Source organism: Oryzias latipes, chromosome 11, assembly GCF_002234675.1.
Source record: "Oryzias latipes chromosome 11, ASM223467v1".
Classification (NCBI taxonomy): Eukaryota; Metazoa; Chordata; class Actinopteri; order Beloniformes; family Adrianichthyidae; genus Oryzias; species Oryzias latipes.
This window is the reverse complement of record NC_019869.2, coordinates 23330088-23561423: the sequence shown is the minus strand read 5'-3', so window position 1 is coordinate 23561423 and position 231336 is coordinate 23330088. Positions and strand designations below refer to the sequence as shown.

General features: G+C 39.5%; 7 protein-coding genes and 2 long non-coding RNA genes across 13 annotated transcripts; 5 read left to right on the top strand and 4 right to left on the bottom strand.

Moving 5' to 3' along the window:
• Positions 1-17208: 17208 nt before the first annotated feature.
• fam8a1 (family with sequence similarity 8 member A1) lies at positions 17209-21038 on the bottom strand. Its single transcript, XM_004074239.4, has 5 exons — positions 20532-21038; positions 19212-19332; positions 18993-19116; positions 17847-17986; positions 17209-17726 (listed from the first exon to the last, which is right to left on the bottom strand). Exons 1-5 carry the CDS (start codon positions 20896-20898, stop codon positions 17582-17584), a joined length of 897 nt encoding a protein of 298 aa, XP_004074287.1. The 5' UTR covers positions 20899-21038; the 3' UTR covers positions 17209-17581.
• A 14238-nt stretch (positions 21039-35276) lies between these two features.
• Positions 35277-36414, bottom strand: LOC111948214 (fatty acid-binding protein, heart-like). The gene is made up of 4 exons (XM_023960179.1): positions 36236-36414; positions 35814-35989; positions 35612-35713; positions 35277-35519 (listed from the first exon to the last, which is right to left on the bottom strand). The coding sequence occupies exons 1-4, from the start codon at positions 36306-36308 to the stop codon at positions 35466-35468; spliced, it is 405 nt and encodes a 134-aa protein (XP_023815947.1). The 5' UTR covers positions 36309-36414; the 3' UTR covers positions 35277-35465.
• A 1579-nt stretch (positions 36415-37993) lies between these two features.
• On the bottom strand, positions 37994-41500 carry mrpl53 (mitochondrial ribosomal protein L53). Its single transcript, XM_004074237.4, has 3 exons — positions 41374-41500; positions 40285-40397; positions 37994-38187 (listed from the first exon to the last, which is right to left on the bottom strand). Exons 1-3 carry the CDS (start codon positions 41466-41468, stop codon positions 38069-38071), a joined length of 327 nt encoding a protein of 108 aa, XP_004074285.3. The 5' UTR covers positions 41469-41500; the 3' UTR covers positions 37994-38068.
• A 3649-nt stretch (positions 41501-45149) lies between these two features.
• On the top strand, positions 45150-96751 carry pag1 (phosphoprotein membrane anchor with glycosphingolipid microdomains 1). The gene is made up of 9 exons (XM_023960178.1): positions 45150-45377; positions 81175-81212; positions 82634-82865; positions 83256-83313; positions 86217-86313; positions 86920-87089; positions 87286-87717; positions 94009-94062; positions 94272-96751. Exons 3-9 carry the CDS (start codon positions 82678-82680, stop codon positions 94629-94631), a joined length of 1359 nt encoding a protein of 452 aa, XP_023815946.1. The 5' UTR covers positions 45150-45377; positions 81175-81212; positions 82634-82677; the 3' UTR covers positions 94632-96751.
• Positions 96752-98537: 1786 nt separating this feature from the next.
• On the top strand, positions 98538-149101 carry znf704 (zinc finger protein 704). Its single transcript, XM_004074379.4, has 9 exons — positions 98538-99244; positions 106425-106609; positions 132930-133033; positions 134768-135045; positions 137407-137507; positions 138253-138547; positions 138654-138788; positions 138915-139006; positions 140440-149101. Exons 1-9 carry the CDS (start codon positions 99008-99010, stop codon positions 140552-140554), a joined length of 1542 nt encoding a protein of 513 aa, XP_004074427.1. The 5' UTR covers positions 98538-99007; the 3' UTR covers positions 140555-149101.
• Positions 102383-103204, top strand: LOC110015978. Its single transcript, XR_002291236.1, has 2 exons — positions 102383-102642; positions 102724-103204. It is a non-coding gene; the product is annotated as an uncharacterized LOC110015978 (long non-coding RNA).
• Positions 149102-149754: 653 nt separating the features above from the next.
• tpd52 (tumor protein D52) lies at positions 149755-172156 on the bottom strand. Of its 4 annotated transcripts, XM_011481289.3 has the most exons (8): positions 159971-160074; positions 159561-159873; positions 155947-156062; positions 155646-155794; positions 155079-155180; positions 152852-152893; positions 152317-152365; positions 149755-151280 (listed from the first exon to the last, which is right to left on the bottom strand). In XM_011481289.3, exons 2-8 carry the CDS (start codon positions 159682-159684, stop codon positions 151155-151157), a joined length of 708 nt encoding a protein of 235 aa, XP_011479591.1. In that variant the 5' UTR covers positions 159685-159873; positions 159971-160074; the 3' UTR covers positions 149755-151154. The 4 variants fall into 4 exon arrangements, with proteins under 4 accessions (XP_011479591.1, XP_011479592.1, XP_004074283.1 ...); XM_011481290.3 differs by lacking the exons at positions 159561-159873; positions 159971-160074 and adding an exon at positions 171927-172070; XM_004074235.4 differs by lacking the exons at positions 152852-152893; positions 159561-159873; positions 159971-160074 and adding an exon at positions 171927-172156.
• Positions 172157-173460: 1304 nt separating this feature from the next.
• On the top strand, positions 173461-192372 carry zbtb10 (zinc finger and BTB domain containing 10). 2 transcript variants are annotated; one of them, XM_023960176.1, is made up of 5 exons: positions 173461-174402; positions 180719-181742; positions 186196-186261; positions 187988-188163; positions 189363-192372. In XM_023960176.1, the coding sequence occupies exons 1-5, from the start codon at positions 173725-173727 to the stop codon at positions 189642-189644; spliced, it is 2226 nt and encodes a 741-aa protein (XP_023815944.1). In that variant the 5' UTR covers positions 173461-173724; the 3' UTR covers positions 189645-192372. The 2 variants fall into 2 exon arrangements, with proteins under 2 accessions (XP_023815944.1, XP_023815945.1); XM_023960177.1 differs by lacking the exon at positions 186196-186261.
• Positions 192373-200003: 7631 nt separating this feature from the next.
• On the top strand, positions 200004-203327 carry LOC105355141. Its single transcript, XR_002874190.1, has 3 exons — positions 200004-200633; positions 201605-201661; positions 202418-203327. It is a non-coding gene; the product is annotated as an uncharacterized LOC105355141 (long non-coding RNA).
• Positions 203328-231336: the final 28009 nt, after the last annotated feature.

The window sequence follows — 231336 nt, the reverse complement described above, 5'->3', positions numbered from 1 at the left end:
GTTCGTTAGAAATTTCCCTCTGAGTTGTGAGCGGGACTGTTGGTGTCGAGTTATCCTACCCACATTTCCCATCATCCCTTTGTTTATATTCTCCCCTGCTATCTTACAGCCCCTCACACCCACAAGCTAACACAACCAGTGCAACAAAAATGGTGAGGAATAATCGGAACAATGCTGTGAACTGCTGTTTAAATCCTTCTTTTCTTTATAAAAGTCCTCCATAATGAGAATAAAGCTACAAGGACATGTTAAAGAGACTATTTTCAGTGGAGTGGGTCTTTAACAAGAGATCTTATACAACACGTGTCAAACTCAAGGCCCAGAGGCCAAATGTGGCCCACCATGTCATTTTATGTTGCCCTCGAGAGCATAAAGGTTTTTAATTTCTTAAAATAAAAAATAAAGATTGGTGTGTATTTATTCATATCAAGGGGGAATCAGACTTGAAATATCAGATTGGGTAACTATACATTAGGACTTAAACACTGTCCATGTTACGTAACCTGACAGAATCAAATTTAATAGGATTTATGTTAGAGTAACAAGCAAACATATGTTTTTATGTTTTTTATGCAATTGCAATTGTCACTTTAAAAAGTTATAATAAATAAATAATTAGTTATTTAACATTAAGGAGTAGTTACGTTTATTTTTCATTACATTTAGTTACATGTATAAGTGATATATCTGGCCCTTTGGGGACAGCCACTATGCTGATGTGGCCCTCGGTGAAAATGAGTTTGACACCCCGGTTATACAATATAAAAATCTAGAAACAAAGGGTTTCACAAAAGCCTTAAAAACTGTAAAAAATAAGCTACAAAAGCTGTTAAATAGAATTACATCAAGCTTAATAATATACAGCTCAATATTACATAGTATTTTTGCTAGTTCTAAGCAAATAGTTTGTATTTTTGAGTTTAAATAAACCTAATTGTTGTTCATTTTGTTTACGGTGACAAAAACGAATCTAATAAATGACTCTTTTTTTTTTTTTTTTTTTTTTTTTTTAAACTTGTCCTGTCCAACAGCTGGGCAAACAGATGAGAGCTGAGGGCCTCTTGTGTTGGACATATTTTACTTTAACAAGAGGGGTTATTAATCTTCAGACAAACCAAAGGTATGTCTGAATAAACCCCTTTTGTAATTGAGGCCAAACTTTATTAATTTCAAACATGTTTGAAGATCTTTGGTGTTGGACCGGACGGAAAAGGAAAGAGGGGAAGAAGAGAGAGGGACGTTAGAGAGAGGGGGGGTAGGGGGTGATAATAGGAGGGGAAGGGGGATAAGACCATGAAGCAGCATAAAGCAACAAGTTTACTGGTTGTTAATCACCATGGTAAGGCTCAAATGCAGTGCAAAAAGGGCGGAGCCTGTCCACACACACACGTGTCAAACACACCTGCTAGCTGCAAAAATGTCCATCTGTCGACATGTACACAAAACAGATAATGCTCACACGCATACTTATGCCTTAAAACCAACTAGTGTGAAACATTTCAGTCATTCAGTCACGCAAACCGCCAGTGCAAAGGTGAGCCAACAAATAAATGACTCATTTTAGAACAAACTGAAAATAGGATCTTAGTACAAGTCGCCAGTCTGTTGCAGGGCCCCCACACTCACGTGCGCACCTAGGGGCAATTTAGTGACACTAACCAGCCAATGATACCATCCTAAAATTTAAACCAAAAATTAAAGTACCTTCAGATGACATACAAAATACCAGCACTTGAAAATGTAAATAAAATGGCATGTGTCCGATAACTAAAAGCAACAATTTTCATAGAAAAATGCATCACTTAGTTAAGTGGCATGTTGACACCTTCCAGCAGCACACTGATCAAAACTCTGAAGTCAAAAAAACTCAAAGATATTTAATGTTGCAATAATAAAAATCTTTTAGATGTCATAACAAACATTTCCTACATCAAGCAATTTCAGTTTTTTGAGTCTTGAATCAAGTTTTTTATTGTCAAGAGTATGGAGCAAAGGGATTTTGACTCATTTTTGTTATAGTTTCCCTATTTCTTGATCTTGATAAGGTTAAAAATTCTCAACTGTGCTGGGTTTGAGAGGAACTTGACAAGGTGTAGAGCACAGATAGGTTCGTGTAAAACCGTCAAATATCAAATTGTTTCCAGTGTAATGCTTTTAAAATGTAGGTTCTATTTCTTATAAACTCTATTCAAATGTCACAGAGTTTCTACTTTCTCCATCTTGACCTCTGTGATTTCAAAGACCTCAGCTTCTTCCCCCCAGGGGAGAATGTAACCTGACTCTGCCCAGGAGCCACTGGGTGCATGAGGCACAGACTGAAGGACGGTCAGGGGTGTATCCCACTCGTTGCCAGTCACTCAATAAGTGGCCTTTTGTCCTGCACTCCATTGTGTCCTTGTCACATGTGCGGCAAACAATGAGACAGAGATGTAGGCTGCCCTGTGTGCCTCGGGGTCTCACATTACATCCGTGTTCTGGACGTAAATGGAAATGCGTGAGCTGTCAAAGGTGGCGAATGGGCTGTAATGTTTTAATGAGCTGCATCTCAGATGTTGTCATGCAGATGGAGCAGCATGCATGCTTGTTGTTTCTGTTGCATGCTGCTATGGGAGGAGTTTCTTTTTTGAATAAACACTCATCTGATTTTGCAGATACTTGAATTACTTGGGGAGACATCAAAAGTTACAGGCCTCCAACCCTGTTGCTATCAGCTCATGCTATCTGCAGTGTCAGCTTTCGTCCACAACTTGCCTTATATGTATTTGATCGCAACCACTAAGATCACATTAAGTATTTACTTGTGCTGCATGCGCAAGTTTTCCCTTTCTTGTTCCATTCTGCATGTTCCCACAGGTGCACGCCCACTCACACGTTCCAGGGATAAATGAAAGGCTCTCCACAGCATATAGAGAGCTAAAGGTAAAACATTCCAACAGCAAAACCCTTGATTCCAATAACTTTTACCACCGTGACACAACAAGACCACACATCTGAAACACGCCATGCTTAAATAATCAAGAACTCGCAGAGGAGGAGCAGATTTTTACAATGTTAGGTTACTCCCCAGAGATGTACCTGTGCTTTGAGCAGGAGGTGTAAACAGAACACACTCAGGGACAATAAAGTGCTGCTGGGTGTGTCCACTATTGGAAGAGTCCAAGAAAACGAAACAGCATATGCAGAAGTGCATTCCAACATGGTAAACGACTCATGGTGTAATGCAAATGCAATGCAGCTCTTGAACCACACAGCTAAGCAGGTATTCTGCTCCGCCTGAAGCAATATTCTGAAAATGCTACTTAAAAGAGATCTATGTCAGATGACTCTACAATAAAGGTTTTGTAGCATTTTCACTATGATTCCACTGTTAACTCTTGTGATGACTTAAGTTTAGCCCCATTTCTTTTTAACTAAGCATCCTGTTTGGTTTGACTGTTTATGATAATAAGACAGCTTCACAATTCTATTTGTTTAATCTCCTGATTATGGGAATTCGGCTGAGTATTTATTTATTTATGTTCATATACGTATATGTTTAATTTGATCTAATATTAATTACCGTACTTTTATTTATTCTTAACATTAATGAGAACTGGTAACTTTTCTTATGTAAGCTACTTTCTTTATTTATTTATTTTATCCCAGCCTGGAAAAAAGCTTTAATCTATTTTTGTCAAACTTTTTAAAGTCACAGTAAAAATGTGTTCAAGAGCAAAAAAAAAAGTATATTCTTAAATTTTATTTTAGCAATAAAACTTTAAATTTCTTTGAGGCTCTGTTTCATCCAGTACAAATAAAAAAGCAGTTAAAACCCATCATTTTCTCAGCTTCAGAGATTAACATCATTTGACTTTTATTTTTGCTGTTATTTTTACGTATTTTTTAACACCCCAGCATTAATCTCAAAAAAATGTTGTAAAGTTTAAATGTTCATGTTCCCTACTGTTTGACATTTCTGTTTTGAATAAAGATTTATCTACACAAAATAAATGTGACTTCATTGCTTTGGGTGTTTCTTTTAAAGGTGCGTGCGGTGCTGAATGTCGTGCAGCCTGTCTTATCAGATGTGCTTTCTCTACATGCAGGTGATTTTTTTATAGTTGCAATAAAGAAATGAAAAAAAGCAAGACAGAATTGAATGAAAAACGTCACACTCTCTGCAAAGCCAATGAAGGATTTCTTTCTGCAAAAAATAAATAAATGAAAGAAAAGTCTTATCCTGGATGTTTGTTGGCTGCCTTCACTTCAGACATTGAGGCTGCAGACTGTGATCAGGGGCAACAGAGCTGCTCATGGGTCCACCCACTGGTCAAATGCGGAAGTGTTTACTCTTCTGAGCCTCCTTAAAGATAAAACCAAAGCATCTTACATAAATTCTTGAAACAAACTGAAGCCTTCAAATAGCCTATTTTTAAAAAATTACATGAACTTTAATTTCCTTTTCCCAGATAGAATCCTGCCTTGAGTTACAGCTGACCACTTCTCATACACCTTTCCTGTTCCCCAACATGACATGAATAAGGCAGAGAGGGTTAGAATGCAAATTGAGGTCCCTAATCTGTGTATTAATAGTTACATAATAAATCTAACTGTCCTTGGCAGACAGATTTTTGGAAGGAATCAGAAGTGCATATAATGGTTAGAAAAGTTAAATAAAATGCTTGGAATTTTTTATGCCATTAGAATGAAAAGGTAAGAGTTTCAAACAGACAAGAAATGTTTTGTCCCAATTTGAGCCTCCAACGACAACCTGTAATGTCTTTAAAGACCTTCAAATCCAAAATAAAATTGGCATAAAAGAGGATAATTCATAGTATCTTTCCTGGATTGGTGGGATTATTTTAAAAATGCCTCACATATCGACATAAAAAAAGATTTCCAGAGCAGCGCCATTACTTATTGACCAATCTGAGAAGTTCTGCCACACACTCATCATGTACACAAACACACAATCAGAAAGTGGTGAGTGATATCCGCACAGAACTCTACAGTGAACAGTCAGCAACCTGTGGGTCAGAGGGAAGTCAGCTGGATAATAGATGAGCTTTAAAGAGGTTGCTCACTAATCTGTTGCACTCGTTTTACAGCCTGTCCATCTTGGATTGCTCATTCTCTTCTGCTCATGTTTATCAAAAGAGGGAATCAGAAAGAGAAAGCGACATTTTAAGAAACCATTTTATGCCACACAGAACAACTAGAAAGAGAGTCAATTATAAAGAAAACTAATACATGCAGATAGATTTTCTGTGAAAGTGCTAAAAATGATTTAAAGGACAAAAACAGAAAAACTTCTAGAGAATAATGCGTTTTTTTATTTAAACAAAGCTTCAGTTCTTCATGTACTCACACAGTTACATTGAGTTGTACAATCACATCAACATGATTTTTTGTTGCAATGACGCAGCTTTTTGCTCCAGCTGTCACACTGAATCCAAACTGAGTTATTAGACAATTTGACAAAGAAAACAAAATGCAAGAAAGAAACCAAAAACATCAGTACAGGGGACAGAAATGCACACAAACCTCCCTGATCAACCAAAAACTTGCACAAGTTTTAAAAAATAAAGAAAAATAGGCCTGAACAGACAAACAAATATAACCCCAGATTAACTTTGCTATCAAATACAGTTTTAAAATCATCACTTTTTTTGCATTCATCAAGCATCTCTTGATAAAATTTAAAAAACAAATGCAGCTTTATGTTTTTGCTGTAGAACAGAACAGCACAACAACAAGAACCTTAAAGCAGTCATTTAAGTCCCTAATGTTATGAACTAAATGTCTTTGGAGCTTTAGAAGAACATTTATCAATCTTGTCAAAAAATTCAACAATTTCATGTGATCAATAAAGTTTTTTTAAACTCATTGACGAGTAGAAATGGGTTAAATATTTTTTTATTCACAAAATGCAACCTCATTCACTAAATAACTAATTTTCTTTTAAGGTTTTTTATTTAAAAATGTCCTGTAAAAAAACTGCTTCAAGTTGTTTTTTGTAAGCATCCCTAATTGAATTAATTAAAGGTCCACCTTTGTTCTGTTTTTAATTTCTTTAACCTTGATGTAAAATGTATTTTTTTAAACACAAAAGAAGGTTTTGGATTTAAAATAAAAATAATAAAATCAATATATATTTAAATTTTGTATGGAGTGATTCAAAAAACGAGTAAAGGAAAATTGAATTCACAAAAATTGTATTGGTTCGTCAGCTGTAGTGACTTCCACCTTTAGCATCAAATACACAACGTAACACTTTAGAAGAGTCATATTGTATCCTGAGGTCTGTGTTTCAGTCATTTTGCATGTTGCAGAGGAAGTGTCCGAATGCAAAATACAAAAGCACAAAAAGCGAGCTCTGAATAAGTGTTTATCAGTGGGATAACATGACAGATCTGGTTCTGCCCCCAGGCCTTCTTTTGGAAACCCCTCATCAGGAATGAGCAGTCTCATTCTTTCTGTTGCAAACTGCAGCCTATCCAACTAACCATTAACATGGCCCAAAGATGCCTCTGCCCGTCTGTGCAAAACAGCAAGTCATGTTCTGATCCAGAAAAAGGAAATCCACTTTACGACGGAGGACAGCGGCTTCACACTCGGGGATGCAAATTCTAGAGCAGTTTGGTTCACTCTCTACTTCAAACTTCCTCTATGCCTGCTGAAATTACATTACAGCGTCTGCAAAAAGTTAGAATGAATGCTATACCAACAAAAAGCACAGGAGTACACTCGATGTTGTTGCCCCCTTGAAACCTAAGTTTGTCAGACAAAACCGAGTAGCACCGTGGTTTAACGCTGAAACTCGTTCTCTTAAACAAGAAACCCGTAAGTTGGAAAGAGAATGGCGCCGCTCCGGTTCAGAGCAGTCTCTGGATATCTGGAAACATAGCCTATTAAATTATAAAAAAGCTCTGCGTAGAGCTAGAAGCCAGTACTATTCAACCTTAATATCAGAGAATGGAAATAATCCAAGATTTCTTTTTAGCACTATAGCTAAATTAACTCGCAGTCAGAGCTCAGTAGAACCACATGTTCCTGTTTCTCTCAGCTCTGATGATTTTCTTACATTTTTCGACAGTAAAATCTCAAATATTAGACATAAGTTAAATCAAGTTATTCCTACTATCAGCCCAGAACAGGCTGAAGCGGTAGAAATGGAGGCATCTATAGAAACCTCTGTAACATTGGACTGCTTCACTGCTGTGGATCAATGGATCAAGCGGAAATAACATCAATTATTACGTCCTCCAAATTCTCAACGTGTCTGTTAGACCCAATTCCCAATAGACTTTTTAAAAAAACTTTTACCCTAATTAATGATCCCATATTAACAATGATAAATGCCTCTCTGGAAACGGGTTACGTGCCACAGTCTTTTAAATATGCAGTTGTTAAACCTCTTTTGAAAAAGCCCAGTTTGGATCCTAGCATCTTGGCCAACTATAGACCGATATCAAACCTGCCCTTTATTTCTAAAATCCTAGAAAGAGTTGTAGTTAAGCAGCTTTACTGCCACCTACAGGACAACAGCCACTTTGAAGACTTTCAGTCGGGGTTTAGACCTCACCACAGTACGGAAACTGCACTAGTTAGAGTCTCTAATGACTTGTTATTGGCCTCAGAAAAGGGACTACTTTCTATTCTGGTCCTTTTGGACCTCAGTGCAGCCTTTGACACTATCGACCACGGTATTTTACTCCATAGATTAGAGCAGGACATAGGGATCAGAGGATCTGCTCTCCAGTGGTTTAAATCCTATCTGTCCGATAGGTATCAGTTCGTTAATGTAAATGGCCATTCCTCTCAGTGCACTCGAGTCAACTATGGAGTCCCACAGGGCTCAGTCTTGGGACCGATCCTGTTTACGCTTTATATGCTACCCCTAGGAAACATAATCAGGAAACACAGCATTAATTTTCATTGTTATGCCGACGATACGCAGTTGTATTTATCCATGAAGCCTGACCAGAATGACCAGATAGAGAAACTGAACGCCTGCATCAGTGACATCAAGACCTGGATGACAATTAATTACCTCCTCTTGAACCCAGAAAAAACTGAGGTCATTATACTTGGTCCTAAAAACCTCAGAGATGCTCTGTCTGCTCAGATATTCTCCCTGGATGGTATAAGTATAGCCCCCAATTCCACAGTTAGAAACCTTGGGGTTTTACTTGACCAGGATTTATCATTTAAGGCTCACATATCTCAGGCATGTAGAACTGCCTTTTTTCACCTGCGGAATATTGCTAAGATCAGAAATATACTTTCTAAGAGTGATGCTGAAAAACTCATCCATGCATTTGTTACGTCGAGGCTGGATTACTGTAACTCCTTGTTAGCAGCGTGTCCTAAGAGTTCCTTAAGAAGTCTCCAGCTTGTTCAGAACGCAGCAGCTAGATTGTTAGCTGGAACTAGCAGAAGAGATCACATCACTCCTGTGTTAGTTTCGCTCCATTGGCTCCCAGTTGATTCCAGAATCAAGTTCAAGATCCTCCTGTTAACCTATAAGGCCTTACATGGAATGGCCCCGTCCTATATTAAGGACCTCATAGTCCCTTACCATCCAATGAGAACACTTCGCTCGCAAAATGCAGGACTGCTTGTGGTTCCTAGAATTAGTAAAAGTACGGTTGGAGGTAGAGCGTTTAGCCACCAAGCCCCTGTTTTATGGAATAAACTCCCAGCTCATGTAAGAGAGGCCGACTCAGTTTCTACATTCAAAGCTAGACTGAAAACATTCCTCTTTGGACAGGCTTATTATCAGACTAGTTAGTATTCAGAGATTATTTAACTTAATGTTAATTTGTTTAAATTAAATTTAATAATAACTATTTCTTTTAAAAGGCTGCTAGAAGTTGAAGCTGGGGTAACTATGGTGCACTGGGGTTCTGTCCTCTTTCCTTTTTTTACTTCTACCCTTCCTCTCCTCTATTCTTGATCATAATTTATCATTTAGTTCTCCATGCCTCTGTTTGGTGCAGTGCGATTCATGTATTGTCCCTCTTTTCCTCTCCCCTCCTAGGGAGTGGGAGTGCTTCCAGACTCCAGTTGGCTCATCCGTGCTCCAGTTCCTGACCGTTTACCTCACCTTTGCTCCTGCTCCTACACCTGGCTGTGGATCCTGCCTCTGGCTCATCTCTGGCTCGTCTCTCCTCTGTTCCTGACCGTTTACCTCGCCTTTGCTCGTGCTCCTACACCTGGCTGTGGATCCTGCCTCTGGCTCATCTCTGGCTCGTCTCTGCTCTGTACCTGACCGAGTACCTCGCCTCTGCTCCTGCTCCTACACCTGGCTGTGGTTCCTGTCTCCGGCTCGACTCGCGCCTTTGACTGTCCCCACAACCACGGCTGGATGAAGCTCGTCTGCTGGACTTTTATATATGTAGTTGTAGATTTAGATAAGTTAATTCTTCTCTAAGAGTTCTGGTAAATCGCCTGTCCGTCCCGGGGGAGGATCCCTCCTTCATGTGGGCACCCCTGAGGTTTCTTCGTTTTTTCCGGAATCCGTTTTTTTTGGGAGTTTTTCCTTACCGCGAAGGGGGGTCTAAGGGCAGGGATGCCAGTATAGCTTAGTCAGTTTGTTAGTTCATTTTAGTATTTTTCTATTGAACTCTTTGTATTCGTGATCCTTTTGATTTCATGTTTTACTTCGAAGCCCATCGAGACGACTGTTGTTGTGATTTTGGGCTATACAAATAAAATTGAATTGAATTGGATAACGACAAAAGACGGAGTCCATCCATCCATTTTCAGAAGCCACTCAATCTCTTGCAGGGTCACAGGTTTGCTGAAGGCAGGACACACCCTGAACAGGTCACCAGTGTGATGCACGGTCACACACTCACATGCAAACCCAGGAACAATTTAGAGAAACCAATTAACCTGTGAATTGGGTTTTTGGACTGTGGGAGGAAGCCATAGCGCCTGGAGAAAACCCACATCTGAAAGGGTTTGAACCAGGGCCTTTTCACTGTGAGACAAACAACACTTACATCACCACACAGCCCAAAGCTGAGAAGAAAATGAAAGTAAAACTCCGACATAGTTCTTCATAGCTCTTTAGTACAAGTAATATGGTAGTTTTACTTCTTCCCTTTATAAGTAACTAAACTTAAATACACAAAAGCCCAGCTGGATAAGACACTTTAATTCAAACCCTTCTTGACAACTTAAATCAGATTGTCCAGTCAAACAAGCACAAATATTTCTTCAGCTCATGAATTTGGTGTCTGTTTTTCAGGAAAAGTCTTGCAAAAACTTGCAGTTATCAGTTGTGCCCAGAGGTGTTAGCGGTGATTCAGGAATAACCAAACCTTTGTAGGCATTTTTTCATTTTTCTGTTTGTCATGTGACTCTTTTTTCTAAGGGTTTGCAGCACAGGTTCTGTTCATTTCCAAAGTTTTTACAAAAAAACCCCTGAAGTTACTCCACTAACGCCACTGTGCACACAAACCACTCAACGCATAAAGAAATACAACCTTCTGGTGATGAGGTTGAATTGAGTATTTTAAGGACACCTCTCTCTTAATTTGCATGAAATTTAATCATTAAAAACAATTGAAACATGTCTTTTATTTTCCATTTTCTCCTCTATCTATCACATCTCTGGCCTATGAAACAAAGGGATAAAAGGGATCTAACCTGAAATTCAGCTGAAAGGAACAGAGGATACTTGACTGCATCTGTGCTCGAGTCATGAACTGCAGCTGATAGTTTCCTTTTATAAATGTGTGTGTGTGTGTGTGTGTGCGCGCGATTGTTGCCTTCTCTGATGCATGGAACATGAGTCAGCTTCTGTGGAAAGCGTGCTGCTTTCCCACACAGAAAAGCCTCTGTCAGCTCTTTGCTGCCTGTCCACATCTGGTGGACAAAAACTGCCATTAGTTTCACTCTGACTGAGCCACGCTAAAAGGTTAACTAGCAAAAGGAAAGGATGACTAAGTTACAATTCCCAACATGAATATAATGGTTGAAAGATATGGTGGTTAGATGCAAAACAGAGTGATGTTTTAGCCAACAGGAAATTACAAATTTTACTTGCAGTTCTCATAAAATTAGCTTATAAAAACGATCTTGAAAAAGAAATAATGGTTAAAGAAACTCAGAGGTGAATTTTTAATACTACTGTCGCCCTACAGAAACTATGTCCTTGAAAAAATCACAGATTTGGGGATTTTGGCAAAAAATGTTATAATCACAATCAAAAGACCACTGGGAACGCTTTTACAATAGATCAAAATATGATCGGAGTGGATCTTTGAACTATTTCATGTAATTTAATGTCTAAACTACTGTTTGCATCCATTCAAGTCACATGGATTAAGTCAACCGAGTTGTTAACTCATTGACAGTATTGACAAGCTGAGAAACAAAGTTTCTTTATACCCTAATCACAAAATCCAGGTTTTTTGATTGCAGACTAGCTTCTGTCATTACTCCATGTTTAAGCACATCCTCTTATTTCCACATCAAACACGGCTAAAGAAAGAAAAGCAACTCAATCATATCAGGTAAGGAAACCTGGGTTTTGCAGTTCTCCTGCAGCCAGGTTTCTCCCAAAAAACAGGTTGCTATAAAGTGCATGAAAAATCCTATCCAAATGTTTCCTGTGTGGTCACATTTTTCATGCAAAGAGGTTAGCAGTGAGTAGTGACTCTCACTTGACACGTGCTTGTCTTTGCTTAAGTCTATTATTAGCTCTGGCTGGTGACCCCGTGTTCACTGTTGTCAGTCAGCAGTCCAGATTGTAGCTCATCAGACAGTTACTCAGCCATCTGCTACAAGCAGGAGGGATTTCCTGCATATTTAGAAGCCTCTGGGTTTTTGCACATTTTTTCCTACTTTTATCTTTATTATTCTCTTAAAAATATTTTTAATTTGTTCACTTCCAGATCTTTTTTTTTGTTTGGTTCTATCTCTGTGCAGACGTGCAGTTTTCTCCTCAGGTTCCGCAGAGGAATTATATCAGACAATCTAGCTGTTGTGTTTAATTAGAGTCTTTCTATGTAAGCTGAAGTTGTGCAACAGTGTGCTCACAAGAACACAATGTGCTGCGTGCAGGAATCCATGAAAGGGAGAGGCAGAGAGGGTGCGGCCCAAAGAGCTGATAGCTCTGCCTTCTTCTCAAACAGATACATTTCCAGGCAGCACAAAGAGCCTGATACTCTGTCATTACCTCTTCCTCCTCCTCCTCTTCCCCTTACCTCCTCCCTCAATCAGTGTGCAGTGTAGTACTACATGCTCCAGTTGACAGCTCATGCAGAGCCAGCACATTCCACATTATTACTACTTCAGATGTTTGTGGTCCTGAATCGTGCCGATTGGCGGAGCCTCTTCCACCACAAGATGACCGAGAGCCAATCAGGAGCTGGGTTTTGGTGTGGAGGCAGCTAGTCTCCTCTGCTGGCAAATACAGGAAATGCAGGCTTCATTTTGTGGAAGATTTGATTATAATGAATGAAATTGTAGTCTCTACTTGATCAAAAGGACGCATCACGATGCTTACATTTATCCAAAAAAAAGGTCTGCATCTTTTTGCATTCCAATAATCCAGATCTGTTCCTTCGTCAGTGACCCACCTTCACTTCACAGAGTTCAATTCAAAGAGAACAATTAAATAAAGACAAAGTTTGACACATTTCAATATCTTATTATTAAAATTGACAACACTTATTTAATAAAAACTACACACATACAGGAAAAGAGACAGTTCTGTGGTTGCTGTGCAGTCGGACAAGAAGTAGCTTCCCCTTGTGGTTATAATCTTTTGTCTTCTCACAATTTCCAAGTAAAACTTGATATAATTGGAAATTCCACATTATCACAGGCAACAATATGAAAAGTACACAATGTCCGTTTTTTTTGAGCAACCAAGAACCATTCGAGGATATCATCATGAACAGGTGGAGTATGTGGCATGTTTGCCTCAAAAGAAAGTTGAGAAATGTGGACTTACTCCTGAGGTGGATGATTATGCATTTTACTTTTTCAGAGTAAATAAAGAAACATATTTTAGCTTCGAATGAAACACAGCCCTACTGTCAAACCCAAACCACACATTTTTAAAAGGTTCAATCATAGTTGAATCTCACATTACTTGCAAGGTCTACCAAAAACTAAGCAACTGAAGTAGCATCAATATTTCATAGAGACATCCAACTCTGTCCTGCTGAAGACTTTTGGGTTGCAGTGTGCATGCTGCAGAAATGCTAACTGTGCAGGGCAACTCTTGTTTAATAACTGAAGATTTAAGTGAAGCCCGTTGAATTTTAATAGAGTTCGACTGAGTGCTCTATCGCCTGCGGTCCCTTGGCTCAAAGATCAGAGAGAATTTTCAAGCATGGTGTCCTTCAGCCTCTCACATTCACTCCTTCCTGTTCTTCCTCCTCCTGTTTCTCCACTCTGCTTTCTATTTTGCAGTCTCAATTTCAACTCCTGCTTTTTTTTTCTTCCTCTTGGGCTTTTGTCTCTCTCATAATTCCTCTCAGTGAATAACAGTTTTTGCTCCACTTTCTCTGTCTGGGAAATGTGTCTTAGAGACTGTTCCTCAGCATGGAGAACAGTTCATGAATCTAGCAAAGAAAAAACTTGCAAATAAAGAGCAAAGTGCTAAAAATAAGTTTTGAAATGACACTCTATGACTGAGAGATGTGGAATAGTTTCTTTTTTTACTCCAAAATCCTTTTTACATCCCTAAAAAATCATTTATAGGAATCATCAGCCGGTTAAAGTTCTGTCTCTATATTGGTTTGAATTTTCATGTTCTACACAAAGTATTGCTAATGACTCTTATTGCCTAAGAAGCAAACATTGAGAAAAGTCAGAAAAATACAGGCCAAGGTCACACTTAAAAAAAAGAAACAAAAAGTATTGTTAATAATAGGGTTTTTGGAGTTTTTTTCTATGCGTTGGAACAAAAAGTGTTTTTCAAAAGCTTGGAAAACTAACGAGAATCCGTTCAGGATGAAATATGTCTTCCTGCTGCAGGCATTTTAGAAAATCTGGTTGCAGCTACTCTAGCACAAAATTATTTAATTTTGATTTTTTTTTCATGTAGCACAGAGACACAGCTTTTCCTCAAAACCCATGGAGACTGCAGCGGCCTAAAAATAGCAAAGAAGAAGGGAGCCTGAGGCCTTTTCTATGACATGAACATTTGGGAGTCTTTATACAGCAGTGATGTCTGCTGTGATCAGGCAGACGGGTTCCAAAGTGAGTTGTGACATTTTTTGCATGAAATATCAAAATAACTTTTTATTTCTTCTCAGCTCGACGTGACATTTTTGCATGTTTGTCATTACGGTAATTCAGCAAATTAACAACAGAATGTGTAAAACCTGATGTTCGTCTGCCAACATTGCCATTGGAACTATAATAACTTACTGTTGTGTACTATTTGAATGAGTTTTTTCATGAACAAAAAAAACCGCTTTGGGCTTTTGAAAAACAAAACACAATGATAATTTTATATTAAAATATGCTTGAATCAAATAAAAAAAACATTGATTAAAAAATGTGACACAACACAATACAATACAACACAACACAGCGGCGCAGTGGTTAGTTTCCTCACAGCAAGAAGCCCCCCGGTTCAAGTCCCGGCTGGGGACAGAATACCAATGGGGGACCTTTTTGTGTGGAGTTTGCATGTTCTCCCCGTGCATGATGGGTTTTCTCCGGGGACGCCGGCTTCCTCCTACCGTCCAAAAACATGCTTCATAGGTTAATTGGTTACTCTAAATTGTGTGTGAGAGGTGTGAGTGTGAGTGTGAGAGTGCATGGATGTGTGGTCCTGCGACAGACTAGCGAACTGTCCAGGACGTCCCCTGCCTTTTACAAGTGGGCGGGGATAGGCTCCAGCAGCCCCGTGATCCCGACAGGGAACAAAACGGGTCTAGAAGATGAATGAATGAACAATACAATATTAATCTTTTTGGATGACCTAGATACTCTAATATCACAAGATTTCTTTCTAAACATAGCACGTCAGAAAAAAGTACATTATTTTAATCATTATGTGATTCCTGCTGCTCCTAAAAAACCCCAAAGCAAAGTAGGAATGCCTGCAGGGTTTACCACTAACTGACCTTTCAGTGCAGTGTTTATCAATTTTGCACATGAAGCACATCAGATCAATAATCTTTTTTTTTAATTCCTTTCATGAAGAATAGGACATAACATTAACATTTTCATCTTTAGGAATGTACGTAGTGTTTCTAGTTTTTCTAATGGCACAGTTAATTCTTTCAAGTGCAATGGAGCTGCCTGTGATTCAAAAGAGTAAAAGATCTCTTAACCTCAGAAATTTTGAAGTGTCTAATAGACTTTTTTGTCAAGTCATCTCTTGCTCAAAGTCATGTTTCTGCTGTAACACTAAAGAGTTGCTGGAGTTTTATTTTTTGGTTCCTGTTATGTGTTTTATAGTTGCTATAAAGTAAAAATATGTCACATAATCTGGTGAAAAATGAAGCAGAATGAGAAGCACTTTTGTTTGCCACATTTCATTGCTGTTGATTATATCACCAAGCTGATTTTATATCAATACTGAGACTAACAGCCAAGTGAGAGCTGAGGAAGTACACTCATATATGTTAAAGCAAAATCTTTACGGCAAATTGGCCCAAAATGTTTTATAAGCTTCCTTTTTCCATGATAACGATGGGTTTATTTGCATGAAGTTCACAGACTGTGTTTGCTAAAGCTACATAAAATGTTCAAAATCATCCACCAAGTGAACTTTATATGTAGGCCTCCTACACCTGTTAGTGCTGCCCCCTTGTGGTGAAGTGGTATTAGATTTTTAAGTGTGCATCAGTTAAAAACAATCAAAATACCTGACTCTCATTAAAATAACTTTATTACGAATCTATTCAATTCTCTAAAAATACTTTTTCAAAAACAAAATAAAAATATTTCAGTGATTAACCCTTTAGATTGCAGCCTAATTTAATATTGTTAGTGTTTTTTGCTCAAAATACTAATGTTTTATGTGACAGATTGGATTTTGGTCGCAATTAGTAATTTGTTCAAAAATTACCAAAAAACTGTCTTGATTGGATTAGTATTTGTATTTTTAAATAAAGCAATAAAACTAATCAAAAAAGAACATAGTGACTGGAGATTTAAACATTTTTATCTGAATGCATTTTAATGTCACCCATTCACTTTTATATTGTCTGTATTTCACTAATAGGGTAATATTTGTTTTTGTTTTTCTATTCTGGCCACATGCAGCTATATTAATTATATTTATTATTCTACAAATCTTTGTTGCTTAAGCTCTTTTTTGGTTTAATTCAAACTTAGATTCAATTCTTTCTCTAGTCAAGGGAAAAGTTTGAAGTTGTAAGAGTACCAAAAATAGGAAAGGTCCCAGCCTCTGTAACGATTAACAAGGGCTGACTTGAATGTAACTGAGAAGACCTTTACAATAGCTTTGTCAGTTAAAGAAAAGGGAAGGTATGTACGGAAGAGAAATACAAGAGTTCTGATTTTTATTAGGATTCTGACTTCACCGAATTTAAATTTTAATTTGAAAATTTTTACCTTTTTTCTTAGAATTCTACCTTTAATCTTAAACCTCCTCCCCAGAATTTTACTTCAATTCTTGCATCTTTTCCTGGAATTCTTCTTGAAATTCTGTTGTTTTTTAATTGAAACTTTAATCTTAAAATTCTTTTTTCATAAGAACTCTAATTTTAATTCTTAGAATTCCCTTTTCTTTTCCCCAAATTGAACTTTAATCTTAGAATTCTAATTTAATCTTTGCATTCTCTACTCTTTTCTCAGAATTTTAACTTTAATCTTAGAATTCCTTCTTCTTTTCTCAAAATGTCAATTTAATCTTAGAATTCCAACTTAAATCTCAGAATCTTAACTTTAATCTTTGAATTTCAACCTTTCTTTAAAAAAAAAGAGGTCAGAATTTATCATTGCCTTTTCTTTTTTTCCTCTCCAAGGCTCCAATCCATTTTTTAGGGTTGTTTTCATGGTCATATGTTAAAGTTACAAGTACCTCAAAAAGCTATCGTGTTAGAGTAAGGACAGTAAATGTAGTTCGGTACTTTTCACCTCTTGCTTTGAAGATACACTATTGTACTTAGAAAGTAAAACATCAGCAGCTAAAACTTCAGAAAATAAACATCACACAAACGTTTTGTCCCATTTGAACAAGAAACCAAACTTGATGAAATTTAATTAGTCAAAAACAAGTTTTTCTAGTGTCATTTATTTAAAAAAAAGGCTTTCCAAATGTTAAAAGTTCAGCAAATCCACAACATTTATCATGTTTATGAAATATAAACATTTATTTTATATCTAACACTTTGCATCATGTGTCAATTGTGTGGAGAGTTCAGTATCATTTACAGGTTTGCATTCTATACAAATAATCAAAACTCATAACACTTTGGAGGGTTTTTCTAACTAAGATCAGCCATGATGGCAGTTTCTCTGACTAAGATGCTTCTTAGTCTAAGCAGTGCAGTCCATCCATTAAAGAAATCAAAGCTCGATCAGCTCAGCAGTCCTTCGTCACTCAGTGCAAAAAGTCTCACTCTGCGAGTGAGTCTGTCGGGAGAACAAACTATCTGGGGCTTCTGCGCTGCACAACTATGGTTCCCGCTACGATGTCGTACACAGTCCTGTTGTGCTGGAAGAAGAGCAGCGTGATGAAGATGGGAAAGAGGAAAGCAATGGAGAAGTTCTTGTTCAGTGCACGCACCATCGAGCTGTGGGAACAGAAAACCCTAAATTAGCACAACATCGGAAGAAAATGCCCTCTAGTTACAAATACTTTCAACATTTGCGTTGAGATACAAAAACACCCCTAAATAAATAGGCTCACTCACGCAGAGAGGGAGACGTTGGACGCTGGGACGACAAGAACGCGGTTAGGTCGCACCAGCGTGGACGTATTGCATGTCACAACTCGCAGACCAAGTAGGAACTTTCCTGGAGTTGCACCGCCAGCTCCCCAAATGCAGAGTGTCTGAGTGAACAATGAAACCCGACATAACAAGTACAGGGTTACCAAACACTCCAATATGAGGGAAAAACGAACAGAATTAGCTGGTTAAGTCTGGTCTTAAAAAAAAAGCTCTGAACAGGAGAGGCGCAGCCTTAATTTCCCACCGCTCCGTTCCCTTTCGGGAAAACACAATCAGTCCCACAGCTCCCATCAACATGCATGATTTCACCTCAGGCAACCGTCAGTGCAACATTGCATCAGTGTCCTCTGTGGGAAGCAATGCTGGAATAACACTTTGTTCGTGATGGCAACCTTCCTGCAGATGCAGACTGTACTGCACTGTCTCCCAAAACAGTTGCTGGTTGGAATCTCAGTTTAGTGAATTATGGGTTTTTTTTTTATCCAAGTGTCACAGTTTGCCTCCATATGACCAAAGAAAAAATGGGGGCAAAGCTGCTACAAATATGAATTCATTAGTATAAAGAAATACATTTGCCACTCAGACAGTTTGGAGCTCCTGTTAGTTTGCAGTTTTCACCAATTAATGTCTTAATTACTGGAGTTTAAAGATGTTTCCTTCCACAAACCTGCCTGATTCACAACAACTACAAAATATTTACAAATGGAGTCATACATAACTTTGATTTATAGAGTTTTCAAAATATGTTACCCGTAAAATAAAATTCAGCTGAATAAAAAAAAAGGAAGCTTTTCTTTAAATTGTTCAATTTTACTAAATTAGCCAACATTGTTTGGCGTAATCTTCATCTTTATAGTAACCTTTAAAGATCTAAACAACTTTTTTCTGCTTTACTTTTTACTTCAGAGCCTGATTTTATCACAAAAGCTTGGCTTTTTCTCCAACTCAAGAAGATATCATGTGTACATTTAAAAACAAAAAAAAGGAAGGAATTGAATGTTTGCTGCAAACATAGTTGTGATCTACTTTTTAAACATAAATCTTGACTAAACCGAGTAAGAAATATCCCCAAAACTTATCATCAAGACTTGATCAAATGTGACTCACCTCATAAACACACACTAGAACCCTGTAGACCAGAGCGACCGCCATCATCTTCTGCAGGTCTTCTAAAGACGTGTTCTCGTCAATCTCCTCCACGATGAAGTGGGTGATAAACTTTGCAATGTCCCTTTAAAGATATTTGAAAGGTTTTTTTGTGGTTTTTATGGCTGTATTAGAGGGAATTTAGAGATCCCTTGAAGGCCTCTGGGTGGCTTTACTCACTTCATCCCGCTCAGATGCATGATCCATAACACAATGGTGGCCTTCACACAGAACAGGATGATGAAATCCACCGTCTCTGCCATGAATCTCTGGAGAGGAGAAGGAATCTTGTACTCCCGCCCTGTCAGGCAGACGTATAAACAAGTGTGAGTCAAGAATCCAATTTGAAAGGAAATGTATAATCACTGAATTACAAATGATCTGCTGATTGCAGAATCAAATTCTTTTTTTCTTTTTTTTTTACTTTTGGCTTTTCCCTTCATGGGTCGTCACAGCCAATCAGCTTCCTACATCTAACCCTGTCTTTTGGATCTTCTATTCCAACACCACCTACCTTCATGTCTTCGTTCACTGCATTCATAAATCTCCTCCTTGGTCTTTCTCTAGATCTCTTTCCTGGCAGCTCTTGACTCAGCATCCTTCTACCAATATATTCACGGTCTCTCCTCTAGACATGTCCAAATCATCTCAGTCACCTCTCTGACTTTATCTCCAAAACCTCTCACATGTGCTCTGATGCACTCATTCCTGATCCTATCCATCCTGGTCACTCCCAAAGAGAACCTCAGCATCTTCATCTCTGCTACCTCCAGCTCTACTTCCTGTCTTTTCCTCAGTGCATTTGTCTTTAGGGATAACGACACGGCTGGTCTCACCACAGTTTTGTACATTGTTCCTTTCATTTGAGCTGAAACTCTTCTATCACACCTGACATTTTGCTTCACCCACTCCAAACTGCCGGGACTCCCTAGTCCCTTCTTTTCCAAATCCTTCATTACTCTGGACCCTAGGTACTTCAACTCCTCCACCTTCTTTGTCTCCTCTCCCTGTAACCTCACTCTTACTCTTGGGTCCTTCTCGTTCATACACATGTACTCTGTCTTCTTCTGGCTAACCATCATTCCACTCCTTTCCAGGAAAAAAAAATCCTCCACCTCTCTAGCTTCTCCTCCACCTGTTCCATGCTCTTGCAACAAATCACAATGTCGTCTGCAAACATGATAGTCCATAGTGATTCCTGTCTAACCTCACATGTCAGCCTGTCCATCACCTTTGCAAACTGGAAGGGGCTCAGAGCTGATCCCTGATGTAATCACTGATTTACAAATGATCTGCTACAATTCACCAAAGATTAGAGAAGAGTAGGACAGCTGTCTCAGGATGACTAAGAACTTAAGCTTGTTAATTATACATGCACATGTACTTAAGCCTATTTCCGCGTAAACTAGAGACTTAGTTTAAATTGGCAGAATAAAGCCCTTTTTCCTCGTCTGGCTTGGTGCATTGAGGATGAACAGCAGCCCAGACACACAGCCTTACCTGCCTGGAGGGTGTCGCCGTTCTGCTGCTGGGCTGCCCGGGCATCCGCCGCCGAAGCGGCGCTCCGTTCAGTCCGATCAACGCCGACATAAGGAGGCGGCTGAGGCAGCGTGGGCGGACTGAGAGGAGAAGGGTAGCTGTACCAATTCCGGATGTCAAAAGCTTGGTGGTCACCAGCGGAAGTCGAGAGAGCTGCGTCCGGCGTCTGAGGGAGAAGGAAGGCTGGCAGGAAGCCCCAGCTCGCCGGGCTGCAGCCCGTGTAATACTGCCACATCCACTGCTGCAGCTTCTCGCAGTATTCCGTGGTGACCGTTTGTGGCTGCTTTGTGTCCGTTTCGGAAAAACCGGGACTACTGTCGTCCAGCATACTTACGAATAACAACCAGTCGACATTACAGACCCAAATAACTTCACAGAAATAGCGTTATAAGTTTGAACTGTAAGGTAGTTTCTCTTCGTTGACGGCTCACAAAGACGCCATCAACGCGGGGACATGATTAGGGGGGGATATGTCACCATGCGCTACTTTTAACGCTTATTTATTGGTTATGCTAACATAAAATAATTCAAAATACACATATATACGATTATAATATTAAATATTTTACTAACGTTTTGCGTTGATGACAAAAAATAATAACTTATAGTGTGAGGGAAATTTTGAACCCCTCCTGCCGTCTTTATTGGTATCGACCATTTAAAGGGACGTACTGAATTTTATCCAATTTCCCAGCAGGCACCTGCCATGATGATGATAATTACCTAAATGTTGTACAAAAATAAGAAAAACGATTTCTTGAAGCATCATTTCTTTCTTAGCGTTATTTATACATTTACCTATAAATGGACGTTAATTAGACACAACTTGGAAACAACTACTTATAGTATTTTCCATTTCTTCATGTAAAGTAAAATACTCCTTTTTTAAATGTTTTAAAAAATTGTCTAAATTATATATATATCCTCCTGAGACCCGGCCCATTCACTTATGTCCTCTATAATGGACATTTTGTTTACCTGTTTATTTCTAAGGAATTAAGAGATGCCTTTCCAAATCCTATTCTACTCTGTAGAGGACATCCTGGGCTTTCCATTGATGTGTTATGTGATGAGTTTGCATGCTGGGAACTTTAAGTTTTACCTCTACAAAGATGGCTTCCATGCCATTTACCTAATTTTATGGAAAGGTTAAAGGCAAGTCAAATATTATGTATCTATTCCTTTTTTTACCTTGATAATTATATATAATCTTGGTCATAAACATGTTAGGAACAATATTTTTAGATCTGAAAAAAGTTTCATGTTTTCAGTTTTAAAACAGCAGGCATTTAATGAATGTCTACTGTAGTGGACACCGGGACCATTTTAATGTATTTAATGGCTGCACATGATTTTAGGATGAAAAAGTGAAGCAGAGAGGATTCTATACCAGTTAGTTGAGAGAGATTCAGATTTGGAGCTTTCATATGATAAAAAGGATGAGATTCAGGAAGAAATAATTGTTATTTTTTTAAATAACTTGATTTTTTTGTGTTTTTTAAACGTCCATCATAACAGCTTTACACCTGTGCTACCAGGGCGCCCTGCCTATCAAGATGACACTAAAGTTTGTGAATACCGGAGTTCAATCTCGTACTTTTCATAGTACATTGATAACATTTTTGAGGATCTGTTTTTGATCTAGTTGTGTTCCAACTACCGGGGAATCACACTCCTCAGCCTCTCTAGGAAAGTCTATAGGCCACAGTACTGGAGAAGACAGTCGGTCCGATAGTCGAACCTCAGATCCAGGAACAACAGTTAGGTTTCCGTCCTGGTCGTGGAGCAGTATAACAGCTCTACACCCTCTCTAGGGTGCTGGAGGGAATGTGGGAGTTCGCTTATCCAGTCCATATGTGTTTTGTGGATTTGGAGAAGGTGTTCGACCACGTCCCCCATATCCTGTGGAGGGTGCTCTGGGATTACAGGGTCCGGGGAGCCTTACTGAGGGCTGTCCGGTCTCTGCATGACCGGAGCAAGAGCTTGGTTCGCATAGCCGGCAGTAAGTCAAACCTCTTCCCGGTTTAGTTGGAGTCCAGCAGGTCTTCCCCTTTATCACCGGTTCTGTTCATAGTTTTTATGGACAGAATTTCTAGGGCACAGGCAGGGGCCGGAGGGGGTCTGGTTTGGGGACCATAGGGTTTCATCTCTGCTCTTTGCAGATGATGTTGTCCTGTTGGCTTCATTAAGCCGGGACCTCCAGCGTGAATTAGGCGGTTTGTTGTAGAGTGTGAAGTGGCCGGGATGAGGGTCAGCACCGCTAAATCTGAGGCCATGGTTCTCAACCAAAGAAAGGTAGTTTGCCAATCTCTGGGTGGGTGGAGTATCCCTCCAGGTGGAGAAGTTTAAATATCTTGGAGTCTTGTCCATGAGTGAGGGAAGACAGGAGCGTGAGATTGACAGGCGGATCGGAGCAGCGTCCATAGTTCAGCGGTAGCTGTTCCGGTCTGTTGTGGTGAGAGAGCTGAGCCGAAAAACAAAGCTCTCAATTTACCGGTCGATCTTCCTCTGCAGCAGATGGTCCAACAAGTAACAAAAGAGTGATGCAGAATTTTATTGTTTTAAAACAAAATTTAATGTTTTTTGGGTGAATATCACTCTAAAGATTTAATCTTCTCCTTTTTTAAGATTTTCCAAATTGACTTCTATTTTCACAGAAATATCGTCCTGTTGTCCTCTACAGTTGACGTGTTGGGAAATTAAAATAAAAAACATTTAAAAAAAATTAAAATTGTAAGGTGTTTATTTAGGCCCAAATGGATAGGAAATCACAAAAAACAGAAATTGTAAGACACTTTTTTTCCTCGGTTCTCAGGAGGATATATATATATGTGTGTGTTTAGTTGTTTAATATGGAATGCTGTAAAGATTAAATAACATTTTAATATTCTGTATTCATTTAAATCCATTTTTGAGAGATTTTAGTTGTTTTGTTTAGTAAAATTGTGTTTGTGAAGTGGGATGTTATTATACTGAAAATGATGTCACTCAGAATTGAGCAGACCTCTGTGTTTATACCAAAAAGGCAAAACAGAAGATAGTTATCAGTGTCATTGCGTTGAGGATTTGTTTATTGCAGCAATCGATGGAGAAGAACTGAAAGGCATCAAGGAGATTTAAGATAAAGTAGTTAAACAGAATCAAGCATTTTTGCTTGTTATAGATTTTACTCAGTCTAAAGGTTTAGTAAAAATGTCAGCAAAATACTGAAAAGGTCAATAAGATGAACTTTCAACACAGATAGACTCGTTGTGATGAGAAATTATTTTACATAGACGATGCTATTAAAAGGAAAGTTTAAAAAAAACACAGAGAAAGGAAGTGGGAAGCCTCATATCTCATGACCTGTACTCGACAGTTTTGCGGTAAGCAAACTATCACATTACTTGTACAAGCCAATAAAAGAACTATGAGCACATGTTAAGATATCTCACTGCAAACAGGAGGCTGAGTTTCAGAACAGGCAACAGTGAGAAGCTGCAGACTGAGCAGTCGATGCTATAGATAAACACTAAAGGGTAGTTGATCATCAGTGAGAAGAGTACTTTAAAGTTACATGGAATACCAAAAAAAATCTTACAGTAGCAATCTGAAGCAGAATGCATGGTGGTAGCCTTCAAGATATAAGAGTATATATTTAAAGCAACTATTAGAAGATGTGGATGATAACATACATGCACAGACAGAACTGCACGAACAACAATTTTTTTTTAATTTTCCTTCTGTATTTGTATTCTCGTTGTTTTCCACAAGAGGGCAGCAAAGATCTCTCCTTTTCTACATTGTGGCACATCAAAAATAGTTCAAATGTGTCTGCATGTGTTTTTTGGCATCATAAACTTGCCTAAACGATTTCTGCTGCAGTCGTGTAAATTATTCTTCCTGTGCACACATTTCACCAAAAAGCTTTTACTTTAATAAACACAAGAAACAACTCTAATGTACTGTGCGTGCAAACCATGAGATGTTAGTCTAAGCCTTCCTCTATAGTTAAAGATGTTAAATATGTAAAATAGAGACCATAATACTAGACTACGCTAAATGTCACTGGGTTCAGTAAACTAATTTGCAGGTCATTCATTTGACTAAATTTTGCATTGAGCTCTTTCTTACATTCCCTAACACACATTTAGTGTGTGTTTTTTCTTTTCCTACCACTCACTTCTGCAGGTTCTGCCCAGTCTTGATTGTTTCAGTTCTTTTCATTATTTTACACATCTCCCTACACACATGTGCCCCCCTGCAGTGGTTATAGGGTAAGGGGGCACTGTACTTGCTGACTGGACTGCTGTCACGCCTGCCAGTTCCCCACAACTGTGCTGGCTCAAAAGAATGGAGGCAGTGACGCGAATCCGAATGAGCATTATCCCCGCCGACAGAGGCCATGCGATGACTTTGCCCAAAAGTAATCGGGTTCAAATAAAAGCCGAGTCCTGCAACTGCTGACCCCCATGAAAACCCGACAACCTGGCAGGATTACTGGTGTGGAGGTCCACGAGTTAGGGATTTTAATGAATGGGGGAATTCTGCTGAGCTTTATTGATCGAAAAATATCTCATAAGGATTTTTACATATTTTTCTTGTTATAATTGAAAACCCGTTAAAAATAACATGGATTGTTGTGCTTACATAAAATAAAACTATGAGGAAAGCATAAACTCCTGGCATAAAGCATTGTCCTCTTTATTATAAAATCATATCCATGAATTAACTCGTAAATTACATTTTATTTATTAGTTCAAAGAACATTTTTGATTTTTTTTTTGTCTCTATTTTCAATGCTTTTATGAATTTGCAGACGAGAAGGAGACTGAACGAAGGATGAAGATGGTATTCACCAAATGTGAAAAGCACACGGTTCACAAGGTTCCTGTAAAGCAGGTTGCTGTGTCTGAACAGGAAGCTTCCAGACAAACACTGTTGGAACAAGGTCATCAAATAACTCCAGCGCAGACGAACGTTTTCATATCAGAAGTTTCTCAGCTTTTATTATGTTTCAGACATATCTAAAGGTTGATTCATTCAGTAGTCTACACACAGAGCTGTTTTTGCACAGGTTTGGTCACTGAAAAGGAAGGAAATGTATTGCAGAACCGTGTAATGGGGGATAAAAAGAAAAGCTATAAAGAGGAAAAAAAGGGTTGAGGGTTTTGAGAACAACCAGGCTTTGCTTTAGAGAGAGAATAGAAGAGAGGATAAAAAAAGGTCAATTTTAAACAAGTTTTAATCAATCCAACAATTTATCCATTTCCATCTGAACCTTTTGAGGGCTCATGGGGTTGCTGGAGCCTATCCCAGCTATTTTTGGATGAAGAGTTCACCTGGGATGGGTCGCCAGTCCACTGCAGGGCCACACACACTCACATCCACACCCAAGGATAATTGAGTGTGACCAACCTAGCTACAATGCAGGTTTTTGGGAGGATGCTGGAATGTTTGGATGAAATCCATGCCTACATGGGGAGAACATACAATTAGTCAGAAACAAAAAAGCGATAGACTTTTGCAACTTTTACAGCAGAAAGTTTGTCTCAATTATAAGTTATGAACAAGTTGAGAGGCTATCACAAAATACGTCTGGTGGGTCCCCGATAAAAGAGAAATGAGCAAAACTGTTCATCCTGAGAACATGCAGAACGATTTCCCGCATGTCCTGCTTTCAGACAAGGCCACGGCCTGGTGATTCATGCTCAAAAACTCTGATTTGCTGGACTTTTTCTGTAATTTCATGTTTTTTTTTTTTGTTTTTTTTGCAGGCTTTGCTTATGCTTTCAAACAGGATTAAAGTCTTTCATCCATGGTTTCACGTACCGGTAAATCAAAAAGGTGACTTCTGTAACTTAGCCCCTTTTTTAAACTCAAAAATGTTTCATAAAGTTGCAGCAGTTTGTAAATCTGCACACAAGGTAAACATGTTTAAATCAAGAATTGAGATGTAGAGAAGCAAAGCTCTTGATGTCTTGACCAAAAGACGAGAAAATCCCTGCTTTGTATTATATAGAAGCAATTAAGAAAATTATATCTGCTTCCCTGGATCTCTGGCAGAAGCATCCAAGAGGAGAATGAGAACAAGCACTCTCCCACAAGCGTCTGCTTCAAGATATTTCCTGTATCTACTCCCTTTTCTGTAGCTTCATCCCTCACCTAATTCTCTTTCCTGCACCTTCAACATCCTGCACCTTTCCCCTGCTGTTGGCAGTGAGGAGGTTTATTCGGGTGACTGCAACAACGCCCTACACTGTGTGCAGCCATGTTTCATAACTGGACGTTAGGTCCTTTTGGTTCCAACATCAATGGGGTTCAAAAAAGCAAAGTTCTCACAGAAAGGTTGGCTGCTTGTTTAATGTGCAGCTGTGCATTGCAGGGAAGACAGCAAAGCTTTGTCGTGACGAGTTTCACACGGATACACCGCAAAAACTGAATCTTAAGAAAGTAAAAAGAGCCCTGATTGAAGGATAAATGTCTTCATTTTTGTCTTGCAAGAAAGCTAATCTAATTGAGAAAGGTTTTCTATTGCAAAATAATCCTAAATTGAGATGAAAAATGTCTTAGTGACAAGAATCTTTTTCTTAAAATGTGTTCTCACCCCACTGGCAGATATTTTGCTTATTTCAATCATTTATTTCAAATTTTAAGACTGTTTGACTTATTTGTAGGGGCCTTTTCTTTCAGATGAAAACAAACAAAACTCAGATTTTATGGTGAAAGCGACTAAATTTCAGAGTATGCTGCAGCTGCAGCGCCTTCATTGTACAGAATAGTGTTTCAACCCCTGAAAGCTGTTCTTATGGAACAGAATCTCACCAGAAGGGTTAATAAGGGTTTGCTGTTTGCGTCTACTGCGGTCCATTGGGGAGCTTGAGTAAAGGTCAGCCTGTGACTAATGCCTTCCTCTTTCCTCCCTCCTTCCAGAGGCTGTGGTTATCTCTGCAGTGCATTGTCGGGAAGTGCCTGTTGCCTCCAGCACGTCGCAAAGTGTCCGTCATGCTGGCTCTGCTCATGGCCTATTGTTTTTTTTTTTTTTTTAAAGACCAAGCTGTCAAGGCTTCATCCCAGCAGTGCATTGTGCATTGATGGGCGACAGGACAGTAAACGCACGGAACAAACTGTTTTCCACAAGTTACAGAGTCCTGTTAGCTTGTGGAAATATTTTGTTGTGCCTGAGGACAAAAGTTTGGGAACATGTTTTCGAAAAAACTGTCACATTAAAATCTTGTGGTTTAACAACACTTGTGTGCTTCAAATTTTAAAGCTCTAAAAGCCTCAAATGAACAAAAAAGAACAGTTTTGCTTAGACTTAGTTTTGTCTCTATTTAATTTCTGAGGATTTTCGCTATGTCAATTTGAAAAAAAGTCTCTTTTTTCCACTTTTTTTTTTATTTTAGTATTAGATTGCTGCAACATTTAAACGTTTCTTCATTTTTTTTCACCTTTACTGATATTTCAAATATTTCTTTGCTGTTTTTTGTAAAGACCTCATCCATGATTGCCTCTTTGGGCCCATTTCATTGTATAAAAAGAATGAAAACTGAAGGTTGGACAGACAAACAGTAAAATCTGACCTTTCAGAAATCAGCAATGTTCAGCCATCCACCTGCAAGGGGAAGGTCGCCGTGGGTGGGTTTGTCTGCGACGGCATACTTACGGCGAAAGGAACAACAACAAAGCGTTGTTTTTTCTTAACATTTTATCCGAGTAAATTCTCTGAATTCCCGCTGATTTCTGCTGCTACAGACAGGACAGCTGTCTGCCACAACAAGGCAAATCTGCCTTCCTGTCCAGGACTGTGGTGTCTGCAGCCATGCCTCAACACAGCTCCAGGACCTCTTATAGGGTCGTGCAACAGGATTTGGTTTCTCCTGAGGCTAAAATACTCAGGCTTGTGAATAAAAAAAGTCAGATGTGTTGAAACCGTAAACAGACTCATTTCAAAGCAAAGCCTGTCACTTTATTGACCTAAGACAAGGTTGAATTACTGCTTTTTGAGCTCTCAGCTGTTTTTATTGTTGTTTTAAACATAAAAAGCAACAGCAAAAGTTCAAAGTTACACTTTTCCCCCATAAACTATCGAATTAAGCAGCAGTTAAATCTCAATAAGGTCCTGAAACCAGATTATGTTCCGTAGACAAACAATGGAGGTCAATCGATTTATTGACTTTTTCTAAATTCCATACAGTCGGCGTCTTTTCTGGCTCTCAGCTTTTCCACTTGACTTAGTCACTTATTAAGATAATTACTAAACAGAAAATTGAACGCAAAAACAACTTTTAGGAGCTGTAATATTAATCTATTGCTCTCCAACTTTGAACAGGTTCTGGTGTTTAATGTGGTCCATATTTGCCCCTTTTTTATATGTATTGAATAATCAGAAGCTCAGTTTAGATAAGATCAGAATTAATTAATATTTTCTTTTAAAAACACACTAAAATATATTTTCTCTGACTTCACATGGTGCTGGATGTTCAAAGTTGGACACACAGGTTCACTCAAATGAGACTAAAAAAACAAAATTTGGGGTTTAGTTTCCAAGATTTGACTGCATTGTTTAGAGAAGCACCCAGATAACTTTTTGATCTACTGTAAAAGCGTTCCCAGTGTTTTTTTAGACTACGCTGTTTTATTAGAATTCCACCTCTGAGTGCATCGAAAATGGTGAGCAACATTGGAGCTAACCAGCCGTACAGTTTTAAGCCAGATGCCACGTCAGGCGAGGAAAACAAAGACATACATGGATCTACACTCGTGGAGCTTCTGGCCCACTGGCTGTAGATTTTATGCAACAACTAGAAGCTTTTTCAAACTGGATTTTATTTTGTCTGCACCTGAATCACAAGAATTTGATTATATAAATTCCCAGAAATGCAAATTTTAGCTGACATTTGATTATATGAGTCCTCCATTATTAGAAAAATCCTGCAAGAGAATGTCAGAAACACCAAGAATACCATTTCCATCAGAGAGGGTCTTTAAAGCTTGTGCTCTTCCCGCAGGAAGTCGTCCCGCAGGGGGGTCAGAAACCACTCTGGAGCCAGTTTCAGCTCTCACTGTACACTTCCAACAACTCCTCATGAGAACAAAGAGGGGCCGCATTACTTCCCCTCCACTTTAAGACACTTCTAATTGTGATGAGGAGACACACAAACACGTCTAGTTCAAAGATCACCTCAGTCACCTCTGCTCTCCCTCTCTTAATATCGCCTCAACCAGATTACAGATCACATGATCTGTCACACAGCAGTTGGGGAGGGGGGGTTAAACCACTGTGGAGACCATATCTGCACCTTTAAACCTTCTGACGGCCATTTCTTCATTGGTTTTCTGAGCAGAAAACCCACAAAAGAAAAAGACACGGCCATGCAGCAGAGCTAGAATGCACATAAAAGGCCTCTCTGGGTGGGGGACAACCATTGTGTAAGGTAGTCTCACTTTAAAGATCTCCAGCATCCTTCCTCCACATGGGCTTCTGAGTCTGTAGCAGGGGCCCCTCTGCTGCTAAACTCTGACAGGAACTCCTGCTGGGAAAACTGGGAAAACAGAGATTCTTTGTGAAACTCTCAAAAACAAAAAAGTTTTTTTTTCCTTTTGCAACCTACATAGCCCCTCTGAAGTTAGATTTTGAGCTCCAGGTGCACGCTCTGCTTTGCAAGAACAATACTGAAACTCCCACTTTGTTTTTACTAGTTAGTAAAGCTGCATCAGTCACTTGTAGTGCTACATATAAAACGACAAAAATGAAAAAGAAAACAACTCTCAAGAACTTAATATGTGGCACAAAAAAACGTAAATCAAAACACAATTCGTGAGAGTAGTAGTTCAGAAAAAAAAAAGTTTATTTTTCTCAATTTATTTTCCAAAATATTTTTCTGAGCTTACTAAAAAAATACAAATATATATGAAGAACCTTTTTTTTAATGCACCTCTGATAGCTCTATGTACACTCACAGGAAGCTCTTGTAAATTATGATCCAGTGGATTTAGTTTTAAATTCTAGATCAGAATAGAGTAGAGTAAAGCAGAGTAGAGCAGAGTAGAGTAGAGTAGAGTAGAATAAAACAAAATACTACTTTGGATTTTATTTGTTTGTTTAGGAGCATATTTTAGCATATACGATTAAAATTGCATTAAATGTGTTTAAAATTGCATTTCTAATTTTTTTTGTATTAAATTGTTGTGAATCAGGAGCAAATGAAAAAATGCTGTAGGAAAAAGAGATTTTTCGTTACGTAGAAAATTCGCTGGGCGGGCCTCAAACTCCCTGCAGATTTCTGCAGCCAGTTGTTGACGACTAGACCTGTGTACGTCTTCATTTTCATTGCCTGAGCTGGAATCTGTATGACTGGAATGGTCCAGTATTGCTCCCCCTTTTTGTTGCACCAATAATGTTAGGTTTGGGGTGTGAGTGGCTGTAAGCTATAGCATGAGAGCCCATAATAGGATAACTCTCAGGAACGGAGAGGGTTAGAGGGGTGCTCCGCGCCAGCGTTCCCACCCACAACCCAGAGGTGAATTTCTGATGAACTCCTGCAGAAATCGTGTCCTAGATGAATGACACCGTTTTTTTTTTTTTGTGGCTAGAAGGCTTTGAAAATAGATCAAAAGAGGATCAGAATGGGACTTTAACATCATAAACTTGCTGGAGTTCTAAGGAGAACGCACCAGTTACAGGAAAAATCCAATAATAGGAAGATGCAACGCAACAAATGAAAATTTTAAGATTGGTCAATGATGTTTGCTAAAAGAACCGTTACACAGTCCAGTAAAATTTCTGATGAAGCTGAATCAAATTAAAGGCGGGACTGCGCTCACAAGCAAGAAGATATACACGCTTTGGAGTTTTGTGCTATCCCAGGCCACAGCTTGCCCAACACCCAAGCTCTTGTTGATGAAATCAAAATTGGACTTTACTGTGTCTGACTTACAAGGATCAGTGAGGAAAAAATGTCGTTGCATAGCAACCAGCCTCTCCTGCTGCTCTGCCGGGCCTCATCAGACATAGTTCTGTTCCGCTGCTCAGTTGCTCCAGGGACGGTCTTGCATCAACCTGCATGCCATTCTGATCCTGCCAAAAGTAGGTGAGATGAAACTACTGTGTTTGCGGGGAATGTGGGGGCACTTTTCAGAAAAGATCCATGAAGGCAGGTTGAGGCTGACTTCAAGGCCAAAACCACCCTTCATCAGAAACACCCAGTGAGAGAAAAACACTGAAATGCTGTGGACCTACTGTGAATAGCTCATAATATCTCCTATCTAATGATTGCTCCCATATTGCCCATATTTCTTTCTTTTTTCCTATTCAAAATGAACCCAGGAAAACCATTACTGGTACACAATTTATAATCAGTGTTTTTTTTGTAAAATTTTGAGTTTGTTATCATCAACAACATTTGGAATCCTGATCTCCAATTACAAAATGATTACGAAACAATATTTAGCCAAATTCAAAATTGCTCTCCAAAAACTTGCCTCTGCTGAAAAACTCCTCAAACAAGAATAATGAAAAGAACAGCACCTCTTTTAATAAAAAAATTAAAGAGTAAATCTCATATCAGTTGTTAGGCATGGTGGTGGAGGGTTAATAATTTGGAAATGTTTAACAGCTATATTTTTCCTCTAATTTGACTGATTCAGTACAGGAACATGAGGCTGCTGTTTTAATGAAACACTTGAGCTATGTTCACACCGGGCACGTGATTCGCGTTCAAAATCGTGTGGCAGGAGTCGAGCCTCTGTCTCCCCCTCTGACCACTAGAGGGAACCAGAAAATTCTGGATCCTGAATATTAACCTTCATCTGCTCCCAGTCATGTCACTACACCTCCCATCAGCCATCGCTCATTGTTCCCGGACAGCTGCTCTGCATTCAGCAATCACCGCAACTGTATTTAATCGAGCTTTATTTTTTTGTTTCCCTTCGTGTGTTTAGACCTTTGCCTGTTTGACTACATTTTTACATGTTGCCCCGCCCTTGTCCAGTTTGTTCTCACCTAGATGTTAACTGACAGGCTTGTTTGCTCCTTTCAAGTAGTGTATGTGTTTGTTAATAAACACAGTTGCATTTGGATCCAAAGCCTCCTCCTCTTCGTCACAGCTTGGTCCTAAACCTGCATTTAGCTCATGGCGTTCACACTGAAGGAGCAGGGAGGGGCTTCTTTTTTTCTCTCTCTACTGTTTAGTAGCGCATATGTCCTAGCTTCGAAAGAGGCTTGTTCTGAAGTGTCGACGCGGCGCAAATCTAGTTCCAGGCTTTTTCTTTTACAGCTTCCAATACATGAAGGACTTGGTGTCATTTTATTTCAGCCGGGCACAAACCACAATTATTCATTTCTCCTCCGTGATCAATTTTCAAATCGTTAGCACTTCCATGAATTGAAAGGGTTGCCATTCATACGTCACTACATAATGCGAATCCGTTGTTGGTCAAAGTGGTTTAACTTTCAATACGCGTTCAATGGACATGCGTTTTGTACGTAGAACTTGAAAACGTGCATAGGTACACATGAACATGAGAGTTGTGAACGCGGAAGCCCGAAATACACATGTGCGCACGCTTGCAAAGACTTTTCATTGGAAGTGGCGGTTTGCGTTGCCGAGGGTGGCGTGAACGAAGCTTAACACACAATTGAAATGATTTCTAGTCAAATGTTCAAACTTCACAAGCTGATGAGACATCCCAGCTTATTTTTTGTCTCTAAAGGACAATCTTTTCAAGTTGCATTTGCTATTTTTTAATCTAACATCAAAGACACAACCAAAGCCCTATTAGGTTATCTGCCTAATTATGTGTATCCAGAGTGCTATCAACACTTTCCTCACATCTGAAAAACAGCTAAGTAGGCCGGGACTCAGTTCTTTGTTTTGTAAAAGACCTCAGTGATAATGAAATTTTAGCAGTGCTGATACAACACAGAATACTGTTTATTTTATACTATCAAACATGTACTTCAACATTCCTTAGCTATCACCAGTTTTTCAGTGATAAGGCGCAAAAACAGAAACAAAATAAGCTTCTTCTGACTGAGCATTGGTTGTCCAGTAAGAGTCAAAGGTCATACATATAGTGTAAGAGCTGCAGCTCATATAGTATATGATGCATCCTTAGCTCCATCGAGGCACTTGAACATGAATTGTGTTTGAAGGTTTAAGTTAAGACCAGGCCGAGAACAAGCAGAGGAAGGGTGTCAACGCTGCATCTGAAGTGGAGCTTTCCAGATGTTTTGCAAAGGATGTGAGTTCATTCTTCAAAAGTCTGAAAGCCTCTTGTGACACAAAACATCCCGAGTGTCATCCATATTTGTTTGTCTAGCGGTCATGAGAACATGTGCTGGAAGCGGAGCACTGAGCCGCTTTGTAGTCAGATTTATTTTACACAGTTTGCTCACAAACTGCTTTCTGATCACTAAAACTAATCTGTTCGTCAACGTTTCTCCCAGAAAACTGCAGGCAGTGTAGGTCCTCTCTCATCATTTAGAGTTTCTGCCTTTATGCTGCCTTTAGTGTTTATAATGTGTACAGATTAAAATCAAATTAGATGTTCAGCCACTTGCCAAAAACAATGCTTCAACTGCTTCAAGATGTTCCAAGAGCTGCCTTTCAAACTCCAGTGTGCTGTGCTTAATTGGCAATGCTGTGGACAATTCCTGCAAGATGTCGGAGATGAAAAGATGGAGGTGGGGATGCGTCGTTCCCTGCAGTTATGCAAACAAAGTGATGTGGACGCCTGTGGATTGTTAAACACGGCACCTGTAAGTCGATCCTCTGCAGATGGCCTTTTGGGGCGCTTAGCGTTGTGCTCACACAATCGGCATGAGTCTGGATCGTAAAGAGCACAATGTGGGAATGGGGTCAGGATTTGGTTTTTGCTTAGATGCAAAGAAGTCAGGAGTTGAACAATGAAATTGGAAGTTTGTTTAAAAAGTGCAATTTCATGCATGCATTTGGGCTTTTTTTTTTTTTTTTTTTACTATTTGCAGCTCTATTGTCCTGATGATGCAGAACAAATGTTTTTATAACACGTGGGCTATGTTTCCTCTAGGACCACTTTTTCCACACCGAATTCCTGCTCTACACGTTTAGAACCAAAATACTTTAGTTCTTAAAATCAAAGTCATTTATACTTGCAAAGAGGCCAATTTAAAGATTGCTGAAATCTGAAGGATTGAACTGCTGAACTGTCAATAGTAACCAAAGTTCATGTTCTCATGCATTTGACCTTTCCTTAAGTTCATATTGAAAACTTCCCCTTTTCCAGTTCCATTGTCCAGCCAGAGTGGAACTTAAATTCCACCTGGTTCAGCTGTTTTGGCCATTAGGTCTAATCAGTAACAAGTCTCCCTTTCCTGTCATGGGAAAGTGGTCAAGAATCTTGCACAAAAACTTGATCGGGGGCCAATGGGTGGGGGACAGATGCAACCATGAGCCAACTCTGCATGTAGTTCACAGCCGTCGTACATGTACTGTGGGAAATACTGCATCGTCCAAAAGAAAAATGGAAAACAAACCCATGACCATTTTGGGGAGGAAAAAAAAAAAAAAAAAAAAACCCTCCCTGTGAGGTCACATTCAGGCTCCTCACAGCTTTGCAGAAGAGTATTGCTTTTAAACCAAGGTGGGCTCTGGAGGCCAGTCACATGCTTTCCAAGTTTAAGACTTAGAAAAGTTTTACATTTAGAAATCCAAGAAAACGCTCCCCAGCTTCTCAAGAAGACACTTTTTCCAGAGAGAAAAATCATGCTTTTTATTCACAATAATTTCAAGTGCAGCTGAACAGGACATGTTTAACAGAGGCACAAAATCCTGACTTTGGTAACAAAGGAATACTTTCAGAGTAAAACATTCCTCAGTTTGGCATCTCGCTCATTGAACTGAGCCCGTCATCCTCCAGTCAGAGTGAGTGTCTTCATGCCTCCTTGACATACGTCCTCACCGCCACCACATCTCCCATAATGCATTTCTGTGGAGAATTGAAACATTTCGTATGTGTGAGAAATATTTTCAGGGATATTTTTTTTTAAACATGCAAATGGAAAAAAAAAAAATTCTCACCGCTATCAATTTTCCATCAGAGATCTCCCTCTCAATACTCGTCTCCTTCCCGTCCCAGCTCTGTTTCTGCACAAGCTTGCCGTTGTCCAGCGTGATCACGGTCTGCGGGGCAGAAGAAGCGGAGAAACGGTCAGTTCCAGCACACTCCCACCCCACGTCGCTCCCACCGCTCGCGGCGTCCGCCTCGCGCGCCACCACCCACCGTGGTCTTCCTGTCGTCCGCGGTGGTCTCCTCGAAGGGCTCGTTGAGCTTGAACTTGACCTCGGTGGTTTTGAAGGTGCTCTGGGACTTCATGGAGATGGTGCCCTGGTCCTCGATGCTCACCACGAGGTTGGGTTTGGTGCGGTTTCCCACCTGCCGAGTTGCAAATCCTACACCTGTGCCGGAACGAAGGGGGGGGGGGGGGGGGGGGTGGGGAAGAAAAAAAAAAAGTTAACTGTTACTAATGACAAAAAAAATAAAAAAAGTTAAATCAAATTTGAAAAAAAAAAAAAAAAAAAAAAACCTACAAAAACGCATTTCTCCTAAAATTAGCTTTTTAAAAAAAAAAAAAAAAAAAAATTCCACTTTCGTTCATTTATTAAAGCTTAGTCTCTGTATCTCAACCCGATGACTCCTCTTACCAATTGCCTTCATGTAGTCGTCAAAGTTCTCGCTGGAAATCATTTTCCAAGTTCCAACAAACTTTTCAGCCATTTTCCGTTGCTTCTCGATGGACCAAAAGGAAAGGGGAAAAATAAAGATGCCAACAAACTCCTTATTCTAAATTAGTTTTTTAGGTCAGTTTGTGTGCAGAACAGTAGTTGCTGGGTGTTTTTAAAGGACCAGTCCACTTTTTTCTGAGGGAGAAACTGCATGTGTGGCCAATCACGGACGTCTACGTCACATCCTAATCATTTAATTCCCGCCTCCAATTACTCTAGTTATCAGCAGGTTGTGTGATTGGTCAAACGCTTCTCAGGCAACAACTTCTTTTTTGTAAATTTGGTTTCACTTGATAAAACAATCATTTTTTACATGTTTGTGTTCATTTTTCATAGTTGAGTTTTGGGTGACTGCAGGATTTTGGAAAGAAAATATAAAGAAATTAACAAATCTTTGGAGTAAAACCACTAATTAAAAAAAAATAGAGAAAATAGGGAACAGCAATAGTAAAAAAAATGAATAAAAAGTTTGCATTAATGTAAAAATCACGTTTTACTTGTTTTGTCCTTTACAGCTCAACACAATTCCAACACACCTGTTACAGCAGGTGTGTTGCACCTCATCTGGGCAAATCTGATTGGTCCTAAAAGGCAGATTTGCCTCCAAATTCATAACCTAGCCTAGCACAGAATTGAAACAGGAATTGAGTATTTTTTAAACTTACAGTGATGTTAAGAAGTGACCTCTTAGGCCAGGTATTTGTTTTTTTGTGTGTTTCTTGTCACCTAAAGAATTCCTGTATCGAGGCTTCTTAGTAGAGGTGATTCGTGTTTCGAAAAACAATGTAAAATTCAAAATCAACTATATTTACAAAGCACTTTTCCTGTTACAGAACACCTACGACTTTAAATAAATAAATACAAGTAAAAAATAGTTACTAAAAGTCCCCCAACACACATAATATTGTAGAAAAAGTGCATTAAATCATACTAAAACCAGGGGAAAGGGAAAAACCTCCTCAAGGTAAGCTAGAGAGAGAAGTTTTCTGTTTGTTCTTAAAAACATTCACAGTGGAAGAAACCCTCACATCCTCAGGCCGGCCGTTCCACAGATGAGGCCCACGGTGCAGGAATGTGGTGGGTTTTTGTTCTGACCTTGGGGACCACCAGCACCTGAGGGCTCCGGGACGGTCATCAACTAAAAGCCTTTCTGAATAAAATGAAGGTCCTGTTCCAATGAAGACATTTATATACTAATAAAAAGCATTTTAAATTGATCCTAAGCCTGACTGGAAGCCAGTGCAAAAAGGTCATAGCAGACTTAAAGAAGCATTTCTGAAAGGCAGAAAGAAAAAACTAGTATCATGAAAGCACATACAAACAAGACTTCTAAAATCTGGATTCATTCTTAGGTAGGATTTTTTTGCTAAATGCTAAAAATCTAACTTGCTGATGAAAAAAGACTTCCAAGTGGCATTTTTGTGGGGGAAAGTTGTGTTGTTGCATGGAAACCTTTGCTCTGAATGACATGTCTCCCACTCAGACCTCAGGCATCCTGCAGGAACTGACTGCAAAACGCATTTGGATTGGATTGGATTCAAGATTTGAATAATAAATGCTGGCAAAGTGTCCTCTGAACTTTTTAACTTGGAACATTACAAAAGAGATCACTGTTCCAGTGATGAGATGGCTAAAAAAAAAACAAAAAAAAAAGAAGAAATCTAGCATGAAGCAACATATTTGTGCAACAACTTAGTTTTTTTATTGTACATGTATAAATACAAACAACTTCCTGCGTCAACAGGCGTGTGGTCATTTCTTTCCTCCACCTATTGTCTGTGTGTCCTTGGCTGTGCAGCGGGACTGGAACGCACTCAGCATTTCAGCGCTGGTCAACTTTGCTCCCTTCATCAGCAGTCTCTCTCCATCCACTAAAAGAAAAAAGAAGACATAATAAGATGAGTCACATTGAAACAATGTGTGAGGAGTTCAGGGGTGGAAAGTTAACTTTGAGCAAAAGTCAAGTAGCCCACTGCCAGACTCATCAGCTTCATTTTCCTTCTCAACTTTGACATACATGCATGCTTCTGCTAAACGTTGTGTGACCAATCATTTCAGTAGCATGTCAAGCACTAAACACATGGTGAAACTCTGTGAAGTGTCAGTGTATTCAGACTAAACAGGTTGTTTTCCAGCCTCTCCAGTCACATAAATGGTATTAATTGAAAGTGGGTGATATCCACTCTGGAAAAAAGAAAAGGATTTGTCAGATTCTTGTTGCTGTTCTGCTTAAAGAAGATGAACAGTCTGTCATAATCATCAAAGATGCACTTCAACTGTGTGAGACAGAATGTTAAAAAAAAGAATCACGTTTTCAAGAAATATTTTGTTTTATAATGGGACAGAAAATAAGGAATTGAACAAATTTGAAAACACTTTTTGTAACCCTGTAGCTGCTTTTTTCTTTGGGGGGGGCGGGTCCATTCTTCCATGCAGATCTTCTCAACAGCTGGGATGTTTTGGGGCTGTTGCTGGAAAACAAACATTTTGAATTCCCTTCACAGATTCTCTGTTGGATTGAGGTCCAGACACTGGCTAGATAGACTACCCCAGAACCTTGAAATGATTTCTATGTAGACTCTCCTTTGTTGCCACTTGGGATGCAACTCAGCGTTCTTCCACCTTCAAACAAGGTGAGTGGAGTATAGCTTTGTTTTGGTCTTATCACACCATTCCCGCAAGTCAGCGATCTTTGCTTCTTCAATTTTCCTATAACTGCCCCAACAGCTGATCTCTTCTCATCAACCTCTTTCCTTATTGTAGTCTTGTTTAGGTGAACATCCTTGTCCCTGGTGTCCTTCCACAGCTCTTTGGTCTCGGTGGAGCGGTCACAGTCCAACTGTTTAAGGGCGTGGACAGGTGTATTTTATACAGGTAACCAGTTCAAACAGGTGGCTTTAATACAGGTAACAAGTGGAGGATAGGAGTGATTTAATGGAGAAGCAACGGATCTGAGGGACAGAATTCTCAACTGTTTGTTCAAACACTTTTTTTTGCTCCTTTAAACAAATCACCTCTTGAAAAAAAAAACATTCAATGTGATTTCCTGGATGATTTTTCTACATTCTGCCTCATAGTTGTAGTGCATCTATGATGAACATTACAGGACTCTAATCTTTAAAGAAGGGACAACTTGCAGAATAAAATAGGGAAAGCAGGAAGTCCCTTGATAAAATTCAAAATTCAGAATTGTTTATTGGGCTTTAATTATTTTTTTCTTTGTAAAAACTCTGACTAACTTATGTTAGAAAGAGTCAAATCCGTGTTTTCTTTCTTTAACTTTGTACTTTATTTTATTACAACCTAAAATTGGAAATTCAGCTCCCACATTTAATTCAAAATTTCCTCCTTTTTCATAATTTTAGCTTCTATATCACAGATTTTCCCTCTTTTTCCCCCCAATTTGTAATTTTCTCATTCTAAAATATGACATTAATTTAAAAAGTTCTATCTTTATATTGACGTTTTGCCTTTTTTTCCTCTAAATGCCTCGAAAATAAGCAAAATACTGTTCCCTCACTTTGGATTTGTTTATAATATTCCCTTTTAAAACATATCAGGCTAAGTAGTCAACAAAGAAATAGTCAAACTGTTAGAAAATAATATAAATAAGTGAGGTTTCCTGTGATGAATAAAGCTTCTTACTTCTGCAAAATTCCATATTCACCTCTAAACCTACAGAAAACCGTCTGTAAAGTAAGGCTGGGTTGAGAAGTTCCAATATTGATTAAATTTGAGGATCCATTGTATTTTGTTCCTGCTTTAGGCAAAATGTCTGCTTTACTTTTTAGTTTTTATCTGTAAATCTTCATATTTTAGTAATAAATGACATAACCGTGTATGTGAAACAGTTTAAAACAAAATAGGTTTTTGGAAAAGACATGTCTACATAAAACATTAAAACCATTAACTTCAAATAAAGTTGAGTTGAGAATTTGTCTGCGAGCCTCACAGTCTTCCTCACACACCATAAGTGATGTCCACTACAGGTTCAGACTTGTCGTGTGTCACGATGGACGTCACCTCACAGTTCATGTTGGTTGCTCGCACCTTTTCTGAGCCCACCATGGCCAGAAACTCTCTGTGAAGTAAAAAAAAAAAACAGCAAGCAAAGAGCTTTTTATTCCACACATTTATGTAGTTATATTCATCAAAGCCAGTGTCAGATATTTAGGTGAGTGAAAGGCAAATATAAATATAATATATGATGTTGTTTGGGATGAAAACTGCATATAGTCTTTGCAATATTATTATTTAATGTGCAATTAAAAAAAAGCAACTCTCCTTTAAATACATCCTCAAATTCTCATTTATACAGAATATCTTAAACACATGAAGCATTTGACATGTTTAACAATCATGTGTAGTACTACTAATTATACAAATCCCTTGTTTTTCTTTCCTTTTTCAAATACATTTTATGCTATCTTTACTTATCAATGAACCCCTTATTTTATGATAAATGTTGATCCTTTCTTTGCTGCATTTAGAGTGCGGCATTCTGATTTTCTGATGGCTGTTTAGTCTGGTATTATTTGTACTGTGGTCTTTGATATCTTGGCTTGTAAATAAATACATTACTGTATTCTTCCTAGTATTCATTGTCTTCTAGTTTTTTGCACAACTTGGGGAGTCCGAGTGGGTGGAATTGGGGCTAATTTCTTAATAATAACTGTGATATTATCATTTCTGTTTAAGTCCCTTATCTTTTCATTGAGATAGTAGCAGAGATACTAACAAGTTTTTGTCTTTTCCGTAATACAACAGTAACTAACTAGTCATTTAAACAAAATATATTTTCCCAAACACATTTTAAGTCGATGGTTATTTTGAAATGTATTTCCAGAGCTGTACACAACATTTCGAATAGCATTTTGTATTTAATAAAACAAATATAACTTGTTTTCTGGGTATTTGATATTGGTGAGTGCTACTGCTAGCCTAGGCTATTCTGTTGTTGCTAACGACATTGTTGCTCCTTTCTCATAGATTGCATATTTTAAGACATTTTCAACAACACAACAACCCTCAAGCCGCACAACAAACTTTTGACCTACCGTGTGGACCGCACATTGGACTCAAAGGGACAAAATTGAACCGATATTTTCTTCACAGCCTTCAGAATCACAGCAGCTTTGCGGGGCGCCGCCATCTTTTCTGTGAACCATGACCTCTAACCTCTACAGGAGGCCGGAGCCTTATTTTTTTCACCACCAGAGGGCGCCACAGGAAAAGAAATGAACCCCCGAGTTGAATCCAGAAAACGAATGATGTGCCAATATTTCACAGTCAATAAATTATTCAGTTAAAAGCCGAGATCAGAATAGAATAGAATCTTTATTTATCCCTAAAGGAAATTTAATGTGGCAACCTGCTTGTTCCACAACACTATAGCACATCCCATAAAAATAAAGCAATAAAATAAAACCAAACAATAGATTTAAAATTTAAAATTCAACGGGCTCTTCTTTTTGTTCTTTATAAACATAGGTCATTTTACAGTACAGAACACTACACTTTAACCTCCACAAATTACTGCCCACTTTTTAAAATTAATAACTGATTTTCACCTTGAATTTTTCTCTTTAGAAAATAAATACAGGCATTCTGAGATTGTTATCAAAACTGAAAGCTAATTTTGTCCTGTACTGTGCCACTGGGGGTGTCATGATAATAGTAGCCATTGTTGAAGCAGTTTCATTGGAGCAGTTGGTTTGGAGTAAAATTCCTGCAACAAGAAAATAATAATAAGAAAAGACTGATCACTTTTTATGTCCCCATGTTTATAAGTCTGAGGTTTTGTGAAATGAATCTTTTTATCGGTAAAAAAGTATTACTGAGAGTTAGTTTTGTTAATCAAAAAACCTCAAATATACTGCTTAATACCTTTAAAGGTGTACTTGTATTTTAAAAAATCAATTTTGGGGGCGGAAAATGCATCCTTATGTCTGTCAAAAGCAGGTTAGAATTTTTTTTTTGCTTTTGCCTTCAATATATCATCCTGATAAGTGAAAAACAGGGGAACCTTTTTAAGTATGATAAGTTCTCCTCAGTATTTTGGAGTGCTGTAAAAAAAAAAAAACCTCAAATACATTCAAAGGTGCTGCATGTTTGTCCGTCTTGTCTACAATGACATTTCAAACTGCATTATAGGGGCTGAGAGGAGAACTGACGATGGCACTTTTTGTAATCATGGCTGTGCTATAGCGCAGAATCAAGTTAGAGGACGAGTGAAGGGGAGGGTCTCTGTCAAGAACAAAGTCAATAAAGGAGCAGTTGATCTCCAAATGGACAGTCAGACAGACATATATCATAATCAAATAGACTAAAAATAGGGACAGACAAGTGCTTTACTCAACAAAACTGTCTAACGTCATACGTGAAAAGAGATTTGATGTTATACTGTTTTTAGATAGGAAATGTGTTGGCACCTGACAAGGTTTACTCACTCAAAGTGTGTATTGTCAAATGCATGGAGGGAGTTTGGATTTGCTGCTGTTTGCTTCACACATTTTTTAGATTAGATCAGATCACCTGCAAAAATAAAAGCAGAGCATAAAAATAATTCAAGGCAGACATTCTTTCTGTAGGATTTTCCTAAATGAGACCCTGCTGTGTGGCGATCTCAGTTTCATCCAAGTCAATGATGAACCTTAATCTAGAATTTGTACTTCATTTGACTTCTGCTCACCACAGCTGGGTGTTTTTAAATTCAGTTCCAGGGCGTGTTGTGAGCTAATTTAGTGTTCTCACATCAACACACCCTGACTTACACAATTTCTCCTCACCCCAACACGCCTCAAGTCTCTTTCCTAAGCGTCTGACGGTGCGACCCGGCCTGTAACAGTTGGACGACAGTGGCTCTAAATTTAGACGTGGGGCTATTGAAAGGGAGAAGCATTTCCTTTACAAACAGTGTGCAACACACAAACACACACACACACACACCACACACACACAATTCTTGTAGGAAGTGTACTCAGCAATGAGGGGGAGCTCAGAAACAATAAATGCTCAAGGGGATGTTTGACCTGAAGGAAAAACAAGGTTGTCATCTTGCTGTTGAATTTCAGTCTGAGTTTGTGTTTGAGCCAGTTATACGTTAAAGGGTGGATTTTACGGGAAGGCTGAAAATGTTTTACTTTCAAAACTATTAGTCGGAATGAGTTAATTTAATGCAATTGGCTGCAGAAAGGTTTCAACCTGAGTGTTTTATTTTATTGTAAAATGAGCAAATTGAAGCACATTTACAGCTCCTCACACCTTTGACAAATTCAGCTGTAGGGGGCTGTCAGCTATTCAGTGTTAATTATGGAGAGTTACTTGAGAAAATGGAGTAGAAAATGTGGTGTGACTGAAAACCCACAGGGTTTCATGTAGAAAAAGCAGCAAATTCACTTTGGAGAAGATGTGTTCCTTCTGGAGACCGTTGCTCTGATTGCCAGGCAATTGGACTGCAGTGGTGCTGCTTTTATTATGTTTCCCAATCAATGTTGAGCCCGGGGAATTCACATGCCTCACCGGAGGAATTACTGTCAGAAAATAACAGTATCGCTTGGAAAATTGAGAGAAATGAATCTCAAACAAAAAATCAGCTCACAAGTTATTGTTGTTGTTTTTTTCCCTTCTAATTTAGCAATTATCAAAGCAAAAACACTCAAAAGCAAATTTCACTGAGCTTTCCAGACAGAAAAAACAAAAATTATTTTCTGTAGTGCTGCTCGGGGTGATTTGATTTTGTTCCTGCTCATACAAATTGGAATTGAAGGATGGTTGTTATTTTTTATATGTAAGAAGTTTGCGTGCTGCTTTGCCAAAGAAAAACACTCAAAACTCAGTTTAGTTGAAAGAGAACTAACAGTGTGATGTTGCGGATGAAGACCAAACTGATTCAAAAGGTGGTAAAAAACAAAACAAAAAAAACAACAACCTCAGAACAGAAAAAGCTACATTGGATTTTTTGTTTTGTTTTGTTCTAATATTAAAAAGACGAAAAATATTTGCCAATTACGGTGCAGGAATATCAAACACAAACACGATCCTAATTGAATGCTTCATTTCCACAACAACAACGACTGTGTCTGCTCAAAACAAGCAAAAGCTTAAATAAAAGTTTTCTTAAAAACTACCAGTATTCAGCATTTTAATATTTTTAATATCATTAACCCAGTGGTCATAAGGTGACAAAACTGGACACAAACAGCAAAATGCAAAAGATTAGACTCCTGGTCTGCGTGTTATCTCATATATTTGGCGTTTTCTTTTTAAATGTGGTGGTTGTCTGTATCACCATGCTAAATCACCCTTTTGTAGTCATATTGCTGCACCTAAAGTCCCCATAAATGAGCTAAAATTAAGCAGCTTTCATATTTAACATAAAAAGTGATGTTTTAACTAAAAATATATATCTTTTAAATTTTTGAGATAAACACACAAACTTTGGGTCTAAAACGCTCTGATGCAAAATAAATGGGGATAATTTGTATATTTATCTTTATTTGTAATAATGTAAAAGAAAGAGATCTTGGCTTGCTTATTATTGAACAAATATTACTGTATTTACTGAACATTATTTATGTCACTGTTGAATAAAAAAACATACAATTCTTTTAAATAGCTGTACTACAGAAAACTTTCTATATGTTGCATGTGAAATAATTATCTAAAGAAAGATTAAAAATACTTATTTTTAATTGTGTATAGTTTTCTCACATTTGCATTTTTTTATTATTAAAGAACAAATAATTCAACGGAAGTTATTATTTGACGACTTTACTACATTTCCCATGATGCGCTGCGTGTCATTAGTCCGGGCACGCCTCCTCGCACCGGCGTCCGCCCGCCCGGGCTGCAGTCAGTGTTGGCGGCGCAGCCACGGAGCGGAGCTGCGGGAGCTGAAGTCCTCCGCGGCTGTCGTGTTCTGGCCGAACCGCATCACAGCCGACGCTCTTTCAGTGTAGCGGAGGGAGGGAAAAAAACGTCCAACGCTCCTGAAGCAGACGGAACCCACCAGAAACTAGCAGGCGAATGCTGGTTTGTTTGGGACCACCGCAGATCTCTGGTAAGCGTACCTCTCATAATGTCGCTGCGTGTGTGTATAGAAGTGCGGGTTTTGGGGCAGGGGCAATGCGGGGGAAACTTCACGGGCGGAGTAGGCGCGCGCGTGACTCCCTGCCGCAGCCTTTGTAGTGGCTGTGTATTGTCACAGACTTGTTGCCCTGTTTGAACTAGGACTTGCTGATTCTTGGGGAGATTGATGACTGCTGCTTTTTAGTTTGCATTTCTGCATGAACCGCTTCTTAAAAATATTACTGAAGGAGAACGTGCGTTTAAGTTCAAGTCCTGTCACCTGGTGTTTTTATATTTGCACACGATATCAGTCAGTTCTGTACATTTATTATTGCTTACATTCATTTTTAATATCATCATTTCTATACAAGTATGTGGGAAAATTGCAGATTTTATTTTCAATCTCAAATACTGTCTCTAGGAAGCTCATATTCAAATCTACTTCCTTTTTTTCTAAGTTTTTTCAGCTTTGGACTTCTACAAAAATATGGCAAGGAAATGATGACAATAAATGTCCTCAAATGAAAATCAAACTCTCCTTACTAAATAATTAGTTTTGTTGGTGAACTAGGAACAGCAAGAGAAAAATAAAATAAAGGAAACCATAAGTCCAATATATGCACTAGTATATTATCTAAATCTGTTTTGGGTTAATGGTTAACTAGTTACACTCAGCCGTAGATACTAGTTAAGCGGCAAGTGGTCACATGTCCATGTCTATTGTAGATCTCATTAGTTAAATGTGCTCAACGATTTTGCATTAACTGGTTAAATGTGAAATTCAGACAGGCGGATATTTCTGTGGTGAGCGAATGACTATATTATAATGGCTGATAATGTGGTAGAAAACGCAGAGCTGAAAATCCCTGCCTAAACACTTTGACTCAGTCTAATTCCATTTAAAAAAAGGTTATTTGTATTCTAAATAATCCATTTTTGTTTGGTTATGAATAAGCATTTTCTCTCAACTATTTTTTCCAAGTAGGTAACATTTATAATGAATATGATTAAGTTCAAAATATATAATCAAAATATACGGTAATCAAGTTCAAAACTGACCGTAAAACAGTTTTTGGATGACTGACTTTTGAATTCTCAGGGTTAGGATCAGTTTCATTGATTCCATTTTTAAAGCCATCGCAACTAATAGATAAATTAGTTGTGCCGGTTTTTGTGATTACCAGTTACTCGGTGACACACAGAAAAAGCTAATAGTTAACTAGTTACAGACACATGTCCACCAGTATAGTGTTATTGGGTTAGGAGGATGAGCAGATCGTCTCATTGGTCAATGAGAGATTGGTTGATCTAAGTGTGGGCGAAAGGTTTAGTTAAGTTGAATGCTTGCACAATAAATCAAAAATGTATCAACACTGCGATATTAGCTTGTGCGATACAGTATTGCAAAAGATGGCATAAACTGTGATAAATGGTTACCATAAATGTTTGCATGCATGTATAGACAGAGAAACTTGTCTGTATTCATTTTGGTCAGTTCTACCAGAAAGGCTTTTTTTGTATCGCAAGTCATATTGTCATCCAAGTATTGATCAGTTTTTGTACTGTTACATTAAAAACAACCATTTCCCATGTTACACTGATGAGGTTTGGGAGGTTTTAGACCCCCCTGGACCCCCCCCCCCCCATATAAAACTCACCCCTTTTGTTGAGCCTGACCTATTTGGTCTTTCACACTTTAACACCGGAGCATGAGCTGCGATGTTTACGAGGGATGTAGCGACTCCCTATCCCCAAAATTCGGTTCAAATCTCTAGTTTTTGGTCGGTTGTTTTGGTTCGATATGGGATTTGTGTATTAAAAAGAAACAACAAGAAATGTGGACATTTGGGAAAATACTTTTTTGTATGCTAATAATTAAGGAAGAAAAACCTTTCAGCTGCCTTACAATCAGCTTTGTGTAATGTGATAAAACAATGAACTTCTCAATCCTTAAATGTAACACAATCGTTTGACATTTCGACAAAAACATACTGGTCATTTGAAAGCGAACACATCTGCTTTGCTGATGAGTTTGAATGACAGATTCATTACTCAATGATGGCAATAGTTTACCTGCCGCATGATCTTTGGGATCATATTACAAGTGTTCCTAAAAAAAAATTGTGTTTGTGAAACACAGGGTGTGCATTTGTGAAACATTATTGTGAATTTGTGAAACATTTATTGTGATTTTGTGAAACAGCGTGCACATTTGCAAGAAACGCTTACTGTGCTTGTGTGTTTTTGAAACACGTGTGCATTTCCAAATTTGTATTGCATGTTTGTGAATCGGAGTGTGTGCATTTCTAAATTACGAGACTGTTCTGGCCTCATAGTAGTCGGTCTGTAGCGATTCACTTTCCTCACGATTGGGTTTAGTGGTGTAACATATGGTTCGGTTCTTAAACCAGAATTGTGCCATCCTTAGTGTTTACATTTCTTCGCCTATACGCAAATAATGTAGTTCCGGCAGATTCTGAGACTGACTAGTAGTTATTTATTTTATTTATTCATTCTTTTAACAGGAATTAGCCCTAAGGCAATTTTTCATGTGTAGTCCCCGGACAGGCGGTAAAATTGTCAACCTCAAAACCCCAAAGCATCAATTAAATACATTAATAGAAGTTATACATGTACAATAATCAATCATTTAAAATACATGAAATCATGCACCCAGTGAAAAACATAAAAACAAATATGAAAGACACAAAGGAGACAGATCGGACAAGGAGGGGCAGGTTATTAATATAGTTCAATGTATACATGTTGCATATGGAACACTTTACAGTTGTTAGATGCCTAGGCAATCAATGCGAATCAGTAACTTCATGTTGATGGCGTAAACAGTCGGAGAGCATGTGTAATGTAGGTGTCCCCGGCGACATCTCCAGTGTTAAACCCTCAGGTTTGTTATCAGTGTAGACCAGGGGTCCCCATATCCAGCCCTCGAGGACCGGTGTCCTCCATGTTTTCCAACCAACCTGCCATTGAAAGTCCTTATCGGCTAAACACACCTGATCAAGGTGATCAGCAGCAAATAAGGCTGGGTTTCTGGAAAAACAGCAGGATGCCGGCCCTCGAGGCATGGATTTTGGGGACCCCGGGTGTAGACAGAGGATCACATTCGCTGCTTGTGCACCCAGAGAGGGAAGTTTCTACTCTCATAAAAAATGTGCTTTTCACCTGCCAAAAAAAACAAAAAAAAAAAGAAAAAAGCTCACTCAACACATACACACATGGTCAGACACATTCAGATGTCACTAAGAGAGAGAGCCCCCTTCTCCCTTTGTGCGCGGACGCGTTCACTCGTTGGCAGACACCCCACAGCAGTCTGGCTGTCACACAAGTTGACATTCACTTCAGCAAACACAATTTGCACTCTGTTCCAGCTTCCTTTTGCATTCGCTGCTGCACTTCCTCGTGCTGAACATTAACTCTGCCTCTTCTCTGAACATTAACGCTGCCTCCTCCCGCAGGCATCAGTTTTTAATGAAAAACAGAGTCAGTGAATTACGGTCTCTGTCACCAGAAGCTGGTAGCAGTTTAGGTATTACCTCCAACACGCACACATTAGCTAATCCGTGGTCGAAAATTAGACAGCAGAAAGAATAAATCTCCTTTCAGACTGCATCCATCCTGGAAGGCAAATGATGTGAGAGCACTGGTTTTTCAAATTACAGTACATCTTCTAAAGAAAGGGCTTGAGTTTTTTGTTGATACACGTGAAAGGGTGAGAGTGCGATGCACGGACGAACCGCAGCGACTTTGTTCGCAACTCAGTCTGTGGGGGAAAAAGGCAAATGCTTTGCGATGGTTTTACCCACGCAGTGTTCTGCTAACGCCAGAATTTGAATGGAGCAGAGGCCGACATGTGCATCTGTTGTACAGGAAGAAAGGAGGGATGAGGGAAAAACATGTAGCATGTTGTTAAACCTATGTATAAAAAATGTATATCTTTTTGGGAGATATTAGCATGAATTTTTTTATAGGTTTAAAGAACAGATGAGCTGTTCTCTGGGTTCAAAAAATGCAACTTTCTTAGTTTTGTTCAATGTCTGGAGACATTTTTTGCTTTCTTTGTTTTTTTTTTTTTTTGTCAAATACGACTTTGTTGGCAGTAATTTGTGTGACAAAGGCCATTTGTTTTGCATTCCGAAGGGGTGAGAATGAACAGCTGCCTGCAGAGCTTCACTCATTAAAACTGCACAGAATGCATCCAGAGAGCCCACTTACGCTGCAGCGTTGGACCAGAAGGTCTTTGTAAGGATATAGGAGCCTTGCCAGCATCATCACAGGTTATCTAGGTGTCATAGCACACATTGCACACATGTAAAAAGCACAAAAAACCCAGGATGGCGTGTTTGTCTGTGCATGGACTCTCCTGAGATCTACACACAAGGGATGGGCGATATATCGATGCCAGTATCAGTATCCGACGATTTTTGCATGATTTGAGTTTATTGTTATTGATCCAATATTTAAAAATCTACCGATATTCTTGTGACTGTTTTTAGAAACACTTTGTTTTTTAAATTTATACTTGATTCTAAAAGATTGGGAAAGTTATGGTTACAGTCGTAGTCAGTAATTGACTGTTTTCAGGTAAATTTTATTTTTATTAGGGATACATGATGTTCTTAATAGATCCCTGGCAATGGTGAGCTTATGGCTTACAGTTATGTCCAATATTCAATAAGTGGTCTGAATGCTTTCAGATATATTTATATGAAAGTCTTAAAGTGATACTTGTTTCTATGAGGTGCTTTGCAGTATGTTAAAAATGTCAAGTACTGTGTGATTGTCCAGTAAAAAAAAAGTAAACTAAGCTAAAATCTACAGACTCCTAACATCACATCCATCCATCCATCCATCCATCCATCCATCCATCCATCCATCCATCCATCCATCCATCCATCCATCCATCCATCCATCCATCCATCTTCTAAACCCATTTAACCCCTTTCGGGGATATGAGGTTGCTGGAGCCTATCCCAACTACAATAGGTAAAGGGTAGGGGTACCTCACAACAGCCTCAATTGCTAAAGCCAAAGCACAGCCCCCTTAAGAAACCTTTTCCCCCACTTTTTCACCACTTTCTTGTTCATGTTTTTACAGCTGCTTTTCAGTCCTGGATCCAAACCACATATTTGACCGTGCAGCACACCAGCAGTAATTTAAAGTCAAACCAGCTAAAGCAGTATGTGTTTCCTTTAAATCTTCAGTAACAGGAGCTTCAGGAGGCATACACACCCACAGAAAATGGGACAAACACTGCTAAAACTGTAAATAACTGGATCAGACTGGCCTGTATTGCCTCCTTCCTGCAAATAACTTAATAACTTAAATAACTTTATTCCCAAAACGCAAGCAATAGCAACAATGAAAAAATTATGTTTACCCTGTGAATCTCTCTGGACCTTAAATATCTGTTTAATTCAATTCAATTCAATTCAATTCAATTTTATTTAAATAGCCCAAATTCACAACAACAGTCGTCTCGATGGGCTTCGTATAAGTAATTGAAAAAGTTAAACATAAAATCAAAAGGATCATGAATACATAGAATTCAATAAGAAAATACTAAATTGAACTAACAAAACAGACTAAACTAAACTGGACATCCCTGCCCTTAGACCCCTCTTCACGGTAAGGAAAAACTCCTATAAAAAAACACAGATTCCGAAAAAAATGAAGAAACCTCAGGGGTGCCCACATGAAGGAGGGATCCTCCCCCAGGACGGACAGGCGATTGCCAGAACTCATAGAGAAGAATTAACTTATCTAACTCTACAACTACATATTTAAAGTCCAGCAGACGAGCTTCATCCAGATGGAGTTGGGGGGACAGTCAGGGGCGCGAGTCGAGCCGGAGACAGGATCCACAGCCAGGTGTAGAAGCAGGAGCAGAGACGAGGTACGGCCAGGTACAGAGCAAATAAATGTTTTCTAAAAACATTTATTTGCTCTGTACTTAAAAAAATGATATCAGAATCTTCTATATGTTTCCTGCAGCATAAAACCAATAGAATTCTTTTAAACTTTGTATTATGCAAATTGTTAGTCGAAAGTGTTCGTAGACGGTTTCTTTACTCTAGGAGGCCACAAATGGTAAATGGCATTTACTTACATAGCGCTTTTCTACCTACTACGCCCAAAGCACTTTACAGTCACAGATCCATTCACTCAGTCACACACACATTCACACACTAGTGGGGGCTCCGCTGCCGAACACTGGCGCCAACCTACCACTAGAGGCAAGGTGGGGTTTGGTTTCTTGCTCAAGGACAGTTCGACTCATGGGCGTGCAAGGCTGGAATCGACCCTGCAATCTTAAGACCTGTTCACACCGGGACGAACTTCGCCCGCGATTATGCCGACGTTTAACGCCTCGTGACTAAACAAAGGGCACCAATGTGAGTGTGCACACCGAGGAGAAAAAACGCCACGCGTCAAAGCGTCACTTTTTAAAAAACGCCTCGGGTTCGTTTTTTTTGGTTTGACGCGTCGCGTCGAAATCTATTCGACCAATGAGAATGCCGCTTTTGCACATGTGTCTGGAGCTTCTGAAGTTACAGTAAAACACAACTTGGGGGCGCTCAAACACAAAACTTCCTTGCTGAGCACACATACCAGCGAAGAAGATAGACGCCGAGTTGCATCTACACAGCCGCGAAGAAATAATGACGGACATTCTAAAATATCCCCGAACCAAGCACCAGTTGGAGCAACTGGTGCTTGAAATATTCATGTTTTCTTTGTATGATTCTGACAAGCGCGTAAATACTTGCTCTCTTCTTCTGAGGGAAAAGCGACTTTAAGAAGCGTAAAGTTGCGCAGCGCCACCTTGTGTACAGGAGTATTTCTGTTTTACATTAAGCGCCATCTAATGTCAGGGAATGAAATTGCATGTTCGCTCGGCTCATCGTCAGCGAAAATCGCCTGGGTGTGAACACAAAAAACGTGGCGAAAAACGCTGGCGAATAACGCCTGGCGAATATTCGTCCCGGTGTGTAAGGGCCTTTACGATCATGGGTCGACCGTCCTACTGCTGCACCACGGCCGCCCAACAATGTTCTTCACACAGTCCTCATTTAAATCTGCAGAACACGTCTTTGTGTTTTCTGCTTGTGAAGATTAGAAAGCTCAGCGTGAGAGACAAACGGATTCAATCAGACAGCAGTGAAGCGGCAGAGCCGGAGAAAACCTATTAGCGGCGGTTACGACAGACGAGGAGAATAAAATGTTAAAAGCCAGTTTTTATGAGAGAAGATTAGACTGGTGCGTTCTGCTCAAGTCAGGTCATTACTGACACTCCTCTGGGCAACACGATTGACTCGTGTAAAATAGATTTCTCATTTGTGTCTCGCAGTGGAAAGGCCACTTGATCTGCTTTTGTGCGAAATCTTGTTTGCTGGCGTCATCAGAGCACCTCCAGTGTCTCTTCTTTGGAGGAGAGGAAACTTCAAAAGAACCTCAGCAGGTTCTGAGTTCCGAGATGTCTTACAGAACTCTTAACTGATTGATGAGTATTTCTTTTGCTTTCATTTCCATATCCAATGATTTGGTCACTCAGCAGCTATTTAAAGCAGAACTACGAGAGTTGCTGAGCTAAACTATTCCAGACACTCGATGATGGGTCACATTAAAGAACCATATACTTTTCCTCTTCCTCAAAATAGGAAAAGCAGAATCTTTTAAACAAATGTTTGTTAGAATTTCATTTGGAGCAGCTATTGAAAGTAGAGTGTACACATAGGCTTTGTCGAAAAGGAAACCCGTTAAAAAAATTTCCTTGTTGCTGTGTGATGTAGTCGGCGTGTCACGCGCTGAAGTCAAACTCGTTCCTCCAGATGTTGGAATTCTGTCTGATCATGCCTGGAGATGAGCACGACAGTCATATCTTGCGTTAAAAAATGTACACAAACAGGTGTGTTGATCAAAATACCCAAATGTAAATAATTGCATGTTCTGGTTTGGGTCTTTGTAGATTGAAGCAGCCCACCTGACTACAGTTTTTCACTTGTCCACACAAAATAATAGCCTGGACGCTGCTTCACGTGAATACAAGAGTAAAGATATACCTTTAACATCCAATGCCCGTAAAGCATACATGCAGATCCTTATAGATATACCAACAAACATTTAATTTATACTGAATGATTATTAAAAGTAACAAAACTAATAGTTCAGACAGAATAATTCTGTGTTTATTTTTTTAGATTTATATAATTGGGCAAAATAAGATTTATGTGGGAGAAGCTAGTGTTCAGGAATTACGGTGAGTAGAAAAAAAACAACGTACAGGATGATAAACAGTCTGGTTTGTTATTGTGGTTCAAAAATGTCTGGGGCACAGCGATGTGACAACTGCCTGCATGTGGTGTGTGTGGGGGGGTGAGTTAAGGCTGCAAATGTGGGTTGGTGACTCCAGTGCAAATATGCAGACACTGCAGGAGAGTGGGTGCTAGAATGTGAACCCTTGGGGAGTATCCACTGCAAGGACACTGCACCAACATTTTTTGAACAAATCAATGCATACTAAGCAGAGGTGCAGTTTTCCCTTGTTTATCGCTGGGGATACGTTCCATAAATATCCCGCAAAAGGTAAAATCGGCGAAGTCACTACACACTTTATACACTTCTCTCAGACATGAACATTTTCACACTTTTCTTTAAACTCTTAAAGTTCAAGCCTTCAGAGAAAAATAAGTCCATTTTTATAGAATGAAAACAAAAATCTGATATTGATGAAGCAATTAACTTAGTCCAACTAACCAGCTAACTGTGTGCATTCTGTACAGTGGACCAGTGTTGCCAGATAGTCACAATTTTCCAGCCCAAAAGTAACCTAAAACACAAAGTAACCACCCAAAAACGTTAAGCTAACTAAAAACCACCAAACCGACCCCAAACTATGTCCAGGCACACAAAGCAATATTTTCCCGGAATTTTAAAATCAAAACCACCCAATCTGGCAACAAAGCAGACACGCCAGGGAGGAGATTGATTGACAAGGTCCACAGCCAATCAGGACACAAAACACAGAGCTCCAAAAATATGCTAAAGGGGAACTTGGATATAGCGAGGGAACACTGTGCTTCCATAAAAGTCTGGGTGTTGAAAATCCATCCATAAAGTTGCATAAACGGTGAATTCACGTTTATGATTATATTTAGAAAATACCGACTTTAGTAATCAGTTTTCTTTCTTTGCGTTTTTGTATTTATTTATCAGGCCTTAAGTTAGACGAGGCTGTTGCCATGTGATTTTTTTGTTTTTTAACTTCCAATTTGACAGTTTTGGGTTAGGAGAACATTTTTATGGTTCCTAAATGAAATCTAGAGTACAAATAAAGTTTAAACCAGCTGCGGATATTTTATATTTCAAAAGTTAAGAGAAACTGGAAGCTAAAATAAAAGAATCTGACGCACAGTTACAGCCTTGTTGAGACTGGTCTGTGAAAATTTTGTCTGACATTAAACTGATCAGTGACCTGAAAGAGGCTTAATCTTAATTAGGGAGGTTTACTGTTTGACATAACTATTAGTTTTGCAAAATAGATATTATAAAAGTGACCAAATTTCAACAGTTTGCAGAGCTGATGCCAACTTTGCCTTTCATGTGCATATGTGGCCATAACTGCTCTATATCTATCTATCTTTAGAGAAGAAAGTGAAACTGGAAGCATGATGGAAACATTTTAGGGTTCCTTATTCATTGGGTTATTTGCTAGATATAGGCTTGTTGGGTTTAAATAACCAGGCGGCACATGTCATGTGCTTGGAGGGAAATAGCTTTTCACGGACTGGTGATATTTGCACCTGAATGGAGGGTCAGTGGGATCTGGTGGCAAAGCAAACACAAAGAAGTGCTTGTTGGTTGCTTGGCAAAGTAAATCTTTAACATTTGTGCGTGTTCCCTGTTTTTAAGTGCAGAACCACAGCTGAAGGACACCTAAAGGGGAGAAGAATGCGATAAGCTCTGCTGTCAGATAACCAATGGGACACCAAAAGCCTAGAGGTTTTTTATCATAACATCCATCTGTTTTTTTGTTTTTTCCCTCCTATTCCATTTTGATTGTCTTTCCCATTTTGTTTCCTCCATGTACTCCTCATCTTCATTTTGTTTCTCTCTTAACTTGTCGGTTCTCCCTTCCTCTTTCAGGGTTTGTATATCAGTCCCCCCCCACGCCTTCATTTGTTTGCTTTCTCTTTGTTGCCATAAGTGTTTTTAAAAACCACTGGACAAATGTAGAGATGGTGAGTGGTGCTCACAATTCAAGCGTTCCTCCCTTTTCCCTTTTCCTAAGCAGGCTTATAATAGGAAATGCCCCTGCCTTCTCATTGAGTACCAGTTAATTTAAGCCACAGACAAACAGTCCATTTAACCTTTACCTCGCTAAAAAACTCACTTAATTCAAGTCTGCGACATCCAAACAGCCCCCCCAATATTGACATTTAGCTGAAAAGCACCAAAATGTGGCAAATGTATTACCACCAGTAATGTTTAACACTAATGTTTGTCGTCTGGTGTGTTCAACCGATTGGCCAGGCAGCTGACTGGTGCCATATGTAGGGCTGGGTTTGAAAATGCACTCATCAATACAAAATCAATCTTAACTTCAAAAATACATATCTATCTTTAAAATTCTTGAGCACATTTTTCTTTAAATACATCTCAGACCAAGCCATATTTTTTCGGTCAAAAGAGCCACAAGAACTGCAGCTACCGCTCTTATTGGAAACCTCTGTTGCCGGATTTTGAAAAAAACCTGAAAAATTACTAGTAATGATTGATTCTCATCATTTTAAGAAATTGTCATTGTACTAACATTGTTACTCTAAAGTTAGTTTGTCATGACAAGTTGTCAATATGAAATGTATCTGGCAATGGTAGGAATGGTAGGGATGAAAATCCTGTGCTCATCAATCTTCCAAAGCAGACATGCTGAGAATAAAATCCTTAAAAATCTGTAAAGTAAATCTTTAACCTTTTTTTTTTTAGTTTTTGCTTTTTTATTGCAAACACAACTTCCAACAAAAGTGAACATATGCTACTCAAAATAAAGCTTCTTCTTTTTGAAACACTGTTAACTCATCAGAGATGTTTCTGTTGTAGGAGAATATGTTTTCCAAGAGTTTGTTAGCTTTCTTGTTAATGCAACAGGACATTCACAGTTTCTACAGAACATGTTTTCCATTCTTTCACCAGCGTCTCCATCTGCCTACCCACCACTACACTTTTTCTGCAGTTATTTACAGGCCACACCAAAGCAAGTTTCTGTTCCCTTGCCCGTTAGCACTCTCACAATAACTTGTTGCTAAATTTGTTAAAGTCCTTGGAAGCTGCAGAAATTTCCGCATTTTCTTAGTTCTGCAACTGGTAAAACATGCGATTGATTTTCTTCCAGGAACCTATCAAATATCCACCAAACAAGTAGTCCTGAAGGCTTGACTGTTTGTCCTTTTTCTATAACGGGTCCTTGTTAAAAAGTTCTCTACCACTAAAGTGATTAATGATTAAAATTAAGCGAATGAACAATAATTGACCAGCATTTCTCTTTATACACTAAAGAAAAAGCACATTATTTTGATTCATTGTTCCTCTTTTTTTTCTTGCCAAATTGCTAGAAGTCTTTAAATTATACCCATAAATCTAATTGCTTTAGTGTCAAATCCAAATTCTGATTGCATCTCCTCTGTTTTTATAATAGTTTCAGTTAGATGAGCACCTTGTAAACAGATTTAACCCAATAAAGTTGATTGAAAATCTTGTTCACCAAAGAGGAGAACATTTCCTGTAGAACATTATGATAGGAAAACAACTCTGTTTCTGATGCACTTAAATGTAAGCAAGAAGGGAAACTGTTTACCCTGGAGCTCGCTTTTGGTCTCAGTGAAAATGCTTTGAGCTGGCAACGTATTTGTTAATGGATTCGGGGGCATTATTTCACCAGAGATCAGTATGTGTTTAAGGGGATGATGGGAAAGAGCAAAACAAACATTTCTTGAGTGTGAGTGCAGCAACACAAAGATTGCTAAAAGCTTCAAAAGAGGGCAATTAGGGACATTTGAACTTGTTATATTATCTAATGTATTCCCTGAATAGATTGTCTCTTGATCTTTGAGTCAATCAGTGAGTTCGCTCTCTAAATTTTCCGCTCTTCTTTTCCTCGATGCACACTGAGGCCGAACTCTTTGAATAAAGTGGGTTTGGGGCTCTTCAAGATGACTCTATGTAGAGTTAAAAAGTAAAAAAGAAGAGAGAAAAAGTGTGAAGTTTACAAAACAACAGTGTGACAAAGATGGAGAACAAATAAATGAGCATACTGAGCCCTCCAGGTGCCAGTGGTTAAAAAGAAAGAAAAAACTGATAAACCGTGTGCACGGTTTAGTAATCCGCACAGTTTATCCAATTTTTTTTCTTTTTAACTACTGGGACCTGGAGGGCTCTTTATGAGTAAATGAAACTGGGAAAAGATGTTTGAGCCAAGTGGAGAGACGAAGAATTGGTTGTTGAAGCAAACTGAGAGGACTTTCAGTTCTCAGACACTTAGTCCCTGATGTTCGTCTGTGATTGCCCTATCAAACAGAAAAAAGGAATTTTGACATTTGTCTGGTTAACATAACAACTATTGTCCTGTGGAATCACGCTGAAATTGATTTTGCTTACGGGAGTTGTGTCCACTCGGCAGCAGTTGGACTCGAAAATCCTTGTTTTTAAAAACACCCAATGCCTTTAACAATTCCTAAATCTGGGTTTGATTAGTTGACAATTTCTCACCTATTTGTAATTGCAAACTTTACCAGTTAAAAAATAGTATAATAAAGAATAAAACAATTTAAAAAAATTCACACTTTTAAGAGAAATGTATTTAACAAATTGCGCGAATATCTGCACACTTCACTGCCGTAACACATTGATGCTTATTTAACTTGATGAAATATAGGAGGAATCTAGTACATTAGCGCAGCATATGAACAATAATTCTGATAAAGATAGCATAAAGAACATGCCAACAAGTCAACTAAAGTCTTTATATCACTTAAAATCACTAAATCCATCAAAGACTTCATCCTCTGTGTCGGCTTGGAACAATTCTGTCGACGCCGGCCCTTCTTCTTCTGCATTGATGTCAGTAGCAAATACTGATACACAGGCCTACAGTGCCCTCTAGCGGTTTTTAGTGGGAACACAACAAACACATGAACCTATTTATTTTTAAAAAATCACATACAAGTCACACCCCCGACCAAACTATGCAAAAAAAATTCAATTTTATACTCAGGAAAATATGGGTAACATCCTTTTGTTTTTGAACCAAACTTCTTTTGTCCAATGTGTCAAATGTTTGTTTCCACTTAGCCCCAGAAAAACAACAGTAAAATGGTGAAGAGTACATGCTTGTTCGGTCAAATATCCACATTTGGGAAAACTGCTAATGAATCTTAAGAACAAGGGAGTTCCTGTCTGCACTGCCTTTGTTTTCACAGAGGAGCAGGATTTTTGACAGGAGGAAGAAATAAGAGGAAGATGAGAGGGAGTTACCTTTCAGCCACTGATAAAGGAAGTTTTCTGAGGGAAGAGCCAAAGGCAAGAAAGAAAAGGAGAAAATGTGAGCGGGAAAAAGACCCGACGCTCGGCAGGGGGCGGCCAGCAGCAGGGCGGAAGCTCAAAATGAAATTCAAGCGAAACTATGACCCTTAACCACAAACGTAACCATGGAAGGAAGAAAATGGAGAGCAGCTGAAATGATAGAAGAGGAAAATGTAAAGACAAACATCAGAGCGGAGTTGGTGGAAAAAAGTGTCCTCCAACTTTTTTGTTTTGCTTGGAAAATTGCTTTGAATTGCATTGAATTTGTAAAGAGAACTTGAAGTTCTGGCAGAAGGAACTCCAAGACACGAGTGCGCAAGACTCAGTGAAGGAAAGCAAGATTGAATGTACTTCTTGCTGAGTGCTTTAGCTTTTGAAGCACGTGAACAAATAAAAAAAATTGAGCAGCCCAAGCAACTTATAGTTGTGATTCAGACCAAACTTTAAAACCAGCGGATTCAGAACCAAATTGACGTAAGCATTAGTTTTGTCAGCTTTCTTTGGCATCAAATAACTTTGACGTTCTCACATATATGATCAAATATTTTTAACAGTCTTTCTTATATGTCTTAGAGTTTTGTTTACAGTTTTTAAAACCAGCCTTAGTCACATGCACCTTGTTTTGAACGGGGGGGCTGCAGGTTTTTGTGTTGTCCGAGCCCGTGGAGGGTCGTAGAGAGCAGTGGCTGCCTCCTAGGGGGAGCACAGGCGTGTCTTGCAGTTCCCTTAAGACTCGTACGACCACCTTAAGGGACATCATGAAAAAGGGGACGTACGACTGTCATGCTTATTCAAAAGGCTAATGGAAGTTAGACGCAGTTACTGCATGATGTACAAGAGGTGCTATTGTACGGTGCCCTTATGGCACGCTGTAGTCGTTGGTACAGTGCAAGCACTGGCGCCTTACTGATCGTGTGCAAATGCTGCACACACGGGGTGTGCACGATCCCCACAAAAATTACGCTCACGTTGTCTAATTTCCTCATTTCTAAGAGTTGGGGTGTGAAATGAAAACCCCTAACCCTACTTCACCCTGACGTATCCTTGCATGTTATTCAAGTGTTTTCTACAACCTGTCCCCTGCAGCATGCCTGTGGGAAAAACATTTTCGCTGTACGGGTTCACCGAGTGCTTCCTGCGGACATGGGCGAATATCTGTGAAACTGATGCATAAAGTCTGTGAAAATACCTTTTGAGGATCAGTATTATTGTATTGTATTATCCCTTTTATCATCCATGGGAACAGCAGAATATAATTTCAAGCTTTTACTCATATCTTTTGTTGTTAAAACTTCTAATGGCATGATGGTTTTCTTCTGCTTCAATGCAATTAGAAAAACCAATATGTATATTGTAATTCTTGTTGGTTCCACAATTTGCTTTCAGGACTAAACCCATATTTTATGTAAAGATTTTCGTATGAATAATTTCTTTAAAAATATGACGTGGATGCTGCAACCAGTCTTATTTCAGCATAAATACCATGTAACGTGTCTCATTATTAGAGTGCAAGCCTATTGGTTTTCTGTCATTTAACTAATCCACTAATCTGGTTGCATCATCTACTCTAAAAGGTACTGAAAGAGTATCACATCTCTCCTTAATGATTATTAATGTGAGTCGAAAAGCAATCTGAGCCAACCACATTTCTCCATTTAGTGCAAGTCAATGTACTTTGCCTATGCATTCGAAAAAAAATCTTTTAATGATCAAGCTATTCAGAAGCACCCTTTATTTTTATTGGTCTCAAAAAATGCATTACTTGAAGCAAACTGCAGTGGAAAGACACTGCAGTTTGCTTCTCAGTTTTTCTTTCCCTATTCTAAACACTACCAAATGATCCAATATATATGATACATGTGCGTTACAAAGACACAGATGGGGATCAACACAAAAGCACACATGCGCTCATTAACCGGAAAATGAAAATCCTCACTAACAATTTAGTGAGGATTTAATGAGAGGATTAGCATTTTGGTTATTTTTTAGATTGTTCTCAGCTGCAAAATATAGAGAAGAAACCAAAGCTTTTAAAAAATGGATTCAAAGGTTTAATCTTAGTGTATCTTTTGATCTTTAATGACCATATATGTAGTTTTTAAGCTATATTCAAAGCAGGTGGTAGTTTGATGGAGAAGTGGCTGAAGGAGGCTCGCTTTAGTGTGACTCCGGATGGATTTTTGTGCTTGTAGGATCTCAGTAAAACTTTCGCTTTAATTCACAGACAGCTGACAACCACTCAGTAACTAATCACCCAGACTTCATGGTCATGACCTCTCATTAAGCTCGCCGAACACCACAGTAACATCGTTAAAGACTCTGCTCCGCCTGGTACCCGTTAAACTGTCAATGCTGTTAGGGGTAGCTTTAAAGTCTCCCAACATTCCTATACACGTGTTTATGTCTGCACAGAGATTTATGAGCAATTTAAGCTTTGAAAGCCTTTACTCTCAGTCAAGGAACAGACAGTTGGAGACCTAAAGACATCCTGTTGTGCTCATCTAACCTCACAGTGGTCTAAAAACCTCACTTCCCGTACGTTATGATCCTGCTGATTTGCTTCACTTGAAGCGTTTTTAGCATTTGCTCCGTCGTCTTGCATCTGCAAAGGGTTTCAAGTGCAGCATTAAGGGCGCTCATCTAATTTAGCGAGGTTCGCTGGACTGTGCTTCGCCAACCTGACGCGGTCATCCAAACGTGCAAGGATTCACAGGGAGGCACATCACACAACCGCCGAATGTTTACCGCCGTTTGATTTAGTTTCAAAACTAATTCTGCCGCTTCCTTTGTGGCTAACTGTGCTGGGGTGTGGTGTCACACTGTGCATCCTTTATATTCTTCAACAGTAACTTAAAAGCAAAGTAACTTATTGTGATCCATTTTTTTTCCACTTTGTCTTGCAGTCTGACTGTGACTCAGAGTTTAAATTGTCAAAGTGTCTTTTATTTATGTAATTGCCATTTTTAGCCAAAATCAAAAAAACCTGTGTCATTTATAGGACTTGATTTCTGTAGAGCAGCAGTAGTTCAATAGAAATTCCCCTCTGGGTTGTGGGCGAAACCCCTTTCCCTCCCCGTCGCTGAGAGCTCTGTGTACAACCTCACCCGCTAGCTTACAGCCCCAACCTAACAGACCAGTGCCACAAAATAGGCGAGCGATATTGGACTTATCCAGCCGTGCAGTTCTGAAGCAGATGGCAGCTCGGATGAGGAAAATGAAGACGGACATGGATGTAGTGGATCACTTTTATCTGGTGTTGTCGGTCAGCTGTTGACAAACCAACACTCAAGTGGACGCTTTAGAATTGAGTGGAGCAGGCAGCTTGTGGCCTAGGCAGTGCATTTTCTACATCACACCTACAGACTTTAACATTTTATTTTTTTGTTGTCCTTCATCTGAAAAATGCTGCAACATAGAAACACAAAAAAATGAATTTTTTGTATTGGATTGGGTCTTACAGGATATGTGTCCCGTTGATAATCAGACTCACCCTTTCATTGGTGTCAAAGCAGAGGAGAGTTTCACTCTTTACTTGTGCTTAACCTCGGGTTTTGTTCCTGATTTATGCAACGCCCCCCCCAAAGCTGGGTGTGTGTCTGTGTTTAGCATCTTTTGTCGTGTGCAAAAAGAGTTTTGATGTGTTTGTTGATTGTCAGGGCCCTGTTGCCCCAGGTTACAGGGTTGCTAGGGAATGGGTAGACCAACTGGCATCACTAAAGTGCCAACCAGAACTGTGCAGTTCTCCGTCTCTTGCTTCGTAGCTCAGTGATCCACCCTGCCTTCATGTTGTATCCGGGCAAAACAATTTTTTTCTATTTTGCCTAACAGGCTTTAATTTGAAAATTCAAATGGATTTAGCATGCTTCAAGACTTTCCTGGAGAAAACCTGGCCTGTGCAAGTTGCAGCTAATATGTGAACCTTAACTAACTTGCCATGAAGTGTATTTAAGGATGAGGAAGCAATGTTTGCTTGTTATCACTCCATACACAGAAAGCTTCCTGTCCTTGGTGGGTGCACACAGCGGAACACTGAGGTACCGTTTTATACTCCTCTTCCACAAAGCCATACAAAAAAAAAAAAATTTTTGATTATGTTGGCTGAGAATTTTTCATCATAGAGTTTCTATTTATTCCTAGTGATTGAGTTGTCAAAGTGTCAAACACTTGAGTTGGAATCTGGATTACATAAATCTCCTTTAACGGGTAGTTTTATTTATTATTACTCTTTAGTCCTTAAGTAATCTAGATGATCCACTGTTGGGAGATGTGTCATGGTCGTCGACCTTGTGTGTGAGATTGTGTGTGTGTGTGTGCGCGAGAGAGGAAAGGAGGGGAGGTTTGAGGCGCCAGCAAAGAGGATGTGTCTGGGATCTGTGTCATTTTGCAGAGTAAAGGATTATGGGAGAGTTGCAGCGAATGAGCAGGAGTTTTCTCACACACAGCTTTGCTGTTGGCTTTTCAGAAACCGCCGTTGTTGGATTCATGGCAGCTGTCAGAGCTTTAGTCACAGTCTACCTGTAGAGAAATGGCTGCACCAAAGCAGAGGAGTGTTGCTCCAAGCCCACAGGCGATGCTGTTACGTTATGTTCTGGATCCTCGTTCGCTCTTCAGATATATTTAAAGTCGCTTTATTGGGGGATTCTTTGAGCACTTTGGCAGAAATAAACAATGTAAGAGTTTGCCACACCCAACAAGCCATTAGGGAGAACCACAGCATAAAAATTCATGTTTGCTGGTGTATTGAATTAGTCTCCTCTCATCTCATCTTTCTTCACACTTCAAGAGTTTTTATCTCCTCGACAGCATCCATAACAGTCTCTAAGGTCTGTTGATCGTCCTTTTCATAGGCTGTCATACACGCCGTCTTGCAGCAAGACAGTCTGCCAGGAGATAACAAGGCCCGGGGAGGATCAACATCGGAAGGGATGTTAACAAACCTGTCTTGATCCCTGCTTGTGTGACACACGCCTCCTCTCAGATGTGTTTTTTCTTCTCTTCACTCTTATCTGGTGAAGTCAGTCAGCAGGAGACAAGCCTATACTCAAGCACCTTGGCAAAGACCCACTCCCATGAAAATTGCGTTTTTGGTGTTTTTAATACGTTCTTGCGGCTTTTTTCTCATGACAGAGTATTTATGTAAAGAAAATTAAGCTCAAAATTGCACTTCTCAGTATTTCTTTATTCAAATTATTGTGAATCAGGAGCAGCCAACCATTTGGGCTAAAAATGGCATAATCATCATTAAAGACTACTGGGAAGCCTTGTACAATAGATCAAAAGATGTTCAAAGTGGGCCTTTAAGTTTAGAGAATGTTCAAATCTGTTAGTTTTTTTTTTTTTTTTACCAGTTGTTACCTAAAGTTATAAATCCAATCTGTCCTAACAAATCATTTACAAAGACTGCCTGTCCTGGTTCTTTGTTTCCTGTTAAGTCAGTCCCCTTGTTATTTTAATGTTTAACAGTGTTTACTTAAAAAAAATCTATTTATGAATTTTTCTTTTCTTGTAGTTATATTTATTTTAAATTGAATGTATTTGATAACATACTATTACCTTTTGGGCATGTATTTTCTTTTCTGGTTGGCGTTACAAACAAAAACAGAGTTATCATTTAATGAGTCCAACCTTCTCTTAAGGGAATTTTCTTTCTGCTCACCACTGAGTTTAAAGACCGTCTGTCTTCAAGGCCAGTTCTGTTTTTGTTCTTGAAGTCATAACATGCTATAAAAAGACTGTACAGCTAAAGCGAATGTGGTTTCTCCGACTGCTGAGCAAAGACTTTCCAGCTTCAAACAATGGGAATCCATCCTCTCAAAGGCAGTTTCAAAGGGATTGGGGTCCCCTTCTGAAGCTGTCTTGGCTCCAACCAGCTGTTTCATTAGCAGCCTGTCGTCAGTAGAACAAAAGTGGTACCCACATGTTCGGGGGGGGGGGCTGCATCTCTACGTAAAAGTCAAAAAACAGGAAATGAGCCACTGTTGACTTTCTCCTGTCTAGACGGGTTCCTGCTAATTAAAGCCTCCTTATGGATTTCTGAACTTTTGAAGAACCAGCTTCTGGTATCGTTGCGCGTTTTACCATAATTTAAAGAAAGCCGTTTGACCTGATTGCGCCCCCCCCCCTCCAGCTCCAGACGGGAGAGTTGGCCCTACAGTAATCCTTCAACGACCCAGAAAGTCATTTGTGGAGCGGGTGGTTATGTGGGCCATAGATTTAACACAACAATGGTGTCACATGTCTGAGAAAGTGTGAAGGCCGTCAGAGTTTGGCAGTTCAAGTGTACTTAAAAAACCCACTCCGATGAAAATGGCATTTTTGGTGCTCTTAACACATTGTTGGGGCATTTTTCTGATGATGGAGGACATGTATAACGAACCTAACCTAACCCTAACCCCAAAATAAATCGTCTTAACCAAGAAATTCGAATTAATCGATTAAATTTATTAATCGCGTGGCCATAAAAGATGTTGAGCTTAAAATTGCATGTCTGATTCAAATAGTGATGAATCAGGAGCACACCATTAAAAATGCTGTTGGGAAAAACTCATATTTGTGACATAGAAACTACGCTGCACTGCTAGTGTTAGGTTGGGGGTGTGAGGGGCTGTAAGTTAGTGGGAGAGAGTGTAAAACAGATATCTCAGTTATGGGTGACAGGAAGGGCAGGATGGGGTTGCTTTGGTCCCGCCCCCAAATTGGTTGGGAATTTCTGATGACCTACTGCAGCTCTGCATACCTATGTTCTAGAAAACAACCGGGTTTTTTTTTTTAAATTTTGGTTTAAAACGGCATAATCAGGAAAATACCACAAGGAACGCTTTAAAATGGTTTAAAAGATGATCGGAGTGAGAATTTTATCAGTTGTGTGCACTTAAAGTGGGACAAAAAGAAAGAGGAAGCAGGAAGGTTTTTTTCTACCCTAACTGCAGAATTTTACTCCCCTTTAACCAGATTTTGCAACAAATGAAGAGGAAAGGTTGAACGTTTATGTTCTTCTTAAGAGGAAAGGTTGAAGGTTTACGTTCTTCCCAGCATTTTCCCGGCTTTGCATTCCTGCAGCCTCTCGTGGGCTTTCTTAGAGAACAGTTTGGGATCGGACGGGTTGAATGGACAGTTCCAATAAACTACTCTTTTGTTTTTTTTCCAGATGTGGCCCCTCGTCTCATGGCCTTCTGAAAAATGCGTGTGGCCTGTTTACATTCCACTGGCTTCTTAGAGGAAACTTGCTCTATGTCCTTGCTTCCTTTTAGCCTTAATGGTTTGGTTTTGTGTGGATATTTTTAGGGATTTCTGCGGAGTCACAGATTCCAAAATGGTTTACAAGCAGTTCTGGGATGTAGAGTGTCATGTTGCGTGTTGCTCTACATGCCTTTTCTTAGTGAATTTCAGATTAAGTGTAGTAATGTGTTCCAAGCTCAGTCCTCTGAGGTTTCTAGAGAGCCTTACACAACAGATTTATTGTTGAAGTGAGGGAATTGCAGATGTTATTTTAGTGCTAAGGCAGCTTAGAAAAAAAATCTCCAATCTTTCTCCTGGCACTGTTTAGACTCTTAATTCCTCTTCCAGATGACTATTTTTTTCCTTTTTTGCTCCTTGTTTAGTTGAATGTTTAGTGGTTCATTTTAAGTTTTAGTTGCCTCAAAGTTTAGCTACAAATTCTGCTGGAAAAAAGGAGAAAAAATGAAGAAGATAATTATTATTTACTATCCCATTAAAGACTCTGTGTCCCTTTCATACAGAGGCTTCTCTGAAAAATAACCTCCCATTTATGAACATATGAACGCCTGTGTACTCATAATTTTTGAAATGACACGTATTAAAAGCAAGTCGTCAGAGCTATTATATGCTGCTGTGTGTTGTCATGTGCGTTAAATCTAGGCTGACATCCATAAAAAAGAATCTTCACGAGTTGCACTCATGGGGTCACATGCTGTAAATGTCCTAGGCTCTGTAAAGGCGTCTTATGAAAGCCCCATGTGTCGGCCTCACTTTGATTCAAAAGAAAAGGTTTTTATGGAGCGGGTCTTGAGTACAAGCCGTTCTGGAAGTAAGTGCAACAACGAATTTTGTGCCCCGTAGAGGAGAAATGTTAGAATTTTTGCCTGAAACTGCCCTCAGCCTGGCACTGTCCCCCAAGACTTATTAGCCCTGGGTCACCCTACCAGGAGAAAATGCCCCTGACAACTTTATAAAGTGGCAATTTAGGGAGGGGAGCACATGAAAACTACATAAAGTTGTTAATCAAACAAAAAATATTAAAAATGGAAAGATTCGAATTGAACATAACTTGCATCAGCCTTTTTTTTATAGGGTCTAGTTAAAAAAAAAACACTAGTGATGAGACTTATCTTGGAAAATGCTTTTTATATAGGATACATTTCCTTTTGAACAAATTTTTTGCATTTTTTCAGGTAAAAAAAAAAAGTTTAATTCAGGAAGTAGTCATTTTGTAATTAAAGTTTCCACATTGGTTGTGTCCGAATTCCTTCAACTCACTACATATGCTCTATAGTTCCTTTTTTCATTTTTTTTAGTGCTGTCTAAATCTATAATTCCAAAATCAAGTGCCCTACAAATTTCCTAGAAGTCTCATCGAAAAACTAGTGTGCATCGATGCTCGCTTGATCGGCAAATATAGACCACAATGCATTGCGTCTGAACAATTTTTGCCAAAAAAATGTATTTAAATGTATTTTCTTAATAAACCATCAACGTTTTTAACTTCAGAAGACATTGGACTCATAAATGATCGTCGCAAAACGCTCATATCAATTCTATTTTAACTTTGTTAAATCGATTAGGTCATATTTGCCGTTTAAAAAAAAAAAAAAAAAAAAAGCAGTCGGCATGGTTTCTGAATTGCTTTTAAAACCCAGGGCACTAGGTAGTCCCGCACTAAATAGTTTTTTAGTAGTTGGAGAGAAGGGAGGGGAATCCAACAAAACCATTGTTTGTGTAAAAAAAAACTGTGTGAAAACAGCTTTAAGTGAGCAAATATAGAATGTGTTAGAAAAGACAAATTTGACAAATAAAACCTGATATGAAATTGATTTGTGTTAAGTAAGAAATAAATGGAATTTTGAACTTGTCAATGAAAAACAGCCTCAGCGCTGTAGTCAGAAAAAGCATAAATGGAGGTATTTTTTCCAGTTCATCTAAAAATGAGTAAGCATTCATGCTTAAGACCCATGATTTACCTGTAGACTTTACCTTCTTATCTTCCACTCCCACGTGATTCCAGGATATCCCTCTCAAAATGCTTTTAGCCACCACATTGTCCTTAAAATAGTCAACTTGACGTTGCCTGAATTGCTTTTTCACATTGCTGCCTGTATTATTTCACGCTCTCCCTTCGCCTGCACCCATCTGTCTATCTGCCGCTGTGTCATTGGTTAATCTCTGTCGGAATGACATGTGTGAGTGGGATTCCCGTGCACGCTTATAAGCTTAAATAATGGCGCATACGCGCCTTCGTGGTGACTGACAGCAGAATCTCTGCCACCAGCGAGCATCCTGTTTACTGCTCTGCTGCACATTCAGCGGCTTCATTTGGTTTTCAGCACTCCTTTGGGACACGCTGCCTCTATTAACTGATTTGAGAGAGGCTGTGGCAGCAAATGCCTTTTGGAGAAGAAATAAATGAAAAAATCAACCATGTTATGCATATATTATACAGGATTTGGCCCCTTTAGCTTTCTTAACTGTTGAAAATAGCAAGGACGTTTGGCTGCGTGAAGCAGGCTTTGGCTTTGTGTTTGCACAAAGATGTCTGCAGTGCATGATTACGCGTCTGCTGTTCTACTGGCATTCAAAATTAGCATGAAAGGAAAAAATGGAGTCAATTGTTGGATTCAATTTTTAGAATTAAATGAAATAAGTGATGCTTTCTTCCAATAACAAATCTATTAATAAACATATTTACTGAGAACGAAACACAAGAAGTGTTAAAAGATGCCACAAAAGTGTCTATTGACCTGTGGGTTTGAATCCACAGAAAAAAATGTTTCACACCGTCTGAAGACCAAAATTCAAATGTCAAAACCACTATATCCTGTTTCACTGAAGTCATGACATCTGATAAGACTCCACCCTTTTTGATAACCAGTATAAAAAACTATTGATCTTCTGACAAGCTTCCATATTTTGAAAAATATTTCTAATGTATTCTTGTTTACCCATTTAAAACATAAACCCCTAAAAAGGCCCCATAAAGAAAGATCTAGAGGGATTTCCCAATCTTTATTTTTTTTCCCTTTTTGTTTTGTTTATAGACGATTCTTGTGACAAGTTATATTGAGTGGTATTTGTTCGTCTTATTGGTTAGGTTTAGAAGCAAGAAAAGGAATTTAGTAAAGTGGCAATCAAACAATTTTTTAAACATTGGTTGTTTTTTTCTTTTTTTTTCTTTCTAAAACCAGTTTTGTTTGTTAATGAAAGAAACAATTTAATTTTTTAATTTTAATTTTTTACCATTCTAGTGAAGTTTTTATGTTGAAAACGAACTAAAACGTCATTATTTTGTCTGAAATGTACAAGACATTTTCTGAATGCATTGCACCCAGCCCGAATGTTTAAATCTAATGATGATATGTTTAAGTCATCAAGAGGGCAAAGAAGGGCTCTTATGTGCTAAATATGTTGTCGTTGTTTGAAAAAATAAAGAAAAATGCAATCTAGCTTTTTTTTAGCCACAGGTTTGATGATGATTAGAACCACAATCTCTAAACCTTAATATGTCGACCACCAAACTGGAAAAACCTTTGCTTTCAATTTTAAAACATCTCCCACTAATTTGGTCATTTAATTCTCTGAGCTGAATTTTCTAATTTTTCTACCTAAACTTCCCCTCTCCTTGATGAAATCAAAGAGTCTTACACTGGTGAAGTAGGAAACCCGTCAGAATTGCCGAAGAAGTGGAGATAGAGCTCCACCTGTCTGATGCAACCTACCAGAGCTGCTCAAGCGTCGGTGGTGGGGCTGCACCACACGTTTGAAGACTCCTGCCACCCCCTCTTTGCTCATCTAGAGGTTGCTATATATGTTCAGCTTCAAAATCACCCCCAACTGTCCACCCCAACCCCCAACTGCTGTCGCTGATTGGAGATGTGCCCTTTGAGTCAGGCTCCCATATTTTACCATATCTTTATGGGGGAGCAACTCTTGTTACCAGAGGGACAGAGCTCTGAACAGTGTAGCAACATAAAGAAAGAAAAAATAAAATAAAAGCCTGAGGTGGATTTTAACCATTAAAAAAATCAAGAAATATCATGGACTGTGGAATTTTGGGGGATAGGCACTTAAAGACTTTTTCCGATGAAAAGGGACAACTCGGGGAACTACTGCCGCTCTGCAAAAACTGTCCTAGACCAGGGGTGCTCATTAAGTCGATCGCGATCGACCGGTCGATCTTCAAGAACATGAGGGTAGATTGCAGGTCAGCAAAGATAAATAACAAAAAAAAAATGTACTTCTAAAAAATCCGCCAGCCAATCAAAATCCTCACTGAGAAGTACGGGACATGATTGACATGCAGAACAGCCAATCGGACATCCTCTGATGTTTAAATTCACTGAGCGCAAATTCTGTCTGTCATCAGAAAGTCGCTTTCTGTCCCACGGTACGTCAAGTCCCCGGCAGAAAACCACTCCGGACAACCGGAGTGTTTACTGAAGCCGCCCCGCGTGTGTCCTCCTGCTATCGCCTCTGCAGCTCTCGCCCGATAAATACGAGCTCATTAGGGAAGCAGTGTTTTCCCATGGCACGCGCTTCGCCATCAGCGCCTTTGAAATGACATACAATAGTCGCTGCTTTCTGTCTTTATAAAACGCCTCATCTGTTATTTTAATACAAAGTATCTTTGTGTAATCTTACTGTGTAGTTTTTAATCATCAGTACATAAACAACAATGTAGAAGTAAACATGTAACTCATAAACAAACATTTACTAATAGTAATTGTCAGTAAATAGAAAAATACTACTTGCCAATAGTAATTTTATATATATATATATATATATATATATATATATATATATATATATATATATATATATATATATATGTGTGTGTGTATATATTTATATACACACACACACACTAACACAGGTAGATCTTCAAGACATTGTCGACTCAAAGGTAGCTCACGGGCCAAAAAAGTGTAAGCGTCCCAGTCCTAGACAATTTTTTTTCTAAATTGAGGCTAAAAACCAGCAGGGGGCGCAGTCTCGCGTTTAACCGTTACCACCCCCCCCGCCAAACACAAAAAACCCCGGCCGCCGCGTCGCAAATGATTACAATTACAATGCAGTATTCTTTATTAACAAATAACATTAACAACTAACTACTGCCTATCTAAATAATGAACTTAATATATAGGTGTTGTAGAATGACTGTGTGTGTGTGTGTCAGCGCGCTGCGTGTGTTGAGGAAGGAGCGCACACAAGTGTGTTGGGGGTGCGTGTTGATTCTTCTGCAGGGGACCGCTCTGGAGCTGCACGCGAGCTTTCACCTGTGCTCTCTGGTACAGTCATCTTGTCAGAATATTATATATTGCCCAGTAATAAACGAATCTGGAGACACTTTGTCACCTTTCCGGTAGCCATGAAGCCTGACACCCATGAAGAACGCAGGGCAGGAGGCTCCGCCTTTGTTTATAGAGACACGTAACTTTGCGCAGCACAAAATAGTTCCCAAACAAAACATGTAGTGATATTTATCGAAATCTAACAGTGCGTGTTCGTGTTTGGTGTTACAGAGTGAAGGAAAACAGTTATAGTACACCCCCCCACCCCCCAACACAAAATCATCCGGTAGGCGGCCGTGTCGCGCACTTAAGAACGCACGCAGCTTGTAATGGATATGAATACAATGGAAATTAGTGCTAGGTAACGCAGTAAATTTGTCGTATTTCATAGCGAGACAGAAACTTCTGTTGTAGAATAAGGATGTGTGTGTGTTTCTGAAACCGCGCGCCGTGCAGGGAGTGAAGGAGAACAGTAATAAAAGGTCTCCACCGGAAACCCTTGAAGTCTGAACACGGGACTAGCAGAAAAACTAAATTAGCAGCGAAGATGAATGTGTTTAACGTTTTAATTATAGTTCCATGCAGAACTTAAAAAAAAAAAAGTGATGCGGTTATCGTCACACCCCTACTGGGAACGTTTTCAAAATAGATCAAAAGGTGATAGGAGTGGATCTTAAAAGATTGAGAAGACAAACCTTTCTAAATGCACCTGAACACACCAAAGAGCACATCTGCTGTCAGTACATCTACATTAAGACTGAAGTTTCATGGATTTGAGCTAATCAGAAGCTTCCTGTAACTTTCCCCGTCTTGGTCATTGACTAAACCCCGGACATCTAGTTGCAATGATGGATTACTATTCCATATGAGCTGCTTTTATACACTCACGGAGAGCCACCTCCATCAATTTCCCCTTATTTTACCGATCCCCCATTGTTCAGAAGGCGAGTATAACCAGAAAGATATAAAAGAAATGCTATGTTTTCAATGCTATGTATGCCAGTTTTCTGATCACTGGGGATGGTAGATTTTAGGTGCAGTGGAAGAAAAATGTGTGCTGTTTTGTTTTGTTGGGGAAAGGGTTTGCATTTTCCATGGTGCATTTTTCGGAAGCGGCTCATTTGTCTGCAGGCATCTGTTGCATCTCATTATTCCCATGTATTTTCTCATCCGCCCACTTTTTTTTAAACACACAGCATAACAATACCTTTCCCGTTCACCCCGTTAATCTCATTTTCATGGTAGCTATTAAGCTCATACAGACCGGTGTGGCTGAATAACGATGTGTCCATATCTGGTCTTGATTCTCACTCATGCTAATCTGCATTAGAAGGTGAGAAAAAGGGTGGAATTTTATGCATGCGATGTCTTCGGCGCTGAGTAAATTAGTTTCCTTCTCAGGGTTTCATGAATCTGCTTATGGGAGGAAAAGAAAGGCGACCCCCTCAGGATCTGTGTTTTCAGCTCAAAAATGTCAGAAGTTGACTTGTTCTGCTTCTTCATCTGTTTGACTTCCCTGATAAGGTCACAGAAAAAATCTGAGTGACACGTCCCATTATCATTCAAACTATTTGTCCTATTTTTTTACACTCCTTACGTCTATTTACACATTGAGATGTTACGCCTGACTGCTTTGTTTCTGCTCCCGACAGCAGCCAAAGGTGTTTGTGTATTAGCATTTTATGAGCAGCTGAGTGGCAGCAAACCGCCAAGCTAATTAATTCCAAGCAGGGGGAAAACAATTGTTCTGTCCCAGGGCAGAGACAAACTTGAAATGCTCACCTAATCAAAACGCAGCAATGTTTGCTGTGGCTGCAGAGCTGCAGAAATGGACAGTTCTAGCTGCTTTGGGGAACATTTAGAACGGGTTGAAAAACCAGCAGTTTTAGGTTTGTGGTAGCTGCACGCAGTTGGGTGACACAAAGCCAAGGTTGTTCAGACTGTACACTTCTGCTTTTTAAATAGAAGGAGAGTGTGACACAGAAGTTCAAACATGTACACGTGGGAAGCTGTTTTTCTTGAGAACCTGATGTTCTCAGTCCCTTTTTTAGTGGTATGAAAAAATGATGACATGTTTAAGTCATCTAGAGGGCAAAGAAGCGCTCTTACATGCCAAATATGTTGTCGTTTTTGTTGAAAAAATAAAGAAAAATGCAATTTTGCGCATCTCCTATTAGCTTTTAGCTGAGGTTGATACTCATGCCGAATCATGGAAAAATCCCAGACATGATCCAGCTGTTCATCTATTGAATTCTCAATAGCGCCCTCTAGATGTGTGACCTGCCTCATCCACTTGTTGCATCAGGTCCTAATGGGTTGAACACAGTCGTGTTTGTTTTGGAGGAACATCTGCAGGCCTCTGAGGACCTCAGAGTTGGCCTTGTTCTCAAAGGCGGGCGGAGGAAGGCAGGAAATGAGGCTTTCCCGCGGGGCGGCATTAACTTGATTCCCATTTAACGGACGCACACAAGTGTTTAGGCAACCTCTGCACATGCACACTAAGCCTCTGTGGACTTGGGTGACCCTGAGAATTGAGGACCCAATACAGAGTTTTTACATTTATGGTGAAGACATCTGACATGTGCTGGAAAGTCCTGAGGCCCTGCAGCTGCTTGGGATTCACAGAGCTTTGTGTTTTTTTTGTTTTTTTTTAACAGATTTGTACATTGAAGTTCCCTTTTTAGGTTTAGTCTTTAGCAGAATCCTTCTTTAAGATAATATGAATGCCCGGTTTGATGGGTATCCTCTCCACAGTGATGAACAATTCTCTATGAGGGGGAAAACGTCTCATATATCGCTTACATGTCCCAAGTGGGCGATCGATATAAACGCCGATATTAAGCTACTTGTAGCAGCAAGGAGCGTAATCCTGTGAGAGAATACACACGTATCTGCAATATGAGATCTGCCTTGTTGAATTATGCAGTTTCAATATACCCATTTAGGGGAGGATGGATCAATTTGTCTCGCTAGAACCATTAACCCGTGGGCTGGCCAGTGTTACCGTGGCAACCCTCAGATGTCCCTCGATGAGAAGCACCTGTTTCTGCTGTGCACAGATGCACGCCTGTTTGTTTGGCCCGCCAGTACAATGAGGTTCTGTCTGGATGTGCCGCCTTCACTCGCCCTGGAATTCAACACGTGTGGAAGCATTTGCATGTTTGCCGTGCAGACACACACACACATGCATGCGCCTGGTCTCACTCAGGACAGGTTCCCTGAGGAAGCACAGCACACGAGGTGGATTTATTTGATCATCCCTCCCCTGGGATGGATGTTTATTTCAACATGACTGCTCTGTAATTTGTGGCAGAAAGAACACACTTCTACTTTCCCCCTTCATCTCCGTCTTCAACAAATGTGTTCTTTGTCCTCTTGATTTGTTTGTGCGTGTCTTAGCTTCTGTGTGTCTTCATCACCTCCTCTCTCGTCCTCATTATCTGCCATCTCTTCCTATCTTGGCTTTGGTTCCTCTATCTTTCACCTCCCCTCCCCCAGCTCCCATCCCTACCATCCAAATGGCCCTCTGGTCCGTGTCATGTGTTATTTCATACCAATTGTCCATCGGCAGTAGAAAAAAAAACAGTAATTCACAAATACAAGTTGATAGAAGGCTCAGAAAGTGACTCTTTTGGCTTCATGGTGAAAGGCTCCTGTTTCCTGGATTTGTGTTTTTGTTGTTCCTGTGAGATTTGAAAGCAGAAGGTTCAGATATGAAAGATGAAGGCTGACGTGAGGAAAGGAATCAAGGGATGACGCATTTAGTTGTTTAAGCTGGAACCCATTTTTCCTTTCTGTAGATTGCATAGATTATGTTTTTTTTGAACAAATCCTAAAGAGAAAACCAAATAAATTTTAAAAAAAAGAAATGTTTCATAAATGTCGGGGGCTGAGATGGAATTTAACCTCTCCTTTTTTCAGGCAATTCACCTTTAACCAGCAAGTATTGCAAGTCTGTAAATGTGAGTGATTTTGACTTTATGAACAGTGGATTGGTGTGATACCACTTATGATACACAACTTTGAAAGACTTTGTTTTTTTAATGGTGTCTCATCAGGCCACCTGAAGAGGTTCCCAGACCCTTGTTAAGCACCAATGCTATACACCAGCAGTCTCCAACCCCCGTTACCGGTCCGTGGGTCATCTGGTACCGGGCTGCACAGAAAGAAAAATAACATACATTATTTCCGTTTTATTTATTTCGGAGTCTGAAAGATGTTTTATTTTGAAAAATGTCCAGATTCTCTGTTACATCCGTCTATGTCTCTCTTGACGCAGAACAAGGCGCTCTTCTCGGTCACGTGATAGGTTATCGCTAAAATAAAACTCAGGAGCTAGCAAAATGAATAAAAAACAAACGTCTTTGGAAAGTTTCTTTGCCAAGGGGAAAAGGCCCAGGCAGGAGGCAGAAGAGGAGCCTTCAATTTCCAAAGGAAAGCTACATTTAATAGAGAGCACTTCTTTTTTGTACCATGAGTGTGGGAAGGGGAGAGGATGATGACACCTGTGCGATGTACAATGTAGTGCGTGCCAAAATAAAAGCTCAGGTCTTATCTTGGCACGTCTATGTTCCTCTTTTATTGTACCGTTGCTACAATAATCATCCTCCCACAACTTAAAGACCGGTCCGTGAAAACTTTGTGTGACGTCCTTGGCGTTAAAAAGGTTGGAGACCACTGCTATACACTATATACTGAAAAAGTTACATAATGCGGCACAGTCTTCATTTCATTGTACTTTTTATGTACTTTTTATGTTTTACAGCTTGCATTGAAATATTAACCTTTTTTTTTCCAGTGGATTTATCCAGCAGGATATAAATAATAATGATATCGTATAAAAGGGCTTTAAGTTGTGATCATTGTCTAGACTGGAATGGTGTAGCTCACCAGCTTTTGACAATATTTGAAAAATTCCGTTCCTCACATTCATAGACGGAGCCACGGCTGCAGGTACTGGTGTTGATAATATCTGGCTTAGTACTAAAAACCTTTTGGATTTTTTCTGTTTGGAAAATCATACAACATTAGTTTTAACATTATTACCAATTTAAGAATAACCCTTTGTCAGAAAGAGTTTGCGATATAAGGAAAAAGAAGCAAATGTATTTAGAACAAAGTATGAAACAAACCGGTTTTCTCTGATGAATCAAGAATTTCGGATGATTTAAAAAAAAGTCTTCCTAAAGTGCTCACCTCTGTGCTGCCAGGAACAGAAAAGAGGAACGTCTACTCTTCGCTGGGCTTCTCACGTCTGAACACTTCTGTCTGTGGTGGTTCATCTCTGTTAGAGCAGAGAATCACATTTCAGAAAGAGAGGATTTTCTATTGTGTTTTTTTATTTCCTTCAGTTCTGATTCAAAACCCCTCCCTGTCAGAAGAAGTTTGAAAGTCGAGTTTTTCAACCATCTGTTGAAAGAAAGCCTCTTTGTGAGGTTTTAGATTGCTGTAGCTTCATCGTGGTTTTCAAGATGCGTCTCCCTCTCTCTGGCAGGAAGAATATCAAATCATTTTAACATTCTACAGCTTGATTTGTGTATTACAACAACAAAAAACTAAAAATTCCTAAAAATATATATTTTTTTGTTTGCTAAAAACCAACAATAACAGGAGACTTTTCTTTTGGCTTATACCCCATACTAAGCCTGCTGTTAATGTAATCAAATAAGTGTAATTTAATACACATGAAATGTAATCAAAAATATTAATTTTAGCACAGTTTTTACAACAGTAAATTGTTTTTTTTTCAATAGGCATTGTCTGGCTTTTTAAAAACAAGTCTGTTTTGTAGTTACTGTATATTTGAGGCACCTATTCAAATGTCTCTGCACATATTGACATTATGATCATGGAAAAAAAGAGCATTTGCATCTTTTATGTTTGTTCACTGATCTTTAGTCACCTATTTAGCTGCTTAGTAGTTGTCCTTGGTAGGTCTTTTAGGAGCATTTATGTGTCGTCTGTAAACGTTCTTGTTTTTTAGGCCATAGCATGCTTGCTCTAAAGCTGTTGTTTGTTGTTTTTGTATGTGTGTGTGTGTGTAGCACGACAAAAGGGAGCATCATTCTCCTCTGAGATTTCTGCACCTTCTGTACCGTAGGACATTTGAACCACAAAATTTTAGTCGTCTCACAAGTAGGAACTAATGCAGGGTTGGGCAAAAAGTTTTCTCACAAATTCAGATTTTTTCAAATTTGTTGTTGGATGTGTTCTGATGGAGAAAAGGATTTGGGATTTGGGGTTCTTTGTGTGTTTGCTTGGTGAAAGAACAATTTTGCCTTTTGCCTTTTATTTTCCAAACATTTATGTCAAGTAATTTTTCCAGTTGGGTATTCTCCTTGGCGTTGGACTGCAAACAGCCTTGCCTCGATGTGAATGACTGGTTTTCAAGGCGTCCGTCTGTTTTTTTTTTTCATCAAACTCAACACAGTTTAGACAAAGGCGGCGTCCTTGGCTTGGAATCTTGTACATAAAAGCATTGGCATGTGAACAGCTTTTCTCAGGGAATAAGATGCTTCTAGTTGCTGCGTTAAATATCTAAAACGTTTTTTTTTTTATTATAAAAGGGATTAAAATGATCTTTTAAATTCCGCACGGACATGTAAGAATAACTACTGGTGTTAATAAAAAATTGTGGATGCTTTTAAAAGATGTAACACTTTTTAGATATTAACTTTTTGCAGGAGTTGTTTTTTTGGGGGGTGGGTAGGCATGAAAATTCAATTCCAAGTTAGATCAAAACCTAACATTTTATTATAAAAGGAAATCCTGCTTGTTGTCTTATGGTAGTAGTACATTCATTGTCCTAACATTTGGATAAAGCACATTTAAACAAGCAAAACAATGTTTGTTTTTTTCATTTATGATTCGAACATAAAAGTCACTTTAGGAGAATATACATACAAACTCTAGGTTCAATGTCTTTCATAACCAAAACTTTATTGACAACCATGGAAACAGCCGACCAAAATAATTTGTTGTAGCTAATAACTCTTGAGTTCAGGAACTTACCACACAGGAAGGAATTTCAATTTTTGGCCAAAACATGGAGTTCTCATGTAACATCTATAAAAAAACACCTTTCTTTAATGTTGAGCAATTCACATTAGTCAAAAGTGTAACTAGCAGCCTCCGTCTCACTCTAATCACTCCTTTTGTTAGAATATCTCTTTGTTGATATGTCAAACACTGACAGACATCCTCATTACCTGCTCAGAGGGGATGTATACAGCACAACAGGTGCTGACAGGAATCCACCTCACCCGTCAAAACTTCAGGATTAGTCACAGTTGCTGTTTCTTTTTTTTCTTTTTTCTTTATGGCATGCAGTATTAACAAAAAGGTTTTAGCAGATGTGCACCTCTGAGCATTCTGCTGATTCTTGGTTCCTATCTACTGACCCTGAAATTTAATATATTTTTGCATTTTGCAACTCCTAATAGGATGTCTAAATATAAAATAAAACAAACTGAAAGAGGCTCAGATAGTTACATAGTTTTGTTTCAATGTTTATTTTTACATTCTGCATAAATGTACTTTGTCCATCCTTGGATTTCCGATTAACCTAAAAACATTTAAGGCAGCCCTATTTATATTCAGGGCTTAGTGTGATTATAGAATGTGGAGCCGTAGGAAAAAAGAAAGACAATTGAGTTAACGTTCCTAAAACTTGAAGTTTGTATTCTATTATGAATTTCTCATAATGTTGGAAAAACAGCTATTGAAGACGACAAAAATCTGATCACGTTGTTATAAAATAAAATAGAAAATGTGGAGAAAAGAAACCAGAGATTGGCAAATGAATCTTTCTGTTGTTGAGGTTTTGTCCCAAAGGTTCAAAGAGATTCAAAGCTTCATTTCTTCAAAGAATGGGGACATCTTGTGGTCATCTGAAGTTGTAGCAATTCCCCGGGAGAGTGACAAAAAAAAGAATTAAAAAAACACATTTTCAAGCCCAAATCAGCATAAATACCTTAGAAAGGAAAATGTGGACTTTGATATGTTTTATATTATATATATTTATACAATTTACTAGCCTGTCAACATAATAGGGTAAAATGCAAACTAAGAACAATGATATAAAGTTGGGCCTCTGTCCCTCTCTAAAAACTAAAAGAACAAATATTAATGATGGAAAGCAAAAATATATATATATATATATATACACACACATTAGATGATTCTGCTGCATCTTTTTGTTTTAATGAAAACAAAAAATCTTTCTTTTGCTTAGAAACAGCAAACAAAGCTAAAATAGATCCTCCCAGATGAATTACTATTACCGTAAGAAAAAAAAAAAAGGTAGTAGTAGAGTTGACCATGACAAACAGCATTTGCAATCCTGGAATCATAAAGACGCTGTGAGGGGTCGAGCGGCCAATGAGGACAACAGAAGTTTATCAAAAATGAAAAGTTTTAATTTTCTCAAAAATGTAAAAAGATGAACAAACTGGGCCCTTAAAAGAGGTCAACAGAAACATAATTAACTCAGGAAATAACTTTAACTTAACCAACTGAACAGACCAAGTAACAGAAACAAACTGACCTAACCAAAGACACAACAGGGGATCATATATAGTGGCTGATCAGACCACTTGAGAAACATGGGGGGGGGGGACTAACATGACTACACAAACATTTAACAAAGACTATAAAGACAAGACTAAACACAAAACTTGGTCTCTTAGTGGAAGAGAAAATCATCAAAAGTGGAACAAAATGAATAATGACCCACAGAAGCAAAGCAAATAAACATTAAATAAGTCCATTGGTTTCTCCCCTGGAGGTTCCTGTAGATGGCGCCTGCCCAATTGCCTGACTGGAGTATTTAAATGCTGTGAAGGCTTGAGCTCCTCCTTTGCCAGTCCTCACAGCACAGCTCCAGGAGCAGAACCTCAGCCACACCCGTAGAGACCAGTAGCACCCTCCGCACTGGCAACTCAAAAAACCGGTGACATTAAACAAACCAAAATAAGTAAACTAAACAAATGTACATGTGCTAGAAATTATTGAAAATAGATAATAAATGTATATTTTAACTCAAAGAAATGTGTGCCTTTATTTAAGAATAAAGAATCTGAAATAATAAAATTAAAAATAAAGTGTGCAATGCTGGGGGGAGGTTACCGCCATTTTGTTTGTGGGTGTGGCACTGTATGCTGCCATCACAGACGCCAAAAAATATTTTTTACTTTTTAGACTTAGCGCCATAAATAGCACTGATGGGTAGAAAGAAAAGTTGCCATGGTGACGCAGCACAGTGGCAGTTGGTAATTATTCTGGATTACATTTGAGCTGGCGCACAGTGTCGTAGAGTGACACCTGGACTGGAGCCTTCAGGGAGTCAGGGAACGCTGTCACATTAAAAACCTCCCATTTCCCTCCCGGAAAACTCCTCTCTGCAGTGTGAATTGCAGCTCAGAACCCGGAGACGTGTCTGTCTCAGGCAGCCTGTGGGATCTGATACAGTCATGAACCTATAGGCCCCTCTGCTGCACAGACGAACCAATCAATCTGTCCGGGTTCCTTTGAATAAAAGGGTCACACAAAGCTTTTCTTTCTGAGGGAAAAAGTGTAGAGAGGATGCAACACAGCCACTTTTGCGTCAACAGTTGCTATTAAAATCACTATTAATCTTATACTTACTTATACTTTTATCTGCTCTCTTCCAGCCAAGGCCAAGACCGGACACATCATCCAAGGTGTCAAGGTACAGTAAGTCTGTTTCCCTCTCAGCACCCACTTGTACTGATAGCTGCATGAGCTGCACACATGGTTTTTCAACAGAGACGTTTTCATTAGTCCTTTAGAGAAAAAGTTTTTTTTATGTAGACTTTGAAGCTAAATAAGACTCACTGCATGAATTCGTTAAGGCTGGAACACGATCTTTTCCACAGTTCCTGCACACGTTAACATGGGACAGCTCCCACACTACATACAGTATTTATACCACATACGTTTGTGTAGTCACCAGAGATTAGACAAACTCTGTGCAAACGTCCCACCAGACTGGAGTCTGGCACATGCTCACAGCACCAGAAAACAGACAAGATGGAGCCGCTTTATTTGTCCTCTGTGATGTCCTTTCTGTTAATAGTATGAAGGAAAAACAGGAACAGAAACTGTTCTGTCTGCTTGCAGTTTTGTCCTCTCTGCAGCACTGGTAACTGCGCACACATGCAGATGCAGAGCACGCTCGCGTTTCTCACCCCCTTCCATCTGAACTCTCATCATGTCGTTTGTTTTTGGGACAGTTCATGAGGCTTCGTACCGCCTCACACATCTCCTGCCTCTGCCTCCCTCACAGCCCCACACCTGCGTCTCTGCACAGCCTCCATAAATCTCCGGTGATAAAATCCAGAGTTGTATCAGTTCGCTGAAACTCAACTTTCGCTGTCAGACAGAGACGTGACGCGGGTTCTGATGCTGTACCCGGAGCTCAGTTTCCAGCTGTGGAGGCTGGAGAGTGAGGGACACTGCAGCAAAGCCTCTGCACTGCAGTCTCTCTCTGCTCTCTTCTGCCACCTGCTGGCCAGACTGGGTCAATGCTTTGCTCTTAATAAGTTCGATTTATTTGTGAAAACAAAAGCTTTTAAAAAGCTTTTATAACGGACAATTTAAAGTCCAAAACCAAATTTAGTGAAACCTTCACAGATAAATATATCTCAAATTTGCCATATTTAAAATCTTAAAGATACACAAAGTCAGAACTACGTGAAAATATCTAAAAAAGCTTATGTGTAGAAAGATGTATACAATTTTACAAACATTTTTTCCATTGAGTGTTATATTTATGTATTTCTTGTTATATTTTTGTTTTGAACCATAAATTTCAAACCCATAAAACCCTTTTTTTAAACAGGTTGAATTTGGATTGAAAATCATACTAAAAGAATTATTATAAAAAATGCTCCAATACTATTTTCTTATTTTCTTTCTGTGCTCTCTTTGTTCTCAGTGACTTAAAACTTCCTAAATATGATCAGTTTTCTATTTATTTGTCTTCTTTTATAAATTCCTTTTTCTGCGATAATCAGACCACATGGTTTTCTGCAGAAACATGAGCTTGTCAGTCAGTTTTCCGAATGTTTTAATTGACCCTGCTTTGTTTTCTTTCTGTGTCCCCCCCAGCTGGTACCTGTCCGATGCCTTCTCCCCCCACAGTGTGATGTGCCATGGCTCCGGCGCTGAGCGGCGTGTGGTGGGGCCCGGAGGCGGGTGTCGTGGGCTCGCGGGCGGCAGCTGACGCCGGCGCGGCTGTAGTGCCGGCGAACGAACATCTGCTCCTGGTTGTCGCCCTCAGCGTCCTCACCGCGGTGCTGCTGGGCTCTCTGCTGCTGCTTCTCTGTGCGAGCTGCCAGGGGTGAGAGCGCCGTCCTGTCAGACGAGCCTGATGCCTGCCAGTCACAGAAAAATCCTTAGTGTTGGAGGCGGTTGTAGTAACCGTTCCACCATTAATGCAGCAGAGATGAGGCTGACAATTATAATTAAGCTAGCACGTACTTTCAAGAAGTTGATTTGTTGAATGAATTAAAAAACAAAAGAACTATTTTGTTCAGCATAAACATTGTACATAAACGTAGGAGCATGTACTGGTTTATAAACAATTTTACATGAAAGATGTAAATGAAACTTTAAAAGGGTTTTGTACTTTTGCATGCCTTGTTGTGAGGTTTTCCCATAATCCACCTGTTTTTTTTGTGGTATTTCTTGCATTGTTTCTACTTATCTCTGTCATTTTTCCTCCTTTCAGGCAGAAAACAGCAGCAAATACCCACGTATTAGGGGACCACGAGAACCTCATGAATGGAGTAAGTAAGAAATCTAAAAAAAAAATACCTGTTGTGTTTAAACTTTAAACTGGCATTCAAATATTTTTGGAGGTACATTGTCAATAGTTAAGCAGAGGAAGTTACACAATTAGAAGTCAGGTACAAATCTTAACTTTTCTATCTCAATGAAGAAGTTAAGTTATCCACATTTGTCATTGAATGATTCAAGGAAAGCGAGCTATTAGCTCATATCCTGCAAGCCACACGTCAAGTCATGCAAGTAGGTGTCAAATAACCTAAACTGGAAATTAACAACAGCCCCCAAAAGGCCCCACAACAAACAATAAAAAACCAAACCCCCAGCATACAATAGAAACTAGTGCTGGGCACCTCATGAAAAATTTAATTGCATGATTTTCTTAGATTAATTCCCAACTAATGGCATTGCTGGCAGCAAAATAGCCTTCACGACTTGGTGAATTATAATTCTGTCAATATTTCACAAAAACATAAAAGATGTTGCTTCCCTCAGATTGTAGGTTTGTGATGGGATTTTGAGAATAAATGACTCTTTGAGATAATTGTCTTTAAACATCTTACTGAAAAGTTGATCATAAGTTAGTTTTGTCTCATATCAAGTTTTATAAGATATTTAAACTTGAAACTAGGCAAAAATATTTGATGAGATGTTGTGTTTTTGCCGTGTTCAGGCTAATTTAATACCCCACTTTGTTACCCAAATGAGTTTAATGTTTCCGTCCCCTTCAATAAAAAGGATCTTTTTTTTTAGCTTGAGGTGAATTTCACTAACCTGACATCAATATTCCCGTTGATATAAAAACTAGTATTTATATGAAATCATTGAAATTCCTTTGAATATTAGAATTACTAATAAAATATTAAAATAATTCCTAAAAATATATTTACAGTACTTAGACCTAACCCGTATGTCACTAATATGGAACGTATCATTTAATCGAGGGCTCCACCTAATGTAGCATCATTTTGAGTGGAAAAAACACTGAAGAATATTTTTTATAGAGTTTGAAATGAATTCAGGCATGAAGGGGTTTTATAACTTTTTAAAAGTCCCAAATTGTTCATGTTAACCCTTAAGCCATCTTAGATGACCCCACCCTTCCACTGACGTGTTCTCCCTACCATGACAAAGGTGGATAAAGGTGGAAAGATTTCATGTAATCCATGGACACCAGTGAAGATCACAAATCATTGAAGAATGAAGGTTCAGAGCACCGTCTAGTGGGTCTAGATGACCCAACTCCCAATGATAAAGTGCCTAGGATAGCACAAGGGTTAATGAGGTTAAATGAATGCAACGAGCTGAGTTATCTCTACCGCTACACCTGTTTGTCCGGACATGCCTGTTTGTTTTTTGGGTTTTTTTGTAGTTAAAGTGCTGAAAGCATATTTACGATGACATATTCTTAAAAGTCCTTAAATTCACTAACTGAAAAAAAAGTATATTTTGTTTAAAATATCCTTTTTTTTTCAAAAGAAAAAAGTTTCAAAAGAACTACCGGTACTTGTAAGTTGTAATGTGATGCAAACCTTTGATCTCTAAAGTGATTTCTAGTTGCAACAGTCTCTGTTTCCAATAAACATTAAGCTACATTCAACCCTGAATAGTTCAATTATGACCTCTATAACAAATGAGTGTAGCTTTGATTCCTGTGGAAATATCCAGCTGTTGATGAAAACGCTGATGATGCCTTCTGTTTTTTAAAAAGCAGCAGCTGTTCACTGCCTCTGTCTGCCAGTGGACTTTTTATACATTTAACTGGAATAATGAGAGTATTTATTCATTTTGCATTTGATGATGGATTTTTAATAACACACTATTACTGCCAATCTCTCCTTTAGCAAAGTGTGCAACATTGAGTCTTTTGTGTCACTCCCTCGGGGGCATCGTGAGTCTGTCTTGCACTTGAACCCCAAAGACAACCTGTTTCACATTTGATTGATGTCCTCTCTACCCTTGTGCATCATAGTAATTTTCCAGCTTGTCACATTGTTATAAGAGAGTCCCATTTGGATGACGGACCATATCGCAGCCTGACGGGGTAAATGGGGGCTCTGTCTTCGCGCATGAGAAGATGAGCTCTTCCTGTTTCACCTGCAATCTGTCTGGCTGTCTTTTCTCTGCCTATCAGAGGTTTTTTGTTTTTTGTTTTACATTTTTTTAATAAACCGAACCAAGTTAGTTTGTAGCTCAGCCTACAAACCGAATCTTACAAAATGTGACCTCAGATTGAGATCATGTGCAACTACCTCATTCTGAATGAATCAGCTTCTAGTTAGCTGAAAAGAGTGAAGTGTAAGAGAAAAATACAGATCTCCCCACATTTTTGTTCATCAATTATTTTCCAAGAATATGAGACGTTAAGACTCACAAAACGCAGAGGTCATAAAATAGTTAAACATTACATCATTGAAACTAACATTAATGGCAGCGTTTCACCACTAGGTGGGGATGTGGAGCCTCATATTCACAGACTCAAATGAAAAACAACAAATCGTTTTTTTCTTTAACCTTCTAAGTGCGGGAAATTTGGGGGGGGGGGGGGGGTTGTGAGGTTGTGACAATGTCTCCTGCAATACAGGACTGGGATGTGATTTCATTATTTTACCAGTGAAAGATTAGATAAATGTCCCCAACAGAGGCCTCTTTTCGACTTTTATTTGTTAAAGATGTCTGATGGGGGGTACGAGCAAGATAAAGTGTTGGAAAGCATAGAAGTCTCACCTTAAATGAATTGCAATATTGTGCAGAATGCATTGGGCTGCAGTGGCATTTGGGTTTCAGTGAGGTGTGAAAGTGACCTGATGTAAACAGAGGACAGGTGTAGATTGATTTCAGTCCAAAGCTGAAGTGAGCTCTCTGTGAGACCTGCAGTGACAAACACCCCTCCTTTGTTGTTCAGCTGTCGGAGAGAGAGACGGCCAGCCAATCAGCAGACAGCCCTCAGACTGACGGGGCAGTCAGCACCTCGCACAACGGTCCTCTCACCAGCGGTACAAGTAAGTCCACCCAATCCACTCTGTTTACTTCCTGTTTAAACCTGAAACGGAGAACAACTTGTTTTTCATCTCCTTTTGTTTCCATGAAAGGGAAATGCAAAATTAACTTTTTGAGCTTTTAGGTGTATTATAATGTTATTTCCTCAAAACAACCCAATTTCTGAGTATTCCATTAAAAACCTGCACTCTGAGCAGCAGCCTCTCCCAATTCTCCCAAATCTCACATCCAAACTCTTGCAAGAATAGTCTGCGCTGCCGCACCGCCCCCAGGCTGACGCACACACTCACTTTCTCCGCAGAGTTAGCAATGATAGACTAAACGCCTTGATTTTATATGCACATCCATCCTTCAAAATTCCAGGTGTTGCTTGTTTCCGTGGTCGAAACGCAGACACGCTGCCAGGCCGGCTCTAGGTTGACGTCATGAAATGACAACTTTTTTCTCATATTTTCACAAGTTTATTCTTTGTAAATTTTTTACTTTTTTCTCATAATTGTACAATTTATTCTTGCCTATCCATTTATTGTTTTTTTTTCTTTCACAGTGTCCCTAATACTCCATTGTAGTTTTGTCATCCATTACTTTTTTTCCCCCCAACTTCCCAGTTCTCACAGAGACACAGGACACAAGTCCCCAGTTGTCTGAAGAGATGCTCTCCAGCCAATCAGAGCTCAGGTCCTCCAAGTGTCATCAGGATCGAGAGCTTCCCAGCATCCCTCCCAGTAATGCCCTGATAGGGGAGCAACCCCCAGCATCAGGGGACAGCCCCTACGAGGTGGGTATATAAAGCCGCCTTACAGCAGCAGACGTTGTTTCCACTCAGTCTTTGAGCCTTTAAGAGTAAATAAAATTAACTAATTGATCATTTTATTAATTGAACCTAATAAACTTGATACTTTTACACAAGAATCTGCCATATTGCTTGAGTTTACAGCTGACAGCAGCACTGACAATGTTTTTTTTATATACAGGTGGTAAAGGAGATGGTAGTGGGCTTACGCGACGTCACCACCGAGGACTCACTATATGAGACTGTCAAAGAACTGAAAGACCCGCATGTGCAGCCATGCCCTCCTAATGGTACCGTCATTCAGCCGAGCCCCAAAGAACCCCCCACTCATCCCGCTCCTATTCTCAACGGCCATGTCAGCCCCGGCACGCCTGAGCGAGGGCCGCTGTGTGACGGGGTGGAGTACGCCTCCGTGGACCTGAAAAAGAAGAGCCGCCAGAGCGCTGACATGGAGGCCAAGAGGCGCTCCGATCATGCCGGCACTCCATCCCATACAGCTCTGGAAGCTCCGGAGGAGTTGCCGCCACCAGTACCAGAGAAGGTTCTGGACGAAAATGACAACCAGCCAGCGGTTACAAATGGGCTGGGAGGTGCCGGGCTGCAAAATGGGGAGGTGAGGAACATGAGCTTTTATTTTTCCCTTTTTTTTTTTTTTTTTTTTTGTGTCACAAAATGAAATGGTTAACTAAACCTCATGCTCTCTGAAGAAATCCACCCAGCTGGCAGGAGGAGGAGACCAGGGGGCGAACAAAGAAAAAAAACACGTGTCTCACGACCACAGTTATTATCTGCCAAGCTCCCATCGCAGCCTCTTTAGTCAACAATGGCAGAGCAGAGGGAGCAGAGGAGGAAAAAGAGCGCTGGAGTGAGAAAAGCAGGAAACACTGATAGATGAAATACCGATAGTGATGCTGAGGTGCTGAGAGTTTGACACGGGGAAAAAATGCTGGGAGGACTGGGAGCCATTAGGGGTAAATGTCAAGATTCAGGGACAGAGAGATTGATAGAGGACGAAAAGGAGGAGAGGGAGCCAGCAGCATACAAATAAAGTCCTCTGCTGAAAAATGGAAAGTGGTGAATCAGATCTAAAAACTAGACGTCCAGAACAAAGCTTGGTAGATGTGTTTTCTTATCAGCATTCATCAGCTCTGCTTTTCATCTGCAGTTAAACGGGATTTTTCTACTTTAAAATCTACAATAAGACACCATTTAAAGCTTGTATTCTTCCTTACTATTTTCAGAACAACTTTTTTTTTACTCATAATTTAATGTATTTTTCCCTTTTTGACATCCCTGGCAGTGAGGAATACTTGTGGTTTCTGCCTAATCCCCTGAAGAGTGCAGAGATTTCTCTAAATAACTTACTTACTGACAGACTTTGCAGACTGGAACCAGACACTGATCCAATCATGCACACGCCTGAGTATGTGTCTGTAGTAGCCCACAAATGTCCACAGTTTCCCTTCGTCACCTCATCGCTCAGGCACAGTTACGATAACATGTGAGATTACCGGTACCTGCGTTCTGCTAGATAGATATCCCAGAGCTGACTAAAGGTTAACTGTAAATGCTGGGAACTGTGCTATACGATCAGGAGTTGACACTGATGTTTTTTTTTAACTAAACATGTATTTGTGAGCTTGATGTAAAGCAGGTGACCACTGTTACCAGGCCTGCACAATAAATCGGAAATGTATCATTATCGCAATATCAAGCTGTACAATACGCATATCGCAAAAGACGGCGAAAATTGCAATAAATGGTTACCTTAAATGTGCTAAAACAATCTTATGGCAGATTGAAGTATTTCACTCATCAAATAAATCCATTTATGCATTTGACCAATCAGATGGACGCCTTCTAGTTGTAGGCCAATCCGATTGAGTTCTTTTATGTTAGATGTTGACCTCCAATGTAGAGGAGGGTAAACTCTTATTTAAATTAAACTGTTGCAGTGAAAGAGAAATGATGTTTTTGGTTGTTTTGCCATTTGTTCATGTATCGCAAGTTATATCGTCATCGCTATATTGATCCCTAATATCGCAAATCGCAAGCTTTCCTCATATCGGTGCATCCCTCCCTAACTATTACTGTTGTGCTTGTTGATGGATTATATAGACCTAGCAAAGTCCTCTGACTCTCTGATTTATACAAACAAACACTCAGATTATCGACTCATTCCCTGCTGTGAATGCATGTGTAGATTTTAGGCAGTTTTTTAAACTCTGTCAGATTTAAATTGATTGAAAAAACAGAGGACTGAAAAAAACCCAAATTTAATTTTTAAACCACCTGGAAATATCATGCAGTTTTTTTTTTTTGATTTTGTTTTCTTCTCAAAATGCACAGGGCTTTACGTCACTTGGTCTCTTTTTTGTCTGCTCTTGTACTGCGAATGGCTGAGTGGCCCAACTGTATTCACACTGTCCCCAAACCACACCAGTGAACCGCAAGTGAACTGAGACCCTTTTTTCACACCAGAGTTTAGTCCAGTTTACACTCCAGCCAAATGACGAAGAAGAAGAGAATGTCCCTTTGTTAACGCGCCTTTAAAAAACTCACTCCGATCATCGTCTGATCCATTGTAAGTGGTCTTTTCATTCTGATTATGTGGCTTTTAGGTCATTTTCTAGTCCAGTGTTTTTCAACCGGTGTGGTGTGCCATGGGAAATTGCCCTCATTAACTGATCTAAAAACATTTCCCATCTCCAGGATATCAGCTCTTTGTTCATCCAAACAGGCCCTGATAAAACACTGAGTAGTTAGGAATATAAAAGATCATAAAATACTTTTTTCTTTGTGTTTATTTGATTCTATTAAAGACATTTTGATAAGAATGACGGTACAGCGATTTAGCCGCGGCTTCAGCTGTTTTCGGAAAAGTCCCGCCCCTTTGACTGTCTCCACCAATCATTCTTGGAGGCTTAATCACACGTCATCAGTCTGACCAATCAGAAGTGGTTCAAGTCTTCACTTCCTTGTTCTAATTCTGCTCCTAAAGTCTCTCAGTTCTACCAAAAATACCAGCTAAAGCTCGTCTTTAGCGGTGTAGCTTTCCACAGAATCCGGTGTCAGACCGTGGAACAAGTGAACAAAACAATGAAACTCAGAGACGTTAGTCTGTCTGTGTTCGGCTGTTTGCACTACGTCTCCCATGATGCATTGGGTTAAAGTGACAGCATCTCAGCGCACAATGAGCCTTTCTTTGTTAAACGTCTTGAAACCACACAAACAGTTTTTAAATCTTCTAACTTAACTTTTATTACATCTTTTAGAAAAAACTGTTGCAGCTTCCAGCTTTTTCTGTCACAATTATCACAAAAATGCATGTGAGATTGCAGAGGGGCTGTAGATCAATACAGACTATGAGTTTCTCCTTTTTATTTTTTTTTATTTTTTATATTTTTACAATTTTGGATGCTGGTGTGCCCCGGGATTTTATTCAAGGTTAAAGTGTGCCATGGCTCAAAAAAGGTTAAAAAAAACACTGATCTAGGACATAGTTTCTGCATAGTTCTAAATAGTTTTGATGGCAGCTTTGTCACGCAAAAATTTATGTGAGCAAAATCAAAGATAGGAAAAAAGTGAGATGACACACAACAAATGTAAAAACATTTGTTTGCTAACGTAAAAATATTTTCTGAAAGCAAAAAAAAAATATTTGAAAGCAAAAAAAAAATTGAAAGCCAAAAACACATTTTTTGAAAGCAGATTTTTAATATTTTCATTTGCAACTTAGAAAAGTGGCCAGGCCCCCGTTCCCCTTTTCTGAGAGCTGTTTACCAGCTCTCCTGCTCGCTTACAGTCCCTGAGACCACCAACCTAACATTACCGGTGCAAGAAAAATATGGCATGCAGTATTGGAGCTATCCGGACGTACAGTTTTGGGCCAGTCACCAGCTCAGACGAGGAAAACAAAGACAAATGTGGATCTAGTCATCTACAAGTGGATGCATCAGAATGGGGCGGAGCAGGGAGCTTGTAGGCGGCCCAATGTATTTTCTACATCACAACTACAAGCTTTTTTTAAATGAATTTTTTTCATCTGCCTCTTATTCAGAGTGATTTGAATAAATAAATACTCAGAAATGCAATTTTAAACTTAATTTTCTTTACATATGTCCTCCATCATCAGAAAAATGCTTTAAGAACATTTTAAAAAACACCTAAGACACAATTTTCATTGGAGTGGGTCTTTAGGGTGGCCTCAGAGCTTATGGGAAGTAAAAAAAAAAAAAAAAGAATTTAGGGATGTGAGCACCATGGACTCTATGTAGGGAAAAAACGACCCTGACAAAAAAGTGTAGAAACATGTCATTTTTGTAGTTCTGAGTTATAGGGGAATTATCCATAAATGGTAGGTACACATCTAGAGGGACGAGCTGTTTTCTTCCCTTTTTTTATTTTTCTTGCCAAAACTAATTTTAGACAATACTTCCCCCACATAAGCAGCTACCGAAACTGCGTGACATTTCAAGGCAATTTGCTTAGTTATGTAGCAAAACCAAACCGTGGTGCAAAACTTTTTGGGGTTATCCGCCTGTACAAACCGAGAACATTAGATCATTAGATTATCCTAATGTGAAAACACCTCCAAAAGAGCCCCTCCTTAAAAACCTGTTTAAAAAAAAAGGCTGCTTTCCCACACAAAGGGGAGCTTTGTCATGCACTTGCAGATCCAGATTTTAAGCTGCTTCTTCTACAGTTTTCCAGTTTTGACAGAAAAAAAAAAACAGCTATCAAATCATGAAAAGCAGCAACAACTGTTTAGCTTGGCTTGCCTGCGTGTCGCCTTTGGGCTTTCCATGGGAAGTCCAGGAAATGGATTTGGCCCAGCCAGTGGGCTTCTGAGTTATACATCAGGGTTACAGTGCAAGTACAAAATAAATAAGAAAAAGTCCATATTGAGTATTTCAGCATTGATGTGGATCTCTAAGGACATTTTTTCATAGAGCATGCCATTGTAATGCAGCTTTCTGCAGATTGTGAAAAATTATTTATGTGCATATATCAACATATGCCCTACCAAGTCGGGTTTAATCGGCTTACAGCAGGTGCTGTCTGTCACATCTCCTACATACATACCTCATACGTCTAATCTTCTCACACGTAAAATCGCATCACGTGTAATGTCTGAATGTGCCAGTAACAAAACTAACACTTTCAATAGTTTTACAAGAAATTTTCAATATCAAACACCTTTTTAAGACCCTTTTTTCTTTTTTTTGAATATATAAGTGCCAAGTCACCTGCCACTTGTTTTATACAAATCCTCCTTAGGGACGCATCTTTGGTCATTGGTTGGTTGATTCAAGTAGAAGACACCTGCTGCATTGTTGAGTGTACATCAGATCTATAGATGTAATCATGTCTCCAAACGCAGTCTATGCATAAAGAAGTCGTATTGATTTACGTGCTCCGAGAGAATAATGTGTACAGAGATACTGAGACCAGCAGCCGCGGTCAACACTTTGATAGATTATCTCTGTGCACGGGTCTTCACCCGGATCCTGGGAGCATCGCTTTCACCCGAAAAGTAAACATGGGCCAATTTCACTTCTTTACAAAAAAAAGTAGTATGACTTACAAAATTGTATAACTTAAAAAATAAAACGTATACATTTAGATATTTGTTTTCCCCCACATGATCCTAAAGATAAATAAAAATTGTCTTTTTGGTGTTTTTAACATACTATTGTGAAATTTCTCTGATGATGGAGGACATATGTAAAGAAATTAAGCTTAAAATTCCATTTCTCAGTATTTCTTTATTCAAATTGTTGGAAATCAGGAGCAGACAAACAAATGCAATTTAAAAAAAAGCTTGTAGTTGTGATGTAGAAAATACACAAGCTCCCTGCTCCGCTCCATTCTGATGCATCCACTTGTAGACGACTAGATCTATGTACCTCTTTGTTTTCCCCATCTGAGCTGGAATCTGGCTCAAAATTGTACAGCTGGATGGCTCCAATACTGCTCGCCATTTTTGTTGCACCGCTAACGTTAGGTTGGGGACGTAAGGAGCTGTAAGCTAGCACGAGAGCGTGTAAACGGAAAGCTCTCAGCACTGAAAAGAGGAAGGAAGGGTGGGGTAGCTTGTGCCAGTGGCCCTGCCCACAACTCAAAGGCGAATTTCTAATAAACTACTGCTTCTCAGCAGAAACTATGTCCTAGAAAACGACACAGGTTTTCTGATTTCCATAAAAACGACATAAGCATAAGTTAAAGACCACTGGAAACGCTTTGAAATGAGATCAAAAGATGATCGGAGTTGGACTTTGACAACATAGTGAGTTCTGACAGAGATATTGAGGTTCTTGTTAGTCTGCTTAAGTCTTGAGTCCTGCCTGCACATGTGCTTTGCTGATTAATGGCTACCTCATCGATCATGAGGCAAAGTGGTCTGAGGCTGTGCAGACATCACCCCACACCCCGTTGCTCACTATCGACTCTAACTCCGCAATTTTGCCAAATTAGAAAAATAATAAACAAAACAAACTTGCAGCCTCAAACAGAAACTGCAAATGGAGAGCATGCCTTTTTCTCCTGCTGCCAGGAACGGCTTCCTTTCACTATTGATCACTTCCCAAGCATTCCCTTCACATTCAGAGGTTTTTTTTTTCTTCCTCTGGAGCATGTGTTGTGGATTTGTCAATAGTTTCAGTGCATGTTTTATTAATGGATGTCAGTTAGACCTTCCTTATTTGCTTCACCTCAAAGATGTAAAGATCTGTTATCGCTACAGCTTTATGCACTCTGATATGCAGAAAAATAGCCACCTAAATCTTAAAAAATGTAAATCTGTCTGCCATTTCAACAGCCTTTTTCTTAGAACATTTCTGTTTTTGTTTTTTTTAACTGAAGACATTTTTTTGATTTGAATCTTTTTGTGATCTCTCCACAGTTACACTCCCCCCTGTCTCCAGGCTGCAACAACCACATTCTGTCAGACAATGAGGTAATTGTGTGCTTAACTCTCCTATTTCCCCCACCTCTGTTTCCAGTCATGAGACAACAGCATTGTTTCTGTCTGCAGACTTTAAAAAGGCTAAACTGGAAAAAACAGTTGCAGTGTGTTGTGCAACAATGAAAACATCTATATTTTAAAATCTGGTGGTTTTTATTGTTGTTTTCATAATTTTGTTGTGTATTCTCTGCGCCTTGCAGTCAACTCTGTTCTCTACGGTCTACAAAACGAACTGTGACAGTACTGTTAGTGAGGAAGACAAGGAGCACGACTACAGCAGCATTGCGGAGATCAAGGGCATGGTCACGGCCTCCTCCTCCAGTGACCTCTACGCCACTGTCCAGGACTTCGACACGCCGCCTGACGAAACCCAGCCGCAGCATGACCCTGCTCTGGAGAGCACGGATCCCGGCTACGAAACCATCCGCATGCCAAAGTCTGCTAGCTCGGATGACGACCACAAGGCCAGCGCGGAGGCAGAAAGAGATGCCGCCAGGCAAGAACCTGACTACGAGAGTGTGGCAGAGCTGGGACTCTTTCCGGAGATGTCCCGCCTTTGAGTCTGCTGTGAAACGAGCCGTTGCCTCAGGACACAAAAACACACAAAATCTGCTTTTTGCAGCTTCGAATATCGAGGAGTGAAGTCCTCGCTGCAGCTTGGGTACAGTTAATCACATCCTAACCTCTTTCATTTATCGCTCTGGGTAAAAACCTGCGGTACTAGTTGGCCTTAACGTCATTATGGACTGAAAAGAAATCAAATCACAACACTTTAAACTTGACTAAACAAAAGAGACCAAGATTTCAGTGCCATAGATTCAAGCACTTATTTTGTATGTGAAGGTTAAATAATCTATTCTCTCTGCAGCTTAGCCTCCTCATTGCCATCCATTATGTTTTATAAAGATTTCACAAGGTTCCCTTTTACTTTTCTTCAAGTTCCTGGAACTTCCCTAGCATTTTCCTGGGATTTCAAAAACGAAACAACCAAAAAAAAAAGATCAAACCTGATCCACAGCTGAACACAGGCAGAAATTTCTTCCCTACTGTCACATCCATGTCTGACCGTGAAAGGATAAACGCCTGCAGAGATAAAAGCAAACAAAATATGCACAGAATTTTTAACAAGGTTTCAAAAAAAGATTTGAATCATTTTTAGTACTTTAGAAATTCATTTTGACCCTTGTGATTCATATTTATTGAAAATTGTTTTAGTGCTATGTAATTGTATAAACAAAATATGTATGTGAGAGAAGTTAGGATAAGTTTTATAGGAGTTTCAAATGTTTGAAAATAGGATGCAAACTGAAAGGGAGTTGTGAGGTTACTGACTGTTGGGTACGTGTAACTATTTAAGAAGACAAAAGGAAAAGCTGAGATTTTTTTATGGTTTGCACACAAGCTGCAGTACTTTAGTAAAGTTACTTATTTGGTTACTGTTCTAGTCTCATTCTTGGTACAAAAACTCTTCACTGGCTTTAAAGCACAAATTTATGGTACTGGATGCTTAATGAAATCCACAATCCAGTTACATTCCTGCTCAATTTGAACATATTAAAACTATACCCATCTTTTTGTAGCTTGTACTGATGAAGTGCCAGTTTGGGCTTGTATATAGTGAAAAGCACTATTTTAACCAATTGTTTCTCGCTGGATATTTGATGTTAACCTTATATTGTTCTGTGTCCAAAATGGTGTCATTTAAATATAAATGTATGAAGTGCACTGATGTATGTCAAATCCGTCTGTAGGAAATCTTTTTTACATTTTTTTTTTCATCCATTGTGACTCTTCTAGCTACCAAATCCAGTATTGGACATGGTACAACTCTTATGGTACAACAATTCTAAAAGAAAAAAAAAGTGTGGTACTAAAAGTTATACTGATGCTTAAATAATGTTTATCTGTGTTTAGTATGAAGTTAACAGCCTGTGAACCTTGCTGTAAATGCTTTGCTGCCATAATGACATATTTCCAGCCACCTTAAAATGCTGCATTTTTTATTTTATTTTTTTCTGTATCTTAGTTTTTCATTTGACGTGCTGGATCTTGGATGCTGGCTAAGCCCAGCCTGACCACCACTGGATTCAAAAATGCTTTAAAAACAAACAAGCATTTCCCTATGTTGGTGGAAAATTTAAAAACCAATCCACTCCTGAATGAAGAGAAGAATCCCTTAAAAATGCATCTTATTGTTCTCATAAACTGACACAGCTATTTGGACATCAGATATATGCTTGATCAGAAAAATATCATAAAGGACCTCCAAGGAAATGGGAAAGGAGATGCTTTAGTGCCAAATCTAATCACCACACACCGACCTTTGTTAAGAGACACTTACCTAAAACCACTTAAGCTCTCTAGCTGTGTGTGTTGATCATTTAAACCCATGCACTCCTCTTAAGGAGGGGGTGGGGGGAGGCTCTGATTGAAGGGTTCAGAAGCCCCCCTGAGCTGCTTCTCCCTTAGCTCTACTTCTCCCCTAATGAGACTGTTTGTCCCACCAACGACCAGACAATACCATGCTGACACCGGCCTTTGATCAAAGGGCAAAGCCTGTTTTGGCGGTTATGAGCACATCTGTCACTCCACTGTGTCCAGTTTCCATCCTGTGCATGTAAATATTTTATGACGTGATTCGTTTGACTCAAATCTAAATAAAAGAAAGTGTCTCATGTTGCCTTTGTGTTTGCTTTCTATTGTACAGTGCTCTTAGTTTTCACAAAAATGAAAACTATTTGAGCAACTTTGACATAATTTTTCCTTCTTGCTTTTGTTATCAAGTTTTTTTTTAATCAAAAAAGTGATGCAGAAAAAGTTTTATTCAACAATTGGTAATTTGTGGGGAAAACCACACATTAATTACCCACTCTTGTCATTTATTGATCTTTAGTATTTTAAAAGTGTTCCCAGGGGTGTTTTAAATAAGATTATAACATTTTAAGCCAAAATCAAAAAACCTGTGTTACTCTCCAGGACCGCTCCCAGTCCCCTTCTCCTTTTCATTTCTGAGAGCTCTTTGTTTACACCTTCTCCTGCTAAGTTAGGGCTCTCCTCTTAACTTAACATTACTGGTGCAACAAAAGGGCGAGCAATATTGGAGTATTTTTTTCGTCTGCTTCCTGATTCGCAACGATTTAAAGAAATGAAATTGCAGAACTGTAATTTTGAGCTAAGTTTTTGTTAAATAAAAATCCTCCATTATCAGATACAAGAACATGTGAAAAACAGGATTTTTATTGGATTGGGTCTTTAAAGTTTCTTGTCTAAAAAATGGCATACCTTACAATTAAGTCGTGAGTACATGTGGAATAATCAAAAATAATAGATTTTTTTTAAATAACTAAATAACAATCAAGAGGTTGATCCAACATTTAAATGGTCAAAGAGTCATTGAATATTTGGCTTGTAATGCAGAACAAGACAAGCCTGTATTTAGATAGTGCTTAGAAAAACAAGTTATCGTCATATGAGCTCATCCATCCAAATACCTATGTTTGCCTTTGATATGTCTTATAAGTTTTATGCTGCATGTTTTTCCTGACACTACTCTCTGCATTTACCAGGCTCGGCCTCTGACCAGCACAAGCAGGACACTTGTTCATACCCTGTTGAGGCATTTATCTTTCATTTCGTTTTATGTCTGTTTGTTTTTTGTCATCTGTATTTCTGTATTTAATTGTGGACTTTTCTGGGCCATCGCGTTTGGAGGGCAGTCAGACATTGCCCCGAGTCGCCCATTAATAAATCAGGCCTTGGAATAAAATGATGTCTCTTTTACTATACTGAGGAAAGTACACATCAAGTGATATTTTTTAATGAAAGACATATTTTTATCCAGATTACGGATGATGGAGCTAAACAACTAAACCCATTTAGCAGGATTGTTTTATTTTTATAGTTTTATTATATTACCCTAAGGCTAAAAAACAAACAAAAACAGAACAAGTCCTAGTAGAAGATAATTGGTTATAACTAAAAGTTAGTTGTGAATTTATAAAAGCACCTAATAGTTTTATTGTAACAAGAAAAAGATAGTTTAGAAAGCCTGTGGCTTTTCAAAATGTGTATTGTGGAATAACACGTGGGCTTCCTTAGCCAACATTCCCGGTTTTCCCTATTTTTCCCGCCTCCGCACCCCCGCCCGTCTTGTTTTGGTTCCATCCTTGCGTCATTGTTTTGAATGGAGCATCCTCGGGAGTTGCTTTACCCTCTGTCGGAGGAGAGGGGTGGGGGCGGTGGGGGTCTGTGGAGGCGTGTACTGCGTCGACCAATCAGAGGCCGCCTCGGCCGCCGGACCGCACATGTTTACAGGCAGCATTCCGCCGGTAGAGGCTCCGCTCCCCCGCCGCCGCCAGCGGACTGGATGCTAGCAGTCGATGGAGCCGGAGTCGGCTAACGGGCTTGTTTTTGCATCATTTTCGATGCCAAACACGAAGAAATAACGCGTTCATCCAAAGTAAGTGAAAAAAATTCAACGTATTTGCTCTAATGCTTTTCTTTTAAGTCCGACAACTCCACTAAAATGGCGTCTTTTGGTTAAATCGCGGTGAAATGTCATTTCGGTTCCTGGTGACACAGAGGCTCCGCGTTTTCCCGCCGACCGCTCAGCCAGCAGGGGGCAGTGGGGAAAACAAACAGGTCGAACGGAGGAAAACTGGTCGCCGGCTGGAAGTGGAGTCTGTCCGCGTCGAATGAGTCGCAGGCGGGAACTGAGTCAAAGTCGTCCACGGTGGCCGGTTCGGTGCTGCTGGGCCGTCTTTCGGAGTTTTCTCCCCCCCGAGTATGTGGCCGTTTATCGGTGGAGCGTGTAGTGAATCTGCTGCGGGTTTGTGTGTTCTCCTCGACGTCGTTGACCGGGTGTGAATCTGCGTTTGGCGACACCGTTTCACCGGATTTTGGCGGCTGCGGGTGCAGTGACAGTCGAGTCGCGGGCATGCACACGAGGCGCTTGGTGAAGCGGTCGATCCTCGGCAGCCGCGTTTACGCCCCGAGTCCGACCGGGGACGGTGCCCCGGTGACAGGAGTGGTCCAAGCTGTCAAGCAGGAGAACAGGGACGTGGAGGTCCGGCGCAACGTCTACACGGTCCTCATGCAGGACGGGAGCCTGAAGGAGTTCACCGAGGAGGAGATAGCGGTGGCGGCGAAAGGACCGCTCAAGTCCAGCCTGAAGGTGTGTGTGTGCGCGCGCGCAGCGGCCATGGCCACTGTTTTTTTTTTTTTTTAATTGTGTGTGTGTGCTGTTGTTTTTTTGCACTGTTTTGCAGCGTTTAACCGCTTCCTGCTCGGAGCGGATTCAGCGTTGCTGCAGCCTCCGTGTTGACGGCAGATCGAACCGGCTCGCACTGAACGTGCATCCGTGAAAACACGTTTTTATTTTTGTCGATCATGCAGCTGCGGATTTGGTGAAATAATAAAGAAGCTGTCGTGATATTTGTCGTCATCTGATATGTAGGACAAAGGGCTTGATGGGGCCTGCGCACTGTTTATGTGGCCTCATGGGTGGGCAATGCAAACAAACAAATAAGCAGTGACTGCAGCGTTTTTTCTTTTTCATTTGCATTTAGGTTGATCATATTTTCAATTAGTTAGTTTTGCACCCACATCTTTTAAATGCACATGTGTATCCCATTAATACATTGCACCAATAAGAAAGGCAGTCATCTTTGACAATACCCAAATTCCTTATTCTGTTCAAAGCTTATTAGGTATATTGTGTACTTTGACTCCAGCTTAAATGGCTGGTTATAATCTATGTAAAAACAGGAAAATAAGCCTCTTTTTGATCTAATTTACTCTAAATCTTGCAGCTTTCATTGGTTTATTTGACTTGAGTTTTATTTAACCCTCTTGTGTGTCAGTTTTTATGGCAATGATCAATGGAACTCCGCTAAATCTCGAAAAACTAGTGGTCCACTTCTGTTTTCACGCATTCCAGGCAAACTATGTTTCCTCCAGCAGCGAAGCTCGGGTGTCTTTTCTGAAAGCTTTTAAAACGAGTAAAATAGATTTCAAACCTCCACAAAAACCTTTTTGTAAAGAAAACCCCCGATAGTCACATGATGGAAAGCTGGCGCAGCTGAGGCTGGAAGTGTGGTCCTCACACAATGGTCAAGTCTCTTTCGGCACGTCTCAATTCCCCACTGGAGTCAAAAACAAGCCATAAAAACGAGGAGGAGGAGGAGTCCGCTGCGTGTGTTGGTGCATCTGTGCAGCTTTTGTGTGTGTAGTGAAGGAAGTATGGGATTTTTTCCTCTGGTGTGTGCTTGTGAGCTCCAACAGCTTTCCGTTTTTAATTGATTGTGGGATGAGAAAAGATGAGGCCCCATTTGTACTGCGCAGCAGCTGTACGACCAACAATGTGGACACCCCCAGGTTGGCAACGGGTGGCTTTCCCCAAAGTATCTCAAAGCTCGGCACCGTGCCCAGCCACAGCCTGTGTCTGTGTGTGTGTTGGGGAGCGACTTGTTGGTCTGTACAAGTTTGTTTTTTGAGACCAGCATTGATTTTCTCGATGTTTTGTGATTGTGTTATTTAGTTTTGAGGGAGTTTGCTGTTGTGGAGTGCAGTGCTGGAGTGAATGAAGCAACGCAGCTGAGAGACTCTTTGTTCTGAAGCTGAGATCCCACGGCGAGCTATAGCTTTGGGGGTCTGCATGAAGCACACCGAATGCCGGATGCTTCATCCCTATAGTGGAAAATGGAGATGTACTGATCTTTTGAGGAAGGGGCTGTTTTTTGTTGACTCGTAGATCATTCACAGTTTTCTTTACTCTCTGACACAAGAGCAGGAATGAATGGAGAACTTGAATAAACTTCAATACTGCACTCACTCTTAGACCATAATCCTAATGATGGTGTTGATGTTTAGTTGCGACTTTAATATTTAATAACCCACTCTGATGAAAATGCGGGTGTTTTAACATGTTCTTTTGGCACTTTTCTGTGTGAAGATTATTAAGCTTTACTCAGGAGCTGACAGAAAAATGTTGTTCGAAAAAGAGAATATTTGTGATGTAGAATAAAATATGCTGGGTGGGCCGCTCTGTTCCCCAACACCCCACCCTGGCCCGCTTACACTCAGGTGTGTCAGGAGTGGAGAGATCATGGAGAACCAATACTTATGTGACACAGATTTTGGCTAAAAACGGCATAATTCTAATTCATAAAACACTGGAAATGCTTTTACAATAGATCAAAAGATGATTGGAGGTTTTTAACATAAGTCATGTAAATTTTACTAGTTTTCATTCCATAATTGTCCGTATTTTTTGATGTTGCACGTTGTTGGAAAATTTGTTTTATCCAAATAATAAAAACTAACTAGTTAAGTTAGTACATTATTTCCTGTTTTGATCTTTTGGAATTTGAAATTCCTCGTTTCCCTTTTTTGGAAAGGTCTCTAGCGACAGCAACTTCAACCTGGGGTTTCCCAAGTGGCTGCATTCTTAGGAGCAAGGCCTAGGGGATTAGGGGACTTGCTCCTTTTGGGTCCCAAAAGTCTGGATCCTCATTCTTTTCGGACTTTGGCACCAACGGCTGTCTTCTTCAGTCTCAAATCTTGCAGGAAAATGTGGCTGACGGATCTCCACCCAGACGATCCAGAACGGATTCATCTCAGTGCAGGCAGAGATCAGGATGAGATCCTGCAACCGGTTGTAATCCGGTATCTCCACAGTGTGAGAATAAACTATGGATTGAGATGATAATGCTAATAAATGTGAAGGCACCACATGGTGAAGTAATGGCAACAATAGCTTATAGGATTTCTGATTTTCTCTTTGAAATATTTTAGACAAACTATGAATACAAGATTTTAGTACAAAGAAGTGCACACGTTTAATTTAAGGGCCTACACCATGCTGTTCTTAAGACTTTTATAGTAAACAATATCCATGTACATGATAATATATTACCTTTGGCTAACACAAGAACGTTTTTTTAAATCAAATATGAGTTATTTTCGCAGCTCATTTTCCTACCCGGAAGTAAGACGGCTCGACCTCTTCTCTCCGTGTGGGTGGCGCCCATTTCCTCACCTCGAGTCGGCCCTGGCAGCGAGTCTGCATCTCGCCCACAAAAGCAAAACAACATCCAAACTTTTGCAAAGATGGATGTGCATATAAAATAAATGCGTTTTAGCCAAACACCGCTAGCTCCGCGGAGAAAGTGGGTGTTTGTGTTATAACCTGGGGGTTGGTGCTGGGAAACGCCGTGGAAGCGGCTGTTCTTACTGGTCTAGGTCAGCTCCTGAGAACCCGCTCGTTTGGTGGTTTTGGGGGGGGCTGGTGCTCAGACTGTAGCTTTTTAGAGGAATGCTCCGAAAAGTGTGAAGGTATCAAAATACCGCTTTGGGGTTTCTTTTCTTAAAAACTCAAAAAAATGTATTTTGCATGATATATGCCCTTAAATACAAATGCAAAGTCTTTTTTCCCTCCCCTGGTAAAACTGCTATGCAATTGCCTGGCTTGAGTATAGAAGGCACTGCTTCCGGGAGTGCATCTTTATACCCATGATGCTCCAGGAGCAGGACCAGTCAGACCTGTAGCCCCCTCTCCCCCCTCCAACAGCGGTAACTTAAAACCTAGTGCATCACACAGACAATGAACTTAAATAAACCGTGTAAAAGTATTTACCTTTGTTTTCCTTTCAGGCAGGAGTAAAGGCTTTATGCAAATGTTGGATCAAATGCCAGATAACGAGAGACGACATGTTGTGTGCATTTTATGAAGGGAAATGCAACACCCGTCTAAATTCAAACCTAATCAGAAAACTCCAACAGAACGTGACACAGAAAAAAAGGATTTTTAAAATAGATGTGACGGCGTATGCTGCCATCACACTCCCACTGAGTGCCGTTTGTGAGAGTCAAACTCCAGAGAGGGAGAGGATTAGATGAACGGACCTGCCAGCAGCGCTGACCTCAACCCCAGCTGGGCTGTGCTGTTCACACCACTGACCAACAGCAACCAGGATGTGACAAATGCTGGTTGAAATGCTGGGATGACACCTACAGCTGTGTGCAACGAGGCAGGTGACCGGCATGAGGGAAGATGCCAGGCTAGTGTGCCTATGTAAGCTTCTTTCACAGGCTACTGAGGTTCCCACTAGTCAAATAAATTATATTTTTTAAATCTGTCGATATGTCTTGTATCTTCAATCATTCAATCTCACAAACTAGAGTCCATTGCACATTTTATGTTTCATTTGCAAATTTGACAAAACAAAGAGCTGGATTACAATTTTGGAAAAACCAAACTGACAAAACTGAGCAGGTTGTGTTTTTGCTGGAAGACTGCAATTGTTTACATGGCCACTAGAGGCAGACTAAAAATAATAGTTCACCATTGACGATAAAGAGCACATGTGTCAAACTCAAGGCCCGCAGGCCAAATGTGACCCAGGAATAAAATAATAAATAAAGAATAAAATAAAAATTGGTGTGTATTTATTCATATCTAGGGGGAATCGGACTTGAAATATCAGATTGGGTAACTATACATTAGGACTTAATCACTGTCCATATAACCTAACATGACAGAATCAAATGTAAAAGGATTTATGCTAGAATAACAAGCAAACATATGTTTTCTATGCAACTGTAATTGTCACTTTAAAAAGTTATAATAAACAAATGAGTTATGTAACATTAAGGAGTGGTTACATTAATTTTTCTTTACATTTAGTTACATGTATAAGTTTTATCTGGCCCTTTGAGGACAACCACTATGCTGATGTGGCCCTCGGTGAAAATGGGTTTGACACCCCTGATTTAAAGTTTTTATATCACAATAAGGTTTGTTTTTTTTCCATATCAGGCGATAACGATATATATCAATCACTATATAATCCAGATAACTATATTTGTCAAGTTTGAACACTCTGCTCATAAGACAAATGTGTAATGATCAGGATATTCATTTCCTATCATACTTTAAACATGACAAATGCACTGAAGGAACATGATTAAAGCAAAAACGGTCAAGTTTCAAAAGAAAACATAAATAAAACCGTTTCAAAACAAAAAATTAATTTTACAAATGAATTCGAATGCTTTTAAGTTTTACATTTTTGTCAACATCCTGTGAATAAGCTATAAGAACTAAAAGCAAATTCTCCGAACTTCTTTTAGTTGTTTAGACTGTTGCAGGTCTTACTTTTAGGCTGGAGAATTGGTCTCAGATTGAGCATGCTCAGTGGCTCTGCTCCAGGTGATAAAAAAGATTCCAGTTTCAGAAGGAAAATACTTTCTTCACAATTTGCAGTGCTCGCTACTCGTTTTTTTTGTCGGATTTGAAGTCACTGAAATACCGTAATAGTGAGAGGATTGGGCACATCTGACAGGTCACAGTTTTTGGTGCAACACCGGCTCTAATGTCTAAAGACGCTGCTATATACAGACTACAGAGAATCATTAGATCTGCTGAGAGGATTATTGGTTCCAGCCTTCCCCCCATTCAGGACCTGTACCGATCCAGAGCCAGGAAGCGGGCTGGCAGGATCGTAAAAGACCCCTCTCATCCTGGACACTACCTTTTCAGCCTCCTCCCATCAGGACGGCGCTTTAGGACAATGCGGACCAAAACCACTCGCCACAAAGACAGCTTCTTCCCCCGAGCTGTCACTCTAATGAACTCCTGACTCCAGACTACTCAGGGACACTGTACAACCACAAACTGTCAAACTGGAATTACTGATGCTGCATTTTTTTGACCTTTTTTATTTGAATCCATTCCTTTATTTAGTTATGTTTATTTATTCATACAGCTTCCTTACATCTACCTTCCTTTTATTATTTATCTTTTTATTATTTATCCTTTTTACCTTGCTAGTTTGCACGAGAGCACAAGTAACCGAAGTCAAATTCCCTGTATATGCGCTGTACTTGGCAAATAAAGTGATTCGGATTCTGATATCACAGTGGATTCAATTCTGTTATTAAATTTATGAAATACGTTTTTTCTTATTGTCCTATGAATTAATTTCATTGTATTTATTTCAAACAACAAGAAAATGACATTTATCTTTATTGCCTTTGACTTCTAATGGTACATCTGCTCCGTACTTGACTCTCATGTCCAAAAATGAGTCAGAATATTGCGTAAGCGTGAAAGAGAAATTTGGTGATGCAGAGGGAAGGAGCAGTCGCTGGATGTGTTCTGGTTCCAGGCACGTGCTCTAGCTTTGACAGAACTCTTGACGTCTTTACTGACTTGGCATCCTCCTCTTAATATTTCATATAAACCTCTCAGCATCTGAGACGTATTGTGTTGTACTTGTAGATAAATATACAAATCACACACTCACATGCCCACATATTTTCTTTTTATGCCTGTTTATTTGTTTGGAGTGTTTTGAGCAGCCTGATACTCATAGATATCCACAGAAGTGCCAGATTAGGATTGTCTCCTGTTCATATGGCTGCTATTTGTTGCTGTTGTGTAAGAGAATGGATGATCTTTTTCTGACTGGTGGGCGTCCTCAGAGGTTTGTGGTTGGACAAATGTTTTTCCTTAGTGTGATATCTCATCAGCTTAGGTTTTAATGGAATGTGCATTCTTGTTTCTTCGATATAAAGGCTAATCAAAACTAATGTTTTTAGTGTTTTAAACATCTAAAAAAAGTTATATTTAAGTACATTTGACGTGCTTTTCATGAACTAGCTAGCTTGTTTTGGCTTTTATATTATTATATTTTTTAAATACGGTTGATTTATAGTGTTTAAAATATATTTTTGTTTTCATTTGAGCTTTTCTACTAAATTTAGGAGAGCAATGATAAATTATTTACAGCCTAAAGCATAACTGGATGTGTGTTGTTTAAAGTACTTTAATTGATTGCAGGCTTTTTTAATTGGACCCTATGGATGATTGCAAAGCTGGAGAATTTATATAAATGGCTGTTTTTTGTTGTTTCTTTTTCTGTTACTTTGCTTTTAATTGGCAAAAAGCCACAGAAACAAAAACTAATTATAATGGAAATAATTGTTTTGTGACGCATAGTACAAGCACATGTTTAATAGTATGTCATTTAAAACGTTATGGAGTCTAACAGTTTTAAACCGATATTTAATTGTATTTGTGCATCTATGTGGTATAATAATTTAATAACTACTTGTTTTGTTAGTAGTTAGATTTTTATTTTTATTATTATTTTTTACTGTTTATATACTTGCAGTTTAACAAAAGTTTTGGAAACTTTTAGCAGGATTTTTAAACTAAAGTTTCTTTAAAAATCCTCCCAAAAAGAATTTTTTTTCTTTTATCTTTTTCTTCTTCGAGAGAATCCAAAATGTCTTATTGAAGTCAACAATTGTCCAATCATTTCCCCATTGTTCTTTCCACACTTCCACAGCTGAGCTCCAGTAATGGAGCAGTAGAAGGCCAGAAGGAGAGCGGCTGCCTGAACCCAGAGGCAGCAGAGGAGCAGCGGCCGGTGGACGGCAAGCGTGTTAGCCGGGACCCCGAGACCCGATCTGTGTCTTTGCTGGAGCAGAAACGCAAAGTCGTCTCCTCCAGTATTGATGTCCCACATACCAGGTAGGGCCTGGGTGTGTGTGTAAAATCATGCCTATTTCCAGACTGAATGCTTTTCAAAATGAATTTCAGCTTGAGCTTTAAGTTTACAAGTAGTAGTGATGCAGCACATGCTTCCCACAAACGCTTGGTCATGTTTAGCTGAAGTGCACATCGTATTTCATCGCTAACACACATCAGAGTTTAGGAAAACAGAAGCACTTGTGTGGCGTTATCCATCAAAAGTGTTTTGCAGTTGTAAAATAATGTTTACACCTTTTTTTCATTTTTGTTGTCTAAACACAAAATGTTTGTGCGTCTGTTTGGGAAAAAGGTGGGTGGCAAGTGAAAGATGTTTTGTTCACATACAAATTATTCTCATGAATTCTTCTAAAGACAGAAAAGGTTCTTTGTAAGTATGTTAAACATTTTCACAGCTGTCATTTTTTTAATACATTGATAAATCAGAAATTGAAAAAGCAAAAATTGATTCCGGACTTGCTAATTAATTTTATTATGGACCCATTTATGGACATTATTTGACATATAACTCCACATATCTGGCGTATACATTGGGTTATACCAGTCCTACATACACAATAGTGAATCTATTGGCAGTCAATAAATAGTAAAGAAAACTTGTGTTAAATTAGTGAACTACAGTATCTGAAAAGTCATTATTGATGTGTCCTTTTAAAGTAGTTGTTTCTAGCTGGTCCTGAAAACCAATTATTCTAGACGAAAAAGAGAAAAAAAGTAAGATTGTCCCTAACGAAGTCTCCGAGAGCCAGCCCATAATGAGATTTGTTTTTGCTTTTTTTAATTATGTCAGAAGAGCTGAGATGTGTGACTTTTGAATCAACATAAAAATAAGAGCTGGGCAATTGATTAAAGCTTTTAAACAATACAGTCTTGAATCTTAGTCTCGTCAACAGGGGCCATCACAAGTGCATGAAGTAACCAAAGTAATTCAAATCTGTGCTAAAATCTATACAGACCACCTCAGCTCTGTAAGGCTGCTGCAAGAGTGTCTGCATTCAAATGCACATGTAGCAAAGCATAATTAGTGCATAACAAACACACCCAGTGGTCACCAGCAACGGTTTCCCCTCCAGATTTCACTTTGTGAAAAAGATCAATTTAGATTAGACTCAACAGAAGCAAAAAATGTTAATGTTGCTAAAGATCTTTTCTAATTCTTGTGCTTTGTTTATAAAAACAAACAAACTCAAACCTATTAAAAAGCTACATCTCAGACTCTACTCGCCTCGGTTGATGACATAAATGGTTAACGTTGATACAGTTTATCTGACATTAAAGCGAAAAAAATTCTAAACCAAAATGGCAGGTCTGCTTAGGTGTGGAATGTATTTTGATTTGATTTGATTTATTGATTTATTTCAAGCATTGTAGTCAAAGCAATAAAGAATCTACACACATTTAACAAACTCATCACAGGAATGTTGGAATGCATAGATTAAAAAGACAGAAAATAAAACAAAAAAATCACATTTGCTTAATTAAATACAGTGATCATTAACTAAAGTCAAGAAGAGCTTGATTTATTGCTTAAAAAGGAGTGAGAAGCAGTAAACTTACACAATTCCACCACTACTGAGTTAATTCATTTGATAGTTTTACAGTTTTTGTGATCCAGTTCTGATCCGCTGGATTCTCTTCAAGTAACAAAATCCAGTGCCTATTAATGATTGATTATCTTCAGAAAACATTCCTTCATGATTTCAGTAAACAATAACCATTATGTAATAATAATTGATTATCATTAGAACACATTATCACATTAAACCAGTAATTATTGCTACACATTGCAGATCAAGTAAACAAAATAAATAACTTATTGATTGCAATTTAAACATTTCAGTTATCATTATTGCACATTACAATGTAACCATCATTGATTGTAATTAAAATAGCTTTGATTATTTCACCACAATCAAGTTCACTCATGGATTTGGAATTATTCAAACACCTGTTGATCCTTAAATCCTCTCATCTTCATAATGTGAAATCTTTATAATTTCATGTAAAGATTTTTCCAATAATGTCATATCATGTGTCTCCTCCTGTTTTTACTAAAAACAAAACAACAGAATAAGCTGTTCCTTCAACCAACAACCATTAAAATCTTTACAACTCTTTGGCAAATGACTTAGCTATATTATAGCTAAATTAAAATAATAAGCAAAAAATAATCACGTTTGCCCTTAAACTGGTCTTCACTTTTAGCTTCTAGTTTCTACTTTTAAAAGTAAAGTAAAAAGTTAAAGAAAATAAGTAAAAGTAAATGTTTGTATAGGATAATTATTACTCTACAGCTAGCCAATTACACACTAATAGCCGTCCCCTGAGGTCCAAACTAGGAGAAAACATTAATACTTTATAGTGTACAGAGCCATTATTGAGCATTCTTTCCTTTGACCTGCTGCTAAAGAAGTCCAATCAATGGCAAAGTGTGCGGCTTCATCACTACAACGCAGCTATTTTAAAAAAATGGGATGGTCATTTGCTGATTGAGTCGATTTTGTCTGGTCTCCCATTATGAAACCTTGTTTTTAATCCTATCAATACTGTGGATTTGAGAAATGTTGGACACCGTAATTTCATGCTAGCATTTTTTATGTGCTATAATGTTAATTTTGATGCACTCATAAAGTGGAGAGTTATTGATCGCCTCTGCAACCTTTCACACTGTTAGCTTTTTTCTCCACCCTATTGGAGACAAAGAGTATACAAAGAGTTTGCAAACCTTATATATATAATATTGAGGAACACAATACATAAGATTATCTTTAGAATGTTAAATTATAGAATTCCAACTCAGAAAAAAAGATCTGGTCCAAAAATCCATCCATTAAAAAAAATCCCTTCTACATTAAATGTTGCTCGTTTTAAGGCCCGTACACACCGGGACGAATATTCGCCAGGCGTTATTCGCCAGCGTTTTTCGCCACGTTTTTTGTGTTCACACCCAGGCGATTTTCGCTGACGATGAGCCGAGCAAACATGCAATTTCATTCCCTGACATTAGATGGCGCTTAATGTAAACAGAAATACTCCTGTACACAAGGTGGCGCTGCGCAACTTTACGCTTCTTAAAGTCGCTTTTCACTCAGAAGAAGAGAGCAAGTATTTACGCGCTTGTCAGCATCATACAAAGAAAACATGAATATTTCAAGCATCAGTAGCTCCAACTGGTGCTTGGTTCGGGGATATTTTAGAATGTCCGTCATTATTTCTTCGCGGCTGTGTAGATGCAACTCGGCGTCTATCTTCTTCGCTGGTATGTGTGCTCAGCAAGGCAGTTTTGTGTTTGAGCGCCCCCAAGTTGTGTTTTACTGTAACTTCAGAAGCTCCAGACACGTGTGCAAAAGCGCCATTCTCATTGGTCGAATAGATTTCGACGCGACGCGTCGAAAAAAAAAAAACGAACCCGAGGCGTTTTTTTTTTTTTTGACGCTTTGGCGCGTGGCGTTTTTTCTCCTCGGTGTGCACACTCTCATTGGTGCCCTTTGTTTAGTCACGAGGCGTTAAACGTCGGCGAAAATCGCTGGCGAAATTCGTCCCGGTTTGAACAGGCCTTTAAACTGCATGTTTAAAACCTATTAAGGCTATAAAACCTCATCAAACATAAAATGTCAAATTAAAAAACAAAGTTCATCAATTTTTCATCAAAGGGGTGGACAAGAATATATTTGCAATATAGAAAAGAAACAATGAATTTGTTTTCTAAGTGAAAATTGTAGCAACATTTGGCAGAATTGTTGCAAAATTCTCATTTACAGGAAGAAGAAATACAAGAACCAATCGTCTTCTGGATTTGATCATTTTCAAAGTTACTCCTTGGAGCCGTTCTTTTTAGCCTTTCTTTTGGGAGACGATGGTCCCTCGCTCTGTCAAGGTTCACCTTTCGTTGTTTTGCAGATTTTTCTTTTTGCAATTTGTCTGCTTTTATTCAAACACTTTTATGGTGGATTGTGTTCTGGATCCCGATTGGCTGTAGATCATTGTATGTCAATCTCCTATGTCAGCATGTCGGCTGTACAGAATGCATTCAGTTTGCTAACTCTACATAAATATTTGAAATATTTGATACTAGACCTATTTTTCTATGAAGGTTTGAACTTTGAGTTTAAACCAAAGAAGAAAATGTGAAAATGTTCAAATAAGAAAAGCGGATAGTGTGTAGTGAGGAGTTTTACGGCCCTAAAACATCTATAATTATTGTTCAAAAAATAACGATATCTGCTTTGCGCCTCTTTTTTTCAAACGCAATCCCTGCAATAAATAAGGGAACAATGTATTCACATGCTTTTTATTTGTATATAAGCTGTCTAACTGTATAGATTTGGTTTATTATTACATAGACTTTTATAATTGTCAAAATTAAGATTTGATTTAGAGCTAGACTTCAGATTCAGAAGATCAATTTTTTGGCCAGTTCAAGAGCTCCTGTACAGTCACGAGTATAAAAATGTCACTGTCCCTGTATTATTAGAGCAGATATGACCCCCGTACCCTCAAGGGTCTACATATTTCTCTGGTGACTTTTTCGCTATACAGCACCAGTATCATCTCAAGATTAAGATCCATGGCTCTCATCCTCTTCACACCTGCTTCCGGTTTTTTCTTTTCTCTACGCTTTGCTCCTTTGCTGGGGGAGAAACCGTGTCGCCCGGGACCACAACGTACGCATGTCTCTTTGTGTAATGGTGACAAACCGCAAGGTAAGGGGAATGGTGAAAGGTATGGAAGAAAATCAGGAAATAAAGGAAAAAAAGTTGGAGAAAACATTCTTAGATATTTTAGGGGAGAGCTGAGTGATGTGGATAAAGGAGGGCAGTATGCAGTTGTAGTTTTTTTATATCACAATAGAGGGTTTTTTAAAATACCAGATGATAAAGATATATATCACTATATAATCCAGACCAGTTGAGATCAAAATAGTCCAAATTAAATTTTAGCCAGAAGCAGGGAGTGCTCCTTCCCCCACTTTTTTCCCTCTATGCTACAAGAGCTGGTGGGGCTCATTATGGTTGAAAAGATGGTTTGGCCTATAACAAAAAAGCATTCTGGGAACTAAATGGCATTGAGGAAAGAAGTATTACCTTTACTTAAGAGGGCACTTTACTTCATATTCCAAGACTCCAAAGTAAAAGATGTGAGTTCAAATCCTCCTATTCAGATGACCAACAATGAGACTTCCTTTTTTTGGCAGAACTTCAGTGACTCACATGTAGCAGCTGAATCCCTTGTGACCTCTGCTGAATTTTTTTTTCTTTTCTTTAACCCTTTTTTCTGCCTTTGTTTTAAATCTGAAAGACTCTGATAGAGACGCTTCTTCAATGCTAAACAGACAAATGTTTATAAAAAAGAAGTCTTGATTTAAAGTTAACCGTGATGCAAAACCAAACACTTTTTCACTTTTATGTGTTGATCGGTAAGTTTGCGGCCAGTTCAGAGTGTTTAGGCCCTGCGTGGAGCTGCAGCAAACTTTGATGTGGAACAAGGCCAATTACAACAAAGAGGCCCAGAGGGACTGTCAAATTATCATTTGACTTTGATGATGTTGTTTGTCTCATGAGCTGCTCTTTTCTCCTTCAGCTCAGTGCCTAGTTTGTCTTTGTGGCCAGTTCCTACTTTTTTCAGGCCACCGTTGTGACCCCATCTTCTGCTTTTGTCGACGTTTGTGGGAAAAGAAGGCATTTGAGTGTTGAAACCATGGTAAAAGGAAAAGATGTTTGAGGTTTTGTAAGATAGGAGGTTTACCAGAGCAAAGAACAAGGAACTGGAGGGAAAGAGTGTGAGAGGAGCGCAGTGTTTGCCAAAGAAAACAGTTTTTCTGGTTTGGATGCCAGCGGAGTTGAAAAAACCACCAGATTACCATCTGAAAAGACAGCTTCCAGGATCTCTCCCTCTAGTTTTTTATCCCACTCTCTTAATCCCAGCTTGCTATTATCTGATTGAATGTTTTTTTTCCCCTTCACATTAACGTCCCTAACTGGACCGAGTGTGCTGAGTCAGGAATTCCGATAATCTGATTGTCTTAATTACACACAACTAAAAAAAAGAAGGTTGGCATTTGTGTGATGTTAAATAAACACTGTCCAGCCTGTGCTATTGAGTGTTACTGTTTTTTAACCATAATGTTCCCCAAATTCCAAAAGTTAGGAGATTTATTAGCCAGCCATGTTTTCCAAAGAACAGCGGTGTTATTGCTTTCTTAGAAAATGCCAGCAATATTGCAAATTGGTAGTTTGAGAAGTAAGGCAAAGGCTGTTGGAATGCTACATAGATTAAAAAAGGTTTTTATTTTCATTTATAAAGATATGAGAATTGAAAAGAAATCAGGTTCTTCTTCTGGAGAAGGAGCTGATTAAACCAATGAAGATACTTTCAAGATGGATTAGGTTTAGCCCATGGAAACTGTTTTTTTTCTGTAAGAGCTTTGATGCAAACAGGTGACAAAAGCCACTCCGTAGTCCTGACCCCTTGGTTATTTGGGGTTGAAAGGTCTCAGGGCCCTCTTAAAGCACACCAGTTGGGCCTTACCAGAGTCCATCTAACACCAACGTACAGCTTTTTTGGTAGCTGTGACTGCTTTGGTCCTACCCCCTTGGCTCTGGCCCACTTTTACAGGTGTGTCACGGCACTGGACCTTGGACAAGACAACGGGATAGGGATGCTATAACAAAAGTAGTGCCAATATTAAGGTTGTGTATAGACAAGAGTCCCACAATACGATACGTATCCCGATATTGTCCTGGAACACTTTTTTTTTTTTTTTTTAAAGAACGACTAAAAACACTCGACCTGAATATGAGTATTTCTTTCATTGTAAATAAATTGTAAAATTCTGTCTATTTAATCTATCACAATATTAAGCACCGCAACTGTATCTCACATGTAAGTTGCTTTTACCTAAGCAAATTCATAGTGCTTCTATTTTGGTAACTTAAAATATAGAAAGGGAACAGTCAACATTGTTTGATTTCCACAACAAAATAAATTTCAGCGTAAGAAAAAAAATACAATAAATGTGGCTTAACCAAGAAGGTTTTAAAAGTATGATTGAGGAAATAAAGTGCTGTTTATTTTCAATAAATGTAGCTTTTTCTGTACTTTTAAACGGTTCAGGAGCCCGAATGGTGCTTCATAAATAAAGGGAAAAAAACAAAACACAAATTCTTTCTAGAAACAATAAAGTGTGATGGTGAGACAGCATGACAGGAATGAAGGAGAGCGCTTTAATGCGGCTAAGATGCTTTATTTACATGACAGTTTGGACTGCAGCTGAAGTCCCGCTTTCTCACATGCAGAAGTCAACTGGTATTTCAACAGTCTTTTCCACAACGTTGGCCACTTTATCAGTGCTGTACACATCACTCTGATCCATCAGGTGGCTAAACTAGAATCTATTGCTGTGAGGTTCTGCAGAACTTTGTCCCGCTTTGCCGTCAGCATTTTGGCCAATGCTAAGTGCATTAGCCGCTGTGAAGCTGCAGTGCTTCACTCGTTCTTATCTGAGCCCGCCCACTAAAACGCACCGCATTCCGCGTTTTTATAGGATACTGGCAGCAATACGGCACAGAGCTTCGGTTCGTTACCCATCCTAAGTAAAAACTAAGTAGTGCATGTCTCATTACATTAAAACAATTTTTTTGTTTTGGTACGGTGTGGAGCTGCTCAAAGAGGCTCCGTGTGTTCCACTGCCAACTAGCGATCTGAGGTTTAAGTGGACAACAAGAGTCAGACGCTGAAGGATGCTCACAAATAATGAAATAAATATCATCCTGACAGCATTTTGAATCGATAAAAGTATCGCCACATGAACTATCGCGATATATTGCCGATACTATTTTTTCCTACACCCCTAGCTAATAGGAGTAAACACTATTCTGTACTGTATTGGTGTTTGAACACTGAAACCCGAAACCTGAAACGCGCACATACCTGTGATGAAATAGACTTCTCATTGAAAGTCACACCTGGACAAGGAGTTCAGGGGTGGAGCCAGAGACAATCCACCTCCGGTCGGCCTGGCCCAGCTAGTGTGCCCTCAAATCAGTGCCAGGGCACCAGGTGTGTTCCCACTTTAAACACAGATCAGCATCTTCAGAAGTAGCATCCATCTATCCTGCCATGGACTTGACGTGCCGCGGGGCAGAAAGACCTTCTGATGACAGACAGAATCAGTGAATTTAAACACGCATGTGCTGTGACGTATGTATCAGAGGAAGTCCGATTGACCGTTCTGCATGTCAATCAAGTCCCGCACTTCTCGGTGAGGATTTTGATTCCCTGACGGATTTTTTAGAAGTACTTTTTTTGGTTATTTCTCTTTACTGGCCTGCGATCGACTCTCATGTCCTTAAAGATCGACCGGTCGATCGCGATCGAGGTAAAGAGCACCCCTTGTGTAGGCCTTTGCAGAGAATAAAAATACACACAAACACAAAAACACACACAGAAGGCCTGGGGCCGTAACACACAACTTGCCCTAACCCCAAAGTGTTCAAAATTGCAGAAGAACTATTAAAGCTTAGAAGGGGAAAAACTGTAATTGTTGAGGTTACAGGTTTTTCTTTTCAAGGGATATGGGGGTCCCTCCTGTTCCGGGCAGCGACTTTCTTTTCGGGGCGTTGATGTTTGCCACCAGGTCCTCTCGCCCATTCCCCTCCCCGTTGGCGAAAAACTCAGAGCAGGGCGCCTGACGCCCGACCTGCGTATATCCTACATCACAAAGGAGTTCTTTTTCAGACAGCATTTTTTTGTCTCCTCCTGATTCACGATTTGAAGCAAGAAATACTCAAACACAATTTTGAGCTCAATTTTCTTTAAATATGACATGAGGAAAAATGAGAACATGCTATAAACACCAAAAACTGAATTTACATCGGAATGGGTCTTTAAATTCAGTCGTTGATGCATCAGTTGTCTTGATGGTTGACTTTTATGCAGTCACAGTGATTTGTAAACTAAAGGTTAGTCGATCCGCATTTTTCTCTGAGAGCTTTACAAACTTTGATAGCAGCTGATCACTTAATTGGCAAACAACAGCCTCTCCTTATTCTGTTCTCCATAACAATTGACAGCTCACCTGCTCTATTTGTAGACTCTTAAGTCATGCAGTCAAACTGTTTTGTAGGTTGCACTTAAAAATGCAGTCAACTACTTATAATCTGATGGTTGTTATCAACATTAAATCCGGTTCTGCTTTGATTTAAATACCATTGTCAGCTACCGGGCCATTGTGATGTTTATTACAATGAACACATTTGGTGCTCAAGAAGTCTCCAGCCAATGACTGGCAGTAGAAGTGACTCATTATGTCCAGCGTTCATCCTAAAGCCATCAAAAACAAAAATCTATTGGCAGTTATTGGTGTCATAAATAAACAAAGTGCTGCTCCTCTGGAGTTTGAACGCTCATAATGGGTGTCAGGGGAGTATGACTAAATGTGTCAATGTGACAACCCTGATGTTAAAACCGACTGATGAACCAAAACTCGGCCTCACAAAAAATCCTATTTGTTTATTCATTTTGCCCTACATTTCTGTTAAAAACACATTAATATTTCAATATACCTCCACTATATAAACCTTCACTAAAGGAACATTTCTTTTGTCTTAAGATTTCTGGTAAGTCTGAAAAATACATATTTTTTAAAATTCTTCATTTTTTATCACAGAGGTTGTTCCAAAACCCCATATATCCAAACGCAACAAAAAAACAAAAACAAAAAGGTTTTGCTTCTGATGGCAGACAGTAATGACACTGATATCACGTGGTCGAGCAGGTGGGACAGTGATTGACGGGTCAGCAGTTTCCCCGCTCACCCAGTCAATTGTCGTTGTGTCCTTGGGCAAGGCACTTCACCCTCCCTGCCTCCAGTGTGGTGGTGTGTGAATAGGTGTGAATGTCCCGGTGAGGGTAGAGGGGCCGAACTGGCAGCCACGCCTCTGTCAGTAATTTACCAAGTATGAAAGAGGAGTGAATGAATCATGGGCACGCATCGTCAGCACTTGAGCGTCCGGAAAAGAGCAGCGACATCCAACCAATCATGATTGTTAAACACATGTTTATTACAGCCACTATTTAATATGCACAACATCAACAAGGGGGCCCAGGTCTGGGTCTCCCTGTGCGTGTCCCCAGCCCGTATAAAAACACGGGGCTGTGTCAGGAAGGGTCTCTGGTATAAAAATGTCTGCCAAACCACCTGTGTGAATCAGTGAAAGCTGATTGGCTGAAAGGTGAACACCATCAACAGTGCAAAAGAATAGGAAAAAATCACTAAATGGAAAAGAAATGATGCCTCTTAAAACACAACCTTGAGACCTGCTACATGAGAAGAATGACATAACAAATAAAATGAAAAATACAAAGTTTTGACATTCAACGTAAATAAAAAAAAAAGGTATTTTAGCTGGGGACAGTAAAATACATTTAGTAAAACAGACTGCATGTTTTTGTAAACAGCAGGAAAAAGGCCAGTTATTAATATCATGACCAAACCTGCAGTATACCCAACGACATAAAAGCATATTCTTTGCATGTCCACAGCCACCTCCTCTGACCTATAAAAGACGTTGAGCAGATTTTCCCCGTAAACTGCTCACTTTAGTGCGAGCCTAAATTGACTAACGAACACCCATGATGTTTCTGAACGTGCACATGCATTATGGAGACACCTTCTGGCCCAGCAGATGTCTGATAGCTTTTGACGCCGTGTAATGTGTTTAGTGTGGCTGCACGTAATTTCACCTTCATAGAGAGAATTTTTGGTGAAGCTTTTTGCTAGAAGTCAGAGTGTAGATATGCTTGATCTGCTGGTTTTTTCTTTTTTCTACTAAGAGCTATTGCAATAAAAACAAAAGATTTTATTAAGTCAGATGGCAGCAGCAAAGTTTGATGGAAAAATGTGCTTCCTTCACCGGAATCCTCCTCTGCACTCGATGGTGATCCACAGCAGTGGAGGATCCTTTTACTTTGTAATCCAATAAAAGCTCTCTGTGGTCTTTGTGCCCCCAATAAGATTCAAAAACTGACAGACCAGAACAGTAAATAGGAAAACCGGCGACATTAGTTGCAGTCCACAGACTCCAGTAGAATAGAGGTGGAGCTCATCTTGTTAAATCAAAGTTTTTTGACTTATATGATCACAGTGGCTGCTCAACCGTGAAGTTCGAGTCCCCCCCCCTGCAACTTTGTTTTTTCTCTCGGACATTAGGTTGATGAAAGGTGTGCCCTCTGTTGAGGAGGGACTTTAAATGGAAGACCCCAACCTCTTCATAATCAGACTAACGTTGCTCCATCAATATATCATCATAATTGGCCCTTACCATAACGTCAGACAGGATAAAGCTTCAGTTACTATATCTCTCCTATTTTTTTTGGGGGGGGGTCTCCTGTGCAGTTCTTTGTCTTTTTCCTTTAAAGCACTTTTTTATTTTTTTTAGTCTGCCTCCTTTGTTCTTTACAGACATTTCTCATTAGCCTTCAGCATCAAGGTGAAGATTCATTCGTCTACTCGGAGCTACTTGTAGGTAAACACTTGTGAGGGTCTTTGTGTGTGGCAGAAACTGGGGAGGGGTCGCTTTTGGGGTGGCAGGGGAATTTAGTGGACAGCTGGAATGGATGCCCCTGTAACCCCATATGGGAAGAGGTAGTTCAGACCCTCTCCTGTTTTCCCCGCGGCCACCCCCATCGGAGAGCTCTCAGTGTCAGCTACACTGGCTGAACTGCAGATTTACTGCCGTGTTTCTTCCCCAGCCTTTCCACGCCCCTCCCTGTAAACGAGCAGGAGCAGCAGCTTCAGTCAAATGAGCCTGCGCCGACAGAGGAGGTTGTTATTGTTTTTGATTCGGGCTCCACATGCTGAACCTGACTCCCATGTGGCCTGGACCGTGTGTGTGTACGGTTATTTCAGGAATTGGGTGGGGCTACACTCTTGTGCCAGACACTTGGGCTGCAGAGCTGCAGAACTTTGTGTGTGTGTGTTTTTCCCTTCTCATGTGTGTAGTCTTGGCAGCATTACCTCACCATGAGCTGAAAAGGGATGTGTTTACCAGCGGCTGCTCTCTCTCGCCGGCTTTTTTGTGTCTCTCTCAAAGCCGCTGGTCTTAAAGTCTCTGTTGTTGCTGTTCGATGACTCAACCTGGTGAATGCATTACACCGAGCAGACCGGCCATTGTCTGGAGTTTAGGTGTGCAAATAGGCTATATAGTCACACTCCTTCATATAGCATGTATAATTCATGACTTCCTTCTGACACTTGTGCAAACACAAGGGCTTCCCTTCAGTTTTTCTTTGTTTGAGAGTTTCCTCTGTTGTGCTCAGAATTTAAAGTCCCACTCCGATCATCTTTTGATCTATTTTAAACTTGTTCCCAGTGGTCATTTCATTATGATGATGCTGTTTTCAGCCCAAATCAAAACACCTTTATCATTTTCTTGGACGTATTTTCTGCAGAGGAGCAGTTGTTCATTGGAAATTCACGTCTGAGTTTTGGGCGGAACTGTTTGCACGTAGTAAGTCTTCTCCCATTTCCCATCATCCATCTCTTTACATGCTCTCCCGCTACCTTGAAGCCCCTCATAACCCCAACCTAACATTACAGGTGCGACAAAAACGGGTACCAATATTGGAGCTATCCAGTTTAGAGCCAGATGCCAGCTCAGAATCCATTTGTCTTCAAGTCAGAATGGAGCAGAGCATGGCGCTTGTGGCGCCGATTGTAGCTTCTACGTCATGAGAAAAGTGCCACAAGAACATGTTAAAAACATATTTGGACTGGGTGGGTGATACCAAACTTAGTGTGGGTCTGGGGAAAAAGTTAGATATATGACTTGTACTGAAAAGTGTATTTCTTAAAAAAATCCAACCTTATTCCACTTCTTTTGATGTCCTTTATGTACTGATTTGCAGTTCTTTCAGAAGGAATAGACAGCGGAGGAGAAGAAAATGTCTTTCATTGTCCTTTTTGCCAGGAGAAACCCACTAGGTTTTCAGTGTCGTTTTTTTTTCAGTGTTGTTTTCTTTCTTCCTCGTACCCCCTCTGTCTGCTTTATCTTGCTTACTCCATCTCTGCTTTCCTGTTCATTTCACCCTCTTTCCCCCGTGATCTGCGTCTCTCCCACCCTCACACACCCTCGTCTCCCTTTCTTCCTTTGTCCTCTTTCTCCTCTGCCGGTGTTGTACGTGTCACTGTGCGTTTCCCCTGTGTGAATGAGAGAGATGTTCGTCCACCTCTGAGCTGGGTACTTGCGCTGTAGCTTAAACAGTGTGACTAACTTACACTTGCATGCAAAATGGGTTGTGACAAGCACAGTGAGCCAGACACAAGTTGTTTTGTCGGCGCGCCTTCTGACAAAGAACTGTATCAAATGTTGGAGCCAAAGTCGTCTTGAAATTTAATATCCGCCCGCACACACCACAGAACATGCGTCTGTCAGTCATCCAGGTGGCTTTTATTAAGAAGCAGAAGTCAATAGCAGAAAAAGTAGCTTTAATTACCTCACATGCATGATGGAGTCATGCCTATAAATCAAAGACATGTTCATTTTTAATGAATCTGATTACTGGAGGATAACTGCAAAGACGTCCTTCTTGTGGTCCAGGAAATGTGGTGTTTTTAATGTGTGTTTTTACGTCCTTATGGTCTCCAGATCGTCTGAGGAATGCAGCGGTGATCCAAAGGTTAAGTGACTATTGGCACCGTCGTTATTTGCTGTTATTCATCAATACTGCAGCTTTGCGTGCGGCTTTTAAGTGTTTACATGAAACTTTGAGCAACAAAACGACATGCTTAAACACAAAGAAACAGTAGGGGTGCGGCCGTGGTCCAGCGGTAGGGCGGTCGATCCATGATCGTAAGCTTGCAGGTTCGATTCCCGCCTTGCACGCCCATGAGTCGACGTGTCCTTGGGCAAGACACTGAACCCCACCCTGCCACAAATGACAGAATCTATTAAGTAAAACTATTATTTTTAACATGTCCTTTTAAAATTGCCCTTAGTGCAAACTGCAACTAATAAGTTGTAAAAATGTTTGTTTTTGTGTGCTACCTAGAGCATCTCAGGGAAACACTTGTTTCACTCCACAGAGTGTCTCTGTGTCAGCTGTTGGAGCAAATGTGTTGTATTCCGGTTGGATTTGTTGTATTTAGCTACTTCTGGTAGCTGCAGCCTTTAAACAGAATTTGCAGCGTGCGGGTTAATGCTCCAAGTCAGAAGTCGAGCCAGTTCCATAAAACTGAAGGAACTATTCCTGCGTTGGGAACAAACCCCTCTTTACTTGCTGCCATTGTAACATCTGTTCATAGCGGGAAACGGACAGGCCTGACCTTACTCCTCACTGCCGAAGCCCAAGAAGCAGAGTGCTGGGAAAATAAAATCCAAATTTTCCCAAAAATAAATCTTCCTCAACAACAGATTTGATTTTAGCGATACAATCAATTTATCATCCATCCCTACATGTGAAGATTACAAATGAACTTTATCTTACACATTTCCTCTCTTTTTATGTGTGTTTTACATAACAGATGATTAATTGAATCTGTTATTCTTTACCCAATGATTCTTAATAATAATAATAATAATAGGGGGGGGGGGGGGGGGGGGGCAGCTGGCTGTGGAGAGCGGGGATCGATCCGCCAACCCCTCAGTTGTTGGACGACCTGCTCTTCCGCCTGAGCTAAACTGCCCCCAAAAAATCTCCTGCTTTTAGATTTTTTTTCTTTTATATTTGTCAAGGCACAGCTAAAAATCCACATCTTTAGGTTTTCATACCACTCAAATGGGGGAGCAGGCAGCAAAAAACAATGTTTTTCAGTCTGGACCAATCTTTGTAAAAGTCTTCTGAATAATACTGCACAGAGATTGGCTGAACCTTTACCCCTCTATTGGCTCTGTGAGTGTGTTTTGGATGTGGGAGGGCAGCAGAGCATCCTCCACTGCTGCCCTTTGAGAACAGTGAGGGCAAAATAGTCTCCAAAGCTAAGTCCTAATAAGTCTTAAATATTATCACAGAAAATATAATAAATATTACTATTTGTTTTGAACATTTACAAGTTTTGGGCTTAGATGTCTAATTAAAGCAAGACAACTCTGGGAAAATACTTTTGACCTTTCATGTCAAATCAGGTGTCAAATTTTGTCCTCTAGCCTTTGGAGTGATAAGGAAGGACACAAATACTATGATGGCTAAGAACCAAACTTGGAGATCAGATTTATTGCCTGCCTCGGGCTGAACAGCACAGACGAGCAAGAATGCCTCTCTTTTATCAGCCGCCCCCTCACCAGGTGAAGACAGACATGTGTGCTGGTAAATGGGAGGGTTTCATCTATTTGGTGTGCTGCCCATGCTTTGCAACAATCGTTTCTCCAAAACCTATTAACTTAAAGTCTAAAACTTTTCCTTCTACTACTCTATCATACTTGGAAATCTTTTTTATCTGACAACAGGAGGTTCATATTTTATATATACAATTATGATTCATGATATATAACCTGTAGTTTTTGATACTTTTTTATCTGTTTACAGTGCCTTGATTTACCCAGCAGCTCTCTAGGTTGAACAATCTTTTGCATATCGATATGTAGAAATGTTAACTTAAAATCAAATACATTTTTACAATTGTGTTTTAATTAAGTAAAAAGTTCAAAACTAAGGAGTTGAAGTTTGATGCATGGCATATCGCCTTACTTGTTCCCAAATAAAACATGTATCCTACCTTTCCTTTAACGAATATGCATTAAACGGAATATTTTAGCTAAATTTTTGTAAAAGTTGACAAACATTTAATAGCATTAACTTAATGAGGCTAAAATACAAACTCAAGTCAATTTTAATTTTTTTTTTCAATAACACACCAATTTTATGAGCCATAATTATTTTTCTAGTTAGGTATCTTTGTATTTTTGTGTATTTCAGTTTTTTTTTTTTTGTAATGTTCACTCAAGAAAACCTGTGGACTTGAAGTTAAAAACTTCTAATGAAAAGATACCAAAGCCAATTGTTTGTTTTTACAGGTTCACTCAAGAGAATGATCTATAGTAATGAAAAAAAAGGAATTACAGTAGTTTTTTCGGTTTTTTGAAGATGCCCTCTACTCCCACTGTGATATTCTTGTGACAATCCGTTTGCAACACGGCAGCTTGGTCCAATAAAGAGACCATTTCAAATGAGGCACCATGGAAATGGCTCAGATTTGAATGTTTTAACATTGATTCAACCAAAGTCCTGTACTTTTTAATCACCTTTTATTTGACTGAATGATAATAGATATTTATTTTATTTATTGTGAATTCACACTTTCTTTTGGGATCGGTAACATATCCATCCTTTCAACAAAAGAAAAGTCCAATACCCTAAAAAAAGATGACATGATTGAGTGAGCGGGGCTAAACATGACGACATGAGCAACAGCAAAACAATAGCAACCTTTTAACTGTTTACTAAAAAAAAAGGCATAAATGCAGTACCCTGTTACATCAATAAAACATGTTCAATTGAGAAGTTTATTAATATCTACTTTTAAAAAAACAAAAACAAATCAAAGACGAGCTTTGGAAAAAGCAGAGCAAAAAGAGCAAATGTTCATCTTTGTTGCTACAAGGGTTGACTCTATGTGCATTTATACATTTTCATATTTAGTGTAAACTGTAAACTAGTCACCGAAATTAGATCATTTTTATTTGTCTTTCCTTAAATAGTAAGGAGAGGAGAAAATGTACTCAAATATACACACATGATTGAGAAGTTCTTAAAAGATTGTATGAAGAAAACATTTCATTTGATTTGCATTCATGTCTTGCAGAATGTGACTGATGGTTATTGCCTAAATCATTAGAGTCAAAAGTGAACATCTTTCCAAAATGTTCACTAGTTGTTTTTTTGGAAACCTGTTAACTTAGTGAATCAAACTGAGTTTCCTTAAAGCCTTTTTGAACCACACTTCTATCTGCATTTTTAGCCTAACTCTGTAATTTTAAGAAATCATTGTTTTTCCTCAGTGCCTCTTTTTGCCTTGGTTTATAAATATGACATGATTTACAGTTTTATGGATGAGCTTTCCTTTGTGTTGGTGTGTAAATTCTGTTTCCCAGTGGCGAGCATTGCTTATGAAATTCAACGTAAATAGGTTAGCAAGGCAGAGATGGATGGAACTATTTCTCAGATCTTTAATACTGAAGATCTATGTGACATACAAAAACCCTAGTGAAAAAAGATTGTTTATATTTGAACATATCTGGTTAGTCATTACATTACATGCTTTATAAATTGCAACAGTTGTGACTGTATGTTGGTATATCTTGGAGAAAATAACCTCGGTTTTTCTGGCTCCAAACTAATGTGCACCACACCCTGGTTTCCGCTGAGCTGAGGTTGATTGTCTGCTTGTTGCTTTTGTGTCCAACTGCGTCTTCAGAGACTTTAATGGGCTAGCTAGATGGTGAAGACATCACTGTTATTGCAAACAAACCATCAACCTGATCAAATGCTAAAAAAAAAACCTCCAAAAAAGCAGCGTCATATAAACCCCCTGCAATTTAAGCAGGAAAAAAACAAAACAAACTGACATTCTGCACAAACCTGAAGGAGTGTGATTTTCAAACGGAAAAATGGTTGAAATGTTAATGTGACAGATGAAAAAGATCTTTAAATATGATACTTGGAAGAAAAGTGGGAACAGCTTTGTGGGGAATTTTTATATTTTTTTGGACAACACCATACCCAAATGTTTAACTGCTGTGGTTGCGTGATATTTTAAGGTGCTTTGGTCTGGTATAGAAGGCGCAAATCAATCCACAACAAAATGTGAAATTTAATTTTTCTTACTTCTATTCAAAAGGGTTTGATAGACTTTACTAGTACAGTCTTTTAGAAAATCTTGGCTTTTTTTGGGGTTTTGTTTTATCCTAGAAAAATCCACCAAAAATGTGTTTTCTGAGCTGTTTATTCATGTTCTTTTCAGAATTATTGCTTGCAATAAAAAAGTTTCAGTTTAGTCTCCTAAAAGGCTATTTAAATTTCGATAAAGCTAAATTTTTCAGTTGGGAAATTGACCTCTTCTAAATGAAGAGGCAACGAGAAAGCTATTTCCGTTGGGGCTTTCCAGTGGCTCAGGCGGTTGAGCAGGTCATCCAATGATCAATCGCTCGGCGGTTCGATCCCCGCTCCCCCCAGCCAACCATCGTTGCGTCCCTGGGCAAGACACCTCACCCTCCCTGCCTCCAGTGTGGCTCCACTGGTGTGGAGTATGAACGAGGAGTGAATGAATAATGGACACACTGTCAGCGCTTTGGGCGTCTGGAAAAGCACAGATAAATCCAATCCATTATTATTTATACAGTATTTTAATATTTTAAGGCTAATATCACTTTTTTAACCCTTGTGCTATCCTTGGCACTTTACCATTGGGAGCTGGGTCATCTAGACCCACTAGACAGTGCTCTGAACCTTTTTTCTTCAATGATTTGTGATCTTCACTGGTGTCCATGGATAACATGAAATCTTTCCACCTTTATCCACCTTTGTCATGGTAGGGAGAACACGTCAATGGAAGGGTGGGGTCATCTAAGTTAGCACAAGGGTTAAAAATGAACCTTTATTGAATAAACAACTGATACGCAGATCACCAGCCAGGTGGTTAACCTCGACTGAAAAAAAGGCAAGTAAGGACCGACTTGGCTACCGTTGCCAAGACAACAATGAAAGCAGAGTGGCCCGGCATATGAGCAGAGCCAGCCTCACAGCGGCACAAACACTCCCTCCTCAGATGTAATGTGATCTCTTGTTCATGACATGGCCAGAGATCTCAGGAATCCCCCTCAACACATGGAGGGAGGGAAAGTAGGTCTGGGGAGTCGGTGCTTAAGGGGCACAGTCACCACCGCCATACCAGCCTCTGGCTTCCCTCACCACGAATGGGGTGGAGGACATAGGATCAGTAGCCACCACCATCTCCAAGGAGATGGCAGAGCAGATGTAAATAAGAAGTAAAAACCTGATAAACTCCCAGAACCTGAGAAACTGTGTGATTAAAAGAAGCTTGTTGGGAAGGAAATGGCCTTCATAGTCCAGTGGCTGTAATAAATGAGTGGACCTCCCTGCTTAGCACAGCAACACAAACCAACCCTAACACATACATGCATGCGCACCATCATTTAAGTACACACACTTTTCTTCGCTCACTTACTTGCTCAAACTATGATCCGTAGCAACAACAGTGAAAGAGGCTTAAAGTGTGGGAGGGAAAGTTGGAGAGGCCTAGAGAGAGGCACAAAAAAAAGAAAAGCCAGTCCAGCAGGGGTGAAGGGAGGAAGAGGAGGGAGAGGACAGAGTGCAGACTGAAGAGTGTAGGAGTGAGGACTGTGCTTGGCAGCCCTGATCCGTGTTTCAGTGGAATTTCTGTAGCCCACTACACCTTTCAGTTGCCTTTATTGGAAGTGATTGATGATGTTTTGGGTCACAGGAACAGCAGCAGGGTTTATGGATGGGTGTTTAGACTCGCCCTGGCCTATTTAGCTTGAGCAAAGTTTGCGATCATTTCAAGGGTTTATCTTAAATTACCTATATATAAATGACTGTTTTGATAACCATATAGTCGGAATGTTTTTTTTATGATAGACACTCATCATATCATCCACTTTGAACAAGGCTCAATCTTCAGACAAATATGAGGGAATTGGAGAACAACTTAAAAAATAAACTCAAAGACAACAAAACTTAACTGAACTAAAGAAAGAAAATACAGTACTAGTAAAACACCATAATCATTGGTTAAAATTTGGACTGTATTTAACAAATACTTTGGTTTTTGCGTAACTTCAATAGTTATTTTGGCTGAAACCTATATAGCGTCTTCCAAGCATTTTTATTTTTTTGTCCACCTTAAACTTTATTTTTGTATTTTTGTCTTTACTTAAAATCCAACAAATCTCACAAAGTGATGAGACAAACAAAAACTAAAGACACATTGTGCAAGCTGTCAATTCCAAAGGATCACAGTAACACGAAACAATGTTTTGCTTGTAACGGGACACGTCTCGTCCCCCACAATGGTGGCAACTTGACTTTAGAAACGCACACGTGACCCCCACCACGTTTCACATTTGTTTTCATGCAGGCTCTTCCTTCACATGTCTGGCTGGGGAAACGCAACTCGTTTAAGCATCTGCTACGTACACGTACCCATGCGCGCACACACACACACATACACACACACATACACACACAGAAAGCACTTAATTGGCTTGTTGGCTAAAAGCCAAAGAAACCAACAAACCCAGCAAAACCCCTGAAGAGGGAGCTGTTGTTTTACACGAATCTTTACTTAATCCTATCCTATTCCAGCTTCTGAAGTTGGTGGTTGGTTTTTAACACATGTTCATGGTTTTCCCCTCACCCAATCCTTGAAGGACCAAGCTGCATTTGAATTTTGTCTTGAAATTCAAATTCAAATTCAAATTCAACTTTATTTATATAGCGCTTTTCATGCTTCATAGCATCTCAAAGTGCTTACCAAAGGAAAAAAAAAAAAAAAAAAAATGTCCTTGAAAACATATATGTATATATACATATATGTTTAACTCCCTGTAATCGTCCCTTTTGTAATCGTTAAAACTAAAAGTAAAAGGTTCACAAGTGGCCTCCCATTTTTGTTTGATAAGACCTTGCCATTAGGTATGTGTGGGAGTGTGTCGTTGACATTTGTCTGATCTTCAAACTGACTTTGCTCCATCTGTCAGTGTGGTACTGACAGCCATTAGATGATTAGTCGATTTTTGTTGTAAACATTTCTTTTCTCCATTTTGGTCCAATTGATTCTGGAGCCAAAAAACATTCATTTACATTATTAAATATGGAGCAGCAAGGTGCTGTTTTGCAAGGAAATTACTTTTAACGGGACAATTTAGAGCATAGCTGCAACTAATTACTAGTGTCAAGATCCTAAATGCAAGAGCGTTTTGCTTTTTAGTTATTTTACAATAAGAAAAACCTCTACAGGTTTATGAGTGAAGATCCCTAATCGGAAAATTAATAGTTTAGAGTACAATAAAGAAAGAACAAAAGATAATTTGTTAATGAAAAAGCTCATTATGTACACACCTAATTGTCCTAGCGATACACGGTATTTACATTTTTAATTAAAATGTTGCTTAATGCCGTCGGGAAAGTTTTAATGACGAATTTTTTTATTTTTTTTCTATTTGGAAATGGCCAGCACCAAAAACAAATGAAACACGTGTTTTTAATGTGATATACTTTAATGAACAACCCTTTACATTCTGCTTAGTGCTGTACAGCCGACATTTTAGTTGAGAATTTTTCAAGTGAGATTATTAAAACATAAATGCAAAGAGAAACACAATTGCACACACTGACACACCAATGAATCTCATTTCTCATAATTCACTAAGTAAACCATTGTCCATCCTACCGTGTCTCCAGTGTCACATGTATCCTGTTTCACACACATGCACGTTCTTTGTGTGTTAAATTATGGCCATAACGATCATTGTGTGAACTCTGAGTTTGATAATGTGTCTAAAGACAAATGGTGTTTAGGAAATTATTGTCTTTTTCCCATCCCCGTCTTGCTTTACATCTCGATGATTAGTCTTCTTTCGGCGTTTAGGTGAGATTTATTCCGTCAAATTTTAGTGACAAATTTTCAAGTGATCATTGTCTGTCAGTGTTACTGTATAAATGCTATCCAGAGTCACAGAATGGTCTCCCAAGGTGACCAGGAGCTGGTTTTATGGTGGTGGGGGTTGAGGCGCTGCTTGGTTATGTGTAAAAGTGGCAGTTGTGTGTGCTGCTTCCTTTCCAGATTTATGTGGCGGCTGTAATGACATCATTTTCAGCATCAGGATGGGTAATAAATTGGTCATAAGCTAATGGGGGATGAGTCTCTGTCTTTGTTCCCTAACACACTCTTCTCACGTGTCTTGTTTTTATTTATTTTTTTACTGTAGGTTAAATACTCATTCAATTTGTGTAATGTTGTCAGTGAACCCAGTTGCAAGTGAACCCTGGTGCAGTTCCCGAGTTGGAGAACAGTTGTAGTCATTTGACTTGTGGGAACTAAACTGATTTGTAGCTAGTTTTTTAGCTTCATAGTTGCCACCATTTTTATTGGATATAATGTCAACATTCTGATGGACTCATCACACCTGATCCAGGTAATCAGCAGCAATAAGTGCAAGGACAGCTGGAAACTAGGTATGAATGCAGATCTTGAGAACCAGGATTGGGCAGCCCTGGTCTGATGAAGCAAAGTGAGTGTAGCACAAGTGACCTGCTGTAAGTGTAAGAAAGAAGAAATCAATTTGTGCACGCAAGCACAAATTGAATTAAAAAAATGAAAACATTAATAAATGTAATGTATTGTACTTAAACTGCTCTATTAGGGAATTAAAGGTGCTTATCAATGTTTAATAGCCGGTTTTCCTCCTTTTTTTTCTATCTTGGTCAGTTTGGGTAATACTGCCCCCATATGAGCAGCTGTTGTAACTTTGTGAATTTCCCAGCTGCTTTGGTCTGTGCACCAGTAAAATAATGGTGAACTTCTTCTATTTCATTCAAACTCTGTGTTCTCCAAAAAATTTGCAAAGCAAATCCTACTCCTCTGTTGTTTAAGTGGCTATAAATCTCATTTTAAAGAAAATGGACCAAAGTTCCAATCTAAGTTACCATGATGATTTGTATAAAGTGTGCAGAAATCCTGCATAACAGGTTTGACTTGTAGTTGTTTACACAGACCCTCAGTCTTCACTTGGCATCGGGAGCCAAAAATAAATCTTCACCAACTTCATATGGAGAATCATCACACTCATCACGCCATCTCAGATATGACTATAGCTGCTCAGAATAAAGAAATGTGAAGCCAATCAGGCAACTGTAGTGACATATCTCAGCTTGTACTTTAAATGTAATTGCTTAATGTTTGATGCTCTCACTTAAACAAAACGATTAACAGTTTAAAAAATGTATTTACCCGCTCTTAAATATGACTTCATTCATTGCAGCCGGATTATTTGCATAGTATTTTTGTAGAGTTTTCCTGAATTCCTCACCTTGCATGTACCTGCAAAGTTTGTGACTTCGTCGTACAAGCAGAGCATCTGTGCCTTTAAAGCTGATCTAAAAATAAATGTTGGGCTTATAGTGTGCTTCTGAAAGATTTGAACACAAGGACAGTAATCCTGTCCTCTTAGATCGCATTATCAGTCTTAGTCTTGTGGAGAATTCAAAATCCAACCATGTTTAGTTGTTTTGTTTAATTCAAAATAACATCTCATTGCCAGTGTGTTACATTAACTCCTGCTGCTGGACTGTAAATGTCACTGAAGTCGGATGACGTGACATCCACCAAAACATGAGCTGTTTGAAGTTTGCACTGAGCGTCTCAGTCGTTAACATGAACTATCTTAACAGAGAAAAACATATCTGTAGTAGTAGAGAAGGCTGGAGTTGGATGGATGGAGTCACCCAGATTAGACAGAAACATGCTCCTTTGTGTCCTGATGTATTTCAATAAGGAGAAACTTGGGAGTTTGACTGAAACATTTATTAGTGAAGCACGAAAAGTCAGTGGTCTTTGGCGGTTGGGCTCAGGGCCAGAGACATCTTGCGTGTTTGCGATGACCTCGGACCAAATGAAGAGAGCCTGAGCCCAGATGCTGATGGTGGTTAAGGCCAGACCGCGCCCAATTGAAGAGCCAGTGGGAGTTGGTCCGGTGAAATCTCTGGAATTTGATTGTGATTGGTTGAAGGGAGCACTTTAGCTATTGGCTCAGAGTGAAAACCAACTGAGTGACGTGTGAGTGATGAATCAGCAAACCTATACTTGAAGATGAGGTACATCTTCCTTACTCACATGCGCCAAAGCTTCACTTATACGTTATTTTAAAGCAGAACATTGTAACACAGACCAAAGAAAATACTGCTACACAATAGTATTGCATAGACTTGTAAAAAGGTACTTATTATAGATTTTTATTGAGGATAATTTACTAGTTAATGATATTATAAGATGATTATTTTATGTTTCTTTTTTTAGCTGGTATTGCAGTAAAAATGTTTCTTTAGTTACATTTTCATAAGTTTCATAAGCAGAGTTAGCCACAAAGCCCACGAGGAACAGGATTGGTGACCCCAATGCTATAGCCTTGATTTTCAAATAAAATGAAAAATGTACTGTCACCTGAAATAAGGACTGTAAAAAAACAATCCGGACCTGTGACATGTGTTGCCCATTTCTAGTATTTGTCTGTTTTGTAGAGGCTGTTGATGCACTAACTCAAACAAACAATAATTAAAAGGATTTTGCTTGACAATCCTCCTGTGACTATTTCAACCTTTTATACCACGCTTCTCTATTTCACTCATCGTTTGTTGTTTTCCCGCCTTGTGATGGGTGTTGACCACTGTCTTCTCCAGATTTTGGCAAGTCAGCACAGCAGTCTTCACTAATAATAATAAATGGATTGGATATATCTACGCTTTTCCAGACATGTTTACAATGTGTCCATTATTCCTTCACTCGTCATTCATACTTGGTGATAGTAGAGGCGTGGCTGCCAGTTCGCGCCTACAGTCCCTCTGACCATCACCGGGACGTTCATTCACATTCACACACCAGTGGAGCCACACTGGAGGCAAGGAGGGTGTAGTGTCTCGCCCAAGGACACAACGACAGTTGGCTGGGGGAGCGGGGATCGAACTGCTGACCCTTCGAGGATCGGCAGGTTAAGAAATAAAGGTTCAGGAAATCTTTGCGACTGTTTTGACTAAATTATCCGACTGGTTTGTGAAACTTTTAATTCTTTTCTCACAACATTCTAATTTTTTGAAACAAAAAATTTAAGCTGTTCCTCAGCTATAAGACATGCATATAAAAAAAAAAGAAATAAAGGTGTGAAATTTGTCAGTCTATGTGTAATGATTCAAAATAAAATTCACCTTTACACTTTTTAATTGAATGACAAAGATGTTAAACTTTCAACAGAATTCTTTGGTTTTTTTTACATGTCCTCAGTATGTTGTATGTTGTTCTACAAGTTAGTAATGATAAACATGTAAGGAAAGTATTCATAAAAAGATTGGATCTTTTTTCTTCAAAAACCTACTAAATTGGGATGTTTTTTTTAATGTGTGCATTTCTTCACTACTATAAGAGTCTCTTTTCATTCCTCATGCCATCAAAGCCTCACATGAACAGTGAACATGCAACACAGGTAGTCATGAAGCTATTGATGTATTTTTTATCACAGAGATTGTGACAGAAAAAGGTAGATTTCTTTAGAATTTTAAATTTTTTAATATATGCGTTTTAAAATAAGTGTTAACTCTCTAAAACCGCACCTGGAAAAGGAAAGTAAAATCTAGAAGATCTAATTTTTCAAACGTTTTTAATCGAGTTTTTTAATTGATAGTCAAATTGCAGCTCAAAACAAAAAGCATTTATTCTGCAATAATTATGTATAAACAATTGTACTCCAATGAAATCAAATAAAAGAAAATCTTCTTCAGTGCACACAAGTCATATTTACATACATTAAAACCGCATTTAAACAAGATTATGTCATTGTGAAAAAACATCAGTTTCTACAACTCGTGCAAAAACTGGTTGTAAACAAAAACGAAAAAGACCTCAAAGCAAAACAGGTACAGATCAAAAAAAGTTGCTGTAGATGTATATTTTTATTCCACTTTTCCTCCTGGATTAGGCCCAAAGCGCTTTACAGCCAGTGTCCCATTCACCCATGAACCAATACATTCACAAAGTGCTGCGGCGCCAACCCAGGAGCAATGTGCGGTTCTTGCCCAAGGACACTTCAACACATGGGTGGGCAGAACCATAACCGCACTTGCAATCCTCCCATCAGAGGTCAAGCTCTGCACACAGCCACCCCCAAAATGTGGTCCTTCGGGTTTTTTTTTGTCATGATGGCAATAAACACAGTTCATCTAGTGTCTGCTTTTTCATAAAGAATGAGGTTCATATCAGATTTTATTGAAGGAATCTGGTTTTGCTTCCTAGTGGTTGGTACATCAAGCTGCCATTGACTCAGCACCTGTATATACTGAATGTCTTATTTTTGTTTCGTCCTTGCTGTGTGTCTCTTTGTACTGATGGTTATTTATTTATTGGGTATTTATTTGGTGAATCTGAGCTTTTCTTCAGCTTTGAAATAATAAGGGTGATTGTCGATGCTCAGAACACATTTTCGTTGTTTTAATGACAATGACAAATACAACGAACCTTGTATCTTGAATCTAATACGCTAAACTCTTCTTTTTCTGCTGTTAGGCGTTCCGAGGAGGAAGCGGATATGGATAAAGTGACAGCCGCCATGGTTCTGACCAGCCTCTCCACAAGCCCTTTGGTCAGGAGTCCGCCTGTTAAAGTCAGCGGTGAGTAGCAGAGGCGTCTTCCCGCCTCATTAGGCCACGACAGATACAAATTTTTTCTTTTCGTATGGCCCACAAATAAAGCAGAGAGCTTCACCTCCAGCCAGTAATTTGTATGTTCTCGTATATGCTGACATATATGCTGACATTTCCCCCCTCCCGGCTGTTATCTTGGGAGTGCATGCGTCGGCTGAGGCTGATGAATTGCCACCCCCCGCTGTGCTGTAAGCACATCAATGAGTTGTGGAGGACGAGTCTGGATCTCTGCCATTCCAGCACGGCGGTGTGGATGTCAAGTGCCCCTCGACTCATTGAGACGCTATTTGACACCGACTGACCGTCCGCTCTTGCCTTTCACACGCGTTACAGCCGAGCAATCAGAAAAATGGATTTTGTGAACAAAACGCTGACACCGTGTCAAAAATGAGACAAACGTGACTTTTGGTACGCCTTTTTACAAAGAGTTTTGTCTTTAATGTAAGACTTTGTCACAAGAAGAAAACGAAACAGAAAACTAAAAGTACATTTCCAGAATTCCAACGTTGACCCCCTTCGTCACACGGTGTCTTACCCCAGGTGTCTTCGTATTTTTCACCAGCTCAAGTAAAACGTTTTTGGAGCTTTTATTCTAGAGCAGGGGCCGGCAACCTCTACCACTCAAAGAGCCATTTGGACCAGCTTCCTACAGATATGAAAACACAGGAAGCCACAACACACCGGTGTTTCCAGTGAACGGCATCATTTTTAAAGTTCATGAAGAGATTATCTTTTCTTCTCTATCCTTTGTCATTTAATGGGTTCCGATAAGAATTGTTTCCCGAGAGGCAAATACCGGTATGTCGTAATTAACTAACAGTTCATCCACCTGTCCTATAGATTTGTGTCAACAAAAAACTTTTCTATTTCATCTGAATCAGGATGTTTTCTGGGATGTCTTGTTGCCACATTTGAGACTTTGTTGTTTGCTAATTCCTCATTACATTTTAATCATACTGGTAAAGTTATTGAAAGCAAAAGAATCTGCCCAGGTGCCATTAAACGTACTGTCCTCTTTGGGAACTTCAATTTTCTTTTACACGCCAGCGGGAGTCTTGGCGTTGACGCAGATCGATGGTGACAAAGAACTTTACTTAGAACATGTCTACCCTTAGATCTGTTTGAACCTTTCCTGTTTACTGCTCGCCGACTGTAGTCGTCAGCACAGGGGAGCCGCTCCTGGTTCCGACCTGCTCACAAAAACACAACAGCTGGTCGACAGACGACTCGGAGAGGTTCTGCAGGATGAGGCTGTCATTCACTTCTCATTAAACATACACATGTCACGTCCGCAGACACGCCCCCTCTGCGCGCTCACGCTGCTCTCTTCCTCCTGCCTGCTCGCACATCTCGACGGTGTTAAAGGCACCACGACAATCTTAGAACATGATAGTTATTTTACCAAACCACAGAGAGCTGCAGCACGGGGATGAAAGAGCCGCAGGTTGCCGACCCCTGGTCTAGAAGGGGAAAAAAGAAAATCTTTGATCTGGTAGAAATGACCTTATGGGAGCTGAAGTGCAGGAAAATACCTTTTTTTATGCACTGAAGCTTTTATATAGGCTCTGCCATAAAAAAAACATTGAAATTCTTGAATAATCTGGATTTTATTTACTGAATGTTAAGGTTGAAGCTACTCTATAATACCTTCCCTGACTCTTCAAGCAACGTTTAACATGCTTCTCATGCCTTCGTCTGCAGAGGGTCTGAGTAATTCATGGAAGGACAATGGCCCGGCCGTACCTTTCACACCATCCAGCAACAGCTCTTCTGGGGGCTACTGGAGCTGGTCTGCCCCCAGTGACCAGTCCAATCCCTCCACACCGTCTCCACCGCTCTCAGCAGACAGCTTCAAACCCTTCCGGGTACCCAGCCTGGGCGGTGTGGGCTCTGGCCCCACAGGACCCGAGGACCCCAGTCTGGATGATCAGGACGGCACCAGTCTGCTTTTCGATGAGCCCATTCCTCGCAAGCGCAAGGTGTGGATCTTCTCTCAATTTTAGGGCTTTTACAAACATGATCTGCACCCTGAAAATACACAGTTGTACATATTTAATACGTTTTCAAAGTCATAGTCTTTAAAAAAACCCGTTATATACTGTCTCAGTTACAGTCTGGTGATACGTATCTGATGGCCAAGCTCTTACTAATGCACAGTCACAATCCCAAATACTACACAAGGTAAAAACAAAAAGTAAAGTTAAACAACTGATTCAAATGAAATCTAGGGTAAGAACAATTTAGCTTGCTTCATCACTCGTCATTTTTCAACAGTTTCGTTTATGAATTCTGCCTCTGTCAGGCAGAGATGAAAATGTCACAACGACAACAACAAAAAACAGTTTTTGGCTAGGAGGCACACAAACACAGCCTCAACACTCGTCACTCCTCTTTGTCTCATTTTTACCCACCGCTGACAGCCCGCTGTCACTTCTTCATTTTTCCTCGTCTATTTGTCTTCCTCTGTCTTTCTATCAGGGCTCTGTGCAGAACCATCCATCTATCACCGCTCATCCCACTCATCTGTGTCCTCCTATTTTCTTTCTCTGAATATTAATAATGATCCTTCCCCCTCATTGACACCATATACCTGTTTCCGTGATCACAAAGACTTCGGAAGCCTCGTATGGGTCAGCTTCAGAACACAACGCTGAAGGGTATGATGGGAAAATACGGCTCAACAAGACACGGTGCATTTATGAGTGACGTTCAGGAAGCACATAAAATGCAGAAAAAGAAGAAGGTGGAGATGAACCTTTTCTCCATGTTGAACAAACACGTTCAGACGGGAAGGATGTCGCATGAAAATGATCTCTCGTCTCTCCTTTTGTGCGCTGCTTCTCCACTTGGCAATGCTATACCGTTTGAAGGGATCCATTTAATTGACTGTGAAGAGCCTCTTTAAAGGGGAACACACGCACACACACACACACACACACACTGGCCCTGATTAACACATCAATAAGCTTTTGTTACTAAAGACAAACGGGCCAAAGCCTTGTGCATGGGTTGCTGAAAGGAAATGACGGAAAAATACGGGGGGAGAATGTTGTTATTGTTGTTATTGTTGTTGTTGTTGTTATGTTGAATCCAAATGATAAATAATAGTTTGATGAAGTAGACAATCAAAGTGGGTCAGAGAGTGAAGGCAGGAGGGCATGGAGGGGCTCTTGGGAGTTTCACTCCATCATAATTACACACTGTGTTATAATTACACACTCTGTTAATATTAAGGATATAGATGGTGTCTTAATTATTTGACTGGATCTCAGAGAGAGGGGCCTCTGTTGTCTTTACTATCTTGGAGAAGAGATGCCAAATAAACATGACATTTTAAAACTTTGTGCACTCCAAATACAAGTGCGAGAAAAATATGTTTTTGCCTGACATCATTGTAAACATTTAAAAGTGGGAGATTCTTGTTGTCTTTTAGATCTCCACTGACACACAAATGGATCTTCAGTTTTATTGTTTGCCACAAGAGAAAAAGCAGATCCAGACCTGAAGGCTTCAAGCCACCAGCTAAAATGTCAAAACTGGATCTCCCTGCAGCTCAAACAAACCCTTTTTTTAATGTACGTAATAAAGATACAGAATTACCGTCACACAAAGTTCAAGACTCTAGATTTTTCCTAAAACAGTTATTATATAAAGAAAAACAAAGAAAAACCAGCAGTGAGGATGACAGAAAAGAGCTATGAGTATATATTTGTGTACATACTTGTGACAAAATAAGATATAAGGCAGGAAAACCCAAACAAACCAGTTTTTAAACTCCTTTTTTTTTCTAAAAATCTGATCAGGTTTGTGGCGTTTTCAGATTAAGATTCCGAGCGGCACGCCGCCTGACCCCAGAATGAACTCACTGGGAGGATTAAAAACGGTCTGAAGTGTTTTCCACGGCCTCAGAGATGCTCTGCAGTCTCCGTGACATCTGCAACACAGAGCCACCGGCAGAAATGCTGGCCATAACCTGATGATTCAAGCCATTTGGCATCAAAAATAATATTTTTTATGATACAATAAATCCTTATATATGTAGGAAGTCGATGGCTGCTTGACGTCATCTCAAGATGGAAATAGTAACAAAAACTACAGGTTTTTCTGGATTCAAATGAGCTCATGAGGAAAATAAATGTATGAAAACGTAAAGTAAGCCAGTTTTCTCCCGGAAGCAGATCAGAGGACGGATGAGTTACAGAGCAGATAATGTTTTAAGACGGTGAGGCTATTCAACAGACATAAAAAATCTATTTATTGTACGGTTCTCTCTCATGCTGCTAAAGCCATTTTTTAGTGGTATCTTCTTCCTTTTTGATCTGTTGGTTTTGTTTCCGCAGAACTCCATGAAGGTGATGTTCAAGTGCCTCTGGAAGAACTGTGGCAAAGTGCTGAGCACCACTGCCGGCATTCAGAGACACATCCGCACCATCCATCTGGGGTAACACGAACACATTTCAGTCCCAGCCCTTTGAAATAAATCTTTCTTTTTTATTTTGTCAATGATACATTTATGATTTCTGGCTTCTACCTGTACTTGGCTATTATGTTTACACGCAACCACTTGAATTAGAATGCTTTGTTTCTATACGTTAAAGTGGATTAACATTTTTAATTGTGACTCAGAGATCCTTTTTTTACTTATTCTTGTTTTGGAGCATCTTTTGAACTATTTTCGGCATCTTCATGTGGTGCATGCTCTTCTACCAGCTGTTATCACAATAAAGATGTACACATAAGTCAGTTTCTACAAGCTTATTCTACATCAGAATTTTAACCTCAAGTTCTTAGTTGTAACAAATATTTATTTTGAAAGTTATTAAATAGAACAATTTAGTTTGTTAGTTTGTTCTTACTATTATTACATTTAAAATAAAAGTTTGAAGGCTGAAGAGAGAACTTCTACACTTTGTCATCCATTGACGAGTCAAAAAATAGTGTTTTAATTCATTGTGTGGCTTACAAATGAAATGTATATTTGCCAGAAATTGGATCAATTCTATTTGTTTCATCCTAAATATAACTCATCTGGCAAATGAGAAAAAGAGAAAACAGAGAAAACTAGATCACATGTGTTCTGGAAATAATCTTGTCCAGGATGTGATGAACATGTTGTTGTGAGTTTTTCTGATTGTGTATTTGTGTGAGTCTTCCCTCACCCCTGTGTCGTCTGCGCACACATCCAGGCGTAGCTGTGACTCGGACTGCAGCGACGGCGAGGAAGACTTCTACTACACAGAGATCAAGCTCAACACGGACTCTGTGGCCGACGGCCTGAGCAGCCTTTCGCCAGCATCGCCCTCCGTCCTGTCTCCTCCGCCTCCTCCCCCATCTCCTCTACCGCCGCTCAGTCAGCCTCCAGACTCCCATCGACCCCCGCCGCCCTCCAACGCCAAGGAGCCCCACGTTGGCGGCACCACGCCGCTCAGTCGCTCTGCGCCCAGCGCTCTCTACCTCATCCACACAGATCACGCCTACCAGGTGAGTCTGCTGATGCCCCTCCAGACGGACAAGTTTCCGGTTTTTTAAATGAAAGAACCTGTTGGAAATCTAGTGCTGGATGCTATTTTGACCTTTGGCCCCTCAGGCCACAGCTCCGGTGTCCATCCCCTCCAGCAGCAGTAACTCAGCCGACTCGGCCTCCACCAGCTTCACTCCCACCAACAGTTCCGGCTTCAGCATCTCCTGGCAGTCCCCTCCGGTCACTTTCACGGGGAAAACGGTGAGGAAGCTGTGGTTGTCCTGTTAATTTAGGAGCAGGAAACAGAAAAGGAACATTTCACGTTTGGATTTAAACCAACTGGAATGAGATCATGCACGTTTTAATTTATTTATTCTTTTTGATCAGGTGTCTCCAAGTAAAAGCCAAGGATTCGGGGAGCAGCGCTCCCAGACCATTTCCGTGCTTTCATCCCCTCCGAGAGCTGCCACCGCTCTCAGGTACTGAACTACTGTTATTATTTATTCATGATAAATTTGGGGACATTTTCCCCCTCATGTAATGAGTTCAACGCCGTGACTAAATGATTCATCTTTGTTTTGCCTTTCGTTTGCCTGTTTCACTTCAAAGAGACGGCCTGCAGTGTGTGCTGTTATGGTTTATCAGAACAGGACCTATCACGATCCAAGAGCCGCTTTATTTCTGGTTTATTGATCAGCTTATCATTTGGAGAAACTCTCCTCAGCCTCTGTGAGTCACGTAAAGATGCTCAGAGCAGCCAAAATGCTGCTGTAGCCTCAGTTCTCAAACACAAAGACAGAGCTGCTCTTAATCCCAGGTATCTGCAACCCACAACCCAGCTGCTTCTCAACATCTGAGGTGGCAGATAAGACTCCTATTGTGCCGATAAAACATGCACCTGAGCATTTGTGTGATCAGCGGACGGGAGTTCAAGGCCGCTATGATCCCCAGCACACACTCTTCACTTACAGTGAACGAACACAGTGGCGTTCACCTGTTATGCTAAGTTTTAGTGTCTGATGGCAAATCTCTGCAAGGCCTGCCAGCTTCCACATCTGCTCCTTTAGAGCATCAGTAAAGATGGCCGTGCACTTTTTTTTCTTGGAGATTATCAAGCAAAACGTAAGTGGAAAAAAAAACCTCATCAAATTCCAGAGAGGGAAAATGTTTAAGTAGAAAATAAAAAAAAGATCTGATGTATAAACCAAAGTTATATTTAAACAAAAAACACCTGCAGGGAAAAAAAGAGAAAAAAAATGAAAAAGAAGAAGAAAAGAGAGAGGAAAAAAAAGAAAATAAAGGAAGAAAAAAACGAACTTTATCTCAATTTTCTTTCTCCAACTTGGAACTTTTCTTCGTTTTGTTGTTGTTTTTTTTGCTATAGAGAAAAAGATCGCTTTGTCATAATAATGACTTATGAATCACTTTACATTCATGTACTTTTACTATTTTTCACACACAAAATTATCATTTGTGATTGAATTTTAGTAAATTTCACATTTAAAAATCACTTTTATTATTTGAGATTACCGGTATTTGTAAGAATAAAAAAGTTTACAACACAAATAGAATAGTTTTGCTCTCAATAAGGAATAGAAACTTCTTGGAAATGTCAAAATAATTAATAATGATTGCCTTCTCATCATTCATGTTGAAGTAAAGCTTTCTTTTTTTTCTAAATAAATAAAGTAGCTTTCAAAAACCTTTTTAAAAGGTTAAAAATATCTATTTGACTAAACATTTGATTGTTCGGATAGAGATTTTATCTTAATAAAAGTGTATCTTTTGTTGTATGGTGTGCTTTTATCCATACATGTGTTACAGCTGAATCCACACAATGTTTTTTGGGACATTTCTGATGTCTGTAAATCCAAAACAAAAACAAAAACTGCTCCACGTCTTCTCTCCCCAGTCGAAAGGTTCGCGGCGAGGGGAAGAAGTGCCGCAAAGTGTACGGGATGGAGAACCGCGACATGTGGTGCACCGCCTGCCGCTGGAAAAAAGCCTGTCAGAGATTCACCGACTGATGGGGGCCTACAGCTGTCATCCAGAGCTTTTGGGAGGAGGGGGGGGGGCATCATTTCTGCATGCTTTTGATTTTTGTCTGCCCCCCCCCCAGTACTCATCCCCCTCTTAACTCCACTGAAGCGGTCCAGCCCTGGGTGCAAATGAAGGAGATCAAAACTCTGCATCACCGTCCGTGATCTCAAATTCTGCCTCAAGCCCCACCCACCATTCCCAGTCCAGGGAACCCCCCCCCCCCAGTGCAGCTAAACCGTGTAAAAAGAAGAGATTAGAAAATAGTTATCAAGACTTCTGCTTTTTTTTTCCCTCTTTCTTTTTTTAACGTTTGGTCCAGTGATGCATCTTTCTATGTTTTGTACAGAGATTTTTAAAGAAACGTCTGGTCAAAGAAGGAGCCCGAAAAAAATCAACAAGGCTATGAGATTTTGAGTGTTTCATCAGAAGACTAAAAAGAAAAACAGACTTTTTTTTTTATCTTAAAGGAGAAGTGGGACCTGTTTGATGGAAGGGAGGTTGGTGCTTTTTTGTTCTTCCTTCAACCTTCCCTTTTATACGTGTTTTTCCCACATGGGGCCGTTTTAAAGTGATCTTTTTGTCACCAACATCACGCCGTCTCCTGCTTCCACGGCGACGCAGAGGAAACACACAGACGAGGAAGAAAAAAAGAAGGAGCTTGAGGTGGATGTTTAATGCAAAAAGACACCGTTTACAGTCAGGGGAAAGCAAACGGACACATTTACACAACATGACTCTTTTTGTTGGTTTTATTGTGCAGATCCTTGTGTCAGGGGTGTGATTCTAAAGAAAAACCAGCAGCTGAAAAGTGTTTGATGTTGCCAGAAGGATCTCAGCAGCTTCTTTACTTAACTTTGCAACCAAAAAGAAAAAGAAAAAAAACTCCATAATTTATTGTTATCTTTAACTTTTATTGGCTGTTGTTCAGGTGCTAGTTTGCTTTTTTGTTTTATTAATGTCACTTGGAAAATCTGTCCTGACCAAATTGTCAAAAGACCTTCCTGTTTGCACTGGAAGTCAGCTGCATGCGACAGAATCCTCCCCTCGTCTTCGTCAGATCCCCTCCAAAAGGAAAATCCTGTGAAGAATTTGTTTACTCGCTGCCTCAAAGGTTTACCTGCTTACCAAAAGAGGGGAGGGTTTAAACCAAAATGTTGCACTGCACGCTTATATTCCCTTAAGTTGAAAAAAAAAAACTAACATCATTTCTTTGTACGATCAGGTCTACTGGACTTTAAAAAGCAACAGTAAATCGACTCTTTTTAGTGTTTTCAGAGGTGTTTGGAGTGACATTTAAGCATTTGATTGGGTCAATCATTGTTGGTTTTTATTTTTACATGTTTCTTAAAGATTTGTCACCAAGTGTAAAACCTTTTTTTTTCTTTTTGTAAAATAAGGCCAGCGAATGGTCTTCATCATTTTACTTATTTATTTATATCTGAACGTGTTTCTTTGAGTCCCAGCTGTCAGAAAACATGGTTGTTGCTAAGGTGGACAGTCAGCTGGAGGGGCGGAGCTTGGACTTCATTACTTTTGGAGTCTTTAGCTGCCACTTTGTGAGGTTGTTGTTTTTGAGCATGTTTTGGTTCTGTGGCTGGACTTTTCCAACACCATCTTCTTCACACCGGTACGCTTTTTATTTGGCATTTTTCCAGCGTCTGATGACTCATACCGCTCGGTCTTCATCTTCCACTTTGAGTGTCGGGCTGCTCCAGGGAAGGATTCCCACTCCAAATATGGCTGCAGCCCTTAAGTGGGGTTGTTGTTTTGTCTGTACACTGACGTGTTTACAAGAGATCTTTTGCATTTCTTCAAAAACCAGTTTGCCCATTTACAATGTGAACTTAGCACGAGAAGACAAATCTATATACAAAATGTTCAAATGCAAAGCAAAAAAAAGGAAAAATGTTCTTTTTTTTCCATATATTTTTTCACATATAAATATAGTTTATTTGTTCTATTTTCACATTCTTCAGAGGAAGTCTTGTGGGATGAAAGCTGTGGCACAAAAACCAGCTTTCTGCCTCTAAAGCTGGTCTGCAAGCCGTTTGTTTCACGTCTTGTGTGTGATCGCACAGGTGTGAGTCACAACCGAGAAACCCTCTCCAGCCAAATATGCAAGCCAATCCGTTCCCCAAGAATCACTAGAGGTCGTTGACAAAAACCTGAAGCGTCTCCACCACAGGTTCTCACGATGGACCCACACTTTGGCTTCACAGATGCTTCCCTATTGCTTTCCCAGCATCCCTTGGTGCCGATTCTTCCACTGCTGTTCGGAAACATTTGCCATCAGAAGGCAGTCCGGGTTCTGCCCAGCGGCAAATCCCAGAGATGACCACATTTTATCAGAACTTGTCTGCGCAGTTGTTTGAAGATAACAGTTGACACCCTCCGCAGGGGGAGAAAGCACGCAGGTGCTCCACGCCCCCACAGCGTGCAGCTTCTCCCACAGGCGGTCTCTTCACGTCAACTCCATTCTGTTGCACGCTTGTAAAAACGCCTCGCCTCACGCCTCTGGACACGAGATAGCTGAAAGCGGGTTCTGCCATTTATCATCGTAGAATCTCTGGTTTTAGGAAAATGCAACAAAAAAAATGAGACAAACGTTTTCATCTTTTGGTTTAAGGATCTTTCTTATCGGTCAGCTGTGATCTCTCTATCTGAAGAGAAATCTCCTAAACGTGTTGCTTTTGAGTCCTCAGCTGTCATTGGTCAGACTTATAAAAGTGATTAAGCAGAAAAGCTCATTTGAACCTAACTAAAGAGAAATCTCCCCTTAAGCTACGTTCAAAGGTGTTCAGAAACGGGTTAAACGCCGGTTCTTCAACGCACGCTTCACATATTCACACTGGAGAATCAGGGAGGGACTTCTTCTTTTTGGCAAAGCGGTGCAAATGTGGCTCCAGGCTTTTCCTTTCACAGCTCTATTACAATATATGAAGGACTTCATGATCAATTCCCAAACGACTCCGTGAGTCAAAAAGGGAGGCCATCCACACGTCACTGGCAAATCCTCGTACCTGATTGGTCAAACTTCAACTGCTTTAACGTTCACCGGGTGTTCGACGGTGGCGTGTTTTGTACGTAGAGCTCCCAAAAAACAGACTTAAAAGCAAAAGACCAACTCTCACATTTACACAGACTTGTCATTGAAAGCGGTTGCCTGAACGCAGGTTGCTGTCGAGGCCGACGTGAACGTAGCTTCAGAGAGCAGAGGAAAGGCAATTTGTCGTGATAAAATGAAAGTCTTGTGCTCTCAAAAGCGGCACATTGGTGGTCTGGAAGTGTCTGAAACAGTTGGGATGTTTCCTTCTTAAACTTTTGCAAACCTTGGAAGGATTGTGGACCTCTGAGGATGGATCCCGGATCATTTCTCTAGTTTTTGGGGTAAATTATTTCATGACTTCACTCCCAAATTGACCGCCTAATGACGCCTAACACACCTGAAAGCAACACACACACACACACACACACACACCCCCTCTCATAAATTGATCATCCCACTCATTCGTATTGATCTGATCTGTCAGCTGAAGGAGAGCCCAGGAAGCGGCTCCTGTCGCCGCTCACGCAGCACAGCTAAAAGGATTTGGAGACCCACCGTTGGCAGCCCCCGCCGCTGCTCAGAGAGTGACGGGAATACTTATGAGGGCCTTCCCTGAGGAGGGGCGCGGCCGCTGTGGCTTTTGTTCTCTTGTTTTTCACTCCGCCGCCGCCCGCTGAAGGGCATGGCGCCGTCTTACAGGCCAAATAAAACACGATTCCACTTCTCACTTTATGTACCTGGTCTTCTCAAACACCAGACGTGTAGATGACAGGAAGCTCCTACTCAGTACTTTCTCATGTAGGTCAATATACGCTACAAACTATACAAATGAAGCTACAGTACAGTATATCTAAGCTTAAGTATTGGTGTGTATCCGTACATTTGTGTGATATTCATAGATTTATACTCAGAAGTTGCTTCTTATGTCAGAGTTTACTGTCAGACAGGTGGAGGGTCGCACCTTTTAGCCGGGAGCCTCGTCACCTTGGTGGCTCCAGTTAAACCAGCAACAGCAGAGGATCACAAAGCGCTCACCTCTGTGTGCCTGCAGGTGGCGCTCTGTGGAATCGGAAGTCATAGCCATACGTAACCAGAGCTCTTTTTTTTAAAGCTAATTTTAAAGACAAATACTTTAAAATCTAAATTTTAGGCAGGTTCATAAAGCAAAAGGAGCTGGAGCCAGCACAGTTCACCCAGTAACCACTAGGTGGCTTCATTATGGTTCAGTTTTACCTCAGAATTTTTTTTTATCTTTTAGATAAAAGGGGACAGAAAGGTCACAGTGAGGACCTTCTAAAAGGCCACTCCCCCTTTTGTTAGCAAGATTTTTCCGGAGATTGTTAGCAATTCAGATGTCAAATTTAAAATAAATAAAGTTGACCGCCTTTGGTCTGTCAGGCTAAAATAAAGCAGAGGTTCGGTGACATCACGATTTAGGTTGGCGCAACGTAACCAATGTTCAGGCTCTGCTGATGCTGGTTGCTATAGCTACGAAGCTGAATGATGTTTTGCAGGCCCGTGTTGGGTGTCTGCGTTTCATTCATTCAGGAGTGAAATGAGAGGAGGTGATATGGCTTCTCTCCCAACTCGACATTATTCCTGACACTGGTTCCTCGTGCGTTTCCAGGATCGACTTCCCCTTCGTTTAGTTTGGAGGAATTGAACGTGCCTTTGGCGAGCTCAGAGTTTCCCCCTCGTCCCGTGAGGGAACTCTGGATGTGCTGCTGTTTTATGCAGACGACGGTGGAATGTTTCTGGTGCTGGCTGGTCGGAGTTCTCCTCTGCAGATCTAGAGGTCTCAGATTTGGGTCTGGAGGACGCGCGTCTTGTGAGTTGCTTTCGGGGGCCCCTTTGGCCTTTTCTTGGTTCCAAAAAAACAAACAAAAAAAAAGATGTTACAAGAAGTTTCAGTGACTTTTCTACTCTTTGCTGTAACTTGTACACCTTTTTTTTTTTTTTTTAAAAAGATGAAGCCGTGTATCAACTGGGTGTTTTTGTCGACTGTGCCAGTTTTTGAAAACCTAACTTTTTTTTTTTTTTGCCTCCTCGTTTTCCCCAAAAACTTCTTTTCTCCCTTCTGTACAAGGGCTTGTAGATAACTGTGTGTCGACATGAAGAGGTGTTGTTTCGGTGCAATCTAGATCTGTTTGGAAAATCACAGGAGACTTCTTCAGCCAACAGCGTGTGAAACAGTCGCTGAGATGATCCATTTTTAGCACGGAGCTGCTGAGCGGTTTCCACAGGAACCAGAACACAAAAAGAAAAACGTATTGGCTGCAATAGTTGCTTCAAAACTTTTCAATCAGGGGTCTTTTTTTGGGCTACAGCTCCTTCTGTTTCACTTAAATATGCAACAGAGAGCGGCGCCCCGCCCCCTCTCTCTAAACTGGATCATCTCATTGGCTGTTCAGACTGATTACAAATATGTCAAACCTCAAGAGCTCAATGACTGTCGCACTGGATTTTTACAGTATACAAGTCTGGTCTTAATGTATTTTTAACGCTGCATGTGCATGCGGGGGGAAAACAAAAAAGCTATAAAAAAAAGTGATAGACTTTCTACAAATGTGCTCTACTTGTGCCGTGGCGACCACAAAGCAGCCTTTGTCGACTCAGCAGTTTTTCTGTTTCACTGTTGATGCTTTGGCGCCAGTTTGCCGAAAGCAGAGTGTGAGAAGTTAGCCGGAAAAAGATCAATAAGGGAAAAACAGGAAGCCTGGAGAGAGTTTTTGTAGCTTGTAAGATTTTTGAGTCGGTATACGAAAACTGTTTTTCATAAAAATAAAATAAACAGTTTATTTCTAGGTATTTTTGACCAATAAATCTATAGTTATCATATAAATCCCAAATCTGGAATGGATTCAAAGTTATGGCAGCCATAAGGTTGAAATGGCTGCTCTCCTCGCTCATGTGGTCACCACCCGGGTTTTTTGTTTTTTTTTTTGTTTCTAAACCCTTCTGAAGCCTCAAACTGTAAATGTTTGGTGTACTAAAACGTAGATGCAACATCTGCAGACACGCTCCGTGCGTTAGCCGGGCCCATTTTGGGTGTCAGAATGTCAAGCCTCATCTGGGGAGGGGGGGGGTTGTGCTGAGGTGCTCAGGTTATCATTCCTCACGTTTTCAGCTCTGACTTTAAAGAAAACGTGCGGGGGTTTTTTTTCTTTTTTTTTTCTAGACACTGAGCCATAAAAAAGTTGCTTCACTTTTATGTCTGTCGGTAAATCGTTTTGTTTAAACTACTGGCTTTTACCGCCTTTTACTTCCATATCTCCAACCGGCTGCAGATCTGCTGTTTCCGGTTCTCCGTCCCAACCTGCATCATGCTTTCAGTGGATCAAATCCACTTGGGTTTTGTCGTCAGAGCAGTTTCACCAAACATATGTCCCTGCGGCTTCAGGCCTCGCGCTGTGATGGTGTGGAAGCGGCTCCTCGGCGCCGCTAGTGTGCGTTTGCACAGAGAGCGTTCCCGGTGACCGCCTGAGGTGTGTCCCATCTGCTCCTCCTGGCATTCGCACCTCCTCCACGTTTGTGCTGGGAAAAGTGAATGCAAAAAGGAAAGAAATTTGTGGAAAAGAGACATTCATGCGGTCACAAACCTCAACATTTACACTTGCTTTGCTGCTTTTGTCATCGTGGTCTGGAGAGCATTGCCCTCGATCCAAAAAGAACATTTTAACAGGATTTTACATTCATGGTTTCAGGGATTTAGGTTTGTTGCTTTCAAAATGATCCCAAATTTGAAAAAAAGACAAATTGAATTAAAGGCCTCTGTAGTTTGATTCTTTTTGGCAGGATGCTCAGTTCCTCGTGTACAGGCTTTGCTTTTGACTTTAAATCAGTTCTCTGTTAATGTGGCGACTTATGGGCTTACAGAAACATATTTATGGGCAATACAGGTAACCTGAGAGGGGGAGAGATTCTTTAAGATCTGGCAACGAGAAAACTGGATTCTGCGTGTGTCCCCCCCCCCTTCCCCCCACATCAGAACCAGTGGAAATCCCTCGTTTGATGTGGTCGCACGGTCTGCTTTTTACTCTGGGCTTCATGAGTCCAACACCCAGAACCCAGAAAAACAAAATACGCTAACTTATCCTGTACGTTTACCAACTCCAGATTTAAGCAAAACTGCAGGACAAGAAAAAAAAAAAGAGCTTTGCAGATATAATGTAGCCTTCAGCTCGTAGCGACATGCAGCATTTGTGGAGATGGCAGGAAATGGAGAGCAGGAGCGTTTTTTTTTTTTTTTTAAGTTGTCAAAATGCAGGGACAAATAAATGACTGCGGAAAAAGGCGGTGCCATGGAAAAGTTAGCGTTCTGGTTTGATTTTAAAGTCTCTTAGCATGGTTAGCTTGGCCGCTATAAGTCTGCTGACTAATTAAACAAAACCACGTTTTAGTTCAAGCTTGAAACTGGGAGGAAGTAGATGTGTCTGAATACTTAGGAACCACATTCCACTTTGACCTTTATGCTACGTACTCCCTGGGCGTGTGACACGCGTTCAAGAGCGCGCTAAGCCGCCTCTCTTGAATGCGCGTTCAGCGTACCGTGTTCACACCGGACGGTCACTACTCCATAGAAACTGGAAGAAGCTTGTTGCCAAAAGATGAAGCGGTGCAAATCTCACTAATCCTGTGCCGTAAACTAAAAAAAAGGACGCCATCCGTACGTCACAACAAAATCCAAGTCCCTGATTGGTCAAAGGTTTGACCTGGTTTCACTTTCAACGCAGGTTCAATGGATGCACGTTTGGGGCGTAGAGCCCGAAAACAGACTTCAAAACTTGAAAGTCACTTATGTACGCACGTTTGCTTGGACGTTTCATTGGGAGTGGTCGTTTGAAGGTGTGTAACCGAGCCCGGTGTGGACGTAGCTTCAGAGGTTCTTTAGTGACCCTCTTTCCCACTCCCGCCTTATCGCACGAGGCTTTCTTCGTTATCGCCCATTTCTTCCACCTCAGCAGGGAATTCAGCTTCCCAAAGCGGGTTTTCTTATCCCAAATGAGTCTTTTGGGATTTTTTTTTGCTGTTTGTTTTTGTTGGACCTCGCACATCAAGCCATGTTTGAACTGAATGTTCTCTTTCTGCACAACAATCTATCAAACTAAACCTGCTTCTTAAAATCAGACACATATAACTTGCAATATCTATCTGTTCTTTGACGATCTGTATTCTCTATTGCACCAGTGTTTTCTTCTGTTCTTTCTACAGTATTTCAGATGAATTTTATCAATACAAGAGGATTTTTCTCACACGAGAAGAGTCCCACTGACTGTTACCGGTTGATTATTTTCCTCTCTGATCCGTGTGTAGAAACTACCATTGTTCTCGTTGTAAACTGTGTTTACTAACTATTTGCTTTCTGGTGCTGTTGTTGTTTGACTCGGTGTCTGGTTCAAACCTGCAGAGTGGTTTGTTTGTCCTACCAGAAGATTATGCAGCATCTGGTATTAACTGAATAAAAGTTTTTTTGGCAGCTGTTTGTTAAGCACTGTGAGTGAGTCGCCTTCTTTTTAGATAAACCTTTGTTTGTTTTTTTACTTGTTTCCCATTTCTAAACGAGGAAAAAGTAAATGTTTAAACATAAACAGCTTCTTTTTGTTGACTAATGGTTTCAAAAATGTGGGTAGAAAACAAAGGATCATCCTTTAAAAAAAGGTGAAATTATGGTGAAAGGTTTTTCTTTTTTCGACAAAACACAAACTGAAAGGGTTAATTGCAAATTAGAGTATTTTCAATTAAATGATTTTACATTTGTTTTAGCTTTTATTCATCCATTCTCCCTTGTGCCATCTTAGATGACCCCACCCTTACATTGACGTGTTCTCCCTACCATGACAAAGGTGGATACAGGTGGAAAGATTTCATGTAATCCATGGACACCAGTGAAGATCACAAATCATTGAAGAAAAAAGGTTCAGCGCACTGTCTAGTGGGTCTAGATGACCCAACTCCCAATGTTAAAGTGCCTAGGATAGCACAAGGGTTAAAAAAAATAGGAAAAAAAGCAAAAACACAATTCCTAAAAAACATTGGAGCATCAACAGCCAGCAGTTGCATCCTCATGAGTGGCACATCTGCCCTCTGCCGCCCTCGTGTGTTTAAAGCCGGTAGTGCAGTGGATGGATAGACTGTTAACCATTGTTTATCACAGTTTTTTGTTTTATTTTTATTGCCATGCAAACAAAACTCAAAACGAGTGCTGGGATTTGTGGTTCCATTCATTTCTTACAGACAAACGGTGGAGCAAACATTCAACAGCAGAGTTACACACAGACAGGAGTTTAATGTTAAAGACAAGAGGACCCCTAACGCTGCGTCCTTTCTGGGCCTCTGCTCCGCCTGCAGGACGCAGTTTGGTTTGTGTCCAGCAGAGGGCGAATGTCTGACCAAAAAACCGGGCATTCGTTTGTGTTCAGTCTCCATTTTAATTGATCTAATTGAGCATTTGTTCAGTAATTTTAACAACAGCAGTTCTCGCAGACGAGATGATTCTCTGACTTTGATTGAATCTAGAGAAAATGAGCTCTTTAAATACTGTAACAATGTAATGCAGCAGTAAACAGAGTATTCATTTGGACGTGACTCGCGTGAGAAAAACGGAGGACGTTGCACCTTCTTTGTGATGTTTCTGTCTTGCATCAGGGTGCTGAACACCCAGTGCGGCTCCCTTTGCCATGCCTTTGTTTAATGTATCACACAGAATGTGTGGAGGCTTGCTGTCGCCTCCCTGGCAGGAACAATGAACGAGTGTTTAAATATTGACTCTCGCTGGCTGCAGAACAGACGGTTATTCCAGCCTCACCTCAGGTCAAGGCTGAAGCTTCGCTATGTGTTTGCCCCCCCCCCCCCCCCCACCACTGCTGTGCTGATCTCTGCAGAGGAAAACGGGGGTTTGATTCTGAAATTACAACAAGCTGTGTGAACATTTCCTTCCAAATGCGGTGCAAGCGACACACTTTTTTGTACTTTTAGCACAAAACAAGCATACGTTCATTGCTTGGACATAGTGCTTCACAATACTTTATGCTTCTGATGGGTCTCAGAAATCAACACACTGAAGAAAAACCCAACAGTTTGGCCAATAAATCCCAAAATGATCCAAAGCGGCCCTAAAACGAACATGAGATTTTTAACATCACCTAAGCAATATATGGTCTAATAACACAGTAAGTTAACTAATGTCTTCACACGAACAGAATGTCTTCTGATAGAGAACACCTTTGTCATTGTGCAATCTTCAACAACTGAAGGAGCAGGATTTGATCGAGATAAACTTCACTGGAACACGTTTGGCATTTTGTACAAACATGGAAAAAACAAAAAGGAGTGCAGGGAAAATAATGGCGACAAAAAAAAAGATACAGGAAGGGTTCCCCATGCAAGCAGTCTGAGCATGCTCAGTGTGTAGAAGCTGGAGAAGCGATCAGACAATTAGATCACAGGGGAGGCTGGTGAGTCACTTGGTTCCAATGAAGGGAGACTGGCACACGAGGGGTGGTGGTGGTGGTGGGGGGGTCACATGAGGATGGAGGCTGGTCTCATTTCATCGGCGTGTCCTCAGTGGGAGGGTCTTCCGGCTGACCCCCCAGAGACTCAGATGGAGGATCGTCCTGGCTGTCAGGGTTACTGGGATCACTGCCGGGTCCTGATGGAGTGATTTTGGTCTGCAGAGGAAAAACAACAACAAAACTTAATTTTGTTTTTTTTTGTTTTTTAAAAAAAACAATAAAATGTCAAATTCCCTCAGAAATAATGCAACACGACATTTCTGCTGAAACAGTCTGCAGACAAATACAGTTTGAATTGAAACCTCACATAACCGATTGATGCAAAGACATCAAACCGCTTCCATAAACCATCTCAAACGAATTTAGCATCTACTTGAAAAAAATCTGACAATGTGGTCAAAAACAAAATCAAAAAACTGGTTAATTCCTCAAACATAACCAGGTAATCGTGCTAGATTTACAGCATTAATACTACATTTTTCAGCTTTTAATGGTGTTGACACATTTTTCAGTTCTTCATTCTAAAACCAATTTAAAACTATCCGTTTTCACAGAAATGATGACCGAACGAAAGTTTTTGCTTGAAAATAAAAATGGCTCCTCTTTGGATCTGTTGTACAAACGTTCCCAGTGATGATGATGTAGCTAAATTTAGCCAAAAGTTTTAAAAACCTGTATCGTTTCTGCAGAGCAGGTGTGGTTCATAAGAAATTCGCCTCTGCGTTGTGGGTGGGACTGTTGGCACGGCGCTACCCCACCCATTTCTGAGATCCATCTGTGTGGGACAGCTAGCTCCCACGAAAACGGCAAGCGACGTGGGAGCTGTCCAGATTTGATCCAGATTCCAGCTCAGACGAGGAAAACAAAGACGTTCATGGATCTAAACGTCTGCAAGTGGATGCATCAGAATGGAGCGGAGCAGGGACCCTGTGGCCCTCCTGGCATCACAAAAATGCTATTTTTCAAACTGCATTTATTCTTCTGCTCCTGATTTGCAATGATTTAAATAAAGAAATACTCAGAAATGCAGTTTTAAGCTTAAATCTCTTCATATATTCTGTCCATCAGAACAAACAGATGTTAAAAACACCTGAGTTGTTCAGTTCAGACAGGAACCGGCTCCAAGCTTTCTGCACTGCTGGACCCAAACATTTCTGCTGATTTCAGGTTAGTGACTTTATTCATCCGTTACCTTCAGTGTCTCAACTTTCTCCTCCAAAGACTTGAAGGTTGGTGCATTTCTGGGAAAAGAAAGACACAAAAGTTAGTTATTTACTGACAGGTTAACTGATCTGGCCTCTGTATAAAAATTTAAAACAAAATGCAGATAAACAGACCAAATATCCTTAAAGCGGAAGAACGTTTGAGATTAATTACAGTTTCATTTTCCACATGCACACTTCCTTATTGTCCTCTTTGGGAGAATACAGGATGAAACAGGGTTTCCCAGACCAAAACCCTGTTGGCTTTAGACTGAAGTCTGGTTCTTTGAACCGACTCGGTTCCTGAGGCTGCCTCAGGTTTTATCCGTGTTCCAGTTTGATTTCTGCTGCTGGGCCTGATCTCACAGTAGCAGGTGGAGGGACACTGCAGCACAGCAGTGGTCCCCCCTGCTCTGAAAACATGGGATAAGAAGCTGCTGCTGACAAACACGCTCATGTTTAATTCAAGGCGCGCGTCCTCTGTGTTGTTGCCGCGTCAACGTAAACCGCTTTGGCCGCTCTTACCTTATGACAGGCATGCTAGCCGAGTGCTGAATTGATTGTAAACTATCCGACAGCATTGTGGAGAGAAGAGCAGGAGTTAGGGAGAATCAAAGAGCAGCGACACACAAAAAGAACACACAAAAACAAACACAACTAAAGTTGGGGGGATTCTCACTCACTGCAGAAATCCCATAAACCCGCTTCATCCTATTAGGATCGATCGCATCCTATCACAGAGGGTCTGTGCTAATCCTTTGCATTAAGGGTGAATATGTGGTCCCCACACACACACACACACACACACACACACACACACCCACACACACACACACACACACACACACACACACGACCGCTGTCACATCGCTACCCCACCCCCAAAGACCCCTAAGCTCAGGCTCATCAATGTGGTTGCATTTCTCAGCACACAGAAGCTTTAGGTGGAGCTAATAATCTTGTTTGCAGCTAAATAATCCAGAGAGAAGAAGGATGCCGAGGGAAAAGGCAGATTATAATCTGGAGGAGAATCTATGCAACTGAACTGTGTGTTATCTGGAAATACTGACAGTCACTGTTGTTGTTGGTCATTTATTAGAAATCAATAATAATAATAAAAAACAATCAACTTGATTGGTTTTCTACTATTTACCAACAAATGAGGCTTTACTGCGAGGGAGGAACCAATGACAAGCAGTGATCGGCATGATCGCAGCACACAAAACTTTCTGCACATACACAGAGGAACTGTAAGGGGAAAGAAACTGTTTACTTTGTCAGATATGAGAGAAGGTAATACTGAAAATATGAAGGGGAAGCAAACATCAGACAGGGATGTAGATCTGTTTAACCAGCGCGCGGCCCTAACACCTTTGGGGAATGAGGCAAACTCCACTTATGAGTTGAGATAAAGTGCAGCTGTGAGTTTTTGGTTGAAATAACTAGTGAAAACCTGAAGGGGGAACATTTGGAGCTGTGCATCCAGCTGGGAGGAGGTTCAGCCCCAGTCCCAATCCCCTCCCTACTCCCCAACTACTAAAAAACGATATAGTGCGGGACTAGGTAGTGGCCTGAATTTAAAAGCAATTCGGACACCGTGCTCACTACTTTTTTTTTTTTTTAACAGCAAATATGATGTCATCGATTTCAAGAAGGGAAAATCTCACCGATGTTTTGCGACGACTATTTATGAATCCATTTTGTTCTGAAGATGAAAACGTTGATATTTTATTCAAAAATGCAGTTAAATACACTTTCTTTGCAAAAATTGTTCAAATGCAATGCATTGTGGTCTATATTCGCCACTCTAGTGAGCACCGATGCACACTGGTTTTTCTCCAAGACTTCTGGGAGATTTCTAGGGTACTCGATTTTGGGAATTGCAGATTCAGACAGCACTAGAAAATGGCAAACGCTCTATATAGTGCACTACTGTATATAGTGAGTAGTGAAGGGATTTGGACACAACCTCTGTGGTTTGTGTGATGATTTTTTTCTGTGATGTGGGTGCTTTGGGGATTTGGGAGGGGCCAGCAACACAACCTCATGCCTGCTGGGGAAAACAAGAATGCCCCTAGACTTTTATTGCTTAAAATAAAAATAAAAAAGAGACTGATAAAAACCTTCTGATTTGTTAGTCACTTTTAATTTCTGTTAAAGTTTATCTGCAATTGAACCCCTTGACCTTGAATTTATATCCAGCTATGAAAATAAAAATGTTCACTAATGTTTTTGCCAAATTAGGATTTTTTTGGAGCCAATGTGGTTTGATGTATATTTTCATCATTAGGCATCAAGAGGTTAAAGGTCAAATGTAAATAAACTGCAATGAAATCACTAAAAATTCACTCAGAGAACGAGTCATTAATAGATAAATATACAAAAATGTTTTTTTTCTGTTTGCTTGTGCTTTAAAACTGGCTGAGTTACCTGGAGAACTGACTAGTAGGTTTTTTTTAATCAAACAAAATAGTCAATAATTGTCATGAATCTTTCATAGTTTAATCTTGTTTTTCTCCCCCCACTCCCTGAAATGTAGTGAAATATTGATTCTCGTGTGTGTTGTGCAGCATCTGAATCGTGTTACATACACACTGCTGAGAACAGAAGTGTGTCATCTTGCAACAGACCGACAAACTTGCGGAAATCAGATGAGGCGTCGTTTCATAACAGGCCGTTTCTGAATCGCCTGCGTTTAAACTTGAGCAGGCCTTTGCTGGCTTAGGGATGTCGATGCGGCGGCTGGACTCACTTGACATCCTCAAACTTGCGGCTGAGGACTGATCCCATGTTGGAGAAGGCCGCCGTCGCCTTCAGGCTGGCCTGAGACAGAGTCTCAGATGTTCTCCTGTAGCTGAGACACACAGAGAAAAGGCAGGAATGATGGGCAGCGGGGATAATCCAGAGGATATAAGTGTGATATAAAGACATTTGAAGATCAAAGGCTGAAAAAAAAACTGCACTGAGGTCACTATGAAACTTCAGTGTTTTTTTTTCCTTCAGAAAACAGTCTGACAGCTTCAGACTGCTGCTCATTTCCTGTAATATCCTTCCCATCAGTCTCCCACATGCCACAGGCAGCCTGTCAGCAGCACCGACATCTTCCTTGTTCAGAGGAGGAGACATCTCTGCACAGGCAGGCGGCAATGTTTTCAGATCACCGGGACGCAGTGAGATTACACAACTAGGAACAATTAATGAATCATTATTACCTCCTTTCTTAAAAAAAAAAAACTTCCTGCGTTCAGCCATAATAACAATAATTGAAATAAACGTCTTCATCAATGATGCAAGAGAAATGTGGATGTGGGGGGCTTACGCAGTGGAGGTGGTGACCTCCTGCCAGGTTTTGGAGATGTTCTGCTTCAGCTCATTCAGAGGAGTGATGCCCAGTTTCCTCTTGATGTCCGCCAGCCGCCTCTCTTTGACTGCAAGCACCTGAGACAGAGTCTGGATCTCTTCTTCAACCTGGATTTCAGAAAATCAGGACAAAATGTCCAAATATGTTTGCGGTTGAGTGTACAGCTCACATATACGTTTTTTTTTCTCCCTTCAAAATTCCAACATGTCCAGAATCTGATCCGGTTTTTTGTTTCCTTCCCATCTCTCCGACTGCTCACCTTGGTCAGCTCCTCCTGCAGCTCCAGACGCTCATCCTCTGTGATGGCAGGAGGAGCTGAGGATGGACCGACGGACGTCACAGCGTCTTCTCCTACCTCTGGATGTTCCTGGAAACCTTGATGGTCCAGAAAGATATACATGCTGAGGAAACTTTTCTTCCTTTATGCCGTTTAGGACGAACAGATTATTACTAAAAGTAATAGCAAAATCAGAGAACAGAGGGGAAAATAGGAAAAAAAAAGTATTCTTCGATTAGTTTAAACGTTTTTCAAACTTAAATTGATTCCAGTAATTCCATTAAAAGTGCAATAGCAGTGCTGCTGAGCCTTCTTGTTCCAGTTTCAGCCTGCGATCAAATCTCAGACCACTTTTTTTATCTGATATAGTTTCTCAGAAAAAACATTCTTTCCTGTTCATCATGTTTCAGAACAATTCAGACATTTTTCCTCATGTGGTCAATGGAGAAACGTATATTTATTATAAAACAAGAGCTTGCAAAAGTATTAAACCCTTCTTTCCAGCTGCGTGCTAGTCTCTCTTTAAGTTGGCCTCATTTGGTTGGTGTTTTTTTGACCGGTTTCTCAAAGAAAAACTGCTTCGGTTTTGTCAAGCGGCTGTAAAGTGCAAGCCCGCCCTATATTTCCATCATCCCTTTGCTTACACACTCTCCCCCGCTAGCTTACAGGCCCTCACAACCCCAACCTAACATTAACAGTGCAACAAAAATGGTGAGCAATGTTGGAGCTATCCAGCCGTGCAGTTTTGAGTCGGATGCCAGCTCAGACGCGGAAAATGAAGACGTACGCGGATCTAGTCGTCTGCACGGAGATGCACCAGAATGCAGCGGAGCAGGGAGCTTCTGGCCCGCTGACGGCAGCACCTACATCACTGCTGCACGCTTTTTCCAAAAGGCATTTATTCATCTGCTCCTGATTCAGAACCAAAATATACTTGGAATTGCAATTTTAAGCTTTGTTTTCTTTAAAAATGTCCTCCATTATCAGAAAAATGCTACAAGAACATGTTTAAAAACACCAAAATCGTGATTTTCTTTGGAGTGGGTCTTTAATGAAATTCCTCAGAAGCTTCAATTAAACAATGTCTGAAACTGGATCGGGTAGAAGGACGACGATCACAGCGGATTATGTCCCTTTGGACTTTCATGAATGAAAAATGCCAAATACAACATCATGAAGAAAGCAAGATCATCCAAGAGGTTACACTCGATAGAAGAACTCTTGTTCTTTTTCTAAGCCTAGAATTCTCTAACACCATTTTACATCTGGACTCAGAAAATCTTGTTTGGTAACACAAACAGTGGAAAATAAAAGACATTTTTTGACGAGACAAAAACATTCTTCAACAAATTGAAGAGTAACAAACTGGTAAAATAACAGACAAAGCATTAGAAAACTTCAACGTCCAGTTATAGGATCGGAAAATTAGAATAAAAAGAAAAATCCTGAGTGTTGAGGGGAAAAAATGAGACGTGATACTATACAATAATAGAAGTTTGCTTGTACAAATTTAAAAACAAATCCTAAGTGGTCCAAACTTGTGAATTTGTTGTAAGTGACTAGCTTCACAGCACAGCTGTGGCTGATGTTGACAGGCGCTTTCTCCCTCTTCATCATCTATGTCCTCTTTATCCCACCGCACACAAGCAGAAAAAGTACGCACTGATTAAAAAACTGCTTCAAGAAATCCTTCTGCCATTAAAACAGGCACAGTGGTTTGTGGGAACCAAACATTTTCTCATTATTTTTTCATTTTAGATGAAAAAAAAAATGTCATTGGAGTATTTATTTTTAGATCAGTCTTTGAATTTATTGTACTGTAGTAAATGTGAATGTTCTATTGTTGGTATTAGCTGATTTATTTGTATTTATTCATGGAGTTTGAATTCTTTATTTAGTTTTCTTGCACATCTGAAGACTTTAGCAGTGGCCATGAAATGTCCATCATTGGAGAATAGGAGGAGCTCCTAGTTTAACACTTCTAAAAAGACTGTAGCTGACATTTGACTAATCTCAGATCTAACAAAGCCAAAGATCTAATGCTTGTTAGCGATCTAATAAATACATGTATTTCATAGTAAATGTCCATTTTGAGCCAAATGTATTTATATTTTTTGTATGTATGAAGGGAAAAAAAGGAGAGAAATGTGTGTGACGAAGAATATAATTAAGGAATTTAATGCTGGAGTAGAATCAGTTAAAAAAAAAAAAAGATGATTAACATGATTAACAACCCAGTGTCAGAGGATACATGAATCACTTCTTCTACAAAAGAAAAGTGGAAATATCCCACTGTAGAGTCAACAGTGAACAACATAACACCTGAGGAGTACGGCTGGGCGATGTGGGCTAAAAATAAAATCTCAGATTTTAGTTTTTTTAATTCGATTTCTGATTCCCCCCCCCCCCCCCACCCCCCACTTAAGAAAAGCTTTTATTAAATCAAACGCAAGACAAATGTGACCCCCATTTCTGGGATGACTAATCAATAACTGAACACGCAGGAGTCACAGTCAAAAACCTAGAAAGACTACAGTCAGCTGGAGTTTGGGAGTCATTACCATAAAAAGATGTTAGTATAACTAAGTCTAGATTAACCCATTTGAACATATTCTGATAAACAGGATGTGGGTCAAAATAATTGGAAGGAGTTACATTGCTGCATATTTAGATGTGCAAACAATGTACGCTTTGTGAGTTTTATAATAATTTGTGCATCATGATCTGGAGATTATGCAAAAACGGTAATAATGAATACACAATTACATCCACAATTCATAATCACTGCACCTAAACACACAAAAAAATTAACACAAACAATTTATATCTCCTTAATCATTATCGCTAATACAGGATCTCCAAATGCTTAAATATTTTTCATTTTTTTAAGAATGTGCTCCAAATATACACAATATTTGATTTCTGATTTTAGGTTTAAAACTCAATAAGACAATCATAACATTCACATCTGCTGTTCTAGTCTATGGGATGACATTCACTAACTCAGATATTTGGAAATCATCCTTTTGTTTTAATGTCTTTGCAGAGCTAAGACATTTTGACTAAATAAAAACTTAAACATTTTTCAAATGAGAAAAGTTTCAACTGCCGTTTATTTAAATGGTTCTTCTCATTCTTCTATTACATCTTTGTAAAATTGTTGTAACATTTACTCAGCAGAAAAGTTTGGGTTTTTTTAAATTCTTTTTATGCATTTGACACAAGTGTTTGCGTGTTTGTGCTTTTGCGTGTCACCAGGATTATACCACACAGGCTTTCTAACACATTCTGAAAGTTCCCAGCATCTCAAATACTAAAAAATGACTAAAATGAACAGACAGGTTAAATCTAAAGAAATAAAGTATTACAGCCCTTAAAATGCAACTCTGAAAACGAGTCATGTGATCTTAGAAGAGAGGCAGCTGATGTTTAAAAGGAACCAGGTTTAAGAGGTTAACTTCTCCTTTAGTTTGAGCCTATAAACCAAACAACCATAAAAACAGCAGAAAGTTTGGAAGCTTTCATGGAAACGTTGAAAAAGCTGCTTTTCAGTTCTCCAGGCACACACAGACTCCACTTTCCTCCCTTGCCGTTACCTCTAGCTTTGCCAGCAGGAGAGCTGGGTGGCGTGTCGCTGTAGGCTGGTGAGAGGTACAGGTAGCTGGCGTTGACGCCTTGCTCAAAGTCGAACGGAGAATGATATTCCTCAAGGGGCTCCATGTTTACGGCCAGTGCTACGGCGTTGGTCAGAGTGACAATCGCTTCCTTGTCGCTTGCATTACCTAAGCAAAGCCTGCCAAGTGCTGAGTGCCTGCATGTGATCCGGCCGTGCGCCTCCTTGACTGCACACTGGACTGCTGTTGATGTAATTAAGAGCTGAAGAGGTTCTCCATGAGCCAAAGGGTAACACTAAAACCAAAGCAGCACCGTGTTTTCATGAATCATGCATGCAGCAGGCCAAAGGGTTGTAAAGAGCCCTGCTCCTGTTTGCTTGTTAATAAGTTACCTGTTCTCTCAAGCAGCAGGTGCAGCACAGACCTTCCCTCCTCCGGTCAGCTCTAATCCTAAAGTCAATTTTCAGTCCATCCTTTTCAGCACCCCCCACCCCGCCTCCCCAGCTCAGTCAGTGCCGTCAGGGCTCAGATGCGTGCCACTGCAAGTGCTGCGGTGAGGCAGCATGACTGTCCCGGTTCAACACTCAAATCTTTCTACCAACGCCGCTCATCTCTGACCATCTCTCATCATCCAAAAGGAGAGACGCTTCATTTGTGTGGGAAGGTTATGGGATTTGTTTGCATGTGCGTGTGAGAGAGAGAGAGAGAGGAGATGCTGGTGGGAGAGTGTGTCGCACATTGGATGAAAAGCATAATCTGCAGTGTCCCAGATTACAGCAAGCGATAATCCAGGGTAGCCAGTCCATCTTGGAGCAGCAGTACTGCTATTCAGCTAGAATGGAAAGGAAAAGATGCCCAGGGCTATACTCACGAGTGTGTGTGTGTACTTCAGAGAAAGTGCTCTGTATGGCAGAACAGTTACACAAATGCCATTGTGTGCGTTTGTACAAGCTATTATGTACAGAATCACAAAAACCCTTAAAGTCAAACTTTTACCACGAAAAATCTTCAATATTTTGTTGTCTTTAATTGCCTAAAGTGTCACATTACGGCACTTTAAAAGACCCACTCCAATGAATTATTTTGAGTGATGAGTTATTTTATTATTATTTTGTTCAATTTCTTCCTCTTTTCTTCCCTGTATATTTTGTGTCTGCTGCTACTACAACTAAATTTCCCTTCGGGGATTAATAAAATTGATCTTGAATCTTGAATGAAAATTTTGTTCATAGTGTTTTTAACATGTTCTTGTTGCGTTTTTCTGACTTTTTGAGCTTTTAAGTGTACTTTAATGTTCATTCCTCACAAAAAACAATCCCGAAGCCGTATTTTGATCCACTCACGCATTTCTGAGTATTCCTATCAAGGATGTGCGCTCTGAAAGAGAAAACGAGCGGGTTCTCACATTGGGACATAGATAAACATCCATCTTTGCAAAAGTTCAGATGTTGTACGTTTTTGTGGGCGAAACGCAGAGACAGTGCCTATGTTGACATCATGAAACGGGCGGCACCCACACGGAGAGGAAGGCGGCGCCTCAAGAGATTGAATCGTTTTACCCAATTCCGGGAAGGAAAAAAGAACTGCGAAAATAATTAATGTTCCATGGAAAATTTTATTAAACAATTTAAGACTATATATCCGATTCTGAAGCCTTTCAGAGTGAACCATATCATATATGATAATATATTACCTTTGGCACTCTGAAGAATGATTTTTTATGGAATATTTGTCATTTTCGCAGCTGATTTTCCTTTTTTCCTACCCAGAAATAAGAAAGAATGCTCGACCTCTGAGGCACCGCCTCTCTCTCCGTGTGGGTGCCGCCCATTTCATGACGTCAACCTGGAGTCGGCCTCGGCAGCGTGTCTGCGTCTCACCCACGTGCACAAACAACAGATGCATGTGTGTATTGTGCACATAAATAAAAGCGTTTAATCAATCATTTCTAACTCTGAGGCGAATGCGGGTGTGTGCGTTAGCCTGGGGGGGGCGGTGCTGGCAACGCAGACTCTTCCTGGAAGGGGCTGTTCTCACTTTGTGACATCATAACGTGAAAACCTGCTCATTTTCGTGGAATGGGAGGGGCTTGTGCTGAGAATGCAGGTTTTTAGAGAATGGGTCAATATATTGTTTTGGGGTTGTTTTTTGTGAGGAGTCAACATTAAGGAACAGATAAACCTAAAAAAGTTGATTTTGGATGAAAAATAGGCCCTTTAAGCTTAAAACTGCATTTCTGAGTATTTCTACATCCAAATCATTGTGAATCAGGAGCAGATGAAAAACTGCAGGAGAGCATATTTGTGACAGAAAATACGCAGGCTGGGCCACAAGCTCCCTGCTCCGCTCCATTCTGATGGAGACTACTAGATCCATGTACGTTTTACTTTTCCTCGTCTACGCTGGCATCTGGCTCACAACCGGATAGCACCATCATTGCTCACTTATTTTGCTGCACCGGTAATGTCGGGTTGGGGGTGTGAGGAGCTGTAATGTAGTGAGGCTGTGTAAACAGAGAGCTCTCAGTTATGGGTGATGGGAAAGGGGACAGGGTTGATGAAGAACTAAATAAATGTGTCATATCTTGACTGCCTATAACAACAGTTAGCAGCTAGCCACTGCCAAAGCACATGACACCTTTTAATCTCTTTTTTATTTTAATTTCAAATATCTTTCACTTAAAGAAATACTTGAAGTGAGGTGCAACACAATAAATGCTGATAATCTCACTGGTTCTGGCTGAAAAACATCTATGCACAAAAATGAGCACGACACAACATTGTCCCTCAGACCAGGCTAGCCTTTTTTCTCCTCCTGTTAAAGCTGCACAGCGCATTGTAGACGAGAATTGAAATGCTACGTTGTTCCGTGACAAGTGAGCAGAAAAGGAGCTGGAACAAACAGGCTGGGTGAATGGGGCTGTGGCCATGAATCACAAGCTGTGTGGTGTCACTCAAACTATTTTAGCCTCAGTCCACGCATGACAACATCAATGTTACTGAGAGTAACGAGCTTTAAGACTAAAACACAAATCTCTCCAAAGCCAAACCATCTAGGAGGATCCAGTTCAACAGAAAATTGAAAAAAGGAAAAATGTTGTTTGGGTCTAGCTTTTGAATAATTTGAATAAAGTAAAGAAAGCTTCCAGAACTGTGGCTGGCTTTTATTTTTGAAATTAAACAAACAATCAGCTATATTTTTCATATAAGGAAGTCTCAAACTAGTCCACCATTACAGCATTATTCTGTCTAATCACTGCAAAAGGGACAAACAAATAGAAAAAAACAGGGTTCTCTGTCCACCTAGACCGTAACCAGGGCCATTTTAACGTGCTTAATGAAGCACCGCATGAGATCAATTACCCTCCCATTCAAAGCACAGACTGTCACATGGTTAGCTTAGAACAAGAATCATGGGACATGGGTTCACAAAACTTCCCAGGAGATGTGCATTTTGGGAAAACACTAAAAAGGAAGGTTGGAGCACAGCTGCTGTAGATGTAGACCCAACCGAAACTCTCTGCAGGCAAACGATGAACAAATGACTGGAAAGAAGTGCAAACTTTTATTCTAGACTACTCAGACGCCCCATCAAGACCCTTCAGCCAACAGCTCTGCTACATCTAGGCGTTTACTGAGCTAAACTATGCTAGCTGGTTGCTAACTTTACATTGTATTACACTTCAGTAGAATCACAGTGAGTTACAGCAGTTATCGCGTATGTAAGACAGTTCAGACAAACCTTCAAATGAACACTTTAATTTACTAAAGTTAGATTTTAAAAGATTACATTCATTTTTTAAATGTTCTTACTAAGGTCTCATATTAGCTTGGCACTTTTTTGTATGAGTAATAAAAATAGCAAAAACACTATGAGACTTAGCTGCTACAGGATTCTACACTCTTTTAAAAACTCTTACTGCACTAATATGTGGCCAACGCCTCTGAATTTAAATTGACATTAATGACTCTAAAGTCACCATTTGATAAAACATTATGAAGCCAATATTGCACTATGATTACTGTACAAATGATGACATAGGGAATGCTCTGTGTCACAGAACACAGATTTAAATGAATTCCATTATCCTGCATCACATTAGCTCCCACAGTTGGGATGTTTGTTCTCACCAAAAGGCTAAACCATGTACATTTTATGCTGCAGTACCTGCAGCATACAGTTAGATTGTTGTTGTTTTTTTGTACTTTTCCCCCCCATTTTGACTGAGTGCTGAGTAAGTCCTGTACAGCATCTATGTTGAGAAAACTGCTGCAGATGCATAAAATAAATATCTAGATACAGATGCATATATGAACAAACTTTAAATAACCTAATTCAATTGTTGCTGGCTTCATAAATAACTAGATTCTAGATTGAATAACTAGATTCAATTCATGAATCACTTTTCCTGTTACAGTAATTGTATTTTTTTATTTTTTTTGTCTACAAAATTATGGTTTGATTAAACCAAATTTCACCTTTGATCAGTTTACATCACTAGTTATGAGAAAATGTATTTTCTTTACCAAAATGTAACACTGGGAGGGGGGCTGAAGTTAAAACATGAGGCAAATTGTAAACTCTTAAACTGAAATTGAATTGATTCTGCATTTTGGCATTGATAACTTTCAATGGGATCTTATTACAGGTCATATAAAAGAGTGTTTACATATATGATAGGCTTCCACATTTCGGCCTTTTATCCAGCATAAAAGCTTAAAGAGGACTTCTGTGATATTTGTTCTGGTATGATTGTGACATTAACTGTATTTTAAAACTTTAAATGAAACCAGAGCTGTTCAGAAAAAAACACATTTACAGCTTAAATATTGGATTACCTCTACTTAACTAAACACACACATGCACATTGCTCTGTACATTAAAATAAAAACCTAAGAAATTATTTAAAAGTTAATACATTTCAACATATTGAAACTATTAAAAAATGAAAAGGAACACAAGAACACAATACACAATTCAGAAATCATAACCATGTTAAATAAATTCAAGCAATCTTGTCTATAATTTGCTGAAACTGAATTCATTAGGACTCACTTTAATAATTTAAAACTGAATAAAAAAAATATTTAATTAGTTAAAACAGAACTAAAAGCCAAATTAGTGGTGAACCCCCCCCCCCCCCCCACACACACACACAGCATTCCCTCCTTTTTCTACAAAAATGCACAAAGCTCAAATATCTGTTGATGTTATCAGATAATAAATTACAATATTAGGGCTGCAATCGACATTAATTGTGTTTGTTATTGAATGTAGGGCCACCACCAGAGCAAATTTAAGTCTGTCATTTTTATTTTTTCAAATAAGGTTTATAAATGAAACATATTCAACATCTGATTCTATGAGAGCAGCTCTTCTCCTTATAATTAAAAAAAATGTATGCGCTGCTAATGCTGCATAGAGCATTCTTACAGTAGAAATATCAGGAGGGAGAGGAAAAAAAAAATCACGTTTTGCACAGTTTTTGGGAAACCTCTGGAATAACTGACAAAAACGGACCAGGAAGATACAGGATGGCCAGAGGACATCATCTCAGGATTCTTTTAACTCTCCTTTTACATTTGTGTGCAAATTAACACTGATCTTCACATTCTTGTATGCATTTGTTTCTTCACATTTGAAAGTGCAGCATTAGTTAGACTGTTTCCATCTTGAAAGCCTGACACTATCAAGCCAATATGTTAGCACTGATCCATAAGCCGCAGCATCTGTTAACACACCCACTCCAATGAAAATTCAGATTTTGGTGGTTTTTTAAAATGCGCGTGCATCATTTTTCTGATGAAGGAGAACATAAAGAAAGAAATTTCCGCTCAAAATTGCATTTTAATTTTTTTTTTAGATTTATGTATTTATACAGTCATACTTCGACGAAATATAAAGTAGTTGATTGACTTCCTAAATGAGGATCAATCCTTCATTGCGTATTTACTCAATTAATTAGTTAAAATCAGTGGCGGTTCTACACTGACTTACTCCCTGGGCGAGTAACCCCACAGGCGCCCCCCCCCCCCCCCCCCCCCCGCACACCTACAAAATTTGACAACATCCTGTTGTGTTCCCTATCTTCTATTTAGCTATTTTACACAAAAAAATGCATGAATGTTCTAGACTCATATTACAGGGGGGTCAAACTAAGTCACACAGGGGGCCTAAGTTAAAAACACGCTTAAGGTTTTGGGCCGAAGAAGATAAACATTTAATGAACACACTAAAGCTAAACTTTTAAACCTTTTAAACTGAACTTTTTGAACATAAATATGAATAAAAACAGGAACACAAGTTAAACCTTAAATAATATGTTGCTCCCCATAGAAATATATTCTGTCAAAATTATACAAATATGAACATGCTGCAGAACAAAACAAAGAAAGCCTGGAAATATTAATAAGAAATTACAAATCAAATAATTCCATTTTTTTTGCTCTTTTATCATTTTTTAGAGCATTTTTTTTTAGAGCCGGACTCCTGCTTCATTTTTAACAATAATTTCTTAGTGTGTGACGCCCTGTGTGTGTCTTTGTGAAACATATCAGAGGGATTAGATCTAAAAAAAAAAACTTATTGTGATTAATATGTTTAGGTCTTATAAAACATTAAAGACTAAATCATAGAACTCGTCAGTGGGATTACTCCAAAAATATTTGGCATTTCCCTAAATTTGTGCAACACCAACAGCAGAAATCCTCCAAAAAACCTCAATCCATAAAAAATGGTCTGCCCCCACCACCCCTCCCCCTCCCTCTGACACATGCGGCTCCGTCTCTATGACGGGAGGCGCAGCTGCGGCCCAGAGTTGATTGTCAGATAGAAAAAGACTCCCCTCACGCCTGTTAGTGTGATTCAGCCAGCCACCGGCGAGTTGCGCCCCCCTCTCGAGTTTTTTGACTAATGTTCCAAAGACTACAGCAAAGAGGTGTGGCCGCAAGCGTCTTGCAGCAGAGGGCGGTGGTCACGTGCGTGTCGGGTCTGCCGTGTCAGAGCAAAGTATTGTGGGAAATAATCCCCATTGCCTGCTTTTGTCGAAATTGAGTTGAGCACGGGTGTTTGTTCTGCCCAATTCCTTTTCATGTGCCTGTTTTACGATTTTTCACTCTGAGTTATTTCATCTTTTATTTTTTTATTTTTTTTTTATTATTTTTTTTTGCACCATAACTGTGAAGAGCAAAGAGGATGAATACATTCTTAACAGTCTGATGTGTCAAAGTAAAAGTGTTAAGTGTCAGCAGCTGAAGCAATTTCAAATTAAAAGCTGCAAGCTTCCTCTTTCAATATCGTATCTCAATATGAGTAACATATGAGTAACGCATATGAGTAACGCACGCATCGGGCACGGCAAATGCCGCCCCCTATGAAGTGCCGCCCTGGGCGACCGCCCACATCGCCCATATCTAAAACCGCCACTGGTTAAAATAGAAAGTTTTCATGCAGGTCTAGATATTAATAAATGGTATTTTCAGACCAATAGCGTTATAGAAACTGAAACCATAAGCAGCAGTGTTCAGGGGGAAATAAACATTTACATTTGGTTTAGATTTTCTCAAAAACATGGCTACAGTCCCCCAAAAAGGGTAAGACGCTTGGAGAGGTGTGGAGTTCTCCACAAGACACGAGGTCTCCAAAATAACAGAAACAGGTTTGAGCCTCGGAGGACAACGCCTACTACAGCATTCAACAAACTGTAGGGTTTGACAAAATGAAGGGTACAGCGGTCTGCCACAGACAAAGGATGCTGTGGACACTCCTAACTGCAGTCCTGCTATAAAGGCTGTTAGTTCAGACGGTGCGGTCATGATCTGAAAGTTGCAACTTTGGAAAGTAAGCAGATAAATAATGAACAACTTAAAGCAAAAACCAAGTCTGAATAAGAAAAAGCATCTAGAAACTGATTTCTCTGGTACTAATTGTGGCAAAACTCATTTTTGTACAAATGAAGAATAAAAGCTTCGTATTGAGATATTAAATTAATAGAAAGTTATTAAAATAATTCTATTTATTTAATCAAAACTAAAATTGTAGAAACTAATAGTTTTTTTTATATTATTCGTACATTTACAAAAATTTAAAACAGCTGTTAAAACCTTAAAATGAAGCTAGAATTCAAAATTTCATCCTGTTTTGCCTTAAGCATACATTAAAACTGAAGTAACTGAAAAATCACCCACTGTCTGACAAAACAAAAGTGTTGGAAAACAGATCTTCAGTTATGCAAGAAAACAATAGGGAGGCGTCGAGAACGAGGCCAGAAATTCCTGTCTCTCTGGAATCGAGGGGTGAGGCTGAATCAGAAGGTTTGGATTGAACTTATAGTCACATTTGACTCCATTACAAGAAACCATGCTAAATAACTGAAATGCATTAAAATAGAACTGAAATGGACTATTATTTCCATATAGCTGGACTACAGAGCAGCTAACAGAGGGAGCTGAAGTTTCTCTGTACAGTGTTATGTTTGAGGATACTTTCATCTGACAGAGAAGAGCACTGGATGGCCAAATCTCACAGTCATGGAACATTTTTCATAGATTTGTGCAGAGAGCAAATGGATTCAATGGAGTTCGTTTTATCCAGTTTTGGAAGAAAAATAAAAATTTATTTTTATACCAAACACGCAGTATCAAAATGTAAATATGTTGGGCGGACCAGAAGCTACTGGCTCTTTTCCATTCTGATGCATCCACTTGCAGACAAATAGATCTACGTACGTCTTTGTTTTCCTTTTCCAAGCTGCACGGCTGGATACTCTTAATATTGCTGCAATTTTTATTGCACCGCTTATGTTAGATTGAGGGTGTGAGGGGCTGTAAGCTAGCAGGAGAGTCCGTAAAAAGAGAGCCCTATGTGACAGGAAGGAGAAGAGGGGGCAGGGTTGCTTCGAGCCAGGAGTCTAACTCAGAGGCGTTATGGGCGGGACCTGTCCCTCTCCCCAGGTGTTCCAGACCCAAGCACCGACCACCTGAGACATACGCCGGCGCCCAGACGAAAGGCAAGCCAACGCCAGATGGTCCTGCGCCACCCACGACCAGCCCACACACCAGCCCCACCACTACCGACAGGGGAAGAGGCCAGAACCGGCCCCCCGATGACAGGCAGGGGCCCCCCCGACAGGGCCCAGGGACGATAGACAAGAGGACAGGGCTCCAGTTGCTATAAGCAAAAATGGACAATTTCTGGGGTAGCCTGGTGCCCTGATGTAGGGAACCCCGCCCACACCCCGAGAATATGGCCCCCCAGCTCAGATGTTAGACTTCCCCAACGCACAGAAAGTGAGCCGCCATATTCGCACCAGCCGCCGTCCCAGCCAATCCAGGTCATGGCGAGAGACAGGGTCCAGCAGGACCACCATACTCCTAGTGTGCGCATGTGTGTTCATGTACTAAGGGGGTGCAGTTAAAAGGGGTGGAGTGGGGGGTAAAATGGACACCTCTGTCCTCCAAGTGCTAAAAGGAATTGTGTTTAAAATTAGTGAATAACTTCACTTGTCTATAGCATTTTTATTTAATTTATTGAGCCCTTATTTCTCTTTAAGTTCATTTGTTTATTCATTTTAATTAATATTGATTAGTATTAGTTCATCTGCTACACATACAATTTCTTTTAATTTTTATTCTTTTAACTCATGCGGCTCTGCAGAAACTATGTACTAGAAAACAACACTGGCTTTTTTATTTTAGCTCAAAGCACCATAATCAGAATTAAAAGATCAATGGGTGGGAACGCTTAAACAATAAATCAAAATATGATCAGAGTGGAACTTTAAAATTAAATTGGGTCAAACTACTTAATATTTTATGGAAAAAAAATGCGCTTCAGCTTCCTCCCATGGTCTAAAAATATGTTCCATAGGTTTATTGGTGACTTTTGCATGGCCCTTAGGAGTGGCTGTGAGTGTCTGGATCCACGTCTGAGCGTGGCCCCTCAGTGGGCTGGTGACCTCCCCAGGGCAGAACCTGGCTCCACCCTATAATAGCTACACTGGTATCCATGATGGATAGAATGATTTAGTACAAATGAATTTAATTTGCTGCCCTTGTAATATAAACCGAATATCAATTTAGCCAAATCATAAAACTAAACCAAAAAATCTGATAATAAACAGAGAAATTGACTTCATATTAAAATTAAGGATAACCTATTTTTAACTCTCTCATAAATGTACTTGCTCTAAAAAATAAGTCACAAACTAATACATAAAAAAACATCTTCATAGTGATTTGGTTTAGCTAAACTCATTTCTTGCTCAAACAAATGTATGCTGGGGAAAAGAGCTGTCACCAGGAGACTTCCTCTCAAAGCTGAAAGCAACAAATTGTGTTTCATGAAAATCTAATTAGGCAAAATTGTTGGCCAGTGGTCGGAATAAGTCTTATTAGATGAGAGGGAAGAAAAACAAGATGGACTAGTACGTTTTGCACGATTTTTTTTTCTTTTGATCTCAAGCTATTTGCCTGCATCATGAAGTAAAAAAACAAAAAACACAAACATCTAGAAAACTGAGGGGGGAAAAAAGAGACACGATTTTTCCTACTTAATTTTGGGAGATTTGTTTGAATTCATGAAAAGTGGACAGAGCAGTAAGACCTGAGGTTTTTACTGTATTTATCTATATACAGATCACAATACCCTGCAAATTGGAAACCAAAATTTAAAAAAGGAAACATTTAAAAGGGAGAGTTATTCCCACTCACGTTGAAATGGCCCATCTTATCAAAGGGGTCATCTAGTACACACACAATCAGAGGAGGGCAGAAAGCTCTCCTCCCAGCTTAGTATTACTATTTTCTGCTTTATCAAATATTATGAAGAAAAAATGGAATTGTGTAATTTGATGTATTTGTAGTTTCAAAGTGTGGTTGATTCCTTCAAAATATAGAGAAATGAAGTGAAATAAAATAACAAATGAGTCTAGGTATTAGAACACACCTGTGGAGACGATATGTGACAGCAGTTACAACATTAAATGTGATTTGCTAAAGGCAAGATATTTGAATATTTATAATAGTCATTAGATCCACTTAAGTATGTCAGATTCTGATGTAAACAAATCGAAATTTGCCGCCTTTGATGTTGGGGTCTCAATTAGAAACATCATGGGGTATAAAGTAACTGAAAACAATCGAAAAACTCAGAAAAGGTTCATGAAAATGGAGAAATGACAAGAAAAAGACAAGATGCCTCTCAGAGTTTGTAGCCAATCCACATAATATATATATATATATATATATATATATATATATATATATATATATATATATATATATATATATATATATATATATTTTTTTTTTAAAGTGTACAAAGACAGAAATTTATTTTAAAATGCTAAACCTCTCTTACTCTTACTATTTCAGCAAACTAAAAACTTGCGACACATGACATTTATGGGTCCAAAGGAAATACATAATGATTTGAATAAAACAATTATTTTAGAGTTAAAAGGGGGAAAAGAAACATTTATCTCTTCATTTAATGTAATAAATGCAAAAAAGTGTGTTTGATCAGCGTTGCTCTTTTAAAAATCTATTTTCTTGTAGCACATACTTATGCACTTCATGTGACATCATTATGGTAAACAGAAAAATAAATATAATAGAAAAATAATTAAGAAAGATTCAAATTTACAGCTAAAAAACACTAACCTAACATTAATTTAGCCATTTAATCAAAAGTATGATGGGAAAAAAAACGGATGACAGACGGAGAAACTGAATTATACTAATCTGACAAAAACGACGCAGGTGCCACTTGGATTAAAGAGTACTAGTCAAAAAGTCGCATGTATGTATTTTAGTATGTGAGCTTCTGACCCTCCCGGGCTAGAAATGAACCAAAAGAAACGTGCAGGTGAAGCACGCGCTCATTTACAAATAAATATACATTTTCAGAGGCAAAGAGAAAAAGTTTTACATTTATTTTACAGACTGTCAAAGTTGTAGGGTTTTCCTTAAATGAACTCATTTAATTTTAAACATTAAATAGTCGTTAATTTTAGCTCAAGTAGATGTCAACCACCAGTAGTTACGCCGGACCATATGCCGAGTAATATATTTACTGTTGTACTTCCGTGTTTTGTCTGATATTTTAACGTCGATATTTTTTCTCCATATTAATTTATATGATCCCACTACTCTTTAAAGTTGATTGATTACAGTTAAATCAAATATTACCTTTTTTATTTCGGTCAAAATACTCAAAGTAGCTTTTTGTTTTAACCGCATGCGAACTTCAAAAAAGTTAGCTAATTTGCTAACTACAAAGTGAGATAAAGTAGCTTCAAAGTGACAGTTAAAAGACCAGCACCTCAATAAAGCTTTGTCAATTATTTACCTTTCTCTGCATCCTCCATTGTGGGAATGACACTGGTGGTTTCGGGTAATTTTGTAACCTGGGTGCGCAAGTTGTTCAGTTTGCTGCGACAGATCTTCCTGTTCTCCCCCTCATGTTGCCGGGCAGCTGGCCGTGCAGGGCGGGGCCCTGATGTGACGTCAACACGCAGCAGTGTAAACACAGGCAAACACGTGGCTCAAGTTTTTACACTATCAACAAGGCGCAGCTGAACGTCAAGGACACGTCATGCACAACACAGACTTTAATATCCCCTCGTCTCCATCTACAAAACAAACAAGTAAATAAGTTAATTTGTTTTACTCCCTTTCATTCATGGATTGTGTTACTTTATTTTAAAGCAGTGTCTAATTCTTGCATAATTAAAATGTTTAAAAACAGATAAACACAAAAGTATACTGTAGTTTTATAGTATCAAATGGTAAATCAATTATTTTTTAAACATTAAATATAAGTATATATTTGTGTGTACTTATTAGGTCTCCTTTTAAAAGTTGCAAATACTGAAGGTAAAGTCAAGCTACATTAATCCCTCGCTTGGTGCAACATATCCACAGCTATTTGGACAAAACAAAAGACGCCACATATGTATACTTTGACGCCCAGCAGACATGTTTCTTCTTGATATTTACATCAAAGGCTATATAGCATAAGTTCGCATCTCATTTAGTTGGAACAGACAGTACTTTTTAGGCACTTTGTTGGGTATTTGATTATTTTTCAAGGCCTTTATTCTCCTAAAAGCAGACTCTGAAACAGATAGATAGATAGATAGATAGATAGATAGATAGATAGATAGATAGATAGATAGATAGATAGATAGATAGATAGATAGATAGATAGATAGATAGATAGATAGATAGATAGATAGATAGATAGATAGATAGATAGATAGATAGATAGATACCATAAAAGAGTGCCCCCTGCTGGCGGTAATTGTAATGGCATGGAGCAGGGAAACATGTTGAAAAAATTACTGTAAGTTCACAATAAGCATTCCTGATCTTAACTTGATCAATTAAAATCCAAATGAGAGAAAATAATTGTTGGTTTTTACATCATATTATATATTTTACTTTCAGCAGAAATCATAAATATATATTAAAATACAGTATTTCTTATTCATTTAGTCCCCTAAATTGGCTTTCTGCTACATTTGGTTCTTATGTATAGAGGTATAAATTGTATTTTATTTATTGTGTGCGTGTATATATACATATATATTGTATGTCATTAATTGTCTGTTATTTATTCTAAGACAAAATCAAATTGCAGGGCCAGGAATTTCAGCACGAGTGTCACATGATTAAAATGTTAACAAAGCTTAACTTGAGGTTTGAAATGGGGCGCTCATTTACAAGCTGACAAAACAAGAACAGCCCAAAAGATGAAAAGCATGCGGAAAATGGGTGCAGCGTTCAAACACAAAAGACCCCTTTGCAGATCGGCGGCACCCCCATCTTCCTTTAAAAGCCGCCCCCTCCCTTCCCCGTCCACCCCCCCCCCCCTTCTCTAGTCGAGGTGCATTGTGGGGAGGAAAGTCGTTGCCATTCGACCTCTGCGGGGCCTGCGCGGACGCAGCGAGAACCCTGAAATTCATTATGCGTTTAAAGGCTTTATTTATTTCCGCATAACCTACATACTCTCACCGGTAGGGCCAAGCGGGGAGACTGTACGACGACGGTCCATCTCTGTCGGAAGATACATCGTTTATAAATATATAGTTTTTTGTCGGAGAGGAGTACCGTTGAGAAAGTGAAGATTAATATATATTCAGAAAATGTCCGGTGAGAGAAACCGCAGGTCGTTGGCTTTCCGAGGAGGCGGATTAGCTGGGTTAACAGCTTCCAGTGGTGTCGGTGGGGGTAACTGTAATAACTGGGAGGCCCCGGCCTGTCAAGACCGACATTTTAACGGGAATAGGCTGGATCAAGAAGAAGACCGGGAGTTGGGGGCCAGAGGACCGTCTCAGAAGAGAGTGGAGGGCGCTGGGTCTGTCAGCGATAGCACGGAACCCGAGGAAGAAGAGGACCCGGAAGGGAGCAGCTGGCCAGCCGGGGACAGTGACGACCGCGTTTGCTCGCTCGAAGGAGAAAACGGGTCCAGGGAAGGGAGTAGCTGGACGCCGGGGAAAAGTCCCAACAACAACAACAACGGCGGCGTCCAAGGGCTCGGAAGCATCGCGAAGGCAGGCGAGACGGGTTCCAGGAAATCGGGGGTAGAGATGAGACCGCAGACGCTACTTCAGAAACATTCACTATTTCACGCTTCGTGGCTGCAAGAATTCCCATGGCTTAAATTTTGCCAGGAGACGGGGCTTATGTCCTGTTCTTGGTGTCACAACATTGCCACTAAAAACAGCGACGAGCTTGTCAAAGGCAGCCGCAACTATAAACGGGCCTTGCTGCTGAGACATCACCTGTCTTCAGAGCACGGGAGAAATGACCCCACCAAACAGGTAACGTTAGCTCTGTCTGTTCGCTTTCGTTTGCCAGCTGCGTATAACATGACATACCTGTTTAACTGCCATGTCCCACATCTTTGACGTTTATAAAAGGTTACTTTTAATGTTTGTTTTTAACTTTGAAATCTCAACTAAGGCGAAAATAGGCTTTTACCTAAGCTTCACAATCCCTTCCCATAGCTAATTAGTTAGCTTTAGATCGCTAACCTGAACTAGCAGCTAGCTTAGCTTACTAGCCTGTGGTAGGTTTGCGGTCTACACGGAGGCAGATGGTCTGTCGCGGCACCACATTGGCACAGGAAGCCTCTAGCCAGGCTTAGCAGTTGCAAACAACAGAATTGTGACTATTACAAAAGCAAATGACTCGAAAGCATGTTGGGTTGTCGGTAATTAATAAACACAAGTGCTGTTCCTTTAAGGCACCTGCTTCTATGGAGGCTGATAGTCATGATGATGCGTCTGACACAAATGGCTAATAGAGGTATTCCGCGTTTTTCTGTCGCAGCAGCCTTAATGGCTAGTTTTGTAGAGGTCAAATATTGGCTGGGGCTTGACCCTGAGAGCCTTTGGGGAGCCGCACCCCTACCCAACCCCCCCGTCTCTTTGGAAGCCCTACGGCCTCGGAGGCACTGGTGACCTCTGGCGCATTTCTGTCTCCATACTTGGGAGCTAAATTAGAGGCATTGTGTTAGAATGACCCCCCAAAATCCATACAGGGTGTCACTTGCAAGGCTGAGCAGGAGAGTAAATCATGTTGCTTGGAACCTCACAGCTTGTTTGCCCAGAGGCGACCTGGTAATGAATGAAATGTCTGCAATGTAAAGCCCAGCACTACCTGAACCTGTCAACTGTTTTGTTGGATTTGTAGTCTCTGTTTACACGTTAAGGCGTATGTTTTAATTATTGCTTTGGACCATTTGTAGTATATCGGTATGTATTGAATGCATATGCATCAATATATTTATCATAAGTTTCCACATTAATGATTCTTGGGTTTAAGAAAAAATCTAAAATGTTCTATTTCATTGACTTGAAAACATGCTGTCTTGTTTTGTCTTATTTTTGTGCATTTGCCTGTCTCTGCATTGAACTATACCTTGCTCTTCCTGTGTCTTCATCTTCTTGGATATTACTCTGACAATGGCCTAATCTGTCAAGAGAATGAAGTCAAGATATTAGAGTCTAATGTGTGAGCGATGTGGATTTCACTACTACATTTAGTTCCTGCCTTTGTAACCACGGTCACTAATCACAATTACTTAAAGTTATCCACTAACATGTACATCTCTTAATTGGCGGGGAGAGCGCGAGGAGTGGATTAGAGACTTAGGATGTCTTTTCACTGGGAGTGAGAACCCCAGAACTGCACTGAAGGTTTAGTGAAACAAATTCACATATACTTTTGGAAACGCATTCAAATGCATTTTAGAAATTGTTTTTTAAAATTATCCCTTATGTCCCCAGATGATATAATGAATATTGATGACAATCTGTCACGTGATGACGAATCTTTACCTTTACCCATTCTGAATATTACAGATGCCTGTTTATGCTGTTATTGTTAAAGCTAATTAAATTAGACTTGGCTAACTGATGCAGCTATAGTACATGTGGATATGATTACAAAAGGGAGGCATTGTCCTTGATGGTGCTGTCTTGTGCTCAGTTTGCTTCCTGTACTGTTAACAAATGCATATGGAAATGTTCAAAATATTCCATTGCATTTTAAAATAATGTGCAAAGATATTCTTTTTTTTAAGGAACTATTAAATGTGAATGAAAATAAGGGAATTAAATGAGGTGGAAGCAACTGACGTTTAATAAAAGGAGTTGAATTTAGTTAGCAACAAAATGTTAGTTTTCTCTAAAAGCATACATTTTGTTCTTTTACATGGTGTGATACTTTTAAATATTCCTAATGGACACTTTTTAACATAAAAAGTGTGCGAAAAAATGTTTGTTTTTTATAACAAAGCACAAATATTTCAAATTGTTTTTAAAAATAATTCCTCTTTTTTAAATCCAGGAGTCTTTGTTACATTAAGTTCAGAAATAACATTGTTATAAGGTTACAAATATCCATTAAAAGTAAAGTTTACTGAACAAACAAAGCTCTTTCATATTAATTGTAATGTGTCAAATGAGTAAAAGATTGCCACATTTGAATTCCAGTAGTACAACTTCAAATGGGGATTTTAGGCATGAGTTTCTGATAGATGGAGTCAGATGGAGTCAGGGGCTCACTCACTGCCTTACAAATGGATGGGATGTTTACGGGGGTCCAACAGGTCAGGAGACTGGGTGGGGAGAAGCCAGAGGGAGAATTCTTCTGAGAGCGCTTCTTCCAACACCCCCAGCTCTTTAGCATTGTTGGGAGCCTAAGAGATGCTCAGAACGGCCCTCCCACACCTTGGGCAAAATGCACACTGCGATATTGTTCCACCATCAGGGGACAGATGGGTTGAGTAGAGGGGTGGGCTGACAAAAGGATGCAGTGGATTTGGGGGGGGGGAACTGAAGATGGCTTCAGGGCTGGGTTGGTCATAAGACTGGATTTAGTTGTTGAGTTATAAGGAATGATGGAAAAGTGTGTGTGTGATCAAGGTAAACTGATGTGGTGCATTATGTTGCAGTAATACTGCAGTTGTATCACATGATGTTACAAGTGTGTCTGAATGTTTGTCATGCATCAGCTGGCCTTGGGGCTTGTGGGTTGTTTGGGTTTTTGGTCTACTTTGTATGAGTAGCCCTTTTTAATCTAAGATTAAGTATATTTTGACTGTATTCAGAAGTAGAATTGTAAATCGGAATATTTGAACATCTTGATTTGTTTAATACACCTGTTTATCATCAGCTATTGGCATCTCGCTTATTTTGAAGCTTCCACGGCTGACTCAGATCAAAGAATTGCTCTTCCTCATCTTTCTCTTTTTGGCTCTTTATTTCTCTATTCATTTCATTCCAGACACAAAGTAAAAACTTGGCCACATTACTCCTGGGGGAGGTTGAAATGGTCCCAGTGTTTTTCTCTTGGCACAGGCAGATTTTGCCTCCAGCATCTGCTGTGCAGGGTTGATCTGCTCATTCTCTAAGCTGTGAGCTCATACGTGGCACATCTGGAGGAGGGATGATAGACCAGTATAGAGCAATTTATCCCATGCCAGACTGACCCGGCCTTGCTATAAACCTGGTCTAAATGTATGGGATTCTCCAGCAATAAAAGGTGTGGAAAATGGCAACTTCAAGATTTGAAGCTAGTTATTTCCAATAGAATATTTACAAATTTCAAGTTGACCAATAAAGCATTTCTGTGTCCGTGTGTGTTGTCTGGTGTTTTAGATTTGCTTGCATTGTAATAACAGTTTTGACTTAAATGCTTTAAAAAAAATTGTGCAATGCCCTAATCAGTCTCCAGGTAGAATGGCGATGGGAATTATCAATTGATGTCAAAGTTTATGTAGCTTCTGTTTCTATGGCAACAATACTGGATGTGTTGAGAGGCTAGGTTTTAGTGGTGCCCATTGATCAAGGATGCTGAGAAATAGGCTAATGTTTAAAAACCATTGGAAAGTTAAAACTCTTAGCAGCTATAAACTGCAGGTCTGCCATCACTTTAAGTGAAAGCACCGATTCCTTACTCATTCTACCAGCATGTCAAACTATACCAGATTTCTGAAATGCAGGATGACCTTATCCTTCCAGAGATGTTGATGTGAAATATTTTTCCCCCCTTCACCCTTATTTACCATTGCTCCTTTCTGTGTTTGCAAGTGGAAGCTGCTGCACAAGAAGAGTGAGTGCCGAGCCATATACAATGGTTCACATTGAGTGGGCAATAAGCCTCGGGGAGAACATGGGCCATTGTGGAGAGTAAAATGGGGTGACCCAACAACTACTTCTCCATAACACTTGTCTTTCTTTCCCTTTCTGCTCCACTTTGTCCTCCTCTGCTCAGTTTCATAGTGCTCAAGGTTTTTAGTTTAGTTTTCTTTTAGTGTTTATCATGCTGTGCTTCAGTCCATGGTCATCTTGTTTTTCCTTGTATTCCTGTCAGCCCTGTTCCATTTACTCTGTAGATCACGACGTTGTGGCTCTGTTATCCTTTAATATTTTCAGTCTTTCATCGTTGGTTTTTATAGCCATTTGCAAAGCCACATCCACCCCCCACTCAAGCTAACCCTCTTTCTGTTTCTCATTTGTTTCATCCTATCTCTCAGTCTTTCTCCCCCCCCCCCCCCCCCTCCCCTCCCAGCTGGAGCAAAGGATGATAAGCGCCCCTGTACCATCCTCTGTAACCAGGCTACCCTGGACAAGAGCGGCAGTGTGGAGGGGCAGGGATGGTGGGTGGGGGCTGGTTGGGGACCACAGGGAAATGAATTTAATCTGAACTACTTGAGCTGAAACCCCAGCTGTGTGTATGTGAAGGCTGCCTGGTTTCTGTGTGCGTGCGCACATTAGGCGTGTGTGGAGAAGAGATGATGGTGGGCGGGGGCAAAAATGCAGGGCTTGAGCAATGTGAATTATTCTGGATTAGCACATCTGCTCTGCAATTCAGAAATGAGCCAGAGATGTCTTTTCTATTTGGGTACATATATTGTGGACAAACTAAAAGATTTTTTAATGAAAGTTTTTTATTTTTTTTATTTTTTTTTGCATGTAGAGATGAAAAAGCTAAAATCTAACCTATGTTTTGATGCTAAACATTCATGTGTGTGCACCCTTGATTGTTATCCTCCTGAAGTGCATGTTATAGGGCTCCTTCCTTTCCTATTTTACAGCCATGTACACTGGTCAGCCCTCCTATATCCCTGCCTTTTTATATTTTGTTTTATGCATTGACTGTATATGAGAAATGGACTGATTGACCCTTTCCCCTAGTGTTCCAAATAGGAAGTATCCCCTGGTTTGAAGAAGCCAAATTCCTATAGACTTCTATTAAGAAATAAACACCTACTACAGTCATAATTGTCCGAATAACCATTCTTGCTCTACCACCTGTTTTTAACACGTTCTTGCTAATCATTCATGATATATTTTTCTGTAGTGCAAGTTATTAAAGTTATAAACAATCAGATGCCTCAATAAGTGTCGTCTCACGTTAAACGTTCTAAGCATTTGACAGATTTTGTGTAGCCCACCTATAAGTTGTAGGAGTGTGGACTTCCAACAAGTTCACGGCTGATTGGCTAGAGTGCTTGCCATAGAAATGTTGACTCAGACCGACTTGGACCAATCACTGCTTACTGACGTCGTCTGGTTCCAACATGGCAATGTCTGTATTGTGGGAAAAAATGGCGACTGAATTGACTTCTTTCACTACAGCTGGAAGCAAGTCATATTCCGTTAGTGACATCACACTCAGTTGGTTCATTTCTCATAAACTGCCAACAGTTTTATGTCATGCATTTATGGTACAGGGGTATTTATTTGTTTATTTATTTTGATTAATTTCTGTGAAGCCAAAATGTGTTGACAAATTAGATTTATACCCAAAAGGTGTACCAAAAATAGATTTTTAGTTTTTTTTTTTAGCATTGGTCCTTAAACTAAATACATCCTAACCATGACTTGTGTAAAGGCATAATCAGTCCATCTGAATATGTTGTCCCTGAAAAGAAGTTTTTGACTCGCCTCTCATAGACTGCATTTTATGATTTTAAAAAAAGCTGTCGTAGGATTGTATGTGTAGAAGATAATGACAAAGTTGTTCATGATCAGAAACTAATGAATTACAGCGTGTAAGCTTTACTCTCTGAAATGCAGAACATGCAGGCTGTTTGACTGGAACTGCATTTATAGGTGTCCATTTTTTATTGGACACCCTGCAGTCAGTCAGAATCAATTATTCACCCAGACCATAGTATAAATTGTTTTAATACTTATTAAAATTATAAATTTTCATGTTCACAACAACTGGTGTATGATCTTCATGTTGCAGCTGTTTTGAGGCATTTTGTAATTTGACTACATTTTTTTAATGTCTCTAATTTGTTTTGACAATTAAAAAAAAAATTAAAGGGAAAAAAAACGCCTTCCTTTCCAGTTAAAAAGGAATTGAATTAAATTGCTTCCTATCATTGGGAGTTGAGAGGTTAACTTCGTTCCAGTCCTATTTTACTAGAAGCTTGTTGAACTGGTTTTACCGCTTAAACAGGGGCACTGGTGAAGTATTAGAGGGGGAAGGGGGCAGGTCTTTCTGAAAAGACAAATGTGCAGAAGAGGAAAATCTATTGTTAACTGACTACTTTTTGTTAGTTCTTGCAAAGCAGTAATCTTGTATGTTTATTTTCTTCTTTTTTTCTTTGAAAAGGAGACTGTGAGGCCATCAGACAACGCCTGCCTTTCCACTAACTGCTCAGAAGAAGACTATCGCAACAAGCCCAATGAAAACTCCTACTGTTACCAGCTTCTACGCGAGTTGGATAAGCAACGAAAAAGCGGCATTCTCTGTGATGTGAACATAGTTGTCTCAGGCCAGGTGTTCCGTGCGCACAAGAACATCCTGGTAGCAGGTAGCGGCTACTTCAAAACCCTCTACTGTCTTACCAAGAGCGAAGCCCAGGATCAAGCCACTGTAACACACCTGGATGTTGCTGCTGTGCAAGGTTTCTCAGTTATCCTCGACTTTCTTTACTCCGGGAATCTGCTGCTCACAAGCCAAAATGCCATCGAGGTGATGTCTGTTGCTAGTTACCTCCAAATGACAGAGGTTGTACAGTCATGTAGGGCCTTCATTAAAGATGCTCTGAATATCAGCATTAAGCAGGAGGCACCAGATTCGGTGGTGGTGGATTACAACAAGAGGCAAATGGTGGCCAAAGAGGGACATAGAGGACTGGACCGGAAGCCGAGCAACTTCTGGGCCACAAGCATCCTGTCAAAGCTATCCATCAAGGCCAGCAGTAATCAGGGAAATGATGCAATGGAAGAGGATGAAGAAAATGGCAGGGTGAAGGAGGAGACCAGTGACGTAGAGGTGGCGATGGGTAGTGGCGAGGGCTGTGCCCTGGTGACCCATGGTGCCTCTGGGAACTGGACCCACCACAACGACAACTCGTCTGATTCAGCAGAGACCAATGAAACTCGGGCTGCGAGTGGCCAGTCGCAGGTTTTCGTCTGGAACGAACCAGCCACAGGCGGCACTGCCGCAGCAATAAAGCGGGAGGTACCGGATGCTGCAGCTGGAAGTGGGCGAAGAAAAAAGCAGACCACTACACGCCGTTTTGTGTACAACTTCCCACCAGAGCCAGAAGAAGGATTTGATGAAGGGATGTTCATCCAACCATCAGCGTCTTATCCCAGAGAGGACTTCTCGTCCCTCTCAGAGAACGCTGGTAAGACAAACATTTCCACTTTTAACGTTTGTTTGATAGACCATCTCCTTGGATCTGAAAATTAAGTGTGTTGGGTTTCTTCAGTCTATTATTTGACTCTAAAGTTTAACTTAAGACATCAAATACATGTTTTTAACATCATGGATCTGAGGGACCATCTCTGTTTGCAGGACATGTAGCTTAATGTGTTTTGTATGTCAAATTAGCTTCTAGCCCATAAGCCACTCATGCAAAAAGCATAACAATGACTTGGGTCAAAGAAGGCTTAGAATCAATGTGAGTACCTGTTATCATGTAGTAACACGTTATTATAAACTTATTTAATACAGGTTTCATAGTATCTTTCTAAAAGACGCTTTTTATTTTTTTTCCCCCCAAGTGTAACCAGTGTACCTCCTCTGTTTGAAGGAAGTAAATAAAATTGTTAAGAATATTTTTGCTAAATATCTTTGCATAGATAAATAATTAAATGCATTGAAATTAATGCATGTCTGTTTCACTCTGGAGTTAAGACTCATAGCTTTAATCCTAGAATAAGGCATTTTGGATGTTTTTGTCTGGAACCAAACCCTGCGACTTGAACCAGGTTGTCACTTTTGGACTTCAAATATAAAATCACAATGTGATCAATAATTCCATATCACTGCGCATCTTGATGCAAACCAGGAAAGTACAACCACCGTACTCCAGATAAGCCATGTTTCATATTAAACATTTACAAAGCCGTCATCATCAAACATCTGTCAAAGAAGACCATATTAATCAGTATTTGCACTTTTTTTTCCAAACAAAAAGTCACCCACATTTTTATTTTTTATCCTTCCCCATGGTGCGTCATATATGTGAAAGTAAGGTAAAGTAAATTGTCATCCACAGTTTATTTTCAGCCTGCCCAAGCAATTTTAGTGATCTTGTTAGGGTATGCAAGTATAGGTAAAGATATCTTAAATTCAACCATCTGTTGTGATATTGTTATAGAAACGGTCACTTAAAGAAGCTTCGTAGTCTGATTAAGAATATAACTTTCTATTTGTAAGACTCTGCAACCCCCAAAGCAGTTGGTGCAAAAATAAGTGGTTAGAGAAATGATTGACTACTCTGCACAACCTTCACAGTCCTAGCTTAAGTATTAACTGCAGCCCAGTGTTTGTTTTTTTTTGAGCACCTCTAAACTATATTTGATTTGACCGTTTCCATTTTGTCTAGAAAGGTTTATGGATTTAGTTTTTGTGTCTGAACACTTGTGTTACTCATCAAAACGATCAAAAGTTTCCAAATTGTTTATTAGATTAGAACATGAATGTGCTAGCTTGTTATTTGAAAGATCTCCAAGCTTGGCCACAGTAAAATGTAGTCTTTTGATTTCAACTTTTATTTGACTTAATCCAGTTGATTAACAGAATATGGCTCCATATAGTGGAAATTACAGACAAGTATGTGTTGAAGATTGTCTTCAGATTTCCTTTAGAATCTGGGGGGATAAACAGGGCTGAAGGGGCATTTACCATCCAACTGCCATGCAAAGTCAACAAGTGAGTTGCCCCAAGCCATGAACTTCACAAATTACCCCAAAGTTAAGAAAGGTCGACGCCTACTTGGAGAGATAAGAGCTGTGGGGGTGTAAAAGGTGTTGCAACATTCTGAAAGAACGTTCTGTCATAAGAACCTTCTGTAAAGGCATGGTTGTCCTCGAAAAGCTTTAAAGAATAATTACTTTTGAGGGGTTTAAATAATTTATATTTGGACTAAAACAGTTTTAAACAGACACTTTTAAGCCATTTAGTAAAAACAAACAGGACTCCTTGACCTTTTCTGGTTGTCTTACATATCCAGTCATTTGTTCAATCCTCTTTTCTGTTGTGTCTTTTCTCTGTTGATGCTTTGATGCTTTTCACTCCATCTGATAATCTACCCATTGCTCTATCCATCGTACCCTATCTGCATTCACTGCTTTGCCCTTTCATAATCTCCTCTCCTTCTGCTGGTTCCATTACCAATGGCACTCCATGCAACCATAATTATAACACATTTTATGTGAAGTGGTTTGGATAAGGGGAGGGGGTAAGTGTGGCATGGAGGGCTGTGTAGAAATGGAGAACTACTTTTTGGCCTGCAAGAGAGAGAGGCTCTTTCCCGCATGTCCAATAATAAAGGAAGCAGTTTTTTTCTTTCCCCGGGCCTCCCTAAATGCACTTGAATGCTCTTAGTGCCTCTAACTCCTCCTAAGGCTGTTTTAATGTGTGCACAAAGTGATTCAGTGTGTAGAAATAGCCCAGGGAGACACGCTCTTAAGAGTTTGTTTTCAAGTCTCACAAAATCTTTTTCTTTACATCCTTTTGTTTAGCTCAGTGTTGCTTTTATTTGGAACATTTTCTTAAAAAAAAAAAGAAAAGAAACAAAACATATTTATAAAATGACGAGTCTGCAATTAGTTTGCTTTAAAGGAATCTTTAAGGACATTTGTTCAGTGGTCTCTTTCATTTCAAGTTCCATTGCTTATAAAAATCCTGTTTTGACCGTAACATGTCTGTAAGATGTTTGTAAATGAATTTTCCATCACATTTCATTTGCTATAAATAAGTTTTTTTTAGTTTAGTTTTATTCACCTGATGCAACATCGCCCATTATTGCATGTTCCGTGTTTGTCTGTGACTCTTTCACTTTTAACTCATTCCCTTTGTAAAGAACCTGTTTTACTGGGTTCAGTCTACTTAACCCGTACAAAGTCATAAAAAATTAACCAGAAAAAACAGATCATGTGCAGACGTGGGGCTTCAATCAACAATCAGGAAAACATCAGAACAGTGGCCAAAAATATACACAAGTATGGACACTTTGAGAAATTCTTTTAACACCACTTTCCTTTTGGGGAAAAAAGGCAATATACAATTTTTAGGTCGGACGCAATTGATGACAAAAGGCTTTACTTTTATTTTATTTTTTTCACTTCAGTGTCAACTGCCATCATTCCAGAGACCCTGGAAGTACAATGTGCATTAAGACATGTTGGTTGACTCCGTTACTGTTTTACTGGAGCTGGAACCCACGTAATGCAATTTTTCAACCCAATTGTCCCAAGCCTTTTATGGACAAAGTTGCTGGCGAAGGCCTTCGCTTTGTGACAGCATTACCCACTGTGTGCCTCGTCTGTCAAGCTGCGATCAGCCTCGAATCGCAGGAAAAGACTCATTTGTTGTGATCTGCTCTTCAGTTGAGCTTTAACTGAAATATTGTTTCAAAGGTAAAAAAGGAAAAGTCTAGCTTGTTGGTTAATCCACCGCTGCGTGAAAACGGATTGGTTCCAGACTTTTGCTTATGCTTAGAATGTTGAGTGAAATATTACTTTTTTTAAATAAATATAATTGACATTTTTGTTGTTTTTGCCTGTAAAACTCCATTTGACAGTCAGTATCCCAATTTCTTCCCAGTTTAATTTGGCTTTTTATTCATTTTCAGTTTTTACCTGAACAGTTTGGTCAGACTCTTTGGATGGAACACCATGTATATTCTTCTTTAAAACCATGTTTATCACTTTCGTCTTTTTCTGAGTCTTTTTACATTCAGGGACAAACAATACATATAATGGAGCTCTTCTCTGAGCTTTAAGTCCTGCCTGACAATGTGCATTAAATCTAAATGTATACATTGATTACATTTTGAGTATTTACTAGACAAAATAATTTTTTTCTTACTCGCAAAAAGATTTTGGTTTTCTTGTCATTTTAATGAAAGAAACTAAAGTGAATGAAAGTGAAAACACCTTGAAGATCTTGTTTCTGTCATTACCTCCTGCTTTTCCTGAGCTGAACTCCAATCACATTCCCAGACCCTCTCCAGACATGACTGCATTAATACGGCTATAACGCGTTTTCACGCGTCCTATTCTCTAGACTAGAGTAAACGCAAACACGCCTTTGCACAAATGTCCAGTCCTTGGGATTGGCAAAGCCGCTAGGGGCAGTCCTTATCGTACTTAATCCACTCTAAAGCACTGGTGCTGTTCTCACTATTCCAAATATTGACCCAGGGAGAACAAACACACACACACACACACACACACACATGCACGCTCACAACACAGTACAGGGGTGTGTCTTTAATGGGCTGTAAGCCCCGGTGCTTTAGGAAGAGCATATTCAAACACACACAGGTGCTCACTAAAGTTGAGTGTAAGATGAGCTGTTGTGAGGGCTTGGCCCATCTCCCTCTCATTAACCTTCTCCCTGCTGTAAAGCTAGTTAGCTTGTTGCTATGGTTTGTGGAGGACGCTGCTTTGCATTAAGGTCACTGTCTGTGTGTGTTTGCCTGCACCGCGCATGGAAGAGCCCATTGTTTTCCTGTGGGGGTGGTTCGTTTGTGTACAAAAGATATTGTAAGGTGTGCTCCCCCAGGCTCTCAACCACCTGTCATCTCTCTTTCTCCCCACCCCCCTTCCCCCTCCCCCATTTCCCAGAGCTGGCCAATAAGATCCAGTATAGCATCCTCCAAGACTTACAGCAAGGGGAATCCTGGGAGAATGGTAAGAAGCCACTCTAGCGTACAGATGACTACAGTACAGTGTAGTTTAGTGTTGAGTCATGTTTTCTTGTAGTTGTTGTCTGTGTATAGACACTTAATTTATCAAACTATCTTAAACGACCCACCATAATGATCTTTTGATCTATTTTGAAAGTATTCCCAGTTGTCTTTTAATTAGGATTATGCCTTCTAGGCAAAATCAAAAACCTGTGTCGGTTTCTACAATATAGATTCTGCAGAGCAACTGTAGTTTGTTAGAAATTCTTCTCTAGAGTTGTGTATGGGACTGTTGGTGTGGAGCAACCCCGTCCCCCCTTCCCCTCCCCATTGCTGAGACCCCTGAGCAGGGAGCGTGTGCCGCCCCCTTACCTGTTTTCTACGTCACACATGCACTCTTTTTCAAACATTTTATTTATCTGATCCTGATTCATAACGATTTGTACAAAGAAATACTCAGAAATGTAATTTTCATTTTCTTTATACGGGGGGGGGGCGTGGCTCACAGATCCTGGAATTTTGAGTATAAAGAACACCGAAACCCTTTTTATTATAAAACACAAGACTTTGACCTGCTGCAATTAGGACTTTACCAGAATGAAATTTGTAAAAGGCTTCATGACTTGACTTCCCCACAGTCTAAACATGCTTTAAATGTTGTTGGAGGGCATGGCGGCGTTAAAGCTGTGCACCCAGTCATTTAGTCAGGAAATGGCAAAGGGAACAAACAAACAGCAGAAATGGAGCTCAGCTATTTTGCATAGAAAACAAAGTCCGGACTTCGTTTTAATCCAGGCTTTAAAATCTTCACATTCAAACAATATATTGTATCAAATAAGATGGACTAAAAATCCTGATGCAGATTTATGTGTGCCCATCTTTTTAGGATTGATCAGCTGAAGTAATTTACAGAGCATTCTGCTTAAATGTATATACTATGTGTCTGGATGTTCACCCTTTTTATTATTGAGTGATCCAAACGACATGAACCAGTATTTCTGCGTCTGGTGTTTTCATGTTCTAAGCCGATGCAGGGAATCTGAAATTAGTTGAAAGGGTGGAGCTGAGGCTAAAAATGGCAGCAACAGAGTTCAGGAAGGCTTGAAGTCCTATTCACTGCTGTTTCCACAAACTCTCAAACATCCTCACTTTTTTTTTTTTTAAATAAAAACCAGATCTGAACTCGTTTACTTTAGTTCATTTTTTTTCTCCCCCCCCGCTTGTTCTTCAGTGATCATAAAAAAACTGCCAATTCTTTACTGTTGCCCCCCCCTCCCCCCCTTCTGGGCTGTGTTTCACATAGTCACACAAGTGAACATGCAGGTGACCTGCTTCTTATCAGCCGTCCCTTTCCCCCACATAACAACCCACCTTGACGACGCATTTGTTGTTCTCCCGGGCTTAAACAAAGGGATGGGCTCTGTCCTCCTGCTTGCTTTGTGTGGAAGAAGATTGGCAGTCGGGCAGGAACATGTTTGAAAATCAATGCAGCTATTTGCGAGCCTAGCCGTCTCATGGAAAAGGGACATCTCATGTTAATATACTTATTTTAAATCACCGTTATTCAGCTTATTTTGCTGGTCTGTAAAACGGTTCTGTTAGCTTAGCAGACACAGCAGTACAGTGGCTGCGTCTTTAAAGTGTCTTTCCGATCCATCTTTTTTTTTTTTTTTTTTAGTCTTAGAAACAGAAATTATTAGAGAAATTTGATCCTTTGTGTCTTTTCCCAGGTGAGTCGTCACATTTAACCCTCAATAAGCTAAAGTGCCCCCACTGTAACTACATTGCCAAGCACCGTCGCACACTCAAGAGACACCTGATCATCCACTCAGGAGTGCGTTCCTTCAGCTGTGACATCTGTGGGAAGCTGTTCACTCGCCGCGAGCACGTAAAGAGACATTCCTTGGTAAGTCGACATATGACTTTTTAAAAATGTTCTGCTCTTTTTTTTACCCCCCCCCCCATATCTGCCACAGTCTGCAGTGGTTCAGCTTTCCCGGACAGAATAAACGGACAAGTGGGCATTTTTGTCTGCAGAGTTTTTAATGTGCTGGACATGATGCACAATATAAAAATGCAAAAATTGGAACGATGCCTTTCATTTTTTTTTGACTCACAATATGAGATTCTTACAAATGCCTAATTATGTTATTAAAGGTGTCCGAAATTCTAGAAAATTAATCAAAAACACAAAGAAAAAACATGTTGAGAGACCGGAAAGAGGCTGTTCTGTTCCAAATGAGCTCATTGGAGTCGAGGCTCTTATATTGTAGTTCAGTTGAATCCAGTCCAGGTTTTACTACTTGGTCTGAACGGCCTGCATAGGAACCAGAAGCAGATGAAGTAAATACTTCCTGGGGTTTGTTTTTACTGCTGAGCTGTTGGGTCTTTGATTGTTTCTCCGTATGTTTACAGTAAAAGCATTTCTGTTGTTAAACCAGATAACAGCTCACATGAGGAGAACGGAGATGGACATGGATCTACTTTTCTAGTTTTTTTTTTTTTTAAAACCCCATATTTTCGTCTGGTCCTGATGCACAACGATTTGAATAAAGAAATACTCAGAGAGGGAATTTTGATGAAGATCTGTGTTATACATGTCCTCTATCATGAGAAAAATGCTACGAGAACATGTTAGAAACACCATAAACACAATTTCCATCAGAGTGGATCTTTAACTCTTTTGTCTTCAGATTTTTTGGGACACTAATGAGGTGAAAATGCTTTATTCCATTCAATATTAAAACGTTTAAACCGATTTTTTTTCTGATTTTGAGTCGTGAAAACATTTAGATACTATTTGGGCTGATTCTATAGTTCTCCAAACATATGTGCTAAGGAGGTTAAGAGCTGCTTTCTGAGGTTCAGTGGAAGATAACGGCGTCATTTTCTGAGCTTGGCGTGTGACACATCAGTCCTTCTCATTCACGCTGTGACTTTTTTTCTCCCTAAACGACCCCAAACAACGAAACAGGACCGTAATGTCTGGAATGGAGCTTTTTTCTGATGCTTAAATACCTGCTCTGCTCTCAGGAGTGATGATTTCATGTTTGAAAATGATGACTTCAACCACCATCCTCCTCCTCCTCCTCCTCCTCCTTTCAGGTTCACAAGAAAGACAAGAAATACAAGTGCATGGTCTGCAAGAAGATCTTCATGCTAGCCGCCAGCGTCGGCATCCGCCACGGCTCGCGGCGCTACGGCGTGTGTGCGGACTGCGCCGACTCGCACCAGGCCACTCAGGAGGGCTTGGAGGGCATGGAGTTTCCCCGCGATGAAGACTTCGACGGCGAGGAAGGGGAGGACATGGAGGGCGAGGAGCCCACAGACAACGACCAATCAAACTGCGGCGAGGGCACTGCTGTTGCAGCCCCAGAGGAGGACTGAAGAGTTATTACAAGCTTGAGAAACAAATAAAAAGTTGATGTTTAATATATATGTACACACACACACACACACACACACACACACAAACTGGCTGGTAAACAATCAACTCCAAAGTGCTATCAAACCTCAAGGTTACTTAATAATGCGAGTAAATGACCGAATTTTTGTTTTTGTTTTAAAGCGTCGTAAGATGTACAGGTTTTATTCTTAAAACATGTCCAACTCTGAGTCCAGAGCCCACAAGCGAATGAATCAAGTGACAAACGCAATGAATCAGGTTTGGGGTTTGTTTTCTGTTTTTTTTTTAAGGGCATGAGTCGGGCAGGGTGATGTAATATTTGAGTTGAGGTAGGCCAATCATTGAAAAACAAATGTTAATTATTTAATTTATGAAGAGAGGTTATTATGGTCTTATCAAATGCTATAATTTGTGTTTGTGTTTTCGTCTGCGAGCGGAGGCGTAGTAAACGCTGTTGCTTTCTGTCTGAGATGTGTTGCGTAGTGCTTGTAGAAATACACAGAAGAGCAGGTTTTTTTTGTCTCTGTAGATCCTGTTTAGACCTACTAAATATATTCTGTTTTTCTTTTTGAATTTTATTTCCATGCACAAATCTTGGAACCAAATAATCTGTTTTGTGACTCTAATGTATGACAGCCGTATTTATGAGTAATTTAAGAGGGCTGTGATATGAAAACCAAACAGACCGCACACCAAGATTGAGCAGGAAACGCAAAACTACTGAGTAACGCCTAAACGAGACGAGCGGGGATGCTGGGGTTGGTTCTGCGGGGATAAAAGGTTGATTTAAGAAAAAAAATAAGAAAAAAGAGAGGGGAAATGTTATTGCTAGCTTTATACAAATCACAGCGTCACAGTAACACTTTATTGTAATACAAGAGCATTTGACTTTCACTTAAAGCTTGAATTTTGCCAAATGATGAAACGTTTGGTGCTGTAATGCTTGTTGCATAATACTGGACCTACAGGCTATATATGATGTTTATAATCATAAAGCTTAAACTGACTCAGTTATGCATATGTAATCAGCTTAATCTATAGAACACTGTTGTGCTTCGGCGACTATCAGGTATGCTTTGCCATTGTTTTTATTTAATGCACACTTACTAAAACATACCATTTTTGTAGAACTATCAGCAGTTTTCGGGGACCTATGTTGACACCAACATCTGTATGCGTTTGTTTATATTTGGTACTGAGGTTTAAAGGCAAAACAGTATATATATATATAAATATATTTTGAATCACTTGAACGTTGGTTGTGAGGTAGGGTGGGGGGGCGCTAATGTGCAAAAATCATGTGTGACATTTTTAAGTCTGACAAACAGACAAAACTCCATTTTCCATTTGTAAACCATTGAAAGAACTGTTTTTGCTTTTTTCCAAACAGGTCTGCCAGGTCGAAAAGAAAACACTTTGTTCCACAAACGGTGAAGCTCTATGGCGCCTCATAGACATGCACTTACTTTTGCGTTCATGAAAAAAGAAAAGTTCTTTTTATGTTTTGTGTTTTCCCCCCCATAAGCGGGTTTGAATGGAACTATCAAGAAAAAAAACTTCCAAATGCTCAGCTTTTTTTTTATTAATGTTTTTGTTTTTGCTATTTAATATTATATATATATATATATATATATATATATATAAAAATATATTTACTCCAAAATGCAATCAAGACTGTTAATTTCTATTCTATTTGTCCAACCAAATTGTCATTTTTAATTATTGTTCCAATATAATGTATGAGAAAAGCCAGGTGAATTCTTGCTTAGTGTAGAAAATCCTTGCTTGTGTCTGTAACTGTTGAGATTTTAAAAATGTCTTTATGCTACAAAATTATTCACTTTACTTTGTTTTTTTTTTTTATTGTCTTTTCCACTGATGTTCCCTTTCTCCTTTTTTCTCCCCCTGAAGCACATATTTTCTAAAGACGCAGATTGTTTGTGGGTTAAAACCTCGGGAACAGCAGTATCTGTTCATATGCAGTGGATTATATTAGAATATGTACTGAAATGATACCTAAGATGTGTTACTTCCTTTTTACACTCAGTGGAAGACGCTACGTTCTTATTCGCCCTCTTTTTTTGTCACTTTTTACCTTCAAGTCACTGTGGGTAGGGTTCTATTGCTGATTAATGAGAATATATGAGATATAGTGTATATATAAAAATATACATATATATGAAGAATCTATTATTTAACTAGTGGAAGACATGGAGAGTCAGCTACCATCCACCTGCTGCTGCAGTGGCTCATTTCCGACGACTTTCATCTTCCGCGTCCTCCGTTCACGCTGTGTGTTGATCTCACCTTCATCCTGTTGTGTTTGTTCTTTTTGATACCAACCTACTGATATAACTGTAACGAATGAAACGCAAAACTGATGTATCATTTTAGATTTTATGCTGTATTTGTTATACGGACAAACAGAAAAAAACAAACACTAGAGATGTAAAAGCAGAGGTTTTCTTTCCCCCAGCTGTATTTTTTTATGCTGTTGCTAAAAGGTATTTTTCAATTTCACTCGAATTTTAACAGTGATGCAAAACTCGGGCAGCGCCTCAGTGCCCTCCGAACACAAAGCAAATTCAGGTTACTCTTTATACGTTTTTATCAAAGGTGGAACTACATTCTCTTTTTTTCTGTCTGAATTGTACTACTGTTCCTCTCTCTATACTACATTTTACGAATAAAACTTTGATAATGCTTTCACCTTGGCGTTTTTTATTGTCCCAATAGCGTTGGGTGAAAAAATTCTGCAATTTTAAATTTGTTTTCTTAATTTGTATTTAAGATTTTACCAAACTTACAATAAGACATACGATTTTTAAAAGTGTCCACGTCGTTTTTAAAATATATTTGTTTAATTTTGTTGGGTGAAGCCCCCTTTTATCTTGTTGTATTTCCTATCATTTAACCTTTGATAACAGTCATATTTGGCCTGTTTTTTCTTAGTTTTTCGATTTGTGTCAAACTGAACAAAAGAAATAGTCACAAAGCCAAGGACAAATTGTTCTTGGGTTTTCATGAGGTTAAAAATGACGGATTTTTAATAAAAATGGATGCTAATGTGTCTCGTGCAAAATAAAAAAAGTACTTTCTCTAATAGCATTTTACAGTTTTTGATGTTTGCAGAGACATGAAATTTCTCGGACACTGCTGTAGATTATGTTACACCCCTTTGTGGTGGCATAGTTCATACTGACACGCCTTTTGTTAAGAGATAAGAACCTGCAGACTAACTGCAGACGCTTAGTATTGGCCTTCAGTGGTGAGATTCTTAGAGGTTTATCAGGCCTTCAGGTTGTTCCAGTTCAGCATCTGATATTTGTTTATTTCAAATATTCTGTTTCTTAGTTGATTGAAAAATTAAGAAGAAAGAAATAAAGCCTGAAGAGGGAAAAACTGAAGTAATCCATTATTTTTCATTGTTCATGTAACACATTCTCATACTAATGATTGGATATTATAATCCTAGAAATGTGATTTTTTTTCCACATTTTTTAAAAATGCTGCCACCTGCTGGTGAGATTTGGTATAAATCCGTCGCTTTACCTTTAGCTGACAGTAGATGGCAGTGTTTCTCTTTATATGATCCACAACCAATCAAGATCTGTGTCCAATTGAAATGGTTAAATACATCTTTGAATACAAATACTAGAGTTACTTAATTTAGAAGTTAGGTTGAATTAATTTTTTCCCTTACAAAACCTAAAAACTGTTCATTTAAAAGGCCAAAAAATATATTTAAGTCAACTACATACATTTTCATTGGTTCAGATCTAAGATATATACCAGACACAGTCATCAAACTTGGGGAGCAACACCACACACTGCCCTATTATTCTGCTGTGTTTATTCATGTGCATTAGTGTGTGCGCACGCCTCCTTCCCATTCACAGGCGCTTTTGTGTGGGTGTCTGTCAGCAGTGTTGTCTGCAGGCAGGCCCTCGTTGTGTTGAGCCACTGCTTCTTATTGACACAGGGCCCCTGGCGCTTCATGTTCCCATGGCCCCACAGCCATGGCGGATGGAAGGCTGAAACTGGAGCCACAGACCTGGGGACAGTTTGTTTGCTCTCCTCTGTCTTTCTCCAGTTGCCCCTGTAGTTTGTGTTCAGAGTTAGGGTTGGTGCAAAAATGTGAGGTTTTTGTATTAGGGAGGTTGTTTAGGTTTTGTGTTGACAGTTGACTTGATTTAAGTGGAAAACTGGTCATTACAAGACCCAGCAGCAGTGGAAACCTCTACATCACCCTTCACTTGGTTGGAAATGTACCTGCATGTACCTGGGGGGGTTTCTCCAAGCGTCACTCAGTGCCGATCCTGATGGGCTGAGCGTAGCAGAGAAAGCACTCAGGAGAGAAAACGTTGATGAAGAAAATGCACAGATCACAAATCCCTCCCTGCTTAAACCACCTCTGCATGTGACCAACATTTCTTTTGTGTATTTAGAGGACCTCTTCAAAAGATATCCATTTATACAAGCACATTAAACAGACCTGATTTAAGTTGTACCTTAAAATGTTATGTGGCAATAACCGACGTGGTGTTCTGTTTTCTGCAGAATTTATTCACCACAAACTGCCACTAGCTGCTTTGTATCCCCTGTAGTTCAAAATGGATCCATCAGAAGATTAACCATGAGGGGGAAAAAAAAGAGTGATCTTTATGCATTTTTTATATTAATGCTGTCTGCATAACCAAAACTTCTTTTTAAGTTTATTCCTAACCTTGAAACCAAGAGACTAAAGATTTTAATCAACGTAACAGCATTATTTGATTTTTAATCAATGCTACAGTCTAGGTTCAACTATATTAAGTGTGTGTCAGATATACCCTAGATAAGATGTGCATTTAACCCTTGTGCTATCCTAGGCACTTTAATATTGGAAGTGGGGTCATTTAGACCCACTAGACAATATGCTCAACCTGTATCTTCAACGATTTGTGATCTTCACTGGTGTCCATGGATTACGTGGAATCCTCTTCACCTTTTTCCACCTTTGTCATGGTAGGAATAACACGTCAATGTAAGGGTGGGGTCATAGGATAGCACAAGGGTTAACAGGGAGCCATCATAATGGTGTCCATGGCTGCCAAACATCCTATTGCACTGGCTGCATTCCTCCACTTCCTGCTGCTGATTACCTGGATCGGGTGTGTACGATCAGTCCAAATGAGAAAGCACCTGAGTCAGCAAATCAGCAGAAAGCAGTGAGCGGTTGATCTATTCTAGAGGTTGGGCAGCCTGGTTCTAGAAGATGAGACAATCCAAAGGATCAATGTTCCTTTGGCCTTTTTAGTAAGGCAGCTGCTTTTTTGTACAATGAATAAATTATGTTTGATCTCCAGTCATATTTTTCAGCTAAGGGGATCTAGGAGACGTTTCTAACATGAGATATATTGAGATATTATATAATAAGACATATTGTCAAAAGAACCTAAAGTAATTCAATCAACTATAAAACCACAGATATATATATATATAAAAAAATAACCGTGGGATAATTAAAAGTTATTTTTTATTCCATTCAAATAGAAGAAAGTTTTTAAAGCTCATTGGGGGCTGCGGGTTTAACTTGGTTTTTTGCAGAGATGTCTTGTTTAAGTTCTTATTATTATTGCATCATGTCCCTTTGTGTTAAATCAATGCAACTCCAACAAACAAGATTTTAAGGGATTTTATTTATTTTTCTGAGATCAGTAAAGCTGTTTTATGGTGTTATCCATCCACGCCTCGATCTTCCCTGTCAGCACGAATGGCTCAGATGAGGAGAGGAGAGGCACACTTAGAGAAAAACTCGCTTTTTCTGCACCGACCTGGCAGGGACATACAAAATAAACACAGCAAGGGGGAGAAAAAGCCATTTGCATATGAAAACGAAAGGGCTGTTAACAATCAAAGAGTTTATTTTGCATGCGGCATGGTCCTTCCCCTTTCGCCTTGTCGTTGTTCAGGGCCGCCATCAGCAGGTCACATGCATGCCTTGTGCATGGCATGGTTTGTGGCACATATAAACATTCTGCACAGGCTTCCGTCCACAGATGACAGAAATGTGTGTTTGTTTTGTCAGTAGCTGAGCATACCTGCTTGTGAGAATAAATCCAGCCACACATGCTGCCCTGTCATGTTGTGTTTTATTCCTGGGATGACAAATGATGTTTTTTTTTTTCTTTCGTTCTTTGTGTGCGAGCACTCCTCGGGGTCCGCCTGCATCTGTTCATGTCTGTGTGTTTGTTTATAAGCATCTGTTGGAGTGTGTGCGTGTGAGAATGTGTATACATGCCACATCATCTCAGCGTGTGTCCTAGCTCATCGGCAGTGTCAAGAAGGGACACGTGTGTGTGTGTGTGTCTGCGTGTGTGACTGTGTTTGTCTAGGAGAAGGTGCTGGTTCCCACAACTCAGATCTAATTCAGCTGTAACTCAATCTCCGTGTGAGTGGTGCTCCTCCAGCGCTCTCTTGTCCCTGTGGAGAATGTGTGTGTTTGTGTAGATGTGTGAGCAGCTACGAGAGAGCGTGGGTGTGTGGCGAGGAGACATTTCCCCTCTCAGACCCCTGAGGATCCGTTTACTGTGTCAACGCCAGGAGCTTGCTGGCAGCAGCAGTAGTCACATTCACACACACATTACATGTCACACACACACAGATTGGACACTTGACATCTGAAAGTTTGTGCATCATGACGGAGGACATAACTGAAGAAAAGTAAGATTAAAAATGCATTTCTGGGTATCTTTTTAATCAAATCATTGTGAATGAGGAGCAGCAAAAAATGGAAAAAGCTCGTAGCTGTGTTGTGACTGTCAGTGGGGTTTTAGTCATCTAAAGCAATAACCAAAAGTCAAAGGTTTCCACTCCAAACACAATTTTTAGAATGCAAGATGAACTATTGCAGCACTCTTTGAGAAAATGCTATTTGAAAGTTGCTTCAGATTCACTTCCTACGGAGCCCTCCAGATGCAAGTGGTAAAAAAAAAAAAGAAATTTGAATACACACACCCTCACACATATGCATTTCGCAAGGAAGGTGGGACCTCGGATCATCTTTCCCCTCCCTGCTTGTCCAGTGTGAACACCATTGGTTAAATGCACGCTCAAGAATGTGTGTCTAGTGCGTTCTTGAATATGCCTTACATGCCCGGTTTGTCTTTACCTTTAGAGTTTCAACCACAGAACCAGGTAAAAGTGACAAAGAGCTCTGGCAAAGAACAAATCATGCGCCAGTGGAAGAAGAGACACGAAGGAGAATTAATTCAATCTTTTTTTATAGCCCCAAATCACAACAACAGTCGTCTCGACGGGCTTCATACCGGTAATTGTAAAGTAAACATAAAATGAAAAGGATCAAGAATACATAGAATTCAATAGGAAAATTCTAAACTGAACTAACTAAACAGACTAAACTAAACTGGGCATCCCTGTCCTAAGAGCCTCCTTCACAGTAAGGAAAAACTCCTAAAAAAAGGACAGGTTACGAAAAAAAAAAAGAAACCTCAGAAGTGTCCACATGAAGGAGGGATCCTCCCCCAGGACGGACAAGCGATGTAACACAAATCCTAGAGAAAAATCACTTTATCTAACTCTACAACTACATGTTTAAATAGTCCAGCAGATGTGCTTCACCCAGATGAGTTGGGGGACAGCTTGGGGCGCGAGACGAGCCAGAGGGAGGGTCCACAGCCAAGTTCCGGAGCAGGAGCAGAGACGAGGTACACGGTCAGGGGCACAGACTGGAATCTGGAATCCCTCCCACTCCCCCGGAGGGTAGTGGGACAGAGGGAGAACACATGAATCACACTGCACCAAATAGAGGCATGGAGAACGAAATGTTAAAAAATGATAAATAACTAATAATAAATTAGTCAACTGGAGCAATCTGGAGTTGGAAACAAAGGGAAACCCCAGAATTTTCCTTTTTAAGGCAGGCTTAAAAACCAACCGGTAACTGAAAGCTAGTCAGTTCATCAGGGAACCACCAGGTGGCTTGTGATAAAACAAGTGTTCTGATTTGGTGCACCGTAAAGAACAGAAACAAACTCATTTACAGTCTGGCCCTGAAAGCTTTCTTAACCTCTGTCAGATTTAAGGAGTAAACTGTTGTTTTAAATTTGGCATCTAAATTGAACAGAAATGGAGTGCGGAAGCTGTTTATGGACACATGAGCATCAAACCCTCAGCTCTAGAAGGCCCTTACAGTGTTCCAACAACTTTCTAACTGGCTTTTTTTGTCCAACTTTAGAAAGTCTGGTGTTTGGGGCGTCAAATGAGCAAAAATGCTCAAACCAAATCACTGGGTCAGGTGACCACACGTCTAATCTATTAGTCAATCATCATGTTTGTGTGCTGCTTATATGTCAAACAAGCTCAAACGCGTTTTAATTTGACCCAAACTGAACTTTGGCTGATGTTTCTTTTGTTTCCGCTGCTGCACCATCTGATCACTAAATTCAAACTTTCTGTCTTCAGGCCTTTTACTTTTTTGCTTTGTTTGCTTTGCTTTCTTCAAACTGATTGGATTTCTATTTATAGCATCAATACTTTCTTTGTACATACACTCTAAAAAAGAATTCACTGAGCCTTTTCCGCCTACTTACCTTAATATGTGATTCCAACATAAAAAAGCTAATCTATTGATTTGGATCCTTATTTTAAATTATAAACTTTGCTTTGATAGGGTGTGTTGACTCAAAAATTCGGTTATTTATATCAACATCATATTCTGTGTCATTCAAACTTAAATTTATGAATCAATTGACTTTAAAAGAAATTTGAGTTGTGGTAACTTAATTAACGTAGGATGACAACATAATTTTTGTTGATTTTGAGTTCAAGATTTCAAGTGCCCTACTTTTTTGAAATTCCCGGGTAAATTCAAACGGTCATCGGGACTGCATGTCAGAGGACCTCCATGCCGAACAGTTAAAATCCTACATATACAGACAACATTTACAGAAGCACTCCAAAGACAAGGCAAGTATTCTTTCATTTTTGAATCAGTTCTTTGCCAAGTCGTGAATCTGCATTTTACAGTGATGAAAGTCTTCCGGGAATTCCCGGAAATCCGGGTTTTTGAGCAAACCGAACGTACTTTCCGGGAAATAAAGACCTGATCTCTACGGACAAATCGCTTTCCGGATTAAAAAATGGTCTGAAATCAGCTAATTTTAGCTTTATTTTCTATATTTCTCCGCAGATCGCTTCCTCTAAGGTCGTGGCCATCTCTCGTCTTCCCGGCCTAATTGACCAATGACGGGACGTTTTAGTTGCTTTCGGATGCCTCGACGGGTCTGATTGGCTCTGTCTGCACCACGTGGTCAGCGTGACTCGCTTCCCTAGAGACCAAAACTGGCGGACCCACGCTAAACTTTCACAAACACATCTGAAGAGTTTGCGATCAAATTTGTGTTAAAATAATGGCAGGCATCGTCATTATTGAGCGTGGTCAGGACCTCAGTTGTGAGAAGACGATAAAAAACAAATTGAAGTGGTCTTGGCTGGAAAAAAAAGATTTTTAAGGTAGTGTAGGTCAAATACTTTTTTGTGTAAAATAATCTCAAAACCACATTTTGAAATAATTTTAATTTTAGTTTTGAGTTTCAGTTTTTATTTTGAATACATTTCTTTATCTTATTTGTATTTCCTAATTACCATGATTTAGTTCAGTATAGTTGACATTAATTATAAGTATTTGATGGTTTGGACCCGCACTCCCTTAAAAAATAATGTTTACAATGTTTAGCTTAGTTTGTATGTTTGTTTTGATATTTCCCAGATTACTTAGTATTGGTGTTAAAGAATTGATGTATTATGTTATAGAATTATAGTTTAAAGCAGATCCCATATTTTGATGTAATTATAGTTTGAGAAAACAGTGCAAGTGGATGTTGTACATCAGTCATTTCTAAAGCAGAAATAATGTATAAATAACTGAGGTATTTTCATAGAATATCATAGTTACTGGTGTTCTTTTTGCCATTTGGGGCTTTGATGTTACTATATTTTAGCAATTGTATGTTTTGCAGCTTTAAGGAAAAGCGTAGATTGTAGGATTGTGTTACTTTGAGCAATTTTCCAAATTCTTTTTTGGGACCAGCAAGTCCTTAATGGAGAGTCAAACTAGGGGTTTGAATGACAAATCATGATGCTCCAATTAGTCTTAGTTTCTTGATAAAGAAGTTAATAACTAGTTGCCAGAATGCACCAGAATGCATCTAAGACCACGTATTTTTCCAAAATTTCGCTCTGTGCCCGCCATATCGCTCAAAGAAAAGTTCAGGGATTTTTTCCTTACCTGACTTTCATCACTGTTTAAAGATGTGTATAAATTATTGACCTATGTTTAGTTCAGCGTACATTTTTCTACTGTCTTGCCTTTAATATTTAGCGTTATAAATAATTTAAGCCGTATTTTATGTCGGACACGTACAGAATATTTAAACTTCGTTTTAAAACTTCTTTCTGTGAGAGAAAACGTGACTATTTTGCTTCTTGTGAAAACTAATTTCACTTGCAGACATTTTAAAAAATCATTTCATATTCACAATAATACTAATTTATTTCAAAGATAAGCATTAAATATGCATAAAATACTTTCAGGGCCATAGAATTATCGGCACCATTTTTTCCATGTTAGATCAATCCGCGCTTTCCACCGCTTTCAGCCAGCTACGTCGGACTTTTTTTTCCCGTCGAACTTATCAGTGCAGAGTTCAGAGTTAGAGAGTGGCTTTGTGTCGTCCCTGAATACGTTCTTGCTGAAATCCAGACCAAACTTAATGGGTTATCAGTCTGTGTGAGATTCGACGCGGAAGCGTTTTGTCCCGGTGGGGGTGAGCAGCACGTTGGCACCGGAGCTGCAGCAGCAGCACATGCTAGCAGCTCTGAACTGGGGAGTTGTTTTATTGAGAACAGCTAACTTCGTCCATGTTTGCAGCTAATTACCAAGCTAGCTGGATGAACTGTTGCTGAAGGTAAACCGTTTTTGTTTTTTGTAGCGGTGGTGACGTTTAGGGAACATTTTCTTTTACTTTCGTTAGCCAAAACCAGACACATTGACGCTGCTAACGCGGTCTTGAGAGGGACAAAGTCGGCGTGCGTTTATAGCTAACTTGTTACAGAAAACTATTGCTGCATATTGTAACCAAAACATTTTTGTGTTTATGAGGCAAAGTGTACTCAGCCATGGTGTACAGTTGCACTTCACTGTTACATTAAGAATGTTTTGAGGGTCATTTATATATTTTAAACTTTTGGTTGTCATTTAACACTCATTTTCCATTCTTTTTCCTTTTTGTGTGCATATATTTTGCAAAAAGGCACAATAGATGTTTAATCTATTTAGTTGGATATCTAAAAAAAAAACTGATTTTATTTTGCTTTTTTATATTTGTGGATCTTTGTTAGCTTACTTTAGTAATCAAAGTCAAAGAAATATCTGTGATTTTTCAAAAGGTACCATGATGTGTAAAATGTGAATGATTGCATTGATGTAAGCCACACTTTTTTAAAGACACAATTTCATAGGCTGAGTGATATTTGTTTTTGGATTATTGATTCATCTAATGAAAATGGGCTGGGTGTGCAAAATGTGCAGATTTGGAACATCCACACAGACAAAGTTGTTAAAACATTACAGATTGCACCATGGTCATGGTGGGCATCCTCTACCATGTCTCTACCAAGATTGTTTTTGCTCCTTAAAAACATGGGGGAGCCTTAGATCACACCTTTCGAGGAATCATCCTCTGGAAACTGAGGAAAGTCTCAGACCTGCAGATAGTATATGTTTTACATGTCCGTGTTGCAGTGTCATCACAATTTCCACAGAAAAGGAATTTTTTGAACACCTTGGCCGACATTTGAAAAACCATGAGACAATAATGTGTGTTTTCAGGAACTGTGATTTTAGCACCAACATTTATGGAACTTTTGCCTCTCACAGAAGCCGCAAGCATACGCCACACTCACTGGAAGACTTTAAAGAAGAGCTGCTAAAAAGGTATCCAAGTTCTTCAAATACAGAAAAAAACTGTGATATGGATGTTGAGGAGAGGGAACTGACTGTTTCTGATTCTGATAAAGATGACACTGATGTTGCAATCTTACCAAACCTCATTGAAAGAAACATGGCATTACTGTTTCTTAAACTGGAAAGCATATTTAATGTATCTAACAGGTGCATCAATGAGATGATTGAGGAATTACATTTCATCTCTCATTCAGCATCAGGCCTGTTGATCAAAGATATTTTACGGTCTTGTTTGAGGAAACACAGTTGTGAAGTTGAGGAGTCTGTTGTGTTAGACATGGTAAAAGAACTTTGTGAAGGTAACCCCTTTACCTCTGCCCTGAGTAGTGATGGTCCATTTTCTTCTGCTTACAAAAGAGTGATAATCTCCACAGGTATTGAAGAGCATGTACAGCTGTACTACTGCAACTAATACTACTAATGATGATAATGATAAAAATGATGACGATAATCAGGAACACCTGCTTTAAGCAGTCACTTGCTAACACTTCATGAGGTTGTTCTCCTTGTATCGGTTGGATTTTGGTTGAGACAAATTCACCCAGCACAGCATATACAGACTGTTGATCTAGCCACAGTCTTTATACCGTTCTTTTTTTTTAGTCTGTTTTAGCAATGCTGCATTTCATTTGTAATTTGTAAAAGTAAACGGTGTACACATACACAAAAGTTGGGTTGATACATTATTTCTAAAAATCTTTAATATCTTTCTATTTGTTTTACAAGGACAGAGAAGATTTTGAAGCTGGACTTCATGAAGAAATGATGACGATTGCCACTATTGCAAACCAGGCCACTCAGTCTAACAGAAAAGCAGCCATTGTAATTGAGGGAACAAAACTTCTGGAGGTAAACAACATCCCAAGGAGCTGCGCTTTATTGATGGGCTTAATTTATGCTCTTAATCTGAGCTATGCAAAGAAACTTAAAAGCACTTTTGAAGTATTTCAGAAGTTGTTCTTTGGCCTTGATGGACAGAGGCCCAGTGCAAAAGTGATGAGCCTCAAGAACAGTATCTTCTGAAAACAAGACCCAGTGGTTTTGCATATTTTAGTTGTCACAGTTGTGTGAAACGTGTTGAAATATGTTAAGAATGTTTTATATGTTCTTTGGACCCTTTTATTTAATATTAAGAATGGTGTACTGTTGAATAACCACCCTTACTGTTAATCTTGTGCAACTCCAGATGTTCAGCAATTCTGGGACTCTTCTCAATCCCAAAGATCTCATTTCGCTACTTCCAAGCATTCTTGGAAGTTTAGCAGAGGCAGTCTTTGAGTACACAGCTTACCCATCAAACGATCAAATATGTCAAGTTGCAGAAGCTCTGGTCAAAAAACATCCAAAAACGGTTAAGATGTCTTTAAATTCAGAAATGTGTGGAATGTTTAAAAAACTATATATGAAAGTTAGTGTCTGCAGTTATGCACAAAACAGAATTCTAAAAGAGTTTTAACTCATGTAACACATTTGGTGCTGTGATTTACAATTTATAAAAGGTATGGCTTTGTTTAAACTTGTTAAAACTGAACTGTTCAGCTGTATTTGAAAGTTGTGAGCAAGTAAAAGCAACTCATTTATGTTTGTTTTTTATTTTTTTATTGTGCTCTGAAATAAACAGTTAAATTTCCCAGCACTCATGTTGTAAATTAATTTATCTACTCCTTGAACAAACGCTATTGCAAGAAATTAATTTGAAGAAACATAATTTTTTTAGGGGTGTCAACTTAAAAACCTGTTTTTATCATTAGGACAAATAATTTATTACAATGTAAAAAAAATATTTCTAGTAAATTAAAAAAAGTAGTTAAAACAACATAACTCTGATCAGTGGTCAACTCAAAAAGGTGTGTCCATAAGGTAAAATTATGTGTTGATGGTAATAAAAGAAACTATAGACAGGAAAAGGAAATCTATTTCCCGCAACTCAACTTAGGTTGTTGGTTGAACTTAATTTCAATAGATGTTGGCCTAATGTAAAATGTCTATTGGAAAATGTTGCGTTAATTTTTTTTGTTGAGCTGATGCATTTTTTTTTAGAGTGTATAGACACCTGCTTTATTTGTATGATGAAATGCAATAGTAAAAAGTCTAACACCTTCATTCTGAATCCAGGAGTCCACTTAATTTATCATCACCTTGAAAGGAAAAAAATGCAGAAGTATATATTTTTTATTTTAAATGGAAATAAAATCAAGAGTGAAGAGGTTAAAAACCCTTCCAGGTAATATTCTGGTATTGCAAATAAGATAAACCGGCCTGCACAGTTCTTAAAATTTGAAAGTATTTCTTTAAATTAGCAATTGTCTTATCAAGAATTCTTATTTTAGAAAAAAAAACATACTTACTAAAACACATTTTCCTGAATTAAGATGATCTTGCTGTTGATAAACTTTCTTGATAAGATTATATTTATTTGCAATACAGAAAATAAGACTTCTTGAAACAAGGGTCTTTTGCTTTGTTAAGATGCGTTTTTTCCAATGTGTTGACAAAAAAATGTTTCTGGCGGAAGTGTAGTGTGGATTTTCCATTCCTATCTGTGCTATAATAAACCCCGAAGCGTCACATTTCAAGATTCAGCTGCATAGAATAAGAAGCCGGTGCAGTTCAAACAGAGCTACATGAAAATGCTTGATTGGCGTCACAGCCGTGTTGTGTTTCACGAGACGTCCTGAACATCAAATCCCCTGAGCATCGCTGGAAATGTTTCCAGTGCTTCATTGTTGCACAAGAATCAGAGGGAGTGTTTTCTTCTGGATTTCAAGAAGAATGAAACAAGTCTGGGTCATGAATCGTCTGTATGATGTGAACCCGACTACAGTAAAAGATAGCATCTACAGAACATCAGTCTATAAGCACAAAAATAAAAATAAAAACTTATAAATTATAATCATTCTGCAAGAGACTTGAAGAAATGTTTTGTCACACAAATGTATAGACTTTATAAGCAATCAAAGTTCCCTTCAACACTTTTTGCTGGAATAGTAAAAAGTTCTTCTAGGAAATTGTTAAATAATGTTAGATTTGCTTCTATTAAAACAAGCTTACAGCAAAACCACCTCAAAATGTGGTTTCCAACGGTGACCGATTTGCAAAAAAACAACATCTTACATCAGTGTTGTGTTACTCCTTTTCTGTTGAGGGAAGTTCTGCTGCAGCCAACAATGACAAGAGCCAAGATGTCTGCTTGATTGTTTTTAAGAGGCCCACCAAAGAGGCTGTTGTCCAGCTTTTGCAGCAGCTCCTGTTTGTGTCTATGTATTTGTGTGTGCATGTTTGGGTGTCCCTCTGGGTCACCAAGCCCTACATTCAGGCTACTGCTTCCTGCTACAGTCATTCCTGAAAGAACAGCAACTTTAATCGAATAAAAGAACATGGAAGAACAATCAATGTGCTCACATGGGGTTGAAAACATAGTTTTTGTTTAGAGAGGAAACTTTCTAGCTTAAGAAAAATGCTCTGATTGACACAAAAAGTTATAAATGAATATTGAAAGAAAATACTTTTTTTATATCTGAAATTTTGCCAGCTCTTCTACATGCTGTGAGCCAGGTTTCCCTTAATATAAGTATAAGAAAGACGTTTTTGTAAAAGTCATCTAAACCTTAAACTATTTAAATCCTAAACACCCCTAAACACTGAGACACAGTCATCTTCCCTAAAGCAGTATGAACTCTTTTGTTTAGGCTGATTCAGGCATTTTTATTCATCATCTACATCTGTCTGTTCTACCAATCAGCATCAATTCAATGATTTTTCCAGACAACTTTTCTTTACCATTAATTCTTTAACGTCCATGTAAGCCTCCAGATGCAGTAGCAGACCTGATCCTGGGCTTCATAATTCTAGCCAGAAGCATTTTTTTAGTGCAACAATTAAGTTTTGCCACCAGGATACACTAAGTCTTTGATTATAAAAGACCCGAGGTTCAAGTTTAACAGTTTTGTCATTTATTTGATTGATTTGATTTGAATGAACTTGGAAACACGTCAATTCCCAAGGGAACCACTGGGTTTTTTTTTCACCATCATCAGGTAACACTGAAACAGAAAAAGGTTTTGATAAGCAGAATGAAAGATTTACTAAAAAAGACTCTGTTAACAATTAGTGGTCACAAGAACTGCCCCTTTCTTTTCTCTTTTTATACTTTTTCATGCAGTCAGTTATCAAAATCAAATAAAATGAAGCCACATTATGGATGGATCCAGCTTCTCAGTGCTTGAAAAGCATCTTAACTTAATCCACGTCAAAATCCAAACTTCAAACTTTGTTTACTGCTGCTTTTGTTTAACATTCTGCACCATCTGAAAAGCTTCAAAGCCAGTCGGTTCAAACCAACATGACCACAGGCATGATCCATATTTTTACAATAACTGGTTTTGACTCCTTGTTCTGGACGCCTTGCTGTCTGTATTGGGTTGTTTGACGCTGGGTTTGTTTGTGCTGAGCCTGTGCAGTCACTGAGCACTGTTCTAAGGGGCAAATCCTTTCCTCACATGTTTGAATGCAGCATCAGAACTTACAGTGTCCCTTTATCAACTGTAGTGTTTCCAAAAGTGACGGCTTTCAAAGACTTTGGAGGTGTATAGTCGTGGACCCAAAAATAGCTATGTGCATCCTAAAGTTAGGTGACATCATTTTTCCATATCTGTGGCCTTTCTTATCCCTCCTCACACACTTCTCTCTTGTAAAGTGACTTAGTTGTGTGTTTTCATGCAAACTCACATGCTAATTCGTGGTTTTTGACCTTTACTCCTACCTAACAGTCAAAGGCGTACACAATTCACGGCCAGCATGCAGACCAGAGCATACTCACTGAAGCGCACGGCGTATTTGGATAACCAGACACGTTCACACACAGATACGACCCAAACATAGAACCAAAAACACCCAAACACACTCATTTGCCACTTTCGCTTATCATCGCTGTCCCAACCCTTCCCCTGTATTATCACACAGCCTGAGGCAAAGCGGCATTCAGAACAGCAGATCCCAGATGTATGCTCATTTGCCGTTCATATCCCTGCTATCAATGACCATCGTGGTGGCTGTTACCCAGACTCCTTCACTTCAAAGCCCTCATCAAAGCATTCTCAGCAGAGAGAACTTTCAGATGGAGGCAGATTTTATTTTGAAGTACAAAAACAGCAAACAACTAAGATAGCAGTTTTGACTATGTTCATTTTCATTCCAAAATTAGTTATCTGTAGTTGGAAACACCCCCCCATCCCAACCCAAATATAGGATTTATTCCTAAAACTAACCTTCAGGGTACCCCCCCCCCCTCCAAAAAAAAATTACTAAAAAGCACAAGATATATTTTTTAAATCAAAAGAAGCTCTTCAGGAGGGATTTTATTATTTTGCCTCAAAAGATGTTTTTTTTTATAACCCTTTTGCTATCTTAGATGACCCCCCCCTTACATTGACGTGTTCTCCCTACCATGACAAAGGTGGAAAGAGGTGGAAAGATTTCATGTAATCCATGGACACCAGTGAAGATCACAAATCATTGAAGAAAAAAGGTTCAGAGCACTGTCTAGTGGGTCTAGATGACCCAACTCCCAATGTTACAGTGCCTAGGATAGAACAAGGGTTAAATAGGCTGCGGACACAGTTTGAAACCAGATCATGCTTCATCTTCAAATTTCTTTGAAGTGTTAAGTGTTATTTTTAAATCGTTCAGTCTGTGTTATATCTGTAAATTGAATATCAGATGTGGATAGGACTGAGATAAATCTGTGGTGCATGTCTTGGAATCTGTGGTTTTAATTTTTTCTGCTTGGGTTTTATTCTAGTTTTGTTTCCGGGTCATCTGCAGGATCTGAGTTTGTTTCCTTGTGTTTCTTGTCAACTTCATCCTGGTTTGACTAAAGAAATTGCTCAGAATAACAGAATTCCCTTAAACGGAACTGAAGGTTCTCTGCCTTTTACATTATATTCTTCTTTAAGTCAGAACTTTAATGAATGAGATGAGCACATGGTCCAGACTGTCTTTCATTTATTGTCTTGTTCAGACTCCGGAATTTGGGCCCTCTTCAACCTCAAAACATGGAGGTAAAAACCTCATACATAAATACTAATACTTTTGTTTGTATAGTTGGTGTTTCCAAGAAGTAACACCTTTGATAGTAGGATTTCTCCTTAAACGGCTGGTAGAGGTGACATTGATGTCTGTATCACATAAAAAGCATTGCCATTTCTTTTTTTCTACTAAAATACGTGAAACGAGTGTTACTTAACAACATAACAAATTTATTTTTAGAATTTTTTTTTTTATTTTTTAAATGAATAACATTGATTTTATGAGCCATAATTGTCACAAAAATGTCAATTTTATTATGTTATGAATAAAAAGAAAAGGTACCTAGTGCACGGTGTGTTTTTTTGTGTGGTTAAAATGTTTTGGTTCATTTATTTATTTATGACAAATAATTTACCTCACTTTGAGTTTAAAACAATCTTTTTTTCATTTATTTATTTGTTCCTTTCATGAAAATTGCTAATTGACAAATATGTTTAAATGTTTATTGGACGTTATTGTACATTTTTACGATTGGAAAGAAGCAGAATTAAGGAATACAATTCTTATAATTGACTGCTCCCTTTTAAACATTGCACAATTTTTATATTTCTCACACTATCACCTGTGCTCAAATTTCCCCATATACAGTTTAAATAAACACAGTAAATACATTCCATTCATTTAGCACTTCCATTCCAAACATTCCACTCAACAACTAAGTTGTGTTTCTTTCACTTTCTCTTCTTTTTCTAAGTAATCCTCACACCAGGTATTATTTAGAGATCAAAATAATGTTCTTCTTAATTTGTTCTCCTCAAGTCCATAGTTTTAGGTAAATCTAGCCAATATTCCTTGTTATACTATGGTCCAGGAGAATCTTTGACTGTGATTGGCTGCTCGGTGTGAAATAAAAAGTGATAAAGAAGAAGTTCCGGTCACATAGCTTAAATGTTCTATATCAATGCGCTTGCTTCTTCAAAACAAATTGTACTTCATTATCTGGACAGAAACAAGCGGTAAAAGATGAACTTTCTCCATGAACTGATGCTTTATTTTTAAGCCATCGTGACGATCGGCAAATATATTGCTTTACTTTGCCGCTGCAGTCGAGATCGGAGGTCGGTGCCGACTCAGCTGCTACTGTGACAAGTCGCTGCACCACGTATCAAATAGTCCACTTTTCGTGGAAAAGCGACTTAAACTGAAAAAATAACAAGAATAAAGTTTAAAAATTGATTGTATATTTATTTATTTTGTAAGTGACCATGGTGTAAGCGGGATAACGGCTGACGAAGAGTCCATTATAAATAAAACATTGACCAGTTATGATACAGTTGATTGAATTTCACTGAATTTACCATAAATCCCTTTAGGTCCTTCACAAGCCTCATGTAATGACACACCACACTTCTGATTTGACACTTGATTAATTTTGCATGGCATGATGTAGTTGTATAATCTCGTTATTCCTTTTTAAACAAGTGAATATTTGTTTAGAACAAGTAGAAAGACAGAAGATTTACCAAAATACATAGAAAAAAAGGGAAAAATAAGTTTTCATTTAGGTTTGAAATAATAAAGCAGGTGGTATTTTTTTCTGCTCCTTTACATTGTTCTTTTTAAAACAAATGCAGTAAAAACTGTTAGTTTTAATTTTAAATGTTCTGTTGTTTTTTTTGAGAGCATCATAAAACCTTCATCTCATCTCACATTGACAGACAGCATTGTTTAGATTTTGACATTTTATTTCTTATGTTAAATACTATTTTTAACCTGTTCTAAAAGTACAAAACCTTTTTGTAAAGAGTTTTTAAAAATAGCCCAGAAGCGTTTTTCGGTTACACATCTAGGCCATGTACTAGTAGCATGCTGTGTGTGTCTGTCAGACTCAGTGTGATTTTTGGATGGGTAGGGATGATGATTGTTGTGGCGCTGTTGCACACACACACACACACACACATTCACAGCGGTCTGCCTGCGCTCTCCATTTGTGTGGTTTTGAAATATTAATCACAGTCATCTGCCAAACTGACAAGGACAAGATAAAGAGCAAGATCTCAAACAGCTTTCTCCATAAAGACATGTAAGGTTTTTATAAACATATCAATAACAGTTTTTCTACCACCCATTCACTCAAACTGCCCCCCTCCATCACAGTGTGTCCCCTCGCCTAGGCACCTGTGGGGCTGAGAGTCCCAGCTGTCTGGGGGATTAAAACAATCGAAGGAGGACTCTCTGGGTCAGCATGTTCTTTGACCCAAACCTGATGAGGTCCTGGTGATTACAGAGTTTCTTTAACAAACCATAAGGCAGCGTTCTCTTAGTCTAAACAAAATACATGTGTATATGTATTTTTCTGTTTCATAATTTTATACAAGTTTTATACAAAATACAATTACTTTACTGTACTTTCATTTACTTTCTCACAGTCAGGGATTTCCAAGAAAATGTGGTCATAATGTCTGGACCAAACTTTGTTGACCATCATCGTTTTACTTTATGACAATATAATGGATGAAAAAGAAATGCCAGCAAGAAAAAAATGTAAATATAAATAATAAAAAAATTGACATGGATATCTTGTTTAAAAATCTGCTGCATTTAAAAAGCAAGAACTTCCAAATGAGAAAACTTTTTCAGTTAAACTGTGCGAGCTATTTGAATTTCAACAAGGAGAGATACTGAAAATGCAAATAAAGATTTGTTTGTGTTACAGAAAAATGTACATGTAAGTTCATAATAATTGGCGGTTAGGCTCTCGACCAATGCGGTTTTTCATGCTTGGGGTGAAATCAGACCATAGATGTATAAACGCAAGAGTCTAGACGCTGATGGTGGTTAGAGGTCAGACCTTTCCAAAGCATCACTTCAGGAGGAAAAGGGGGGAAGGAGACTGGCGAACTGTCTAGAATGCACAGATAGACAACCATTCATGAGTTTAAAGAGAAAAAAAATGATTGTGATTGGCCAAGAAGAAGGTGGACTATTTAGCTGTTGGTTCAAAGTGAAGGTGTAATTGATAATGGCGTGTAGAGTGACGCAATAACTCAGCTCACCTGTAAGTGAAGGAAATCCCCCTTATTCAACTTGCGTCAAAGCTTTATTGAGCACAAGCATGAGATACAAGAAGGTCAAACAAGACTTTAATTGTTCTAATAAAAAAAAGTTAATTTTCCAAATGGTGTTGGCTGTTTAGAAAGCTCACTGAAATAATGTTGAACCCCTGTAGTTGTCTGTGAGCCACCTTAAAAAAACACTTAAAGTATGCACAGCCACACTGAAAGTTGAGTGCCCGGGCAGTTGCATAGATTCTAACTCCAAAAGCGGCCTGTCGCGGAAAGTGACATGGGAACAGCAAGAGTCGCTTTAAATCATGAGGCTAACCATTGGCCCACTCAACGAGGGGGCTCCTGGATACTTGGCATTCCTGCACCAAGTAAGGACTGTGAGAAACTAAAGGCAAATGCAAAAATATCTGCAGACCTTAAATAGCGTTTATACAGTTACCAGTGAGGCTCAGATTTCTAATATTTTATTTTTCTACAAAATTCTGGGCGAGAAACCCAAGCTGAAGAAAACCTGTGTTGTCAACTGCAAATTTAACGTGAAACGTCTCTTAGTTTTTATCTGTTTAATTTGTTTAATGTGTTGATTTTCAATGTTCCTCCTCAACTGTCTGGGATTCTCCAGTCATCTCTGACCATCAGATCCCAGTGAGGGTCCAGACAGCTGAGCAAGCCCACTTTCTCATGCTGTCAGGGATTAAAGGTCACCCGGCTGCTACTGCCGCAGTTGCTACAACCCCGAAGAACACAAGGCCTCCCCTGTATGGGTGTTCACATTACAGGCTGAATGCAGTTCAGAAGAGAGGGAACACGGGGGCGATGTGAACACTGAACAAATACTGTGTGCTTGAATATCATACAATATCAAGTCACTTTCACCAGACTTGGAATTCTTAGTACTAGATCAACATAAACCATAGCGCTTGGAAGAAGATGTGAACTCTGTCCAACTATGAACGTCAGGAGGAATCAGGATACCCCCATGGAGCATTCACCATAGCAACAGATTCTATTGTATCAGATGAGTCCCTGATGTCATTCATGGAAAAAAGAGAACGAAATAGAAAAAAGTAGTAAGAGCTGCAGGAAGGTGCAATGATAATCTTTCAGGAAAACAGCATCCTTCACTAGAAACAAAAAAGCTCTGACTGCTTCCCCTAAAAATTGTGAGGGTGTTTCGTTAATAAACCCATGGTTTTGAACTTCTCTACTGCGTTGGAGTCTAAAGATACATTCACTGCCCTCAGCAATGTAACCACTTTCAATGAAAAGTCTTCGTAAACTCTTGTAAATGCGTATTTTGGTCTTCGGCATTCAAAACTCTAATGTTCACGCATGGCTATGCAAGTTGCTATGACCGTTTTCGGGGTCTACGTACAAAATTCATCCATTGAACGTACGTTAAAACTTAAACCAGGTTGAACTTTGACCAATCAGGACCTCGTTTTTGGTGGTGATGAATGGATTGCATCCCTTTTGAATTAACGGAAGAGCCAAGCATTTGAAAGTTGATCATGACGGAGAATTTAATAATTGCAGTTGCCCGGCTGGAATTGTGACACCAAGTCTTTCATGTATCAGAATAGAGCTGTGAAAGAAAAAGGGCGTGTAAACAGTAGAAAAAGAACTGTAATTGTGACCATCTAATATAGTTGATGACTTCAGTGAAGATAACATAGAGGATGATGGTGCGGACTTGGTTTGATTGGGCAGCAAAAGAGGAAAAATAGAGTAATTTATTTAAACTGAGTGACCAAAATGCCTGTAAACTTTAGCTTCTCAATTAGGTGCAACATTCCCCAAAAAAAGTCTACAAGAAGAACAAAAACCAGTTGGTTTCCCTCGTCCTCTGACCGTCATCTACACTACAGACCAAATGAATGAGAAGGTGTGTCCAAACATTTGGTCTGTACTGTATGCGCGCTTTCAACTCCTTACCAAACCACATTCACATCTTTTTGGGGATTTGTGCTGCTTGACTTCACACAGCGGGCTGTCTTTTCCAAATGCAAGAAGTATATGTCATTTATCGTTGGTTAACATCCTCTGTTTTGTCTCTTGGACAGTCCGTCTGAGTTCACGCTGCATGTGTGGTGGACCAAACGGCCTAATGTTAAAGCCTCTTTATTTCTGCATTTTGAGAGTTGGTTTTTCTTGATGGCTAATTTTGCAAATATGCTCAAATTCTTTCTTGTTTGATTCCCTGCATGACAGTACAGCAGTTACTTAAAAAGAAATCCCTCCTGTCAGACTGAAGACAATGTAATTTCACTTCTATTCAGGTAAGGATCCATTCAAAACACTGATCCGTGAGCAGCAGGGTTGTCGGTTTGGTTGATGCCACTGTCTGCCCTGCAGAACATGAGCTTTATGAGACTGATTTTCTGCTTTGAAAAGCTTTTGATGTTGCCGTTTTACCCTAAGGTGAGCTCTGTGAGCATTTTGAGATTTGGTAAGTGACACATTTTTTGGAAAGCAAGCACTGAACCACAATTACTAAAAGAAAAAAAAAAATGCTGGAGGGGTTTTAAAGTTGTTTTGTTGATTGCCATTGCTGCGCACAACCTTTGATAACTTAAAAAGTTAAAGCTTCATCATTTGATCAAAGCTGATTGTGTCAAACAGGTGTCCAGGCTGCAGCACACGTCACACCTGAATGCTGCCAAATGGCTGGATTGTTGCAGTGTTGTAATGCAGCCTCAGAGAGGCCAGACTCTCAATGCTCCTGTGTTAAACTGTGGTGTAATACTAGGGTCTTTAGAAGTGATCCGGGTGCACATGGCCTTCTTAAGACGAGCACGGCAGGTGTCAGCTGATAAGACCAGGGATTCACACACATAATGACGAGTTCTGGAGAGACGACCCAAAAGGCACAAATCTCCTAAATGACTTTAGCTTCTTTGAGTGTAGCAGTTCTTCAAAATATGAGTATATCTTTTGTATTTTTTTATTTTCCAAGTTGACATAAATACTCTAACAAAGTAACATTTGCACAGACCTGTGCACACAAGATATATTTTTCAATGTAAACTTCTGTAATAAACACCTGTGTATACATGAAAGTGGATTTTCTGTAAGGCGTGTGGCTTCATTAAATTGCGTTCTGTGTAAACTTTGATTAAAAAAAAAAGATTGTGTAATAAGAAAATCTATAAAATGACAAAAAAAAACCACAACAATTAGATTTTACTGACTGGAAAAAAAACAATTGAAAATCTTTTGGCTGCTTTTATACCAAAACAACAGCAAATTGAGTTTAATTAATTGTAAGATGTTGAAATGTGGGATTCCTAAACTTGGTCACATTTGCAAAGCTAGAGAATTCAATGTTGTACGTTTATTTTGTCTTTCTTTCTGTTTAACTTTTATAGATTCAGTAGTTTTCTTTTTGCTGTCTTCTTTGAGATTTGGATTTTGGTTTTGTTCAAGTGTTTTATTAATAAAATGGAGAAAGTCTTGGAACTTTTGTCTCCTGACATTTCTTATCTATTTTTGATAAACTTTAGTTGATAAGAAAATAATTTAAAAATCATTTAGTAAACATAGTTTAACATGATGTAGAAAGAAGCTGGATGACACAGAGCACAATCTGTGGAGGCGGTAAGGACACAAGAGACAAAAGGACAGAAACTTTAGGGGATCATTCTTAACATTTTGAGAAAGTGCATTGTCGACAGTAATCCCATGTTATGACAGTGGCAGAGTTCATCCTTCCCACAGGTTGGAGGGTTTGAGTCAGACTGTGAGGAAACAAAGTGGCAGGCAGGAACCTGCAGGCATTACGCTCTCATCATGTGGAAACTTGACTCTGCTGCTGGGGCTTCTGCAGTCTGATCACTAATGACATATGCTGAGCTACTGTCTGACTCTGTGTGTGTGTGGGTGTGCGTGTGTGTGTGTGTGTGTCTGGGTGTGAGCTGCAAAGTGTTTAAAAGTGTCTTTTCTTCCCTCACTCTAGCACAGTGGACCATCTAAACAACAATTAAGTGACTTTCCACCTAGAGAATTGGAGTCTATAAACGAATAAATTAAGTTAAACAAACAAAAAGAAAAAACGTATTAATATCAGCAGGAAAAACATTTCATGGGTGCAATTGTCTGCACTGGTCAATAAAAAAAGAAAAGGAGTAGAGAAATTATTTTTATGAAACAATCCTCTGTGATTGAAAGTGTTTAAGCACACCTGAACCTCTTCATCACTATGTGTTGAAGAAGTGCAAAATTGTCTGTTATGGTATAAACCTAGAGCAGAAATCTCTATTACAAAATCTGTTAACTACTTCAGAATCTGTGCATCTCTGACTGATGACACAAAAGATGACTTCATCTGAAGCTGTACTCTCCAGCACAAGCATGCACAAGCTCTTGCTTTACAGAACACACCTGTTCCAGGTAAACAAGAATTACGGTACCTAGAAAACGAACAGGGCAGTTGCTCTTGAGGACCAATGTTGGATATCAGAGCCTGATGCCTTAGTCACATGCCCCGTATGGGTACTGTGGGTTTTAGGGGTGTCCAGGCCCGTCCAGGGTCGTAGACAGTAGCGGCTGCATCGTAAAGGAAGCGCAGGTGTGTCTTCCAGGTCCCTTGAGGCCAGTGTGGCCACCTCAAGGGACATGAGGAAAATGAAACATACCATTGCCATGTGTGTGGTACTTGTATTGTGAAGTGTTCGTAAGTGACATACACTTACAACATGCAGATGATGCTGTCCTTACGGTGCCCTTTACGCAGTACTCCAGTCCTTTGTAAGGTGCGAGTGACCGCACGCAAATGCTGCGAGTAAGAGGCCTTTAGGATGTCCGCACAAACTATACTCTGAATTTCCTCATGTCATACAGCCAGGCTGCACACAAGGCATGCCCAAGGAGCGCACACATTTCACTTGAACAGTGAAACAACACACAACACTCATTTGTGCAGTTGAAAAATCCATACCACGTGCCTGCATCTCACCTACTTTGCCCTTACATGTTGTTAAAGTGTTCACTAGGACCTGCTGCCTGAAGCATGCCTGAAGAAAAAGACTTGCATCAACATTATCACCCTAGGGGCTCACTGAGCGGTCCATGACCTTGATATTTCCTGCTGGCCACCTGTGTGCCCAGAACAGCTTTGCCCATTTCTTCCTCCCTGCAGACAGCCGATATTCACCTGTAAGGGCAGCTGGGACTGTTCCCTTCCTAAAAGCAGCCTATTTTTCAGTTCCAAGTCAAGTGTCTTCAAGCTAAACATCTAGGATTTTTTCTTTTAGAAATCCTCTCCTCACATGCACATCGCCTCAGTAGTTTTATTCATTTTCTACATCCACTTTTAGTTCTATTCAGGGTCACGGGGGATGCTGGAGCCAGCCCAGCAACTGTCAGTCAAACATTGAGTATAGACTGAACAGGGTGCCAATCCATTTCAGGGGCACACAAAGATGAACAACTGCACACTCTCACAGTCACACCTAAAGAACAATTTGAGAATCACCAATTAACCTATGAAGCACGTTTGTGGACTGAGAGGAAACCGGAGCACCTGCAGAAAACCCACACGAGGAGAACATCCAAACTCTACACAACAAGGACCCAGCCATGGATTGACTGAACTAGGGCCTTCTCCTTGTAAGGCAAGGGTGCAAACTGCAATGTCACTGTGCAGCCCTGTTGGTGTGCTTGTTAAAATTGAATTCATTTTAAAACATGTCCTCTAAACTACAAGAAATCAACTAAAGCTGGATCTATTACAAAGCTGGCTCTGTTCAACAATAAGAACATAAAGCATGAGTGATTTTACCCTTTGTGATCCATTTTCAAGACTTCACCTGTGGCACTAATCAGTGTCTGTTAGGCCTTTTGAAAGGGAACATGTGAAACAGCAGTTTTGATGGACACGTCAACCTGTTCCATTATCTAATATCTTAGTGGAACCCTCTAGAATCTGCCCCAACGTGGAAATACTGTATATGAGCTAAAAATCATATGTATAAAGCCTGTAGTCTTTGTTTTTGCAGTAATGCATCATTTTACTTCTTTGAGTTGTTAGCCATAATCTCTTGAATGAAAGTGCTAAATAAAGTAATCCTGTTTTATTTCTCCTAGATATTTACACATTACCAGAGCATCTTCTGTTTGGTTCTGTCTGAATATTGGATATCAAGATGTGCGCATTCATCGACATGAAATAAGTGCTTCACATAGAATGCCTGGTAAAAAGTTGCCTGTATGTGAAACAATTATCTGTAAAAAGCTGATGAGACAGCAGATCTTCAGGGTTTGCAGACCCACATGGCGTTTAAAGAGCGGGGCTTTCCGAGGTGGTTGCACAGTGCATGTACAACACACATGCACACTCACAGAGACACACAATGTCCGTGGTGCATGAAGGTCAGGCTTGTCTTATGTAAAACCCTGCAACCCAGTGGCCCAGCGCCAACCTGCTCTGAAGGTTCTCATGTGCCACAGCAGGGAGAGCAACATGTTTGTGTTTTCAGGAGTGTGTAGCTTTGTGAGTGATTGTATCTTGGTGTTTTGTTTTGGTCAAATGCGCCTGGCACTGGGGGAGCTGTGGCGACAGTAATTAGATGGTTCTCAAGGTTTCCACATCACTTCTATCCCCAACTCCCCAAGTGTCTTCATTCACAGTTCAAACTTTTTGCCTCCGTGTGTGCGTGTGTGTGTGTGAGTTGCAGATAGATGCACACACTCTTCGGTCGCCCTGTCTCCTCCTCTCAGTCAGTCAGTCTGGGACCCGAAGGAAAAGGCCAATTATAAAAAACCCTCTCTCCATCTTTGTTCTGTGGGCATAAACCACTTCTTTTCTTTTTTGTTTTCATTCTTTCCTCTTTTTGGCTTTCTGGCATTCCTTGTCTATTCCCACCGTCCCCAAAAACCCCCACTACAGCCCATTACCCACGCACACGCATGCAAACTTGCTCTTTTGGCTCATGCCAGCCCTTTTTTTTTTCTTTTTTGGCTTTGAAAGCAACTGTTCCCAAAGTCTTAAAATAGTCTACGTGCTTCCTTGTCCCTCATCAGCACCGTATCTTATCATATTTGAAAGAAAAGCAGGGTGGAGCCGCTTGTCAGACAGGCTGTTGTTGTGGCAACAGCTCTATCCCAGGGTAAGTTTGATGTCATTATGTTGTTTAGGCTCAAAAATGCTTATTGTTACTATATTTTGAATCCCAGTTGTGGAGCTCAAAAGCAAGCAAAAGTAAAAATGTACTCTCTTTTTTTCTCTGTTTTTCTTTGATGTCATAGTATGTAGCAGTCTGTTCAGTCACATCTACACGTTATCATCACAACTACTGATTTGAGGTTTTAAAAGCAAGACAAAAACATCAAAGCAGCTACTTTTATGAAATCCTCCATTTAGCCTGAATTTGATTTAGAAAAATTGAAGTTGAGTACATATTTAAGTCATTTTTTGACATCTCCAGCAAAGCATTTTGAAAAGAAGCTGCAGCCAGTATTGTAACACATTTCTGACATTTTACTTTCACTTAAGAAAACATTACTCAACTTTACTTTAAATTTGAATCCTTTTTTTTTTTTTGCGGATGCAGTTTACCGTTGAAGGAACGCTTAGAATCCTACTCTGATCATCTCTTGATCTTTTTTAAAAGCATTCCCAGTGGCCTTTTATTTGTGATTGTGCTGTTTTTAGCCTAAATTAAAAAAAAGAAGCCTGTCATTTTCTAGAGAGTAGTTTTTGCAGGGCAGCTGGAGTTCATCAGAAAGTTGTGCAGTGCAACCCCGCCCCCCTTACCTTCCCCATTGCTGAGAGCTCTCTGTTTACAAGTTCTCCTGCTAGCTGACAGCAGGAGTGGGTCTTTAAAAAACAATAAAATACATAAAAATATCTGTTAATTGTCATTTAAAAGCATGTATTTTACACTGATTAAAAAATCATGGAGGAAAAAAAATCATTTGAAAGAATGTCTCCTTCCGGTTTATTAGTTCTGCAAAGTATGAGCATTATTTGATGAACTGCAGACTCTTGCAGAAGCCAAAATGATCATGATGCACTAAAGATAGAAGTTGATTCTTTTTGAAAATATATATTTTCATCAATATCTGAAAAAATTCCCAGCGGAGCTTCAACCATTTGTTGGGATGCCAAAGCATTTCACAACTGATGGGATCCGAAGCAGAAAAGCAGTGAGCTCCTCTGATGTTGTCCTTCCATTTGCCCTTTCACCTCCTCAGTCAGACTTTGACACACACTGCACATGTGAGCGCACACTTTCCCTTTCTATCTCCCACACTCACTCAGGCCCCGCTTTCACATAAACACTCACGGAAAGCTGGAATCGCTGCTCAGTGTCCAGCTCCGGGCGATGTTCCCATCCCCATGGCCTTTCCCAGCACAGACAATGCTTTGTGTCGCACAAAGAAAGCTCTCATCCGGGCTCTGGGGCCCTGTTTGGCCCTGAGCAGCCCTCCCAGACCCCAGAAAAGCCTAAAAAGTCACTTCAACATAACCTGCTGAGGTGCCAAGACGAACATCTGTGTGACTCAAGTGAAGAGACCTCGCAGAAGTTCTCACACTAAGAGGAACAGTGTTTTAATCTGTATGTGGGATTTTGTCCCAGTGTATGCTGGTGTGTGAGTTCATGTGAGCACAGGATCCAGGGTCCTGGGAGGCTTCCAGTCCTGATAATTAATGTGTGAGTGGGGAAAGGCAGGGAGCTCTGCCAGAACTTCCCAGTCAATGAACCACGTGTCCAAGCAGCCGGCCTGCCAACCATACACTCTGAAACGAGGTGACACTAACAAGAACGGGTCCAGATGAAGATAAAGCAGAAAAATAACGGCTGATCAAAACCACATCTTCAACACTTTCAACACGAAGAAAAGAAAAAAAGATCTACAGATACTGTATAAAATTATAGATTTACATACATTTTAAAGAAATGAATAGTGACATTAATTTGGAATTCTGCTGCATAGAAATAAAAAAGGACTAGCACAGAAACCTTTTGAAAGGTGTAATCACCTTTAAACTTACCTGGATTAAAAAAAAAAGTGTAATAAGTCATAATTATAATTTCCAAGTCAGTTATCATTTTGTGTAAACCTTAGGAGATGTTGAATCATCAAAGTTTGGTTTAATTGCGAAGCTTATTAACACATTTAATTTGTTGGGTCTAACTTTTAAAACTTTTACTGAGTAAATAGTTTTATAACAACGAACAGTGTTATAAAAAGGTCATCCATTTTATTTGTATTATTAGCAATATTCAGTAAAAAAGTGCATAGCCTACAATGTAGAAAAGCGCTATAGAAGTATACAGTTCACTTTTTTTTGTTTTTCAAATTTTACCTTTTGCCCTGCGACAGACTGGCGACCTGTCCAGGGTGTACCCTGCCTTCGCCCACAAGTGGCCGGGATAGGCTCCAGCAGCCCCGTGACCCCGAAAGGGATAAAACGGCAGAAGGTGAATTTTTACCTTTTTACACAGAAAAACTGTTGTTTATGAGTTATCACAGATAATAAAGCTGCTTATATAGTTTCATTCAGACAAATAATTTTAGTGTATTTAGTCTGAGTGTCTGCATTTTTTTAAAGAAAAGTGTAAATGAAGGGCAAACAAACTCATTGTTTGTAAAAGCTGTTTTATTTCCTGAAATTCGACAGCAACAGTTTTTTTTTGTTGTTGTTGAAAATCCTCCATCCATGGCCACCCTTGATTTGTTTCCTTCTTTGTTGTAGCCAAGCTCTTCTAAGAGAGCTGTTGATGCAGCTGGGGTCCACACCCTCAACTGCACAAACACACAATACAGCGCAGGAAGTGACATCATTCACTGCTGACCAAAATACAAGAAATATGACGACAGCCTCTGAAGGACATGAGTGACACATCAACTCTCTTTTAATCCAGCAGCTGCTGCTGCTTCAGATCCTACACCCATGAAGATCCACACACGACAAAGTGTGAGAACTCAGATTCACTTTGTTAAGATAACATCTTTTGTAAATCTTTGAAATGGCTCACATGTAATTTTGCTCAGTAGCTTGAGTCGTCGTTCCGGGTCAAATGTGAGTGTGAGAACAAGTTTTTTAATATCATTAGCGATGTGGGAAAATGGGGTTTTACAGACATTTTGCACAAATGGGAATATCTGTGGTGTATTTGAACTAAAACAGGCCTTATTGTGTGGCTTTCTAATAGTGCACACCTCTACACCAGTATTACTTTTTGCAACAATCAGAATGCACTATTTCAAATGTAAACCAACACTATTTGCTGCTGCCTGCTAATCTCTTGTCTAAAAAACGGACTTTTAGGTTATTGCCACCTGTTTTTGCTGAGTGATTCACCGACATAGTGACAGTTTTTTTTGCTTAAACTGCTTAAACCTTGTGCTATCCTATGGGGTCAAGATGACCATTGACGTGTTATTCCTACCATGACAAAGGTGGATAAAGGTGGAAAGATTTCATGTAATCCATGGACACCAGTGAAGATCACAAATCATTGAAGAAAAAAGGTTCAGAGCACTGTCTAGTGGGTCTAGATGACCCAACTCCCAATGTTAAAGTGCCTAGGATAGCACAAGGGTTATAGGTGAATCTGGGTGTTATCTCCATGCTCATAAACAGTGGACCAGATCTGTAATGTAGTTTAAAGTTTCAGCTGAAATTATTCCAGTTTTGTGATTTTTACAAACACATATTTGACCTACTCCAAAAAATTAGAGCTACACAAATAAATCAGCTGCTTACTCTGGGGTTATTTGTTTAGAGGTGCAGTTAAAATAACAGTAGATGATTTTTTGATAGTAAAACCAGTTTTGAAAAAGATCAACTGGACTCAGATTTTTAAGTCGAAGATGTCTGGGCACTCCCCCTCCTTCTTGTCACGTTCCACCATCCATTTTAGAAGAACATAAACACTCACATGAGCACAGGTGTTAGCTCACCTTTGCACTAACAGTTTGCATGATTGAATGACTGAAATATTTCATACTAGTTGGTTTTAAGGCATAAGTATGCGTGTGAACATGTGTACATGTTGACAGGTGGACATTTTTGCAGCTAGCAGGTGTGTTTATAACATTTGAGTGTGTGTGTGGACAGGCCCCGCCCTTTTTGTACTGCATTTGAACCTTACCATAATGATTAACAACCAGTAAACTTGTTGCTTTATGCTGCTTCATGGTCTTATCCCCCTTCCCCTCCTATTATCACCCCCTACCCCCCCTCTCTCTAACGTCCCTCTCTCTTCTTCCCCTCTTTCCTTTTCCGTCCGGTCCAACACCAAAGAATTTTCAAACATGATTGAAATTAATAAAGTTTGGCCTCAATTACAAAAGGGGTTTATTCAGACATACCTTTGGTTTGTCTGAAGATTAATAACCCCTCTTGTTAAAGTAAAATATGTCCAACACAAGAGGCCCTCAGCTCTCATCTGTCTGCCTAGCTGTTGGACAGGACAAGTTAAAAAAAAAAAAAAAAAAAAAAAAAGTCGAAGATGTCTCCTCCCTTATGCAAGAGGCTTCCTTATTTCTGAAACAAACTGGTCAGAGAACTGGGTTTTATGAATGGTGTCAAATACACTCAATGTTACCAAAACTAAATTAATGATGTTTGGAAATCGCCACATTCCTGCAGACTCAGAAATAAAAGTTGCTATTGATAATCATGTTTAGGAAAGAGTGACTGAAATGGAGTTCTTGGAGAAATTATGGACGACAAAATTAATTATATAGTCAGAGCCAAACTTGCTAAAATCACAGTAGTGACGTTCACAAATATATTCATCTTTAATACTACCACATTTACGATACATTGTAGACGTTTGGGGAAATACTTATAAAACAAATCCACAAAGTGTGTATATCTTACAAAAAAAAGAAGCTATTTGAATAGTTCATGGTGTGGGTTATGGGACGAATGCACTATTTTTAAAGTCAGGTTTATTGAATTTATGGGAACTAGTGAAACTTAAAACAGCACTCATCATGCTTATAGCCAGAAATAACTTGCTACCAATAAATGTACAACAAATGTTCAAGGACAGAGATGGTTCGTTACAATTTAAGAAATCAGCTGAACTTCAAAAAGCAGTGCATTCCTGCTACAATAAAGAAAATGTGCTCATCAATTTGTGGTGTGGATTTATGGAACGGATTGGACGAAGGTTTAAAACAAACCAAAAGTTTACATGTTTTCTAAAAACATAGAAGATGGCAATGATGAAACTTTACAAACATTCATGTAATGTGAATGTTTTGAACAAAACTGTAAACAGAAATACAGTACGTACACCATCAGGTGTTGTAAAAAAAGGGGTGAGATGATACAAGAATTCTCTTCAACCCACTCATTTTCTAGCACATGGTCTTGTTTTACTGTTTTTTTAAGTCTTGTGTTTATTTTCATTTGTGTTTGTTTAAAATAAAGAAAATTGAAAAACACCCCCAGTTCTTTTGCCAATTTCCTTTCTGAATTGAGAAAGCCTCTGAAATAAGAGACAAAACGTCTTCAACTCTAAAACTTAGTGTAACCCTTGTGCTATCCTAGGCATTTTAACATTGGGAGTTGGGTCATCTAGACCCACTAGACAGTGCGCTGAACCTTTTTTCTTCAATGATTTGTGATCTTCACTGGTGTCCATGGATTACATGAAATCTTTCCACCTTTATCCACCTTTGTCATGGTAGGAAGAACACATCAATGTAAGGGTGGGGTCATCTAAGATAGCACAAGGTTTAAATGACTTTTTTTTAACACTTTTTGGGGTTTTTGAACCAACCTGGATGAATGAGCATCTTCACATAAAAAAAAAAACTGCAGTCACTTCTGCCCAGTACTTGCTGTTTTGCAAAAAAATAAATAAAAAGACAAACCATTACAACACTCATCACTTTAAGCATCTTGGTTGATGCATAACATTATTACCTAACAATTTGACAAATTTTACATGTCCAACCCATAGCAGTTCTGAAATTGGTCAAATGCTTGTAAATGGTAGGTGATGTGTTTACAGCATATTTACACATAAAATCTGGAAAACAATATTTTTTTCCAATAAAACTTTGATTGATTTTTTCTATATAAACCAAACAAAAAACATCTTTAGGTATCTTTTTGCATAAGCCAAACCTGTGAATTTTGCTTAAATGTGAAGATTAATGCACATTGAGGGTTTAGGTGCTCATATTTTGCAGAAATACACAACAAAAACACACTTTTAAGCAGTTGAATGTCCAAATAAAAGGGTTTTCCCCTTTTTATTTGTTGTGTATGATTTTTTCAAACCAGATTTCTTCTGCTTCCCTTTATTTTACTTTTACAGGCTCAACACACAACAAACACACCACCATCCTCTAAAGTCATAATGTCATGCCTCATAAAAACATACATCAATAACCACAACAGTGAACACACAAAAAACACACACAGACTGCTGTCGCCTGAACAACATGCTCCGAAATATTCACGAGAATAGTTTTACAGCTTCAAAGCGAATATGTGTGGTCAACACCAAGCTTTAAATCCGTGGTCTGTAATCTTTGACACAACCTGCCATGTTGTTTGTTTGTTTTTTGTTTTCTGAAACCACTGAAATTTGCACCATGCATTCTCACTCACCCTAAACACAAACACGGAGTGGGGCAAAAGTATATATGGGTGCCGCCTTGCAGAGACAAAGGTCTGCACTGACGGCTCTCACTTCTCACTTTGCCAACAAAGCCTTTCCTCTGCCTGTGAAAACCCAACGTCTGTCTATTTCCATCTACAGGGATAACAAACACCGTGTAAAGGGCCTGATAAAAACACAAACACGGGAAATTTTCCCGGGTCCGCTGCATGTTTTCACATGGCATGTCAAAATACCATGAAGCCCTTAGCAAATAACTAAAATAGCACAGTTTCCTAAGTCAAAACATTTCCAAAAATGAAACCCTGTCTGTCAGAAAGGAGGCAATAATTTATGCAAAAAGCAGCCTGTTATAACATTGTTAAAACATGATAATTGAAAAGTCTTTATCCTTGTGGAATATATGGTTTATTCACACAAACAACAGGAAATATTTTATTTTATCAAAACAGCTTTTTAAAACTTTTGGTAATTTGGAAATCCTTAAAAAATAAATTGTGTTTTTTATTTGGTTTATACGACAAAGTCAGAACATCATGAAATGATACAACAAACTTCTTTCTTTCAAAAAGAGCTGCTTTCTGTAGAAAATTGATAAACAAATCAGTCATCCAATTTACACAGGTATTTTAATTTGAAAATTAGGAAATAAAAATATAACGAGATAAGAATATTCTTTCCCTTAAGACAAATTCATTTAAAGGCAAATTTGTTTAGTTCCTTCTTTGGCGACACAGCAAAAACCGTCCCTTAATATGTAAAACAAACAAACAAACATTTCAAACATTTTCTTTGAATAAGCAAAAAATCTGGCAATGGGGCAAGAAAAATGCTCCTACCAAGAATTTTTATTTTGAGAAAAAAAATAATTTAGAAGTTTATTTTGCAAATGGAAAATTTTCTTTAAAGACAGAAAAGAAGACAACTTTTTATGAAATAAAGCTCTTTTTTCCTTTTTGAGAATCAATTTTTGCAGTGTAAAACCTGCTATGACAGCATAAACCTTTGCTTTACTTCCAACCCAAGTTTGCCAGCAAGACACTCAGTAAGCTTTAATGAATTCTGTCAAACCCAGGGAGAAGGGCTGCAGCATTGGAAGGGCTGTCCGGAGCTCCCTCACTACTTTTCAGACCCTAATGACAGTTCACAGATGCTTCCTGTCCAGTCTGCCAGAAATTAAGAGGATGTGATACAGCAGCCCGCGGGTGCAGGTGTCCCAAATTCATTCTCCAGCAAAAAGGAATTTCATATCTTTGCCAAAACTTCTTTTCAAAATTTTCCTTTTTTTAACAAAATGTTCCCAAATTCTCTGAGTTTTGTGCTCCAGACTGATCTATTAAACAGAAATTACAATTCAATCTGCTGCAAATTAAGTGTACATTGTGCATAGAACAAGTTTTCTACTATTACTTCCTGCATGGTGAGTGGTATGCTCACAATGTTTCGCATGTGCTCGTCGCTATTCAAGTGTGTGATTTTGTGCGTAATCCTTTCCAGCCCTCTCCCCTCCTTTCCCTTCCCTCGATCGGTCGCAGGCCTGGGAAGCAGTCGTGGGGGAGATGTCTCACAGCCGCTCCTTGTGTGTGTTTGTGTGTGAGTGTGTTGAGCAGACAGCTGTGTAGACGGCCGGGAGCAGCCGTTACAGCAGCGACACGCACACAAACACACACCCACACCCACAGCCGTCTCATTTTGGCATCCAACCCCACCCTCTGCTCTACTGATACTCCCATTACTGCCTCTTCTTGATGGGAGGGAATGTCAGCCAGACTGAGTGTGTGATGGGTAAATGGGCAGAAAATTTACTCAAATCCGTAGAAGGATAGCGTGGATGGTAATAAACTGGTAGTTCTTAAAATATGTGTGTTTTTATAGTGTGTGTAGTCGGAGGGGGGTGACCACCAGACGGCAAAGCGGTGACCTCTTTCCGAGTATGTGTAGTGTGTAGGATGACACAAGGTCATCTTGCATGACTAAGTGCTCATGTACCATCAACCATCTCGTACATGTCACTGCATGTGAGTGGGTAAGTGTGGGTGTGTGTGTGTACGTGGACTTGAGTTCAACCATGTGACTTCATGTGATGCTCAAGAGCAGAAAGGAAGAAAATCCAGTTTTCTAATCCACGGTGTCCCTGAAGTGCAAATCACACCAATAAATCACTCAATACAAAAAGGTCACAATGACACAAAGCAAATAAAAAAATATATAAATTTCATTTTAGAAGTCAAAACTAAATTCAAGAAACCATAACACAATTACAGAAAAATCAAACAAAATAAAAATGAAACATTTTGGGAAAACTAAAGCAGTTTCCAGAAATCAAAATGAAATGTTGAAAAATGAAACACAATGAGAAGCCAGAAAAAGTAGGTACTATAGAATATTGCCGATGGGATAAGAGCTTTTGATTATTGACGTTTAGCTTTTTCAAATGTATCTTCAATGTCCGCATACTAATAAAAGTTTATTGATTAGTACAAAGCATATCCAGAGACACTTCATGCTAAATAACTTTCAGTTGAAATGATGGACAAACATCATCATCTAATTAGTGATGTCCCATAGTATGTACCTATTGTGTTTTTTTTAACATTTTATTTTAATTTCTGGAAATTACTTTTGTTTTCTAAAATGTTTCACTTTTATTTCATTTCATTTTTTTAAATTGTGTTTTGGAATTTTAAACTGTAATGTTTGTTTTTTTATTATTTGTTTTTAACATGTTCTTGTAACATTTATCCCATGATGAAGGACATACAGTGCAGACCAAAAGTTTGGACACACCTTCCCATTCATTTAAATGAGAAGGTGTGTCCAAACTTTTGGTCTGTACTGTATATGAAGAAAATTAAGATTGCAACTTTGTTTTTGAGGATTTTCTTTATTCAAATCTTGAATCAGGAGCAGACAAAAAAAAAACTGAAAGAAAGATATTTTTTAGGCCTTCGGAGAAAGGGCTTGAAGGCCCTGACGGCCCACCACTGACACAGAGGGATGATTGAAAGTGCGGGAAAAGGCTCACTTCTTACCAGCAGTCCCACCCACAACTCAGAGGCAAATTTCTAATAAACTCCTGCCGCTCTGCAGAAACTATGTCCTAGAAATTGGACATGTTTGGGGGTTTTATAATTAATTATTAAACCTCCTGGAAAATAGATCAAAAGACGATCAGAGTGGGTCTTTGTTATGTTTCTGTTTTGAGTGATTTAGTGGTGTGATTTGCACTTCAAGGCCACTGTACTAACCGTAGTAGTTCGTGAAAATAAAAGGAAACACAAGTTAGAACCTAAAATATTACTTTAGCGTCAAATATCAAGTGTTTCTGTCTGTCTTTTCCTTTATCTTTAAAAGACCACAAAGTTTAGCAGCCGCCTTATTTTTGTTCTTCAGAGTTAGCTTGGTCCAGTTCAGCCTGTCTCAGCTTTAATTTATGTGAAACGAAACAGTCTGAAGAGGTCACCTTCCATCACAGATTGGGTTGACTAAATTTAATTGAAAATAATAAAACTCAGATTTCTCATGATTTCTCTGCAGAAATCTCGTGTTGCAGCGACCATGATTTACTGTATGTTATTTCAATGCACAGACAGGAAGCTTACTGTGGGAGCATCGGGGTGTGGGGGATAGAGGGAAGAGCCCGACCTCAGTGTTAGTGTTGGTACGGCCACAGGGACCCAATGAAAACAGAGCTGTCAGTTGTGCTTCTGACTGCTAGGCTCTGTGTCAACCCACAGACCAAATAAACAGCAATCAGCGCTGCACTAACCGCTCTGTGACCAAAACACACACTCACAGTCAATCCTAAAGCTTGGAGAGTCAACCTGGACTTAAATCACAGCAACCACACACAATGCACACAAATGCCTACACACGTCACTCACAAGTCCAAAAGCAAACAAGCCCGGGAAGTCTGTCTAATTAATGTTTTGAACCTGCCCTCTGAGGGATGTAATAACAACACGCGAATCATGTTGTCATAGACAGTCACTGAAATGACTCTATGACTTCCCACAAACCAGAGATTGAACCTGAAGATCTCAGGATTTACTGTAACGTTCCGTTCTCATCTCCACGTGTATTTCCACTTTTCTATATCAATGGGAAGAGGCTCTTCCTACACCCAAAAAGTTTTTACTGAATTATTTTACAACAGAGAAATCTGAGTTTTTTGAAGGTATGTATAATATATATATATATATATATATTGCAACAACAAACATATGACATATTTTCATTTCCACACATGAGAATTGGTATTCTTGAGCCTTTGTTTTCAACCTCAAATGACCATGACATCTTAGAGGCATGAGCTGATTGTGCAGTTATGACAGCGTTCCTCTTCTTTCTGAGTAAACAGGTTCCTTTGTGAAGAATAGGAAATGAGACCAATGGAACTTAAACAAACTTATGAAATATTTCCACTGATCAGGTCCTAGAAAATCCTGAGAATGCATAGAAAGACCTGCACCTGCCTTAATCAAACAGTTTGGAGGGTGATTGTTTAATATTTGGAGATTTTACTGGAAATCTACTGTATATGTGGTTCATGGCAATCAGTTCTACAAAAACATCTCGCACATCCCTTCAGGAACCAGCAGAAAAGTTTTACCTGAAGCTAGAAGGCAGGATATGTTGAAGTATTTTGTTTTAGCGTGCATTTCTGGAAAGGAGGACAGGGGTTTGTTTGGAAGCAAATACAAAGGCAAAGGATTTAACAGCATCAGTATCTCTGTAGAGTCACTGTAAAAGAAAAGCTCACAAATTTGCTATGGGGACAAAAAACAGCTAAGCCACTCAAAAACAGGAAATATTTAGAATAAGAGACAATTAGCAACAATTGTGGAAAACAATAGGTACACGAATGCTGAGGTAGAGAGTCTGCGCAACACGCCTGTTCAGGGATCGCACAGAGATTTTGTTAAAATTGCAAAGTTGATACCAACATATTTTTAAAAACATGGCACCAAATTGCAAACATACCATTAAAATTCAATATATTTGGCTGAAATGGGGTGAGTGGAGATTAGTGCTGAAGAAACTGGGAGACACTGGTGGCCACTGTCTGAGGAGAAAGATTTCTTTGCCTTTCACACCAGCAGACTGTTTCGACACAGACATGCATCTTTGCCTCAAACTGACATTAAGTCAGTGAAAAAGATATATAAATCACTGCATTTACCAGTGCTGCTGAGCATCTGCAATGGCATGATGTAACAATGGAGTGCAGGAAAAAATTTAGGAAGGAGGTGACATACATTGTCTTGCATATAAACTTAATTTGGTTTTAGCGGACTTAACGCACACACTGAGTTATTTGAGACTGCCTTGGTGGTACATTATCTTTTTGTGACAAAACAAAGACAGTCTGTGGAACTAAGGAGGCAGCCAAGCACCCAATTGGCACTTTCGGATAACGGGTCTCAGGACAACCTTCCCTGCAGTTTAAGCTCGCTGTGCATGCTCAACATTACAAGGCAGAGATTCGAGCTATAAAGGCCAATTTGACTCAAGTATGTAAAAAACTGAAATAAAGGCATTAAACGCAAAACAGCTTCCTCCTAGTAGACTGTACTGACTGTTAAACTGAGTGTGGTATTTTTGAAAGAAAACAAAAGGTTTTTTAGTCTCTTAAATAAGCCTTGAGGAACGGGATGAGCTGCATTTTCATGCAGACCCCACTTACAGTAAGGGGATCAGACATCACAAGATCCTTCTGATAGATGTGATTGCTTCAAAATGTCTGTGCAAAGCTGCTGAGAAGACGCAGACAGAGAAGAGAGCTCCAAAGATCCCTCCGTGATTTAATATGCAGGGTGGGGAGGACTCCCAAAAAAAGCCTGCAGACATGGCTGAAGTGGTTGAATCCAAATAGACAGAGCTCAGAGACAGCAGAGGTTTGTCCTGAGAGGGCTCTGAGAGAAACAGCAGATGCTGAAGATGAAAGGCCAAAAAGCATCTGTCTCACAAACACACATCCACACAAATAAGTGAATAATCTTCTCTAAGAAAAGTTTTTAAACTAAATGGGAGGTGTTTACTTTTTCACTTTTCCTACAATTTGACATACCATATTTTTCGGAGTACAAGTTGCATTTTTTTGCATAGTTTGGACAGGGATACATCTTATACTCAGGAGCAACTTTGACATGATTTTTTAAAACAAATGCTCACATATTTGTTGTTTTCCAACAAACAATTGGTTGCCCTTTAGTGGTTGTTTCCAACTTACACCTGTTACACAGGGCAATGTAGGTGTTTGTAAGACTAGCCACTACCAACAGCAATGCAGAGGAAGACGCGGCATCCAAACAAAGAGGAAGGAGAATCTGACCAAACTCCCTCTGAACTTTATGACATTATGACATTTGCATCGAGATATTCTTGTAATTTTTTTTTTCTTCTTCCTCGCTGGTTCAGAGGCTCAACCAGCAAAAGGCCGCTGGACCTGATGGCGTCAGTCCTCGGGTACTCAAGAACTGCTCCAGCCAGCTATGTGGTGTACTACAGCACCTGTACAACCTGAGCCTTCACCTTCAGAGGATCCAAGTGCTATGGAAGACATCCTGCCTCGTCCCAGTGCCAAAGAAGAACTATCCTGTGGCCCCTAGTGATTACAGGCCTATAGCACTGACCTCCCATGTTATGAAGGTCATGGACCTTCATAAAGTTCATAATGCACCTCAGACCCCTGGTAATCCCCTTCCAAGACCCTCTGCAGTTTGCATACCAACTCAAGGTTGGACTTGATGATGCTCTGATGTACCTGCTGCAGAGGGCATATTCCTCCCTGGAAAAGCCGAACACCACAGTGAGGATCGTGTTCTTCGACTTCTCTTCAGCCTTCAACACCATCCAGTCGAGACTGATGAGGGAGAAGTTAGAGAAGATGCAGGTGGATGCCCTTCTGGTCTCATGGACTGAGGACTACCTAACAGGTTGACCACAGTTTGTG

Coding starts and splice junctions, on each gene's coding strand:
- fam8a1 (XM_004074239.4), bottom strand. CDS start 20,898: ATGCTGGACGACAGTAGTCCCGGTTTTTCCGAAACGGACACAAAGCAG. Junction 19,117..19,211: donor ATGCATCTGAGCGGGATGAA/GTGAGTAAAGCC, acceptor ATATCTTTAAAG/GGACATTGCAAAGTTTATCA. Junction 17,727..17,846: donor TCCAACGTCTCCCTCTCTGC/GTGAGTGAGCCT, acceptor CTGTTCCCACAG/CTCGATGGTGCGTGCACTGA.
- LOC111948214 (XM_023960179.1), bottom strand. CDS start 36,308: ATGGCTGAAAAGTTTGTTGGAACTTGGAAAATGATTTCCAGCGAGAAC. Junction 35,990..36,235: donor CGACTACATGAAGGCAATTG/GTAAGAGGAGTC, acceptor GTTCCGGCACAG/GTGTAGGATTTGCAACTCGG. Junction 35,714..35,813: donor CGGACGACAGGAAGACCACG/GTGGGTGGTGGC, acceptor TCTGCCCCGCAG/ACCGTGATCACGCTGGACAA.
- mrpl53 (XM_004074237.4), bottom strand. CDS start 41,468: ATGGCGGCGCCCCGCAAAGCTGCTGTGATTCTGAAGGCTGTGAAGAAA. Junction 40,398..41,373: donor TCCAATGTGCGGTCCACACG/GTAGGTCAAAAG, acceptor TTTACTTCACAG/AGAGTTTCTGGCCATGGTGG. Junction 38,188..40,284: donor TGTAGTGGACATCACTTATG/GTGTGTGAGGAA, acceptor TTTTTCTTTTAG/TGGATGGAGAGAGACTGCTG.
- pag1 (XM_023960178.1), top strand. CDS start 82,678: ATGGCTCCGGCGCTGAGCGGCGTGTGGTGGGGCCCGGAGGCGGGTGTC. Junction 86,314..86,919: donor TCCTCTCACCAGCGGTACAA/GTAAGTCCACCC, acceptor CCAACTTCCCAG/TTCTCACAGAGACACAGGAC. Junction 94,063..94,271: donor ACATTCTGTCAGACAATGAG/GTAATTGTGTGC, acceptor TGCGCCTTGCAG/TCAACTCTGTTCTCTACGGT.
- znf704 (XM_004074379.4), top strand. CDS start 99,008: ATGCACACGAGGCGCTTGGTGAAGCGGTCGATCCTCGGCAGCCGCGTT. Junction 99,245..106,424: donor CGCTCAAGTCCAGCCTGAAG/GTGTGTGTGTGC, acceptor ACACTTCCACAG/CTGAGCTCCAGTAATGGAGC. Junction 133,034..134,767: donor TCCGCCTGTTAAAGTCAGCG/GTGAGTAGCAGA, acceptor CTTCGTCTGCAG/AGGGTCTGAGTAATTCATGG.
- tpd52 (XM_011481289.3), bottom strand. CDS start 159,684: ATGGAGCCCCTTGAGGAATATCATTCTCCGTTCGACTTTGAGCAAGGC. Junction 152,894..155,078: donor CGCAAGTTTGAGGATGTCAA/GTGAGTCCAGCC, acceptor GCTGTCGGATAG/TTTACAATCAATTCAGCACT. Junction 152,366..152,851: donor GCTAGCATGCCTGTCATAAG/GTAAGAGCGGCC, acceptor TTCTTTTCCCAG/AAATGCACCAACCTTCAAGT.
- zbtb10 (XM_023960176.1), top strand. CDS start 173,725: ATGTCCGGTGAGAGAAACCGCAGGTCGTTGGCTTTCCGAGGAGGCGGA. Junction 174,403..180,718: donor GAAATGACCCCACCAAACAG/GTAACGTTAGCT, acceptor TTCTTTGAAAAG/GAGACTGTGAGGCCATCAGA. Junction 181,743..186,195: donor GTCCCTCTCAGAGAACGCTG/GTAAGACAAACA, acceptor CCCATTTCCCAG/AGCTGGCCAATAAGATCCAG.